The sequence below is a fragment of the Alligator mississippiensis genome, chromosome 1, assembly GCF_030867095.1.
Source record: "Alligator mississippiensis isolate rAllMis1 chromosome 1, rAllMis1, whole genome shotgun sequence".
Taxonomy (NCBI): domain Eukaryota; kingdom Metazoa; phylum Chordata; order Crocodylia; family Alligatoridae; genus Alligator; species Alligator mississippiensis.
In genome coordinates this window covers 295,030,551-295,318,908 of record NC_081824.1, presented here as the reverse complement: position 1 = coordinate 295,318,908, position 288,358 = coordinate 295,030,551, and the positions used below count along the sequence as shown (strand labels likewise).

Here is a 288,358-nt window from a genome sequence, read left to right as displayed (position 1 = left end):
CTGTTGTAATTAAACAAAGACTGAAGGAAAACAGAGTTTTCTGGTCCTTCACTTTATTTTATGCATTGAATAGAACCTTCTGGAAAGTTTGCTTAACTTTCCGTTCTCCCTGATCCCTTGAGTTTTTATACAGCTGCAAAGGACAAAGAATATTTTAAAAATTAGGGAAAATGTTGCAGTCACAGTAAAATCTGGAAGATAGAGACAAGTATAATTATGGCTGGGAAAAAATGTTTCAAATGGTTATCTGATAAAAATACAGCACTGGGTCAAATCAAAGCTATTCACAAATTTGTGTACAAATTTTGCTGGAAATTTTTTTTTCAAAAGGTCTGGTACTTTGTTTCAACGTGTTGGAACAGAACGTTTAAAATGTATTCTTTGAAATTATTTTAATTTCAATTTTTTCTTACATTTACCTAAAACATGGAGGGGAAAAATAATCCAAAATATTCAAAATATTTTTTTTCTGAAAAAAACTGGAGAAAAAATTTTCAAGTCAACCTGAGCCCCCTCCCCTGATGTCAGTTTGGCCAGCAAACCAAAATATTAATTACTTACACAGCTCCAGAGAGTGGCGTAGTGAACTAAAAAATTAAGATTAAACTAGATGAGAGCTGATGGTTCCTTGCTTGCCAGAGGTCACACATTATGATATGATGAGCAGGAAAGAACTTTGATTTCCAGACTCTCGCTTCATATTTATACCAGAAACAAAGAAAAAATCTGCTGGTTTTATAGCTGATTTATTTGAAGTGGCATGAACACCAGTAAGCACCCCTATATTTAAGTAGAGTTAATCTTGTCTTGAGATAGCGCAATAGGCTAGAACATGGGTCAGCAACCTACAGCCCAGCCCGTGAAGCCTTGGCTTCAATGGCATTTGGTGGCAGGGGGAGCTCTGCCTGTGCCACCTGGAGTCAGGTGGCCTGGGCCTCGACAGAGGATAGAGAACTCACCCTGTGCCACACCAGTCAGGCACCAGGGGTTTTGGCAGAGGGAAGCTCTGCCCATCCTGAGCTGCAGCTGGACCACAGGGAAAAAAGTGGTGGAGGAGGCCAGGTCCTAGTGCCCACTCAAGTGGGTCACTCTGCCTCTCTCCCTCAATACCCCACCCACATCAAAGCATTGTCCACCTCGTATTAGAATGCTAAATAAGCTCTCAACATCCCATCCCTACTTATTTTCTACAATTCTGTAAAAGAGCACTGGAGAGTTCTAATGATTTTACAACCAAGTTCAAAGCAGGTTTAATGGATATGTTGGTTAGCAAAATGGGGTCCAGTTGTGGAAATGCTAATTCTACTGGCTGTCCCGTAATGTTGAACTCACGGGAAATATTTAAAGGAAAAAAAGAAATTATCTGGATATTTTTCTTCTAAAATTCCCTAACAAATAAGTCTTCAATTGTGAACACTAAACCAACAAAAGATGACATTTATTTAAACAAGATGATACTGAAAGCTTGTCCTAAAATAGTCTCTCATACTGTGTATTATTATGGCTACACTTGCACAATGTAACATTTTAAAAACTATAACTATGTCAAGAAAGATACCTAAAGGGTATATTTTTTAATTTTGCTGATACACAACACCTTGGAAAAACATAAGAATTTTAAGTTGCCAAAACATTTAAACAATTACAATTCTTAGAGACTATTTTAAATATGGTGTTAATTCAGAGCCTGTGTGCATGCTGTGGCAAAAAAGTGAATACACTCTACAATGACAAGATCTCAATTCTTGAAAACCATTTGTTTATTCAATCCTCACTAAATTATTTCTACAAATTTCTACAATACAACTTTAGCTTCCTCCAAACCATAAATTAGTTGCTAATCAAGCAGCAGACTGCCCATAATGATATCCAGTTTAGTACTACCACTAGTTCAGCATCAGTAGGAAAGAAGATGAAAACAGGGTTCCCCATTTCTTATTTCTAAGGAGACTTGTGGGGTACTGAAGGCATTTCTGGGATCTGGGGTGCCATCACTTGTATCAGGGATATCAAACTCACCACACCCCTCATGCCAGATCTGGACTGCAGGGATCCCTGAAGGCCAGAGCCAGACCTGGCAGCAGTAGGGTGACGGGCACTCTGTTGGCACAGTCTTTACATGCCACCCAACCAGTGACAGCCATGCCCAACATGGCCCTGTAGCCCTGAATTTCGCACCAGGCTGTGCTGGCAAATTCCCTGGCCTCCCAGGAGCTCCATGGGCATGAGGGAATAGCTCCATGTCCTGCATGCTTAATTTATGAGACCTCTAGTGTCTCTGCTGATATGATCTATGGTAGCGTACAGTGAAGAGTGAAAAGACCTCTTTCCCTTAACAACTCCCATCCTCCTACACTCTTATCTATGACTCATAATTGACAATACAGAAGTATAATGTGTTGGTACTTATTTTAAAAAATTAGAATTTTTACTACGATTTCCAACCACGTACTCGCTCAGAAGTTCCTATTCTTGTGATACTGGCCAGGACACTTAAATCAAACACCTTGTCCTTAAGTATGCCAGAAAAAGGGAGAGCTTACATTCAGCATTAGCAGCTCATCTTGGAGAGCCTCAGCTACTGTACTTTTCTGAAGTCCACATTTCTAACTCTCACCATTGACTTCATTTAACTAACTTCGACTTAGTGACCCACATTGCCCATTCTATCATACAGTACAGGAAGCAAATCACTCTAACTCAATTAACTCCCCCTCTGGGGAAAAAACTGGGCTACAAGAGGCAACTGCAGGGCAAGAGACAAAAAAAAAAAAATTAGGTGGCTTGTTCCAAAAACTTGGTAAATTCTGTAGACCAAATACTGAGCCTGGTAAGATCTTGACAAAAACACCAAACTCCACAGCCATGAAATCACAGAATCCACACAGCTCTGAGTTAAATGAAGGAGTTTATTAGTTAACACCTCTTAAGTCTTAAGAGTTGTGTCAGGCATTCTTGCAGAGGTCATTTCATTGTTTGTAAGCTGTTCAGAATGTTAACGTTATCTCTGAGACCAGGATCAAAACAAAAAGCTTAGATTCAGGAGCACAATTTGGTAGGAAAGAGTATATTCAAAGACAAATACCATAGCTGCAGAATTCTGGAATACTTGGAACCTTAGGTAAACTGTTCAATAAAGCAATGAAAATATAATCATATATACGGCATAAGTTTAGGAATACATAAAAATTAGGAAAAAAAGATTTTTCATGAGAATTTTTCTATAGTCAATCACTGTTAGTACATATTCTTAGTGCCTTAAGAATATTACAATTCTTATTTAAATGATGTATGTTAAAGAAATCCCAATGAAAATTACTACAATCTTTTCCTTTAATAATTTTTAAGACGTATCAAAAATAAGCATGAAATAGACAATTTTTTCCCCTATTTGTATTGAGACAGCAACTTGGAGTATCAATGACAGAACAGGACTTTCTCGGTAATACAACAAACACAGACCAAAAAAATCCCTGCCCCCAAAATTGACTTGATATTGCACAGAAAGTTATATTAACTAGAAGTGCACCGATATATTGGTCCAAAGACTACCAGCACCAATAAAAGGAAAATTGACATTATCAGTAATTGACTTTTTTGGCCAGTATAGCATTTGTGTGCGGGGCGAGGGCAGGCTGCCTGCTGCAGGCTCAGGGCCAGGTATTCTGTCAGCCTCCTCACAGCGTGGAGGCTGGGCTGGGGCTCAGGGCAGGCAGGTGGTGGCACTGGGAGCAGGGGCTCTGGCAAATTTTGGGGTGGCTCTGCTCCACACCCCACCCAGGCAGCACCTGCCCCAGCCCCACTCCCTCCCTCACCTTGGGGGCCTTGATCTGCCCTCCCACCCCCACAGACTTACCAGCTGGATGCTGCTCTCCACGTTGCTGGGCTGCATATCGTCAATCAGATCAGTATTGGCTGATATGGCTAGTTAATAATTGGCCATCAGTATCGGCCAAAAAAAATCTTTATCAGTGCACCCCTAATATTAATTAATCTTGCTACTTTTTGTTTTACCTATATTTTTTTAAGCTATTTTGTAATATATAACCCAACATAGGTACTAGCAAGCCCTGAGGTGGAGACTAGGTCCCATGATATATTAAAAAAATACAGTGAAAACACTTTTAGAAATATCTCAAATGTAAACCTGTAAAATAAATGCATGAATGAATGACTGAATGAATGAAACCTGTGCTGCATCTACTTGTTCCCAACTTGAAAGACAGCCTTGGCACAAAATAATCCCTAGAACATCAGCAGCAAATTCTGCTCTCTTGTGTTTATGTTTTTACAATTATGGATATTACAATTTAATAGCTCTCCAGAGCTGTTGATGAATCAATTTATTGATTTTAAAAAGAAAAGGTTTTATACAGGCAGTCCTTGATGTATGACTGACTTACGACAAATGGCATTTACAACATTTATAAACTGACACCCTGTTTCAAGGTTCCCATGCCAGTTTCACCTTTACAACAGTCGACACAGCTGCGTCCAGCTAGTAAATTTGTTTACTAGAAAATTTACTAATTTGTTTACAGGGCAAGGGGACATTGTCCCCACCCAGGCAGTAGGCAGCCCCCTGAGGACAGGATGTAATGTCCCAGCCCAGGCCAGGAGACAGCTGTTTCCTGGCCCGTGCTCCCTGCCAGCCCCTGGACTAGCACCTAGGGGGAGCCTAGAGCTCCCCCTAGGTGGCAGCAGGGGCCCATTGCAGGGCCCCAGGAAGCAGAAGCAGTTTGCTGCCACTAGCAGCAAATCTGCTCCCGCTTCCCTACATGTGTAGACACCTGCCTGGGAGCATTTACTTGCGAGTTTATTCGCAAGTAAATTGATCCCAGATCAAATGCATGGGTAGACGTGCCCACAGTGCACAAAGAAAGGTTATAGTGCTACAATGCTAAAAAACAGCCTAGTATTGTAGAAATGGGTGTGCAAGATGCTGCCAAGATGCCTAAATAAAAAAAAAAACTCTTCCATTTAACTTTATACGTCAGTCTAGATTGGGAGGAATGGGGGGGATTTTCCCCAATCAAAATTTCTAGAATAAAATGTTCAGAGCCTCTATAATGTTTTATAGCTGTCAGCCAGCCAGCATCCAAGCTTCCACATGTAAACGATTCTGGTTCTGTGTTCAGAATCATACTACTGATCTGCAAAACTATTCTGGGCAGAACAGACAAAATGATCATAGGCTGCAAGTAGAGATCCATCAGACCCAAATACCAGAACTGACTGGTTGTCCAGGCCAAGGCTATCAGTATAATCAATCCAACGTCTTTCCTTAGTTTCCTCAGAGCCCTAAGTATAAGACCAACAGAAAGACATATTAGTCTCTGTGTCCAACTAGAGGAAAACACTTAGTTTGTGGCAAATAGGATGATTAACAGACACACAAACTTGAAAAAAGTTCTGCAACACTAGGGTGTTGCCTGGCCATTTGTGGTTGTCAGGTAAGCAGTAAGAAGGTCAAGGGGAAGCTGACTGGGCTGGGAGCTGAGCTTGGGGAAAGTCTCCCTGAGACTGGCTCCCACCACCACTGGCTCTAAATTGCACCCCCTTCCCCCCTAGCAGGCAGGGAACAATGCTGCTTCAGTAGCCAAGCAGAGCGAGCAGCAAGTCAAAGTCTCTGCCTGCTTCTTACACCAGGAACTCTGGTGTGAAAAGCAAGAAGAAAGCAACTGATGGCTGTTCCTCTCTTTCCCCCTCCCATCCCCCCAGTCTGGGATGGCCTGAGATCCCCCCCATGCCACTTCCAGACCAGAGTGATCCCAGTCTCTGGAAGGTAGAGAAACCTTTCCCCCTAGCTCCACTCTTCCTCATTCCCAGGAGGCGTTAAGCTAGGGGAAAGTGTAGACCTGTTCAGTCTCCTGAGATAAACTTGCCCAGGAGCAATTTCTACCTGGTTGTTGTCAGGTTATTTTTATCTGGAGTGGCCATTTTTGCTCCAGGAGAAAAAGCCTGCATACTTTTGGTTTCGATCAGAATAACAGCCATTCTCTCAGTAGAAACTCAATGTCTGTACAAGACAAAGTTTTCTTCTACCAGTAGAGCTGCATCCAATCCAGTGGTTCTGCCAACATATCTAAAAGCTACAGGCTATCTTTTGACACTTTTAGCTAATATGGCTATGCTAAAAGAAGCTTGTAATATATAAACTATGTCTGAGAATTGTGCACTCAGATGGTCTGCTAGTTAGCTCGGAATTCATGGAAGATGAAGGAGCAGAGCTTTGACAAAACACTTAAACCCCAGTGAAGAACAACCTCCTGACAGCATGGAGATGGTCTAACAAAGTATAATATGGGGCTGTTTACTTGGATCTAGAAAACAAAGGAAGAAATGTTTTTGTATGTTTGGCATGTAACTCCAAGTTCAGAGGTTTATGTTCAGACAAGATTGCTGAAGACACAACCCTTTACTATCTAACAGAGCTAAACAAAAATTAATGTATATACATACACCCTTATGTAACACCCTCACAATAACAATATAAGAGATCTGAAGAGACAAATGTGAATAGGCCTTCTGGGTACGGAAGAAAAAGTTATGTGAACATCCAAGACTTGAGAGCCAAACTGTTCAGCTAAATTTGTAGTGCAAGTCAAGTGTCTGGGGCTGACCAGTGAGCAGGTTTTGCAAGAAAAGGCTCAGGTACAACACCTAGTGACATGTATGAGCAAGAAGCTGTTTCCACAAGAAACTGAATATTCCATATCAAAAAGGAATTTATGATCATAAAATGGCCAGTTGAAAGCTATTAATACACTACTTGCATGGAAGACTCATTGTCCAAAAAGGTCTAAGACAGAAAACAAAGATTCAAAATTCCAGGATAACCAGGTGATCCCTAGCACTTTCACCACCATGACTTCACTATTCAACACAAACCAGGATGTTAAAAAACAAACAAACAAAAACCCTACTGATGGATTATTTTTGTTTTATCTCAATGACATACACTGAAGGAACAGTGAGAAGCAAAATCTGACATAATGAACTGCCCCATGGGGGAAAACCTAAGCAGTCTTCTACCCAGTCTTCTAGTGTTAGGAAAGGACTGGAGCCTAAATATGCCAGACCAAGGTCATTCTCGGCTGGGATGTTGATGAGAGTACCAAGAGGAGAACCATTCCAAAGGCGCAACCAAGAAAACATTTAAGGAAGAACTTACTGAATTTGTAGAACTAGACACAGGCTGCAGGTGGACTTCCTCAGTAGTGGACTTTGGACTGTCCAGACTGATTCAAGAATGTATAGGTATCATACAAGATTTCTGGACATATTACAATACTAACAACAGATATAAATAGATATTTAGGTTAAGAACTATATATGATCCAACTCATTTCACTATTCCTTCTTCCCCTATACTGTGTGGTGATCAACTCATCTTGATTCAGCAGGCAATAGCTTCTATTCAACTTACATAATTCAATTCCATTTACATTATACCAGTATTAAAACATAATATTTTATTTCATATGGAAGCCTCTGAATGATCTAATGTTACCCCCAATTCACTTTAAAGAATGAATGCTGAATGCCATTTTCTCAGTCTTTTCAGTGAGCACCCCTCCCCGGCTGCTGATTGGCTAAGGGGCCCTGGTGGCCCTGCCCCTTGTTGCTGATTGGCAAAGATGACTGTCCTTCATCTGACCCCGCCCCTCACCACTGATTAGCAGAGAGGGATGGGCTGCGCAAAATGCAGCCCTCTCAGCCAGTCAGAGACAGAGGGATGAAGGGGCGGCTGCTATCTTGGCTGCTCCCCTTTGTGCCAGGAGCTTCCCCCTCCCTTCAACTACTGGCAAGCTGTGAGGCCGGAGCCAGCATTTTATTTTTAGTAAGTTTTTTTTCCTGGTGATTCCACACAAAAATCACGGAAATCGCCATTTTTCACGGTGTTCGCAGAAGCCGTTGTTTTGCGTAGCTTCTGCAAAAACTGCAATCTGAGTAGATCCCTAGACATAAATCTTGACATAAATGACCTGTCCAGCCTGCAACTCCTAGGCAAAAATCACTGAGGGAGTAGTTTACAGAACTCTAACCTGGATGCTATAGCTGGGCTTTACACAAGGACATAGTGAGCAAAATTCTTTGGTGCCACTAAAAGATAGCCTCCTTGTGGTTATGGATACACATAACCATGGATATTTTGCTGGGATAAGTTCCTAACCTCACTGTCAAGATGAGGGTTTGTCAAGTATCCAGGGACATTCAGAGCCACAGCAAACAGCTGCAAAGGACCATTGACATACCCTAGCTGTTTGCTGAGAAATGTATTTCAAAGGTTGCTGCTTCTCCAATCAGCTGTACAGGACCACTGATGAGCTCCAGCTGAGTGGAAAAGCAGCATCCCTTGAAGTAAACACCGAAGCAATCAGCCGAGTGGCTCATTCTTAATTCAACAACCTGCCGAAAATTAAACAGGTTATGAACTATCCCGATTGGAAAAATCTGGGTTCTACTACATATCTTTGCAGTTTAAATTACTGGACAGTAGGGCAAAAGGAACAACTAATCAGTCTACAAGCAAGCTGAATTAGGTAGCAAAATAATTCCCTGACTCAAGACATTCTTTTCTAGAACCCAGTGCAGTGATTTTAACTACTTGCCTTGCCGAACAGGCCTGGGAGGGTCCACAGATGCTGAAGTACACCAATATAAAACCCTATGCCTGATCCCACTGATTGGTTCTGATCTGCATGAGGCCTACCATACTTACTTGATTCCAAGATGAGGTTTCCCCTACAATTTAACATGCAAAAAAAAAAAAAAAAAAAAAAGCACCTCATCTTAGAATCGAATACAAGGGGACTGGCAGCTGATGTGGCTCAAGATCCAGCCCCTCCTACACAGGGTTGGGTCTGTAGCCACACAACTGCCTATCCCCTCCACCCCTCCCACTCTGCTGACTATATCAGCCATCTCCCCATGCCAACCTCTTTCCCCAATCTCCACCCCCGCAATGCAGCCTCCACCTCCCCACCTGCCATTCTCCCTTCCCCTCTTGCTTTTGCTCCATGCTGGCAGGCTCCATTCACTCTGCACCCTGAGTCACTGAGCACAGCCCCAGCCTGGCCCCACAGCAGCGCACAGATGCTACATGGGCTGGGCTCATGCTCAGTGCCCCAGGTTAGAACAGGGCTAGAACCTGGTAAGCGTGTGTTGGGGGGCAGGGAGGGGGACCAGAGGCTGGGGGAAAGGGCAAGCCGATTTTGAGGAGAGGGGCAGAAGGAGGAAACAGAGGCTGGGGCAAGGTCCAAGGCTTTGGTGGGAGAGAGGCAGGGGGCATGCACAAGCAGGGAACAAGCTACTTGACCTCCCCATATGACCTGCCCCCCCACTACCTGCCCCACTGCAAGGGGGGGCAGGGGGGAAATGAATGACAGATAGCCCTCCAAAAATTAGATTCTATACATGGAAAATTAATTGTAACAAATTTATAATTTTTCCATGCACAGAATTGAATCATCTTAAAATTCAAGGTCATCTTGAATTCAGGTAAATATGGTATATATCTTCAGAGAACTGTACATGTTACCTTTATAAAAGTGTCCCCACATATAATGGTTTACACTTGCACCTAATTCAATGGATGAGTGGCTACAATCATATTCTGATTTTCCTCATCATTCTCTCTAGATCATCTTTCTTTAAGAAACCAGCATATCATAAAAATTGATACTACCACAAATCCAGAGGCACCAAACCTTTGGAAAATCCCTTCATCTTGTCAAATCCTCTCTGGGTTTGCTTCCTCAATTAAGACAGTCCTCTAGGGGCCCACACTAATCCTGAAGGGAAACTACTTGTGCCCAGAGCACCATAAAAAGAAAAACTGGAGTCCAAATTTCCTTAAAGGTTGCAGAGTAGCTTTGCCAGGTGATTTTACTGGTAATTTAAAGGACACATTAATGTTTATTTTCAGTCATTTTTCAATCTCACCTTTGCAAGGAAGCCTACTAGAAACTGCTTAGTAAAAATTAAACCTATAATTTATATTTACATTTCCAAGTCTTTTATCAGACAGACCTTTAGCTGCAGGCTCATGGTATCTAGCTCTGCATATAACAATAGGCATAATATGAACGCAACATGTTTATACCTACATAGATGCAAAGTATACACATTAGAATATTTTCACATGAGTAAGTGTTACACAACATTAGGTTTACCAATTAGTGTCTCCTATCCTTTCAAAATATGGAGAATGGCTAACCTTGAATCTCTAAAAACCAAGGAATACAAAGTTAAACATTCAATCTCTACCATGCAAATTTAACTCTGAACTTTCAGCAAATCCCCAACAGGACCCAATGCTATGGAACTTTTTAAGAACAGCACACACATCTTTGGGTGGTGGGGTGAGAGTGGAAACCTTCTCTTTGCTAAGGCAAACTTAGGGTTTATATGTCAGGCATAAAAGATAGGAGATACATACCCCTGGCCTACACTGAACCGCAGAGCCTATCAAACTGACAATTACTGGGGAGAGATTAAACCTCTTGTACATCCCTATTGACACAACTAACTAAATTTAGCACTGAAATAAGGAGTATTTAATCTGTCAAAATACACATCTCTCTTCATCAGTCATGGCTCTGCCAAGCTGCTCAATATAGCTATATCTAAACATACCAAGCTCTGCAAGAGTAACTGCAGACAAACGTTGATATTGAATTGAGACACAAAACAAAAATGGCACATTTCTTTGATCCTTATCCATACCTAAACACTGCACATTTAAAATTCAGGCCAGAAGGGATCATTAGATAGATCATCTACACCACATGCAGACATCCATTTCTACTGGTAAGACAGACATTTCTACCAGAAAAATTCTTATGGGCAGAAAATTCGGCTGGGAGCTGGAGCGCGCACACATTCCAGCCCCTGACTAGAGCACTACACAGGTGAGATCTCCAGTCAGGGGACAAGAGACAGCTGCTCCCTGAACCATCCCTGCCCTTGGGAAAGCCCATAACTTAACCTATCCTCTTCTTTGTCTGGGAAGTGGACAGACTGTCAATAGGTAGCCCCCCAAGCTTTTAATGGCTTCGTGTACAGTCCTTGGAGAGGGAAGAAGAAAGAGTAGAAAACTGTGGGATACTGGGTGTCTCTCTCCCAAGAGAAGCATGCAGGCCCCAAATTAGATCAGGAGGAAAATGATCTTCCTTGTAGATAACAGATCTTACTTCTTGTTGAGGAGCCATTTTTCTGCTGCAAAAGAACCCTTTCACATGTCTATTCTCTCAATTTTGTACTAGAGAAAGGCTTTTCTCCTGGTACAAATGGAATCTTTGTACATGGCCTTAGTATGGCCTACGGTAGAACACAAGCCAAAGAATTTCAACCAATTACTCTTGTATTAAGCCTAATAATTTGTGATTGACTAAAAAGTCTTTCAGTAAGGTAACTCACAGTTTTGATTTGAAGACATCACAAGATGGAAAATTCATATTTTACCTTCATAAATTCCACTCCTACCAAACCATTCACAAGGGTTACTGACTGACTGGGTGGGAGTGGGGGGAAAGAAATGCATCAACAGAGATAAAAGTAAAGTTATATAAGTGGTAGTACATATTTTGTATTTCACGGTACACATAGTTTATAGAAGTTTATAATCAGGAACTATCCATCTTAGATAATACAAAGCATTACTACAGAACCGTAACTGCATTTACTTGTCATTGTATACATTTCCAAAATTTCTCAGCACAAACACACATCACAGCCTAACCTTACTGTTTCTTTCATTTTGCCGTACCATTGTTATGCACCATTTTCTTGCCCTCTGCCCTCACCACTTTTTTTACCTTTGCTGTCACAAACATATTCCCAAATACAGGTACTCCTCATTTAACATTGTCCCAGTTAAGGTTGTTTCATTATTTCATCGCTGATCTATTAGATCATACTCATTTAAAACTGCGCAATGTTCGGTTATAACATTGGCTGCCGCCTGCTAGTAGGTAACTACTGTAATGCAACTGGATTCACTTAACATTGTTTCGCTTAAAGTCGCATTGCTCAAGAACGTAACTACGACATTAAGCAAGGAGTAGCTCTATATGCTCCACCATTGTTTTTTTGCCATTTGCAGACAGGAGGTCATGGAAATGTAAAGCAGTACAAACATCTCAATAAGCTGTTCTCAGCTGAATGAGAAACTGCAGGAGAGAAACACTGCCTGAAATAACTCAGGGGTAAAGTATTCCATTCAGCGTAGTGGGTGTTCTCAAGTCAGCCCACCCTACCAAAGTTTCAAGAGCTTTTGGGCCTATGCCAAGCACCAAGAATGCCAGTTCTCAGTACTGTGTTCTTGATTCATGCTCTGATTCTGCCTAGTGTCAATTCTCAACTACAGCGCCAGTACTCTGTGTTGCATAAGCATTGAACATGCATGTTTTCAGCTCCTTGATATATCTAAAGTGCCTACACCGTGCAGTTAACATGCTCAGTCTTTGCTCTACATCCCAATCTAAGAACTTGGGCATGTTCTGAACGGAAGACAAATGTGTGGTCTGCTGTAGGAGGGTTGGGGGAACACCACTGAAGTCTGTTCTACTTCAGTACTGCACAGCTCTCACCACCTTCTTTCCTCTTTACACTCTACTCAACTGCTCAAATCCCCTCTTTTTCCCACAGAAGCTTCAGCATCAAGGGGAGAGTTAAGCTAGAGTCTGTTCCCCTCTGCTGAATGAAGCACAGAGAAGATGGGGATTTCCAGGTTGCTTCCATGATTAAGAAGCAGTGGAAAGAAAGAGATGGCCTGCACTTGGCCTGGTACAACAGCTATGGGAAGAAACTGAAGGGGAGCACTTTCAGTAGAGGTCACGGATGCTTACGCTCTCTAACACGTCACTGGAGAGGAGAATATCCATCCACAAGTGAATTTGCTATCAGCATTTCTAAGCTCCCAGACAGCAAAAGCACATGTATGTGTTGAAGAATTGTAGAAAAATAAAAACTTCGAAGTTTTTTGCGCAGGTCTAGTCAAGCTGTGTTAAAAACAACTGGGCTAGGGACAGAAGTTACAAATAAACTGGTTTAAGTGATCAGAAATTGGTTTAAACCTGTAACAGAACATAAGTTCAGTGCACATAAACCAGTTTCAAAATGGCCGAGACTAATTTAAGAGAAACTTGGTTGACTGTAGCATCAGAGTTAACTGATTTGGGTCAAACTGGTTTATGCAACTTCTATCCCAGACCCCTTCCTGGTTTAAACCAGAGTCCTCTAGCATCCCAGCATGCTCTGCAGCCCTGGGCTAGGCTGTGCTCTCTGCTCTCTAGCCAGAACAAGGGCAGAGACATGGCCAGACACATCCCAGAATGGCCTTGTTAAAGCAAAGTGGGCAGGGATGGGGTTAATTCTTCCCTCCTTCCTGCTCCCCTCCCCTCCCCCACAGTAGTTGAGTGGCAGAGGCGGTGGCTGGGGCTTGTAGAACCCAGCTGTGATCCCCAGGGGCAGAAGGGACAAGGGACAGCCCCCGCTTTACCTTAATGGGACCATGCTGGGACAGCAGCTGGTCATGCCCCTGGCCCGAGAGCAGTGAGAGGAGGGGGAGGGGAAGAAGCAGCAGCCTGTCAGGGTGCCCCAGAGACTGCAAGCACAGAGGGGGTTTCTTCCCCCCATCCCTTCTCTGTCCCACTGGCAGGGACCGCAGCCACCCCAGCACGGCCCTGTTAAGGCTAAGGGTTCAGGGAGAGGGTTAATTCTGCCCCACTTCCACCAAGGGACCTCAGCTGCGGCAGAGCAGCCCATTCCCACCCCCCCTAATTGCCAGGCAGGGAGTGGGACTTTGTCCCGGCCCCAGAGGGGGGCCCCTTCCACCTTCTCCTCCCCCCAGCCACCATGGCACAGGGAGGTGGGTCTGTGCGGCACTGACCAGCCTGGCACAGCCTAGGCGCAGGGAGCAGGTGTCACTGAGCTGCTGGATAGGGCCCCACCCCCGCAGCCTGGGCCCACCCTGCTCAGCCTTGGCTGAGGCAGCCTCATAGTGGGGCTGGCTTGGGGCAGGCTGCAGAGGCGGGGACCTTCCCAGAGGCTGCGACTCAGTGACAGGGAAGTTGAGCCCTGTCAGCAACAGCAGCACCCAACCCAGGTAGTTCACTGCCCAGTCAGCTGCCGCCTGTGCGCACTGGGCCAGGCTACTCTCACTGACAGGTCTCAGCTTTCCTGTCACTCAGCCACAGCTGCTGGGAAGGGTCCCACCCCCACAGCCCTGACTCCGCTGGCCCCACCATGCAGCTGCCTCAGCCAGGACTGAGCAGGGCCCTCTCGGGTTGTGGGGGCAGGGCCCCTTCCAGTGGCTGTGGCTCAGTGACAGCCGCTCCCCATGCACAGGTTGGGCCAGGCTGGGCAGAACCGTAGAGCTCCCCGCCCTGCAGCAGTGCGGGGTGGGAGGAGGGGAAAGAATGCCCTTCTGGGGCCAGGAAGCACTGCACAGAGCCCCCCTGCCCGCCTTGTGGTGGCAGGGAAGAGGAGGGGGAGTGGGGCGAGTCTCTTTCCAGGGCCAGGCAGCAGAGCTGTTTGCCCAGATTGCTCTCAGCTTTCAGAGAACTACTGCGGTGGGCAGAACTCTCCTCCTGCCCCTCCTCCTCTGCCACAGAGGTCTGGCCATGCCCCTGTCTGGCCATACACCCTCTTCCCCCACCCTCTGAACCCTGCAAGCCAAGGTGAGGGTTTAAACCCCTCCTCAGTCTTACTCAGGCCTGTCCAGGCTTGGTCATGTCTCCTGCCCCGGCTCAGCTTCCCTGCAGAAGGGAAGGGAGGGCTGCTCTAGTGCCCCCAGTCTTCTGGCCTGAGCCACTACAGGCATGTGGCTGCATTTCCAGACTGAAAAGTGAATGTCTATCTACTTGCAAATTGGTTCAATCTTTGCAGGGTAGGCTAACCTGCAAAGACTGAACCAATTCGGGCTTGGGCTTTTTTAATGTGTCCCTAGCCCAGATGTCTGAACTATCCCTTCCACTGAAAAATATTTTTTCTAGGGCTATGCTGGCCCCTCAGCTGCCATGTCAGAGCATAGTTCTGCAGAGGGAGGTCAACTTGTGAAGGGGAACAGGCCTCAACCTTGAAATCTTCTCTCTCAACATCAAACACCTTCTGTACTGCCTCATCACCAAAACACACATTTCCTCTAACTATTCTGCATCCCATCCCATATTCCCTAATTCTGCTTTAAAAATATATAGGTATGTGGAAATTCACAAGCCTTTCTTGCTTGGTGATGGGAGAGCACAGATCAGGAACTTTGTCCAAACGATCCAGCAATTTCTTTTTCTTTGATCACCTCAGTCACAAAAAGCTTCCCAGAATCTTTCATCTTCCTTCTATTTAATTAACCTCCAGGTTTTCATCTCAACAGGAACATTGCTGCACCCGTCAAAATCTCCAACCTGGCTGCAGCTAGCACCCAATGCTTCTGTGGCAAATAAAAAAAATAAAATAAAGATCCCCTGATGCCTGCAGCAACAGGAGGAAAGAAAATAAATCGCTTCCAACCCCATGTAGCAACCAAGAAAAGCCTAGAAGCATGGGAAATACCCACAATAAAGCATAAGCACAGTTGAACCTACATCTTCCCTGACAAGCAGTTGTCTAACTTCTTCCTGAATAGCTCCAATGATTAAAAATCTACCCAACTCAAGGACACAGTCAGCCAATTCACAGAGCCAGCTGCCACTTTTGTGGGTTTATTGTGCTGGGCCCCTCATGCCTCCAACTGGCCAAGAGGCCCTAGTGGCTCTGCCCCTCACCACTGATTGGTGGACAGGGCTGTCTGTCGTGCAGTCCCACCCTCGCCACTGGGCCCTCTCAGCCTATTAGCTGAGATCTTGCAGGCATCTTGCTTGCTCACCTTCATGCCAGGCTGTGTGGACAGCAGGATTCCTGGGTCCCACTGGGGAGCCAGTATTTTATTTTTAATAAGGTTCCCGCCCCCAACAGATTTCATGGATATCGCCCAATTTTGTGATTTCTGCAAAATCTGAAATCACAATTTGAGTAGGACCCTACCAATGATGGATACACCTAGGCAGTCTGTTTCACTGCCACACTATTCTAACACCCAAAACCTACTTTACGGCAACTTCAAGCTATTTGTCCATATCCTGCTCTCTGCAGCACAAGGGAAAGTACTTTTCTTTATGACTGTCTTTCAAATATCTGAAGACTGATATCATGTCCCCTCTTTTCTATAAGAGGAACATGCCTGATTTTCTTTTTAAATTTAAGAAGAGACTGCATCTGAGTATTTTTAAGTGCTCTAAGAATTACTCAAGTCAGAAAATTTACTCTCTGAGAAATATTTCCAAGACAAATTCCTGCAGAATGCAGAAACATCTGTAATACCAACACCAAGGGTAGTGCTTAAACCAGGATGAATAAAGCAGAGAATGTATTTAAATAAGTATATAGACATTTAAAAAAAATGATATATCTGATTTTACAAAAAACTCCAAAGGCTGAAACTTACTACACTCTATTAAACCTTTAAATTAAATATTAAACAGTAAGCATTTGCTGCTGAAGTTTTAATGAACTGATAGAAGTAATTGGCTAAGCATCTGGAGCACCATGCTGTGTTTACATGAGAAACCATTTTTTGACATCAGTAGCAGGTGCAGAAAGAACATTTTTTTTCCCAGGTTATTCGACTAGTTCTGTTCAACAATTAGTTCATTCAAAGCAGAGAAACTGAAAGTTGAATAAGCAGAAAAACCCTGGACTTTTACTCATATATCAGAGGAAGAAACTACATGTGAGAGGATGAAATCTTCTAGTTCTAAAATCTTGAAAGACATACTAACCAGATACAAGTTGAACTTACTAATTACAAACAATACTTTTTTTTAAGTCAGTTTTACATAGTAGCTTTCTTGATACATTTTCTTGTGTATTCAGCACATTTGTGATAACTTTATTTAAGAAAATGTAAATGCTGTTTTCAAGCACATTTATTTGAATCCCAATCTCTACAGTTTGATATAAATCACAGGTAAAATATTAATCACTTAAAAAAAGAAATGCATCATTCATCATATTCTAACACAATAAAAATGAAAAAAATAAAACCGTATAACTGCTTAAATAAATGTGTAAATTACATACCCTCCTGATCAGCAAAAATACCAAATTATATTTAAAAGATATTTTTATTTACAAATAGGCATGTGTTAATGATTGCTAGTTAGCATTAACTTTGCTTTTGGAAAATAAAGTACTAAAATAACAAAGACTAGTATGTTGGGGTCCCCCCCTCAAATCAAGGTTTCCTGTCAAATTATTTAAATCACTGTTAAAATTAATTATTTAATCCATTTATCCTGGCTGTGAGTTATTGTGCCTGGCACGGTCAAGTTAAATGAGAATAGCACATGTTATGGCCAGCCAGCTTCTGTGACAACTGCATAGAAGCCCTCTGTTAGCATAGCTAAAGACTTGAAGAACAAATGGTACTCAACTTTTGAGCCCATAGACTAGATGAGCAACATGGGACCAGTCTGTGGACTGGGTTTGGTACACAGAGTTGGGCCCTGCCCTGCAAGCAATTGGGCCCGGCCCCATGCACCAGGATCCAGCACTGCACACCCAATTTAGCATTGCAGGTCAACGCTATCTGGCCCATCAGGCTCCCTATGGATCCAGAAATTTCACTGCATGGAGAGTCAGTTATTGCTTCCTCCACTCCCCTGCCACCCAATTTTCAGACCCATTGGGAGCCTGATGGGTTGGATGACAGTTCCAAGGACCAGAGCAGACCTGCAAGCCAGAGTTAGAGCATCCTTGTGGTAGCATCTATAACACTGTATGCTATAGTGCAACTGTCACCCTCAAATTCCTGACCCCTTCAAAAGTCCCAAAGAACATGATTAGCACCCCTGATTTAGTCAATCAAAGGTTGCTGTGCACTGGAAAACTCAAGTGATAAAGATACTTGTGGAACATGAACCTCAGGTGCTTGCAAAAAAACTAAAAAAAACCCCAAATTATTTGGTTGGGAGAAGGAAAGCCTTGCTCCAATTGAAATTCCTTGCTCAAATGAACCCAAATTTGGACTACTAGCCCTATCCTATTACAGGTACCAGAAGTGTTGAGACAATTCAAGTAAGCACATGATTTTAGATAACTCAGAGTAACTTTCTTTTAAAAATACTAGCCAATTCTCAACTTCACAGCAGAGCTGCTAGTGCAGTATAGTAATATGTTACGTAGTTTTCTAGAGTAAACTGAGGAGGGTTAGAGCAGGGATCAGCAACTTTTTTGGCCAGTGCCAAAAATACCCACAACATCAACTTGTAAGATGTTGGCATGTCAGGGGAGGACGGTAGGGGAGCCACCAGATGTCTGATCTTTGTTGTGGCAGTGCAACCCCAGCCCCTTCCCCACCGTCCGTGCCAAGACACACATGCCAAGCAAAATGCCTTCATGTACCACACTCTGGCAGCTGTGCCAGGGGTTGCCTACCCCTGGGTTAGAGTACAATTTTGTTTACTACTAAATAGGTTTTGCTTTGGTCACTTGTACCTTTGCCCAGCAACAAACCCAGACAAGGTACAAGAGGGAGTATTTTTAACTTTGTCTACACATACAAGTTGGCTGGAAAAACTACTTCAAAATAAGCCCTATACAGTGTATCTTCTCAGAGCAAAATTAAATCCTTAACTCAAAATCAGCTAGCTGCCTTCTTTGGTTCCATTCAATTAGAGAGGGACTGGGCTCTCTTCTAAAATGTCTTTTTTAAAGTTTCTCCCTCCTCCAAAGTCTTAACTCTAAATATAAGGAAAAATCCTAAGAACGCAATGCTGCAACTTTGAAACTAAGGTGACAATGATTTGTACACCAGTTTGTTCAATGAATTCTTCCAGTCTTTGGACTGCAGCGTTCCATTCTCCAATGATCCATTTCCTATATAGTCACAATCCTTTCAGATATCATAAAGTTGATAATGTACTTAAGAATGCTTATTTCTCAGAGCTTAATCCTGGGTCCTTTGTTATTCTGAATTAACAATATTTCACAAATATGATCAACCCTGTATTTCAGTCAGTTCTATTTTTTGATTTCCTTGTTTTTCAGTTACCCTTTACTCTCATATATGTTTAGTGATTAGTTAATGTGTAGGATGGATACCAGGACAAAAACAGGGAAACAGATCCTATGCCAAGTCTAAGCCATCTAGTTGACACTAGCCACAAAAATAGACACCTTTACTCAGGAACATAACCTTATTCCATGAAGGGAAAGGGCTGACAAGTGCAACCCGAAGAAGCTGAATCATCTTACATTCTCCCCTTCTGAAAATGGGAAACCTTATGCACTTCCACAAAATATTCTTATTCTGCCCAAAAAGGCACTTACCTCCTCTTCCATTCTCTCAGTGGGGCAATACGCTATGTGCTTCTGTCATGTCAAGATCCAGCTACATCCCAAGGGAGAAGTCCTGTTGAAATCCACCTCAAAGGGATGGATATCTATCTTAGCTACTTTAACTGGTGCATCTAACTGACAGGAGCAGTGACAGAAGAGAATGACAGCCTACCCACCTGGGCATTTCCTGGGCAGGTACCCAATAGCCACATGGCTCCCAGGAAATGGGAGACGTGGATCTTAGGCCTTCCTCAGCCAGATGGGACTTAAAACTATAACTCCCACTTGCCAGAAAAGTGTCCTAACCACCACGGTATGGGTCAGATGAGTGGTGCTCAATCTTTTGGGGCCCATGGGCCAGATGAGTCACACGGGACCAGTCTGCAGGCTGGATCAGTCCCTGGGGCCTGGCACCATCCCCTCCCTGCCCCATATACCAGGATTGGGCCCTGGAGGCCTGGCACTGCACCCTCCAGGTGGGATTGGGCCCTGAGGGCCCAGCACCACTCCCTCCTGCCCCCAGGACTCGTGGGGAGCCCCACAGGCCAGATGACAGTGCTGTGACTCAGACTGGGGCAGCGGGTCAGGTTCAAACACCCTTTGGTTAGACTGTGGTTGTCCTCTGCCTTCTGCTGAAGTAGGCTCTTTGTATAGAAAGAAATACAAGCCACTGGGCCAAAGTGAGAGACATGCAAGATGAAACCCAATTCTGTAGCCCGTTTTTCCAATATGCTAAGTATCAAAAAGTTCCTCCGTATGGTTCTCTATTAAAAGAATTGGGGATTCACAGTTTATGCACTTCACAAATGGAATGAGAATGTAATAGAACTTAAGTCGATGTGGATGGCTAGACCTTTCTGGATCACTTCTGAGCATGTACAGTAACCCAGATTTACTCATCTAAGGACTTTTCCAGACTAAGAGAGAGATTCACAAGGAAGGCAGATGTCTGTGTTTTTGGCTGTTCTGCAGAGTAGAAGAAAATTATTTTTAGTAGCTAAAATACCTAAAAACCACAGAGTTGTCACTTAAACATCTTGAAGGCAGAACAGGTTCTTTTCAGAAAAGTTTTAGAAGTACAGTACTTGTCACTGTTTTTCCCTAAGGCAAACTTTGCTTTATTCAATCCTAAATTGTTAGCAAGGGACTTCACTGACCTTTCCTCCAACGGGAAGTCGTTATGCTGGTATCAATCCAACCATCCAATTTTATGGACTCATCTCTACCATTGTTGTTTTTTTGGTTTTTTTTTTTAATCTTGAGGTCCCTTCACATCTCACCATGCTCTTTGCTGCTTAGACTATTGTAATAGGATTTATATACAATTTCTGGCTTCCTCTTGCTATTCTAGTTTTTAATAACCATGGTGCTCATTCACTTATCCAGTAATGACACTTATTCATTCTTATTTCTGTAACTTTGACTATACTTAATCTCTACATGGGTTTTTTGCATTTGGTATAAAAAAAAGAGTTCAGAGATAAACAGATTAAACTTAAAATGTTGATGCTGGATAAATGGCCACCACTTTTAAAATACTGAAAGTAATGATGGATTTGGAACAGGAGGGAAGCAATGCTCTATGTGAAAGAACACCCCTTAGGGCAGGGGCAGGGACAGGCAATTATTTTGGGTGGGGGACCACTTACTGAGTTTTGACAAGCCATCATATCTGGGGCAGATAAATATTAATTTTCTAAATTTCTTAGAGGCCTCGTTGGCCGGATAGAATGGCCTGGCAGGCCTCATCCAGCCCGCAAGCCACATTTTGCCCACCCCTGCCTTAGGATGTCTGTCACTTTAAGGGCTAGAGCAGGTAGCTGCCAGGTGGCTAATGAGAGCTGCCATTTTGGAAAGCAGCCATTTTGGGAGAGCTCTGTTATAAGAGCAGAGCGTTTCGAGATCAGCTGCCTGGGAGTAACATTGTCTGGCAGAGCTCCCGTTCCAGGAATAACTGGGAGGTAAGGGTGAGGCTATGAGGAAGGAGAAGGCCACACTGGTCCTGGGCATGACCTAAAACTGCACCCTGCCGAGGATGGGTGGCCTGGTGGGGCTTTTTCTGACGGGACAGCCTCCAAGAAATGCCAGGCCACTTACCTCCCCAGTGAAAGGTGTGTTGGAGCACCTAAACCCTTGCTCCCACCTTCAAGTGGGTTATCCGGGGGGGGGGGGGGGGGGCGGGGCAGGGAAGCTTATTGAGAAGTGCCTGAGTCCTATGGGGTGTTGGACCTTGGAGTGGGGAGCCAGGCACACTGAAGGAGCAGCATCTGAGCCCAAGGGGCTCTGATCAGGCCCTGAGAGTTGCAGGGTGGAGTTGTGGGGCCAGGTAAATTCAGGGAGTAGCGGCTGAGCCCTAAGGGGTGGAAGACCCCAGGCCCTAGTGTAAAGGGGTGGAGTTGTTTAAGAGGTGAAATATAAACACACACACACACACACACACACACACACACACTAGCCAACTGCCCGTCAAGAATGCCTCCATCCCCTGTCTAGTCCTCGGCATGGCTTCAGAATCATGGCGATGCTCTCCCATGCTTGGAGCACTCTGATTGGCTGTTTCTGTCAGCCAATCAGAGTGCAAATAAAGCGTTACGGATGGACAGATGGACTTAGGCTTTTATAATGTTAGAATATCAGTAACTCTGTAGAAGTGCATGCATTCTCCTGGCACAGTGCAGCTAATGAACCTGGACAAAGCCTGAGAGAGCTGGAAATAAGCCATGAACTATGTAACCGAAGAAGACTCAACTGCGTAAAAGCTTTAGTTTCAGAATGTGCTGCAAAATCCATATATTTTCAATGTATATGCTTCCAGCTATAAACAAAGACAGGAAAATCTCTACTGCATATGCAACAGTAAGCCAAGCAATCAAAGCTTCCAAAAAAACAATGAAAAAGGAGTGGGGAAAAGAGGCACAATATTTTATTCTGTTGGCAGCACTTTTAAAATCAAATTTTCATTTAACATGGATACTCTAGAAATACCTAGAATAGTTGAGAAAATTGTGTGAAAAGGAAATTACTTAACTAAAAAATTAGTTCTTAAGCATTAAGAACTCAATACTAAAACTGACTATAGGTGTTATGAGTAATCAACACCTCAAAGTTTCCAGATTGACAATCAGACCTTGGAAAAAACACAGCAGAAAAGTCTACAAAACAGTCATAAATAAGCTATATGCAAGCCTTCCTGTGGATTACAAGTTCCTGTAAGACATTACATTAAAAAAACTAGACGACTGCAAGATTATGAATTCAAAAGATTAACACCAGAATAGGAATTGCCTGTACAACTTAATTCAGCTACACTGTGCAAATGCAATTTGAAAGTCTAATTGTATGATCACATATTTTTCCCCCTGCACAGGACCCTTACTTTTATTCAGGTACTCAGTGAAGTGCATTCACAGAACAGGTAGCTATTTGATTTTTTTTTTTCTCTCATCGTCCAGTGAATGGCTGTAGCTTACAGCACACCCTTCTGAATACACAGTTATTAATTTCTTCAGGATTTTCTAAAAGGTGCTCAACACTAATATCCAAATGCTTCACAAGTACTCATAAAATTATCTCCACAATCACCCCACAAGGCAAACTTTCATCTCCATTTTATAGATTATTGTCACAGAACACTAAGGTGTGCCTGCTCCTTTAAAGTCAGAAGGTGCCTAGAGAGAGGGCCCTAGGATCCAGGCAGAAACCTCACAGGTGCAGGTTGCCATGGCAGCAGGCTAATGAGGGAATTAGCCTGCACCTGCACCTGGTCAGCTGACTGGAAGGAGGCAGGGCCCTGAGCACATAAACCCCAGAGATAGGACTATAGAGTTAGTTCTCTGGCAGCAGCCAAGGGGGAAGGAGCTCTCACAGACGAAGCTACTTGACTGCTTGTTCTGATGCTGGTAGATTAGGGGGCTATGGGAGCTTATAAATGCTGGTGGGGAGGAGGCCCATTAAACTGAGAGAGAAGCTTGCCTTCTTAAAAGGGATAGAGTGTGGACCCTGTGTTGTTGTTGTGTTGTAGCTCTGGCCCTTTTGTCTTCTGTTGTTATTTAAACTGGTGGACCAGACTGAGGCTGTTGAGGAGGAGGAGGCCTCACTGGAGCACACTACAGTGTGGAGGGCCCAGTGCCACAGAGGGCGCAGCAACAAGAGGCCGAGCTAGATGGAGGCGTCATAAAAAGGGACAACATTTAATTGCCACCTGCGAGGAATAGGGCGTGGTAAAGGGGAGGTTTTTGAAGCCACGCATCTAGCCCATAAGGCTTGGGGGTATCATAAGGCACCTCCTGAGTGTGGTACCCAATAAAGGGTCCAACAAGCACAGGGTTTAGAGGAGTCTGTCAGGACTGTGACCAAACAGTAACTCAAGGGCAGCCTCCCGATTCATCATTTATACCAGCAAGACGTAGCAGGAAAAATTAATAGGTGCCCATAGGGTGGAGCTGGCACGTCCTAGGGACATCACAGTCATCCCTGGGGAGGCCATATCATGACAATTATGAACACTAGTTAAGAAATTGTAGTAAAATGTGTCTACAGTTTTTTGACTTCCCAGGCCCAGCAGGGTCACAGCCCTGTGTCATCTGGCCCGCAGGGCTCCCCACAAGTCCAGAAATTTGGCTGCAGGAGAGTGGTAGCATTGCTCCCCCACTGCCAAATTTCCAGATTCATGGGGAGCCTTGGGCCCTTCATGCTGGATTGGGCACCCAATCCTAATGTACAGGGCCAGGCAGGGGCAGTGATGGGTTCCATGGCTTAATCCTGACACACAGGGACCTGGGAGGAGGGTGCCTCAGGTCCCCAGAGACCAAACACAGTAGGAGGAGTCAGCACCAGGCCCCAAAAGACTGTGGGCAGTTTCAGGCCCCTGGAAACCAATTCTTGTAAAAGGAGGGTGGCACCAGGCCTGAGACCAAAACCTGACATGTAGGAGCAGAAAGGGGACAGGCAGCAGGCCCCCAAGACCGGCTCCCAATGCTTAGTAAAAGAAGGGGCCGGTGCTAGGCTCCAGGGCCTGATCCTAGTGCACTGCAGTGGGAGAGGGTGGTAATGGACCCCAGCAGCTTCAGCCCATGGACTGTTCCCATCCCATTCAGCTGGCCCACAGGGCCAAAAGGGTGAACCACCACTGGTTTACAAAACTCTCAAAAGGAAAACTGAGGCAGTGTTTAACACCACATCTGTAGGGACCTACCTAAATCGCAATTGCATGGATTTTATGGAAACCACAAAACCATAGATTCATAGACAATTAGGGTTGGAAGGGATTTCAGCAGGTCACATCTAGTCCAACCGCCTGCTCAAAGCAGGATCAGCCCCAACTAGATCATTCCAGCCAAGGCTTTGTCTGCCTGGGTCTTAAAAACCTCCGAAGTTGGAGATTCCACCAACTCTTTGGGTAACCTGTCTCAGTGTTATACTACCCTCCTAGCAACAAAGTTTTTCCCAATATTTAACCTAAACTTCCCTTGCTGCTTGAGACCATTGCTCCTTGTTCTGTCATCTGCCACCACTGAGAACAGTCTAGCTCCATCTTCTTTGGAACCACTCTTTCAGACAAACATGGCTAACAAGAGAAGTGTTATGCATTAAGGACTGGCTTCCCCCTCATTCCCTTCATGCAGACATGGCTCAGTGAACTGAATTGAAGAAGAGGCTTCCTAAAAACGATCTAGTTTGGTCTGTCCTAACAAACTGCTATAAGCATCTGTGAGAGCTGGTTCAGAAACTGAAGATTAATTCAGACCAAGATGACATGTAAATGAATTCAACAGTAAAAAATTAAACTGAACACCAGATAGTCAACAATTAAATTTAAAGACTGTATGCCTGTTCCTGAATTCTATTATCAACTGGGTGTGAAAGACATAACAAAGAAATAGAAGAAACATGAAATGCTATCAAATACATGAAGTAAACTGAAAAGAAAAACAAAAATTGACAGCTTTTTTCATTCATGATAGTCTTGTAGAAGTAGGTAATAAAATCTGCTAAACCACTGGTTTTCAACCTTTTTTCATTTGCAGACCCCTAACAAATGCTGAATGGAAGTGCAGACCCCTTTGAATTGTAAGTGTAGGTATTCACATACTTTTGATTGCTCAAAGTCATCTTTTGCAGACCCCTCGACAGTCTGTGGACCACAGGCTGAAAACCATCAAGCTAAACAAATATGCTCCCATGAAGCCTATTAAACACACATGCCACTAAAAGGAACCACTACATTTGCATCAAAAGGCCACAACCACAACCATATCTACAAGCTCCTATACGCACGCAAAAATCTACATCTTTTCATTGTTTTTCAGTCTGCCATGTATACTGACAATCTTCTAAATAAATTCATCTATGAAAAGAAAACACTGACTTTTATTTTAATATATCCAAAATTATTGCAGCTCAAGTCATTTTTCTCAAATAAAAGCTAACAAAGCATTAAAAAGAGTAAGATACATGTTAAATTTGAATACAAAAATTTGAATAATATATTCCCAAAACACCATTAGCATCTTGCTTTATACCTTAAAGCTGCAATTTTCAATCTGTTTAGACTCGAGGAACACCCCCCACCCCTCAACCCCCGAAAATAAGGAACTCTTAGCTTTCTCTCATTTCTTGGTTATAAAAAAAAAATTACAGTGCCATTTTTCTCTTGCAAAGAACTCAGAAAGACCTCAGCAGGTTTTTCTAGCACTATGGATACCTATTTGAAATCTCTGAATTTACCTTGCAACTCATGAGTAGGTAGGTGGGTGTTTGCACACTAATGGTGCCAATATTGGGCATCACCCTTGAAAGGATCTTGTACCAACCTGATTGGGAATCACTGCCTTTCAGTTTCCCCTTCTATGCCAAACTACATCAATTTTTATTGAAAACTGCTCCAAACACTGCAAAGTACCATTTATACTGCTATAGCCACACTTATGTTCTCACACCTGGATTACTTCCAAAAAAATACATCCTTAATTATAAGAAGTTTTGTTTGGGGGTTATTTTGATTTTTGAAGTACTGGTTCATCTAATTAAAAAAAATATATATATATACACACACACACACCAAAGAAGTTTTGCAGAAATTTTTGAGGAACAAGTAAAAATACATCAAATATATCCAATTTTATCAGGACTACGTCTGCACTTGAAAGGATTTACACCTCCTTACAACAGGCCTGAACTTGGCCAAAGATATTCTAATAACTGCTTATCAGAACATGAAGGTAACCTCAAACCTTGTAACATTATGGTAAAAAACCTGTACATAGCAATTTGGTTGATTAAAAAAGAAATCTGAGGCCCTGTAAGTCAATTGCACTGTGTGGCTTACACTTAGAGGGAAAGAAAAAATACTAGCATGAAGAACATAGATCCATGACTTGGTTACAGGCATGAAAGACAGAAACAGCAGGTGAAGGGAAGAAACCTGGTCTATGACTGAAAAAGAGAGCAACTAAGTGAAGTAGTGGAAAGTGGAATGATGGAAACATATGTGGACTTCAGTTAAGAGTCAAAAGTACATAGTTTAAGACCTATGTTCCCAGTGTTCTTCGTCAGGATCATAAGCAGCATGGAATGGGCTCTGACCAATCAACACGTTTATGATAAAAACTGAATGACATCTGATCTCATGATTTTAAAGGAAGTGCGTCTGTCCTGTATGATATCATTATACATGCACACCATTTTTGATAAATATAATAGCCACTGTTTTCAGGGGAAACTATGTGGTACAGACATCATGCTTGGATTTTTAATGTTCCCAAAGTCATGCTTACTTCATATGTCTTGTTACTTTGATACAAGACACCTAGATTTAAAAAAAAAAAAAGCAAACAACTCTGTTCCTAAAATAAAAACAAGCATTTTTCTGTTTATGTTTTTATAATATTTTATTAAAGACAAACAGTTCCGTATTGATCTTATATAAAAACTATATACATTTAACAGCAATTAAACACTTATTTCCACTTCTGTTCTAAAATCTGTGTCTGCCTGCAGTGAGTCGGAACTGCTGCAGATCATTAAATACTCATTTATCAATGTCTCTCACCAGGCAACACAATGCAGCAGAACAGCACACAGAAACCACCCTGAACCCCAGCAACAGCAACTAATTAGCATAGCCTACCACTAAAATGACACCATATGATTGGAAGAGTTAGTCAGCGTGCTGGCCAATCAAACTGGGTTATGCAAATAGCATTCTGTAGTTGCCAGGGTAGAGCTGCTTCCTATTGTCCAATAGGAAAACAAGCAATAAACAAGAAATGAAATTGAGCTTTGTCACATTTTCAAGTTGCTGTTAACACTTTCAAGTTTAAAGCAAAATTAGCTACAACTATAAAGGATTAGAATCATGTTCTGCATTTCACCCCCAAAGAAGGGCAGGGCAATGCAGTGATGATACATACAGATTATAGCTAAATACTGCATTAGGATTTAAACTTCTCCTTTCACAAAATAGCTGCACTACCTGCAGGCTTGAATATTTTAGAAATCTGAGAAGTATCATGATTTATCAATGGTAAAAGGTGTCCAAACATTTAATAAAAAACTTAAACTGTTTAAAATCCCAAAGACTGCTTATTACAGCTAAGAAAGTGAAAAGTTTGCTTTTCTGGATTTGTTGGGAAGAAGCTCAAACAGATCATGTATTTAAAAAAAAAAAACACCCCTAAAAACTATATATACAGCTGGTACTGTATCAGATAAAATATGCAATTTTTATAAAAGATACCCTTCACTGCACATACAGAGATCCAGTTGCAAAATTCTGTGGAGAACAAGTATAAAATAGAAAGCTACTTTAATACTGCATTTATTTCATAGACTGAACTCAGAGAAATTGGTTACCACTGGTCCAAGTGGTTCCATCAAATTCAACAAAGTGATAACAACGTCCGATTTAAGCACTAATATGTAAGACAATGATTTGAGAAAACTGTTCATTTACAAAAACTGGGGACAAGTAAAATATAACAAATATTTCAGTAAAATATAATGTTATATTTTATATATAACAAATATTTCAGTAAAATATAATGTTAAACATACAAAGGATAGTAACCTTTAGGACTTTCAGGAGTTCTAAGCATTTTTCACATCCCATACAAATGCCTTAAAAATTTAGTGCAATTCAGTCTACTTAATATTAAATGTCTATTATAGGACCAAGAAGACTAACTCAGACTTCTTTTCTAGTCTAAACAATTCTGTCTCCTTTAAACCAGAATGCAGCTGCATGCCTCCAAACTACAGTATGGCAAATAAAAGTGGTTTGTAAGATAATTTACCTCATTTTCTACAGATTGGCAGAAAAGTGAAAGTGTTACTGAGATTCACTCACCACAGTGGTGTGTGTTTTCAAGTGTTTATTTATGAAAGGTGTCTCTCAGTCCTACAAACTGACATCTATCCACAGACCAGGTACAGTACAAGCAAGAGCAACATATGCTTCCCAATCCTGTCAACAGATTGAAATTTTCTTTTGTCCATCAACTGAGCTGTCAGAGGGCAACGACTTTCAATCAATAGTGACCGGGGGTCATAGCTGAAGAAGGGATAGGTTCTATATTTCATTACCAACCCCCACATGCCACCCAGAATTTTCCAAACCCTGACCACAGAATTTAGGGGAAAGTTTATCAATGTTTAAATCACAATTTTTAAAAAGAAATTAAAGTTTTAGTTGGATGCTTCATTTGAAAGATGTAATAACTTCACTTTGAAAATGTTATCAACAGTAAATCTTTTAAAAAATAATCTTTATAGCACTGTATACAACTTCCATGACATGAGCACCACATTCTTTGTTAGATAATCATTTCAATGTATTCATCTCATTTTAGCAGTTCAGACTATAATTTATAGCCTTACAATTTATACTCATCTTCTCTATCTATCTATTACACTGATAGTTGTACAGCTGCAATAGCAATGGGAGAAGGAGGGCATTATCTGACCATAAGCTTACAAGATTTTCAGCAATCCATCTTGGGCCAGTACTTTACAGTCCTAATCCTTCTACTAGTCTGTGCCACTATCTCCTTAGACTAATGCATTTATCACTGGTTAACTAACTAGTATGGACAGACTAATGAATTATACCAGAGTTAAAGGGGGAAAGAAAGCTTACTGCATGTCAGCTTCTCTGCAGTAACTGTTCCATGTGACCATTGTATCCCATGGCAGTCAAATTAAATCTGGTACAGTTTACCCCAAAAGATAAGAGGTTAAATTACAACAGTTTAACTTCAAGTTTACCTCATGATAGAAGCAAATACATGAAACGGTTACTTGAAAATAGCTGACATGCATTGGCTCCTCCTCCTTCCCCCTTTAAAATCAGTATAGGACAGGAAGCCTCACTCTGCATCCTCTATTCCTCAACTACAAAAGACAACTACATTCATTTCCAATATATACAGTTCTTAATAATCTAAGGTAGTGGATGCCAACTTTTTTGGCAGGTGTGCCACATATTAGTCTTGCACCTCCTGAATGTCACTCCTATTCTCTTCCACTAACTGATCTGCTGCTCTGCTTTCTGCTTCCTGCCTTGTGCTCCTTACCCAATCTGCTGCTCTGCTTCCTGTCCTGTATTCTTTGCCTGATCTGATGCTCTGCTTTCTCCTCTATCTGCTGCTGTGCTGTCTGTCCCCTCCCTTATCTGCTGCATGCCACACACAAAAGACTGCCTGTGACATTTGTGACATGTATTGTAGGTTGGCCACCCCTGTTCTACAGTGTAGGACTATACAAAGACAGACCACAAGTCATTTTGTGCCGTGTATAAAAGTCATGTAATTCTTACACCACGTGACTCTTAGCTCATTAAGTCTGTAGGTAACCAGTGTTCCACAGCCAGTATAAAACTAAAAGAATCTGAATGAACTTCCCCTGCATAAGATTCACATAACATTACATTTACTGTCTAAACAGTCTAAACTTTAATACAAACACAAACACTAAACTGGTTATTGCTAAAAAAAATCTCTTGAGTTTTCAATTACGCATATTATGTTCATTACAAATATTCTGACCATTTGAATAGAATCTTCTTTAATCTGTACTTCACATAAAAAGATAACCCTCGTTTGCCATACACATAATGAAATTTATATTGTGTGTAACTGTTTATTACAAGCCTCCTGAACCTTTCATGATCTTTTCCTTAGGTCTATAGCCCATAACAAAAAATTAGACTCTTGTTTTTCCATACATCCAGGAGTCAGCAAAAGAACTGGAATAATTCAAGTCATTTCTCGTTTGTAGGTATTGAGGCACAAGATATATTTAAACAGTTGGTAGAGGAGAAATGGGAAGCATCTACCATATCAATGTACAGCCAGCATGCCAAACCATTAATGTAAGAGCTAAACAAGGTATGAATACATCATGTGTCATCGTCTCACATGATATGAATTATTTAATACCTGACCAATGAAAACATAGCTTTGAGGAATGCAGAGGACATCTAAAAGTAGTTTCATAGTTTAAATAAGTATGGTAAACATGAAATGGATTAAAAATACACTTTTAGGATTCAGTTGTAAAATGATTTAAACTTTGCAAACAGTTAATTATTACAATCATTTTAAAGCTACTTTCATTAGAAAAGTTAAGCCTGTATTCAAGGTATTTACAGTAAAGGAAGGCTTAGTTTCATCCAATACCAGAAACAATTGAAAACAAAATTCTACTGTATAAAACATTTCAAACAAAGTAATATTTTTGAGCTTATTTCTTCTACCAATAAGATTTGGATAATACCTAATCCCACTGATATTATAAGCAATCTTACCATACTCTCTTTAACCTGGCCAACACATACCCTTTGCTGGCAGAGCCACGTGTGTTAGAAAAGTAAAACAAAACACCCCAGACATTTCTACTAGCAAAACCACAGATTTAGACATAGTTCTACCAGCAGAAAAGGCCTTTGAACTTTTATGCTCTATACCATCAAAAGAATGCTTTTGCCAGCATAAACTGCAAATAGGAAGGCTTGCTAATGCAGTTAGTGCAGGGGTGGGCAATTGTTTGGGTTGGTGGGCCACTTAATGAGTTTTGCTGACCTGTTGAGACCCACCCCTTCCCTCTGACCAGTGCGGATGCCTGAATGCACCCACAGCTTTAGCGCAGCCCAACCTCCAGCATCCAGTGCCTCAACACAAAAGCTGTCAGCTGCATTTGGGCAGCTATGGATACAGCTGGCAGATGCCAGGTATAGACTCAGGGAGCTGGGGCATGCTACAGCTGCATGGTATTCATGCTTCCACTTCCGTGCAAGTTTTAGCCCTGGACACTCAACACCACGTGGCTGCTAGAGCCACCACCCGCCCATGGGCCAGATCCATTCACTTGGCGGGCACCCACCTACAGGCCAGATCCAATCAGTTGGTGGGCTGGATCCACCCCATGGGCTGTATTTTGCCCACCCCTGTTTTAGTGTCCTTAGGTATTCAATTTCATACAAGTTCTTAGTCTGACTGATTTCAACTGAACTGAAGTTTTATTATATACTCAGACTAGATAAAAAACAGGGCAATTTATTTCACTTTGGGAAGTATTTGTGCTTTATCACATACGTTTTATATAGACACTTGTTATGCATATCTATCCTGTGTATCTAAACATACCCCATACTTAATAAATGTAGTCCATTTGAAAAACAAAGTTTTTTGAAAGTAGTCTGACGTTATAAGAACTATTTTCTCTCTCGTTCAAGGGTTGTCATTTTAATTTTTTTAGTGGTCTTTCACTAGCAAATTAATACACCATGGTAACAGTATTTAAACCAGATGTCTCAGTCCAGCTTTTAATTGCTGCTACTCTATACTTTTGATCTAAATAAGTCTTAGATGGTATCATCTCACTCCCTATCAATAACTTATATCATTACCTATCTACTAGTTTACCGATTATAAAAATATTTAACCAATATCAGAAGAAACTTTTTATACAATTATGTTATTTGCCTGAAACAGCACTATGATCATCTTAAACCAATGCAAAGTAAAAAGGGTATTATTTAACTTCTACTGTTCACTTATGACCCAAGACAAATTATATGCTTTATTATTTTAGACGTGCATATCCATTCCCAGAGTCTGCTTCCATAATTCTGGCATACCGAGTAAGCAATATATGGTAAAAATATCCCAGAATTGTTAAAATTCCTATCCCCACATTTGTGAATAATAGTATACACAAGTATTAGAGTTTGTACAAATGGTTCACAACAAACTTTATCATCATAGATTTAAGATCCATTGTTTCTGTAAACTTCAGCTGATAGTCACGAGTTCAATAAAAAGACTGTGATTCATGTACTACATGGCTCCCTCTAATTTGTCCTAACGCCAATCTGCCCCTACCATTTAAACAAACAAAAAACCTCTTCCATCTTCCCCCCCCCTCCAGAAACAGCAGTAGTTCTCAACCTTCTTAGACCAAAGGCACCCCTTGGAAAATGAAAGCTCTGAGTTTTCAATCGTTTGTTTGACTGCAGAAAAAAAAAAACAGAACAAAAACTCAGAAAGACCACAACAGGTCAGGAATGATTTTGATACTAAAGATTCCTGTTTGATATCTCTGGATTTATCTTCCCTGAGTACAGAGTAGTTAGCCATGTTAGTCTGAAGTCAGACAAGGTAACACCTTAAGAGACTAAGTCATTCACAGGGGCATAAGCTTTCAGGGGTACTGGTCTACTTCTTCATAAACTATGAAAGAACTTATAGACAAGCAAGGGGACTAAACAGAAAGGAATACAATAATCTGAATTTGAAAAGGCAGGATAGGGTGGCAGCTTATGGACTAATTCATTCAGAGAGGCGTAAAAGTACCACCTTGCCCTGCCTCCTGCCTAAACCTCAAATTAGCAGTTAACTACCTCTCTTTACATATAAAGGATATGATAAGAGGGAGGGAAGATGGCACTGCTGAGAGGTAAAGGTGAGGTGAAAAGGTCAAAATGGATAAACAAAGCGTAAGGTTAGAAACAAAACATAAAGGTTATAAGAGCTAGTCCAGGTCACGAGATAAGGATCAAGAGTCTTTGATGAAGCCACACTTCAAAACAATCCAGTCTGTGGCTGATTTGTTGTTCTGCAATTTTGAATTCAAGCTGGTTTTTAAAGTTTTCTTTCTGTTTAAAGAACAGCTACTCTGAGGTCAGTGATGGTAAAGTCTTTTGTCACAGGCTTATGTATCTTTCTGGAACTGATGTTAAATCAATGTCCATTCATTCTTTCATCTAGGGACCACCATGGTGTAGAAAGCAGAGGGACGCCTTTCACCCCTGCTGAATTTCTGGTTTAAGATCCCTGTTGGGGACAATTCTATGGCAGCGGGAAGAGCAGAGGCAGCATACCTCCCCCACCCCCAAACAGTGGCTCTGGAAACTGCAGAGGTAATGCTACCATGGCCTGCCCTACCACAGAGCATCTGACCCCAAGGGCTGGAGCAGGCCTGACGGCCACATGTCTGACAACCCTGTTTTAAGCTACATTAATGCCCACTTCCCTCACTCCCAAGCAAACCACTCAGAAAGTAATTTATCTGCCAGCTTCTGCTATTCTCTGTGGGGTAGAGAAATAAGAGAAATGGGTATGTTCTGCCCATAAAAAAAGACAGGCTTAGACATAAGAAACAGAGGTCTTCAAGGTCAGCCTACTTTGGAGGATGGATGCCTGGATGTAAAACAGCCAACTCCCTGTCCTAATGGCAGAGAAAATGCAGAGGGCCAATCTAGGCTTAGTGCTTAAGCATGTCACCCCCAAGGGCATTCAATCCAAGAAAGAAAACCCCAAAATTTGCTTGAGGAGAGGGAATTATCCATCGTTATCTATGGGGTTCAAATATTAAACAACAGACTAACTTTGCAAAATTAAACTAACTACTAACTGCTGTGAAATGAACCACACAAAGTTTAGTATGAAAACTCACATGAATTATAGACTGCAGGATTTAGTACTGCTCTAAAAAAAATATAAGAACATAACTGTCAGGGCCCTGGTTACAATCTACTTCAAGTTTGTGGTACACAGAAAACATTAACCACACTGCAAAAAGATCTGACATGGTTTCATCTGTAGTGTAAAGAAGTCAGTCCCAATCAACTAATTTTATTTATAGTCTAAACATCACAGTGTAAAGAAGACTAGTTAACACAACAAGGATTTTCATTATTCAGAATGTCAAGTGATGATGCACCCTGGAGGCTACAAAATTATGCCAGGCTTTGAAACCATGTTCTTACCAAACCAAGAGATTCAGAAGTAATTTGTCTACTTTCTGCTGGTTCAGGAAAAAAATTCTAAGTTAATTCTGGCCTTCTCTTTTATATGAAGATTTAAAAAAAATAAGTTTATAGTCATACAAAAGATAAAGCTTAATTAGAATGGAGAAAAACAAAGAAATCTCCTTTGAAAGAAGCTAAATGACATTTAAAACTTTGTGGCCCCTGCCAGCAACAAGTTCCTTGTATAGAAAATTTAAGGAAATTAAGAAACACTTTCAGACTCCACCTGAAATGTTAGATACAAGACAGACAACTAACACAAATGCATACCTGATTCTAAATTATATCTAATACGGTATATTAGCTCCCTGAGAGATGGTGACGCCATATATTTGGGTTTTTATTAATTAGGCAATGCCCTACATATAAAAGGCATTTGACAATTCCTAGAGCTCAACTAAATTTTCTAAAAGATGATTTATGAATTCTAATATTATAAAAGCTTTTGTCTGCCTGTCTGTCTGTCCATAGCGCTTTATTCGCACTCTAATTGGTTATCTGAAACAACCAGAGTGCTCCAACAGCGTTCCGGACAGGAGGCAGCCGCCATGATGGCGAGGATGGAGCAGAGGCCTGCTCCCTGCAGGTGGCAGCAACAGAGCTGCCTCACACGGGGCTAGAAGCAGAGCGGCGGCAGCACGGGACATTGGGTGGCAGTGCTCTGTCCTCACCCCCACCCACCACCATCCTTGATGGGCAATTACCTACTTAACGTATATCTTCAAATCAGACATCTTGAAAGAGGTATGAAATTTTCTGGCTAAAAACATCCAAAACTGCCCTGAAACAAAATTTATTTCACAATAAGGACTACATGGGAAGACAATATAGAGAGGAATTTGGATCAGCATGAGAGATTTTAATTTAAAAAAGAAGCGGGAGACAATGAAAGAGGAAGCGTTTTTTTTTCCTTTTCTGTGTCAGTACAAACACTCAAGACTTTTCTGAACAGTACAAGTTAGAAATGCAATTCTACTGTGTAAAAGTGAGTTATGGCACCTAATAGCTGTGAGTTTATCAGCCTACACATAAGGGTGAGCGGGAAACAAAAGACCCCCACCCCCCCCACCCCCCAAAAAAAAACAACCCATCTTCTCACTAAGCCTGGGTTTGCATGACCAGAATAGTTTCATGGTCTGCTCTGAGCAGGTGGTTCGACTCATGAGGTCCCTTCCAACCCTAATTGTCTATGACTGATCAAGAGACTGTACAGATATGCATTGCTTCCAGTGTTCTTTAGGTGAAGACAGAGCTACCCACAAAGTATCCTTTCCAGATAATCAGTAGGTCTTTTCCCAGGCAGTCTCTTACATTTTTTAAATCTGTTTCTGTTAAACTGAGATGCAAATTGCCACCTAGGTAGTCTTATCCAGAAGGCCGAGGTTTTTGCCACCTGTAAAAACCTACTGAGATCCTGTGGAGCTCCTCCACTCGCAAGAAAAATATCTCTTTAATTATCTCATCTTTTTCTTTCAGTGTCTGGTTAGCTGACCACTGCTTGTGCTACAGTAACACAGATTGCTACAGAACCCCTCACAGCTTTTGTAAAGGATCTATGTCACATGTAGTTTTCACAAACTGAAGTGTTAATTCTAGACAAAACTCAACTGCCCCTCTTTAGCTCCTGAACATCTGGCAAGCTTAGGAAGTCATTTGACAACTGTGGCTAGAGGCTTATAAATATCCTGGGAGGCGGTAGCAGCACAGGGGTGGGGGGTGTTAGGGTTAGCAAACTTCCCCTGCCCTCCTCCCAGTCATTCTTGACAGGCAATTCGCTATTGTACCATATTACTCAAATCCAAGAAGAGGTTTTTACCCATTCAGTATGATGGAGGGGGAAGCACCCTTGTCTTGGATTTAAGTACTGGCCCAGTTCAGGCAGCTGCTGTGGTTCCAGCTCTGGCTCAACACCTTATTTCCATGTACAGAATCTAATGGGAGGGGGGGCTCTTAAATTTGAAATAACCTTGGATTTAGTCTATAGAGGCCTAAAGGATGGATCCAGATCAGTTCTACTGTCCTGTGCAAAAGACCTTTAGGAAGATGCCTTGGACTTCCTTGTGGAAACTACGGTTTGACCACTCAGGACACATATTCAAGGTTGTACTACTAAGGCTTTGGATGCTTGTCACAAAACTCAAGAGAAAAAATCTCTGGTACTGTGCTCACTAGTTTCTCCAAGATTTTAAAATAAGGCTAACCTTTCTTGAAGAACCTAAATTCACCTCTCTCTAGATTATTGAAATCAGGCATTTCCTAATCATCCACTGGGATGTCTTTACTACATATATAGCCCATACCTGCATTACTCAAACTGAAAAGTTGTTCCCTTGGGGTTCCTCATTGTAAAATCAATACACCAAAGATCCTTGGAAACAGGTCTTAGAAAAGGACTTGTCCTTATCTGAAGACAGTGAGAATGCACGCATGATCTCTTAGAAGAGCGCTCTTCTTTGAATGCTCTAAAAGCCATTTTTATAAATCCATAAACTCTGGCAGTCTCTGGACTGAAATCCCTCTAGGATATCATTATGCCATAAGGCCTTGGCTGCTTCCGAAGATGGAGAACTAGGGAGGCTTCTTGATTGCCTTTATCTTATGTGTTGCATCTTTAAGTTGTTAGTCCTATCCTAGCATGCAAAGCACAACCAACAATTATAGTCTCCTGATTTGCTTTTAGGCTGGCACAGAACAACTCACTGAGTGTTGAAGCAGAAACTGTATTTCCAATCTTTCATTTTTCTTTTGCTTAAGCAAAAATCAAAATAATGGATAAATGGAGGCAGCAACAGCCTACTCTGACCTCTTGGATAGAAAAACTGTTACTATGAAAAGGGCCAAGACTGCAGAAGAGAGAGTCAGTTTAAAAAGCAGCATATTTGAGAGATCAAAATGGTAGCCCTGAAACAGCTGACTCCTCAAGGATATGCATGGATGTCTAAATAAGAGGAAGATGCTTTAGCCCTCCCTAGTAAAAAGACAAAGAGAAAAGAATCTGTTTATTCTAGCTAGATCTAAATCTCTCTTAATTTGAGGTTCTAAGCTTTACCGTGTATCAAGGAGGGGGGGAATTTACAGGCAGTTTGCTCTAATTATAAACGCCTATGAGAACAAATGTTTCCTAGCTCTGGAGCTTCTCCTGTACAAGTCAGCCATATATGCCAAATATAACTGTGTGACTTAAAAGTCCTTTTATGCTTCTACAGCCAACCCCAGTGTATCCTTTAATCAGGGGTCGCTCCTCAAATGCTCAAAGAAAAACTGCTGAGCTCTGGAAAATGACAAACCCTTACACAAAGAGATGACAATCAAAAAGTCAACCAATACTTACATTTGATGACATAGAGAAACTATACCCAAGTATTTAATCTGGCATAGTAGATAAAAGGGAATAGGGAAGGGGAAGAAAGGGGAGAAACAAAAAATAAACAACCCCCCCGCCACAAAAAAAATGCACACACACATGTCCTGGCCAGTGGGTGTCAAATAAGATAACATGTTTACCTGAATCCAAGACAACTCCCCCCAGTAACTACATTACATACATGGAAAATTTGTAAATTAGTTATAATTTTCCATATACAGAATCTAATTATTATCATCCTAAATCTGCTCCCCCTACTGCTGCACCAGGGCAGACGGTGAGGGGGAGGGTCAAGAAGCTTGCCCCGTGACCTTTTTCCCCCCACCACCACTTGCCCCACCTCTGCTGTCTGCACTTCTTGTTTCTGCCCTTTGCCACCTCTATCCCCTGCCACTTCACGCCCCCCTGCACCCCTTTCCCTCCCTGCAGCCTCACTCCCCGCCCCTCAACTGCCTGGCCCTCCCTGCAGCCTCAGGGCCCCTACCTGCCCCTGACCTTTACCCTGACACTGGCCCCAGTCCAACACAGGCAGAATCAGGACTGGGCATGCCCATGCCACAGCAAGAGTAAGTGCAGGGAGAGAAGGACAGGTGTCGGGGGAGGGGAGGGGAAGAGAGGCCTGCAGAGAGGCAGGCAGCAGTTGCAGCTCCAGCCCCAAACTGGGGATGGAACTGGAGCCATAGCAGCTGACTGTTCCCCCACACCCCACCCTACTCAATTACAAGGTAAGGGTCTTCCCCCCCAGCATGTTAAATGCAGGGGAAGGGACCTCATCTTAGAATCAAGTATATATGGTAATTAAAATCTTATTTGCACTATGTTCATCACTAAAAGTAGCAATAAACAAGTCTACATTAACTACCATGCCCAAATAAAAGGAAAAGGTTCTACTCCCATTTCTTTTTGCACAACACATCAATGACTTGGCATTTTTATTTTCAGACTCATTCTGTTCTGCGAGCTTCATACCTCCATTTCCTCTTGTACAGGAAGACATAACTATTGATTTTTTTAAACACAAAAGAAACCAAACATGATGCAACATAAATGAAGCAGGATTTTCAAAAGCAGTCAACATTGGTTTAACTTTGCTCCCACTGGAGTCAATATTGAATTTTATGATTTAATTCAAGAGATACAGAGTTAAATAAATACAGCTTTTCAAAATAACCACCAAGAATAAAATTAAACGTGGTGTCCCAAATCCATTTCAGTGTAACTGGAAATGCTGCAGTATCCTGGTCTAATGCCACTACTCAAAAGGATCAGGTACTTTTATAACTGTAAATTCATGCAAGACCAAAATATTAAAATAGAGAGAATCTTACAGGAATGTTTTCTTCCCCAACAAAACCAAAGAAAAATTTCTTGAAGAATGAGATTCTTTGACTAAAGATTTGTTCAGCTGCTATCATTTTAGTCATGATAAACAAACACCTGTATTTCAGGGTCATATTAATTGATAGTGCCTTTCATTCAAGCACAACGCTATGGAATTCTCTGACGAACTGTAGAAGACTGTGTTATGCTTTAACTCAAAAGCACGGCAGCTAAAAAGATAGGTATTCTTTGTCAACAAATCTACTTCAGGACTAACAATCAAAGTTCATCTTTTTGTCCACCAAATGAAAGACAAATTTGTACTGTCTGGAAAAAAAAATCAGTTCATTCAATTCAATTAAATCTATACCTGCATTCTGTAGAAATGGCAACAGGATCATGAGGCTAAAGTGGAAACCAAGGAAGCAAGTCTTGAAAAGAGGTAATAGTAAAAAAAAAAAAATAAAATAGCAATCAGTGAGATTATAGCTACCACATCCTTGCTGCCTACTAAGGTAGCAAGGAGACAGTTGAGGATCCAATTCATGAGAGCCTGTAGTGTCCCAAGAACAAAGATTCATTTTTTAAGGAGGCGGATATAAACATGGACTTCCCCAAAGACTCAATACTTCTGGTAAAGGAAAAGTGACTCTTCAGACTAATGTCCATTACATCCAGAAGTGACAGTACATGGCCACATACAGGCCTTACTACCAAGAGAATAACAGCTCTGCAGACAAAAAAACCAGGAATGTACAGGTTTTAACACTTTCTCCCAGAACAATACTGGCTGCTTCAAAAGAAAAGTAACCAATCTCCTACCTGGTAGAAATTACTCCCATGAATGAGAGTTTCCCCTGGGAAAACAAATGTCTGTTTGCTTGAAGCCTTACTCAGCTACTCCCAGCCCCACTCTACTGGTATTAGAGGGTGATGAGAACCCTGTGCCTGTTGATTCTCCTATGGAAGTTACCTTGCCTGTTCCTCCTACCAGTGATGCGACACTGAAGACCTTTCACCACCCTCTCTTCACACCAACTAAACATTCACCTCCACCCTGTGCTTGTGTATACTGTCTGCTGTTGGTGAGTACGAAAATTGTCTTGTAAAAGTGGTAGAAATGGGTCTGGGCGTCATTACAGTTGAGGTCTTTGAACGTATCCCAATTTGTTACATTATAAAGCAGGTTCCCTTTATGCAAATTTCAGTTATGCACCATCTTCCAGGAACGACTGTACAGCATAAAGCGAGGGAAACCTGCACTTTATTTCATGACTGTACATAACTTTTTCATTAGCTAACTATATGACGTTAATCTTAAAAAGGGAGATTAATTCACCCTTTATCATGAGTCTCCAAGACAGCGTTGCTGATTAGCAAGGATCCTGGTTTTCCCTGATAAAAAATATTGCAAATTGTCTGATAAAAAAGTCACAAATTCTCTGATAAAAGCCTAAAAATCTGTGATTAAAATGAAAGGCCCCTCACTCCTCCCCACAACCCCCCTAGCACCTCTCACTCCCCCCGCCCCTCCCCGACAGCCCTCTGGCCCTGCTCAAGCCCCTCATTCCCCCCCCCCCCCCGCCCCTATCACAGCCCCCCAGCCCTGCTGGTGCCCCTCACTTCCCCCCTTCACAGCCCCTACCCTCACCCAGCCCTGCCAGAGGGAACCACTAACTGCTAGGGGCTTTGGGGCCGGGGACCCAGGTCCACAGCCCTCTGCCCACAGCAGGAAGCAGAAGCTGCTGTAGCAAAGCAGAGTCCACCTCCCACCCCCATTACCTGCCTGCTGTGGGCTCGAGTGAGCCCCCCCCCCGGACTCCCTAGCACTGCGCACACTTCCCAGGTGGCAACAGGGACCCATGCCCCCTCCTCAAACCTGTGTACAGGGCAGGAATGGGCTCCCATTCTACTACCTTCCCCAGGGCCTCCTTGGCCCAGCACGTGGGTCCTGGCGCTGCAGGGAACAGCAGGGTTGCAAGAGGCAGCTTGTTGCTGCTGCAAGCTCCATGCTGCCCTGGCAATGCGTCCCCTGCCCCCGTGGCTGCAGCAGGGGCTACAGAGCAAGGTTGTACCCCTCACTGCTGCCACACAGGCAGGGGACACGTCACCAGGTCAGCGGCAACAAGCGGATTAGCTGAGGTTGTGGCACCACTGGAACTGGTTAGCAGACGGCTCCTCAGCTCTTGATGTTGCCACCTGTTTTCCTGAGGTATATCTTCAGTGTGTCCTTGTATAGTTTCCTCTGACTGCTGCAAGAGCTCAGAAGTATATACAAACTAGTATAGAAACAATGTCTTAAACTCAACTCTGTATCTCTAGAAAGATATTTGCAGGATTACTTCAGCTGCTGAGAAAAAATCATCTCCTGTGTGGAGATCATTGAGGCCAATGAGGACTCTAGGAGAAGGCAAGATGCAAGTTGCACCTGCTAGGTAAAACATCTTGCCCTCAAAACAGAGAAGAGAAAGCAGAGGCAGAAATAGGAGAGAAGTCCCAGCCTACTGCCTACTCTCTCCACTCCAAAAGGACTTGCAACTTCTGTGGACAGATCTGTGGCTCAAGGATAAGACTTAAGTCAGCTCAACACCTATCAGTGAGCTGGTGTAAAGATCATCCTCAAATCGAGGGATTGCTGACAACAATATTAGTGTATGAAAGCCTTAACGTTGGAAATTATCTCATGGATTTACGAAGAAAAGTGCTTCCCTTGAAAGGGAAACACTTACCACTTTCAGAAGGAATGTACAGAACCCTTAATTTTTATGGTTCCCTTGTATTCATCTTCTATTTCCTCCAACAGGCCATTTTTAAAAACAGAAGTTGTTGGAAAAAGGATAAGGAAGAATCATTCAGCATTGATTGTTGAATCCTACAGCATTGTAGGACATCAGTGAAAGCTTATACAGCCTCAAATTAAGTTTGAAGAGAAGTGGGAAATTATTCCTTTGGCTCTATTGGTACCTGAGAAAAGACACAGCAAGGTAAGAGAAGGCAATACAACATACCTGGTGTCGATTCTGCAGGGTGCAGGAAGTGTCTTCTATGACAATATAGTTTTGGTTAGGAAGGAAAAAAGGAACTCGTCTTCAGAACAGGTCTAGCAGAAGACAGATAATTTAGCAGCTTTTACTAACTAGTAGTTAGTTAACCAGGTAGAAGATGAATGATAAGGAACCCTTTACTCAGAAGAATCCTATGGTTAACCTCAGTGTGCGGCTCATTTAGCACGCTGTCTTTTACCTACCCTAAGAAAATTACTTGTAGACCTCTCCTTTTTGGTGGCAGCAGCAAACAGTCAAAATAGCAAAAGCTACAGAAAAGACTCGCATACAAGCACATTATGCTCACTCACAAGCAGAACATATCTTCTGTCCCATACTAAAGCATCAGCAGCTGCAGATTTCAGGAACAGCTTGCTTGAAAATTTTAACTTGGAGAGACTAATTCTCTACAGGGGGTGCTGATTCAGTTGCTGACTGGGCAATTCCATGTTGAAATCAAAGAGCAGGAGCAATTAGCCCATTCTGGAAACCACAAAACAAAAAACAGTATGCAAAGAAGAATCTCAAAAATTAGCCTACTTTGAAATGCACAAGAATATCCTGATTTTCAACGTATTTTATTGGCCAGAACCACTTCAATATCCAATCAAAAGTCTTTAATCTCTTAAAGTATCAACTACATTTTGAAACAGTAAACAATACACATATCACTTCAAAGATACCATGTTTCTGCTTACAGACTTCAACTTTGTACTATATCCTTTGAAGGTGACAGCAGCAATGTATTTAATCCATGTTTTATGGGAGTGACTTCTATTTCAGGTAAGTTGCACATAAAATATATAAGTGATTAGATATTACTTTACCAGAGTCTTACTCCTCTATACATTGAGATACCATCATAAGTAGCTACTAGAAAATGCTTAAAAACTCATGATGATCCTTCTTAAAAACTCACAATGATCCTTGATAAGTAAGGAGATTTCATGAGCACATATTTAGACTCTTTAACAAATTAAATATTTCAGTCATTTCATTTTGACTTAATTTAAGGCTGTGGTTCTCAACCTTCTTAGACTCCAGGCACCCCTGCAGAACTTTTGTAAATTGAATGGCATCCCATTTCAAAACCATATTTATTTATTATAGTGCTTACCTGCTTGAAGAGAGACTGGGAAGATAGAGGAGCAGCTGACAGGGAAGGGCCTGTACATCAGTGAATGAAAGGAGGAGGAGCAGCTGGTCAGAAAGAGCCTGCACTTATCTCCTCACTGAAACCTGATTTTATCTTGTTTATTTTCTCTGGAAGGAAGATGCCTTGGCACACTTGTTGAGAAGCACTGATCTAAGGTGATACTAAGGAAGGCTGATAATGGTAAGAGTGCATGGGAGTTAAATGAAAATGTGGTGATGGTCTACCACTCTTCTGAGCTATTATGGTATGTGAAATTTGCCCTCCTTGTATCACAACGCCCATCCATGAAGAGTTTTTACCTTCGGGTAAAAAAAGATGATTAATAAAAAACAGTATATCAGTGCTGACCTAACATATGTAAGATATGATCCCAAAGGTAGAAAGAGGAATTTACTATTGATTTTCAGTAAGTTATATGGATCTACATCTGTGATACAAGTCCCCTTTAGAATACAGACGTTAATTCCATATGCATTCTCTCACTAATTCATTAACTGGACCAAAGACATGCAAGAAGCTTCAGGCTCAAAACCATGTCAGTTATTTTCTGTTTAGTCTACTCAAGCCTCTGAAGAAATAAGGTAGATTGGGTGGAAAAATCTAGTTAGACGCAGGTAAGCTAGCTTTAACAACCAGCTAAGAGGTGAAACGCATACAGACTTCTCAGGACTTTTGCTGACATTCGTGTTAGCTAAATCCTTGTGCAAAAGGGCATCCCCAGAATAACCAACACGTTTCCATTTATCCTAGAATAGAATAAGCAAAAAATGAAAGTCTAAATTACCTAAAATGTCCTTCTAATTAATGATTCTAATCCTCTCTTCGTTTAGAGTGGGGAAAAAAAAAAAGATAATTTTTCCTGCTTTTTCAACTCCACACAACTTCTCAATTTGAATGAACTAGTTCAAATGAACAAAATATTTTTTCTGCACCTGCAACACAGGCTACTATTCTCAGAAACTGGCTTAGATAAAAGGGGTGGGGGTGTAGCTTTCTATGTTGAGGAAAGCTATGCATCCCTGCAAGCTGATGTTGGCAACCAGGGTGGACAACTGGAGACCCTCTGGGTTAAAATCCATGGGGAACACGGCACAGGGGACACAATGGTGGGTGTCTACTACAGACCTCCCACCCAAAGTCAAGAGCTTGACCAGGAGTTCAGCACGGTATTGGCTGAGGCTGCATGCTCCAGGACCATGGTTGTCATGTGTGACTTCAATTACCCAGACATCTTGTGGGAGGATCACTCAGCAAAATCCGAGCGGTCACAAAGCTTCCTATCGTGCATGGATGACCTCTACCTGACTCAAGAAGTCTACAGGCCAATGAGAGGTAAAGTGCTGCTCAACCTGGTACTGGCTACTGGGGATGACCTAATCGGCGACCTAGTGATTGATGGGAAGCTGGGTGACAGCGACCACAAGCTGATCACCTTCGCCATCCGCCATAAAGCTGGCAAATCAGTCAGCAACACTGAAGTCCTTGACTTCAGGAAAGCCGACTTTGACAAGCTCAGGAGGCTTGTCAGTAAGGCCCTAAGGGACCACGACCCCAGGGGGAGGGGAGTCCAGGAAGCATGACTGCTCCTCAAGGGAGCGATCCTCAATGCACAGGCTAATTCTATTCCATCTTGGAAGAAAGGCAGCAAGAGGGCACAGCAGCCCCCCTGGCTCTCCAGGGATCTAGCAGACCTCCTGAGGCTAAAAAGAAAGGCCTACAAAGGATGGAGGACGGGATTCACCTCCAAGGAGGAATATTCTGCACTGGTCCGGTCCTGCAGGGAGCAAACCAGGAAAGCCAAAGCTGCAACTGAACTCCAACTAGCTTCGAGCATCAAGGACAATAAAAAGTCCTTATTCAGATATGTGGGGAGCCTGAGGAAAAGCAAGGGCAACACTGGACCCCTGCTGAACCAGATGGGACAACAGACGCCCAGGAAAAAGCCAACCTATTAAATGGGTACTTTACGTCAGTCTTTCATCAGTCCCATGGGACGCCCAAGCCTGCTACAGGACAGGGAGGTCTGGGTGAGGGAGATTCCCTGCCCTCCATCAATGCTGACCTCGTAAAGGAACACCTGGAGAGGCTGGATACCTTCAAGTCACCTGGCCCTGACAATCTATGCCTCAGGGTACTCAAGGAGCTGGCAAATATCATAGCCCAGCCTCTGGCACGGATCTTTGAGAACTCCTGGTGCTCTGGTGTAGTGCCCGAAGACTGGAAGAAAGCCAATGTGGTGCCTATCTTCAAGAAAGGGAGGAAAGTGGATCTGGCAAACTATAGACCCATCAGCCTGACCTCTATCCTGGAGAAGGTCTTAGAAAAGTTTATTAAAGAGGCCATCCTTAATGGACCAGCCAACACCAACATCCTGAGGGATAGCCAGCATGGGTCTGTTGCGGGTAGGTCTTACTTGACCAATCTCATTTCCTTTTATGACCAGGTGACCTATCACCTGGACAAGGGAGAAGAGATTGATGCCATATATCTTGACTTCAAAAAAGCCTTCGATCTGGTATCCCATGATCACCTCTTGGCAAAACTGGCCAATTGTGGCCTTGGGTCCACCACAATCCGCTGGCTGGGAAATTGGCTCCGTGGTCGGACCCAGAGGGTGGTAACTGATGGGAGTCAATTGTCATGGTGCCCTGTGACCAGTGGGGTCCCCCAAGACTCTGTCCTTGGACCCATATTGTTCAACATCTTCATTAATGATGCGGACATTGGACTCAGAAGCGGACTGGCCAAGTTCGTCGATGACACCAAACTTTGGGGCAAAGCAGCCACACCTGAAGACAAAAGGGCAATCCACGCTGACCTGGACAGGCTCAGCAAATGGGCGGACGAGAACCTGATGGTGTTTAACACTGAAAAATGCAAGGTTCTCCACCTTGGGAAGAAAAACCTGCAGCATCCCTATAGGCTCAGCAGTGCTACGCTGGCTAGTACTATGGAAGAAAGAGACTTGGGGGTCATCACTGACCACAAGATGAACATGAGCCTGCAATGCAATGCTGCGGCTAGTAAAGTGACCAAAACTCTGGCTTGCATCTATAGATGCTCCTCAAGCAAATCCCAGGACATCATTCTCCCCTTGTACCTGGCCTTGGTGAGGCCGCAGCTGGAGTACTGCGTCCAGTTTTGGGGCCCGCAATTCAAAAAAGATGTGGAGAAGCTTGAGAGAGTCCAGAGAAGAGCCACACGCATGATCAGAGGTCAGGAAAACAGACCTTACGACAACAGGCTGAGAGCTATGAGGCTCTTTAGCCTGGAAAAGTGTAGGCTTGGGGTGATCTGATGGCCACCTATAAGTTTATCAGAGGTGACCATCAGTACCTGGGGGAACGTTTGTTCACCAGAGTGCCCCAAGGGATGACAAGGTCAAACGGTTATAAACTCCTGCAAGACCATTTCAGGCTGGACATAAGGAAGAATTTCTTTACTGTCTGAGCCCCCAAGGTCTGGAATAGCCTGCCATCAGTGGTGGTTCAAGCACCTACATTGAACACCTTCAAGAGTAAACTGGATGCTTATCTTGCTGGGATCCTATGAACCCAGCTGACTTCCTGCCCTTCAGCAGGGGGCTGGATTCGATGGTCTATCGAGGTCCCTTCCAGCCCTAGTGTCTATGAAATCTATGATTTCACCAGTCTAATGCATTCATTAATCACAGCAGCTGGGTTCCCCACAGGATCATTTACTTAATACAGTAGATAGATGACCCTCATCTTATGTTTACAAAGCCTGACTTCAAAACTTTTAACATCTAAATTATGAATCTCCCCATTAAGAACCTGTTTACAAGTTAGGGAGAAAAACACACGCCCGTACAGAAGAATGGGCCAGGTGCAAGTCAGGAAAACATTTCAGGAAAAGTAAACATCCTGTGACACCATAAAGAATAAAGACTAGGTCACACAGACAATTTTGGGTGATATGACAGCCACTATCATCATGATTAGATGGCAGATATGTTTTGAGTTCAAACAATTCCTTACATGCTTCAGTCTCACATGCATTAGACTCTAGATCCATGTTCCAAGACAGTGTTGATTCACAAACAAGATGCACAAATAATGAAATGCCATGTGTGGTTATGAAAGCACAATTGCCCCTTAAAAATAGTAATATCCAGTAAGATACTGAAGTTGGCATCTCAACAGAGTGCAAGATAGAAAACAATGAAAATGAAGCATAACTAGATATTCTAATAAAACTTTTTCCACATTAATTTCTCCATAATGGTGTCTTCAATTTCACTGGAAACAGTCAAATTCAAAATTAAGCAGCGTGCCACTAGCAAGGCCACCAGGCTAATGGAATCTGAATTCTGAATTTGAAAGCAAAAAATGGAGGCATGAGAACCAAAAGCAACAAGTTTCAGTAGCAGAATTGTAAAAGAAAGGCACGTGTGAACACACTACAAAAAATGCCTCTATAAAAAGCCGGAATCTCTGTCACCTCTGCAACAAAACTGAAGGCACGCTTTCCCCTTCACAGAAAAGATGTTTGAGAGTAGGGGTGCACCAACAGAAAATTTTGGGGCCAATACTGATGGCGGACTTTTAGAGAGCCATATCGTCCAAAACCTATCTGATTCTGATACGTAGCCTGGCAGCATGGAGAGCAGCGTCCAGCTGGTAAGTCTGTTGTGGGGGAAGGGGCGAGGCAGCGAGTGAGACTGTGGCAGGGGCAGGTGCTGCACAGCCAGGGCGGAGCAGGAGATAGAGCCGCAGGCAGCAGAATGGTGGTGCAGGGGGTGGCAGTTCCTGCCGCTACGTGTATCTCAGGAGGGTATAGGAGGCATATGCCCCCGGATCTGTGCAAGGCAAGGGCAAGCTGGGGTCAGGTCGGCACCAGGGTCTTCCTGGTGGGGGGCAAGGTCAGGCCGTGCTCGGGGCAGGCAGCGGCGGTACTGGGAAGGAGCCAGGGTTGGTGGGGCTACAGCTACCCCAAAATTCGCCATAGTCCTCCTAACGCCGCCACTGCCCACCCCAATACCGTCAATTTTCCTTATATTGGTGCCAATCCTATATGGGAACGATGTATCAGTGAACCTCTATTTGAGAGTTATCTCCACATGCAAAAGACAGAGGCCTAGATTCCCAAAGCTGTCTGAGCACCTACAATCAATGATTTCATGGGAGTTACGTACCTAAATACCTCTGAGGATCTGGACCTGAGTGACCAGTGTCCTCAGAAGTCCACTTTGGTTTTACAATGTACTTCATGCTGATCAGAAAATGAAAGGAAATTTGGGATTACATAATTGGAGGTGGTCCTGCTTTCAGCAGGGGACTGGACTAGGTTATCTCCTGAGGTCCCTTCCAACCTTGATTTTCCTATGATCCTATGAAAAGCAGGTAACCTATCCAGAACAAAGAAGAATGAGTTCCTTCCTATCATCAAACATATAGAACTTGTTCATCAAAACTCAAGTAAAGAGTCCAGAAAACTTCATCTGGGTGCCCTCCCCACTATGACTGAGACTTTCAAAACTACCGATGGCGATACAGAAAAATTAAAATATACCCACTGAAGTTGTTTTCTGGTACCATGCATCTTAACTAAGAAACTCGGATACACTAGAACGTGTACCTGTCAGCTTTGATATATCTTTTTTAAAAAACCCTGCAGGTTCCATCCTAAATCTAGCAAGCAATATCAGTTAGTTAAAAAAAAAAATCCATGAAACTTAGAAAAGTAAGGATTCCTATATGCTTTAGTGTAGTACTTCCTTTGTATCTATAAGCCAGAAAACACTGATGTTTGGAATTCTAAAAAAGTTCCAATAAATTGAACAGCTCAAGTTTATGTGAAAACCAGCCTTTCTTCAATTTTCCTTCAACTACTAAGACTGAATAATGTACATAGTATGCATGTGGAAAAAAAAAAATACAAAAAAAAATTATATATAAGCCACAGAGTTCCCTGAAAATTTGCCCCCAATGATGTTTATCAATCATTTTCATAGTGATACATGTGGACACCTCAACATCTTAAGTCTAGCCGAACATTTGATGACTTCGCAATCTATAGAAACATTTGGTACTCATAATGGCATTTGTCCATTACCAGACAGGTATTTTTAATAAGACTGCCAATAAATATATGTACAAAAAAAGAACACCTTGGCTGCAAAGCACAAATCAGCTTTATATCCCTCAGAAGGCATAATAGCAATTAGTATCACAACGCTGAATTTGGACTTCTGTTTACGATTAACATGTATAATTCTTTGTTCTTAAAAAAAAGAACCAGGAATGAAACTCTTCAGCACACCATCTCCTACACTACCAATCACAGAAGAGAGGTGTTACCTCATCTTTCAATACCTGATGAAAGTGATTCTCAAAAAAGAATCAGGAAAAAAAATTAGCTAGGGCAGCAGAACATAAACCAAAAATGAAACCCCTGTTGGATGCATATTATCTACGTGCATTTCTAAGAACATTTTATCTAAGGTAATTCCACTGCACACCCATAGGCAGCGGAAGGGAGGGCTAACGGGGCTTAGCCCCCCCCAAACGCAGGGCAGCACTAGAGCCGCAAGACAGCTCGGCTGTGGGCTTCTGGCAGCTGCAGCAGGGGTGGGGAGGGATGCACGCGCAACGGTAAGGGAGGGAGTAGGGCTAGGGCTGGGGCTGCACAGCCAGGGCAGGGTGTGGGACTGAGCTGCAAGCAGTTCATCCTAGGGGCCGTGGCTCCTGCCCAGGAGGCACGGGGTGTGTGCCCCCATATCTGTGCAAGGCGAGGGTGGACTGTCGCTGTGGGCTGGGGCCAGGCTGTGCTGAGGGTGGGTGGCAGCAGAGCTGGGAGGGAGGTTACAGGGGGGCTGCAGCCACTCTAAAAGTCACTGTAGCCCCCTGCAAACCCACCTCCCAGCACTGCAGCCGTTTGTCCTGAGCGTACCGCAGCCCAACCCCCCCCACCAGGAAGAACCCAACCCCAGCCCCAGCCTTCCCTTATCCCATGCACAAATCCCAGGCACATGGCCCCCATGGGTACATGCAGCAGCAGGAGCCGCCACCCCCTCCCCACACTGGGTGCCCCCAGATGAGCTGCTTGCGGAACCATCCCATGCCCCGCCCCAGCTGTCCAGGACCTGCCCCTGCCCCACTCCCTCCCTCACTGCCATTGGTGGGCTAGGCCAGGGTGCAAATCAAGGTCCCAGTGGTGAGGGAGGGAGTGGGGCACAGGCAGAAACAGGGGCTGGGGTGAGTGGAACCTGCTTGTGTCTTGCTCCCTTCCCATCACCACATGTCATTAAGTTCACAAGTTCTGAAAACCTGACAATGTATCTGCCATTTTCAAGCAGGTTGCAGCTTCGGTATTGATAGTCAACTGTCATGACTTCTTCCCCTTCCCTTGAGTAGCTGATTTATTTTCAGTATATATCTAATTGCTTTTTTCCACTACAGACATAAGACTTAACTTTTTTCCTGGCTCTACTGAAGAATGGGGAGCAATCTACCCTCAGGAGAAAAAAAATCATGTTTATCTATAGCTAACATTGCCAATGAGATTCCTTTTCATCCAAGGTTGGCTCTTTCCTAGGGAGGTAATCCATCCTACCCAGACTTGCAACAGCACAAGCAATGCCAGTACCAGTTTTCCACATAGATGTGAAAAAAAATACTAAATAAAATACATTTAGAATGGAACACAAAAGCCAACAACCAGAACTAGCTTATCATGCTAGTATCAAATCAGCATGTACATCCAATATTTACTTCCTTAGAGAGGTTTCCTGTTCATTGCCAAAGTTAGCCTTATAGCTAACTTTATTTAAAAGTTAAATTTTAAAAGCATACTTTTAAAAATGGAACTCTACACAGGCAAGTCTTGAGGCAGGACCATTGATCCTATGTAATAACTTGAAATGCCTAGTATTTATTATTTCAATAAAAGAAAATTATTCAAATGTGGTAAAGAGAACCATCAGTAAATAATTATTAAATACTAGAAATTCTAAATAAATATTAGAGTAGCTTTTAATAACTAATGACACAGAAAGCCGCTCCAGTATACCCAGATAGGGAATAAATTACACGAAGTGAAACAGCAGTAGCAGATCTTTCTGTTCATAATATAGCACAACAATTTCTTTCTATATTTTTCTATATAAAAACCATTTTAAGAAAGCTGATGGTTTAAATACTGTATCTCAAAGTCATCTGTAAGAGGTATGGTCCACTGCCATTTTAGTTTTATTATTATATAAAACCAAAAGCATATTTAACAAATATATAATTCCGGTATTGCATTAATTATTTCCCAGAAGGCTTTTGTTCTGCCTTTACCAAATAATTATAATAGATGTCACAAATTTGAAGAATAAAACAGTAAAACTCTCCTGAGGTATTATATTCCATCACTGTTATATTATAGTGTCAGAAGTAGCATTATTGAAGCTTTTTTCCTCTACTATAAAGAAAAAATATTCTGAAAATAAAATAAAGTATTATGACACTATGATATTAGAAGTTAGAAAATCTTTTAAACTGTATATACAACTGCTCAACATCCTCCAGTTTTCAACATTTATCAATCCTCTGGTTATGGTATACTCAAAATATTTTCACAAGGCATTCAGGAAATTAACATCATATTGTATTGTATAGTTTATTATACACTTCATTGTAATATAAATATAAATGAAAATATGATACCTTGTCTACTTTGATCTTTTTGATAACTATTTGTGTGGCTTTTTAAAGTGAAATTAATATTTGATAAATTCTTTTGCACAGTAAATCCATCCTCCCAAAATATCAATGTTACTTTATGCAGTCAAAGTTTTGGAGCCATGTACACAAACATGAGCTTGACCAACCACCAACAAAATATATTTTAGTAAATATCCAATTATAACTGTCCCACCGCCAAGTTTTAAGCATGGGTGGATATCCCCTATACTGTTTTTCACCACAGTTCTTGTGGGTAGCCTTAAGAAATCATGGAATTCTAATTACTCCTTGGGAAACCTTATCAGAGCGCTTACTCACTCGAAAGCTGCTCAAGACTGCAATCTTATTTTATCCATTTTGCAAGTGCATTAATTCATCCTAAATGCATCTTTAATTAATCCTCTGTGTAGAGTCACTACAGGGTAAGGAAAGTGGATTTTTTAAATATTTCCATTATAATTTTTGTGGACAGATATTAGAATAGGGGTGTCCAACCTAAAGCACACGTCTTAAGTGTTACACAGCAGATCAGACAGGGAGGGGACAGACAGCACAGTGGCAGGAAGAGCAAAGAGCAGAGGAGCAGATCAGACAGGTAAAGGGATATAAGTGGCACTCAAGGAGGGTATGGAGCTAAATTCTGTTACATTTATCAAGGATTGGACCTCACCAGATCAGAAGATCTAGGCAAGTCCTCTCATGAATACGTTCAAAAGAAAACTCAGTCTTGTCCTCCTTCAAATTTTCAAAACTCAGACAATTATCCTTACTTGGATCCCCAACACATCTGCTAGTTAAGAAGAGCAAAACCAAGAAAGGAGAAAAATAAAATGTCCACTGTAAAACCAATTTACAGAGCTAGAGTAGCCTGTTAAAAAGTTTCTTTTCAGCTCTTCAGAAGTAGAGGCAGAACCCAACATGTCACTGATGATTTAGATCAGGGGTGGCCAACCTGCGGGTCCAGGGCCACATGCAGATCTTCAGAAGTTAATATGCATCTCCTTGAATCTTTGCACAAGCACACAGTGACCAGCTTCCAAAGCTGGTTACCGTGTGTTCGTTCAAAGATTCAAGGAGACACATATTAACTTCTGAAGAGCCGCATGTGGCTCTGGACCTGCAGGTTGGCCACCCCTGATTTAGACTACAGACTTTCAGGCAGGAACTCCACTCTTACTGGGTGTGTCTATGCATACATTAATGCACCTTTTCTAAAGCGCATTAAGCTTAGTATCTCCAATGTGAGGTACTAAATTAATATGCAGTACACTGCGCAAGTGCACAGTAGCACATTTGCATGGTTTTTTAGTGACGCTTAATGTGCAGTAGACTATTTTACTGTCCATTAGAGTAATGTCATGGTTTTTTACATGACACTTTAATGCTCAGTAAAATAATCTACTGTGCATTAAAGCACATGGGTAGGCATGCCCACTTTGAGTTTGTATTCTACCGGGCATCAGTCCCAGATCTGAGAGATACCACAGTACTAACAGCAGCAGAATGATGCAGTCCCAATGTTCCTCCCTCAAAAAAAATACTGAAAAGAATTGCTTTCAAGCTTAATATACACAGGAAAATCAAAACTGTATATTCTAAAAACTAAATCCATATCCCTTATTAGTTTTCCAAAGGATTCTTTTTAATTGGCTAAACAAGGCCATACTAACTGACAAATCCATAACTCTAATGAGTGTTAGAAAGAATCAAGCAATTCGCAGAATAAAGTGACCTGCCAATCTTGTTTTACAAAGATACAACTTCACATAAAAATGTAGCTTAAAAATATCTCCTTTCCTGTTATGAATCTACTGTTGTGGGCTTTACAGAAGGGAAAACCTGCTTACTATTCAACTCCTCTAGATTATTCAGTGTGCACCACTACACTTCTCCTACTTTATAGATCAGGGGTCAGCAACATTTTCAAGCAGGGGCCCAGAATGATCAAGCTCATGTCTGACATGGGCCAGCAACAGGACCCAGCCATCTTCCACTGCTTCTCTTTACTGCCCAGCCGTGGTGTGGCCTGGGCGGAGCTCTCCTGCTGCCCAACCGCAGCATGACGTAGCACAGGCATAGGCCCCCACTGTTGAAGCCACGGTTCCTTGGGACAGAGAGGACCTAAAGGCCACAGGTTACTGTGGCCTATTATAAATTGTAGTGCACTTTGTTTATTGCACTATAAAACTTAAACCAAAATACATCTAATGCACCAGCATTTCTAAAAACCCCAGCTCAATCACTGCGAAAAGCCATCAGGAACTGCTGCCTTTGATGCTATCCCTTCAGCTTTCCAAATGTCCTCAACTGCCACAAAATCTTCCTATTCCTGGCTGAGCTCTCACCCTCCACTTCAAACTTGAGACAGGCATCAGCAAATGTACTATCAACAGATTAAATCACAGCCTTTGTTGACATACCACTGCTCAGCAGATTCATTACAGTATATGCTAGGTTTACAGAAAGTTAAAAAGGGGCATTCTTCAATGCATGGCATTCATATGGTGTGTTATAATTATCAATCCCAAAATACAAACCTTTTCTCTCAAGTTACCTTTCTTATTGGAAATTTATATTATTCTCTATGTTCCTATTTCATGATGCCTCAAAATCCTGAACTCTACGATCTATAACCTCTCCCAAAAACCAAGAGTTTGGGCTTTGGTAGATATGGTTGTAAAATGAGAACTTTCTGATTTTTAAAGCTTGGATAAAAGTTTAATTTTATAAACCATAAATTCAATGGTAATGATCAAAAGCCTTGACCAAAAACTAGAAATAGTTGAGCATAAATTCAAATTAAATCAAATCAAACAACATAGTTCTCATCCCCTCAACAGCATCTTACATTTTAAGGCACTACTTGGCATCAAACTCAACCCTTTTAAGTTGTAGGGTGAGTATTTTTAAAAGCTTTAAAACTTTTTTCTCTCAATATTTAACTCCATTTCATATTTTGAATGTTAACAATCAGATCAATTAACAAATCAACAATTAATAATCTTAGTCTGCAACCAGATCAGCTGCCTGTTCCACAGACATCCAGTAATTTTAGGGTACATTAATAGAGCTAATGTAGAGATGATAAATAATATACTACAAAGATATTTTAAAAGTGAATGAATATCACCTTTAGATGAACAATTTATAACAACATATACAGCCATTTAGCTCAAACGTTACTTTAACCATCACCATGCAACTTTTCAGATATTTAAATCAAATGAAAGGGCTTGATTTGGAGAGAAAAATATATGAATTTACAGCATCTTGAAGTTAATCCAACTTCTTCCATGTAAATACACCCTGTAAAGCTGTTTATGCATGAATGACTGATGGAACCAAGAATTGTCAATCAGGAAATCCTCTGCATGCATGCATAAACCCAACTATCCTTTTTGTCTTAATTAAGCATGGATGGGTTTTAAAGCGGAACAAACAAATAATAAAGACCCACCTTGTTTTGTATTTTTCACATTTATAAACCTGGAGATATGAGCAAGAGATTATAAACCTTTGCAGAAACAAGACATTCAACTATGTTCTCTACAATTACTATTTTATAGAGCTTCAAGTCTACTGAAGATCTGTTGACTACCATCGCTCTTTATGGCAATTTATTAGCCATACTCCCAAGACAACAATTTACAAGTATATTTGAAAATAACCTGCTCTTAATCAATAGAAGCAATCATGCTCATTTTAGTATGTCCAAGTACTCTTTTAGAAAAGCATTAACTTAAAGAATGTTTAGGTATTACAAGAAGTCACTGTTAGATCATCACCTTTTACAAAATCCATACAATGCTTAAATCTATTAATGTGAGATAAGGTTGAAGTACTGTTGACTGTTTCCTTGATTAAATCAGTTTCAATCAAACCAGTAATTGTTTAAATAAAAAAAAAAAATGCAGTATTTTAAAACTTTCAATTATATACTAGTAACTAGATAACACTTACCAGAAAATTTGTAATTGAAAATATAATAAAAGGAAGGTTTAAATAACAAAGGGGAACTCAGAGCAGTATCCTCTTTCAGCACTTTGACTGCCTGGACCATCTTGTGAGAGACAGCTAGAAAAGAATCTATTTACACTCAGGAAAACTTTTCCTGCTACACAATTTCATAGCATCCTTCCTGAAGCTTCAAAAATCCAAATGGCTTCAATGTTTTCTACTGTTCTGTAACATTTATGATGGTTTGAATGATGCAGTTTTTGAAGTTAAGATAAACAAATGCAAACACAGTAGAAGGAACACATCTATATAGATCTTTCTTCCTATATGTATTTTCAAAACTAAAATCACCTGTATGCATCGTCTTCTTTCAAGTTTCATATCATCGTGTGGGGGTGGGGGGGGAAAGAGTCCAGCAGCAAACCACACTGTAAAAATGAAAAAGAATATATTAAAACAAGAGTTAAGAACACAATATATCACTATCTTGATAATTTTAAAATATGACTTCCTATCTTTAGGGAAGGAACCACACTTTTGTGTGGCATTGGGCTGTAAATACTATCAATATACACATAACTAGAAAAGAGATGGAACTTTTTAATAGGAAGTAGAATTGTTCAGTTGTTCCAGGATACACCCAGAAGTCCAAAGACCTGTTTTCTGTTCACAATCATCAATCACAAATTGTTTGAGTCTGTGTGCAAGTCTGTCAGTGTCAATTTTTAAAAATTACCCTTTAGCTAATTCATGTCTCAGGTCCCCAAAACAAAGATACCAATATATACCCAGCTTGAAAAGATCTTAAATATCTTTGGATATTGTGCTGTAGATACCTACAATATTATAAAACAAATAATGTTGAGTATGATTTTAAGCAATCAAAACAGACTTCTGATGCAGTACATCTTTTGCTTTATTTTGCATGATGTTGAATTTAGTTCTTTCACTCCCAAATATTAATATTTTCCCAAAACTAGAAAAATAGCTTCATTACAAAATCAAGCAGAAAGAAAAGGTGAGTTGTTCAAGATAAAGGTCTAGCAATAATAAAAAACGGCAAGAAGCAGCTATAAAGAAAAAACACTGGACATATTTTAAAAAAGAAAAAGAAAAAAGAAAACAAAACAAACAAAATGGCTTCATGCTTCAAATATACTTCAAAGTAAAATTCTAAATACTATACAACTGAAATAGAATATGAAGATACTTAGTAACAACTCTGTATTTTAGGGAACAATTCTTCTTAGTTAACTAATTGGCTGTTTAACTGTTTTGCAAATTCTGTATTTTCCATTATTCACATTTGGGGATGCAAGTTTCTCTATTCTACTCTGCATCCCTTGGGAGAAACTAGATCACTAATCAAACCATTCCTGAAATACAAACTACAAACATTAATAACTATTTGTTTTCCCAAATTTAACCTATTTAACTTGGGTGCCCAAATTTATGAGTATACTCTTCAAACCCCCAACCCAAACCTTTTACATGCCTAAATATTTGCCAGGAAGCTCCTTAAACACTTGGCAATTTGCTGTGGTCCATACCCAGAACAGGTGCAGTTCAGCACCTAATCTCATGCATAAGGCTGCTAAGAATCCACTAACTAGACACCTCTGTAGCCAAGTACCTTAACAAATTTAATCCACTAGGCACACTCTGAGGATGCCCAAGCCACAGCAGAAGCGAGTTCAGCACAAAATGCAATCACCGTGACTACTTTCATTCCAGAACATAGGAAAGAACACCTACTTTTAATATGAAATACAGATATCAACTGGCTTCTATATAAATCAGTAATTAGATAAAATCCGAAACAGTTATTAGAGCAAGCAGTCCTGCCTAGACTCCTCTCTCCCAGATGGAAACCCCAATCAGTGGGCTAACTAAGTCATAAACCCTCTATTGTGCTCTATGACACCATCTTCTAAACAGTAACACACCTTCACCAGAAGAGGTGAAGTTTTACACTTCAATCTATCTGTTAGACCGCTCTCCACAGAATGGGGAGTTATGGGATCATACTTTCTAATGGTAAGGAAAGCACTGGACCCTATTCCCCCACTTCCTTGGCAAGCACTAATCATTAGGCAATCATAAAAACATGAATATTGGTACCACTACATGCCTTTTAAAAAATAAGAACAGAAGACATCTGTTTCCAAAAGGGTCAATATAGGTAAATCACTCTAGGAGAGGGTTGCAGGCTATGAATCCTAATCTAGTCCTCACGAAGTGGTATTTCAAACCTCTGCAGTATTATGTCTTAGCTAGATTAAGTGCATTTCTACTCCCCCACCCACCCATGTCCTGCCATACTGTCTGTTATAAATCCTGTTGAGACATTCACTTCTCCCCCATGCACTGTATAGGAAACTGGCCATATGTCTAAATTAAAATATACTGGTGATTTTGACAATTCAGTGAAGAAACCTGCCCTATATAAACACTTATATAAAAGTTAGCAAGATACCTAGGTGAATTAAATGAAGCTAAAATATTATGTAATACTGAGCAATGGTCATCATGTTCTGAAAAAGTATGACACCAATATTACAGAGCATGGTCCAGCAGAGTGTTTTTCAAACTTTTTACATTTGCAGACCCCTAAAAAAAAATTTAATGGAGGTGTATACCCCTTTGAATTGTAAGTGTGGCTATTCACATATTTTTGATTGATCATAGACAACTTTTATAAACTCCTGAGTCATAGACTGCGGACCCCGGGGGTCCACAGACCACAGGCTGAAAAACACTGATCTAGCAAACGCTGGGACTAAGAATCTAACGTTCTTATTCTTATCCTGACTGGTTCTTTCCCAATGGTGAAGCAATTATGAAGCAATTATCCACAAACACATACTTATGCTTGCTGTTGCTTATTGACTACTACAGGACGTTTTGCTAAAATGCTGAACTCCAACACAAACTTCCCTATCTTATGCTACATTGCACTTTATAGGTTCTCTAGAGAAAATACAGAAGATGTCAAGCTAGAAGGGTATCCCATACACAGGTTTAAATTCCAGGACAATCCAGAGAGATTTCAGTAGAATGATCTACAGATAATAAAGATTTAGAAATAGTAAAAGAAAACTCCTAAGAACAGGAAATCAATTTTTATGAAATGTGTGGATGTAAGCAAGCAGCCACATCACACATCATAGTCAAGCATATTTTTTGCCTCCTTAACACTGCTAAGAGTAACTACACACTAAAAAGTTATAAAACTATCAGGTTCACTCAAATCCAAGAACAAAGTGTCATCCCCACTGAGCACTGGGAAAGAAAAGCCTCATCTTAGATTTGAGTACCAGCTGAAGACAAGGTGGCTGATGCCCTGAGTGCAGGGGGAGATGGCACAGGAAAGACGTGTAAAAAACAAATGAGAGTGTGAGGCTATTGATCAGCAACTCAGGAGAGCTGGTTACCAGCACCCACAAGAATACTGAACTCCTGAATGACTACTCTGTCTCAGTCTTTCACTGGGGCAAGGGGAAAACAACGCCAGGTAGAGTAGAGGATGAGCATGACAAGAATAATCGCCTCCCTACTATTGCCAGAGAATTGGTGTATGACCAATTAAAAAAAATAGACATACACAAGTAGGACCAAATGAACTTCATCTGAATGCTGAAGCAGCTGGCCAAACTCATTGCAGAACCCCTGGCGAAACTCTACCACAACTCGTGGCATTCTAGAGAAGTCCCTGAGGACTGGAAGGGGTGCCCATTCACAAGAAGGGCAGGAGGGAAGACCCGGGTAGCTATAGGCAATCAGCCTAACTTCCATCCTAGGGAAAATCCTAGAAAAGTTCACCAAGAAATCTATCTGCAATAAGCTTACAGAAGGTAAGATTCTGAATGACAGTCAGCATGGCTTCATCACAGGCAGGTCTTGCCTTACCAACCTCATCTCCTATGACCAGGTAATTCACCACCTGGACATGAGACAGCAGGTTGACACTGTATACCTTGACTTCCAAAAGGTCTTTGATCTAGTACTCCATGATGTCCTCACGAGAAAATTGGAGGATTGTGGGCTTAACTCCAAGACAATCAAGTGGGTAAGAAATTGGCTGCAGGACAGGACCCAGAGAGTCGTAGTGAATGGATCTGTGTCATCCCAGCGAGAAGGGGGCAGTGGTGTTTCACAGAGGTCGGTGCTTAGTCCAGTACTTTTCAACATCTTTATTAATGATTTGGATGTGAGGGTGAAGAGCTCACTAGCCAAATTTGTGGATGACACCAAGTAATGGGGGAGCGTGGTCACGCTTGAAGATAAACTACAAATATAGGCAGACTTAGACAAGCTAGCAAATTGGGCAATCAGAACCTGATGAAGTTCAATATTGAGAAATGTAAAGTGCTCTACCTTAGGATGAGCAACCCTCAACACACCTCTAGGTTTGGCGGCACCAACTGACTAGCGCCACAAACAAAAGGGACCTGGGGGTAGTAATAGACCACAATATGAATATAAGCCAGCAGCACAAAGCTGTAGCCAGTAGGGCAAATAATACTCTGGTATGCATCAACCTATGTACCGTCAGCAAAACCAATGATTCTTCCGCTCTACTCAGCACTGGTGAGATGGCTATTAGAGTACTAAGTCCAGTTCTGGGCACCACACTTTAACAAGGACATGGACAAGCTTGACAGAGTCCAAAGAAGAGCCACCTGTATGATCAGAGTCTTACATGGCAAGCCAAGCCATATGAAGAATGGCTGAGGGATCTGGGATTCTTCAGCCTGAAAAAAAGAAGGCTGAGTGGGGGGACCTTGTAGTAGCTTACTGCTACACTAGGGGAGTACATCAAAGGCTTGGTGAGCACCCGTTCACCAGGGCACCCAAGGTAAAAACTAGGAGTAATGGCCACAAACTCCTGGAAGAATGATTCAGGCTCAACATTAGGAAAAAATTCTTCACAGTCAGGGTGTCCAGACTGCGGAATAAGCTCCCTCCAGAGGTAGTGAGATCACTTACCCTGGAAATCTTCCAAAGGAGACTAGACAGTCACCTTGCTGGGGTTACCTGACCTCCAGTAAGCTTTCCTGCTTGGTGCAGGGAGCTGGACAGGATGATCTTCCAAGGTCCCTTTTGGTCTTACAATCTATGGATCTAAACCAACCTGTGTGCCACCCATGAGGAAGACTGGACAGAGCAAGAGGGAAGGAAGAGTGCAGGGGAAACTGTGCAATGGCAGGAAAGCTGCTGCTGCAGCTCCAGCTCCAACCCCAGCCCTGATCTGGGGCCAAGGCCACCACAGCTGATTGCTCCAAGATCAAAGCTGTCATCTCCACTGCTGTCTAGCCAGGTCTGGGGCCACCACATGCTCTATACCCTGGACTGGAAGATGATATGTGGCTCAGAGTAAGCAGTAGGAAACGGTTGGAGGGAGGGGAATATGGTGAGGACAGGTGGGGGGAGGCAAGTGGGGGTCAGGAAGAGAAAGTCACAGAGGGGCAAAGGACAGGGGTCAGGCTGCCTGCCCCCCTGCTGCTACTTTCCCTACCACACCAGTGGAGAGAACAGACAAAAATTAAGACAACACTCCAATAATTAGATTGTACACATAGATAGTTATAAGAAATTTATAAAATTGTCCATGTATAGAATGTAAAGGTATCCTCTAAAATCAAAAGCCTCTTGGATTTGGGTAAAAACAGTAATATCAGGCAAGCAGAGGTCTGTGTTCTAATAAAGAAAGTATTTTAAGAGCCATGCATTGAGAACCAAGCAGTCTGTGAAATTATTACAAATGTCCAGATAAAAAAAGAACAGTATTAGGAGACAAAAAAAATATTTTTTGGCCAAAAATGATCCGCATTTGTACATTCTTGTGTATCATACTTTTTGGTATGGCAAACTCACTACACTGGATCTCAAATCTAACTGAGCTTTCTGGGCACAATGGAATACCAAACCTGACTGACGCAACTAGGCACTTATAAAACTACTTAAAGTCCATATTTCACTATCGTAATGCCTCAAGTACCTGAAATAACAACACTGATATTTTATTAAGATTTAATTTGCCTTTTAAAGAAATTTTAGAAAACATTTTAAAACTCTGACGTGCTTAAAATACTTCTTAGTTTAGAATAAAACAAACAAGACTAGAAACAGGGAAACAATTCATGAATAAAAATTAGCACTGTAGAAAACATTTTTATTCACTTTTGTTCTGTAATATTAAATCATGCTCGGACAAACTGAAATCAAATGAAAGTTTTAAAAGGATCAGTCATCATATACAAAGCTCTGCAAGAGACAGAAGTGTGTGTTTTTTTAAAACACTCTATACGTATTAACTTTATTTGCACAATGTAACTTTTTACCAGGGTGGATTTGAGTTAAATCAAGTCAATTTTAATCACGGTTTAAATCACTAGTCAGGAAGCCTGAATTTAATAGTTTTCTACAAAAAATGTATCTTGTTTGATATAACCTTAATACATATTATTCACAACTCAAGAGATAGATGTAGGTTTCATTTTTAGAAGGCACACACTATACACATTTTAAAGCAGTGATTTATTTTGATTTTTTTTAGATTAATTTTGCAGCTACATCAGAAAACTGAATTACAACATTTAAATTGTTTTATTTAACTACAGCAAACTTAGTTTAGATATTTTTCTTTAACCACAAACATGTATAATTATTTTAACAAAAAAGCATATGTATTTTTGAATCTTTAACCATTTTAGTTATAAATATGAAATGTGTTTTTAACAAAAATTAAATAGATTAGTTCAGCCAGGTCAACATCAAAAACTTAAAAATACTGGGTTATGCAGCAAACTCAGTCTTCACCTTCCTCTTCCTGTTTATTCATAGACTGGAAAAGAAAGACAAGCTTTCCTGCTTTTTCTGTTCCCTAGTGATTTCTCAATTTTAAAATTAATTAGTCCAAAGGAAGAAAATATTCTTTTTACACATGCAGAAAAAGCATAAAAAATTAAGGTTGAAAGGGATATCAGGAGGTCACATCTAGCCCAACCCCCTGCTCAAAGCAAGACTAGCCCCAACTAGATCATCCCAATCACAGCTTTGTCTAGCTGGGTCTTAAAAACCTCCAAGGAAGGAGAGTCTACAACCTCTCTGGGTAACCTGTCCCAGTGCTTTACTGCCCTCCTGGTGAGAAAATTCTTCCTAATATCTAAACTGAACTTCCCTTGCTGCAACTTGAGATGGTTGCTCCTTGTTCTGTTATCCATAACCACTGAACCCAATTTACCTCTATCCTCTTTCAAACCTCTCATCAAGTAGTTAAAGGCTGCTATTAAATCCCCTCTCAGTCTTCTCTTCTCTAAACTAAATTAGCCCATTTCCTTCAGCCTCTCCTCAGAAGTCATGAAAAGAAGCTACTGCTGTTAAAAGCTGGATTATCACTTCAATAGTCTCTGATGGATCCTGGTGCTTGAGTGACTTTCACCAGTTCACTGGTATGACTTTCTTTAAAACTCATCAGCAAACATACATTTCTTGACTAGTTCACCCTTAACCTTGAAATGTATTATAGTTGGTATTATGGAGGGATGATTGCTGGATGCTCATGTCATAGCCAACTCTTCTTCAGCAGCTAAGGGTTGACCCTGGTACCAAGTATTGACAGTATTGGCAAGAAAATGAGCTGGAGATAGTGCTTGATCCATTCATTTTTTTAATGCCTGTAATTTAACTTGTCATTGCATATTTCACTTTTCAAGGTCTCACTCAGTTCCTTCCAAATTCCAACAGCATCAGCAATAAAACAACAATTTCACTGCACTTTGTTCAAGGCTATAGAAACAGGCTTCAGGATAGTCAGCATACGTTCTATATTTCTCTTTAGCCCAATGTTGAGAACTTTGGCTATGACAGTTCCATCTATTTTGTCACCATATTGTTCACAAATTGTCATCAGATTAAGCCAGTTCTCAAAATATCCCCTGAAACAGTCCACTACTGAGTTCCACTACACATCTTGTGGGAGAGTTAGTTTCATTCCTCCTGCTTTCTTCAGAGCCACTGCTGCAAAGTGGCTGTTACAGAAGTATTTTGCAATTTCACCAACATTAGCCTTTATTTCTGGAGCACTGAAGTCTTTGGCTAAGAGGTCCATGAAATGAGCACTGCAGCCATATGTTATTAGCTTGGGGTTTCTTCACTTTCTTCTAGATTTCTTCTCATCTTTGATACATTTGCTGTATTGTCCATGACAAAGCTGCATGCTAGACATTTGCTTTTTTTTCCACAGTTTGTTATAACTTTTACTGCTACTTCTTGTAAGTATTCTGCTGTGTGCATTTCCTGATGTATCAATTGTTTCTGGTAAACAATCCCTTCTTCTGTTGTCACACAAGCACATATTACTGGATCACTGTGGACATTGTTCCACCCATCAAGACTCAGGTTAGCAACTTTCCTCTCTAGACTTTTTGCACACTGTTCAATTTTTCTCATACACTTTATCCAGCAATACTTCTCAAATAGTTTATAATTATGTTATAATACCTTTTCCATGATGATATCTCTCAGTTTTCACTTATCTTAAATTAAAACTATATATAGGTTTATTTTTTTAAAGCATCCTAACAAAAAAAAATAAAAATATACAATCAATCAACAAATGTGATTTAAATAAAAATATTGATTTTTTTTTCATTGTTAACTTTTATCCACCCTGTATTTCACAAAACATGAGATGACACCTTTCTTAAATAATGTAAAGATTTTATAGTCTAACAGCAGCCTTTGGAAAAACTTCTGTTCTCCACAGAAAAGGCTATTCTGTAATTTAGAACAGCAACAGCAATACTTCTGAAGTGCATGAGAATCTTTGCATTTCTTACAAGTATAACTGCATTGCTGACAGGGAAGCATAAGGTTGAGGTCAATGGCCCTCAATACTTGAAATCAGCAAGCCTGTGTTAACATGTAAACTTTAATCTGAAAAGCATAAATTCTTAATAGATTAAGACCATCCTAGACTACATATTAGCCAAAGCAAGCTGCATTAGCATGCAATGGAATATTGGCATAGGACCCAAAACACTAATTGCTTTTGTTTTATTCTCTATCTGCAGCAACTTATTCTTGTAGCTACATTCACAATCAATGATAGTGACACACAAATAGCATGAGGAAAAAAAATCTGCAAAATTAAAAAAGGGGATAACAATCTGTAAATATACGTACTATGTACTCCAATTAAAATAATGCATTATAAAAAGCAAAAATAATGTTGAAATTTAAATGTTACAATCCAGTCCCACAAACTATCAACTTCCAGTACTAGTTCCTACATGTACATAACTGTCATGTTCTAAAATACTGTTCTTACAGTATATGTAGAATGGTTATAGTTGTTTTATTTACTCAAATCCAAGCTGAGGTCCGCCCCCTATTCAATATGGGAGGAAGGTCTCATCTTGGATTTAAATACAAGACAGGTGGGGGAGAGGAGGCAGGCAGCTCCTGCAGCTTCAACTCCAGCCCTAAGCCCAGGTTAAGGGCAGACATCTCCATCTGTACAAGTGCACATCTATTCAAATTTGGTCTATTCATCTTCAGCTTCATTGATATGGCTCACCTGTACCAAGCTCTCAACATAGTTTCTAATTTGTAACTTCAAAACCAATTCTAATATATACTGCTAATTTGAACAGTTCAAACTTGTAAAATTATGACAATGTATTAGACTTTAAATCAAGAGTCACAAGGTGTGGCTCATATAGCAGCTAGGAAGTTTCAATTTGGCTGTTGACGAAAATAACAAATTATTATCGGAGCTAAGGTACTGTGAGCAAATCACTGATTCTAGATGTGGCTGTATGTGGCACCCATACCAGACTGGTCCTGTATGCTGGCTCCACCACCTGCAATCCCCCATCCAGCCCATGAGGCTGGATAACTTTCATGTCCCTAGGCTAGATGATGCACTAGAATTAGCCGGCGGTACTTAGTCCCTGGTTATAGTCAACTCAAATATAGGAAAAAAGTACAAAATTTTTATAAGTCTAAAATATGGTCCTTTCTATGGCTAAGCATGGGATAGAATCAATTTTAAACCAGGTCTACAGTTTCAGAGATTTTTTAATTGGTTGAAGAAAAAAAATGAGATCTCTAATGCTAATATATCAGCTCAGATACTGAAATTCCAGCAATAGAATTTCTATGCTTCTATATTAATACAATATATAAAAATGTAAAATTACATCTTGGCCCTCTACACGTGCAGATAAAGACGCAATGAGAGCTAAAGTGTGATGCACACAACCGCGCTTCCTGCTATGTGACACATGCAGGGCAGGAGGCATGATAGTTGAATCACGCTTTAGATCCCACAGTTTCATAGTAGCTAGGGTCAGGAGGGACCTGAACAGATCATCTAGCCTGACCCCCTGCCACAGGCAGGAATGAATGCTGGGTTCACAAGACCCCAGACAGGTGACCATCCAACCTCCTCTTGAATTTGCCCAAGGTAGGGGCAAGGACCACTTCCCTAGGAAGTTGGTTCCAGATTTTGGCCACCCTAACTGTAAAATATTGCCTTCTGATCTCTAACCTAAACCTATTCTCCATCAGCTTATTTCCATTGTTCCTTGTCACCCCAGGTGGTGCTGGGGAGAAAAGAGCTCTGCCTATTTGCTGTTGATCTTCCCTGATGAGCTTGTAAGCAGCCACCAGGTCCCCCCTCAGCCTCCTCTTGCTGAGGCTGAACAGGTTCAGGTCCTTCAGTCTTTCCTCGTAGGGCCTGTCCTGCTGCCCTCTCACCAAGTGGATGGCCCTCCTCTGAACCCTCTCCAGGCTGACCACATCCCTTTTGAAGTGCTCCCATCCTCACACCTATTGCTGGTGCAGAGGAAGCCTGATCCTTTGTCCCCTGCACTGACAAACTCCAGCAGCTGGGAGCCCCATGCACCCCAGGTGAAGTGCTCCCAGATGTGGGGGCATCCCATGCACCCCCAGGCCTGGAAAATCACTGCAAGAGTGATCATAGCAGCTGCCATCCCTTGGGTTTGGCGATGTGTGATCCCCAGACCCTGGGGGTCACAGCTGCAGCAATCCCTAGGGCTGGGAGGTTTCACTCTGGGCTTGGTGCATCCCTGCAGCTGGAAGCCCTGTCAGCTGACAGGGCCCCCAGCAGCAAGGGGGACCCTGCTAAATGTGTAAATTAAAGCTCAACAGCAACTAGCTCTAAAGTTAATACACATTTTTGAGATCAGGTTGGAACTTTTTATCACATGCTGGCTACTCTGTACATATAGCTGGTCTGCAGGTAATTGTACAATTAATCAGTTAATTATGCAATAACTATAATGTGTAGAGGAGGCCTTTGAAAAATAAATGCTAGCCCTATTGATTTGGTCAGCTATATTAGGTACTGTACATATGTGAGAGTAGTCATGATTTTTTTTCTATCATATTTACCTGAATCCAAGAACTCAAATGTAAAATAAACTCTCAATAGTTAGATTTTATACATGAAAATTATAAATTTCTAATTACTGGATTAAATTCTCCTCCCCCAACTGCTGCAGCAGGGAAAGCAGCATTAGAGGAGGAAGGGAGGAAAAATGGCCAGACTACCAATACTTGCCACCCTTCCCTTTTGTCCCCATGCCTGTCCCTGCCCCCCCCACCCCTACTGTCTGCCCCGCCCAAGCTCTGCCCCTCCTGCCATTTACCCTCCACCGCCTGCCCCTACCAACCAACTGCCTCCCCCACCATTACTCACTTTCTGTGGCAGCCCTTCCTCCAAGACAGTCACAGGCCTGGGCAGCTCCAGACCAGGCTGGATCAGGGTCACAGCAGAAGGTAAGCAGGTGGAAGGCTTCTCCCCAAACCACTCCAAGGGTCTCTCCCCGCACAATGCAGTCTCCCTCTGGAGCACCCTGCGTTCCCCCTGCCATGTGCCCCCTCCCCCACAGCATGAGCCACTCAAGCTCGAAGCCAGGCCAATCAAATCCAAAACAAGGCTTCCCTCACCCCCAATACAGATTTGAGGGAAAAGGGGGGAAAACCTCATGTTGGATACAAGTAAATATGGTTCTTAATACTGTCAAGTAAGTGACATAAAATTCAAATTCAATGCACTCATGATGCTCTATTTACACTGCCATCCCCCCATCAAGAGTAGCAAGTTATTCTACAGCAGTGGCTACCCAACCCCCAGCCATACCAGCTGAAATATTCAAAACTACTGCTTGAGGGCTGTCAAAATTTTGGAACAGCATGGCTGTCTTAGCAATGTGTAATCAGCTTTCTTGTACATAAACAATGACTATTAAGAAGTTATGCATACATGATCACTGGAACCAACAGCCTCTCAAATTCACATAGGATCAAGATGTGGTAAGATTGAATACAATTCCAAAATAGAAAGTATTTGTGCAATTTAAGTATGTTGGTATAGAAGTTATTTCCATGTATTGTTATATAAATATTATAAGCTATTTAAATGGCACTCAGTGAAACTGTGTCATATTGGTAAAAGAAGGCTGGATCAGTCTTTCCCTTGTGAAAAAGTACTGCAAACACATGATTTCTTTAAAAGCTCATGTTTCATATGCTCACCTCACATTTCCTAAAACAATCAGGGTGGATTTGATTTAAATCAAATCAATTTAAATCACAGGTCAGAAAGCCTCAATTGAATCATTTTCTACAAAAAGTGCATTCTTGTTTGATCTGCTTTATTCACTGAACTTCTTGAAACTTTGCACTTTTAGAGGAAGGTAAGCGCTTGACTCTGTGCGCACAAACTTGCAGAGAGACAAGAGGGCTGATGGGTAGGTAATCAGGTCTGTTATCTCCTATCTCCATATACTTCTGTTAACAAGGATGTTGTCTCTGGAGATAAACTATCCCTATGCCTAAAGAAGGGTGTTTGTGCACAGAAGCTGGCAAAGAACAATTTTCCCAACTATTTAGTTAGCCTAATAAAAGATATCACATCTACCCAAAGAACCTTGTCTGCCTATGATCTCTGGAGACACAAATCCACAGTTCGAAAACTGAAACTAAGTATCACAGATGCTTAATGGCATCTAGCCTGAGCACTGAGTCCCATTGGGTAAAGTGGTTTTCTTTGATCTTTACTAATCTATACAAGAGTCTCTGGGATCCCCATAAGATTGGGCCCACCTAATATCATCCATGGCCTGTTGTAACCTATTTATAAAACTTCTAAAAAGGTTACATGAACATATTTGTCTAAAATAGTATACAATTAAAAGTTATAATCCCTTTTCCATGATGATATGTTACGTTTGAGCTTTAACAATCCTAAGTTAAAACTATCTTTATGTTTATTTTTTTAAAGCATCTTAACAAAAAATCAAAATATATCTGATTAGAATAAAAAAAATCTGATTTAAAAAAAAGTCCTTTTTATTTTTTTCCTAAAAATTGCTCATTTTATCTAACCCTGAACACAACGTCTTTAGTACCCATGCTGTATGTATAAAATACATAGCATCATAGCACACAGAGTTATATAAATCATTAAAAAAATAGGGCTGGAAGGGACCAAGTCATCCAGTCCAGCCCCCTGCTCACAGCAGGTACATACCTATCCAAACCATCCCATACCAGTGCTTGTTTAACCTATTCCTAAAACTACAGAACCAATCTTACCATACAAGTACAAGGCACATTTGTCCCAAAACACCTGGAACACTCTAACCTGTTGCACACAAATCAGGAGAAAAATCAGAGCACTGTCAGTATCCTGTCACAGCAAGCTATCTAAAAGAAGAGAACAGTGCCCTCTGCTAGAGAAAGGCAAAACACTCTAGAGTCCATCTGAATCTTTTAGCGGTGATCTCAAATGTGGTGAACAGTCTGTCCCTGTGCAGTATGGCAACATGCTCTAACCAGGAACCTCTAACAGAAGCATGAGAACACCCCAATCAAAATTCCCAACCTTGGATGCAACCAACAATCTTTTTCTAAAGGCAGGAGAAAAAACAAACAAAACCCCAACGTCTCTTGGGGGAAAGGGAGGGGAAACACTATGTTCTGCAATCTGGGGAGAGCAAATAACTATTCTAATATTATAAAAGTCTGTGTCTGTCTGTCAGTAACACTTTATTCACACTGATTGGCTGACGGAAACAGCCAATCAGAGTGCTCCAAGCATGGGGGGAGCACCACCATGATTCCAAAGATGTGCTGAGGACTGGACAGAGGGTGGGGGAGCCGAGGCCAGCGCCCCCACCCCTCTCCCTGCAAGAGGCAGAACAGCTGCAGCATGGCACCCCATCCCAGGTGGCAGCACTCCATCCCAGCCTCTCCTCCCTCCCCCCGCCCTGTCATTCTTGACTGGCAATTGGCTAGTACATATCATTCCCTTTGTGTTGACTTTTCCCCTCCCTAAATGTCCCCCAGTCACTTTAATTTTATTTTTTTTTTGCAACCAAGACAGTTGCAGAACTCTGCTTCGTTCTTCTACCACTGCACACGGTCACCTTCAACATACACGTGCTCTGCGCTGTACAGCTCTTCTCAGGGTTTTCCAGTGATCCATGATTCCCACTTCCCCAACTCTGTCTCCCCAAGGCTCCAGGGTTACCAACTGTTGTTTTTACAGCATGCACAGAGCACAGCTACTCCTAAAGCATCCCTAGCCAATACATACTCAATTCCTTTTGAAAATCTCTAATGGAGGAGATCCCACAGCTTCCCTTGGCAGTCTTTACACTGCCTCACTGCTCTAACAGTGAAGCTTTTCCTGGTACCCAATGTAAACCTTCTTTGTTGCAATTTTGAGCCATTGCTGTGGGTCCTACTCTGTCCCAATGAAAAAAAAGGTATTCTCCCTCTTCTTTATGGCAGCACTTCAGGTATGTATCATGCCCTCACTTAATTGCCTCTACCACAAGCTGAATATCCCTACTAATTTCACCCTGTCCTAATATGCTTGCCTTCCAAAACCTTTATCATTTCTATCCCCCACCTCTGGATCCTCTCGAACTTGATCAGTACTGTAGAGGAGGCCAAACCAGGGGTGAGTAAAGAGGCTCTATCACCTCTTGTACCTAATGCTTCTACTGATGCAGCACAAAACTGAATTACCTGTTTTTGCAGTCATACCATGCTGCAGACTCACCAAGCCTTCTACACCAGTGGTTCTCAACCTTTTTTGTACGGGGACTCATTTGTAAACTTCTATGGCCAGTGCTGACCCCCTGCCCTCAGGCCCTAGACCCCCAGTGTGTGAGGCAGGGGTGGCATCTGGGGCCCCAAGCAGCCCCTCACAGCCTGGAGCTCTACCAGCCTAGCCTGCAAGGGAAAAACCATGGTTTCCCATGTTTTCCTCCTTTAAAGAAGAATCCATTTTGTTCATCCATTTTTAAAGTTTGTTCACGACCCTTTCATATATTCTAGCAACCCACTTTTAGGTTACAACCCATGGGTTGAAAAATGCTGTTCCAGATCCTTCTCCATAGTATTGCCATGTAGCCAGCTGGCACAAACCCAGTTATGTTTTTGGAGTTTGCATTGTGTCATTAATATTTTCTTGTGTTCTATTGTACAGATATACCCTAGGAGTTCTCATCAGATAGCTCACATTATGCTGGATCCATTTACCAGTACATCTCATATATTTTATCACTGTATAGATTATGTTGTGTTATGTGTATCTTTATCATTTTGGACATGGTTCAACAAGGGACCGAGGCATGCGTACCTAAAAACAACTGCCCCTCTCAGACACAGGCAGAAGGGGGCATTGGGTTGGGTACCTCTGGGCACAGTCTGCCTGTGAGAGACACCCCGGCAGCCAGGGCTGGCAGGAAGGCTGATTTCTGGGGAAGCTGGCAAAACTCTCAGAAAGGTTAAGGAAAAGTCAGGTGAGAGGGTAAGCTCTCATTTTGCTTTTCTATCTCTAGGCCTACAGTCAGTACGATACCTTTATCCCACATAATAAATTCTCCTTACTGACTGCTGGTAGAAAGTGTGATTTCTGGGCAAGTTATACTCCCAAGCTACCTTTTCCACAGAAAGGGAGACCTAAAATTTCTCTCTCAACCCAAGGGGGGGGGGGGGAGCAGGGGGAGGCAGGATGACGGACGACAACCACCTGGCTGCAGAATCCTTTGCCATGACTGCAAGGTCCAGTATAAAGGCTGCAGAGCTAAGGTTTCCTGGGATAGGGAGCTGTCCCACAACAACCTCAATCTGTTCCTTGGGCAAGTGGCAGCAGGGAAGAAACTCAAAATTCTAGGGGTCTCCTGAAGATAGGTTTGTGACATACCTACTTTATATCTGTTTTTGCTTATTCTTCCCAAGGTACAGCCCCTCACATTTATCAGCACAGAACTTGCCCTGTTGCCTTTAGCCCAGCTTTCCAATCTATCAGAATTGTTCTGAATTGTGCTTATTTGCAATCCTTCCCAGTTTTGTGTCATCTGCAAATCTGCTGAGGAAGCCGTCTATTCTGGCATCATTATGTTGAACAGTATCAGGCCCAGGACAGACTCCTATGGTACTCCATTTGGAGAAACATTATAGGCCTCATATAGACCTTCAGTTTCTCCAAGGAGAAAAATCACAAATATAAAGATGATCAGGATTTCCCTCCCAGAATAAAAATGAACATTCTAGGAAAAAAACATCTGTACATGCTGGTGGCTTCTCTCAGACAGAACATAGTCCCCCAGCATCTGCTACCCACCAAGGAGAGAGTGAACTGTCACTGGACTTTGCTGCTCCAGCAGGGCACAGAACATGTCCTCTTCACAAGTCTGAACATTGTGCTACAGGAAAACGCAGGATGACCCTGGACAGTCTAGGTCAGTTAATCAGGGCTGACCTATGTACTGCTACCATCTGTCACCAGGCAGACTAAGGGAGCCTGGAAAACATGTTGGTGTGTGCATAGCCATTCTACCCTATCCCACCCCCTTCCAGTTACAAAGCATCAGCCCTGCTAGCACTCTACTCTTCAGGGCCTTAGCATTCAAATGTCTGTATATGTGGCTCTAGGAATTTTTTTCTACCAAGAAAAACAACCTGGGAGAATTTTGCCAGATTATTTAATGTGCATACACAGTCATAATTCATGGTGTTTTGTCTGGCAATTACATGGGTCTGGGTACATGATAAAGCACAGTAGGGATCTAGGTCTGCAGGAAAACCAGGTGGCTTGGAAAGATGCTGTTTGAGGATTTATTCACCTGCTACCAACATGATATATACTATGACCTGCTTTTTGAGTCTTTCTGCTGTCTACAGTGGACAGAACTGACAATACCATCTTCACTGTAATATTTCCAAGACACTAAGCCAGTTCATCCTGCTTAGGTAGGAACCCATGTATTGCGCTACTCTTTCAGTTGTGAAATGTGTTGTATACACCCATTTCTAGCATCTGCTGTAGACTTCTCCAGAAATAAAGTTGTCATTTTGAAATCTTCCCTGTAGTTGGAATGAGAACTTTAAAAATGTAAGACAAATGCATATTTATAGTTCTATATTCTGCAGAGAGCCTAAGACCTCGGATATGGGGATGTCCCTACTTTTCTTTAGTCTTTTCTAACTACAGTACACTCTGAGCATTTTATAGTACTTTGCTGTTATCATAAATAACAAATCAGACAACAAGTTGAGTCCCTTTAATTTAGGAAGTACTGGACTAAAATCAGACAAAACACAATCATGGGAAGGTAACTGTACACCATCCCCACAACTTGTATATCTCTGCAACATGGCTGAGATTCATCAAATGTACTGGTAATTCTAATTTGTTTCCACTGGGTCCCACTACTTAGACATGGGTTATGAAAATTTAAAAAAGAGTTATGCTAGGTGTATATACTTCATTAAAAGTTACTTCAATATACATGTTCATGACCATGGTTTGAAAAACTATTACAGGGGCTCTCAGGGTTAGAGCCTCCATTTAAATGCTTTTAATGCTAAAAAAAGCACAAGATGCAAAGCTAATTGTTTTAAGCACCTCCAAATTAACCCCACAAATGTCAACTGCAACACTTCAACAAACCATCTCACTGACTAGACAAGTACATTGTACCATATAAAATGTAAAATTACACGCTTTTAGAACAGAACATTGGCTTCCAACTTCCATGGTTTTCAAGAGCAGCTACTGAAAACCATTAAAACAATCCAGCAATTAGAATGAAATAAAAATGGCAAGTGGAATGATATCCAAAAGGATGATGCACTGTGAGCACAGACAGTTAAATAAGGTGTACTCTAGCTTTCCAGTGATCTATCGTTACATTTTTAGTAAAGATGAACAAAAACTACTGGATTTTAACCACTGGTTCTTTGTTCCAGATGTGTCTGCTTGATCATATTCTATCCCAGACCATGATGCAAAACAGTTTTCACTCCCTCTCACCTACACTACCAGTTTCATTTGCATTTATCATATAATTAAAGATTTAAAGGATTCTAATAAGACAACCAAGATGTGTACAAAGTAATCCTTTCAGAATGCTTGGCTGAATAATGCAAAGTCCTACTGTGGCTATTATAAAATGAGATTTAAAAAATATTTTTATATGTGATAAAAAATCCATAGGCATTATGCTGTTGGCTGCCATCATATATGCCTTCAAAAATAAGACTTCCCCATTTAATCATTGATCCCTGAGGATCTTCCAAATCCCATTGTATAAGGTAATTAAAAAAATATTTTGAATCAAGTAAGTGGATATTTATGTACTGAAATGTCCCAAATGCTCAGAGGTGCACTAGGCACATTATTTGCATTTGTATAGCATCTTTTAACTTGAAGGATCCCACAATGTTTTCCTCTACTGAAACCTAGACACCTCTAGAACTTGCTGCACAAAAGAAGTTTGAGATATATTGTTAAAAGGCACTTTTCAGTTAAAGTGCATGAAACTTTCTTACAGCACATCACAAGTCACTTGAACTCTACATGGATTTTAATGTAAACAAACTTAAAAAAAAAATAAACCACTGGTGCAACCCCAAGAGTTCCCCCAAGAACCCAAGTAAGGGTGCTGGCCCCAGCCTCCCCTACCCCACCTAGGGGTAAGCTGCCATGAAGCAGAGGGCACATAGCACAGGCATTTTCCAGGGACAACTAGCCAAGCTGCTTCTTGCCTCCGGGGAAACAAATGTCCACACTCATGTGGATGCAGCCACAGAATTAAATAGTTGTAATCTGCATTAAGCTATTGTTTGGTTGGTTGGGTTTGTTTGGCTTTTTTTGTCCTAAATATATTCTCCCTCATCTTCCACCGGTGTAGTTAGATCAGGGCAGTAAAAAGGACAAGGACATCACTGCTACGTTTAACAATGTATCAGCTCAGATTCAACTGCACTGAAAAATAAAGACCTACTTACTCCCCACTTCAGTCAACTGAAAAATAGAAAGAAGCAGGGATGAGTTTCCTACATTGAAACTCTTTAGTTTGGTAGACTTTATCCACTTAATTCTGTTTCTGGAGACCCTTGCTTTGAAGAGTTCCTTAATCAAGACAAAGGAGCAAGTTACAATAGGAAACAGACTTCTCCAACTCCATGTGCTTTCTTCTCATCCTCCAAATCCTGCAGAGTTCAATCCAGAGCTTCTCTGAATAATTTACCCTTAAATGGAGAGGTGATGAGCAAATTTAATCCGGATTTCTCCAACTACAGCTGTAGCCATGAAGCTTTTCTGTTTGTGAAGTCAGTCATGAGCGGAAAGAATACCAAAATGATTAAACCATGAGACAGGAAGTGCACCATGAGGAGGCCAGGCAGATGAGATGACTTTGAGCAACAAGGTGTGCCGCATCTAAGGGTGGGATGAATATCTACATTTCAGATGCAGCTGAACAGTCAAAATGAGCACATTATCTTCAAAAGCCGAGGACAGATGCTGGTTTTCTTCCCACAAAACCTTCACAATATCTTCATGGAATCAGAAACAAAAGAGCAGGCATAACCTGGCACAGCAGAAAACAGTGGGGTGATGCAGGGACCTCCTTGCTGCTGCAAGCTCCACGCTGCCCTGGTGACGTGACCCTTGTGCATGCTGATGTTTTGAGGGGCACAACCCTGTGCTGCTGCTCTCACTGCTGCCCCATGTGCAGAAGGTGAGTTGCCAGGGCAGCACAGAGCCTGCAGTGGCAAGCAACTTCTCCACTTCAGCCTGTAGTTCCCTGCCACCCTGCTTCCCCCCCCCCCCCTCCCCCCGGGTCTCCACAGCCTGGCGGGTGCGACCCGATGCAGCAGGGAGCAGCTGAGCTGTACAGAGAAGCTGCTTGCTGCTGTGGGCTCCTGTAGTCCTGTCCTGCTCTCAACTGGGGCCCTGCAGCTGTGCACTGCAGCCTCAGGCTCCAAGCCCCAAGCACTGCCCGGCTGGCAACAGCCCCAGTCCTGCCCAGCTCCCTCCCTCCCTCCCTATGGGCCCCCCCCAGGTATACCTGCCGGAGCTGTTCTGCAGGCCGCATGGGACCACGTGCATGTAGATGCAGATGGCGCCCCCTATCTCACCACCTTCTCCTGCTCCCTCCCAGCTCCCTGAAGGCTGGAACTCTGCCAGCCTGCAGGGTGCTCATCGCAAAATCCGCAGGTTTCCCTGGTAAAATGAGAAATCCACATTTGCCTCAAAAAAAATTTTTTTAATTGATTATTTTTGCAAAAAAAGGCTGACTTCATTATAAAGGAACTTCGTTCCCAGAGGATTCGTTAACCAAGGTATTACTTTAACTGCCCTGAGGAAATTCAGGGCTTTGACCTGGAGAAGGCATAGCTTTGAGTCATTAAATCATAAATACTTTGTAGCTTTTAAAGGGCAAGCTTTTCTAACAAGGGAATATCCAACTTATTGTTTCAAAACTTCAGAACTACCAACAGTACTGGGCAGTCCTCTTCCCTCTGGAGCCAAGACAGTGGTTCTCAACCTTTTTAGAATCAAAGCGCCCCTCCAAAACTTTTGTGAACTGAGCAACACCACATTTCAAAAACTAAATTATTACAGTGCTTATCTCATTCCAAAGGGGTTGGGCAGTAGGGACAAGGGAACAACCAGGCAGGGAAAAGCCTACATTTATCTGCTTATCTCCTCATACCTAAGGTCACCCTTCAAAGGATCTTGTAGCACCTTTGGGTGCCCCAACACCCTGAAAATCACTGAGCTAGAACAAAGACCTAACACCATCTCCATGAGAAGCAGAGAATGCAGTGCTTAACTGAGTGAATAAGAGTTTAAATTTGGAAAAGAGAAACCTGACCTATATCAGTTTGGGCTTCACAAAGTTTGAAGGAAAAATAAGAACAAGATCCAGCTGCACTCCTGCATTTCCACCTGACTGCACTCCTCACAGTTTTTAAACAACCTCAGAATCAGCCACACTGAAAGGCAGAGCTGGCTAGGTTCAGAGTTATATCTTCTGGGGTTTCTTTTCTCTTTTCAGCAAGGACTCTGATCTCCACCTGTAGCCTAGACAAAGATATCCTACTATAGGGCTGATCCATCAGTGTGTCTCATCTTCTACGAAAAAGCCTCCAGAGAAGCCTACATACCCCTTTAACAGCCTAGGCTGGCAAATTATTTTCTTTCCATAAACAATCATGGCACTTATTCTTCAATATAGATGGTTCCCTTTTCCCCAGCACATTTATATGGTGTTACATCCCAGAATACTAATGTTCTGCATGTCCTAGGGATTCTCTAACATAAAGCAGTACAGGCTACTTGCTCTGATATGCCCAGAATTAACCAATAGCAATACAATGATGATTCAGTGTGTAGATATGGACACACCATGGTTACCATGAAGCATTATTAAAAAGTTACTGTGTGAATACAATTCAGCTATGCATTGTAACTAGGACAAGTTCAGAGTCATTATGCACTTTAAAAACCCTGTATTTATCAAGTAGTGGAGGTATTCTAGCTAATAAGGGAGTAGTGGTAACTATTTAGAGGCAAGTAAATACAAATCCTCCCAGTCAAGACTGTGTATAGGACTACTACAGCAATTCTAGTTCCTGCCAAGATAAAGAAATTAAAACCAGAAACATATTCTTGGGCTTCTATACAAGCAGTCTATTAAAATGTCACCGTTGAAAACGTTGATGTTCATGTTTTCAAACTACCTGCTTAACACAGTGTGACAACAATTAATGGCCATTTCTAAGCTTCACTACAACCAACTTGTTTTATTAGGTGACATTTTTAGAAGGTGTTTGTTTTTTTTAAATTAGACCTGGACTATAAAATGGTAAAACTTCAATTTAAAAGTCTAACCAAATATCTTTCTAAGCACAGGATCATCTTAGTTTGAATCAGATGTGCACCAATATATTGGTGCCATATCAGATCAGCACCGATAAAAGAAAAATTAACATTTCAATTATTATTGAAATGATTGTTGACTATCAGCTTTTTTTGGCCGGTGTAGCCGACAATGTCACCGATAAATATAAGAGCCTTCTGACCAGGGCCCCCAGACACCACGTGCATGGGCACAGATGCATACATGCACAGGGCCAGGAATGAAGCCGAGCAACATGAGGAGCAGGGCACTGCAGGTAAGTCTGTGGAGGGGAAGGGGTGGGTGTGTGTTGGGAGGGAGGGCGGCAGATTGAGGCCCCCATGGTGAGGGAGGGAGTGGGGCACGGGCAAGGGCTGGGGACACTGCCCAACCAGGGCAGTGCATGAGACCCAGGGCCAGGGTGGGGGGCAGGACAAAGCCGCAGGCAGCTCGCCCAGGGGGCACAGGGAGGTGGGAGGGGGTGGTAGCTCCTTGCCGCTGTGTGCATCCCTAGGGGAGGCATAGCAGGGGAATGTGCCCCCTTGGATTTGTGCATGGGGAAGAGGCAGACTGCTCACTGTAGGCTCATGGCTCTCCACCCTTCTGTCTTTGCCCAGGGAGCCAAGAGCTGATCACACATCTCCTGCCCATCCGGCTGCAGTGATGGTGGCAAGCTGTGCCTCCCGCCACCGGGCAGGCAGGGGATGCGTGGTCAGCGCGTGGCTCCCAGGGAAAACGCAGGAGGGCAGAGAGCCACAAGCCCACAGCATGCAGCCCACCTCCACCTTCATCCTGCTTGGCTCTGCTCCTAAAAGTGTCCCTGCACTTAAAAATGGCAGCAGCAGTACTTGAACTAAAGCTCATTTGATGAGCTTTAGTTCAATTGCCCCCGCCACCATTTTTAAGTGCCAGGATGCTGATCCCCTGGACAAGCCACCCAGGGCTCTGTCCTGCTTCCTGCTCCAGCCCCAGGATCCCATTTACTACCCTGGCTGGCAGCACCCCACCCTCCATCCCATCCCGTCCCCTCCTTCCCTCACCATGGGGGCCTCAATCTGCCCCCCCTACGCTCCCCCACACCCTTTCCCCTCCACAAACTTACCTGCAGGGAGCTGCTCTCCACACTGCCTGGCTGTGCTCCTGTAAATCAGCTACTGGATTGGTATCGACCAATATGCCTGGTGAATAATTGGCTATAGGTATCGGCCAAGAGAATCTTTATCAGTGCATCTCTAGTTTAAATAAATTAAATGCATTCACTTTTTGAAGAATACACTTTGTTTTTAACCATATAGGCTTTCACAGGAGGAATCTATGTAAAAGGGCCTAAAACATGTTATGCAGTAAACATCTCCCTTCCAATATACCTACATTCTATTGCTGTGTTTCTGTAGTGCCTAGAAGCCCTAGTCGTGGTTCAGGACCCAAATGTGCTTGTGCTATGTACAATCACAGAATACAAAGACAGTCCCTCCTCCACACTTTTTCAATTTAAATACATCCAAATACTTATACAGAATAATAACATAATCTAGCCTGTTTTTAACACTTACATACAGAAAAAAGGAATGATGGCAAGCAGCCCCATGTGACTTTGTAACTTGCCAGTTCTCATTCAGCCAAAATCAAGTGCATAGGATACCTTTTAACCTCTTTTCTAGGGAACAATTAGTAAATATCCCTAGTCATACATCAAAAATACTAGAGAACTAGCTAACATTATTTTTCTTTTATCTGTTCAACTAATCGAATCACTGTCCCCGATTCAGGCCAAATCCGAATCGAATATGGCCTGTTTCGCACACCCCAGTAAGCAGTCCTCACAGCAAGGACCAAATTCAGAATCTTGACGGGGTGTCCTAATTATTGAGCTGTACCTCCTCCCTCCATCTGCTGTATTGGCTCTCAAATGCATACCTGCATAGTGGCCAAACTTTGATAGGGGGGTTTCCCACAACTGAGCAACTGAGACACAGATGGTCAAGACACTTCCGAGGCAAGTGACGTAGGTTTAAATCCTGTAAGGCAGAGGAAAATATACAACTCAAGTCTTCTACATCTCCTGGCTATTGTATAAAGGGAAACAACTTGATCAGTTCCTCTTCCTCTAGCTATGCTTTGTAAGTTTCCTTCATCTCTGAAGAGAACAGCATAGGTACCTAACTCCAGAAGAAAGTTCCAAATTGTAAATATGTTGTAGGGTTCTCTAAATGCCAGAAAGTAAAAGAATTCAAGACACATCCCTCTTTTCAGTACTGCCTATTTGCCAGAGTAGGCAGCAGCTGCCTGTTCAGTGTGCCATGTATTGCAAAATCACATTTTGGGGTATCTTAATGCATTATAACCCACACATTTACAGCAAACTTAGATGCCCAACTCAGGGTTACATATTCTACTCCGAGAGGCAGATACCTACAAGTTACATGTTGCAACACCCAACTCCTTTTGTGGAATTAATCCTTGGTCTTTCTCCATGTCTCCTTTCCATCCTATTTAAAATAGATAAGTATTATAACCCTTCATTCAAAGGGATGTTAAACATTATACAGCTAAACATTATAAGACTGCAAAATTGTTCCAATATAAGTGGGGGAATGGAAGACTCAGAGATAGAAAAACTAAACAGGAAAAGAACCTTTGCCACTTTAAATACTTTAAGATAAACAAAAACTCTAAAATGCCCTTTTACAACACTACCTTTCGTTTTCTAGGAAATCTTGCCTGGAAAACTAAGTGAACTGACCAACTCCATCAAAACATGGAAGTGAAAATTGATCAACTCAAAAGACAGGAAACTTTTTGGGTCCAACTTCAAAACTGGGAGCTTTTGTTATTAAGCCATTAGCTTCCACTTGACTTGAATTACTAAAATAATTTTAGGAGGTATATGTCCAATATTCAAGCACTTATACGTCTATTAATGTATGAGCTGGCAGCCTACCTACTGAGATGTATTAGAAAGCCTTGAGAATAGGTTACAAGGGAAGCAAAAGTTGGTGTATTTTCTTATTAAGTTCAGAGCTCATTAGGTAGAAATCTGAGAACTTTTTAAGTCGCATAAGTGAGGAGAAAGAGCCTCAAAGGAGGAAAGCATAAGGGTGTAGGCAAGCATAATGACATAACAATAAGCTTCTTTAGATAAAAACTGTTATCATTTTGGACAGGAAACTCAAAGAATCTGTGGCGTCATTCTAACCTTGTAAAAAGTGGTATAAATGTAGATCAGTCTCAAAGAGACCAAAGCTCGCTCACTCTGCCAGGTAAAGTCACTGCTACCAAGAAAAGTGACATTCAATATAAAAAAAAAACCCGAAAGAGAAGATTATGATCAACTAGTCTTACCTTCTACATAAACACAGGCCACAGAATTTCACTCAGTAATTCTTACATCAAACTCATATCTTCTGGGTGACTTAGTTTTCTTTAAAAAAAAAAAAACAAAACAAAACTTGATTTAAAGGCTTCAAGTAATGTAAAAAAACAATACATTCTTCACTGAGATGGCCAAATGGATTTAGTCCTCACTGTTATGTTATGTACTATTTCTTGCCTGATTTTCCTATCTTAAATTTAAGTTAATATGCATTAAAAAATTCAAACGTTTACAAACATCCAAGGACATAAGAGCTTTTTAATATGAGGATGATTAAATACACTAAACCTTGCATGAACCTAATACAGGGTGCAGATATACCCTGCTAATATTTCATGAATTAAACTAAACTACTTCAATCTGTGTTTTTCTGACAGCTAAACTTAAAGATGTCAACAATTTTGAATTGTGTAAGTCACCATCCTGCAAGCCTACTGCACTTCTAACTTTTACACTCTTGCTTTTTAGTAAATCGTTACCTAAGAACAACTCAAGACATGACTGTTATGAAGCTGAACAATGTCAAGGACAGTGTTGCCAAAGAAAAGACTCTCGTGTTGGGATGAAGCAAAAAGTTCTCTCTTATGGGACTAGCTTGAGCCACCAGCAACAGAATTGAAAATCAAATCTCTGCTGACTAATAGAATCATAAAGCATTTCCTAAGCGTTGCCAAAACCCTCAACCCTCACTAGGAGTGTGATGAAAATGTCACAGATAAAGTTCTCCCCTCATATAGAACACATGGCTTGGTAGCAATCTCCCTTCAAGGTGCTATGAGAAGGTAACCTGTCCAAGCAGGTGGAAAAGACCTGCACCGCTCAAGTCCCTCACCAATCAATACATTTATCCACTGTTCCAGTTCCGAGACCATCAATGAGGATCTTTTATGGGTCAGCTCTGTTTACATGTTAAATATATGGTAACCAAAGATATCCTGAAGATGGAAATCTTTCCAATTTGAACATTTCCTAACACAGGAAACAACTGGTGCCATCAAGCTTGTTTATATAAAAACCAATAGGCTAGATTGCCTATTAAATAAGGGCACCATGTTTTTGGCATGCCAGGTCTCCAAACAACCTAAATTAATTCAGGACCATCCTCTTCTCCAAAACAGCAATGTGCAGCTAGCTGATGGTCCCAGAGGGTGCAACCTCTAACAGAAGTCCATCAACATGGATTTCCCTTGGTATCTCTAGCTGAGCATATTTACAGCTGTTCTAACTTGGGTGGGAAACACTTAGTACTCAACTCTTAAATAAGTAGTGTGCTAAAACCTAAATTGAAATCAAATCCTAAATAGCATTACTTCTACTAAAACAGAAAAGCCCGGAATATACCTGCTATCCAGATGTGAAGCTTATTTCCACTAAAATCTCAAGGTCCATAGAGATTCTCTCATATGGATGGCATTCAGATAAACTGTGCCTAGCTGTACTCTTGTGTATTTCAATTATCAGCTGGGGTCAAATGAAAACTTCATTAATAAGAATACTAACAACTCCAACACCCTAACGGTGACAAGCTGATCTCCTGATACTCTCCAAAGCAATGTCCTTTTTAAGTTAATTGCTCAAGTAGTGGGAATACCATTTCCTCATATAAGCAGGACATCACCACCACCAAACATTTCATGAAAATATAGTATTAATTTTATTCCCAAAAAATACAAAATATAATGACACTGCTATACTACAAACAAAAGATACTTCCCACGTGCATGTAAATATTCAATGGCCAGAGCATGCTGCCAATTACTTCTCTCTATTCAACACCTAACTGCTGTTGGGATGACAATCTCAAATCTGACAAAATAACTGAAGACCATGAAACACAGGCTTAGTAAGAGCCCACATTTTTTATTAGTATTACTAATACCTGAAACAGTATCATAACTTAATGGGTATCTACCATAAGGGAATGGATTTCCTGCAGCATCTCTTTCTGATAAAGATTTAACAACGATAATAGGTTGTTGTGAAGGGGGAATGAGGGACAAAACTCTGAAGGACTTTATAAAGACCTGATCTAATAACCCAGCCAAATAGTACTATAGATCAGGGGGACTTAATCACCAGCCCACAGGCTAGATCTTAAACCCAGTCATATAATCCAGTCCATTGGGCTTCCCACAGGTCTGAAAATTTGGCAACAGTGGAGTGAGTGGTGGCACCACTCTGCTGACAAACTTCCAGGCCCACGGGAAGCTCCATGGGTCCAAAAGAATGGCCCTGCTCACTAAATTGGGTGTAAAGGATGGCACAAGGACCAATCCCAGTGCACAAGGGCTTCACAGCCTGATCTGGGCATGCAAGATCAGGCAGGGATAGTGCAGGCCCTGATCCAGCACCACTCATTTGGCTTGCAGAGCCAAAAGGTTGAGCACCACTGCTCTGTCTACCAAGAGTAATAGACAGCTTTTGTAGTAGACAGCCTTTAGGACCATTGTCTTTTCCTGAGCAATGTGGAGCTGATGGTCCTGGAGGGCCCAACTTTCAACAAGAGTCCATCCACATGGGTTCCCCTTGATATCCCTAGTTCAGGGGCAGGCAATTATTTTGGATGAAGGCCTGCTTACCGAGTTTTGGTAAGCTGTCAAGGGCTGCATGGGGAGCACCACCCCTTGACAGATGCCTTGCCCCCTGGCAATCTTGTGACCTGAAGTCCCACCCCCTAGCCTTTGCCACCAGAACTCCCTCCCCTTGCCCCCAGAAGTACTCCTTTGAGAGGAAGGGGTTTTGCCATCTGGGAACCAGAAAAATATCAAATTATATTCTAAAAATCGAATGTCTACAACATTCATTAATTTGATTTTTTTTTAAATGTTTGCCCTGATTTATGTGTGTTTGTGTAACGTACACAGAGGTGATTGCACAATAGCATATGCCCCCCATGCTTCCCCTCCGGTGTGCACAGCAGCAGGAACCGCCTCCCTCCTCCACCGCACCTCCTGAATGATCTACCCACAATTCTATCCCACCCCAACCCTGCTGGGCAGCACCTGCCCCTGCCCCACTCCCTCCCTCACCATGGGGGCCTCTATCTGCATTCCCCACCCCCCGCCACACACCCCTTCCCTCCCCCCACACACTTATTGGCCAGACACTGCTCTCCAAGCTGCAGTGCTGCATACTGGCAATCAGACTGGCATCAGCCAATATGGCTGGTTAATAATTGGCCATTGGTGTCGGGCAAAAAAAATCTTTATCAGTGCACCCCTAACAAAAATATACCTGTTGTCCAAATGAGACAACAAAAAGAATGTAAATTCCTTATTACACCATCAGCTGATCCAAAATAGTGAACAAGAGCACAGGAACCATCTATTAGACAAAGGTTACTTGCTCAGGTATCTTAATCATATCCTGGACAGATTCCTCTACTAGAACTGACTCAAAGCCAGCTGACAATTTAAAAAAAAAAAAACCTGGTGGGAAGGTAAAGGTTCACTCACAACACTGTTGTCCTACCACAGAGATGTATTTAGCATAAGAGCTCCCCAGCTTCTCCAAGTTGTAGTAGCATTCCCTTGTGAGGTTGAGTGATGATGTAACCGATGAGACACACAAAATATATCAACAGTATATCAGCAGTGCTTCAGAAAAATCAAATATTGGCTGCACCAAGGGCCTCGGTATAATACTGAAAATACAAGGGCCAATAGCCTGAAATCAAAGGCACCTAATTGTAGAATAAAAGGCAAATTTCTATGCAAAAACATTGCTCCCACTGCCCTTTGAGCTCCAACAGCTTCCCATCAGGGCAAGATGGAAATAATGAAGATAAAGCAGGGGTGGGCAACTATTTGGGCCTAAGGGAGTTTTAGTGGACTGTCATGAGCCACACCCTCCCCCCACCCATCACCAAAACTCACTATCAGATCTTGGGATGGCAGAGCCACAGTTCACTCTGTACCCATCACAGGACCATGCAGAAGCAGATTGTGGCTCTGTCTCAGCCACCGACCCTGTGCAGTCACTGCCCCAAAATCCTGTCTAGTGATCCCAGCCCCACTTGCCTGCCCTGCTCCCAGACACTGCTCCCAACCCACCTGCAGCCCCATCCCATCAGCTTTGCCACATGCCCTACCCGCATGGGTCCCACCTCCGGGGGGGGGGAGGGGGGGGGCATGGCGCCAGGAGAAAAACAGGCCAGGGTGCCTGGGTAGCAGGGCCAAGTCTGGGAAGTGAGACCAACTGCCGCGTCACCCCAGCTCTGCTATACACCCAGCAGTGGCAGAACTGGCCACATGTGCCATTGCCCAGGTGGGAACAAGAGATCCACTGAAGGCCGGACAAAATCCTTTGGTGGGCCAGATCTGGCCTGTGCGCCATATTTTACCCACCCCTACGATAAAGCAACCTTCACAATTGCATAGAGGTGCCGAATGATTTGTTCAGGCTCCCAAATACCCACCGTTACTCAGGATTCCTGACTGAGCCACTTTATCCTGAATGCTACTGGAAGGAAAATTCTATATGCCTTAAGAAGCTGAATCTAACTGATGGCATTAGAGCTGATAGAATGCTAACTGTTTCAGCTCCTCATCCAAAGCTCTATAAGAAAAAGATGCCTTATCCAATAAGACCACATTTGGCACCACTGATTCAAATCATTGCTTGATCTTAACTTATGGCAAAATTCATAGCAGCAGAGGGAAAAGTGAATGAAAGACTTTTGCTGAGAATTAAAAGATGCTTCACAAGGCCTGAGGGAAGCTGGGTCCGTGCCAGAGCATTCCCAACATTTAGCAGCCAAGGCCCACTAAGACTTTTGCTTACAGAGATTTTCATTCAAAACATTCCAAACTGGTTTCACGCCAGACTTCCAGGAATCTCTAGGAGGGATTCCTGAGAAAGGCTTGGAGGCTTTACCTATGACAATAGTCTGTCTGCCACATTCTCCTGAGTACACACATCTGTAAAGATTATTCTATCAAACAGATGCTACTTAAAGCCAAGTGCCCATCTTCCTTCCTCCTGTAGAGCCAAGGAAATAGATTTTACAGGACTTGAAGGATTTCATCAAGATACTCAAGGCAAGAAGCTTTCGAACTCAAAAGGTTGAACATGCTGATATGGGGCACCAAAACTTTGCAAAAAATGCACGAATGAATAAATAAATAATTAGTGGGTTTCTCAACAGTATGCAAAGTGAAACATCAGAGCCTGGAAAGCAAAAGCAACCATTTATCTTTGTCTCTAGAAACTTAACAGTGCATCATGGTTGGCAAAAGTCAAAAGTGTGCAAAACCTTCAAAAACTAAAATTAAAAATCCATACACAATGCAAGAACCTCTGCAGAAAGGAGGAAAACCAGGACACCAAAAGGAAAATGAAGATGAAACTGGAAAAAAAACAGCAGCAACTGAAGAGATGCAGCACCTGCCAGAAACTCTCTCTCTGATTAAAGAAGAGACTGACTGGGAAATTGCAAGGGGAGTAGAGTCCAACATAGTGTATGCCAAGTAGCAGGGGAGTGAGTGGCTCATACCCCAACAATTACTGCTGCCTTTAGGAAACCAACACTTGAAAGCCTGTAAAGCACAGTAAAACTAGGGTTTACTTTTATATACTTTCTATTCCTGTCTTACTGGATAAATGTCAGGTTTAACATATTGCTACCTCTACTACATACATAGATACTTTAAACACATGCAATGTAACCAAGTTAAATATTTCCACTAGAAATGTAAAGTTGACATGAACTGAAAGAATATTTTCTCCCTTTGTTTTGCTTCTTTGGTACATATGAAGCAGGCCAGAAAAGTCTCCCTCACAACAGCTGCAAGAAGAGGATTGGGAGGGGAAGGGGATGAGGAGAGAGAGGAAGATCTCTGCCTGGTTTTCCTCTTTGAAATAGCAAGTACATTAAGTCTGGTTTCCCCATTTATTTGCAGGTTGTTCGGATGGTTCAAGTGCAGACTAAGAAACCTGAAACATTAGAGATTTATCACTCCTGTCTTCCCAATTAACAAATTACTCTCTCAAGTGTAAGTGTTATTTAAAAAAGATATAATTTTCATCTAGATGGTTTATCAATCAGTTTTACATCCCAGTATTTAACATGCTCCTAACAGTAAAACATCCTTCCTGTCTGTTGCCTTTAGGAGCAGTAGTAATGCCTAAACTTATCTGTATTTCGACCAATATCTTCCATTACAACTGTTCTTCCAATGGTTTGCCTACAGGAGCTCTAGTACTTCCAAAGTTTGGAGCAGGAAGCTTAAATTTGGCAGGGAAAAGGGGACCTTTATTTGGCCAGATTTGGACAACCTGTGAGTTCATGAAAGCCAGTGTTTCCTCTCACTATTTTCTTTTATGTATTTTGGTCAGGGTTTGCTGTCAAAAAACCCTCAACGTTCTCTTCACACTGAGTCCATGCCATCCGTCTGTCCCATTCCAGTTTGCTACACAAAACTGCTCTGAATAAGACAGAGACCAAATGGAATGGACACTCACAAGTTCCCTCAATTAAACCATCCTTTGGCCTATAGCAGGGCTGGCCAAACTTCTTAACCTTTCCAGCAACAAACCAAAACCTTGACTGAGCTGAAAACCACAAGACTTCAAGAAGCACATGGCCAAGAATCAAAGATCATGAAGCTAATACAATTTTTTAATGACCTTCTTGAGGAGCCACATGTCATTTGCAAGCGACAGTTCACCCAACCCTGGTCTATGGGAAGAGCTGGAAACCAAGAAGCTAATCTTATTATATCTTAATAAATTTCCATTTTATTAACTAATGACACTTCCTTCTTCATGAACAAAGTACAAATGAGGGGACTGGAAAGGGAACTCAACTGGAAAGAGAACTCAAATTGCCAATATCTCAGAGGCAAGCTTAAGCTATTTAGTCACATTGTCTTGGAGAAAGTTTGCCAAACCTCGGGACACAAAAAATGCTATTTATGAATGGAGCAAGTCATGCATATGTAACCCATCATTTCTCCATATTGTGCATCCTCTAGTGGCTGGTCCACAAAAGGAAACATTCCTACCATCAGCTTTGTAGTTAATCCTTTAGATCAACTGCACTATGTACAGTGCTGATAGATCAAACTCAAACCTTGTTAATAAGCGGGTTGTATCATGACTGCACATACAGTGTTAGATTCTGTGAGTAGTAAAAATAAAAATGCCTTTTAAAAAAAAAGTGTTACTTAGGTTGCAAGATAAAGTGCTCAGGAAGACTTAGGAAATGCCAGAATTAAGGTTGCTCATACAATTTTCTGCCTCTTGTGCGCAAGTATTATTACAAAGCTTTTAATTACATGGTTACTTATTATTTTATACACTGAATCCTTGCTTTATTGAATACAAGGGGGGAATAATCCACAAAAAAAGATCAGGACTGTGTGCTAAATCAGGATGATTTCAGCAAACTGATCAGCAAGTCAGGAACTGCTGCATTATTTCTTCAGAAATAAAGATCTGTAGCAAATGAAGAAAAAGATCACAAGAAGAGATGAAATATGGGTAAGGGAACTGAATGTCAGACAGGGGAACCAGGCCTCTATCCAGAAGTCTACTACAGATTGCCTATGTGGTGATAGGAGAGTCATTTAAATTAAAACTGTGAGGTGACCCTTACTTATATTCCCAGTTGCTTAGTTGCTACTCATGAGATGCAAGGTCTGATTTTGTTCACAGTTTCATCTAAACCCAATAGTAACCGCTGATGCTTACCACCTTATCAATAAGGTTTTAAGGAAATAAGCACAAGATTGAAAGCCCAAAGATCCAGTATTCCAATTCTGACTCCATCAATGACTTGATGTATAGCTTTAGACAAGTCAATTTGCCATCCAGTATCAGATCCCTTCTGTGACACAAACATACAAATAGAAGTGCCACACCACCATGAAGTTTTGCAAAAAATAATATTTCTCTATCAATTTTTGGTATTTTATAGTACTTTATATGCACAATTTGGGCCCTGTTTCCAAATTGTGTGTCCAATAACGGAGTCAAAACAGAAATAAAACAGGTCAAGAGAAAAGCAATGAAAAAAAAGGTACATGAAAAGAATTCTGTATAAAAACATTGAAGACAAAATTATAAAATATAATTAAGGTGCCCAATTAAGACTCCCATATTCAAGGCATTAAAATAAAGGAGGGTTCATTTTTTAGAGGACCAGAAAACTCCGAGATGATAGTAAAGTCAGTGGAAACTACAGGACTGTCAGCACCATAGGGAGGAAAAAGAAATATCAGCTCTAGTTATTTGTTAAAACACGAATTTAGCCACTAAGAATTGAAAAATAATGGTTTAAAAACTGTATTACTTAGAAAGATGACAAATGAAAAAGAGAATAATAGAGACGTATACAATAAAATGATGTACTGACAGTCAATAGAGAGATCATATTTATCACTTTCATATTAAGAATAAGATCGCATCTAACAAAGGGCAAGAAATATATGCTAATAAAAATAAATCATTTGCATAAAGTATAATTTACACAATGTCAAAAATGTAATAACAAATTGTAAATTTGTAATCCATTACATGAATAGCATTCATTACAAAAGACGGGATAAAAATGTATGCGATCAGAAACTCTTATACTTCATGACATAAGTCAGCCGCTAACTGTTTGGGAGTAGGCAGAAGCTTACATTATGGACAGTTTATTCCAGTATGGAGTTCCTTATACCGACCTAGACGCATGGACAATTTGCCATTCAAGCAAGATGCTCTGAAAGCTGATCATTTGGTCTAATCTAACAATGCAATTTAAACTACGTTCCTAAATGCAAAAGTATATTTATCCAAGGTTAAGACTGCAAAGATAGGTACTTATCAAAAAAGGTTTGCCTCATACAATTCTTTACCACTCAATAATAAGTTAACAGGTTCATCACACCTAAATATATTTGGTTATGGTATACCCTACTTCTCTACTGTCATAATATCAGAAATAGCTTAACTGATATTGGAACAAAGCATATATCAGTCACTTAGGCATTTGTTAAATTACACAGACAAGAGAATTATCTAAAAAGTGTAGTAGCTGAATCTTGTAAACTAAAGATGTAACTTGTTACTGAATGCACCCAAATCTGGCATTATCAAGCGTTGGCTAAAAGCATGTAACAAAATCAATAGACACAAATCTTCCATTTAATTCTTTAGTAATATTTCCCTGATAATGTTTAATTAAACTTTAGACAAAGTTATGGCATAAACCATGAAGGACTGGTGATAAAGTACATAATTTCCTTTCACATGCAAACAAAATGTTTTCCCCATTTTAGAACCTCCTTACCTTTAGCCTTTAGGAAATACTTTGCAAAAGATAGATTTTTGCATGCAGTAGCTGACAGCAATGGGACACAATGTAAGTTACCTGACAAAGTACTGTAAGTTATTTGAGAAGCAACCCACAGGTATTTCCTAGTTTCCACTGCTACATATATAATAGCCTCTTGCACTAAAAATATTTATAGGCTATAATTCCACAGCAAAACCAATCTCAATTTAAAAAACAACAGCCAACCCCCGAGTTAAGGTGGCTAAATATTTCTACTCTATCCAGTTTCACATGTACAAACAGTGAATAACCTATTAGAAAAGCAAGCTGGGAAAGCGTAAGAAAGAATACGTTGTGAACCTGATTGTGGCTAACTTAATTCCATAGTGAAATAATGAATAGCAAACATAACAACAGCAAGAAGGAAAGGAACAAACGCAACGAAAAAGGGTTTATATGGATGTTGCAAGTAGGGGTGCAGCAACAGAGATTTTGGGGGCCAATACCAATAGTCAATTTTGTAGGAGGCGTATCAGCTGACACCAATCTGATTTCCAATACAGCTGTGTTCAGCTGGTAAGTCTGTTGTGGTGGATGGGGAGGGGGGAAGGGAAGGGAAGGGATGTGGGGGAGCAGATCAATGCCCCCTGTGCTGAGGATGTGGGGCTGGGGCAGAGTGGGGTGCAGGGTGGAGCTGTGGTTCCCACCACTGTGCACCCTGGCAGGGCTGTGCTCCCGGTGTGTGGGGACTGTGCTTGGGGCGGGCACCAGAGCTGGAAGGAGGCTACAGCAAAATCTGGGGTGGCTTCAGCCCCACCCTGTAACCCCCCTCCCAGCACCATCACTGCCCACCCCAAGCACAGCCCCCACACACCAGAAGCACAGCCCCTAGCATGGCACCGCAGCCCCGAGTAAAGCCCCCATGCACTGGGAATAGGCCAGCACAGCCCTGGCCCCAGCCCACAGCTGCAGCCCATCCCACCAAGAAGATCCAGGGCATGTGCCCCCCCCCCCCCCCCATTCCCTCCCAGAGTGCACGTAGCAGCAGCAGAAGCTGCTCCCCCAGCCCCACACCCCCGAGATGAGCTGCAGCTCCATCCCCACACCCTTTCTTGTCCTGGCTGGGCAGTACCTGCCTCACTCCCTTCCTCACCATGAGGGGCGTTGATCTGTCCCCCCCCTTCCCTACCACCACAACAGACCTGACCAGCTGCACGCAGATCTCCAAGCTGCCAGACTGTGCTCCTCACTGCCTACATGCTGCGCTGCAGCTGCGTGCATGCATGGGCATTTATCAGCCAAATTATCGGCCAGATCAGGCCGATTTCCGATACAATCAATTTTCTTTATATTGGTGCCAATCCAATATTGGACCGATGAATCGGCGCACCTCTAGCTGCAAGCTGGCTTTGTGACTGGCAGGTCTTGCCTGACCAACCTCATCTCCTTCTATGACCAGGTAACACATGCCCTGGACAAGGGAGATGATGACATGAATGTCATATATCTGGATTTCAAGAAAGCGTTTGACCTAGTTCCCCATGATGTCCTCATGATTAAGCTGGGGAACTGTGGCCTTGATCATCTTACGGTCTGATGGCTAGGTAACTGGCTACGGTGTTGGACCCAAAGAGTACTAGTTGACAGGAGCAAATCAACATGGTACAGAGTGACCAGTAGAGTCCCTCAGGGCTCGGTACTCGGGCCAGTACTCTTTAACATTTTTATTAATGATCTGGAGTCAGGAGTCAGATGCAAACTGGTCAAGTTCGCGGACGATACCAAATTATGGGGGAGGGTGGTCACATTGCAGGACAGGTGGGGGATACAGGCCAACTTGGACAAGCTCTCAAGGTGGGTTGACCAAAACCTGATGGCCTTCAATGAAGAGAAGTGTAAAGTGCTGCACCTTGGTAGGAAGAAATGTCAACACACTTACAGGCTTGGCAGTGCTACGCTTGCTAGCACTATGACCGAAAGGGACTTGGGGGGTCTTGATTGACTACAAGATGAATATAAGCCACTAATGCGATGCTGTGGCTGGCAAAGTAAATCAAACTCTGGCGTGCATCCACCAATGCATCTCAAGTAAAACCAGTGAAGTCATCATTCTCCCACTTTACTTGGCCCAGGTGAGACCACAGCTGGAGTACTGCATCCAGTTTTGGGCCCCCCACTTCAGGAGGGATGTAGAGACGCTTGAGAGAGTCCAGAGGAGAGCCACTCATATGATCCAAGGCCTAGAGGGCAGGCCATATGAGGAGAGGCAGATGGCCTTGGGACTCTTCAGTCTGGAAAAGAGAAGGCTCAGGGGGGACTTGGTGGCAGGCTACAATTATATAAGAGGGGTGCATCAGGACTAGGGTGAACAGCTGTTCACCAGAGCTCCCCAAGGGATAACAAGGTCTAACAGCCATAAACTCCAGGGAGGCTGATTTAGACTAGACATAAGAAAAAAGTTCTTCACAATGCGAGTGTCCAGGGTCTGGAACAAACTCCTCCCAGAGGTGCTACAAGCACCTACTCTGGACTCTTTCAAAAAACATGTGGATGTCTTTCTTGCTAGGGTCACTTGATCCCAGCTGACTTCCTGCCTATGGCAGGGGGACTGGACTATCTCATGAGGTCCCTTCCAGTCCCAAATGTCTATGAAATCTATAAAGCTACAAAATGCTGTTGTGTAAAGCATACAGTATGACAATGTTACTCAGCAAATACCATGCTAACAGAAAATATCTAAAGGGGATTCTTGGAAGAGCACATCTGTAACCTCTAGTCATATTCGAAGTTATAAAATTTAGACATACTAAAGTTTTGCAGAACAGACCTTCAAAGTATGATAGCTTGTTTTTATTTACTTAAAAAACACTTATGTAATTTCACACTATAAACTCTACATTAGGAAAACATTTAGGTTGGATCGTAGACAGCAGTCAGGAAATTCTGACTCAACGCTGAACTTGAGTCTATATTTACTTAAGGTTTATGCTGCACCTACCACCATGTCATCCTGCCTGGGGTCTCAAGCCACTATCCTAATAGGAAACAAAACAATTTTAACCATGCCCCTTGTTCATGTACATTACGATCCAAGCTTCAGTTACACAGCCATTATCTCCTAACATAGCAGTATACATCTTTTCCCTTCAACCTTGAATATATGTAACATCTGTACAATACTATTTACTGGCAGGCAAAATCCATGCAAGTCATTTATAAGAAAAGCCCAGTGAATCAAGCTTATAAAACATTAAATATACAGAGTAACAGTGAAAGTCTGCCGACATTCATAAGCCATTCAACAGTGAAGCTATGTAAATTCTGTAGTCAACAACTCTCCTTGTATTGCATCTAAAGAAAGTTTTGAGGCAGTTTGGGGAAGAAGGGAAGGGGTAATAAGTCAAGGCTGCAGCCTAAAGGCCCTACATGGAAAACGCTCATACAAACATCTTCACTTAAGCAAAGTATCCCACCGATTTCAATGGGACTACTTACAGGTGTGCACTTATAAATGCAGATAAATAAGTTATACACCTTAGTTTATTAAAATACATACCATTAAGGAAAATAATTTGGTAAAGGTACTCCCTACCATTATAACAATTAATTTAATGTACATGAGAAAGAGCAAGATGCTACACCTATGCATCCATAATTGCACAAGAAAAACATATATGTTAAATATATTATTCTGGAATTAAAATGGAACATCCCTAAAGAGTTGCATATATGAGCATGGAAATTGTCAAACATAGTAACTACCACTTCTTATAACATCAAATACTTCAGAATATTTCAGATAGTGGACAAGAGCTTTCCTGTGTGTTACATGCCATCAAGTAAATGCATATGTCAGCTTTATGATCAGATTTTGTACCTGTAAAATTTACATTTTTATATTTCATTACATAAAGTGACAAGATCTACAGCAATAACTAGCCAAACACAAGAAGTATAAGTAAACTCCATGTGTACAAGGTAATGAAATAAATGGAGCACTACTTAACACGTGCACTTGTCTGCCAAACGACAAAGTTTTCTTTTCCTTACCCCATTACTTTATTTTGAACAGTTGTTCTCTCTGTCCTGGGTCTGATCTCAGATGCTACCAATCTACTTCCTTGACAAAGGAAGTGAATGTAGACAATTCGGACTGGCTCCTCAGCAACAGACCCTTCCAGCAGAGTAAATTAAAGGTTGTCTGAAGTTTGCTTAGCTCACACTAAGACAAGTGGAAATTCACACATAGGCTTAGTAAACAGGCTTTTTCTCATGAACAACCAATTTTAACTACTTGCATCTGAACCCAGGAAGTTCAGCTCAATATAAATTAAATTTTAAAATGTATTGTTCACATAACCATAAAGCTTTAGATGTGAGCTGCATTAATTTATTTAAGTTTTAAATGAGTTAACTTTTGCTAATGGTGTTAACATTTAAAAATACAGTTCTCACCAAGAAGGTAAACTTTATTAGCAAAACATGGGAAATACCTCAATAAAACAGATTTTTCTAGGTATTTCAACAAAAGCTTTTCACTAGAGCTTTTTTTTGTCCTTGGACATCAATTTGCAGGATTTTCTTCCTTCAGAAAGTCAACTTGAGGCAATGTTATTCCATTATATACTTCTTTGAGGATTAGGAAACTTTTTCATATAAGAGTACAGGAAGACCACTGATGCTCCTAATTAACTCAACTGCACCTAAGGTTCCTCACCTCACCTCTTCCCAACCCAAACCTGGTACATTAAAATTAAAAACACATTATATACAGCGTTTAAGCTGGGACAGAAATAGTTAATTAAATCTATTTCGCTTTCATTTAGTCACTTTCAGGTGTTCAGTGCTACAGGATCTGAATTTCAAAACTTTTCAGAGCATTTGTTTACAGACATCTGCTGTCTTACATTATTTCAAGCATGGAAACACTTAGTGCTCTTCAAATTTTAAGAAGTTTTACAAATGTTAAATTTGAAGCCAGTTTAAACTAACCATGTTCCTTGAAAAGGGAAATTAAAACAACTCCACTCTAGATGTTAGTCACAAGTTCTAGGTGATCCACCTTTACGCAGACTCAAAGGGTATGTTCTCATTCCATAGTTTTCCCATCTGTGTTTGTTTAGCCCTGGCTTGATCACTCTTGATGTAAATTTATATCAGTGGTACTGTGTGTGCCCTCACTATTTCTGCTCTCACCAGTTCTCACTGGGCTGTGTTATAGTTCTCTGCACCAGGACACAATTCTTTTGTCCCACAGTTGACAGGAACTCGCCTGTCCTTCGAGAGAACTTTGAGAAAGCACTTTCGACACGTACATGATTTAGCCTGACTCCTCGCTGCCCAGCTCCTCACTGCCCAGATGGCTTGGGGCTTTAAAGTATTCCCAAACTGAATAAAAGGGGTGGATGTGGATGATAGAGGGCATTGGCCAAAAACCCAGGTAAGAGCCTGGATTAAGTCTATAGCAAAAACATACCCAAATAAATTAAATGCACTTTTAACAGGGAAAATGGTTAAGCTGGTAAAATGCTGTATGCAAAAGGGATGGAGATTTAAAAAAATAAAATAAAATAAAAAGACAACTCACTGATATTATGGAAGAGACAATGCATGCAAGCAACTATAACGCTACGAGTTTTTATAGAGATAACCCACCTCGCAAATTATTCCATGTAAATTTTTTATTTTTTTTAAATCAGTGGACTACAGTACATTCCTAAGAATGCCATTCTCCTTCCTATGACCAATAAAAATATTTTCCCCTTATCAAAATTACTTGCTTCCTTATTTCTTCAGTGATGATGACCAAAATCAGAACAACAACAAAATCAGAAAGCTTTTACATAACCTTGCAAATGCTAGTTCTTATGGCAAATTCAGTATATGGATTCACATATATAAGAAACCCATAAAAGCTGCATAAAGTCAAGTTATAATAAACCTCAAGTTTGGACACAAACCAAAGTCAGTCAAAAGTTAAGACTCCCTAATGTACTGCTACTAAAGCAGCAAAGCAGGTATGATATCATTCAGGTTTGCATAATGACTTACAAATCAAACCAATTCTAAGCAATCATTGTAGACAGACCTCTGAAAATAAGTCCTCTGAAAATAATGATATTCTACAAACAACTGCAGCCATTTCTAAAGTGAAATCTCAGAACTTTTACTAGTTTCCCATCCTTTTCTCAAAACCAAAAGGCATCAAGAGTATTTAGATGTTACTACAGAGAAACAACTCTAAACGATCTTTTAAAAAAAAAAATCACTGTCATTTGGATCATCCAAAAGCTCAAAAGACATTGGAGCTACACACGTGTGTATGTGTACACATGTATTTTAAGTGTCATACTTGCTTCCAAACTTAAGCTGGTAGCACAACTTTCAGTATGACATTATGAACACCTCAAAATAAAGAGTTTCTGAAGGGAAACTGAAGACATTACCTAAACTATAGCAGCATAGTTGGTTTTCTGAACATTTTAGCTTTGAATGCGCCACCCATTTCTGTTCAGAATAATGTATGTATGCTATAAAGGAAAAGGGGCATGCTTTTCAGCTAAGTTTAATACGCCCCTACGTTTGCTGGTTGTGCTGTGGGCAACAGAAACAGCTAAGCAAATGTGTTAGCCTCTATATTAAAAAGTACCCTGTTAAACTAATGAGGCTGAAAACATACACTACTTCTGTCCTCAGATGAATCATCTGTGGACAAAAGTAGTATATGTTTTCAACTCAGTCACAAGTTTCTTGCTAAGGCCTTGTCTAAAGTAAGGTTTTAACGTGTGCTATCAGAATGTGTTAGCAAACACGGGCTAACTTTTAAAAACTTTCATCCAGATAGTGAAGGTAGCATGTCCTATATGCCTTGCATAGGATATTAAAATAACAGCTAGAATGCATCAATTAACCTCATATATTAAACCCTATTATAGATAAAGCCCACAGCACTCTAAAAATGGGTACATGCTCAGGCACTACTACATCACTGCCTTCACACCAAAAATGAAATACCAGTTGTAAACTGGAGTTCTTTTGGAGCACACGTAGCAAGCAGAGAAATCTTTTTTTCGCTATTTCAGAAAACTGCTCTTGCTCCTCTTTCCCTACAGCTGTCCACAATGGCAAAGCCAAGATGTTAAGGCCTGAGCCACTGGTTCTAAACCTTTTGAGGGCACCCCTCAGAAAATCCCAACTCCTAGGTTTCACTCTTTTTTTTTTTTTTGTAGCAAGTCTTTGGATGCAAAGAACTCAGAAAGACCACAACAGCTTTACCGTTATGGATTCCTATTTGAAATCTATGGGTTTATCTTGTGAATCATGCCAGCACACAACTAAGCTAACATTGTATCGTACCCTGTGGCACCCTTTAAAGGATCTCAAGGCAACCTAGTCTAGACCTATGCAAACCCTGATTTAGTAACTATAATTCTGCCATACTTCTGACACCTAGAAACAAATACCAAAGCACTTTTATTTAAAAAAAAAAAACATTTAGAAAACTTAAATTAGGGAACCATCTCATTTGGAAGGGTAGAAAAGCAACAGCTCTCATTTAACTTCAAACATGGAACAATTTTTTATTAAAAATAACTGTCAAGACCCATGCACAGATTGCATAAAGCCTTGAACATTTGTTGCTAGAGAAGTATCAAAAAACTGAAATGGAATGAAAACATAAATCTAACACATCACACATGTAAACTTCAAATAAATGAACGCACGCCTTGACTTTAAATACTTCATTTTTATGAGTTGATGACACTAGTCTACAAAGTAATCTATTTATTTATGTGTTTCACTAAATATATCCAGAATAGCAATCGACAAGTAACTATTTGAACGCGAGATGGGTACATGCAGGATTACTTACAAAACTTTACTCCCGAACAGTATAATTATTTCAATTATATCTTTTTTTTTTGGGGGGGGGGGGGGGGGGGGGGGGGGAGTTTTGGCCAAACGTGTCAGGAGGGCTACGCCATTCTCATTTGTGATGAGTTAAACAGCTTTCACTAATGTTTAAGGTTATTAACTATGACCACAAACAAAATGCACCAGTTTTGACATCAGGCATCACCCAGGTGTCCTCCCCAGCACTCATTCTCAGGGAAGCAGGCAAGGCCACTGAGAAGTTGCCACCTTAGCGACAGTGTGTCAAAGTTTGCTCCTCCAAGACCTTGGCATGCTCCCCGCTTGACACTGACTGCCCCCTCTTGCAAAAATATATACAGTACTGGCCATAAATAATAGCACATTATCGCGGGGGGGGGGGAAGCTGCTGTGAAGAAATACACGAAGCTTGCTGATTTGTTGGGGGTGACAATTTTTTATGTTCCTTATCTTAAAAGCATAAAAACATAGCACTCTGATGGCTGGGGAACAGCAGGAGGGCCAAACCTTCAACACCCTTCATCAAACAATCCAGGGGCAACTCGCAAGTTGATAAGAAGCCCAGAGCACCCCCCCCACGGCGGACTGCGGGGCTGGAGGAACCGGGCCGGGCCGGGCCGGGCAGGGCCGGGAGGAGGGCGCGGGGAACAGGTGGGCGATGCTGTGCCCGGCCTCACCAGGGAACCCCGTCCTCACGGGGGCGAACAGCCCATCGGCCTGGAGCCGGGTCCCGCCACCGCAACAGGTGCCGGTGCCGCTGCCCAGGGCCGGGCAGCCCCCTCCTCTTCCGCACGGCTGCAGGCCGTGCCCAAGCTCCCCGCTCTAAGATGGCAGCGGGGCCTCGGCCGGCGGCACTTACCGTGCGCGGGCGGCGGCGCTCGGGGCCGGGGCCAGGGCCTCGTCACTCAGGCGGCGGCGGCGGGAGTGGGTTTGGCGCCGCCTGGGCCCTGCAGCGCCTGCCCGCGGTCCCGCAGCCCGGGCCGGCCGGCCGCGGGGCGGGGCGGCGCGGGGCCCGGCGGGCGGATCCGCGGCGCTGCCCGACCGGGCGGATTTGTCGATGGCTTCACAAAATGGCGCGCGCTCCCAACCTGCGCAGCGGCCGGCGGCAGCAACGGCGGCAACGGCTACGGGGTGTCCCCTTCCCCTCCCCCTCCCGAGCCGGGGCGGTTGGCGGGCGGGGCGGGGCGGAGCCCCGGGAACTCCTCGCTCGCTCCCCCCTCCCCGCACGCGCGCGCCGCGCTCCTCCCCCTCCCCCCACCAAGCCGAGCTGAGCCGGCTGCTCCTCCAGGCCCACGCACTCGCCCGCCTCGAACCTCCCTGCTGACACACACACATACACAGCCAATCCCCCCCGCGCGTGGGATGCGCGCGCCCCGTCACGCACCGAATCCTTTTTTTCCCCCAGTGTTGGAACCGGCGGTTCGGGCGGGAAAGGGGAAGGATTTCAAAAAAAGAAAAAAAAAAAAAAAAAGCCAACTGACAAAATGGCGACGGGACGAGCCTGTTGCTATGGAGACTGTCAATCACACCGCCCAGGGCCCCGCCCCTGACTCGGTCTATGCTAGGAGGGGAGGGCAGACCGCGCTGACGTAGGAAGGGAGGGAATGGGGTGAAGGCGGGGCTTGGTCGCCCTGGTAACTGCTGGTGTTCCCTCGCAGTTCCCCCCCCTTTGGCCCGGCTGTCACGTGGTGGTATAACTTGGCGGGCGCTGGGCGGGTGCTGCAGGCCGCTGGGAGCGGGGGGGGGCAGGGGAGACCCTTTTCACGCCCAGCCTCCAGCGGCGCGGGCTGCACGGGCACTTGCTCGCACCGGCGCTGAAGTGGGCTGGGCTGCAGTGCGCACACACTTATACACTCCCACACTGTCACAAATACGTACTCACACTCATGCACACTGTCACACGCTTTCCCATACAGTCACATGCACAATCACGTTCTCAGTCACGCACATGCACACACTCAACTGTTGTGGCCACACACACATGCCCTCTCATGCTTTCACTGTAACACATGCTTACATGCACACTGGCTGTCACACAGGCTCACATGCTCTCATAGTCATGCACACGCACTCTCACACTGTCACACATGCTCACACACACGGCAGGAGGAGCAAAGGGCTGTGTTCTCCATGCTGGTTATCCACAGCATGGTAGCCCCAGAAGGCCTCTTTGTGTAGGCAGGTCCTTGCCATGCTGGGGATGAGGAGCCTGGACTCGCCTCTGGACACACAGGGCCTTGAGCTGAGAAGGGGATGACCTCGTTTGGGTGGGGTGGAGCAGGGGCTATGGTGCAGGGGAGGGCAGATTTTCTTAAATTGAAGGGATCTTGGAAGATCATCAGGTCCTGCCCCAAGCAGGAAAGGTAACTGGGGGTCAGGTGACCCCAGCAAGGTGACTGTCTAGTGTCCTCTTGAAGATTTCCAGGGTAGGTGATCACACCACCTCTGGAGGGAGCTTATTCCACAATCTGGACACCCTGACTGTGAAGTTTTTCCTAGTGATCCTAAAATTTCCTCACTGGGAAGAGGAGGCATCTAAGCTGGGGAGTTTTCACAGAGTTGTTGGGCCTGGGAGGATGAAGTAGGATGGAGAAACCTTGGCTGGATGAAGGAGATGTCTGAGGTGTAGGAAGAGTGAGAGGAGAAGAAGGTGTTAGTCTGGCGAAAATCAGGTGGCAATGGCCCTTCACTGGGGGAAACCAGAGGAAGCAGCAGAGGTAGGGGAAATGGGCATGGATAGGAGTCATGGGTTGAAAAGGTGAACAACACCAGCAGAGAGTGCGGGAAGATCTATGCAGCAGAAGTGGAGGTTTCTGCTGCTACTGGGGAACCTTGTGTATGCAGGAGTTCTGCCAGCAAGACTTGATAGCATAGATTAGGTCCATGTATAAGACAGGCAGGTAAGAGGTAGATGGAAAGTATCTGCAGGGGGAGAGGTAAAAAGAAGGCCGGGAACATTGACTGGGGTGTGCCAGTGCTCCTGCTGGGATGAACGGTCCCTGGCTAGAGAGTTTTGCCCCTACGCTTAGGGTCAGACCAGTCATCAGATTTGGGGGCAGGAAGGAATTTCACCCTGTGGTAAGATTGTAGGGGTTTTTGTCTCTGTCTGTTGGAGGGAGGGGCCCTCTACCTAGGATCTCTTGAGCATATATTGACATCATCATTCACAGAAGCAGGGCATTGGCTGTCATTGTTCCCCTGCTTTACCTGTGGCAGGTTAGGGTGTTAGGTCTGCTGTATCAGGGTTGATAGCAGTCTTATATAGAGTTTAGATTATGGATTGTATAGGATGGTTTGACATGAGATGATTCCACCTTAGGCAGGGGTTTGGACTAGATGACCCCTGAACATCGCTGCCAGCCCAACTTTTCTATGATTTCTATGATTCTTTTCTATGTCACTGGGAGAAAACAGGTGTCAACATTAGGAACTTACTGAATTTGTTCTGCTTTTTACTGCAGGGTTTCACATTTTCTCATTAGGAAGTGAGGGTACCAAGAAAGAGCAAGAACCCTTTTCTTACCCCTAGAAGGGTTTTGGTGTGGGATATGCTTTCAAGAGTCCCAAGTTTTACACTTGGAGAACCTGATTAAGTTGTGGGGAAGGAAAGAGAAAGGAATGTGCGCATGTATACACTTGTTCATGTCTGTACCTCTACTTCTAGGCATCAGTGGGAATTGGGGGAGGCTCTGTTCCCCCAGGCACTACATGGGGTTACTAGGAATAATGACCACAATTTGTTAGAGAGAAGGTTCAGGCTGGATATCAGGAGACATTACTTTACAGTTAGAGCTGCCAGGATCTGGAATGGGCTCCCAAGTGAGGTGGTACTCTCTCCTACCTTGGGGGTCTTCAAGAGTGGGCTGGACAGATATTTGTCTGGGGTGATATGATCCCTGCACCCATTCCTGCCCAGGGCAGGGGGTCGGACCTGATGATCTGTTTAGGTCCCTTCCAACCCTAAGTACTATGATACTATGATCCACCATTAGTGACCTACTGTAAGAAAAAGGAGAAAAAGCAGAATGGATGAAAGAAAAAATGGAATGGAAGTGAGAGAAATGCAATAAGTTATATTTCTAAATATATCGAATGGAATGGTAATATACATAAATATATGCAGAATATAATAAAATACACAACTATTTTATTCCTTTAAATTGCTGTAGATGTTGCAACACTGCCTTTTTTCTTCACCACACCTGATAAACTTAAGTCTAGTCTGCATGGGGAAATTTGTACCACTTTAACTTAAATCAGGTTTAAAACTGATTAGGTTGCACTGGTACAACTATCTTCATGGACAATTATTTTGTTTGAGTGACATTTGAAATCAATAAGGAACAAAGTCAAAGTACACCAATCTGACAGGAAGGGGGGACAAAAACAACTCAAACCAAAACAAGGTTCACATGCTTGGGTTTGCACCCAGTTAACCAAACTGGTTTCTGTTTACACCTTAGGTTAAGCCAGTATAACTTTCTCATAGACAAGCCCTAGTTCCTATGTGAGTCAGAGTACCAGTTCCCTCAGAAGTCAGATTGGGCACATAACAGTCTTTGGTTTTTGCAAATCTCACGCTGAATATCCTTAGGCTAGTAAATATTGGGAGAATATTCCCTGTCCCATAATGATATATTAAGGCGCTTGTACACATGACGAAAATGTCATTTGTGTGGCTTAATGGTGTCACATATTATATGTGCACCAGTTTTGGGGTTTGCATCATTGTAAAGTAAACTACATCCAGATGTAGTTGCGTTCCAGCTGTCAGCTCCCCTGCCCCCCCCCCCCCCCCACCTGCTGCAGGAGAGGCGAGCAGGCTCCACAGAAAAAAAGAATTGGGTCCCTGGCCACTTCTGCTTTCAGCAGGTGCCTGAAGGAGTCCGATCCTTTTTTTTTCCAGTGGAGTCTGCCCGTGTCTCCCGCAGCTGGGGGAGCAGCTGCCAGCAGGCCAAGCAGTCCCACTTTAACCAAGTAGCAGACATCTTCAAGGTAAAGCATCTAACCCCCAAACCAGAGAACAGAAAGTGGAGGAAGGACAAGGAGAGAAATCCTAGTCTACAGCCTGTTCTCCCCCACAGAAGGACTTGTAACTTCTGTGGACAGATAAATGGCTCAAGGACTGGACTCCTAAGTCATCTCAAGACCCATTAGTGGGCAGTGGTAGAGATCCTCAAATAAAGGGATTGCTAATGACCAGGGGAAATAATATGAAAGAACTGGGGAAGGAGAGAAGCCTGTTTGCTTTAATAAGTGAGAATGCATATAAACTCTGTGGGCTAAGCCAATGGAGTATGTCACATGTGGACTAAGTTTTGGGGGAACCTGCCTCTCTGTGTGTGTGGGTGTGTGTGTGTGAACAGTTTTGCAAGGTTGGGGTGGGGGTAGAGGCTGCATGTACCAACAAGTTTTTAGGGAATTTTCATGGGCTTGGCATTTACCATATTTGAGAGAAAGGTGTTTGTGTGATAGTGAGTGAGAGCCACTGAGTGAATTTGGGGGTTTGAGGCAAAACTGTATACTATTTTGGGAGGGGTGGGAAAGGAGTCTGAGCATTTATGAAGAGGTAAGCAGCACAGAAAGTGAGAAGGAACTGAATGAGAAAAGAATAAAAAGAAATTATGAATAGGGAGCAAAAGAAAGCATGGAAAGGAGTGACATTATGCTGGGAGTTGAGTGAAACCTCATAGAAACAGGTGGATATAATAGGAGGGGAGACAGTGGGGAAAGGAAAAAAAGGTTAACTAAGAAACAATGGCAGGAGAAACATCAGAGGCAAAAAAGATAATGCAGCAAAGAAATACAAACATTCAGATAACAATTTATAACACATCCCTGAGAAAAGGTACTGTTTTCAAGGAAACAGGAAGTTGCATACCTTATTTGTAAATAAGCAGGATTGCATCTAAATCACTGTGGCTCTATCTTCATTTTCTTCTCCTAACAGAAACCACCCCCACAAGATACTGAATATTGTTAATCCCCTGCTGTCAATGATACCTTTCAATGGATTACTATTTTTTTTTAGAAAGCCTAAAATCACAGTATGTACCACCGCTGTAATCTATTTTTTTTCTAACTGGTTTTATATTTATAACATTGATAATATTTGAAATCCAAAAGCATTTCCACATTCGTCATGCATGAAAGCTATGGTAACAGGAGTGAGGTAGCAGGCAAACTAAACAAGGCCACTGAGGCCACTGTCTTGTGGCATCTAATGTTCCTATCAGTTATGTCTTAGGTGTGGTCAGCAAATAAATTCTCCACTGCAGAATGCGCCTCTTCAATCTCCAGTTTCTCAGAATTGAGGCAATACTATCTTTAACCATTCCTTCCCTTTGCCTGTAGTACATATTTCTGCACTGCTTGGTACTAATTTTTGTCGGTGACTGTTTTCCAATGTATTTCAGGACTAATTTTTCTTGGTGTTTGTCATTTTCCTCAGCAGACCACTAGCCTCTTCTGTCTGACACTTTTTAAGCCCAGTCCTTATCTCCATCCCCTCATCCCACTGCCATGTTTTTTACTAGATTCACAGCACGGTTCTTGATTGTAGGCACTGACATTTGCCAAGCAGTTTTATGGTTCTCAGTTTAGCACCTCTTGGTATTATTGGTTTGTCATGTACTTCCTTTGACTTACCAATACCCCTTCTTTCTTCCTTTGTTTCAGGTATGCAATTCCAAAAGGAAGGAAAAATAAGTAGTTGTAGCATTATCAATGAGGCATTAGTCTAAGGTTCACGATCATGCTCATCTCATCATTTGCCATGTAGAATTGCAGTGGGGCCCACTCAAGCATGAGCACCACCAAGTTCTCTACAAGGCACATTAGGGAGACTTCTGTAAGTTTTAATCGAAGCTGGCCTGCCTACTTGGAAGACTAAACCCCATAAAAGAATGGAAGGCACCAAGAGAGGGCCAGTTTTCCCCGACATAGCCCTAACTGACAAACTCCAAAACAAGCCTATTTTCCTTTTCTACAGTTTCACATTCAAAATGAAAAAGAGAACAGTGTATGCTCGGCAACCTGGCCTGATCATTCCCGATCCCCCTCTAAGGTTGCCATAAAAGCCCTCAACAAGAGGCGGTGGTCTCACAAGTGGATTCTATTTATATGACTGGAGCAAATTGTTATGTTATTTTTACATCAACACAGATGCTCATGACCTGAGACTCAGCACTTCGAGCACAGAGAGCCTTGGCCACAGACCTGGAGAGGACTCCAAGCAGACAGTATCAGTCCCTCCTGAAGCACATATAAGCTCCAGGATGTCCTAGACAGTAGCATAATTACTTAAGTGCATGCCAAATGAGGGCCAGAGTGATAAGTATCCTGCAAAATCATGCTATCTCAAAAAGTAAATAATAGAAATAGAGGGGTCTAAGACTGGTGATGAATAGAAAAAACATAGAATAAACTGGATTTCTAATATGGAGAGTAGAATAATCAGAGGAGAAACAATAGATGTATGCAGAATAATGAAGGGAGCAGAAGAGAGAATATTTTTATAACAGAAAAAAGTGGACAACTGATTCTTTAAAATTGATAAACGTGACACTTTTTTTAACAAACTGCATTGTTATACAGGGAACCCTTTGCTAAATGATATCATTGATGGCAGGCAAGAACTTATTAGGAGCCACTAAAAGGATTAGATGTTTATACTTCTAATGAGCACATTCTCCATTTCATTAAATAGACTAGGTAGATCAATAGTTTAGAAAAAGAAGTTGTAAATGCTGTAACTCCTTCCAGGCATAAACCAACTTCTAACTGATAGGAATTAGGAAGAAAGGACCCCTAGGGATAACTTATTCTGTAATTGCCTATTTGGGCATTGCTTGAATTTTGCTCTATAGTCTCTGCTAGTGAAACCTCTGTAAAAGGGAGGATACAGAGCTGTGAGAGTTGCTATTGTGCTCTGATCAGAATAGCAATTCTTATCTCCTCATTGGCCAGTTTCCATTTATTTCATCCATTGGCTCATTTGCTCTCCTTTGGCTGCAGGCACAATTTACAAGTTTGTATGTTATGTTTGATGTTAAATTGATCTTAACACTCTGGGCTCCTAGAATACTGGAGTTAACAGGTCCACCTCAGAATTTTTTCCTCTCCCCTCTCAGCCTAGCAGAGTATCAGAAGTGGATTTCATATCCCTCTACTTTGAGAATGCCTGTCTACTCAACGGAGGATACCTACCTGTAGTTTGAAGTGAGAGAATTGAAAGGTTGAAAATGCCTCCAGTTCCACCCAACACTTTAAGCACTCAGGAACAGCTTTTTGCTGGCACAAGCCAGCATTTTCCTACCTTGTTCTAGATTCTAAAATAGTCTTCTTTCAGTATTACATGCCTGTGTTTCCCATACTAACAAATTGTATGTCCATTTCCTGGCTGAAGATTTTTCCCAGATTAGGGTCTGCACGCAGCCCAAGTCTACTATAGCATATATGAGCTGGTCCTGCCACAAATAAAGAGGAGCTCGATAGGCCTGTTTCCACCTACTGTCCACCAGTTCAAGCCACACATTAAAAAATCTGCTGTATTCTGTATGCTCACCCTCCATTTTCAGGCATTTGTTTTTAAGAATGCCTTGTTTTTTCACTCTTAAACCATATGGAGGAATTAAGGAGAGTTCTCGCTGCCTCTCAAGGGCCGCACATCCCGAGAACACTCATTCAGTGACCCTATTACTGAGAAGATGCTCAAGTGCATTTTTTCTCTTGGGCCTTTCTCTTGTCTTTGAACTCTAACCTTCTTTCAGCACCATTGCCATCGTGCTCTGTTAGGAAGTTGCAGTCATGCTTTTGAGTCATCTTCAGAGCCTCACTTATATACATGAGGTTGGAACTGAAAAACCAACACTGCAGATTTGCATGGGGTTAGCAACCCTTTGAATCAGAAGCTCTTGGAATTGCTGGTGCCAGTGGGACTTGCTGCAGCTTACCATGCTGTCCTCCAACCTTTGCGTTGTACACTCAACTCTTGCCTTCATTATTAATTCCTCCGTGTTTACCATCTGTACAGACTCAGGCTGATACTTATGGGTACCACATGTTGCTGGCCTCAGTTCCATAGTTCTTCCCACAAGAACAAAGTATTTTTGGTACTATGGTCAGGGGAAGGAAGAAAGAGGAAACTTTCAAGCAAAACAAAACAAAACAAAACAAAACACAGCAGCATAGAATTGTAGGAGTAGCCTTCCTGCAAGACTGTTCTCTTTATATGCATTCTTTAAAGTTGGGTGCTACAGTCTCATATTCTTCCCTTAAGCTCTTAAGGGAATTCCTGCAGATTCTAATTTCCACACCTCCACAAAGTTATTGCCTCTCTTCATTTGAGCTAAGACATGAAAATACAATGATTGTGCCATCTCCATCTTGTGTCCCAGAGGATCTGCACTATTCATCACACTTGCCCTCACAAACCAACTACTTTGGGTTCTACTGATTTTCAGTACCATGCTTGTAGTCTACTTGATACTATCTAATGCAAAGCTTTTACTCTATGGGAAATTCCTGAGACAGTAGACAGTAGGGGAAAAAATCAGCCTTTAGCAGTTTTTGAAGCTTATCCAGTGATAAAAAAAATACAGTTTCTTTACTCCATGGTTCTACAGCAGAATACAATTCATTTTGGCTGAACTGAAAACTTCCTTCCTGATGTCAGGTGGTAGCTTCTTGTCATGCTTTTGGGAAGTATTGTCTTTGAACTTCGGACAAATGATACCTGCAGCATCTGACTGTACAAATCTGTCCAAGAAAATTCTTAGAATTATGTTCTTCTCCTGTATCAGATAAAACTTCCTGATAGGACAAATATGCTTAGGCAAATTTTCAAGACTGCCCACCTAGAAAAGTTACCATACTTAGAACCACTTACAACTTGAACTAGTTGAAGTAGACATTTTATATCTATACACAAAAGCAATCTAAACAGTTTCCAAGCATGCCAAATACTTGCATTTGACTTGCTTTCATCAGAACTAAGTACTGGTTTAGATTGATCTGTTTCAGGCTGCCTGTTATAATGTTAATGCAGACCTGACAGTTCTACAGGTTTTTAATTTAGATTGCAGGGGAAAAAAAACATCAGTTTACAGGCTTGTTTCTTTTAAAAAAAACTTTTTGGTTGCTCTATCCTATTTTCCCTGCCTCTAGAAGCAGAGCCAGTTACAGCTGGTGTGGTGAGCAGCAGAGTGCTCTTGCCCCAGGAGCAAACAAAAAAACCTTTTCACAAAAGGGAAGAATGATACAGAAAAAGTTAGCGCTTTCCTTCTTGGAAAAATGGAGCTGCTCTTCCATCCCTTCTTTTTGCAATTCTGTCTATGCAATGCCAGGTAAAATAATTACTTGATATAGGGGTGCTAAATGCATAATTAATTGATTAGGCAGACAAGGTTCCCTAGGTTGATGTGATATCTTTTATTAGACTATCGAGTAGTTGGAAAAAAGTTCTTTGCAAGCTTTTGGGCGCAATCACTCTTCTTCAGGCATAGGAAGTCTGCTGTTCTGAGCCTCTAAGGAATGAAAGAAGCTAAAAGTGTGACAGAATATCCGTGAGAATATAAATAGGTGGAAATTAGGAAAACAAAAGATAGAGCAGGGAAGGGAGGGAGGCAAAAAGCCAGTGGGGTGAAACAAAGGTGAGTAAAGGAGACTCAACAGTAGTAGTAATTCAAGGTAGAAAAGAGGCTGACTGTGAAAAAGTAAATAGCTGGAAATTAGGAAGACAAAGGGCAGAAAAGGAGGGAAGGGGAGGGGAGGGGAGGGGAGGAAGGGGGGAAGAGAAGTGTAAGGGTCAGGTCTGGCAGGTATCTGGTGAATCCCATGTCAGGCAAATTGTAATGTGTCATAAATCTAATGTCTGTATTGAATCCATGATTTTTTATATCCAGTAGATTTATGAAGTGACATTTGTAGGCTCATCTATGAAAGGCATGTTGTAAATTGTCTTTGAGGATTAGAACTGAAGAGCATAGAGGGAGTGATTGTTTTGTGAGAAATGTGCCCCCACAGGTAGTTGTCTTTGATAGATTTTTGGTGTACATTCATTCTGGTGCACAGTTGTTGTTTGGTTTCTTTTACATATTTTCCATCAGGGCATTTGGTGCACTGGATGAGATATATAACATTTCTGGAGGTGCAGGTGTAAGATCCAGGAATGGTGATGGCTCTGTTGTGTAGTAATTGTGGGGGTGGTAGAGATGTGTTGGCAGGTTTTACATTTCTTGTCCTGGCATGGTCTGGATCCATTAGGTATGGTTTCTGGTGATGAGGTTGGAGAGCTTTGATGCTTGTTTAAAGGCTAGGATGGGTGGTTCTGGAAAGATCTCTATAAGAACTGGGTCGTCTTCTAGTATGGGTTACAATTGTTTGAGGATTTTTCATGTAGGTTCCAGGGAAGGATGTGTCACAACTAATAGTGTGCAATTTGTGGGGGTTCTCTTTTTGTACTGTGGTACAAATCTTCGCGTGGTATCTGGGTGGCTCTTTCAAAAGTGTGATCTGTCTCTCTGGAGGAGTGTCCTTGTTGGCTGAAGGCCCTTTTGAGATTTGTGAAGTGGTGATCAGGGGTATTCTCCTTAGTCCAAATTAGGTGGTAATTAATTACTTGATCATGCACTTGATGGGTTGAGGTGGGGCCGTGATATGTAGTATTAACATGTTTTAGTTAGGGGAGTAGCTGAAAACCATCTGTGCCATCAGGTAGTGCCTTATGCAAATGTGTGTGATTTTTATGCAGATGTGCAATTTCATGCAATCTACATTTTTGTCACCAGAAGTTGGCAAGTATGCCAATACAAATGGCACTAAGTCAGTTTATATAATCTTCCCACTAATGTCCCTCAGTACTCTAGGGGCTTAAAAAAAATCAGCCACAATCTCCAGTCACTGTGGGTGTTTCTACACAAGACGCTAACTGAGCAGTAGCCTAATAACTCTGTGCAGTAGCATGCTGGGTAAAACCCATGCTAATAATTGAGCGGTATTAGGCTATTGCACAGTTAGTGTCTGAAAAAACCCATGCGCCAGCGCTACTGCACAGTACTTAATGCACAGTAACTACAGCACATTAATGAATGTGTAGACACACCCTGTGAGTAGTACCAGGACCTATGAGATATACACCAAGATGTACAGCAAACTAAGCAGTTTGAAACAGCTCTAATTTGGACAAAGGACAAAACTATAACAGTTCACTGTACAAGTATCTACAGCTAGTGTGGACTTGTGCTTAGACCTGTCCAATCGCATGGATTAGAAACATCTAGAACATTTACCTTCTCCAGCACAGCAATAATTTTACATAATTAGGAACTCAGTGCATCAATGATAGTGAATGACATGGTAATATTTTTTCTGGCTCAAACATCAATCATCTGAACTAATGTTAAAGATTATATACACTCAGGTATAGACAAGGTTCTAACATCCTGAACAGATATTATTTTAGTTGGCTTCTTCTTCAGCATGTTTAACTAACTTTTGCTTAAAATGTTTTGGGCTTTGGAGAGTTTTCTACATGAATGATCATGCATATATAGCTAAATGGTGTGACTGTAGCATGTAGCTATACACCACTAGAACACTAACTAGCACAGTAGCAATGGTAGTGAACGTTTGGCAGTACACACTTGGGCACAAACTAGCAACCTCTGTACATAGCTAGGACCCCCATGAACGTGTGTATTCCCCATAGTGAAACCCATGCTGCCCCATCTTCATCATTGTGGTCATCTGTGCTAGCTAAATTAAAATCAGCCTACTTTTGTTACAAGCACACCTTTGTTTCATTGGGTTGACATATCCTAACTAGATTTAACATCAGTTATATGTTAAAAATCAAGGAACTGTTTTAGTACATTTTCCCAGTGAAGATGTGTCTTAGAAATTATATAATATGCCCAACTGTGGACATATTTCCAGAAGCCACTTGTCCCACAATTGGCCAATTCAGAGCAGTTTTTCAGAAGAGAAAAAACAGGTATATCTTAAGATCCCTCAGTCAACATCACACTAATTTATGCCCTTTATTGAAACTTTAGATTAACTGTGGAAATTACTCTTGAAGTGGCAGTAGTTGTCTATTCAATAGCTTTACAAAGATTGTCAGCTTTATCAAGCCTGTTTGCCTAAATGTAAACTGCACTTACATAGTAATAGCCTTGCTTGAAAGCCATGGAACTCTCATTGACCTCAGTAGGAGTTTGGGTTGCTCAACACCTGTAAAAATCAAACCACTTCTGCTTACTTGTCTAAACATGGAGTTCACAGTTTAACTTTCAGTACCCATGTTTGAAAATATTGCTCTTTTTGACTTAGGTCCACCATTTCTGAGTAATCACTTATATTACATCATATTTGGTACTGGTGATAGTCCCCATTTCATTTTGCACTGCCCTTGAAGGATGATAGTAAAAAGCTGTCTTTCCATTGGTTTAGGGAGTGGCTTTGACAGCTGCCTTTAGCTACCAAGTGGCACAAGTGTGTCACCCATGGAAGTCTATGTAAACAGGCTTTCTTTTACTTTTGCAGAGGCTGGAGAAAATTCAATTGCATTTGTCCTTGGAATGTTGGAGTCAATGAATGCTAAAATAACTGATGCAAAAAGGTTTTCCATATGTATAATAGTGTACACTGGCGTTGGCATTGGAACTAATTATTCAAAAGCCTTGTTTCTTGATCAAACTATCTTATCGTACAAAACTCCTTGTCACAGCTGGCATCATTATCTTCAACCACTACAGCAGTGAATAGCTCCAGATCTGACCTAGCTCATGAGTGGCCAGCTGTAATATGTGCCCCAAGGCTCAAGGCTCATCCTTGACTAAACCATCCCATTTGTCCTTCCATTAAAAAAAAATGTGCTGGAATAGCTGAATTAGAGGAAAAAGTTGTCTTGACAAACTTCATCTAAATGGTTAGTAAAGTCAGTAGGAATTGCATGTTCTGCTACTAATTAGCACACACCACGTAAGTGCTTTTAGGTTTTTTTCAGTGAATGACTAATTGGACTTTCAGGGAAAAAGATTCCATTGGAAAGAAAATGTTGCACCACTGGCATGTTTTGCAGCCTGCCAGTGTTTGTTTTTTTTTTCAAATCCTTGAGATTAGAATTGCCAATGCAAATGTCTTCAACTCAGATCTCCAACAGTTATGTTTCACTGTGAAGTCTTTTGCCCTATGATTTTACTCATTGTCAGCAGCAATCCCTCATGGTCAAGGATGATGATCACTCCCGCAGATCAAGTAAAGGGTTGTAAATTAGTCCACTGAAGACAGATCTTAAAGCCTCAGACTTTCTGGCAAATGCTACAGGTGGTGGTTAAAGGGAGGGTTGGACCATGGATTTCTTGGTCTTATTTCCTTTCCTTCCATTTCTGTCATTTTTCTGCTTCCAGGACAGGACAATTTTCCTCAAAGTAAGATACACCTTCTCTCACAAGGCATCACCATGTAGCCCTGTCCTGGACCAGTTTTTCCTAATTTGTAGTATTAATGCCACAGTTCTTAATGTTCACTTTGAGGGTGTCCTTGAAGCATTTGCTCTGCCCCCCGCATGCCCTTTGTCTTTGGCTGAGTTGGGAGTATAGCAGTTGATTTGGTAAACATACATCAGGCATGTGCACACAGTGCCCTGTCCACCACAGCTGATGTTGAGTAATCAATGCTTCCATACTAGTGGTGTTAGTATCAATGAGGACACTGGCATCTGTGTGATGATCCTCCCATTTTATGCCAGGAATCTTTCAGTAGTGCTGGTGATGGTGTTCCAGGCTTTTAAGATGGTCCCTATAAGTCACCCAAGCTTCACAGCTATAGAAATTAGTTGGGATTACCACAGCCTTATATAGTAGGAGCTTTCTTTGAGACCTGATGCCATGATCATTGAACACACAGTGATTCAGTCTTCCAAAGGCAAAGCTGGCACATCGGACCCTATACTGGACCTCCTCATCGATGTTGGCCTTCTTTGAGAGATGGCTGCCAAGGTATGCAAGGTGTTCAGCATTCTCCAGCTCCTGTCTGTTAGTGAGGATCTTTGCTGACAGAGTTGATTGGCCTGGAGCAGGCTGGTGAAGCACCTTTATTTTTCCAATGTTAAGAGTCAGTCCCAGGCACTGGTATGTTTGAGAGAAGCAGTTAAGGGCCATTTGTAGGTCCTCCTCCATCTGTGCAATAATAGTACAATCACTGGTGTACTGAATTTCCACAATCAAGGCTGAAGTAACTTTGGTTTTGGCACAGAGTCGAGAAAGATTGAACAGGTTCCTGTCCATCCTGTACTCAGTGCCAATACCATGTGAAAGATGGTCATGGATGATCATCTTGATGACTGCAAGAAAGATGGAAAACAGAATTGGTGCTATCACACAGTCCTGCCTGATGCCAGTTTGAATAGCAAAAGGTGCCTTAATAGAGCCACTGCATAGGATGAAGATAGTCATCTGGTCATGAAGGAGTCTTAGGATGGTGATAAATTTCTGTGGACAGCCCAACTTTGATAAGATCTTCAATAGAGCCTCACGGTTAATAGAGTAGAAGGCTTTGGTCAAATCAATAAAGCTTTGGCCATATACAATTCCTGGTGTTGTTCTTGGCATTTTTCCTGGATCTACTGGTGTGAAAAAATCATGTCCACGGTGCCTCTCAGTGGTCTGAAGCAACACTGAGACTTGGGAAGGATTTCTGTGGCAAGAGGAAGCAGTTGGTTCAGCAGAATTTGAGCGAGGATTTCCCTTTCTAGAAGAACGTATAGCCACCCCACTTCTTCCTCAGATGACCTTCGTCTGCATGTCTGGTCTCACTGGGTGTAGCTATGTCGATGTTGCATTGGGAGAGTTCTTGGGTGACAATAGCTGTTCTGTGTTCAGGTGTGTCACTATTTGGGTCATCTAGAAGGGTTTGTATATTCCAGGCTGCAAAGGACATTTTTGCATTTTGACTGCAATTTGAGTGATTCACCTTGGTAAAATAAGGTGCAACAGCTTGTGTTTGGGGCACTTTTTCTAGCCCCCTTTCTGTGTGGGGTGAGCAGAGAGCATCCTAAAAAAAGCTGCTCAGTTGCAATCACAGCTGCTGAATCACCCTCCTGTCCCATTTCAAAGGCAAAGTGACCAATGTGTGACCACTGCCCACGTGTGGATCCATGACTAGGGACTCCCAGTGATCACTTTGTCTGTCCCCGTTGCCACTTGTCCATCACTGCAGGACTTTGTAGAGGTTATGGGTATTGGTGTTTGGATCTAGTGGGAGAAACCTGTGCATAACTTGTTTTATGTGAGGAGGCCGTTGCACATTGGCAACTACATGGATCTTGGCAGAGGAGAAACCTGTGGCCAGTGACAAGGAGATCTGAGACAACTCGGGTTACTCTTCCACTGCAGCCTTCATCCACCTTTGCAGTGGATTGAAAAGTATGCTTCTTCATCCACCTACTCCACTGTTGAGGTTGTTATCTTATGTTGAACTTCTCTTCATCTGATACCTCACCTTTGAGCTTTCTGCAGTGAGTGACCCTACCAGAGTACAAGTTTCCTGATGGTGTTGCTCTTAGGATCATCAGTATACAAAAGCCTCTCCAGCCCATCAAGGTTGTAGTCTATAGAGAGGATGATTTTATTACATTCTAGGTTAAATGTAAAGTAATCAGTGCTGTACATAGGACATATTTTAGAACTTGGAAATAAAACATTCTTCCATAAATGATTTTTCCCCCACATGTAAAAATCAATAGGAGCAGAGCTCATAAACACATTTTAAATAGTAACTAAAATAGATTTTTTTTAAAGGGAGAAAATATAGAGGTCCTGAACCCTTCCAAAAACAAAGTAAATATAGACCAGTGAGTTTGCATTACAAAAAATCTTCATCCTTAAACACAGTTCACCACTACAATGGTTACCATACATCATAAAATCAACCACCCAAACTTATCGCCTCCATCAGTTTGCCTGCCTCTATGACACCATATCTGCAGAAGTTTGGTGTAGTTGTGTTTTGTATTAGCAGAGGGTGCTGGAAGAGTAACATCAGGAAGCAGAGTTAAGGTTGTGGTGAGTGGTCTGTGGTTTATGGGTGTGTGAAGGGTAAGTTGTATGCATCTGAGAAGAGAAGGAGATTATGCAATGGTAGCTGGCATAGGTTTTAATTTTCTTGTTCTTAAGGATTTGTGTTGGGTGTGCTTCATGTGTATATTATTTCCCAAGGCTTTTGAATACTTAAGCATGGGGGGGCGGGGGGAGTAGGGATGGGACAGGAGGGGGTAGTCCCATTGAAAGCTAGAAGTTCAGCTTCTGACAGAGAACAGCAGCTGCATATGAAACACTGAATACCAGTAGCTGCACAAAACCACTTCTCTGTTAAGCACACTGCACATAAATCTCTTCCCTTCTGACAGGTTTTTTTTTTATATGTGATCCCATCAACCTTATGCACGCACAAACTGTAATACTTACCAGTGCCTGCAAAATCACGTTTCTACGCACAGCACATACTGTTTATCAGCTGGTACATAACATTCCAATTATGACAGAGAAAAGCTAAAATATTTCCTGATTTCCCATTTTTTGCCATGCAAAGGACGTATACAAACGTTCATCTACCACATCTATGAAATGTTGGGTAGACAGGCAGCATTTAAAAAGATTAGTCTATAATGTGTGATTGGACTGGCAAGGGCAAATTTCAGTTAGAAATTGATTTTTAAAGATTTCTAATTAAAATGTTATCAAAAGAAGCTTGACCAAAATGTATAGAAAAATTAAAGGGTCTAAAAACTAACAGTGAGAAAGTTCATACCAAAAGTCCTTCACTTTTAGAAGGGAAAGAGGATGTATGCTTTTCTGGAAACACATTTTAGAACAGTACCCTAACTATGGAACTGCAACCAGATGCAAGTGGTACAGAATTGAGGGTATCAACATACTTGTACCAATTACAGACAAACACTTATTTTAGCTTTGTATTTAATGTATATATCCCAGATCTGATACCTAGAAACTTAAAATATGAACTTATCTTAAACCTGTGAAGATGACAAGCTACCTATAAGAACCATAGCACAAATATTGTACAACAAAGTTCACTTGTTTAGATTACCTGAAATTTAAGGATTAGATTGTATCAATATTCTTTACATCAGTAGTTCTCAACTGTTTTAGACTCAGGGTACCCCCTGGAAAGTGCTGGCTCTTGGCTTTCACTGATTTTTTGACTATTGAAAAATAGCACAGGAATTCTTCCATTACAAAAAAATTCAGAGACCACCACAAGTCAGAATGTTTTTGACACTATCAATTCATATTAGAAATGTCTGGGTTTATTTTGTGACTCATGTAGATGTTTGCGTATCTAACAGAGCTAATATTACATGGCGTCATTCAATATCCTTGAAAGGCTCTTGGGGCACTGCAGGTACCCCATCATGATAGGTGAGAATCACTGCTTTACATAAACAAGGACTACCCAGTATCTAACTGCATACATAATATAAAAAAGAGACCTACAATGGGACAAACTTTTTATATTTGCCATAGGCAAAATGTAAAATTTTCTTCCATGTGTGAAACCTTGTATTATTAAGATCAACTATTTTGTTGTTATTAACCCTTCATTTATAATTTAAAAGTCCTTTATCATTTGTAAAATATAGCACGGAACACTAAATAAACTAAAATATATTACAAGGAAGTTACAAAATTAAGCACTAAAATTTTAGGAAATGCTAGATTTCATATTGTTTTTACAACTTTAATTTGCTCTCTTTTGACTATGCATTATGACAGTTTTTAATCTAATTTTCATATGTTATGATTTCCACAAGAAAATTTCAGTTGTAGGATTGGTGGTACGTACTGGGTAACTAGTCCATATTTCTTTTAATACTCATTATTCAATATGTTGCTTATGCCATTTCTGTACATCACCAAACCTTGTAGTTAATACAGAATTAATCATATCTGCATAGGTTTTTCTTTGCCACGCATAATACTAATATTTTAGTGCATCATAGCCTCTAAAGCACTTTCCTTCACAATACTCCTGTGATGGAAGGAAGAATTACTATCCTTATTTTATAGGCAAGGAACCAAGATACAGAGTGAGGTAGGCCAAAACTGTCCTAAGTACCCACTAATTTTGTGCAACCAGTTGCATAAGTAACCTTAACTAGTATTTTCTAACATCTGTGTGTTTGAGTTGATAATCTTAATATTTTTTAAATTTAGTTTTTGATATGCAATTTCCTGTTCTTAAGGAATACGCAAATCAAATTCTACCTTATAAAACCATTATCCATCTACAATGTGGATCAACATCAGTATTGGAACATCTAAATCCACAGCGCACACATTTTTGCCACGTGATTAAATGGAGTTACCAATACCAGAGGTATAATAAGGCTGGGTGTCTGGGGAAGTGGGACACATTGGAGCAGCAGTGACTTTTGGCAGGCAGCATGGATTCAGCAGATGTTAGTTTTGCACCCCTGCTAAGTCATGCCTGAGGCTGCTGCCGCAGTCATCCAGCCCTAGCTATGCTACTGACCAAGAGCAATAGAAAGCTGTTATCCTCTAAGACTTGGATATTACTTATTATGTGCACTGGCCACTAGAGGGTGATATGACATACATGTTACCCGTTGGTTTTACAGCTGAGGAATGTTGAGATGCAGCAAACTAATGCAGGATGGGAAAGGGCTACGGGGTTAGAGAATGTTAATTGTCCATCATCCTTGCACCCACAGTCTTTCTCCATCCTCATTCTGTACCTGTCCTGTCCCCCCAGCAAGCTTAACTTCTGTCAGCCCTTCATCCCTACATACAGTTCTTTATTTTCCCCTGTTCTTTATGCCCATGCATTCCAATAAGGCTTTTATACTTCTCCAGGATCCCAGTAGTAAGAGCAGTGAAAACACAGGAGAGACATTGTACCTGCCCTGAGTTCTGGTGCCAGATATCTTAGTGGCCTCCAACTGCCAGATGGAATAAACACAGAAGAGGTCCTGCTTAGCCCCTACCATCCTGGATTGAACATGGCAGAAACACAATCTGGAAAATTTAGAAGTAGAGGTGTGATAACACAGCCAGGCACCCAGGGCAGCTGTGACACCTGAGGCCAGCAGTGACTCCTAGCTAGCACCATTCTGTCATCACAATGGTGTGGCTGCAGTGGCAGTGTCTTTTTCTGCCCCTCCACACCCTTAAGTTGGTACCTAGGACAGCTGCCCTAGTTGCCTCACCCTGGTTACGCTACTATTTGGTAACCACCTTTTAATAAGTCTATAATGAGCATGCACAACCTGTGATCCCCCAGGGATATTTAAACTGGTCAAATTGGGACATTTTCATTAGGACATTAAAATATACAGCCCTGACACTAGGGTAGCTTATATAATAATTCTGAACTTCTGGTTCTGCAATGTGGAGGTGCTGGAACAATGGGTTTCAATCTTTTCAGAGTCAGGGCACCCTCCATGACTTTTTTAATGTGACAGCACCCATGGCTAAGAACCACGGCTGGTACTGCCCCAGCTTATTTCAGTGCTTCTCAAAAGGTGCTTGCTGGCTGCAGATAAATTTCCCTGCTACACAGTCAGCCTAGGAAGGGCTGTGGCATGTGTGCATGTTCCTGCTACATTAGGTGCTGAATGGGAAAAGGCCAAAGCTGAGCCAACTTGGTTTGCTTTAGGCTGATCAGAGCTCTAACGCAGCAGGTGTGCACACAGGACTGTTTTCTTGGCTGCCACTGTCGCAGCACCTATGTCATGGCACTCCTGAGGGAAGCTCGTGAAACCTGAGCTGAGGACCACTATGTTAGAGCTTTTCAATTAAAGATTAAAAATTTTAAGACAACAAAACATCCCCTAACTTTGCTCTGAGCTGTTTCTGAGCTAAGATTAAACTTTTCTTTCCTGGAACTTTCCCAAAAAAATCCAGTCTGAGGCAGATGTGTAGCATAAAACATTTCAGCCCAAACAATTAGTGTTGGGCAAAGTTATGAACAATTGAAAATAGACAAGCAAATCAAAATAACCCAAAGTCAAACAGCATGTTTTTAAAAAACAAATAAAAATTCTTTATTTGGGATTTCCACAAGAGGACTGCTGTTTCACACTTTATTCCTGCTGCTTTTCAAGAAAACAGGATTGGAGTATATTTTATAAACAAATTATAATAAGATAATAACCTGATTCTGTGCAATGCATGTTATTTGCCTTTCAGCCAAAAAGACACACTCACAAAAGTTGTTTTTATTCAGTATGTGTGGTAGATGTTTTCTATAGAAAAATAACAAAAAAAATAAGATTACTTAAGAATGACCTTTGGGATAAGAATGAGTATAGTGTATCTCAATTCAATGTTTTGTTTTGTATTAGCTTATAAAGTATCATAGGCAATATAAGGGCCTTGTGAAGTATCTTTAAACTGTATCATCTATTACTCCAGCAGTCAATTCTGAAGGGAAAAAAATTGTCACTGAACTGATTCTTCAAGGTCAAAAGAAGCAACATTTACTATAATCTACACAATATTGTATATGCACTTTTAAATAATCCATTATTGAGCTCCAAATTTTAAAAAACAAAACCCTTTCCATAATCTTATTTCTTTTGTCCAGTATGGATCCTTGTGTTTACATGTCTTGTTGACAGAAAGTGCAGAAATAAATCCTGTAATTTCTATTCTAGAGGCAGGCCATCAGACGTGCACTTTTTCCTTCTAAATAATCTAGTCTTTCTCATTTCTCTTCCATTCCTTCCTCCTCCTCCCACCTATGGTTGAGAAGGTGGGAGTTTGGACCAAGAAGCCTGTGGTATCAGCTACTGTGATGCTCTGATAGTGACATAGTGCTTGGGAAGCAGGAATGTTGATGCCAATAAACTATTTTTGGATAGTTCATATCAGAAGCTCTTTACTTAAGGCTATTGATACAGGTTTAAAGAAAAATAAATGGTTCAGGATAATTCAGAACTGAAGGGATTTGGTATTCATCTAGATTCCTAAACAATATTAGTTACATAGCACATACAGGTTTCCCTCACCAACCGCGGGGGTTAAGTTCTGGAAAGTTCCCGTAGTTGGTAAAACTAAAGGCTTATGGGGAAAATGGGTTTAGGGACTTGGATACTGTACAGCATAGTGTATAAAAATCATTTAAATCACTTTTATTTACCTTTAATACATGGGGTGGTCAATCAGGCATAGGCATACCCCTAGGGGTACTTAGACAGGTTCTAGGGGGTACACACCAGCGGGCGGGGACGAAGCACACCCAGGGCACAGTGGCACTGTCTCCCCCAGTTCATTCACCTCTTATCTTGGGGAGGGATAGGGGGAGGGAGAAGGGAAGGGGAGAGTAGAGCCACTCTACCACTGTGCACACCTCTGGCAGGGCTGGGTGCCACCTGTGGCTGGGGGAGCAGGGACTGTGGGGAGGGGGGAGGGAAAGGAGAGGCATGAACAGGACTGGGGGTTGGTGGGCTGATGTGTGGCCACAGAAAACTGTGCTTACTCAAAACTGTATACCATGGTAGCTGAAATGGTAAATAGAATATTAATCATGGATACTCAAAACCGTGGTTGGCAAAAGTGTGGTTGGTGAGGGAAACTTGTAAAAGTTAATAGACTTATTTTTACTGCCTCGGGATAAAATTTCAAGATACATGTCCGTAACTTAAATTCAGCTGATTTTCTATAAACATGTTTTTCCTTCCTTAGTGAGCCATCAGGCTAAATTGTGTTATGAGTGATACATTTCAATTGGAACTGAAATGTGAAATATATATTTTTCCATTTTTGTATAACAACTATTTTGTACAATTTTTCCAATGACTTTGGGGTGAGACCAGTCTTAGAAAGTTCCAATACAAAAGGATTTATTTGAATTTATGGAAAAGGGAGGTTATCAATGTTATTGCATTCACTGTCCATACTCTAATATGGTGAGTATTAATACTGTCCATACTCTAATATGGTGAGCTTTGTGATAATAAGATACACACAACCTCAGACACAGGAAACCTAAAAGTCATGTACAATGGCTGAAGAAAGCTCTAGGCCCTACTGTCAACAAGGTAGCCCCTCTCAAGTTGTGCAGTAGTGAAACCATTACAGATAGAAGCAAGCAAATGTCCCATTGGTTTGAACACTACTCAGAACTATATTCACAAGAAAGAAACATCACCAGAGAATCACTGGACCAAATACCAACTCTACAGGTCATGCCAGAGTTAGATGTGGAGCCCACTATAGAAGAACTAAGCAAGGCCATTGATTCATTATCAAGTAGCAAGGCTCCTGGAAAAGATGGCATCCCACTGGAAATTCTCAAGTGCAGGAAAGAAAGCCTACTACCGTATCTTCATCAGCTGGTACTCAAATGCTGAAAAGAGGGTGAGCTACCACAAGATATGTGTGACGCAAACACTGTCACTGTATAAAGGAGATAAGGACGACTACAACAATTACAGACGCACCTCGCTACTAAGCATAACAGGAAAAGCTTTTGCAAGGGTCATCTTGGTGACCCTACAACAGCTGGCGAGTTGTATCTACCCTGAGTCTCAGTGTGGATTCAGGGCTGAAAGATCAAACAGAGACGTGATATTCTCCCTGTGTCAACGTCAAGAAAAGTGAAGAGAGCAAAATCGACCATTGTACATCGCCTTTGTGGATCTAACCAAAGTATTTGATACCGTCAGTAGAGCAGGCCTATTTGCAGTCCTAGAAAAGATAGGATGACCACCAATCCTGTTAAGTCTTATACATTCCTTCCACAACATGAAAGCAACTGTTCAGTTTGATGGGTCCACTTTGGACAGCTTCAAGGTGAAAAGCGGAGTGAAGCAAGGATGCATGCTTTCCCCCACACTCTTTGGAATCTTTTTGCTGGTATTCCTGAACTGCACATTTAAAGACATGGAAGGTGGAGTGTACCTCTACACGAGATCGGACAGGAAACTCTTCAACCTGTTATGACTTAAGGCAAAACCTAAAGTTAGAAAGGTGCTTATCAGGGAGCTTCTAGTCACTGATTATGCTGCCCTTATAACCCACGATGAAGACCAACTACAAAAACTCATGGATCACCTCTCAAGAGCTTGCCAGGCATTTTCTCTCACTGTCAGCATAAAGAAAACAGTTGTACTAGGACAGAGAGTTCCAAAGGATCCATCAATCATCCTTAATGAGAACCAGTTAGAAGCAGTCTGAAAATTCAGCTACCTAGGTTCTACGGTGACCACCAACCTCTCACTGGATGAAGAACTTAATGTTTGCATCTGAAAGACTGCCACTACCTTCAACAGACGAAAAGAGCATGGAACAACTCAAAGCTTACCATCAAGAACAAAATGCTAGTGTTCAAAGCTTGCATACTCAGCACTTTCATGTATGGTGGGCAAACATGGACAACTTATCAAGAGAAAAGGTTAAACAGCTTCCACCTGCACTGTTTACACGACATACTCACCATCAAATGGCAAGATAAAATTACCAAAGCAGAGGTTCTTCAAAGAGCAAATGTAACAGCCCTACTCAAACACAGATGACTGTGCTGGCTACGCTAGGCCATCTGAGCAGATTGGAAAATGGACACTTACCCAAGGACGTGCTACATGGGGAACTATAGGAAGGAACAAAAACAACAGGATGTCCCATGCTTCACTACAAATACACATGCAAGTGAGATATGAAGGCATCTGGAATTAATCTTGACCAATGGGAAACCCTGGCAAGTGATTGTAATAAGTGGCATCATAGTCTCCACCAGGGCATCAAAGTACATAACAGAAATTGGCTCCAACACCTTGAGAAAAGAGACTGTAGGAAGCAAGCAGCCCCCAAACCACTCAACCACGACATATATATTTGTAACCACTGCCACAGATCATGCAAATCTTGGATTGCACTATTCAGTCATGAGACACTGCAAACCATCTATGCTATAGGCTGCAATATCCACCATCTCCCATAGATGAAAGGATGTCAAAGCAACTCTAATATGGTGAATATCCAAATAGCAAAAAAGAAGAGCATCTAGTGTATAATTTAATTTAAATGTACCTTGATGAGTAAATTAAAGGAATTTTCATGCAGCATCATCATTACCCTTTCTAAGTTCCAATGTAGATCCAAACCCCAAAATGTAATGAGGCCGGAAGTAAGCGAGTGCACGAGAAAAGACATGTGAAAGGGAAAAACAAGTATCCTTTTCCCTGTTTGGAAAACTCGTTCTTGGCCTTGTGGTCACCTCTCTCCTTACTACAGCCCTGTCTTTTTTCTTACACTGGTAGACTAACTTCCCTTTCATTAAATAGCAAAAAGAACAAAACATTTTGAATAGTGAGAATTCTGCTCTAGTAAATCTGTTTTCATTGGGAAGAACTTTGTAAAAGTTACCTTTCCTATTGAATAACCTCCTCCTCCCCTCTAGAAGTTGTTTGCCCATTCTTTGTTTCCTCCACTCAGTGTAACCAGTGATACTGTCTCTGCAGCTGCTATTAGTAATAGCAGAGTCTAGTAGCAAGCTGCACCAGAACCTTCATTCCATCCGCTGCACCAAGCTGCACCAGATAATCAACGTTCCATCCTATGTGCCAAAAATTGGACATTTACACACAGGTATTCTGTCCTATTGCCTAATTGCTTCTAATGCTAAAATGTTTTCCAGTGGTGCAGCCAAAACATTTAACTTCATTATGCTATTGCCTTTCCTCTGAACATCCTCCAAGTCTAGGAATAATTCCATACCATAATCCATATTGTTACTTTAAATGTACTCACTAGCTTTGTTCACATACTCTTGAATCTTCTTTATGGCATGCACATAAGAGGAAAATATAAAATCTATATTTTAGCTTGAAGAAGAAACTGGGTGAGTGGCATAGTTTTGTGGAGGTAGTGGCCATATTTCAACAGAATGCTATAGACTAAGTTTATATGCCATATCCTGACTTGTATGGAGGACTTGTCACTCCTCTGGCAGCCCTTACCATTTTAACTGAAAATTTGAAGTTAGGCCTTTAAGATTTACTCCTCACGCTCTTTTGCACAAAAACATTGCTTAGCTATAACTGAGGATCTGTTGAAGAAACCACAAACAGCAATTAAAACATATTTTTAAAAGTATATATTTATCATGCAGCTCTTGAAAAGAGTTGATATCCCATTGTAGGGGGTATGTATCCATGCATAATCAGCAATTAGTTCAATATCTCACCCCATATTTAAGATACTATCATTCCAATCTAAACAGAAGTTTCATTTATACACACACACCACACACACACACATATATATATATAAACTAGTAACATCAGTCAAAATTTTAATGTGATATCTAATCACTTCCTCCCATATTTGGATAATATGCCAAAGGAAAAAGCTATTTTGGGGTTCCAGTTATTTAGTTTTATTTTTGTCCAACAACGAGAGCCAGAGATGTGGGTGCTATCTCATCCAGCTCCAGAGTCCACCAATCAGATGAGACAGATTGCAAATATCCAATCCCTCACATACCTTAAATTACATGCCTATTTATGCATTCCCAAGAATAGCAGAAGGAAACAACCATACATAAAAAAACTAATCCATGCCATTTAATTTTAGATTTAGGGTATCAGAAATTATTTTTAGCTGATTAAAAAATGCAGACAATTGTGTATGAATGTATCAATTTCATTGCTGGAATTTTTATTTCTCTCCCTGGCTCAGATTCAAATCAAGAACAAAACTGATATTTTTATGATGCATAAGAAGTGTCTTGTGATGCCAGTCCATAACTTTATCATGAAGAGCTTGTTAATTATAAGAAGAGCTGATTTAAGATGCAAAATTAATACCAAAATATCAACAAACTATTGTTTTCATTTTTCTTGGGAAGTTTTAGTAACTTCTGATGTCCATTCAAAGAACCCTGGTCAAAAGGACTGACATATTAGGTCAGACCGGTATTTTGTCTAGCGCAGTCTTCTGTTGTATTTGTTACTCTGGCCTGAAGCTTTGGAGGAAGGTGCAACAAACCCCAGAGTGAACAGTTATAAAATAACTGTCCACAGGGAAATGTATTCTTAATGTTGCCACATATTAATAGTTAGGATGCCCCGACATATCAGGGTTTCTGTTCCTTATTTAGAAAATATTTTTATTCTATGTAATGTTAGCTATGGATGGTCTCATTATCTATATAAATATCAACTTATTTTAATCCTGTTAATTCTTGGGCTCAGTTGCATGCTTGGGTAATGATTCCTACATGTTAATTAGCTGTGAATAAATGGCAGACAAGGTTCCTTGGGTGAATTTGATATCTTTTATTAGACCAACCCAAATAGTTGGAGAATAGTTATTAAGCAAGCTTTCGAGTTCAAAAACCCTTCGTCAGGCTAAGGAAGTTTCAGCAGTCGGTGTGTGCTCTTCCTGGATGGAATGAAAAGTAAAGAAGCCAGGCAACTGACTCCCCAGCCTAGCCCCTGGCTTCTTTACTTTTCATTCCATCCAGGAAGAGCACACACCGACTGCTGAAACTTCCTTAGCCTGACGAAGGGTTTTTGAACTCGAAAGCTTGCTTAATAACTATTCTCCAACTATTTGGGTTGGTCTAATAAAAGATATCAAATTCACCCAAGGAACCTTGTCTGCCTATGTCCTTAGACCAACAAGGCTACAACCTACACCCCTGTGAATAAATAACTGTTTATATAAAGCCATTTTAAACTTACTGCATTTGTATTTATTTGTACTTATATATTTATCTTTGATATTACTTTCATTCAATATACTCCTATCAACTCTCCAAACAATCCCAGTCTTTTCAATCTCTTCTCATATGGAAGTCTGTCCTTTTTCAATTTAATTGTACATCTTTTTACCAGATCATTTACAAAGATATAAACCAATACATGGCCTCCTGTGGAACCTTGCAAAACCCCATTGTAAACATTTTGCCGTGAAAAAAACATACTGTTTATTTCTAAGTTTTGTTTTTGTCTCAGCCAGTTTGTAATTCACAATAGTACTCTGTCACTTTCGAACTATTTAGTATCTATTCTACCCTCTGGTTTAGAACTCTTTAAAGGTTTTTTGAAAGTCCAAAGGAAGTATATAAAACCAGTTCACCTTTTATAATCTAGTTGATACACTGAAAGAATTTTACATTAGAGAGAACTTTTTTTTTTGAGAAACCATGTTTATGTCTTCCGATGCAATCATATTTTCTACTTCTGATTTCTATTTCTGCTAATTCTTTTGATATGTAAGAAAAGCTTATCGGAATCAAATCCAGCACCTTTTTTTCAACCATAGGCACAGCATTTATCATCCTCTGGATCTTTGGTGGAGTAAAAAAAAAAAGAAAGAGAAATTGTGTACCTTTTTTAGTAATTTAGCTACTTTATTCTTAAATTATTTAAATATTCCTGGAGGAATACCATCTGGTTTGGGAGATTACATGCACTTAATTTATCCCTTTCTGTCACTTGCTTCCTCGATGTTTAATGTCTCAATCTCTGACAGTGCTTTTACTTCCTGAAAAACAGGTACAGGTTCCTTTGGTTATATGTAATATCTTCCCCCCCCCACTTGTTTTTATGTTTTTGGCCTTTTACTCCTCCGTCTTTGTTTTTTTTACTCCCTAATCTCCATCTTACATTTACCCCACATTAGCTCATATTTTTTTTATACGATCTTTGTTTGGGTTGCACTTTGATTGCTAAAGAATATCTTTTTGACTTACCTAACCACTTGAACCTTGCTATTTAATGATATTGTTATATTTTCTTATATTCATTTCCTTTTTCTTTCTAATTATATTGTGGATCCTATCCCTGTGGTTATAATATAGTTACCTGTTCAGCTAACTCTTTTGCATTATTTAGGACATAGTTGAATGCTTGTGTGCCCTTAAGCTGTTTAAAAGCACAATCATATAAGGCTTCAAGTATTTGCCCTATCTAAACCAGTGTCTGATGTGACTGTTGACCAATAAATGTGCAAGTATTTGAAGTTATTGTTTAATTAGATTTTATTGCTTTTTTTATCTCCTTTAGCATTATGCACACATCCCTTTTCCTGATCAGAAGACTGATAATATAACTTTTTAGTATAGTTGTACTCTTTTCTATGCAGGTTCTTCCATGTGATCCTCTTCCATGTGATCCTCTCCATTCAGGTACTGTGAGAAGTAATTAGCTATGTTAGTTTGAAGTTAGACAGAAAACAGACGTTCTTTGAAGATATCAGAGTACGTGATTGTGCCACCTCTGGGGGGAGTCTGCTCCAGACCCTGGACGCTCGAGTTGTAAAGAAGTTTTTCCTTATGTCTAATCTAAAGCAGTTTTCTAGCAATTTATGGCCATTAGGTCTAGTCTTCCCCTGGGGAGCCCTGGTGAACAGGTGTTCTCCCAGTCCCTGATGTGCACCCCTTATATACTTATAGGCTGCCACCAAGTCCTCTGAGTCTTCTCTTCTCCAGGCTGAATAGACCCATGTCTCTCAACTGCTCATCGCATGGTGGTCTGCTCTCCATACTTCTAACCATACGCGTAGCCCTCTTTTGGACTCTCTCAAACCTCTCCACATCTTTCCTGAAGTGTGGTACCCAGAACTGGATGCAGTACTCCAGCTGTGGTTTTACCAAGGTTGAGTAAAGCAGGAGAATAACATCCTTAGTCTTGTTTGAGATGAATTGGTAGATGCATGCTAGTGTTTTGTTTGCTTTGCCAGCTATGGCATCGCATTGGTGGCTCATATTCATTCTATGGTTTATCAAGACCCCCAGGTCTCTTTCAGTTGTGGTGCTGGTAAGTGTAGCACCGCCAAGCCTATAAGCAAGTTGTGGGTTGTTTCTCCCCAGGTGGAGCGCCTTACACTTCTTGGTGTTGAACATCATCAGGTTTTGATCCAACCACTTTGCAAGCCTGTCCAGGTCAGCCTGTAACCCCAGTCTATCCTCCAGCGTGACCACCATCCGCCATAATCTGCTGTCATCTGTTAACTTTGCCAGGCTGCTTTTAACACCCAGATCCATATACAACTTTTTAGTGTAGCTGTACTCTTTTCTATGCAGGTTCTTCCATGTGATCCTCTTCCATGTGATCCTCTCCATTCAGGTACTGTGAGAAGTTTAGCTATGTTAGTTTGAAGTTAGACAGAAAACAGACGTTAACATGAATATGTTAGAAAGCATCAATTCAAGTACTGAACCCTGAGGTCTGCCGCTGGTCACCAAGTGCCACATTGACTCAGTTCCATCTATTATTACTCCCTGGGTCCTCACTGGTTTCTTGGGAGGTATCCCCCAGGTTAGGGGCACTTTCCAGAGAAGAAGCTATCACAACTGGTGTCCCCAAACCAAAGAGTGAACTATCCTTTAGAGTGAAATTTCTAATGCTTGCTCTCAACACAAAGGTTTTTAGGCAGCTAAGTAACAATCTTCTTTCATAGGAGTGGGCAAAATGCTTTGCATTCTTAAATTAAAACAAAAAAGCCACCCATGCTTTTCTAGATTTGGAAGGCGAAAGAGGATTTTTAAGGAAAACTCTAACTTGCCACAGTTCACCCTGAGACAGAAGTGCTCTTCTGAATGACAAGGAAAGTAGAGAAAGAGGCCTTCAGTACATATGCCTATACTTAGGATCCTCTATTTTTCTGATAAAAAAATCCCCAGTTTTGGGGTTAAGAAAGTAACCCAAAATGCACATTTTTCTGTGATTAAAATGAAACACTACTAATATACACAGCTCTCTCTTTTTGTGTTTCATTTTGATTACAGAAAAATGTGGATATTTTGGGTTACTTTTAATCTGAAAACGGTGGGGTTTCTTTATCAGAGAAAACCAGGATCCCTGGTTGACTAATAATCATTCATTGAAAACAGGGATGCCCCAGACAACACAGGTGTTGGTCCTGTATTCCTTCCCAAGGCTGTACTTATATTATTATAAAGCCCTGTAAACGACCAGCATTTTCCACATGTTCTGAGGCTATTATCTGGTTTTTGAACAGCTCTCGATTTAGCCACGTTGTCCATAAATGTTTTTTGTTGGTGGGGGGAGAAGCTGTTGCTCTGTTAGGGTAGGGGTGGGGTCAGTTTACTGAGGCAGGAGCTATTTGTGCAGAGGTTTCTTTACGAAAGCCAGCCGCCCTCGGACAGGCAACTATCGCGCTCTCTCCAGGCTCAGCTCATCTCCGCCCGGCCGTTAACGGTCTCCAATCTCGGCCGTTATTACCTCGGGCCCATTCCCGGGGGAGAGAGGGGCAGAGCTGCGCGCCCTCACGGTTAACACGAGCGGTTCCGCTGGGATTGGAGGGCGGCGGAGCCCGCCCGGGGCTTCCCGCCCGCCTAAGGCAGCGCTGACAGGATCCGCCTGGCTTTACTGAAGCGGCGGAGCCCAGGAGAGCGTTTGAGGCACCCTTGTCCGGCTCCGCGGCGTCCCCGAAGGCTGCTGCCCGCCGAGGCGTCCGCGCCATCCTCCCTCGCCACCCCGCCCTCTTCCCAGCTCTGACCCCCACTAGCGGCCCTTGGCAGCTCCCGGCATGCAATGCGCCGAGGGGGGGGGGGAGTCCCAAGTACCCGACTCCCGCCCTCTTCCTGGCTCAGCAACGCGGACTGGGCCTGCCCGTTGCCACGGTGACCGAGGGCGGAGCCATGTTATGTAAGGCCGCGCCGCTGGAGGCGGGCTCGGAAATGGCGGGATGGGGCCAGGCCAGGCCTGCGCAGAAAGTGGGGCGGGGCGGGCCGCCATGAGCTCAGGTGCCCAGTGACCCCGGTCACGTGAGCGGCAGGGCCGGGCGGCGCGATGGGCACCGCGCTGGACATCAAGATCAAGCGGGCCAACAAGGTGTATCACTGCGGGGTGAGTGCGGGGAGCGGCTCGGGCTGCCCCGAGGCCCCCGCAGTCCCTCGGCGCCCGCTTGCTCCTTCCGGGGACAATTAACGACCCCCCTCCCCCTCCGTTAACGGCCGCAGCCCGGGCGCTGCCTCCTGCTGGCAGGAACCCAGCTCCCCGCAGGCGGCCCCGCTGTCCCCTCGGGTGTCTCTGTCACAGCCCCCTCCCCGCACACTGCTCTGAATCGGCATTGTGGAAAAGCAGCAGCCTTGCAGGAATCCCGGGTCAGCCCAGAACTGCTTTGTAAAGAGCCCCACGAGCAGAACCCTCCAGGTCACCTGGCAGCGTGTCTTGCTTGGAGCCATGTTGGTCTTGGGACACAGGCAGGCAAAGTTCTTTGGGGCAATCCAGTATATCTTTTATTAGACCAGTTAAAATCTTTCCAACTGTTTGAGTTGGTCTAATGAAAGATATCAGGTTGACCCAAAGAAACTTGCCTGCCTGGTTGGAGCCTGGCATCCCAGCTGAAGGCCCCGTGTGGAATGGGTCCAGCCTCTGGCTCTGAATTCTGCATGGAGGGCTGCAGATCTCGTTGCACAGCTGCTCTGTGCTCTGGTGAGGTGTGTGCAGTTAAGGTCAATCGAAGATGATAAGGGACCACAGTGTCTTTGAAAGGCACAAGGAAAAGCATCACAACAGCCCCTCTCCCATCCCCGTCTCCTTTGCATGGCCCTTGAGTTCAGTCTGCCCACAGAAATCTTCATTTTGGGTCTATAGAGAGGAGGTTGACAAGTTTGAGGGAGTTCAGCAGGGGGCAGTAAAAATGGTGAGGGCTCAGGGGCACATGACTTATGAGGAGATACCGCTTATTCAGTTTGCAGAAGAGAAGACTGAGGGGATTTGATAGCAGCCTTTAACTGCCTGAAGGGGTATCAAAGAGGATGGAGCTGGGGTATTCTTGGTCGTGGCAGATGCTAGGACAAGGAGCAATGGTCTCAAGTTGTAGCAAGGGAGATTTAGGGTGGATATTGGGGAAAAACTTTCTCACTAGGTGGTATTAAGTTACCTAGAGAGGTGGTGGACTCTCCATCCTTGAAGGTTTTTAAGGTCTGGCTTGACAAAGCCCTGGCTGGGCTGATCCAGCTATGGATGGTCCTGCTCTGAGCAAGGGCTTGGACTAGATCAGAGGTTCCCAACCCCTGGGCTGTGAAGGGTTAGCTGCTGGCAGCTAACTGTTTTTTATACTCTGTATGAAAAAGGGTTGGCTGCCAGTTCGCAGTATGCCGGTGACTTCCGGACTGCGCTTTGCCGGTCCTCAGTTTGCTGGTCCGCAGTCACTTCTGGTCCGCAATCTAAAAAGGTTGGAAACTCCTGGACTAGATGACCTCTTGAGGTCCCTTCCAACCCTAATTTTCTATGATTCTCTGTGGAACTGTGCTTTTTATTAAGTCCCAGTTAATAAAAATAAAGTCAGTCTACAAACCCTTGTACTCAAACCAAGTGATAGTTTTGGGGGTCCTGTCTGCCTTTCACCTCCAGCCCATGGACTGGCTTCATCCATACCTCTCCTTGGCTCTGCCTCCTCTGTGGTTCTTGAGGGCCGAATCCCACATAGCTGTACCCAGCTACTCTCAGTGTGCATGCTGCTTTTGAGTTCGAGCTTGGTGTCCCATTGACACTGTCCTTAGCAGAAGCAGCTAATGGTTGTGCTTTACATTAAAAAAAAAAAAAAAAAAAAAGCCAGCAAGCTGAGTGGGGCAGTTCAGACCTGGCAACCAGTCTGAAATCACTCTATTGCTTACACTAGGGATTAGCAAGTTCTTGGCCCTGAGCTGGCAAAGCTCAAGCTGCCTTGCCTGTACTTCCTCTCGCTGCAGATACATGGCCCCTTTGCATGAAGGGTAAGCACTGGCGCAACAGAATTTTATGGGAGCTTTGTGTGGAGGTATTGGGCACCGTGATGCACTTGCATAGTGCCGTGTGCCAAATCAGACCTCTTTGCAGGCTGGATTCAGCCTAGGGGCCATAGGTTGCCAACCCCTGGTTTACATGCTTGGTTGCATGTTTTCAAGGTCATTTTCTATAACCAGGTGACTTTGAAGTTTGAAAAACTTAAACTTAAAGCCACATAATTCTGGTTCTGTGTGAGATCCTGTCTATGCATGCATAAATCTTTATAGACTTCAGTGAGTTGGGTCTTGTAGTAAATATATCAACTTGATTCAATTTAGTGGCTATTCCTATTCCTCTGACAAATAGCTTTAACCAAATTGGGGAAAAAAAGTTTTAGAAAACATTTGGCCTCTAAAACTGTCAAACTTGAGTAAAGAGAGCTCTTCTCTTTTTAAAGCTGAGTTATAAACTCCAGAACAATGTGGCTGACATTGGAAATGCAGACAGGCTTTTAAGTATAGTGGTGCAAATAGCATCACTTTAATAATAGTTATTTTCTGTGTCTCAAGCACTCATTGTTCCATTAATGTATTTTTTTCTCACTAGATGGATTTTAGTCACTTAATTCAATACCATAAGGCTTGTGTCCATCCTTATTCAGCGTTTTTTACTTGACTCGCTTTAGTCTTAGTTCAGAACTGAAGAATGAAACACAATATGGAGATTCCTTCTAGATTATAAAGAAAGAATCAAATAAGATAATTTTTAAAGTAGGGGATGATATATGATGCTTGTATTCTGTCATTACAGAAGGAATGGTGAAAATATTTCCTTTAAAGCTACCTCTAGCACATTAACTAGACAGGAGATCTGAATGATCTGAGAACATAATGTTGAAAGAGCTATTGATTGTAGTCAGTAACACAGTAGAAATACAGTGTGAATCTTTAATAAGGATTCCCTAGGCAGTCAAACATTTTCAAACAAATCTCTTTTAATTAATCATGAAACCTGCTTTTGCTGAGTAGCTTTGGCTTACATTTTTAGCAAGTCATCTGCCACCATACACCATGCTGACATGAGCCAGAATTAATTATTTCCACTTATATCACCGTTCATCCAAAAATACAGTGTCATAAATGTTACTTGTTCAAGGACCTCTGCAGTTCCCAAAGACCGTGCTCCACCCCACAGTGGCACTTTAGCTGTTTAGCTGCCAGCAGTACTGTGTAGTAGTTAAGGTGGAGAGATGACATTTAATCCAATAGAAACTGTGCAAGGGCTTTAGACAGAGAAAATGTACTCGGTAACTAAAACCATAGGAAACAGTTTAATGCATGTTTTTCTCAGTAGTGTAATTGACACACAAAAATAGTTAAAATAACAATCAAGGGTGGAAGTCAAATACTCAAAAAATTAGGAAATGCCAAAATTAAGGTACTCTGTCACCTGAACTGGGTGTTCTAACACATGTTTTATGACAGACTTATGTCACCTAGGGATTTTGTGGCAGACCCATGTACAGAATGCTCCTGTTATAGTCTGGTGTGCTAAAACATCAGGCCCTCACTGAGACCCTCCTGTACTGTAAGAGGCAGCAAGTGATCCTGTAGAACAAAGAATGCTTGATCACGTAATTAAGCTTCAGAGATGGAAGTACGTGTAGCAAAGCAGCAGTGTTCTGGCAGTTTTGGTCTGCAGGGAAATCCATAAAGCAGTTTTCTTCAGATGCCTAAGGGTTTGTCTGGGAAGTTATTGTGCTGTAAACTAGAATGTGGATTTACAGTGTGCTGTCTTTTGAACTGCCTTGGTTCTGTTCTTACTTATGCTGCACACACTGTGATAGCCTTCAGACCAGTCTAGAATCTGGATGGCTTAAATCTACTTCAGGATGTGATCAGTGCTTTGAGATGCATGACAGAATCTGGTTCCTGGATTCTGTTACTGACTTTGTAAGAAGATTTGCTGTCCCACCTCTGATAGGAGCCAGGCAGTTATCAACCTAAGGTAGGGGAAGGAAGCCTTGTTCATGTAGAGAAAGCTGTGAAGTTTAAGCTTTTTGTTAGTGGAAAATCTGAGACTCGTGGGCTACGGACAGAAATTACACACAAACAGGTATAAGTGATTGGAAACCAGTTCAAATCCTTAACACAACAAAAGTTAAATGCACATAAACCACTTTTGAAATGGTTGAAAGTGGTTTAAGATAAACCTATCTAGGTTTATCTTAAACCACTTTCAACCATTTTGAAAGTGGTTTATGTTTGTGGATGTAGTAGCAGACTTAACTGATTTAGGTTAAATCAGTTTTTGTACTTCTGTCCCAGATCCCCTCCAGATTCAAGTTAACTCATAGTCCCCCAGCATCCCAGGATGCTTTGCAACCCCCCCTCCCCATAGGTTGGGCAGGCTAGCCTTGGCCCAAGCTGTCTTTCCCAGCTGAGTGGGGAGGTGTGCACTAATGCCCCCTACCTTATCTTTCTGGTGGAGACTCTTCATTCTAGCATCCCACTTCCATTTGGGAAGGGCTTAAGTTCAGTAAACTTCCCAAATGTAAACTAAAGGTGTCGGGGCCGAGGGGCTGTGGCCAGCAGCCTGGGCACGTGGCCCGGGGAAGTCGGCACAGCGGACTAGAATTAGGCACTGACGCGTAGAGGTTGATTAAAGATTATTTTACTTACACCATAGATGGTCGCGGTGCAGGCAGGAAAACTTGCTTGGGTACAGTTGTAGATAGAAGAAAAGAAGAAAACTCGAATGATGAGAGCTCTCTAAACTGATACGAGAGTCCGTGCTGTGACTCTCAACGAGCGCGCAGGGCAGGGGTACGTCAGGGATCGTCCGGTGACGGAGAGAGATTCTTGATGGCTGATCAAACCATCATTCGGTTGGAGATATACGTAGAATTCCACGAGATAATCGTGGACTCCTTGCCGGAATTCTCTCAGATTTCTCCCGAAATTCTCGGAATCAGGGTTCTCAGGGTCCTCCCTGAGATTCTCGGAGATCTCTGACTTGGGCAGAAACTGCTCAAGCCTCTTATATGGCTAGCAAGCCAATCGCTAGCCGCCACGTGGAAATAATTTAGAAACAGCCAATAATGGGGAACAAATTTACATACGGGTGGCGGGAACTCCTTTGCACCGGGGTTTTTCTCTCTGCAGCTGAGAATTGCACCATGCAAAGAAAGCTCCACGTGGCGGGAAATAATTCTGCAGTGCCGAAGCGCACACACAATCATTGGGTCATGACAAAAGGGAGAAAATGGTACAGTTTAATAGTTTTGATGTGTGACACCTGTCACAACCCAAAGTTGTGATTTTTTGTTTGTGTGTGCGCTTTGGCACCACTAAATTATTTCCTGCCAAATTTGTCACTTTCTTTGCACGGTAGAGTTCTCTGCTGCTAGAGAGAACTCTGGTGCAGCGGGGGATTTCCTGCTGGATTGCAGCTTCTTTGCAGTGTGCATCTCTTTCTTGCACCGTAGTGATACACGTTGCAAAGAAGTTCCCGCCATTTGTATTAGGATCCGCACCATGTTATTGGCCGATTCCTAATTTAGGCACATGTGGCGGCTAGTGATTGGCTTGCTAGCCGTACAAAAGGCTTGTGTGGTTTCCGCCCAAGTTGGAGGACTCCACGAACACCGGAGGAGGGAGGAAGAGAGAGAGATTCTGTGTGAAGATCTCCAAGTGCTGTGGACCCTAACGGACCTGACACGCCTCCCCTAAGCAGGCAAAAGAGGCAATAGAACCGAGCCTATGGAGCTTTCGCTTCTCGCCTCTCCCCGTCGCCAAGTGCAATCCTAGACGTATCCTTTTCCTGTAATTTCGGACCCCGCAGAGCCTAGCAAACTCCGGGGGAAAAACTTATCGGACCCGCGGAGCCTGAATAACTCCGGGGAAGCTTTTCGAACCCAACTTAACCGGACCCGTGGAGCCTAGCAAACTCCGTGGGAGCAATCGATTTGTCAGAGTCCTCCAACAAGGGTTCAAGCGGGAGCTGTGCCTGGAAACTTGTCCAGCCTACACCGATACCATCTTTGGGTGTAAGCAATCAATCTTTTCAATCAACCATTACGCCTCCGTAACTAATTCTAACTCGCGTGCGCTAAACCGCCTCGCGGCTCTCTCCCACCCCACATGCCCGGGCTGCCGGCCACAGCCCGCGTGCACCGGAGATGGGTCCGGTATGACCCCAGTTCGCCCCCGGCTTGCCCGTGGTGGCCAGAATGGGATCGGAATCACCGCCGCGCATGGCGACGAGGGCGGGATTGGGGTCCGGCTCGCACAACCCCAAAATCAACAAATTGGACCAAAACCAGTAGGACTTGGAAGCTCTTCACCAGGCACAGCCTGCCTAAGTAACTAGGTTTTACAAAGAGTAGAGGCCTAAAGAGCTAAATACTTTTGTGTACTTGCTTGTTTTTCTTCCTTTGGGATCTTTCTGTTTTCTTTGTGTTAATTTTGGACAAAACCATCAAAATCTTCCTGCTCACTTTAGGCAGAGTCACAGATCATAGAAAATCGGGTCGGAAAGGATGTTAGAAGGGCTGTCTAATGCAACTTCTTGCTCAAGATGAGAGAACCTGGACTCAAAAAAAAAAATCTAGAAGTAAAACAATTGTTGAAGGAGTTTTCTCAGCCAACAATTTTGATGTTTAATGAAGCTTAGAGGACTGAAGAAATTCCAGACGGATGGAAAAATTAACGTGCCCATACTTAGAAGTGATGACTTGAGTAACTTGCCTGACACCAACTGTGGGAAGTATTCTCGAAAGGTAGATGTAGGAGGCAATCTGCAAAGAACAGTACTGTAATTAATGCTTATCAATATGGCTTATGGTAGCATTATTGTCATGCAGTAGTGATATCCTATCTTGAGATGGATCACTTAGCTAGCTGTAATCTTAAAAAGCAGTTTTAAATAGGGAATAAGCATCCAATTGAAGTGTTCTTGTTGCTGTCTCACAGGGATCTTTTTCTAGCCCAGTGACTTCCAGCATCTTGATCGATAATATGGAAAAATATATAATGGTATCGGGTTTAAAGGGTGTGGATGACTCAAACTGGTGGAGTAATAAAAAGCGCAGCTCCAAAGTAGACAGTGGTAAACTAGGCTGGGCCAAACAATATATATTTTAAAATTGCCTAATGCAAAGTCATGTGTTTAAGAAAAATGATCTATGCTTTGGGAAAGAAGCTCCAAAAGGGATTTTGAGGGCCTATTTGATAACTAGATGGATGTGAGCTCCTACTTCTCTGCACTACCCAATAGAGAAAATACAGTCCTGGGATGTAGAAACAGAGGACTATCAAATAGAAGTAGGAGGAGTTACCACTAGTATATGGCTGTAGCAAGACTGTTATTGAAATACTGTGTACGTTTTGATATCCTTTCAAAAAAGCATATTCATAAATTATGAAAAGGTTTAGAGAGCATGGTAAGAACAACTCAAAGCTTACAGTGGAGCTTAAACTCAATTAAAAATATTTTTTTTTATCAGAGAGTGAGAAGAAGCATCTTGATCACAGTCTAGAAGCACTTGGGAAGAAAATGCTTCATAGTAGAGAACCTTTTTAAATCTAATAGTAAAAATCAGTAAGGTAGTATAAAAACATTTAGTGACTGGAAAGTAAAAATACACGTTTGGATTGGAAATAAGAAACACATTTTTAAGTGGGGATGCCTCATCAGTGGAACAGCTTGCTTAGGGCTGCAATAGATTCTCTAGAACTTGGAATCTTTACATTAAGGCTGAAGATCATCCTAAAAGATGTACTTCAACCAGAAGTTGTAGGTGTGATGTGAGAATTTCAAGGTGAAATTGTGTTCTGTGTCATGCAAGACATCAAAGTAGATTATGATAATTGTCCTTTTTGGTCTTAATCTTTGACTTAGTCTCCAAGTTTGAACAGGTACCAGCAGTTGCATATTTTGACCTTATCTCTGTAGTTGAGAAGGAGCATAGAGGGAGAGATGAGGGTTTATAATGTAGCCAAAGGTCAGAGAGCAAAGAGTAAAGAACTTGGTTTTAAAATACAGTTTGGAGCAAAAAAGCAAGTATTTTAAATTGACCAGAGCTTTATATGCTTAAAATTGCTAGTGATGGATGAGCGTGCAGAAATAGTTTTAGTGCTTTTGTAGAGATGACAAACCCAGAAGTTACTGATGAGGCTTATTTCCTACTTAAGGTTACTGATCTCTTGACCATTGTGAATGATCTTTTGGGTGAATGGGCTGGGAAAGTACTCCTTGATCTGGCCTTGATGGTTGAGGATTCTGGTATAACATCCAAGAGAGTCTCTAGTGTGAATCTGGCAGTGTCCAGATGAGCACGGCAGTATGTGGTGCTGCAGACTTAGTTTTCCCCCTGAATTTGTACTGCTATGCCTCGTGTCTGCATTCCATGTTGTGGAGGAGACGTGAGATGATCGTGGAGTGTTGACTTACCAGTCAGAGTGGAGGTTGGAAGGCAGAAGAGAATAAGTGGTAGCTGTTGAGACTTGGAGTTTTTCTTATCTATTACCAGCACCAGCCAGCTTTCTTCATCAAAGTCTTGACTTTGCCATAATGCTCCTTACTTTCTTTTTTGCATCACCCAGTAGTGGGGAAGGTCAGTTTAGAGCATTTATGCAGTTAGTCTCAACTGCACAGGCCTACCTAGAGCTCTTAGATGGCAGAAAAGCTAATTATGCAAGAGGATTCATTTGGAAGGGGCCATCTGGGAAAATACATGCTTGCCACTTCACTGCAGCTCTGCCACTGGTAATGGTGGTCTGTTGTGAAGGGAGACCCCCACACTCACCTCTCTCCATATCATAGAGACCTGCTCTGGGATAGGTAACCACCTGTGATTCTGAAAGTGTTGTTCCTTTTAACTACGTTAAACTGAACAGCTTACCAGAATGAGCGTGCAGTGTGACTATGTATGACACCCGTGTTGTTTGCATTGAACCAATCTTGTCAGTTCAAATGACAAAAGTATAATATCCTTGAAGTGTGTGGGAGAGATCCACTGCTGCCACAGTGAAATGACATATGAAATGACATATTTGTGTGTAACATTTGCTTGGATGTATTTAAATAATCCATTTTTTAAAAATTGTTCTTAATGAGTAAGATGGTAGATCTTTAAACTTTTTCATATTACCATAGATTTTTAGCCCCAGATCCCTTTGAGAATATGTTATGTGATTTTTGAGGCTACTGGAGTATGCCTGGCATGTACTTGATATGATTTGGTTAAAGGAATTTGAAAGAGATTGAGATTATAAATCTTTAAAAGCAAGGAAATGTTAATTTGTGGGATAGAAGCCCTACTGCTACACTCTCCTTGGGGATATTGCTCACCTTGCTACATTATTATAGGCAGGGAATTGGTTATGGCTTTCCTTTTGATTTTTGTAACACTTAAAGATAAATGAAACACTCTTGATGTGAAGAGAAAAAAAGGAATCAGTGCTGAATGACTTCATTCTGTGGCAAAATAAACAAAGTGTGGTCATAAATGTGATGCACAAAACATGACAATAACTAGTTTAACAGCTCTGCAAGAGCAAGCATTTTTGGTTTTGTACAGACCACTTTTTTTTTTCCTTTTGAATTGAAATATAGCCACATCTTGCAATAGAAACTGTTAGAGGAAAAATTTTGGAGTCATGGTAGTGAGCCTTGTCATTACAACTTTAAGAGAGATTCTGTTTTGATTCGCACTCTAACTTTTTAGAAAACTCCTTTTTAGCCTGAAATTTCTTCTGCTTAGTTTCAGGCCAGAGGGACTCAAAACCCTTTTTTCTTGTGTGTGAAGCTGTTTGGGTGCTTGAGCTGGTGCAGACTGCTCTTGGTGCATGGCAGTTGGACTAGAAGGGTCGCTGGTCTCATTCAGTCTGGCATTTCCTATGTTCTGAATTATCCTTGTTGCTTATTGTTCAATTATAGGCAGTAATTTAAAGTGGATCTCCTAATAATTAATGCCTGTTAGCAAAGTACCACAGTATTTCGGTCATTTTCTCTTTGCCCACCCCTTCATGCTTGCTGTTCCCGCTAGAGCAGCATTTCTTAGTTGCTTCAGCTCCTTTTTTCTGCCTTGCTGTACTTTCATTACTTCAGCCCTACCTTCTGTAATATTCTGGTGCTCTTCACCCCTGGGAAAGGCAAAAGGGCAATGACTTGCACTGGACAGCTATCATTTGATCCTTGAATGACTACTGCATTTACTTGATTAGAAGATGAGATTTTCCCTATTCAACATGAGGAAAATCAAACCTCATCTTGTGTTCAGATATAACTTACCTGAAATCAGAAAATGCACGTGGCCAGCCAGCAGAGGGCACTCAAGCTCTCTTCAGTGTGAAGGGTTCTTGGCAGGGTCACTCCAAGCTGCTGCTGCTTTCTAGTGTGTGCCAGGTTGCTTCAGCACCCTCTGGCTGGAAACCCTACATGCAGTGGGTGCTGGTCAGGCAATGTCCCTACAGTGTGCTAGGTTTCTGTCCAGCAAGTGCTGAGTTGCTCTGAGCTTCTGTCTCAGTGGTGGGTGCTGGAGCAATTTGTGACACGCTGGCAGCCTGGGTGGGTCTCTTTCTGTATGCCCGGTTCCTCCGGCACCCTCCAGCTTGAGCAGCAGCTGAAAGCAATGCAATACATGCTGGCTAGAAACCTGCATGCTGTGGGGATGGTCCCTGGTCAGTGCTTGCCAGATCATTTTGAGCTGTGTGCAAGGAGTCTGGGCAGAGCTTGCTGAGTTGCTTCAGCACTTGCCTGTCAGACAGCAACTGGGAGTGACCTGGTCACCTCCCTGCCAGACACGTAGCATGCTATGGGGAGAGGCAGGCAAGGAATGCAGCAGGTAGGGAGCTTGCAGGGGCCAGGCAGCACACAGGGAGGAGAACCCTGGCTAGCAGGGAGGGACCCCGCAAGGGCTGCCAGCACTCAGGAAGGAGAGACCCCAGGGGCCAGCCAGGCACCTTGCATGCTGCAGGGAGGGATCTGACTGCAGGGACAAGGGACCCAGCACATGGCAAAAGTCCCAATATATGGTGAGGCTCCAGGCAGCAATAAGGTGGGATCCAGCATGCAGTGAAACTCCTAGCAGGAACAGCAAGTAATCTAGCAGGTGGCAAGGCTCCCAGTAGTGGTGGCAAGAGACCCAGCAGGAGGTGAGGTACCCAGCATGTGGTTGTGAGAATCCTGGCAGCTGTGACAAGGAGCCCAGGATGTGCATGCTGATGAGGGATTCAGCACTAGATAAGGAACCCAGAAGTGGTGATGAGGGACCCAGCTTGAGCATGCCAGTGAGGGATCTAGCACACGGCAAGGGAGCCAGCTTACAATGAAGCACCTGACAGCAGCAAGGCAAGTGGCAGCAAGGTACCCAGTGGAGGGGCAGGTGGGAGAGGAGCACCTGGTGGAGTAGCAGAGAAAGCAGCACATTACAGGCCTGATCACCACCGACTGGCCAAAATTTAAAACCATAGAAACCCATGGTAAATTCTGTTGGGTAAGCAGTGGCAGGGAAACCCCTATGACAAACCATGTATGAAAAAGGAAGTAGCAGTGTACATATGAAGACATCAAAAGGAATGAGGGGCAGCTACAATACATTCTTTAAAATGAAGGCTATAAATTATGCTGAAAAAAACAGTTGTGAGAGGGCAAGGAAGTATATTGTTACTGATGCAAATATGGGTTGATGGAGACAAAAGGAAAATGCAAGAATGCTAAGTTCACATGGAAAACATTTGGGAGTCCAAAACAAGGTCACTTTCCTGAAATTGATCAGCAAGTTCTCAGTTATGTTCAAGAAAAGAGAAAGGAGGGAGTGCCAGTCACCCATGAGGAGCTTTGACTTAAGGCATTAGAAATAGTGAAAGAATTGAGTATTCCCCTTAAAAATGGCAACAAGTAGTGGATAGTGTATCTGAATGATGCAGTGTAGTGGCTTAATCCTGAGACAAAGAACATAATTTGCACAAATGTTACCATCAGACTGCAGCAAAAAACGTGTTGCATTCCAGCAGTACATTATTGGGCTATGCAAAACTCATTACCTGCTGGGCCAGATAAGTAATGCTGATGAGACTCCAGTCCATTTTGACGTGCTGAGAAATATCATCATCCATGAGAGAGGTGCAAGATCCATAATTATGAGAAATACAGGAAATAGTCATGAATTACAGTGATGTTAGTAATATCAGCAGATGGGAGAAAATTGCCACGCTGTGATTTTTGAAACGCAAAACCGTCAAAATAAACGTTGCCACCAGGAATAGTGGTTAGATGCCAGGAACAAGGATGGATGTCAGGTGAACTGATGAATGACTGGTTAGATGTTGTGTGGATATGGAGGCCTAGGGCACTGCTAAAGAAAAGAGGAATATTAGTGTTAGTCATTCAAAAGGCATTTAACGCCAGGTATGAAAGCAAAAATTCAGTCAGTTAATCGTGATCTTGTAATCCTATCTGCCAGTATGACATCTCAACTCCCAAGTGCTGGAAGTCGTAGTGAACAAGCCCTTTAAGGTGTCAGTACTCAGAATGGCTCTTGGCAGGGAACCATGCGCTTACACGTGGTGGAAGGATTAAGAAGCAAAGCATAGCACTGCTTTGCCAATGGATTCTGACTTTTTAGGAAAGTGTATCTTCAGAATCTATTATTAAAATCTTCAAGAAGTGCTATATATCCAATGCTATAGATGGAACTGAAGATGATATTTTTTAGGAAGAGTGTGAGAGCGAGAATGCATGTGGACATGATCAATCCTAAATTGTAGGAGTAGCACTCACTAGGTTCTGGATAGAACCTAATGTAAATAAAGTTAATGTTTGAATTGAAGTGAAGCTGATGTTGAATTTGTGACTTACTGATATTGCTATAGTTTTTGTCAGTAGGTCTGTTTATAAAAATAATACCAAATTAAAATTTTTCCTGTATGAAATCTAATTATTGGGGGTCTGTCTTAAATTCATGGTCATCTTAGATTCAAGTAAATATGGTAGTTTTAAAGGGTGGTATTTGTGAAACATGATTATAGAGCAGATCTTTTAAATTTAGAGTATAATTTTGCCTTTTATAAGACGTGCAAACAGTGGAGCAAAGAACACTAATCAACAGAGAGGCAAGGCCCAAGAAAATTTCTTTATAGGTTTTTGAATAACTTTCAAGCTTGTGATCCATGTGCTTTCCTTGGATTACATGCATGGCATGTAGTTTAGACTTTTTAAAAAATAACTTATTTTTCCAGAATACAGTTTGCCCAGATAAAGAATTTTAGAAGACATTTTTTAAACAGGGCAGAGCTTCTGTTGAGCATTACAGTCTTTGTAGTTTTTCTGTTGACTTGATAGCAGTGTAGCCAACAAACATATTTGCTTATCTATCAGTGATATATGCATACAAAAAACTGTATTTATTTCTAGCTAATTTTAAAAACAGAGAGAGGAAAAGCCAATATATTTCTGAAGGATTGAGGATGAAAAGGATCCTGTCAAGTATAGGAAATGTTTCAGAAGCATGAACACTAAAAGTGGAAGGGCATAAATTTATGGCAAAAAACCCTTGAATAGAAATCTATAAAATGTGCTTTTACTTCGGTGAAAACATTTGGATCTTGTTTGAACAGAATAGTTGCCTATGGGTTGTCTGGAAGTAAACCTAACCGATAAAAAGCTAAAAATGTAGACCAAGAGTTTATTGGAATTTGTGTTCATTTGTATTAGGGGTAAAGTTTAAATGAGATGTTGTTTAACAGCCTTATAAGGGAGCAGTTCACAGGTTCCGAATAACTATATATCACTTACCATGGTATAGCCGACAAAAAAAGAACTTTATCTTTTCTGATACTTCTCAGAGTTCCCTGGTTGTTACAAAACCCTTAGATTTGACACTGAGGAGTAAGGGAAAGGGAAGTATTTTTCTTCTTGTGGATAGTGGTTAATACTGATGATGATTTTTTATGTATTTGCCTTGCAGGCCCTAATATGATGGTATTCTGTGTTCGGTTAAGGTGGCTTGGACAAGTGGTTCTTAACTTTGTTTTGTACCAGGACCCATTTGTAAACATCGATGGCCAGTCTCGACTCAGTGCCCCTCACTTCCAACCTGTTGCCCTTTCCCCTGGGCCCCAGCCCCCCAGTGTGTGGGGGGAACTCTGCCAGCCTGCGAGGGAAAAGCCAGTTTCCCACATTTTTCTCCTTTAAAGGAGAATCCATTTTTAAAGTTTGTTTGCAACCTTTTCATATATTCTTGTGACCTGTGGGTTGAGAAACGCTGCCTTAAACCACTGTCTCCACTCCTGGTTCTCCTGTCTTCCTGGCAATACTTGTAGAATCTTTTTCTGGTGGGTTCTTCTCCCATTTTGAGTTGTAAATCTCTCCTTACAGGAAATTCTCTACTTAAATACCTTTACCTTTATACTGACAATTCACAACTTTGCCTTGTAGCTCATGACATGTCTCCCTCCATTCTGGAGTGCTGTCTCTGAGATCTTCTAAATCACTTCATGTTTAATATGTGAGCAGGTTACCCCGATCTTATGTCAAAATTTTCTCTGCTGCCTCAGATTCTCTGTCTCTGATAACACAGTTATCTTCCCTAGAGCTCTGGTCCACAATCTGAGAATCTCTTGCATCTTTTTACTACCACTGGTCCCACTGTTTGTCACTTTGAGATTTTGCTGGTTTTTCCTCACCTTTGCTTTCATCCTCATCACTTTTTTCTTTTTGTTTTACTGTATTGTGCTCTTTCTAAGTTCTGCTTCTGCCCTTTCCAATCGATTCCAAACACAGCTGCCAAGACCTTGACAATCATTCTGATCACATCAACCTGCCTCCTTCTCCCCTTAATATCTCCACAGACTCTGCCTTCCTTACTGCATCATGTTCAGCCTTCTTGTGATGGCCACACTTCACTTTATCTCCCCTCATCTCTTTATACAGTGAGAAAGCAACCTCTTTTTCACTTCTACTCCACCAGTGACACCAGCTTTGTCCTGGTTAGCCGCTTCTTTGTAATTGCTGCTGTGTGGGACGACTTCCTTGAATAAGCTTCCACAGCCACTCCTCCACCCTCACTTCGGCAGCAGCTGCACAGAACTGACTGACCAAATCAATTGCGTACACATTTTGTTTTTGAATAGATTTCTCATTTTATGTAAAAGGAAATATTTAAATTTTATGAGGGAGAATATTGAAAGAAAGATAATGGATCTCAATCTGTGAGTCAGGATAAGGAGAAGAGAGATTTGAGCTGTGAAAGAGGGTGTGTGAGTGGGTGGAAAGTTGAGTATTGTTAAAAAGCAAGCTTGTAAGTAAAAGACTTGTTTGCTGTTCCCTGACCACTTACTTACCTTGTATGTTCCATCCTGACTCCCTCACTTCTTCATCAGTGTTTGTCTGTTCAGGCTGTACGCTTATCCGGGCAGGAACAGATGTCTCATGATTTGGGCAACAAGTAGCATATTGTGGGTTCCTGTATGATCTAAGCACAGTGATAGCAAAAAGAAAAATTAATTTAAACAAATGTTTCCTTGTTGCTTTTGTCTGGTTAGGAAGTTCTTTCTGGAGTGGTGGTCATAACGAGTAAGGACACTGTCCAACACCAGGGTATCTCCTTAACAATGGAAGGAGCAGTAAATCTTCAGCTCAGTGCTAAAAGCGTTGGCATGTTTGAAGCTTTCTATAACTCTGTTAAGGTAAGAACAGTGCAAACTGATCTTTCGGGAACAAAAAAGTTGTATCTGTTTTCCAAGCTGAATCTTTCTTTAATTCTGTTTTCTGCTACTCCACTGTAGATAGATAGTCACATCTTCCCACTTTAGGCTGTTGCCTAGAATTCCATTGCCACTTTTTCAGATGTAGAAGAGTGTTAAGACTTACTCGACCTCACTGATCACCAAGTTTATTTAAAGAAAAATTGTTAAGATGTTTAGGATATGAACCCTAGTATGCTGATACATTTGTGCTTTTTATTCCAAAGCAAGAAGAAGGTAAAGAGTATGTCTGTTTTAGGAATGGACACTTGTAAGTAAAGCAGAAGTGGAAGCTAATTGAGAAGCCTATTTTTAACTTAAATCCCTCTTCCAAATGTGAGATCTGAGCAACTTAAGAACTTTTTTTTTTGAGAGAGGGAAATCTCCATTAGTCAGTGCTCCTTCATGCCAGAACGTCCCGAACTCAAGGAAGATTTTTGATCTCCCCTGGCTAGGCAGTCTTTAACAACCAGCGCCAAAAATTTAAAGCTGTCTATTTCAGCTTTACCTTAATCTTATTCATAGACTAGACCATAATCTTCTTTATAGAATGCCTTAATTTTATTATTTATAGAATCAAACTGAATTGAATCAAATCTTACATTCTATAAATGTAAGAACCTTCATTATACAAATGATCTTGGAACAAGAATTGGGGAGGGCATTTCCTTATATTTCCATTGGTTTTTGCAGCAGTTAAAAAAATGGAGAAGAGTAATGTGAATAATGTAGTAGAAAATAAAATATTTTGTAATAATACTGAACTCATTAAATTCATTTCTCTGACATATTCATCTTGCTGCTTTAACTCTCTTGTCTTTTTACATGGTGTAGGCATTCTTCATGAGAATTTGCAGGCTTCCCTTGCCAAGTGCCAAATCAGAACTTGCCATTGTTTCAATGACATACTGATGCTAAATATAGGTTGCCTCTTGGAGCTCTGTTTCCTCCAAGAGCTAAAAGCACAACTGGCACATACACATGCAGATGTCTCCTGCTGCTATTGAGGTTTATGATTTTGAAAATGGAGCTCTGCTTTTCAAAGTGCTTGAGGCTGCCTTTTTAGCTTTTTAACATACTTAACCTACCAGTCTTATCTGCAGGACATTGCAGACTTTCTTGCTGAGAAACATTGAATAAGATAAACTTAAACAAGTGAAAAGTAGTGAAGAATTATATATACAAGTCGCTTGCACTCTGAATTTTCAGAAAGGCTGATAGAGCCACATAATGCTGTTGTTGATCGATTCTTTTTTGTTGTTTTTTTTAATTTATTTTAAACATCTCAATATTTGTCTTTGCAGCCCATTCAAATTATAAACAGTACCCTAGAAATGGTGAAGCCTGGAAAACTTCCCAGTGGCAAAACAGAAATTCCTTTTGAGTTTCCATTGCTTGTAAAGGGAAATAAAGTTCTGTATGAGACGTATCACGGCGTATTTGTCAATATTCAGGTAAGACTGCCTTCTTTATAGGGAAAATGTGGTGAACTTGCATTGTCTGCAGGAGATGCACTTTGAAACATCTTTAATTCTGTGGAATACAGCAAATTGTACCAGGGGAAAGTAGCTCTACCAGATGGCATCACATTTATAAGACTTCGGTCTTCTTGATTTTACCAATTTTATGCAATTGGTGAACATACACTGTAAGATTTCAGATCCATGTTACAGTTGTGTGGGTTGATTTGTTGGGTTTTTTAAAGCTTTCTATTCTTTTTTTCTTTTTCCCCCAGCAAGATCGTACTTGTAGTTAGTACAAACATTTTTAAACATCCATCTCCATGGTGTATGGATGCCCTCTATGTGGCTGAAACTGAGTAAAAAAGAAATCACAATCTTCTTTATTCCGTAGCTACTAAGACAATGGGAAGGGACAGGCTCATTAAATCTTCAAGGAGTAGTAGTTTACAGATGACGGAAAGCTGATGTAAAAAGAAGCACTTTCCAGTTCTTTTTTTGCAGCTGACATCAGTAAGAGATGTAAAAATTGCAAGAAAGGAATAAAAATACTAAATAAAGGTGTTTTGGTGTGGTGGGGGAGATATTATTTAAATGCCATAATATGTTTCTCATCCTTTAAAATCCAGATATATTTTTTTTTATAATGTAAAGTGGTTTTCTAAATGTATAATAGCCCAGGAGTTTTGTCTTGCACTGAGATTTCACCTACTTCTAATGGGTGAATTATGAGGATAAATACAGTGACATATCCAACCACAACTTTCTTTTTTGGATCCTTCTGTCCTAAGATGTATTAATCACCGTATTTAAAATTCTTACCTGTAGTTATTGCACTCATGTAGGTGCTGTTATCAGTTTTTTTTACATATTCTTAATCTAGCTCTTCTCATGTCTATTTTGTAGTGCTATAGTAAACAAAAGAAAAAGTAGTTAAATGATTAAATTAATGTCAGTGTAGCTTTATCAGCATGGCTGCCTACATAAGTGTTGTCAGAAGCATTAAAAATAAAAGTACGTATAAAAAAGCCAACCCTTTAGATGTCTGTCAGAAGCAAGTACAAATCCAACCTGGCACACGTTACACTTAAGGTCAGACTAACCTGTTAATTGTGCCATAAATAGTAACTCAGCCACACATTAAGGCAATTAAGGGCATGACAACACGCGAAGCCAGCCATAAAAATATTTTGCAAAATGTGTAAAACTTTTGTGGCTGGTTTCCGTCGCTCCTTAAATTGAAAACATGGCAGGGTAGCCCTACCATACAGTCCACCAGCTGCGTGGCAAGGCTTGGTGTTTTCAGGCTGCTGAGTGGATGGGAGCTGATCAACTAGGGCAACATGGTGCTTGCCGTACCCTTCAGCTCCTGTGGGGGCTGAGGAACAATGCACGTTCCAGTTCTGGGTCATAAGGGGCTGCAGGGCATGGCACATATAACATGGCAAGAGGTGCAATTGGTGGGATTGGAAATCAGATCCCATTGCACCTTTAAAAGAACATGTGCCAGGGGCCCAGGACAGAGTTGCACGCACTGTTCTAGAATATGCTACCTTCTGTTCAGCTGTCAGCGGTGTCTGTGCCTAATCCAGTGGCAGGTAGTAGCATGATGTGGTGTGTCTCCTTTCCCACTGGCTCAGGAACAGGTTTTTCTTGTTTGTTCTATTTTAGAAATGTTAACTTCTTACAGAGAGAGATCTTTTTTCCTTTGTATTTTGGAGGTTTACATCTTATTGAGCAACCTTATAAGTAGGTGTAACAGGGGACCCAAACCCTGTTACTTGGACACAAGGGAGGGGAAGACTCCATTGGCACAGCCAGAGCTGGTGCCCAATCCATCCCCAGGAAGGTGGGAGCTCTGACAGATGGCCCCCAGGACTAGAACAAAAATCCAACCAACTGCTTCAAACTCAAACCTATATTAGCACAACTATACTCTACTGTGAGAAACATTTGTGAGGGGAGTGGCGGTTGAAGTGGCCGATCCAAACAGAAGGAACCCAAATCAGGGAGCCAAGGGCTTCTGTCACTTTAAGGGGATGGAGTGGCAGGAGTGCTGGATAACCCTTAATTAAGGAATTAAAAATGTCCGGGGGAGGGGGGGTGTGATTGAAAGGAGGCGGGACTCCGAAGCACATAAGCATCATCCCTGAGCCTGTGGGAGAAAATGGTCCCTTCAGGCTGCAGGGAGAAGAACTTCCACAAGGAAGCAGACTGCGGGAAGTAGTGCCCGGTTAGTTTATGGGAGGTGAGTGCTGTGAAGGTGGTGTATAGAGTATAGTTGTGCTAATATAGGTTTGAGTTTGAAGCAGTTGGTTGGATTTTTGTTCTAGTCCTGGAGGGTCAAATGTGGCTATAAGGGTTGGATTGGAGTCCACAAAGGTGCTGCAAGGGCACCCAGTGGTAGAGCCCTAACAGGGTTGGAGACCTGGTGCTGTGTATGGCAGGAGCCCCAAATACTTTAGTAAGATGCCAAACCAAGAGCAGCTTTGCCCCAGGGTTAGGGATGCCAGAGGGGCAGAGACAAGCCGTAAGGCAGGACTGAGGGGCCCAGAGACCAGATACCCAGAGATGGCTTAGAGCGCCAAGTCCAAATCAGTGGGCCAAGACTAGAAACCGGCAGCCAGAGACAGGTGGAGCTAAAGCCAAGAGGGCTCTTTACTGTAATGTTACAATAATAGTAAATGTGCATTTAATTGGAAGTTTTCTCTTGGCTAATAGAATGAAGAGTGAATGTTTATATTTTAATAATCTGGTTTTAGACATGAATGTTGTATTAGTGGGAGACTTATGGGAAAGTGTTTTACATTTTATCAAGATAATGCTCAGGGTAAGCCATTAAAAGAAACAGCTTTCAGTCCTGTTTGTATTGGTGGTGAATCATTGGAATATTCAAGCCCTATTTTAATTCTCCAGCCATTGCAGAGAGTACATAGCACAGACAACACCAATAAAACTCCAGATTCTATAGCTGAACTGAAAGACCTGCACCAAGCACTTTTTCAGGTGAAATTATTAATCTATTAACCTGTCAAAGGTAATTTCAAGAATATTGAAATTATAAATATAAAATTATGTTATTTCAGGTAATGAGATTCAGACTTAACGTGTAGTTAGCACCTGGTCAGAAGTAGTTCTTGAAAGGATGCCCCTGCCTCCCCTCTTTCCCCCCCACCTTTTACTACAGTTACTCATTCCTATGTTAATGTGGTTTCTTTTTGTCCTACATTTTCTTGGGCCTTGCTCAGTCTGCAGTATCACAGTATGTACTAGAACTGCTTCTCTTCTGCCCTATCTGATAGTCTGAGTTGTCTGCGAGCTGCAAAACAGATCAACATCAATGGTCTGGTCCTGCACCCTCCTACTCTAGGCATGCTCTCACATATCTCCACTTCCCTTGTTCCCCTCTGCCTACCCTCCCTGCTGGCTGTTGTTGGGGGGGGTGGGGGGGTGGCGCAGGCTCCTGGCTCCAAGAAGCAGACCCAGGGGTCTCTGTCCCCCCATTCCATTCCCTCCGTTATGGCGGCACTCTGGTCCCTGCCATCCCCCTCTGCCTCCAAGGAGCAGGGGAGGGGGGTGAGACCATCCCCTCAGTCCCCACTGTCATAGCAGCCCTCCACCATCTGTTGCTGTCTCTAGAGCACTTTAATTGACTGCCAAGGCACCCAATCAGAATTCAAATAAAGTGATATGGACAGATAGACAAATAGACTAAGGGTTTTATAATATTAGAAGATATATAAAAGCAGGTAGCAAATTTAAGTGCAATTAGTAACTGCACAATAACTCGTGTGGATGGGATCTGGCAGCAGATTTGCTGCCAGGTGAGGCCAGCCCCAGGGCTAGTGGCTGGGAGCCTTTCTTGCTCCAGTGCTGGGCTAACTCTGTCTGGCAGCCCGTGGTTGTAGGCTATAAAAGCCTGCAGCCATTTAGTGCCCTGAGGTACACATCACAGGCAGCCTGAGCTCAGTGCAGGCCCCCTGCATGAGCCCCTGAGCAGGCCACAGCTGAGCTATTCCTGCCTTTTTGAAGACCTGTGGTTCTGTGTGGCGCTCCGCATCCTTGTGGCTGCCAGGTCACTCCTGTCAGGCAGGTGGGTGCGGATCAGTTGCTGCAGGCTGCTGCAGCCCCTGGCCAGCCTGGCATGCCTGGCTAGCTTGGCCTGCCTGCAGGCTGCTTCCGATAGCAGGGCAAGGGCCACCTGCCTGCTTTAGACCCCAGGCAGCCTGCCCTGTGCCTGTGCCTGTAGCTGCTGTGGGGCATAGCCTTTGCTGCGCAGCTGCCAGTCCTGTACTGTGGCCCTGCCACAAAGACCAGCCAACAATGTCATCACACCTCCAAGACCGCCTCCCTAGCAGTGGCCTTGCCCACACCAAACAGGTGGCCCACAGCTGGCAGGCATGGACAGCTTGAGCAGTGCCAGGGCCAGGCGGGTGTTGGCAGGGAGGGCCAGGCGCATGCCAGTGTCCTGGCACTACCAGTGGGGCTGTAGCTAGTGGAGCAGGTCCCTGAAGTGGCCCAGGTCATATGGAAGCTGTCCACCCACTGACCCCAGTTCTTCTGGACAAGGTGCTGCTACCAGTGCTGGTGGGCCTAGAAGTAATGGTGCTGGAGGCCCAGGAAGGCGATGGTGGCCTCAGCAGCGGCCTCTTGGGGCCCCTTATCGGTCTTCCTGGTGGTGGCAGTTATGTGGCAACAGTGGTCCTGGGAGGGCACACTGTGGGCAGGCAGGCAGTGGCTGGTCATGGGGGAGCTGGGTGGGGCAAGATGGCCATGGGAGCCGTTGGTCAGCGTGGTGGGCCAGCAGGGTGATCAAGGTGGCCAGCAGGAGCTGAGGACACTGTTCTTCATTGCCAGGGCTGGGGCAGCCATAGTGCAGGGAGGCAGAGTGGGCACAGACAAAGCTGCCGTTGTGCTTCCCATGCTGCTTCTGAGCACAGGAAGTGGCTGCCCAGAGAGCAAAGAGTAGGGCGGCCTTTTAAAGAGAGCTGCCAGGTGCTTGCAGCTGCAGCCAGAGCCTGGAGCTCCCCCCAGTAGCCGCAGGGGCTCACTGCGGCGGCCTGGCAGCAAATTTGCAGTCTAGTCTCTGCACGTGTAGACACCTAGCCAAAATTGCTTACTGCGCAGTAAATCTAGGCTCAAGTAATTGCCTGTGTAGATGTGCCCTGTATGAAAAGCTACTTCTCCATTTTCAGTTCTGACTTTGCCAAACTGCTTTTCTGTTCAGAGGACAAAAACTAGCTGCTTTGTGAATGCTCATTTTTAAGGAGAAAGCAACAGCAAGCAGAGAGGGTTTTTTTCTTTCACATGAGAATGATAACTTAAATAGACCTGTTTTTCCTCTGCATATTGTAGGGATAAGGATCTTTCCTTTTAAATTATAACAGTTCCTTTTTCAGCAAATTCTTGAAATGACCTTTTTCCTTTCCATTTATGAAGAGCCACTCCCAATGGCTTATTGAAATTCAGATTGTTCTAAGGGCCCCACAAAAGCTCGTTCTCTCCCCCCACCAAAAAAATGTTGCATTATTCTATCACTTCGCATATGTCTTAGAGTTGTTTTCTAAATTGCATCTCCTGCTGACTGCTCTTAGGTTTCCTTACTTCCTTTTTTCAAATTTTGAAGTTTAAGTATTGTTTTCCCCCACCTATTTTCAGCCTTGGCTTTCTTCCTAGTGCAGCATATGTTATCTGCAGTAAACATGCGTAAAAACAGCGCCAGCCTACAAATTGAGCTGTTTTCTATAAACCATATGATTTGTTTATAGTCAATATTGATAATTTTGCCAGACATGATTTTTACCGGCATATGTTTTTGGACAACAGGCACCAGAAGTTAGCGGTACCTTTTGGCTGTTCCCATCTCGTCACATACCCAGCTTCTTTCCTTGCCCCACCCCCCAAAAGAAAGAAAAGAAAAAGAGGAGTTTTAATGAAGAGTTATTTCCTGCTCCCCTCCCCTTGGTCTCCTCCTCTTCCCCTCCCCCCTCACAACTCCTTCCTCCTGGAAATAAAATGTTGCCTGACTGCTACTAGCCTGGAATTTAACAGCAAAATTCAGTTCTGGAATATGACTTCAGCACATAGTCTCTCCCACACTTCTACTCCCTCTCTGAAAATTAAGGATAACAGACCCCTCCCTGAGGTGATGTGAGGGTAAATTTATTAGATAGGGCAAGGGGCTTAGATATTGTGGTAGTCATTGAACTTTATTTTAGACAATACCAAAAAAGTCCTTATATTCCCGCTCCCTGCACACTCTAATCCCTCAAGTTCTATAGTTAGTGTGTGGTTGTAGCTATGATGGTCCAGCTGATATGCAAGAAATAAGTTTTGTTTGTTAGTTTTAGTGATATTTTTATTGGACCAACTGTTTATATAGTTGTGAGAGAAGTTTAGACAACCTCTTGGGCACAAAGTGCCTTTCTTCAGGTCTAGGGAAGAAGCAAGCCCCAGACCTAAAAAGGGCACGTTGTGCCCCAAAGCTTGTCTCATATTTATCCCTTTGAGTTGGGGTGCTCTTTGTTTCAAAGAACACCCATTTTATAGGCTTATTATTACCATTCAGAGCACTTTTGCATTTACTGTAAAGTTTTTTGACTTTGAATAAAAAGTTACCAACCTGCAAGGGTTGACAGCGCCTTATGAAGGTGTAGGCTGACTGGAGCATATAGTATTCCTGTAGAAACCAGAGGAATGCTATCTTGATGGAATTAGTATTAGAGTCTCTTGCACAGTTTCTTCATTACTCTAGTACAGAAGTCTTGGTAAGAATTCTCCTAGTAATGACTGGACTAAAAAAAAGTAAAGGCTATTTTTCAGCCAGGAATAGCTGCAACTATTCCACTTATTGTTCATTAGTAAAGAAACATGATTAGATTGTAAGCTTTTCTGGGCAGGGGCCATATCTTTCTACACATGTATTCACCATTTAGTGTAATGGGGCGTAATTTTTTTACTAATGCCTCTGTGTGTTAATAGCAATGCAGATGTTCATTAGTTATAATTAATAATCAGATTGAGCATGTGAAAATTGTTAAATGATTAATCAATGTAAAGCTTATTACAGACATGAGCTGGATTCTAATCAATGGTTAGTGACTGCTGTAAGAGTATTTATTAATCAAAACATAAATTGCCTGCTAATCTTTCTATAAACTGCTTACAAATGGAACCTTAACAGTAAGTGGCACTCTGTGCTTATTTGTCTCTGTATTCATACTAGAGATAGAGGGGGAAAGGCTAAGGTTAAAGTTTTTTGTGCTCTTCCCCCACTCACCTTTTATTTATTTATTTCCTCCACACAGTATACTCTTCGATGTGACATGCGACGTTCTCTGTTGGCTAAGGACCTAACTAAGACTTGTGAATTCATTGTCCATTCACAGGTAAGTTGGCATTTTCACCTTGGCAGTTTTGCCCTGTGTAGTGCTACTTGGCACCAGTACTGTCATGCAGTATTAAAACTTTTATATGTTTTGTGACACATTATGAACAAAGCATAACACAAGAGTTAGGAGTGTAGTCAGCCTCAAACTCATCTTTGTTCCCAAGTTAAAGATATTAGAGGTTGCAGTCACTTTGAGGTATATTTATGCAACCTCTGTGCCTTAATTTTATTTAAAGGTGCCTTTTTAAGTGGTACAGATGCTGAACTCACTATGTTGTGAGCTCCTCCCACTTTCCCATCCAATTCTTAGACTCATCTACTGCTTGTTCACTTCATTTCCTAGCTATATGCTGATCTAGTCAGTATCTGACTATTAAAGTGTTGAACTGATTTCTTTTCCTTGGATGTGTCAAGGCTCCAGAGCTCTGATTGCAAGTACTGAGAGCTTTGGGTGCTCACCATTTTAAAAAGATCACTTACATTTTCTTTTACTTTAGATGCCTAATTAGAGATTCAAGTCCCTAGGTCTACGTGTTGAGATAGGAGTGCATCAGCTTGGAAACAAGCGAGCAAATACACACAGACTCCACAAGACCAATGTCTCAAATAAGTTTTGTTTTCAGCCAGGTGTTTACAGATGGCAAGTCACTCCAAACATCCCTGTTGTAACTTAATGCACAATCCTGCAATTAGCTGTGCATGCATGCCCGCTGCTTCTGGTTGGAACTCATTACAGAATCTAGAGCAGGAGCTGCCTTTGGTGTCATCCTGTGAACTTTCATCAAAAGGAGTATCACTGTTATCACTGAAATGTAGACATGTCCAGAGCATCTGTAATTGATACAAGCCGTGCAAAATTAACAAAAATAAATTTCCTTCTCCAAAAGGTGCTAGAACATACTTAGCTCCCACAATGTGTTCTTTAACAGGATGTTAATAAGACATTAATACACTTAAATACTTTTCATTCCTGTTGTGATAATGGAGAAAATAAATATAGTAGAACTTCATTAACGAGTGCAAGAAATGCCCATCTCTCAGCAAAGATTTAATAGCAAGCTACTATGGGGAGGTCTCTTATTTCTAAGCTTTCATTATTTTACAAAATATATTACACTACACTTACTGGTATATTATGCAGCATTATAAATAAGTCACGGTTGTCAAAATAATGAACAAATTACGTGCTGTATAGTATCCTTGCTTTATAGCCAGTTCCCAGTTCAGCACTCACTAGTTCATGATTCAATAAATTACCACAAGTATCCCAGTCAGAGTGAATTAATGAGGTTTTATTGTCCATGTAATTCTCGGATTTACTGATACACATTGTGCTATTTCCCTCAACCTTATTTCTTGTGGCAGAATTTGTTGAACTGTATTTCTCCATAAGTAAAAATACTTTTTTAGCTAGCACTTACCTGTTTTGGAATTATGAGGAACTTCTATTAGGCTTAAGTAATGGGGATTATTAAAACTAATTGCAAAGTTCCAGTTAGGTCTTTTGATGTCATTGTAGCACTGTGACTCATCCCAGCAGCGCACAGCTGGGACCCTCAGCACTGAATGACAGGCATCAGCAGTCCTGATGTTCATGATTTTCAGTGTAATATGAAATATGAATCAAGGCAAACAGTGACAACACATCTCTTTTGGGGAACAAGGGTAAAGGGGCTGCAGATGCTGAATTGTAATATGACTGCTTTAAACTGTCCTCTCCCAGGAAAGTGCAAGGCTGCCATTTCAGGAAAACTGCAGGGACCTTTTGGTCACTTGAAACTCATTTTAGCCTGTCTACCTGGTAAATTTTACCATGCTTGACGCCAGTTCCCTCAAGCCTGTCCAATGGAAGCAGTGTAGCTGCATCTGCATGATAGCCTGGATGGACCTGCTAATTGTTAGTGTTGCTCCGCAGCCGTTTCCCAGCAGCCCCTGCCTGTGTTGCTGCGTCCAGTTTCCATGGAGACTCCAGTAGCAGTGGCACTAACAGTGCAGGGTCAAGGTTTCCATGGAGAGTGGCCCCAGCAGCACTGGCAGGTTGGGGGGCTGGTAGGGAGCTGCTTTGAGGCCAAGGTTGGGATCTTGCAGCAGTGACCGCAAAAGCCAACTTGGTGGAGTTCATTATGCCAAACTGTGCTGTTAGAAGGCCATAATCTCACCTGGCAAAATCAATGTGCACCAAATTTAGCACCTATAGATTGCTTCCAGTACATGGCTTTTGGGCCACAAGCTGTAAGGGCCTCTGGTAAAATGAGAGGAATTCAGAAAGTTCTGGGAACCTTGGAAGGTAAGGGAGGGAAGTTAGAGAAAAAAAAAAAAGAATATATTGAGAATAGTAGAGGAAATGCATGATCAATCTCTCCAATCTTTCCTAGCAACTAAGAATAAAGGAGCATGTATCATTTGACCCATAAAACTTTCTGTAATTTTAAATATAAAATGAAATGTAAAATGTAAAATGAAAGAGCCAAATTCTTGGCACACCCAGCTCTGTATCAATAAGCTATTGGTGTACTTTCATAGATTTCATAGACATTAGGGCTGGAAGGGACCTCGGAAGATCATCGAGTCCAGCCCCCTGCCCAAAGGGCAGGAAGTCAGCTGGGGTCACAGGATCCCAGCAAGATAAGCATCCAGTTTGCTCTTGAAGGTGTTCAATGTAGCCGCTTGAACCACCTCTGGTGGCAGGCTGTTCCAGACCTTGGGGGCTCAGACAGTAAAGAAATTCTTCCTTATGTCCAGCCTGAAACGGTCTTGTAGTAGTTTATGACCATTCAACCTAATCGTCATCCCTTGGGACGCTCTGGTGAACAAATGTTCCCCCAGATACTGGTGGTCACCCCTGATAAACTTGTAGGTGGCCATCAGATCACCCCTGAGCTTGCCCTTTTCCAGGCTAAAGAGCCCCAGGGCTCTCAGCCTGTCATCGTAGGGTCTGCTTCCCTGACCTCTGATCATGCGCGTGGCTCTTCTCTGGATCTCACAAGCTTCTCCACATCCTTTTTGAATTGTGGAGCCCAAAACTGGACGCAGTACTCCAGCTGCGGCCTCACTAAGGCCGAGTACAGGGGGAGAATGATGTCCTGGGATTTGCTTGAGAAGCATCTATGGATGCAAGCCAGTGTTTTGGTCGCTTTACTAGCCGCAGCATCGCATTGCAGGCTCATGTTCATCTTGTGGTCAATGATGACCCCCAAGTCTCTTTCTTCCATAGTGCTAGCCAACATAGCACTGCTGAGCCTATAAGGATGCTGCGGGTTTTTCTTCCCTTACTTGTCAGAAACCTTTGGGTTCTCAGCACAACCAGTGCTTGCACCAGTAACTGATGAATGCTGTATTGCAATAATGGATACTACAGCTCCGCTTGCATGGGATTCCATGAAATCATAGTTATTTTGTAATATCCGGGGATTTGTATCTGGATCATCAAAATTTGGGTTCTAGTTTATTGCACTTTTTGAAATAAGGAATGCAGGAAATGCACACTTTCCTTGTTATGTAGAGAGCTTGGTGTAGTTTTGTTCAGCATCTTTCACAATTAGATGTTTAGGCATTTAGGCTCTCAAACAGTTGTGTGCAGTTGTTGCTTTCTTTTTAAGAGTCTAAGTGTATAAGTAGTTTATGGTATGAGTGCTATTTTTTGTTATGCTGCAGCCTCAGAAAGGGAAGCTGATGCCAAGCCCAGTGGACTTCACGATTACACCTGAAACCTTACAGAATGTTAAAGAGGTAAGGCTTCTGTTTTATAATGTACTAGGTAGTTCTGAATGACTCCTGTACCTCCAGTATGAGCTGGTATGAGAAGAGAGGCAGCTGCTGTTACAGTGCTCTGTAGCTAGTCATAGTTCTTTCCTTGGTTCTTTCCCCCTTTTTGCCTATTTGTGACTCCTGTTTCTGTAAGCAGCAGTTCAGTGAAAGACAACTCCTTCTCTTGTTTTACGTTTATGTATTTTAACAGCTGATTTTTTTCTTTAGCAGCTGGGGAGAAAAATATCTGGCTTTGATCTAGACAGGATAATATTAATTTGGTGGTAAAGGCACTGGATTGGGACTTAGAGCTGGAAACTTGAGTTCAGGTCTCTTACCAGAGACCAAGTCCCTTCGGAGTCTCTGCGGCCCCCCTCCCGCCGCGGCCCCCCCCCCGGTGCCTCAGTTCCCCACCTGTAACTGTACAGGGGATATTAATACTTCCTGGCCTCACTGAGCTGTTAGAAGGGTGGTTTCATTATCATCTCTCAGATGCTGAGATAATTGGAGGAAGGGGACCAGGGACTGAAGACACTGGAATATATAAATAATCAAATAGAACTATTTTTTTTATTTGCAAAGATGAATTTACTCTGTGCTTGGGTATAAAATGCTCTTCTATTCTGGAAGTGGTAGTGGCTTTGTCTTCAGGATTTCATGCAGAAGGTTGCTGCTGCTGCTGCCAGTAAAAGTTGTCCAGCATTTTCTTTTAAGTTCACCCAGTTGCTTATAACTTTGCCAAGCTGTAACTTTGTGTTGAAATTGTTCATAGTAGGGGGCTTGCTTCATGCTGTGCGCTTTGAATTTTCCAGCCAAAATAGTTTACTCATTTCTGAGACCAAGACTGGGGAATGGGGTTGTGTGAGCATATGTAGAGTCCAGGATATTTTTCTGCTCCAGTTTTGGGTAAATGCTCAGATTTGTCCATATATGCATTAAAACATCCACAACAATGCAGTTTTTGTATGTCTGTAAACATTTTGTTCATAGAAATAGCTGCTTAATTTAGACCTTGAGCATGGCTACATGACTTTTAGCTGAGGGCTACAGTGGCTGAGTAGGACTTCCCCTATACTTGCTCATTCTAGCAGTCAGGGAGTCATGAACTGGCTGGGTGTTGGAGGAAACAAGTGGCAACAAGAAACTTAGGGGCAGGAACTTGAAGTTGTTGGGAGGTGGGACTTGAAGCCATTGAGGGTTTGGAATGGAGTGGGGAGAGAAGTGGTAGGTGAGTGTAGACTGTGGGGTGGGGGAAAACTAGTAGAGGGTTGCTGGGCCAAAATATCTGGAAGAGAAGGTGGGAATATGAAGCTGAAGAAGGTTGTGTCGATGGGACCAGTGGGTCTGTGACAATGAGAGCCCAATCCCTGCCAGAGCCTTGAATGAAACCCAGGCTTCTGGAGTCTGCATTTCTCTGCTGTCAGCAAATAGCTGTGAAATCCACCAGCAGAATATGTTTCTCCCATGTACAGCTGAATTTGTTTTCCCTGGTTTTGCTTTTTTAGAAAACAAGAAAATTACTAAAGAGAGAATTATTTACCTTGGTAATTTTCATTTGTTCTTGCCATATAGGTGACTTTGTCAAGCCAGTATTCTCTATGTTTATTTGATTAACTGTGTGGGTTTTTTGTTTTCTTTCTACCTCACCTTTAGAGAGCCTTGCTTCCAAAATTTCTCATCAGAGGTCATCTCAACTCGACTAACTGCATCATTACGCAGCCATTAATGGGGGAACTGGTGGTGGAGAATGCAGAAGCAGCCATCAAAAGTATTGAATTGCAGTTAGTACGTGTGGAAACTTGTGGTAGGTTGCCTTATGTAGACTAACTTGAATAGGCTGCAATATTGATCTGAATACTTACTGTACTTTACTTTAAAACCAACATAGTACATTTATACAGAGCAGTTGAAGAAAAGATATTTGGAAGCATTATGTTTTGTAACTTGAAGGGATCGCTTTTAAGAATTCATTTTCATAATCTAAACCAGGGCTGTTCAGCTTCTGAGTGACCAGGAGCTGCGTGGCAGGCCACACCAGCAAGGGGTCACCTGCCTGCTCCACCACATTCACAGGTGCCCTGGCCTCACCCTCTGGGGCAGGAGCTGGATGTGGAAACTGGAGAGGGCAGGGGGAGCCTGGAGCCCCTGGCTGCTGCTTCAGCTTGAATTATTGGGAAGCAGTGGCTGGGTGGGAGCCTGGGGGTTGCATACAGCTGACAGGCCGCCATTTGGGCAACCCTGACATGAACATTTTTAAACTGAAGTTTCTAAGGTTGAAGTTTGTGGGGTGAAGGGGAAGAATTTGTGCTATCTGGGAAAATCTGGAAAATCGTTCAGTGTTCAGATGTCTTGTAATTCTTCACCAAAATGCTTTCTGTTTTCTCCAGGTTGTGCAGAAGGTTATGCCAGAGATGCCACAGAGATTCAGAATATTCAAATTGCTGATGGTGATGTCTGCAGAGGCCTGCCTATTCCTATATACATGGTATTCCCCAGGCTGTTCACGTGCCCTACTCTGGAAACAACAAACTTCAAAGTTGGTAAGTAGGGAGCTGTTCTTAAATATTTGCACCTTCAGTGACCTTTTCAAACAACTTGTTGGCTTCATTGTAATTTCTTCTGCTTAAGGAGGCCATGATACAGATGACCACCACTTAGCCATAATGAGCCACAAATGAGGTTGCAGTACGTTACTGGAGTAGCATGAAGTGTACACAATGCACAGCTCTTATGGATAAATAGGATTTAGGCCCCATTTTTGTACTCTAAATGGCTTCATAATGATATGGGCTAATTCTTACCAGTCACATTCTTCAGAGGACAGATTTTGATACCAAATAATGTGTTTCAGGTGGGTCTAAATGTGTTTAATGCTCACAGCATGCACAAGTAGCAGGGAAACTGGGGTAAAACTGGAGAGAGAGAGAAAGAGAGATGTTTGCTAGCTCCTCTCTCACACATTGTCTAACCTAGTGAAGCTTTGATCAGCCTGGAGTCACTTGATATGTGTCCATAACACAACAGATAAATGATAAATCCAAAGCAATTGCTGTAGGTGGCAATGATTCACAAATACTGAACATATTTCAAATATATGTTGTTTCAAAGCAGATCTCTTCCCACCTAGCTCCCAAGAGCATGGAAGCTGTGAATCTCAACTGGAGTAGAACTGCCCCAGGCATCTTAAACTGATTTCTGTATTGATCTCAATATATAATATGTAGAGATATTTAAAATCCCCCTGCCTCCCTCATGCATTTAAGCACATATTAAGCTCCTTTTTTAACTCAGCCAAGTTAAGTTTTCCCCCTTCTCAGAAATGTCTTACGGAATTACCTTGCATGGAGACTGTTTTATCCATTCTCACCTGTCTTTGCCTGTGATACATCAGAGCAGCATTTGTTGCTTTGAGAGAGACTGCCCTAAGAGAAAGCTCATTTAGAGGTCTAAACACCACCACATGACTTTCATGGTACAGTGCAAGACATTCTTCAGTGTTGTGAACAGGAGTCCTTTCCCAAAGGAAGCTTTTTCTCTTTAGAGGTCATTCAAAGCCTTTAATGCAAGTAATTGGTCATTTAATCTCACCCAGTTCTTTCATGCATTATCAAATTGCCCAGTGACAGACAAATCCAGAATAGTAAAAACTGATTGAACGAGTCTTATGAGATGGAACAGTTGAGTGCAGGAACTTATGGCACCATGCTGTCATTGATTCTGCTGTATAATTTGAGCTAATTTAGAGCTCCTATGTCTTGTTTTTCCACTCCCCCCCAGAATTTGAAGTTAATATTGTTGTCCTCCTGCATGACGATCATCTCATCACAGAGAATTTCCCACTGAAGCTTTGCCGGATGTAAATTCTCCAAAGAGATTCACTTAAGGATTAACTGAGGCAGGAGGAAATTCTGCAGAGATCAAATGGAATCTGGTTCACATCTTTAAACTGTGTTCTGACTGGAGGAGAAAGTGTTTCCTCATGGCACTTCTGACATCTGTCAGGAGGCATCTGATTCTCTGTAAGCCTTTCCTAACCCTTTGACAGTACTATTTGTGACTTCCTTTCTGCTCAGATTCATGCCCAGGTACAGCTGTTTGCAGCCTTACCCCTCTTCTTTTCCAGGCACCCATAAGGGATGGTTTTGCACATTCATAGGTGCATAGTGCAGGAAGTTTCTCTGCTTATTTCACAATTTAGCACTTGTACTAAATGCTTAAATGTTTCCTTTTTAAGGATTTTTGCCACTAAAGTCTCTGCTTGTATATTGATTCTGGGTAGAGAGAGAGAGACACGCTTGGAGTTTTCTAAACATTCCATCATCTGGATGTGGGCAAAATGAATGTTCATAAAATGTTTTGAGACCTAATAAATAGTGCTACAGAACTGCAAGATGGTGTTACAGGATGAGTATTTCACAAGGAGTACAAATCATGACAGGATCAAGTGCAGTTGAGTGGGATTAGGAAGTGAGTGTTAGTCTGGAAACTGCCTCAAAACTAAAGGGCTCTACTGCTACAGCTGTTTCACTCTAATTAGCTGGGTCACTTCTTTATGTAAGCTCCACTGCACAAAGAGAACCATGCTATCAAAGAAAGTTCTGGTACAGTTTTGGAGTAGAATTCTTGCCCTTGATTACCTATTTCATGTTTTATTTCCTGCCCCGATCCACCTGACTGCTTTATCTACATTGTAGTTTTGGTGCAGAATTATGACCTGTAATCTGCTGTCACGTGAACAACCACATCAAATGAAAGCTGGTGCTATGCTTGGCTGCTACAATCAAAAGTAATTCCTTCCTGTGATTGGTTTTATTGCAAAGCAGAGAGAATACTGTGTGAATGACTGAACGCACGTGCTTACACTTCAGCAGCTGACATAGCTCCCTTTTGGGTGCAATATGGCACATTATGGGTACTTTGACTCTTTAGGGACAGAGTTTCCAGGTGCCCCCCATTTTTTCATTGGAAGATTTAAGGGCAAAGTTTTACTGAAAATGTCAAGACAACATTGTGTGGGGGCAGGGATCAGTGACTAGGAAAATTGCCTGTAAATATATAATGGTGGGGGGAAGGGTTTGATGTGAGAGTTTAACTATTTTGATGGTGTTAAAAAGAATGAAAAGCAGCAACACGTTCTTTTTGTGAGTTCAAATAAAGCTCCCAGGGGAGCAGGCTGTATTGCACACAACAAGAAAATTGGGTATCTAGTTGTTTCCTTCTTGAAGTAAAGATATTTAACAAAAACATCTAGTTTTACCCATCCCTTCAAACAAAAGGAAAACGCCAAAAGATGGGAAATTCTTGCATGTGACAAAGTAAGCTGCTGCTTGAGAGAGCTTATTCATCTACCCTATTGTTTGCTTGTCTTCAAGACTAACATGGCTTACTGCTTCTCATCGCAAAACTGTCATTAACTCCTGTATTTTAGGAATAAACACCTGAAATTGTAAATACCTAATGTAACGCTTTCAGAGTGGAATTGTGCTGATGCTGTAAAAAATTGTATCAACCTCCCTTTAGTAGTCCAGAGAACACATTTGTGTGTGCTTAGGCTATAGAACAGGCTCATCCTGTGGTGCCATCTACTGCCGAAAGCCAACATTACCATGTGAATTCACTGGTTAATGAAAATCTAAAAAAATGGCTGTGAATCCTGCCTCCTCATTTAGGAATACTGGTACTGTGTCGTTCTGATGGCTACAGTATAAGTAGCTGATCTGCTGCTGACAGTATGCTACTACACCAGTCTGGATTGTTCCTTTGTACTGCTTTTGACCCCTCCGGGAGGCTAAGACACAAACTACAAAGATCACCATACTTACATCAGGAGACTCATGCAGGAAAAACAGAAGTATACCAAAAATTGTACCTGATTGCTAAAACGAAAGCACCTTTTCAGGTTAACAGTATATCAATCTACTATTAGTATTCATCAGTTTTCTAATCCTTAGGTAATATGAGTGGTCTTCTCCCCCTGCCCCCCCCTGCTTTTTTTTTTAATCCCAGGACCTTTGCTGAAAAGTAGAAAAAGGCTATTCCTCCAAAAACTCCCCTGTGTTTTAGCAGGAGTTGGAGAAGCATGATTATACATAAAACGTTCTGTACATTGTCCTTAGCGTATGAGCCTTAGAGCTGCTCAGACATTGGTTGGTGTTAGTGCTAGTTTGAGTTTGGAGTAGTTACACCCTAAGGCTAAAAACCTTCTCTGTCCTCCACTTGCACAGCTGTGACTTGCCACTAGAGGGTTAGTGAACAGAGGCCTAACTAGAAGCCGCAGCTGTGAGTTGCCACTACAGGCCTGGTGAAAACAGGACAGGCTTCTATCCCTGTTCTTAGGTGGTGAGAGGTGGGGCTGGGGGGGGTGAGTTAATCGGATGGGGGTGGGTCATGAAATGAGTGGTGGAAAGGAAGTGGGGCGGGGGAAAGATGGACCCAGTTTCTCAAACTCAGACCTGCTGGAGTTTGACAAAGTTCCTTCTACCTAGCAGCATTGTGCTAAAAAGTGCATAGGTTCAGTGCACTGACCCCTAAACTCCAAGAAAGTGACTGACCCCCCAGAGAGAGAGAGCCACAGCCCCACATTAGATGCTTGTCAGAGCTGATTTGGATCAGTGCCTCGACACAGTGGAACTTTCCAGCACAAGGCACGGTAAGGCAGGGGAATTCTTGGCATGGTGAAGAGTTCCGGCATGGATAGAGTTCCCACCGAGGATATACAGATTTGCATAACACGATTGGCCGATGTCAAATTATTCCTACGTGGCGGCTGGCAATTGGCTCGCTAGCCGTATAAAAGGTTAGGGGCGTTTCCGCCTTAGTTGGAGAACTCCGCGATTCCCCCTGGAGTGGAATTCCGGCAGTTTGATCACCTGCCAACGACTCCCTGTCGTCGAAGCCTTACGATGTATCCTCCGTATTGCATGCCCGAGTTAGAAGACCCGAGCTACCTGGTCTACAAGAGCTCCTCGATTAGCGACTAGAGATTAGAATTGTTGCAACTACGATTGAAGTGTGAAGTCACTTCTTGCCTGCGCTGTATATGACTCTACAGTGTAAGTAAAGCCATTTCTGTTTTTCCAACTGATACGTGTCCCGTCTGTGCCTAATTCCGCTCCGGTGATAGAGAGTACCCATCTGCCCGTCACGGGATCGCAGCCGCAACCCCAGCTAGCGTTCCTGAGGATTCCCGATCCTCGGTCCCCCCTCGGCCCCCACAATGCTTAGGCTACATATACAGTTCTTGGGAAGAGTTAGCTGCCTCAGAGAGGGATTCAAACTAGCAAGTAAGCTGAGCAAGTAATTTGGAAATGCAGAGGACACAGGTGTACTTGAACTCCCACTATTCTCCAGTGTTTGCCTGAATCTGGACCGCTCTATACCAGTGGCAGGAGGTCCCAGCAAGGACAGACTGAGCATGTCCTGCCTGCCTGCATCTGCAGGAACACTCCGGACCTGGAAATGTCAGGGAGGTCATTCCAGGCAATCCTACTTCTGCCAAAGTAGGTTTTGAGCAGCTGATCTTCCGCAGGGGGATCTTGAGCGGTTGATCTTCAGTAAGCCACAGAGTGACCCTGGCAAACTTCTTGGTCTGGAGTGCATTGGTAGGGCATGGTCAAACCTGCGGCTTCTAAGACCCAGTGCTACTATGGTGTAGACATGCCCTCTTAATCCACAGCCTAAAATCTTCTCCTCAGGGGAGGTGACTATTCTTTGAAAGAGCTGAGCAGAGCTTGTGGGGAGGGGAGAAAGGTGATGGTATCTTCCTCTTACAGGTTTGAAAACTAAGTTACCATGTATCTCCCTCCTTCCAGGAGAGTGCCCTAGCCACCAGGGTACACCAGGCTAAGCTAAAATGGGACATATTTACCCATCCTGTTGAAGTTGTGTCCTTGTACAGAAAAGAAATCAAGATTCACAGGCCCCATAAGGGAAAATAAGAGAGAACCTAGTGCAGCCTACTGGTTAAGGCACTCACCTGGCATGTGGGGAGTCCTTTGGACTCCTTTGCTTTACTTCCAGGACTTTTCCTCCTCCTATGTCAGAATTGTTTTAGAGAACCTTGGACAGTTTGCTAGTTTTGAGAACTTAATAAGTATTCCTAATACATTAGTCATCGATAGCCACATCCAGGGATGTTTCCAGGTATGTCTTGGAAATGATGCAGATTTCTTATTTTATAAAATAAAAATGGTGCTGTCTCTCAAGGGGTGTTATGTTTTTTGTTTGTACAGCAAAGCAGAAAATTTAAGTGATTAAAATAATGTGCATACACATTTTTAAATATAGGCTTGCCACTGAGTTGGTGTAAGTGCCTCTGATGACATCCCACAGAAGGAAAAGAATTCATTCAGTTCTCTTTCCTCCTACATTTCTCAAATGGATTTCCGATGGACTAAATTGCCTTTTCAGGAAGTAACAAAATCTGAAATGTTGTGTGAGCTCAGAGAAATTATTTACAGTGACTCACTGAGAGCAGAACCCAATGGGTACAGATTTTCTGGCAGTGAGGTGATGCTGGGAGACTTTGTTGCTGTACTAACTTCTGTTGGCATGGACTGGAAACACTTCCAGGTGTGAGAGTTCCCTGAATCGAATTTCAAATGCTCGTCACGAATCAGGAAGCAATGTTCTGGCAGAGGAGAGCTGCAACTTCTTTCTTTGGAACTGGATGGGAGAAAAAGTCATGAAACAAAGAATAGTTAAATGCTTGTAATGACCAGGTGGCTGCTAACGTGAGCTTTAACTTGCTAATTAATGCTGATGTGGCCTTTCTTGGAGAGCATAGCCAGGCTGTGACCAGGTTCACTGGGAAGCAGTGAGGAAAGATTGGTCAAGACTTAAGTGAATGACCTCTGCACAAATTGTTAGTCACCTTGGGAGTTAGCAGCAGGAGAATTGCAGGAAGAAGAACTGCACACATGCTGCACATGTGCTGCAGCACTGGAGCCACAAGAAGGAAGAGGCAGCTGGATGTGGTGGTCAGGGAAACCAGCAGATAGGGAAATGGATCTTCAGAGACTGTCCTCCACTGGAGCATGGTGAATGGGTCTAAGGCCTGAGAAGAAATTTCTGTTGACAAATTTTGATAAACCCACTGGAATTGAAACCACTGCATGGCACCAGCCGTTCTAGCTGCTGGAGATAACTGGCTACACGCAACTGCTGCCAGGGACTGGTTGAGATGACACTCTTTCAGAGCTTTGCAGATCTCTATAGTAAAATTACAATTTGGAGCCATGCTTAGTTTGATATTGGACAATAATCTGCCTTGGGTTCAAAAGCCCTTCTTGAGTGTACATATTTTTTTTTTCCTTTCTCTTTTGAACAGATGGTGGGTATGAATCCTTTCAAGCTGCTGTCTGAATTCCAAATGCATATGTTCTCTGGGCAAGAAGGCATGTTGTCTAGATGAATAACTTGTGACCTGGGCCTGGCTGTGACTACTACTGGCAATTTCAGACTGAGAAAGGAGAACAGAGCAGGACCCCTGCCTCTGAATAGGAATTGTGAGCTCTGTTTTTGTCATACTGAGGACTTGTGGGCTTGGAAGAAACTTTACCTAGGTTTCTTTGGAAACTTGTCCCAGGTTTTCCTTCTGACAGTCCCTTCTTAGATAACATTTGTGTCTGTAACAGCTAAGGGTTTGAGGGCTTTGTAATCTCATTCAGTATTTCCCCAGCATTCCTCCAGATAGCTCTTCCACTGTAATCTTGAATGGCGAACACATTGTTTAGGATCATGAGTTACTCTTTATGGATGCTACACAGATGCACTTTTATGTACCGAGTGGTTACAAATCAGGTGAAGGGTCTGTCCAGGAAGAACTGGAGATGTTGCTACAATCTGAGAATAAAGTTGGTTTTAATCAGGAGACCTCATTTGGATCTTGCTCTTAAAGGAGATATCCAAAGGAAACCATGGTTAAATGCTTAAGGGGGAAAAATATCTTGTTTTTATTGGAACTGGCATCCTGGTCTAGAAAAGTCATGCATGTGCTTTTTGATGGCGCTGTATGCAGCAGGAAGGTAGCAATATTATTCATCCTAGCCAGAGGATACTGACACATGCCTTCACTGTAGAATTAGCTAGCTATAGATGTCCCTGGAACATTTAAGTTTGCCTATGTGCCTACTTCTTCCTAGAACCCACTATGTGCGAGGATATATGCTTGTAAGGACAACTCACTACTTCTCTGCCATGTGAATCGGAAATACTTCTGAACAGGGGGAAATAATTTCTTATTACTATGGAGTTACCTTGTAAGGGTGCAGCTTCAGGGGCAGTGCAGTGCTCATCTAGCTCTGGAACGTGTGAACTAATTTGCTGTGCAGTAGCTGGGGCAGCAGGGAACAGCAGAAGAGAGGAAGAGGAGATATGCTGCCTTTCAGGCTATAAGCCACTGTCCCTGACCCTAACCCTATGATCTGAAGACACAATGCCCAGTTTGCTGCTGCTTGAAATGTGAACCCTTTCTCTGGCAGAGCAAGGGTTTTTGAGCTGCTAGCCACACAGACATTGCAGCCTGCTTCACAGGACTAGCCAGCTTCTCTGCATGTCCACACTGCTGCTTCAGGGAGGGGCTGAGTGCTTGAAAAATAGCAGGTGACAGACTGAGGAGAAATGCCTAAGCAAACACTTCTTCAGTACTTCTGCTGTACAACCTCTACTTGTATTCTAGGAGGAGCATATCTGAATGTGATTTCTAGAACTGATTTCCAGTGCTCTGCAAAGGCTGCATCATTTAGTCAGAAAACACTACTGGGGTGATTGTAATGTATAGAGTTTGCCTCCCTAGGGCAGCAAACGGTTAAGTCCCTGTCTTACTGTTAAATTGCCTTTGGGAGGGTTTCTGCAGTCTTACAGGAGCTTTCATGGTGGCCTGAGGTTAGGTGGAGGCAGCAAAAGCACATTATTCCTTGAACACTCAACAGAAAAACTGGCCTGGTTCCCAGTTCTGCAGGTAAGGCTGAGCACCTTCGCATTTTCTCCTTGTTGGTAACAATCAGGTAAGAGATTTCTCATTCTTATTGTCAGCTTTCACACCACTGCATAGAAAGACTGGGTTACAGTTCAACTGTAGCCCCTAAAAGCATACAGTAGTATAACAGGAAAAGTATGGCAGGGAAACATCTACAATCCAGATGCAGCCCAGAAACTACCTTCTGCCCTCCTCTGCCGTTCACTTATTCAAAACTACCTTTTTTGAATAGCTAGCAGCCACTACTTGGTTTGAAGGGAGATTCTAGAACAGGGGTGAGCAATTATTTCAGCTGGAGGGCCACATCTCCCTGTATTTCATATCATCTCTTCTTTCTCTGGCTCTCTCGCCCCATCCCTCCCTCCAGAACCCAGTTGGAGCTGTAGTTTACCAACAGCCCTGAAGCTCAGCTCTGCACCCAGACCAGGACTTCCGCTGTGGCAGGCAGCACTGACATCAGCTGTGGATACCAGCCAGCAGGTTCTGGAGCCCCAAAGCAGAACCTGCCTGCAGTATCACAGCTGCTGCTGCTGCCCACTGCACCAAGAGCTCCTGCCTAAGTCCATGGATGATGCTGCTGGCAGATTTTGGGTGGGCGCTTCCACTGCACTGAGATGGCTGTGTTGAAAGCCACACCCAGCCATGTTGAAAGCCACAGCTGATGCTGCTAGGTGAAAGCAGGCCTACCTGCCTACCCACCCACCCGCCCACCAACACAACTGTTGGAGCTGCCAGCCACCTGCAGGTCAGACCCAATGAATTGGTGGCCATCCATCTGCAAGCCAGATTGAATCTGTTAGGCCACATTTTGTCCCCCCCTGTTCTAGAAGGGCAATTTAAACAAATCCTTAAAGATGAACATCAAATCTGGAAGCTCTAAGAAATGCTGATGTCAACTGAACTCCCTGTAAATAAACACATTACATTTTAGAAGTGAGCTCATTAAAGTAGACTACAGGTTGTCTCTGCTTGAGTGGAGTGAGGTCTACAGGAAAATCAAATCTAGTTAACTTGAAATACGCTATATTTAGAAACTCCTTCTGACAGCCTCCATGTAGAAATGGCCTGATCCATAACCCTGTTTGAAAAGGGCACAGCAACAAAGTAGGCCAGTTCCTAGTGGGTCTAATCCTGGTACAATGATGGTAAAGTACCCTTACCACTTCAAATGTATAAAGCTTAGTTTTCCTGGACTTGAAGGGCCCTTGAATATGAAAACCAGGAATTATATTAAGTAATTCAAAGGAAATTAAGAAAATCTTGAACACAAACTGAGGAAGAAACTTAAGAGTCATCTTATAAACAAAATATTGCAAGAGGGGCCTAACCTCCAGAGGTCTAAGTCTTGCCAACTCTTCAAGCTGAATGACAGTTCTTGTTCAGGACCCTGACAAACTGATCTACTGTTGGGGATCCCCAAAAGGCCTGGAGGCAAGTCAGCAACAGCCTAGCCCTGGTTGTCAAAGAATTCTCTGCAGCGATCTGCTAGCAAGTTCTGAACTCCTCTAAGAGGTATGGTCTGTAGCATAACTTGGGAGCAAGACCAGTCTGGAAGAAAAGCCTCCTGATAAGATTACACATGAGCCAGCCTGAGGGAAAGTGGTGCTGTGGACAAACTTGTATTTTGGTGCCCCTCACAGCCCTTAAGTCACTGACACTGCTGTCCTGCCACAGAAGTACTCCATCTGATAGGCCAGAGAGTGGTTAGGGCATCTGCCTGTGGCAGGGACTGCTGGCCACAGCCCCATGGAGTCAAAGCAGAGGGAGCAGGAGCCTGCACTGAGCAGCTGGTGAGTGCTGGTACATGGGCTCCAGTGCCCTGTGCGTGCTACAGGGCTCCTCCAGGGCCTGGCATGCAACCAGCCACATCTAGGCGAGACTCAGCTGGAGCCCTTCATTGCTCCCATCTGCAGCCTCAGGGTCCCTGTGTGCACCACCCTGCCCCACTGCTGCTCCTGCAGACTCCCAGGCGGCCTGCTCCACCCCAGCCCCCTCCCCCAGGCCTAGAGTCACACAAGGCCCCAAGCAAGGCCCCAGGCCAGCACTGCTACCTGCGGCATGTCTGCGCACATGCACGGCCCTCCTGTCCACAGTGCTCTGGGCAGTTGCCCACCTCAGAAGTCAACTGATCTGGCCCCTCCCTGACCCACTGTGCAGAGGTGTAGTATTGTGTTTGTACCTGGATTGCAGATCCCTGGAGGGATAGCAGAAATAAAGTTCATCAGAGTCTGGAACTTTTCCTCTGGAAGGCAAACTCTTTGCCAATTTACACGTGAAGATAGTTGTGTTCACAGTGCTGGCAACAAAGTTTAGCACTAGGTTCTGTGTGGGGAAAGGGCAGGGGGAACACTGAGGCAATTGTAAAACTACTTGAACAGAATCTATCACTTCTTGGGTGATCTTTCCTGGATTGGGATGCAAATGCACTTTAATATCCTGCATCCTTAAATGAGTTACCTCAACTGCCATGCAAATGAAGAACTTCCTTAGTGCCATAGAAAGACAAATTCTTGTGTGTGTGACATTCCTGTCAGGGATCTGGTCATTTCCTGTGGGCTCAATCTTTGGACATGTTAAGATAGGTACATCCTATAGGTAGAGAAATGTGAACTGGTCTTAAGCAGCTACTGAGAAGATACTGGAGACTAGAATCACTGTTCTTTTAGAATGCGAAAATAAGTTTATCCCTTAAAAGCCTTGCTCAAAATTTGCAGGGTCAGCCACTGTAACAGGGTCAACCATACTCAACCTTCCCCCTGCCAACAAGCTTTTGGGATTTTCAGTGCCCCATTGCTTTGGGAAACACTACCTTAAGAGGACTTAAGCATTGCAATTCTGAACAGCGTGGTCTCTAATTTTAAACACCTAACCAAACCGCTTAGTCAAATTCACATAGTTCATATTAGGCTCCCAGTACAATACACTGGAAGATTTGGGTGATTGAGTGGTTCCTAATCAATTGAAGTGGTAACTTTTAAAGCATTTAAATAGGTAAAGTGTCCTCAGTACATAAAGAAGCCACACATTTTAGATGTAGCAATTAGTTTACTTGATCACAAAACCTAAGTTAACATGGAATATACTGAAGTGATTACAAAGTAGTTTAATACTTCAGATGCTGAGAAAGTGTTTTGTGGACAACAATGTTGTAAATCAGATAATTGCGTCTTGTGTAACCAGTTAAATTTTAATACTTTCAAGAAGTGGTCCCCAATCTGTGACTTACAGGTAGCATGTTGAGTTGCACAGATTGTTTCTTCAGAGTGACAAGAGAGCCAAACGTGATGTTCCCTGCTGAACATAACTAGGTCAAGTACTGTAGTTAAAGGGCTGCTGAAGATTAGGGACTACTGCTTTTATGCATTTTTAGAGCTCAAAATGTTTAGCTGTACTTAATGTGGGTAGTCTTTGGGTTTCATCTCACAACTTATTTGACCATTAGGATAGCTTAATCAGTACTTTAAGACTTGTAGAAAAAGTTACATGACTGGATACAGAAAATTAGGTCAGAGGCAGCTTGAAGCAGATTTTGAAAGTGCCCACAATGAGTTTCTCTGAATCACAAGACACTTGTATATTCTACTTCAAATAAGAACATCGACTGTTTTAATAAAAAATAATTTACCACACCTCATTTTTCAGATGCTTATACCCTCTGTGGCAGGGAACACAAGACAAGCCAGTCTATGCAGAGAATACAAATGAAATAGTAATAACACTGCCTCATTAGAAAAATTAGCTAAAAAAGTTGTTTTATTAGTTTAAGCAAAAAAAAAAAAAAAAAAATCTGAACAAGGAGGCTTAAACCATATACTGTATTACTGATAAAAATAAACCCGATAGAAGTACATTAAAAAAAAACCTTAACTACTATTCATTTTGAGCTCTACCATTACAAAACAACACATAATAAAAGTACTTATTGGAATACAAAATACTTTAGTCTTCTTCAAAAAATTAATACAAAAGCCATAGGGGGTGTATTTAGAAACAATGTCTGTGAAAGGAGAAGCAGTGATTATATTAAGAATATCTTCATAATAGATAGGTACGAGTTTGTGATCTGAACTCTTTCATTATAGCCACTATTTAGCTTATGCCTGGGAAACTTAATTATTTTACCTGGCTGTCCATTTAAAAATATTTTTATGGATTATAGTGTAGCTAATTAAAACCACATTAATATTTTCTTAGTTTTTACTGACCAAGCAGAGAAAAGAATTCTAGTCTTTTTTTTTTTTTTTTTTTGAAACACTGGAGCAATACTGTAGGGAAATATTATATGGGAATTCATATAAGCTTCCACATAAGCATCTCTAGACATCTTGGTAGGATTGACTGTTTTTTCATAAAACAAATGTTAGCATTCAAGGTCAAATATTATCCATTAGGGACTTGCATACAAAGGGCATGCGCTCAGCCTGTTTATACCATAAAAATTTACATTTCACAATGGCACTCCTGAGTGCAGTCGACAGATCCAATTTATGCAAAGATCAATGAGATCTACCATTCTTGAGAGTTTTCAGTGTATTAAATCAATTTTCAGTTTCCTCCAAAGAGGCAGCAACTGAGCTGCCTCTCTGCAATCTTTGCAAAGCAATCTTACTTTGAGGAAGGCAAATGTGGTGGCTTATGTGTCCCCTATAAACAAACAAACAAACAATCAATCCTACTCCACTGTTTGAATACAATCAGTTTAAATTTATAAACCAGATAATGACAGAAATGAGTTATGTCAACTCTCACGCCCGTTTGGCCAGTAACTGTGCAAGATGAAAGTTTTCAGTATTAAAGTTTACTGGTTTGACTTGTTAGAAGTAAAATTTTGAATTAGTTTTAACTGAGACAAAATTTGGCTCCACTGATTTCATAGAACCAGGCTTTTTGCTCATACTTCTCAGCAGTACATGTCACAGAACCACTCTCTACCTGTTTGCAGCAACTAACATGATTAATATTCAGATTAATAGAAAGATGTAATAACAAGGTTCAAGCATTTCTGTTTTTTCCAGGAAGTTCAGGGAACTCTTCAGATGAAAGGACATGAACTCGACAGGTTGGGCATGTCCTCTGTGTTTTAAGCCAGGGTTCTATACACTGTAAAAAGGTGGAAGAAAAATAGTTTGGAAAATTTGTTAAATCTCAACTTTCCAGTTTGCAAACATATGACAAGAAATGCTAACATAAACTGTTTCTTCAAAAATAGGTAGTTAGTTTCTGAAGTACTCTGACAGAGCTGTCCACACATGGCCTACAAGGGTTAAGTTGTGGGCCCAGGGCTCCTGCTGAGCCACTACTCCTCTCACTGCTCTGGCTACAACAGTGGCTAGAGTTTCCAGCCCCCACCCCCTATCTCCTCTGGCTTTAGCCGCTTGTCCCCACCCCAGGGCTGGGGGGCAATACAGCATGGTGCAGGCCAGAGAGCTAAGGGTGACCCCTCAGACTGAGCAGTGTTGGAGCTGTATGGGAGGGCACAGTATGCATGTGTGCAGGGGGCATCCACGTAATGTGTGGCCTAGGGAGGCCTATGCCTCACCCTGGTGCAGTCCAGGGCATTTGGCCCCCAGCTGCTTTGAAGCTGGATGGCTGCTCTACAGACATGGCGTTGGGAAAATCTGGGATCTGCTTTCATGATAATGCACATGATCATCTAAAAATCAATCTGCTGTGTACTAATGCTATTGTTAATACCCCTGCTACCAGGGCCTGCCACTTAAAGAAACACATGGGGAGAACATACTGATCTTTTCAATTATCGACTTTGTTCAAGGCATGATGAAATTGCCATTTTTGTATTGATGCTAAAAGTCTGCATAACAAAAGGCTCTTTGGAAAAAATAATGCTTTCTTGTTCAACTGAAAAGTTTTACATCCGATAAGCAGTTATAAATGGCTTACAAGTATGTTTCTTATGATTAAAAAATTGCCCTTACCTCTCTGTGAAAACTGTGTCCACATTTTAGCGCACACACAGCTTCCTTGCTTAAGTCCTCATGACATATTATGCATGGATCTTCCTCAGAGGCCTATAGATACAGACATAACATTTAAAAATTACTAGGAAGTTGTCAGTTAGCTGACTACTCATTTTTAACCCATTATACAGACTGGAATGGAACAACCAAATTAAAGTCTTATTTTTTCCCCATGGTACTTTTGTGACATTGAATCACAGACTCTTCCCTGAAAATGTATGGATAACAAACCCAATTCACTTAGAGATGTAAAAGCTCAGCAGCAAGTAAGAACAGCATTTCTGAGTTTACAGACTGCAGATTATGCAGTCAATGCTGTGAAACTAATATTACCAAATGCAGTAACGAGATACTTAGAAAGAGGTAAAATTTAGGCTTTGAGAATCTATACCTCTCTTGTATTCTGATTGCTACATACTTCAGTAACAGGCTTTTCCAAGTGCCTTAAATACCTGTAGGTCTGTTTGTCTGTCTCGCCTCTCAAATACATCTTTATACTGTACCATCTAAATAATGCTGCTACATAAATTGTATATGCTTCTAAAATAAAGTCTAGGAGCATAATAACTCTTCAGATGAGTCACTCAAGACATTTTCCTTAATTTTTAATCACCAATATACCTCACCCTGATATCTCCCACCATTTTAAAGATGACTGTGTCAGGGGTCAGCAATCTTTTTGGGCCGAGTGCCAAAAAACCCTGCAACCTCGACATGGAAGAAGTTGGTGTGCCAGGGACAGATGGCAGGGAAGCCACGAGGGCCTGCTCTTTGTTGTGGCAGCACAGCCCCAGCCCCTTGAGCACCACCTGCTCCGAGGCGCGCGTGCAGCCAGACCAGAAATACCAGGGTTTCGGACCTCACTGCAGCCACTGGCAGCCTGGTGGTTGCCTGCTGCAAGCAGCCTGGGCATTGGGCAGGACCCTGCCACCCCACAGAGCCCAGGCTGCTCACAGCAGGGCTTACAGCCTTCCCACCGCCTGCTGTGAGCAGCTCAGGCTTTATGTTGGCAGGGGCCTACCGAGAACTGGGGCCAGATGTGGCATGCCAAACAAAACGGCTTCATGTGCCATTGTCTGGCACGCATGCTGTGGGGTTGCTGACCCCTGGGCTATAACTGATGCAAAACAAAGCAAGGGACCTGTTAAGTCTAGCAGCAGCGCCAGAAGCACAGTATACAGACACTTCCCCTTTTTCTCCAAAAGCTAGATTCACATTTTAAAAGCTCTCACCTAAAATATTTGTTATAGCAATAAAGTAACAGGGAAAAAAAGCTGTCCTTCACAGTTGTGCCTATATCAGATCAATTATTGTCCTGCAGTTATTATCAAGTATTTACAGGATGTGTCAGTAATTACTGCTGTACACAAAGATCTAATCTTACTAATCAGATGTTATAAAAATCTATCCTCTTCTGCATAAAAATAAGGAATCAAGACTTTAAAAAAAAAACAAGAAAAGCTTCCATCTGAATTAAGATATAGTACACTTTGATTTAATTATAAACCCAGTGGCAAATGTGTCAAGGAACTCTTCGCATTTTATTATCATTTGAACATTTTTTTTTTAAGAGCAGAGAAAACCTTACACCAGAATCTCTTGATTTTTTCCATGTTGATTTTGATGTTTCTCCAACCAATCTCCAGGGATGCTCAGCTGGCTGTAAGGGACAAGACATTTTGGTTTTGGCAGTTTTATAGGCAGGCCTTGCCTTGGATGGGCTGGACACACTTCCTTCTGCAGGCTTGGATAGCTTCTGTGTCTGTCCTGCTGAAGCAGAGGATGCTGACTTTTCAGTTCTCTCTGCTGAGATCAGAACCTAGGCAGGTGTCATTAGGAAGCTGCTGTTAATTTAAAGCAGAAAGCCATGGATTGGCCAAAAACTTGTGTCCTTTTGGACTTTTGTTTCAGTTTTTAGTTATGACAAAAGAATTGAGAACATTTTTCATTGGCAACTCTGATAGTGAAACAAACAGTTCAACTGAAAAGAAAAGTGTACCTTTTTCTTCATTTGGTGATCCAAAATGAGTTCTGTCACACTGCTAAGGATTTCATCTTGGCTCAGCCCTGAAAGTGTGTTTCCTTTTTTAATTCGTACCTCTTTTATGAAATTAGTAAGGTCAAACCTTAAGAGGGAGAAATTAAATTGTATTTGGTGACAATTCTACAGCATACTGAGAAAGCAATACTACAAACTAGCACAGCATGTAAAAACCCTCAGCTTTCAGGCATTAAATTGATAGTAATAGCTCTGCACACATTTCCAGGCATCACTGTGCTGGATACCTGGAAATGTGTTCTCTCTGCTTGGATCCTAAAGCCAATCTGAAATAAGGAAACTAAAGCAACTAGATATTCTTGTAAAATATTCAAACTAATCTTAATGGGAAAGTAAGGAAGAGAGGCAAGGAATTTTGTGGATGATATCTTCTATTGGATGAATGCCTGGCTGGGATAAAGAAATGAAATATGAACTTTCATTTCTACTCAGGAGAACTTTTAAAAGTCTTTTCTCTGATGCCTGGTGAAGGGTGTTTGTGCCCAAAAGCTTGCAATTAAGTACATTTTTTTGCAAAAATCCTGTTGGTCTAATGAAAGATATCACCTCTACCATGAGCCCCGCTTGGGATAAAGTTAGACAAGCTTTTAAATGAAAGGTATTCTTCATTCAGAGGAACCTGATGAAGAATGCCTTGTCTTTATTGGCAGTTGGACCAATAAAAGGTATCACCCATAATAACTCTTGCCCCTTGCATAATTCCTGAACCATCACAGATGCAACATTACTTCAGCCCTACCAAGTAGGGAGAGAAGCTTCCCTGAAATTCATCTCGTCTCTTGCTGAAACAGGAGTCTTCTTGCTAGGAAACCCAAAACATTCTCTCCATGGATTTGTGACACCACAACCATCAAAACCCACAAGAGTAGAAAGGACTTAAAAGAAAGATACCTGGTATAATGTGGAAATATAGTCATTAGATGTGAAATGATATTATCAAATGCTTTTGGAACTGCTTTCTTGTTTGAACCTCTAGTAGAGTCCAACTGTGCCAGTGCTGGTGGTGGATCATTTTGGTGGCTCAGCTGGATATTTTGAGCAGCATGTCCAGAAATCTCAGATGGCTGAGCTACTAGCACTTGATCAGAGCATGATCTTCCCAAAGTTTCAGAAAGTATTTTTACTGATCCATTATTTGTAGAATAATTAGAACTTTTATGTGCTGTTTTACTTCTGCTCTGCTCACGAGGTGCAGAACGCACTGGACTTTGGTCTTTAGGGTTTGAAAATGGAGGCAGTAAGTTTGGATGCACAGGTGTAGATGAACACAATACGATGGCTGGATCATTAATAGGGGGCCAGCCTTGCAAGACCTAGAGGAAAAACATTTTTTTCAAGCATAAGTAGGAAATTAGTCAAACTATTTCTGAACATGTTAAGGCTATGGTTAACAACATGAACTGTCCTCTACTTAAGTCTTCATAGTAAGTGACAATAAGGTACCATTTTATACTACCCAGCTTTACCCAGGTCATCTTCACAGCACAAATACAAAAACCACAATACACATGGCCAAGAACTGCTCCAAACAGCATACGCACAGATGAGATTGGAGCACTCTCATGGGTTAGCAATAGGGGTGGCTCTGGACACTCATTGGGTTTTAAAGAAGAATGTTTTGAAATTGGTGGTGTGCATCAGGAGCCCAATAAATGGCATTTGGGTCTTCTGACTGGAGGTAGGTAAAAGTGAGTTTAATTTTTTTTTAAAATAAGTATTTTAAAACTTTAAATGTGCGTACATTAAGGAATAAATGACTGCTACAGTCTCTACAGGCTATGTATAATTCTTTTCATAAACTGATCAAACTCTCTCAAACAAATGGGTTCCTTGCCCCTCCTACTCTATTAGAAGGCTGTTTTAAAAACCTCACTGATTTCCACCCTAGATTTATTCATGGACAGTTTATCTCATCTCTCAGAAAGAATCCATTTTGAATAGCAAGACATGCTAAAAAGCATAAAGTTAAAACCCCTTAACTCATATGGACCCAGCAAAGTCAATTGAAGTTTTTAGTATAAATTATTGCTTTCTGAAAGAGAGGATTAGATTTAATATTTGTGTGGAAATGTAAATTAATTTGGTTTGTGCCAAGTGTAAACTTCTGTACAGCTGGTATACTCTGGATAATTTTAATTTTTTCATGTAGGTTAAACAAAGTTTAAATGAAACTTTAGTAGTAACAAGCCTTCATAAAATGAAGCACTGTCAAATTGCTAGTCATGGACAACTTCTTACTAAATTCTTCAGCAAGTTGTTTTACTAGTAATCAAATTTCAAAATGTACCCATCCTGCAGATTGTTATAATTCTGGTAATGTTATCTAACAGTGCACAAATCATCACTTAATAAAAAAAGCTGAAGCCAGATTTAAGTGCATAATAAAAACAGATCGTCAAAAGGAACCACTTTGTATTCGCATGAAAGGAAGGAATATTTTAAAAATCCGTAACGTCTGCCCACTAAAAAGGTTTTTAGAGCCGAGCATACTACGGAGGTGACAATTCATTTCTGAAATAAGTTATCCTTGCACTACTCTACAGTGACCTCAAACACCAGATTAAACAACACTCAGAGGTAAAAAAGTGAAATGCAGGCAGTATCCTCCTTGCACAATGCTTTCAGATGAAGAACCAAGAATCCAGAGCCAGCCAACCCACGTGGAAACACATGCCCGAGTTGAAACAGAACTCATCAATCCCAGAGTGGCCTTGTCAGCCATCTTCAGACCCACAAGTTAGGCAGTCATGGAAGACAACTATCCACAACTATGAGGGATTACCAATGATGATGGGATATAGAAATAAAAGCAGCATTGTTATGAAACACAAGAGATGTGTATAAATGAGGGCAGAAAGGTACTTAGAAAAAAACCCAAGATATTCCCAAAGGTGCAAGATTAAATGGTTAGTTAGTACATGCATGAACCATTCTGAAACCTTTAAGTTTATAATAATGTCTCCTGTACCCAATGCAACAGAGCCTTGATTCTGAAAGGGTTTTCTAGGTACAGAGTGTAAGCAACAATAGATGAAGAGGAAAACCAAGGCCCTGGGCATGTTATAGTTATCATATGATTAATGAGTTTATGGTGGGATTAACAAGAACAGAGTTACGTGTTCAGCTAATTTATGGTGCCATAAAGTGAAAAACTAGTTACAAAGCTATCCCTCAAAAAATGGGAAACTTCTCATGTGCATGGCACCATAAATTAAATGGGTGGCACCACTATACCAATGCCGACAATCAGCTGATGCCTGGCATGGGGTTGTGGGGGGATCAGCATCAGGACCAGGACTCCTCTGATCCTGATAGTGAAGCCTGGTTGGCAGAAGAGTGGGCTGCAAAAGTTCCCTAGCAGGGAAAGGTGAAGGTCTCTAGCTGCTGGGAACCTGGCAATTCTTGAGCCCAGCAGCCCTTCTTGCCTTGCCTGCAGCCCCTGCTGGAAGAGTTGAGATAAACATTCCCTTACAAAGCTGGTTGAAGACTCAGTTTTACTAAGGTCTCTGAAGGGAGAAACCAAATATTCAATTCAGTCTTACCTTACAACCAACTTTCTCTTTATACCATCACATGAGAGCAGGAAGAACAGAATATACACATTGCCTTGTTGTACACACATTCAAATTCCCCTGCTCTCACATGCATGCACACCTCCAGCTGTTATTACAGGGCTTACTGGTACATACTCAAGGAAGAAGGTTAATTGTTTCATTTACTTCTTTGACACAGAAAAAGGAAAATTATCAATGGCTACAAGATGCTTACTGAGACACTAGGAGGAGGCTGAAGGTCTGTAATTTGTATTTTAGAGAGATCATTTAGCACAGCACCATTTTTCACCATACGGATTCTCTCTTCATACTGGGCCTAAAGAAAAAAACATGAACAATTAAAAAAGATCAATAAATGCTACCAGATTTTGTGGGAGACAAAATATGTCCTATGTTACAGAAAAAACTGATTTTCTATTTGATATGCTAATAGGTTAAAAAAGGTAAGTCATTAAAGATTTAGGACTACTGAAAATATTTTCTCTGTGCACCCCAACTGCTTCAAATTACTTTTTTCTGCAAACAATTTACCCATTTGCAGTCTATACCCTCTTGCCCCCAAGTAGAAAACTCCCCACAAGTTAGCTGGTAAGTTAATGTGAAAAGATGGTTAAAACTTTTGGCCTGCAATGTTGCCAATGAAGCATTAAAGTCTGCATGAGTGAACACTCATGCCTGAATCTCATGCCTGATTTCAGTGAGGCATGAAAACACCCCTCATACCTCAATGAAATCAATGGGTGTTAATGGACATGGCTGCCTGCATGGCTGGCATGGCACTTACAGATCTGAGCCCTTTATGTTCTTTTATTTAAGTAAATGCATCAAAACAGTACCTATTTGAGATCTGTTTGCAACAAGAACTCTTTCCTTCAAACAACACACAAAGAACAGAAATATTAAATTGTAAAGGACATATTTAAGAATATACAATGATTTGCAAACAAAATTGGTCCCCACCCCCTACCAAGTATATATTGTTTTGCTTAACTTAACCACCACTTACACAACTCAGTTCTGCATTTTGTTAAGGAGAAAAATTAAGAACCCCTCATATAGGAAAACTGAAGAGTAGTAGACTTACCTCTACTTTCTCAATTTCTTTCTTGATATCTGAATGAAATGTTTCCCACTCATCTACCTGCGACTTCAGTTGAGGTGATGGTGAAACAGAGCTGCTAAGAGATTTCAAATCTGCCGTTAAATACACTATCAACTTAAGTTTGTATGAGATTTTTTAAACAGATAAATGGGTATATTTTCTAAGCCTTCTTTTCTCCTCCCAGGCAAGTCAAAACTAAAACTTCAATCAAGCAGAGTTTTATCTGATGATGGCATCAGTGACAGTCTGATGCATCTGTCCAGTTTTTGAATGTAAGAGTGTGTGAAAGTTACGAACGACATTTATTATGAGCATGTATGGTAATATGAACACTTGTTAGTTTGTTGTAATGTTAATGTATAACTCCATTAATCAAAACAAAACAAAAAAGCCTTAAAGGAAATAAGATTGTATTAAAACAGAAAACAAGATCAAATTACTGAATGTTTACATTTGCAAATTAAATCTAAGATATAGGTAACATCCTAGATGCAGTGCTGTGTCTGTTATACAGTTATCATATTTATTTTAAATTAACAATCTTGTTTTTATTTAGTAACTGCTGCAGAAATTCTAGTCACATTACATGCCACTTACCTGCTAATTACCTTTAGCCATTTAAGATTTGCTTCTGCATTTGCAACTATGCTGCATAACTTGCATACCTCAGCAGTCTTCCAGTTTTCAAGTACTGACACCTACAATTAAGTGTGATGACTGTAAAAATATACACTGCAAGTGCTTTCCTAGCATAAGCAATAAAACCAAGTTATTCATCTCAATTCAACCTCAATCTGTTCTCTAGTCAATGCACTGACCTGTGGTTTTTTATAATGCACTGAAGTAGATTTCTAATCAAGAAAGGTTAGCTGTAGAATACTGCAGTACTGAGTGAGGTATTGTATAAGAAAACAAAGGCTTTTAACAGTCTTGCCAATTAGAGGTGCACCAGTCCATATTGTATTGGCACTGCTAAAAAGAAAATTGGCATCATTGGCAATTGACTTTTTTTGGCTGATGTGCACAATAATGTCGCCAATAAATGTGGTGTGCATGCACGCAGCTGCAGCATGCATGCAGCTAGGAGCGCAGCCCAGCAGCTTCGAGAGCAGCGTCTGGCCAATAAGTCTGTTGGGGGGGCAGATTGAGGCCCCATGCGGTGAGGGAGGGAATGGGGCAGGTACATGACAGAGCCATGAGCAACTCATCCAGGGGCTGCTTGGGGGGGGGGGGGGAGGAAGGGGGTGGCTCCCGCTGCTGTGCGCACCCCCAAGGGAGGCATGGGGCACATGACCCCCAGATCTGCATGGGTTGAGGGTGGGCTGCCACTATAGCTGTAGCCCACCCCATAGCCCACATCCCTGCACTGCTGCCACCCGGCCCAAGCACAGCCCTGACCCCTGCCTGGGAAAATAGTCTTACTCTTGTATATTTGGGGGGGGGATGGGGAGTATATGTCACAGGGTTTGGTTGGGGAGTGGGTGTGGAAGGATGTGGCTGTGGAGTAGGGGTGTGTGGGAGGGAATGGTAGGGGGGCAGTGGGTGTTTTTGGGGGTATGGTGGAGGGGTGAGGTGTACGGGAGGGTGTGGGTGTGTTGGAGGTGGGTTGTGTGGTAGGTGTGGGATAGGGATGTGTGGTTGGGGTGGGAGTGTGTGGGTGTGTTGGGGGTATGAGGGGGGTGGGGTGTATGGGAGGGTGTGGGTCCTCAGAGTCCCCGGAGTGCATGAATCCCTGGATCCGTACATAGTGGCAGCGAGCAGGACCAGCTCTGACTGACCCCACAGCACACAGCTCCCCATGCTCCCACCCCAGTCCCAAGCCACAGGCGGTGGCAGCATGTGGGACCAGCACCATCCAACCCAACAGTGCTCCTGCCTAAGTCCCCAGCTGTATGCAGTGGCAGCATGTAAAGCCAGCTCCACCTGGCCCCATAGTGTGAGGTTCGACCTAGAAACTACTATGCAAAGCCTAAGCAAAAGTGAATGTTATGTGACGAATGCCCATCTGCAATGATAAGGAGCAGACAGTCTTAGATAGAGGAGGCTTGAAAACAAAAACAGAATCAGAGGTAATGGGACAAAGAGCTCATTATAATACTAAAAATCACCCCCCTAGGTGGGGAAGAAATATGCTAATGAAACATATATGTATGTTAATGAGATACATAGCTAAAACACAGGTATAGAGACATGCTCAGTAAAGAACTACTTGCGTCACTCCTTTTCAGCCAATTAGCAAACAAGGATGCTTATGAAGATTCAAACCCTTGTATATAAGGGGCTTAGTATTGCATATCTGGTGTGCTTGTTCGGTGAGATTATTCCGCTTGCACCTTTTATTGCTAGCAATAAATCTTTTTTATACTTTCACCCCTGGTATCTTTATTGGCCTTTGCATACCGGGCACGAACCCAGACTTGAGCTGGGGCTTAACAATAGCATGTGACAGCTCCTGCACTCCCACCTCAGCCCCTGGCTCCACGTGGTGACAAGGTGTAGGGCCAGCTCCACCTGGCTCCATAGCGTGCAGTTCCCCATGCTCCTGCTGTGTGCGGGGCCAGCCCAACCTGGCCCCATAGCGCACAGCTCCCTGCGCACCCACCCCCTCTCCTCCAACGGTAGTCCCTGGCCCCAGTTGGGTGTGGCCCTTACCTGAATTCCCACTCTCGCAGGCAGGGAGCCTGGGAACAGGCAGGGGGTGATCAGGCAAAAGCCTCTGCCAGGCACAGGCTTCTTGTCTCTAATACCCCCTGGCTCAGGGTTGGGACAGGTCAGGCCAGGGTAAGGTGGGGTGGTTGCTTAGCAACCAGAACCGCACCTCCTGCATGGTGATGCCAGCTTGTAGAGGGGCAGCGAGGGCCAGGGCTTTCAGAGGGCTTACGGAGGGGCCTCACGGGCTGGATGGAATTACCTGGTGGGCCGCATCCATCCAACAGGCCATATTTAGCCTGCCCTTGGCTTAAGTGCATAGCATCTTTCAGCCCCTACTGTCTGCTTCCCTGTACACCCTGATTAACTGCATAGTAACTGCATCCATCTCTTTTGCAACTAATTTTACTGCCTTTAACTGCACCAGAAGGTGTATGGAGGCAGCTGTCAAAGGGCTGATACTAGAAACCTTGAAAATGATGGAAGCTATTAAATTTCACAGCTACTTTCTCTCCTCATTTTCAAGGCCAATGAAACTATTAGAAGCCTTGAAAATTAGGGAAGCTAGTCAGTTTCAGGGCATTAGTACAGTGTTACTAGCACTGTATGCTTACTAAAAAACGCTCACCTTAAGTTTGAATAAGTGCATATTTCAGATAGCCCACAGTTTTTCACTTCTAAGCCAACATACTTAAATAGAGTATAGTGTAATCCCACTAACGGGAACAGTGTGCACACACAATGTACACAGACCTTGGAGGGTAAGACGCAGGAAGTATTTAAATTGCAATTATCATTTAGCATTAGATCCTATTTTAATTTTCTGACAACATTAGTTTGACCCAAACAATAAACAACTACTACAATACTTAAATAAAACAATCTTGATAATTTGCAATTAAGTAGACAAAAGCTTTGGATAACATACCAAATATAACAAGGCTATTGTTTAATTAAATTATGGTAATGCTTTTAGGCATACTTTAAAATGGCATGCAAGTCATTTTCTAATTGTAATGAAATCGCCAGAAGTGTCTATTCAACTCATGCTGAGATGTGAGCAGATTCAACAATTCCCACAAACAAGGTATAATGCAAATGAAAAAAAGTCTAGCGTAGCTATTTTTTTCCTTACCTCTGCTGCGACAGTTCTTTTGGCACACTCTTGGTATTGATCTTTGCTCTTTTTTATAAGCTCTTCCAGTTTTACTTTCTCATTTGCAAGTTTATTACTATGAAGTTAAAGGAAAATAAAGAGTTTAAATAATATATTGGAATATCATTTACAAATGAACAGTATTCCAAATAAACTACAATTTACGCATTCTTTTTAAAAACTAAACTTTTAAAAGTTCTCTCTTCTACTAAAATACACATCACTGATCACTTTCTACAGAGAGACGACAGTGTGAATGAGTCCTCAAATCTAAATTAAAATGTTTAAAAAAATAAACCTAAAGTCTTGTTCTTAAATTTTCACAGTGCCATGTTTTTCCTATAACTCCAAGTAGAAGGTAGTCCCTCTATTACACAGAAGCACTTAACCCATTTCTCAAAACTGTATGATCTCCTGACAGTTCCAAAAGAAAACCTGGTTGGGAAATGAAAAAGATGAGCAAGACTGGGGGAGTTGTAGAGAGGAAGATTCATATCCCAAGTTCCAAAAGCAAAGTAGGAAATGGAACAATGTACGCAAACCTGTATGTGGATTCAGTGACATGCACCTGATAATCTTCAGCAGAGGTCAGCAACATATAGCCCATGGCCCAAATCTGGCCCACCAAGCTAGAGGGCTTTGCCTGTGCCCATGCCGGGACTGGCAAGTGAGAAGCTGCACAGGAGCCAGGCCGCTGCCACTTCTATCCCTCACCTCCTTCATCCTGGGTTGTGGCATGGGCACAGCTTCCAGCCTGTGTGAAGCTGCACCAGGGCCAGGCAGTTTCCAGCTGCACTCATGCTACAGCCCAGAGTTGGGCGCATGGGGAGAAGCAATAGTGTAGACTCAGCTTCCTGATGTGGTTATAGCTCCCCACTGGCTGGAAGCTGTGCCCACACTACAGCTGGAAAACAAGAGGCAGAGAGAACTAAAAGGACAGTGGAGCTTCTCCTGGTAGAAACTGAAGGTCTGTGCTCATAGCTTTAGACCAAACAAAAAAATCTTGGTATTATCCCATATGTGGATAGTTAAAATATGTGATCCTAAATTAAGCCAAGATTATGGTACACACAAGTGTAAAAAGTTGTTTAATTGGTTCTAAGTGGTCATTTTACATTAAGTACGTTGCATTTTGATTTAGTATTAAATGTAGTTTGTATAGTAATACTTGCATATAACTTTAAAACCTAATGCAAAGCCTGATACACTCTTGTAAAAATAGAGATGATAGATACTTAATAAACTATGCTGCTGGATGTTGTGAAGTACAAGCAGCTCTTTTCAGACATTTTTAAAAAGCAATAACCACTAGGGGGCCCCTCCGCAACTGGTATTGAATTTAAATAAAAAATGATACTATTTACTACATTTTAAATAAATTTAATACCTTATTTTGAAAAGGCTTTTTGTATTCAAAAAGAATAAGGCATTTTGTATTCAAATGTGATACCCGTAATTGTTCTTGTACATTTAGAGCAACGGACACCGACATTAAGATAAGAACAACCCTAATAAAATGAGTTAACAGGATAATCAAATACCACTGTATCAGTGATGCAAAAAAGTTAAAACAAATTTACCTGATCTCAAGGAACTCCTCCAAAATAACTTTATACTGTTTGTCCTCCTCCTCAATATTCCTCAAATACCTACAGGCATTACAAGCAAGCAAATACAAATATGTATGGTTTGAGAAATGATGTCTTTTTTTTAAGCACAATGCATATTTTTCTATAACATATATAGCATGTGGCTTTGACAAGTTATAATTCTGTATTTAGCAAAATTAAAATATTATTTTCTTTTCTTCCAACCCCATCACTATCAGTAGGTTTAACTGCAAAGTGAGGTACAACTTTTTTAGGCTGCCAGAATCAAGCTTTTAGGAAACGAGTCCATCTACAAACAGTGAAAATAATAGCCATGTATTTCCACCCCATACCTGTTACTAAGCTAGTAATTATCAGTGATTTAGTAGATCTCAGAATCAGAACTTTTACATAAATTATGTTATTCATTTGTCTACAGAATCAATATCTAAAATGGTTTATTTCTAGCAGACTAATACAGTACATTTCAATATTATGAAGGAATTAATCCCATTAATAATAAAGTCATAAAAATGAAAAGCAGAACATCAGTTTTCAAAAGGAATACTCACGTTTCATTGGTATCTGCCTGCTTTTTGGCTGTACTCTTTATTGCTTTTAATCTCTCTTGATTTTCTTTTTTCTCTTGCTGCCACTTCTTTACTTCTGTTTCTAAATCTTGATGAAACCAATCCAGTTCTCTCTTTGAAATCTAAAGGCAGAAAATATTTAGAAAAGAGGTTTCTTGAATGAGAAACATTTCTTTCTAAATAATCAGGTAGAGCAAAGGTACCAATCGAAGAACAAACATTTCCTAGTTGATGAATCTAAAATAGAACATTGGGTCATGCCAGTATTTGAGAGTCTTCATTATCATTCACAAAAATTAATTAAGTTTTTCTGATTAGGCATAAAGGGTGTTTATACATATACTTGGGGGTGGGGCTTTAACTGGAGCAGCTTCAATACTCTTTTTAATTAAAGCACCTGGAACCTCACATGTATTGGCGTCCCCCCCATACTGAAAAATGGCAGTGGGGAACTTTTACTAAAGCTCACTGAATTAGCTTTAAAGCGCTCCTGCCACCATTTTTCAGTGTGGGGACGCTGGTACACAACATGCTGGAGTCTGCTGGAGCGTGGTAATTACCACGCTTCAGCAGAACACAGTCTACTCTGATGTGCTGTAATTGCATCGCAATGGAGCAGCCTTGCTGCATGTGCATAGGCGCTCAAAAAGTGCTTGCTGTTGAACTGTGGGCCGAGTTTCTAAGCTGGGGTATAAAAACTTACGGTTCCACATGCTGACTTCATAAAAATGTTAAGACAATACAGAAACTAATAAAATTTGGAGCCACTTAAGTAGGCTTTGCAGTGGTGACTACCACTTACATCTCTAAAGCTCTGTTGAACAATCACCTCCCTAAAGCTATTGTACTGCAATTGGTCTTATTAGCCATGTTTAACTATTACCTTATTTTCTTCAACTTTTTTTTTTAACTGCTCATTTAAAACACTGGTTTCTTCTGTGCTTCGGCATTGCAGCTGCTCATATTTTTCTTTTGCTTCCTTTAGTTGCTTCTGTAATACCTGATGTTCTTTTGCCATACGTAAAATATCTCCCTGAAAAAAGTACGTTATCAAAGATTTTGTTACACCACTCATTCAAAAGCAACGTAAATTCACAACATGTTAAAGGCAAAATTTAACATGAACTATGATCCAAAGTTTGAGAATTTTGTAGAAAAAAGCTAGAAAAGACTCTCCATTCAAGAAACCAACTATGATGATGAGCATAGATCTAGCCATGAAAAATTAGAGCCATTCTCCTCCTGATGTGGATACGCACTGCCATTTCTCTTTACCAACTTGAGCTTTCTACCCCTGCCCCCCACAACCAGATGGTGGAGTATTTAGTCAGGCTCAGTTTGGGATTGTTGGAAATGAAGCATTTTGAAGGTTACTGGTTGCAATAGCTGAATTATTTAAGAACTTGAACTCTGAAAATGCAGCTTCCTCCTTCATCACACGGCATGAATCTGACTGATAGAACTGACTGAACTAACTTTTTAGAGACATGTCTTTTTGCCAATCATGCTCGGACCTATTTCATATTCAACCTTATCCTTTCAATACTCCACTTTGTTAGCCCTTTTATCTTAAGTTTAAGTTTTTGGGTACATTTTAATATAGTTTGGAGGTGATTTTGGTGCTCTAAAATTTCCCCTCTACATATGAAGAGTCCTATATTAAAAGTAGTAACAAAACAAATGGTTTTTTTTAAATCAAATGCAAGGGTTTTTAATCAGTTAGGTACTGAATTAATGAAGTCTTCGCTTTCCATTAGGCTACTGATTATTATATAAAGATTTTTTTAAAAGTGCCTGAAGAAATTATGTATTTACTTACTTGTTGAGTTTCAAATGGATGAAAAGGCATAGTATTAGCTTCCCTGTCTGCTAATTCCCGCTGTACCTGGATTACAAAAATGCACAAATTATTTAAGAATAAAAGAAATTATATCCCCTATATTTTGTATCCATTCCCCAACAATTCAGTTCTGTAAGGAGGAAAGGACCTAACTGTTAAAAAAAAAAAAAAATGTTCATTCTTAGAACATATGGCTGTATCTCACCTACACTGTAAGAAGTCATGTTGAGAAAAATGTAAATTTCTTAAAGTGGCTTCACCCATGGAGTGAAGTTAGGATCTTTTCACTGAATATTCTCTAATCCCAAGCCAACAAATAGGAATTCACATTAAGACCAGCCCTTCTCTTACTATCTTTAAAAAGAAAGCTGTGTTTACTCTGCTCAGACTGTCTGAAACTTCAGAGCAAGCACTGCAGGACTGGAAAACCTCCGCTCCTATTGAAGTCAGGGAAAGATTTCATATGGACTTCAATGAGAAGAGTTAGGCCAACACTGTCAACATGGCATCCTTACAAATCAAAAATAGCCCAAGAATAGTATGTATGTTTGTAAATGCGTATTAGTTATAATTATCTACAGATAGCAGCAGACAGTCCTCTTAAAATTAGCCTTCTTGGAGTTGCTGGTAATAAGTATCATTGGCAATCCCTTGCAGTCAAGGATGATCCTCTTTCACAACTGTCTTATGTGTGAGTCTGAAAATGGTTGATGGGGCCCATCCAGGTTCAACACACACTGTTGCAGCTTGGGCACACATTTCCACGCAGGGTGGATGGCTCTGGGTTCTCGGTTTGGTCCATGACATGCCGTTTCCGCTGCTCCCATTTTTTCATCTCCTGTTGTCATTGGAAGGTTTCAAGGTACTGAGATCCTTGCAGCAGACTCTCCCTCCATCTGGGGTGGTCCTGGGTGATAGCCTCCCATGAGTTGATATCAATGCTGCATTTTTTCAAGCTGGCTTTGAAGACATCCTTGAAGCACTTTCTCTGTCCTCCTTGAGTGTATACCTTGACTGAGCTGGGGGAATAAAACTTGCTTCAGGAGTCCAGAGTTGGGCATCTGGATGATGTGGCTTGCCGAGGGAAGTTGATGTCAGAAGATCATTGCCTCTAGGCTTATGGTGCTTGCTTGTGAGAGGATGCTAATGTTGTTGCATCTGTCTACCCACTGGATTTGAAATACCTTCTGCAGGCAGTGATGATGGTACTTCTCCAGAGACTTGAGACTTTCCTGCATGTTGTCCACATCTCAGCTCCATACTGGAGATCATGACTGCTCAATAAGCCATAAGCTTGGTTTTCCATCTGATGTCACAATCTTCAAACACCCGTTTCCTCAGGCGTCTGAAGGCTGCACGTACACATTTAAGGCAATGCTGGATTTCTTTGTGTCGATGTCAGCCTTCTGTGAGAGATGGCTTCCAAGGTACAGGAAATACTCAACACTCTCCAGATTCTCAATGGAATTTGAATGACTGCAGTTGTGGACTGCTCACTAAGCACTGGTTGGTGGAGGACCCTAATCTTCTAAATAAGTGTCAGTCCCATTTTCTTGTATGCCTTGGTAAAGACGTCAATGATTGCCTGAAGGTCTGCTTCAGAGTGAGCGAATGATCTTTCCTGAGGTGGACAGCAAGGTGATCCTTCTGTTATTTCCACAGTCAGATCCATCTCCTTTCTTGAAGATTGTGACAATGATGGCATGGCTGAGGTCATCTGGGATTTCCTCCTCATACTAGATCCTTAATATGAGGGTGTAGAGCTATGACACAAACTCATCTCCACCCCCACCCCCTTGAAGATTTCATCAGGAGTCCATCAGCTCCAGATGCTGTATTCTTTATCTGTCTGATGGCTTTCCTCACCTTGCCTAGGGCTGGAGAAATTCCAAGATCACTTCTAACTAGATGTTATGGAATAGAATGGAAAACACTCCTGTCAAAAAACAGTCTCAACTGAAAAGGTCTTCAAAATGCTCCTTCCAATGGGCATAGATGGCTCCCCTTTTCATGATCAGCTCTCCTCTACCCTTAGGCTTCAAAGGGGTTGGTCCCAGAGTGCTCGGACCATAGATGGCTTTGGTGGGAGTGAAAAAGCTGCACATAACATGGAAGTCAGCAAGATGTTCAATCACTTTCACCTCATCTTCTCACAATCTGTTCTTCATATTGCGGGTCCTCCTCTGGACCTCTGACTGGAATATTCAAGAGTTGATTGACTGCAAACGCAAGGCCTTTTTGTGCTTGGCAGAGCAACATCAACTCCAAGCAAATGAAATTGAATCACCAACGAGCCAAGGCACTCTCATCAAACCAGTCTTGATTTTTCCTGGTAGATAATCCAAGAGTCTCTTTGCAGGTGCTGCTGCCAGTGGACTTGAAGGCACGCCAAACATTACTGACGTTCTCCCATCAATTTTGACTGGAATTTGCCAGTTTTCTGTCAGCATTACTTCTGCTGCAGCCATCATTTGGGAGCCAGTTTGAACAACATAACTGAGTGCATCAGTCAGTGATCAGTCCAGCAATCATCAGCTCCTAGCATAGCTCAGGTGATGTGGACTTCTTTGCAATCTCAGGCACGAACAATGACACAGTCAATCAAGTGCCAATGGTTGAATTGTGGGTGTTGCCATGATGTCTTGTGCTTCTTTTTAACTGACAGAACAGGGTGTGCGGAACATGGACTCACCATCACCAACATCTGGTCAAAAGGAGGATGCCACTGGAGTTGATCTTTCCCATTCCTTCCTTGCCAATGGTTCCATTCCAGAGGTTTGAGTCCCCTCCAACTCGGGTGATGAAATCAACAAGGAGAGTAAGTCTGCCTCTCTGGGACCCCAGATAGAACTTGGTCAAAGTTGCTGTAGAATTTCTCCTTGGTTTCATCAGCAGAGTTGAGTCAAGGCATACGTGCCAATGACAATGGTGTAATTGGCTCCCTGACAGTTTAAGGGGGAGAGGCACTCATTAATTCTGATAGAGAACTTGCTGAGTTAGTTTATGAGTTCATTTTTGATGGCAAAACCAACTCCATGAAGCTGGCATTCTCCTTCCTGAAGAAAGTATAGCTGCCTCCTTGTTTAAGCTGTCTTATCTCCCACTCACTGGGTTCTTGCTCAGTGCAGTGACATCCATGTTGTGTTGACCAAGTTCTTAAGCAACAATTGTGGTGTAGCGCTCTGGGTGTTCACTATTAGGATTGTCCATGAGTGTCCTGATATCCAAGGTCCCCAAACTGATGGTGTCTCTTTGTTGATTTTTGACCATAGTAAAGTTGATCTCACTGGATGCAGTTAGCCAGTCAGGTAAAAAAGGTAGCCAGACTATGCTTAAGGCAGCTTTTCTAGCCTACTCCCCATGTGGGGTGAGCAGAGTGGACCCTGAAGAGGGCTGCTCAGTCACAGCTGCCAGATCACACTGCTGGCTCCAAGTGTTAGATGAGCTTCTTGTAACTGCCATCTTTGTGGCAGTTCATGGACTAGGAACTTCCAGACTTCACAATCCTCCTCCCATCATCACAAGCTTGTCACCAAAGGACCTGAAGAATGTGCTGGAAAAGCTGTTTTCATGGAAGACGCCTGTGCTTGGTTGTACAATATCAAAGTCAAAAGGGTCTTCATTCTTGTTTGAATACTAATTTATTACTCTGACATTGGGCTCTTATATTGCCAATGTTATGTTTCCTTAAGATGCATGCAATGGACTTCAGAAATGCAAACTGCAATTAGAAGGTACTGTCAAAAGCTTATCTGCAGCAAGAAATACTTTTCTATGTCCCTGAACTTTATGATTCCTGGACTATGTGCAAAGATGGTCTTTTCTTTTTACTGTCATCATCATACAAACAACTTTTTTTTAATTCATTATAACCCCTAGGAAATCCATAATAACTAAGATAGGAAATAAAATGCCACCAGCACCGTATATTTTTAATATTCTGTTATACCAAAAGAGCTAGATCAAATTTATTTTTGCTGATTTTGTAGATTTAAATATGAAACTGAAATGTTAACTAAAATGTAAATATGTCTCATTACTAGGTAAGCAAAATGTATTGTTAAGTATTCTATAGTTTGCAGGACATCTTATGAAATTAATAGAACACAGCATTTGTTTTCCGGTTGCTAAAAAAGGGTATTGTAAGCGGACTCTTATTCCCTACTTTCTTGCTTGAATAAAATTATAGAGAAGTTTATTGGGGGGAGCGGGGGGGGAAGAAGAGGTGAGAGGTTGATGAAAAATAGGTAAACTAGTCAACTTTCAAAATATCTTCTCATGTCCATACAAATATTTCAGCCTTCTTCCATTAATATGACCAACTGATATCAATTTAACTATGGTAAGTGTCAGTTGACTGATTTGGGAGAACTATAAAACATCCAATCCTGCAAATGTTTTATGAACCCACCCTTTAAGTGAAATTTAATGTTGTTTACCAGAAGACTAAGAAAATACAGATGTTTTGAATTGAACATTTCTCTTCACCACAATTTAGATGCAATTTTTTTTCTTTAATTTATTTAAGATTTAATTCTTTCTGAAGTAAGTAAAATTAAGAGGAAAGGAACTGTCCTGACCTTTAAAATAAATTTAATATTGACCTGTACCACCTGTACTACCTCACTGTAAAGGATTAGTACCAAATACAAGATCCCATACATTGTCATGATCAATTAAGAGCCCTCAAAAGATTCTCTTCCTTTTTACTTCTTACCTGGACAGCTATCATCCTTGTGTGTGGATGGTTTTTCACTACAGATGAATTTTTATTTTCTATTTTCTTTTTAATAGCAGATATATCATATTTAGCTTCACTCGTATTATTCACCCCATCAAGATTATTTCCACAGAACTCAAAATCTAAGTTCTCCACTACATACCGAGTATCCTGGTATGTTTGCATTAGATTTGGTACGAGAATGCCAGAGCTGCACCTTCTGTCTGATGTTGCAGTTTCATCAATATCAAGATGTGCTTTATAATCAGCATATATATAACTAGGTTGGCTAGCAACATTTGGAACAGAAGGCAGCTGAGAGAGGATTGGCAACATTGTTTCATTCTGATAAACTGAGGAATCAGTCAGAAGTATGCTGCGGTTATTAGGAATTACTGAGGGTAGTAATACATCTGAAAAAGATACTGCTTCTTCTGTGGTAACAGTGCTCTCATTTGGCAAAGAATGCAATGGACTATAAGAAATATGTGAGGAATGTCCTATGGCTGAACATTCTTGAGTCTCATAGCTTGCTAATGTATCATCAGCAGGAACTGGCATATAAGGTTTATTAATATAAGACACTGGTTTGAACTCCTTAGCAGCTGGGTTTAACTGTAGTTTGCTTTTAGAAGAGTTTCCTTGAATATTTGGCCAGGCTATGCAATTTTCTTCTTCATTTCTAGTATCTTTAGTTTCAGCTAGGATATCTGCATTTTCTTTAAGTAGAATGGCATGCTTCATCAAACCAATACAGTTGTCCATCAAAACAAAATGAGCGGATCTCAGAAGGAAAGGTTTTAAACCTCCAGCATTCTCCACAATCTTACGAGCTTCTTCAGGGAAATGTTCATACTCTCCAACTAATAATTTATCATCAATCTCCATGGGTCCATGTTCCTCCAATATCTGAGAGAAATAGCTTTAAAAAAAAAAAATTAGGAATTACACCCATTAATCAAAACATTTTTCATTTCACTTTCAAGTCATACTTGAGATTTACATTACTAAAAATAATTTGTATAAAATGAAATAGCTTTAGCAATTATTTTAAGTAATTTTTCATCCTAGATATTTGTTCTTTATATCTCTACTTTGTTACCACAGTGATTCATACTAACTTTTCTTAAATCATAAGAATGTTAGCACTACAAACTGAAGTTTTTACCTACATATTAAGTTGCAAAGTGGAATTTCGCAACTAATATTTCATTTCTCCAAAGAGAAGCAAATATTATACATTTTATTTCAACCATTAACACAGAAAAAGTAGAACATACTTTAGCTAGCTGCAAGATGTAAACAGCAAAAGCTATCAAGCAGGCAAACTAACTACAGAAAACACTGGGTTGAGATTAAAAAGAAGTCAGCATTGCTGTTTTAAACACTGCAAAGTTAAGTAAACATAAAAGGGAGAAGAATGAAAATAAACTTTATAAAAATAAAACAGGCAGGAAAATTATGATTCCTAAAGACTTGATAGAGTGCCTTACAAATCCACTGTAGTATTCACTAGTTCCCTGTATACCCATTTATGAGCTTTCAGAGGATAAAGCTCCTTTGTACCTATATTGTAATGCTTTGATAAGGAATGTGTTGATTAAAAAACACTGTCATGTGACTGCTTGTAAGTTGGAAATAGCTCCAAAGATGATCTCCTATTTATGTTTTTCACTAGAACAAAAAAAAACAAAAAAAGATTAAAAAGTGGTCCACATTCCTAACTCTTCAGAAATAATACAACTAAGCAATTATTTATAACAGCCAAAGGAAGAGTTTGGGTTTTTACATCTAAACCTTTAAGCTTGCTGTGAACTGCATAGCAATTACTCACAGCAAGCATAGTTCCACTGTCCAGAAGAGGTATTACAAACAGAAACAAACCTTTAGTCAGCAAGTAAACCCTCCAGACAGAGAGGGACTGTGTAATTGTAGATCAACTCACTGACTGTCCAATCAATTAGATCAATTTAACATGATCTTTCCATTTGAGATCTTAACTCTATACACTGTATATAAAACCAATGCTTATTGCAATTAGTTAAGACAAAAATACCCACTTTACCCATGTTCCCCTCAAAACGCTTCGTTTGCTGTAACAGTACGTATATACATGTGTTACCTTTAAAACAGATCATTGAAAACTCCTTGCTCAAACAAAATCCACCCCTCTTTTTTTAAGCTACTACCATTAGTTGCAACACTTGTGATTACTGAAAAGATTGTAGAAAAATATAACCTTTTGGAGATCTTTATTTTGGATATTTGACAGTACTACATAAAATCACGTTCACCCTTTCACATATCTGTGATGATCTTTTGCGCAGGGACAGGGGAGACAAAACAGTATTTAAATAGTAAAGAAATGCTACTGAGAACTCAAATTGCCAAACCAACCTAAGGAACAAGTACAATACCTAAAACTATGGTCTTTGATGATAGCTCCATCTCAAGTTGTCAAACTCCATTGTTAGACATAGCTGATTCATCTCAAAAGCATTTTAATTTCTGTTGAAAACTGTTTAAGGGACATGCATTTATCTTAGCCCTAGTGAAATTCCTGGATGACCCACCCATCTATTATTGTTTAGGAAAACAAATTAGATCTTTTAAGATTAGATTTTTAAGTGGAAGTCTGAACGCCAAAAAGAAAGAAGAAACCCCATGATATCTGGATCACAGCTGTTCACCTCTAAGTTCATTCATTCCAGCTGAATCAAGGGTGAACTCTTTTCAGTTCCCAGTAGGTGGCTGTGCAACTCAAGATACTGCCAACCATTTACACTCAGGGACCTTTTAATTCAAATTTGAAGTGTATAAGAAGAGATGTGACCTTATATCAGGTAAGCATTAGCAAAATTAAAAAGTGGATTCTGTCACCAAGACCATGAAATCTGATGCCCTTCAGAACAAGCTTCCAGCTATCCACTTTATGGAATGTCTTACATGACTTTATATGGATACAATCATACCCTCAACTTATTTGTATCTTTCAAAAGTTCACTTATATTTACTGTCAGTTATTTCAAAACGTATCAAGTAGGATGTTTTATTTCTGACCACCGCTTCAACCTCTCTTATGTGGATAATGGAAATGAAATCTATTGAATCTTAACTGAGATCAGAAGAACTTAAGAACTTACCTGCATTTAAATTGGTATGTTTACATTGGTAATTGAAAAATTACTCACAGAGAAAAAAAACCTAGCAATTTTGAACTGATGAACACAAAAATTTAATACCTACTCATATAAACTTTTACATGTTGGGTCTGGGTTATTATCCAAAAATCTCTGATAATCATCGCTGTCAGAAATACTATCATGCAAAGCCTCAAATTCTTCCACTTGATCACGAAGATATTCTGGAATTATGAATGGCTCATAAGGATTCATAAAACTTCTGTTGGGGAAAAAATATATATAGAGAGAAATGTTATGAATATCAGTTCACCCATAGTTTGTAAAATCTTAATTATTCATACTTAAAGAAATATTTCATGTTGTATTATGTCATTTTAGAAAGCATTAAATTACCATTTAATATGGAATAAGTTTACATATTAAATATGTGGAATAAGCTCCTTACAGAGGTGTTGCAATCACCTACCCTGGAAATCTTGCTGGGGTCACCTGACCTCACCTGTCTTTCCTGCCTGGTGCAGGGGGCTGGACCCAATGATTTGCCGAGGTTCCTTCCAGCCCCTAACAATCTAAGAATCTATGAATCATAAATACTGCTCACCTTAACACTGGCTGAAAAAAACATCATTGCCAAAAATTAAACTGCTAAATTAGAGGTTGAAATTTATTGTCCCAATATAAAATACAAATCATAAAAATAACACTCCGGAACAGATTTTGTCTCCAAAATGTTTTAACTTCAACTACTCAGAGTAAGGTAAATACATAATATACTCACATTACATATAAGATTTGAGACAGGGGTTAAACGGTTTAAGCTAGAGGGCAGGGAAGTAATAAATCCCATTTTATATAAAATAAAGGCTGCAAAGGTCACATTAAAGCAAAATGGGAAGAGAAACTAGATCTACAGATGAGACAGCCCCAGTCTCCCCATCTAAGCATGCAGCAATTCAGAAAGAATATGAAGTACCTGTGTGGCTTGATTGAACAATTTAACTACTACTTTAACCACAAGACTATATTCTGCTTCCAAAGCTAGGAACCTAGTATTCAGTTGCCATCCCACAATACAACCTACTGGGCAATGTGTGTTTCTTAGGTCCCCTCTACACGTTACGTATATTAAGCAATTAACAGGTTAATTGAAAAATTAATTTAGACCAGCTACGCATGAAAAGTAACTATCATGCCATAAAAAACTTCCATCCAGCTACAGCTGGAGCTGGAAAACATGTAATAACTTTATAGCTGATTTCTATCCATCTTTAATTTGCATATGTAGCAAGGTAGCTAAGCACCAATGACAGAGTCCCATCACACACCGTCTGCCTCACCTCCCCACTGCAGGCTGCCCCAGTAGCGTTCCAGAGGGCCAAGCGCTGCCAAGCACTCCGCACGACCTACAGCACTGCCCCAGCTCTTGCCCTAGCCCCCAGTCAGAGCACACGGCACTGTTGCTGCAGCCACCCAGCAGGTATCTGGAGTACGCACAGATACTGAGTAGTGCTGAGATGTGGGGTTACCATGGCTTGAAATGCTGTTGTCTCTGTTGGGGCTGAGCCCACTGAACTATACAGAAAAAATCACAAGCCTTTTGGTTTTGGACTAATACCATGCATAGTTTGTACTATATAGTAGTAGGAGCAACAGTGCTACTTAAAACTGCGTATATGGGGTACCTGTGGTAAAACTTGAAGCAGTCTCAAAAAAGGCAAGTTGCCTCAATTCTGGATGAACCAAGTTTATGGGCACTATACACAAATAGGTATAGCTATGTTTAATTTCAAAGTTCATAGATTCATAGATGTTAGGGTCAGAAGGGACCTCAATAGATCATCGAGTCCGACCCCCTGCATAAGCAGGAAAGAGTGCTGGGTCTAGATGACCCCAGCTAGATGCTCATCTAACCTCCTCTTGAAGATCCCCAGGGTAGGGGAGAGCACCACCTCCCTTGGGAGCCTGTTCCAGACCCTGGCCACTCGAACTGTGAAGAAGTTCTTCCTAATGTCCAATCTAAATCTGCTCTCTGCTAGCTTGTAGCCATTACTTCTTGTAACCCCTGGGGGCGCCTTGGTGAGTAAATACTCACCAATTCCATTCTGTGCCCCCATATTGAATTTATAGGCAGCCACAAGGTCGGCTCTCAACCTTCTCTTGCGGAGGCTGAAAAGATCCAGGTTCTCTAGTCTCTCCTCATACGGCTTGTTCTATAGGCCCTTAACCATACGAATGGCCCTTCTCTGGACCCTCTCCAGGTTATCCGCATCCCTCTTGAAGTGCGGCGCCCAGAATTGCACGCAGTACTCCAACTGTGGTCTGACCAGCGCCCGATAGAGGGGAAGTATCACCTCTTTGGATTTATTCGTCATGCATCTGCTGATGCATGATAAAGTGCCATTGGCTTTTCTGATGGCTTCGTCACACTGCCGACTCACGTTCATCTTGGAGTCCACTAGGACTCCAAGATCCCTTTCCACTTCCGTGCCACCCAGCAGGTCATTCCCTAGGCTGTAGGTGTGCTGGACATTTTTCCTCCCTAGGTGCAGCACTTTGCATTTCTCCTTGTTGAATTGCATTCTGTTGTTTGCTGCCCACTTGTCCAACCTGTCCAGATCTGCTTGCAGCTGTTCCCTGCCCTCCCACGTGTCCACTTCTCCCCATAGCTTTGTGTCATCTGCAAACTTGGACAGAGTACATTTCACTCCCTCGTCCAAGTCACTGATGAAGACATTAAAGAGTATCAGTCCAAGGACCGAACCCTGCGGGACCCCACTGCCCACACCCTTCCAGGTCGAAAACGACCCATCCACCATGACTCTCTGGGTGCGACCCTCCAGCCAATTCGCCACCCACCGGACTGTGTAGTCATCCACATCACAGCCTCTTAACTTGTTCACCAGTATGGGGTGGGATACCGTATCGAAGGCCTTCCTGAAGTTTAAGTATACGACATCCACCCCTCCTCCTGTGTCCAGGCGTTTCGTAACCTGGTCATAAAAAGAAACTAGGTTGGTCAGGCACGATCTACCTGCCACGAACCCGTGCTGGTTTCCCCTCAGCATAATTTGTCCTGCCGGGCTCTCACAAATGTGAGCCTTGATAATTTTTTCAAAGACTTTGCCAAGGATGGAGGTGAGACTGACTGGCCTATAGTTGCCTGGGTCCTCCTTCCTCCCCTTTTTGAAAATGGGGACCACATTGGCCCTTTTCCAGTCCTCTGGGACTTGGCCCGTGCACCACGAGCTTTCAAATATTCCCACCAGTGGCTCTGCAATGATGTCGGCCAGTGCCTTCAGCACCCTCGGATGGAGCTCATCCAGGCCTGCTGACTTAAAGGCATCCAGTTCTTCCAAATGACTCTGCACCATTTCAGGGTCTACGCATGGAAGTCTGGCACCCTGCTGCTGCCAGTTGTTTTTTTGTTTGTTTTTTTCCAAGCTTGCTCCTCACTTCCATGCACTCAGGAAGAGCAGGGTCCACCAGTAAGGTGGGGGGTGAATGAGTTGGGGGAAGCAAAGGGGCTACCAGATCCCCAAGATTTATTTTCCATGCTGTAGCAGTGGGAGGGGGGCAAATTCAAGACAAACGCCTAATAATTAGATTCTGTACCTGGAAAATTACAACACATTTATAAATTGTCCATATATAGAATCTAATTGGGGGGTGGGTGCCTTGTAATCAGGGTCATCTTATATTCGAGGAAATACAGTAAATAAGGAAGCCAAGCATCATTCTTGAAAGGGACTGAGAGACTGGATACATCACAGCATTTCTAATGAGCTACAAAGTCCTTCACTCTACAGGACACCAACTTGAAGCCAGGCCAGCCCAGGAAGTTTTCCATCAGACAGACATTGAAATGAATTTGGCAGATCTCAGTTCTAACCCTGACATTACAAGTTCACCCCTAGTAACTCCAGGTAAACTGCCTGAGCCATGGAGACCGAGCTACCCTTAGAGTTCCCCCCCCGTCAATACTGAGGTATTACGGTGGAGTGGATGGGAAATCTGCCTAGCTGCTGCCTTATAAAATAGAGAAGACTTCATTTACCAGCCAATACCTTTCACCAGCAATGTCTCCCCAATTTTTTAAGCTGAAGTTCATTAGTGGATTATTAACAAAAATTTATTTCATTCTATTACATAATTTACAAAAAGAGGGAGGTGCCTGACATTTGTAGAGATCTCAGTTTTGGTACAGAGAGGTTAATGTATTTAAGTCAGCTTGAAGGTGGTGGAAGAGGGGTTGCAAGGCTGCCGCATTCATCTGGCCATATAAACCTGATTGTAGCCACTTCCTCCACTACAAAAGGGAACTGTTGATCAGTATGGAGACCACAAAGCTTCCACACCAGACTGCATTTAACACTAAATAACCCGCTATTTCACTGCAAGAGGTTTTCTTTTGTTGACTACACTCAGCTTCAAACATACTGTATTGGCTGAACAGAGGGAAATGGTTATTGAGCAGTTCCACAACAAGGACAAAAGAACAGGCATTTCGGGTAACAAGCAAAACAGATGCAGAAATGAACTTTTAGTTCTTTTTTTTTTTTTTTTAAATGGCTTGTGTAATAATCAACTAAAATAAAGCCTTCATGTCAGGGTTGTCCAACTGCCAGCCTGTGGACTGCATGTGGCCCACAAGGGGTTACGTGCAGCCCCTGGGTTCCTGCCTGGCCACAGATCCCTTAATTGCTCCAGCTGCAGCCAAAATCTCTAGGCACCCCCCACCTTCTCTGGCTTCTGCTTTCTGTGCTTGACCATGGGGAGCAGAGGGTGAGGTTGGGGCCATACAGGGGTGCAGTACACAATGGGGGGGGAGGGGGGGGAGGAAGAGGAGGATGCTCACTCCAATGGGCACATGGGACAATGTGGAGGTGGGAGCATCCACGCAGTACAGCCGGCTTGTGTCCCCTGGCTGCTTCACATGTGGACAGCCCTGATGTATATTCTTTATCCCTCTCCCATAAACTCTGACTTTAAAATTATAGGACATCAGAAAGGAATTAATTGTTAGAGTTCCAACTGAGTTTCCTTATAAAGCTGATTTTGATCCCCAGCTCCATGTAACCCATAGACAAAAATATATATTATTATCTGTAGTAAAGATTAAATAAATTTATCAGACCTGAAGTGTTCTGATTTCCTGAACACACATGAAAAAATAAGGTATTCAAAGTTTAGCTCTCTATACATACTGCACAGCAAAAAAAAAAAGTTAGAAATATTTTTAAAACATCCAAATCTTGGTACACTGGACATGTCTGACAACCCTGCATACAGGGCTAAGTTTAACTAACTAAGACTTGTAAACAACAAGATTAAGAATGGTTTCCATCTCTAAACAATACTTCAAGAATTTGATTTCTTGGCAACAGGTTTGGGGTGGGTTTTATACCATGGTAACTACAAACCCTTAGAAATCATTTTGCTTATAAGGTACAGATATATCTTTTCAACTTCTGCTTTCACCACAGTATACTACTTTTTGGTGTGGTACCCATTTACAGTATAAACACTTTAGGGTAGAAACTGCAATTTTTAGAGTTTTGTGTAAAAAAAAAAGCAAAGAAAAAAAGCTAGTACTTATGGTCTGTTAGGCAATTAGTACTTACAATGTATTTTCTTCTGCAAATATAGCATCTTCTTCATGTGTTAGTGCGCCAACCCCACCAGACAGTACTAAAATAGTCTGCTTAGAAAAGAAACAGATTTTACTTTGTCACAGTATACAGCATTTACATTTTTACAAGACCAAGTGTTTTACAATCAGACTTAATAGTACCAAATCCTATTTTATAGTCTGACATATATTCAGATGCCATACAAATGAATTATGAAACTTGACCAGACAAGATTACAATACAAACAGGTAATTTGGATTAATCAGTCCAAGAAGACCTGCTGGAATCAAATAATTTCTTCTTCAAAACGAGTTTTAGAAAGAGAAAAAGGGCCTTAAATATGTTTGTACTCTTGTTCTGAATTCTGTAACTTCCTGCTTTGTCGTTAACTTCACATGTGTCCCAGGCTGCAGTTGTTACTGCACAGACCCAATGCTGCATGGGCCTTTTTGCACTCGACTGCACAGTCATGTCAGTGTCACAGTTTGTGCCCACTATCACTATGTCACCGTAGCAATGAGCTATGGCGACGTAGCGTCTCATGTAGACATGCCCTCTGAGATGCAATTTATGGCTTTACTCCTACAAAGACTTGGGCTCCATATTTAACATGTCTGCATTAGCAATTTTCGCACTGAAGTTTTTGCAGGGTTGCAAAGTACATATTCCATTTATTTCTGCACATTTACATACCTTCTTAGTATTTATTTTACAGTTCTTTTACATTTAGGAGCTTTTCAAGTACATAATTTCTCACATACCAAAAGTTTCTCTGCACTTCCCCCGCCTTTAACAGCATCATTGCTGTTGACTTTATACAACTTATATATATCTTGAAGTATACATAACTTCATAATAGGAATCAAATTATGGAACTAACCATCAAGCCTACCTAATGTTAATGAAAGGGGTTTTTTTATTTATTTTTTTTTTTACTTGAATTTTAAAATAACCTGAAAACCCCAAGATGATTACTTTTGTGGCACTTCATAATTAGGGCTTGACTGAACTCAAGGAAGTGGCCAACTGATTTTGCGAGCAGATCCCAGGGCCAGCCACCATTTTTGTGGGCTGAGTGCAATGGGTCCCCTACACTTCTGATTGGCCAAGGGGCAACAGCAGTCCCACCCCTCCTTGCAGATTGCCACATTGCTTGAAACCATGGCTTAATTACCTTAATTAGGGTAATTAAGCTGCAGTTTTGGGCCATCACCAAGCAGCTGGCTCTGCACTTTTGGTGGGTTCGCTTAAAAAAAGACAAACAACCAAAAACAAAACAAAACAAAAAAACAAACAAAAAACCCCAACCACAAATGAAAAACCACACCAAACCAAACCAAACCTTACTGACAAGCAGAGAAAAGCACATGGGAAGCCCTGCAGTCTTGGAGCAAGAGGGGGAAGGGGGGAGTGGAGGCTGCTGTGACCAGCCTCCCTGCCCCCTGCCTCCCTCCCCATGCTCCAAGACTGCAGAGCTTCCTGCATACTTTTCTCTGTTAAACTTGTAAGTTTGTTTTTTTTTCTTTTTCCCCCTTAGTGAGCCTGTGCTTTTTCATGGAGGCCACCCGAAATCGCAGTTTCCATGAAAATCATGCAATTGCCATTTCGGTAGGTCCCCATTCATAATGTACCTTTAGTAAATTGAGGTCCTGAAAAGCAGGGGGTTATAGTTCAAAAGTAAAAAAAACAAAAAACGGTATTTTTTCTTTGAGCTATACGTGAGTGTGGGGAAAACAGCGCTTAGCTGGCATACAGGCATATTTTTTGCTTTTTCAGTTGTGGTCAGGAGAATAAGGACAAGCCCATCCCTAGGCAAGCCCTGGGTATACGCTTGAAGATACATTTCAGATTTAAAAATCATGCAATTTCAGTGTTATTCACTTTGATTCTCTCTTCAATTCTACTGTACCCACAAGGGATTTTGTGCATATTGGAATCCAGATGACTATATGAATGTGGTGGGGAGAAGTTGCTGGCACAAAGGTAGAGAGTAGAAGGTGATGTGGTCAGAATCAAAAGTGTCTGTAATGCTATAAACATCTTTATCTCAAGATTTTACTTTTAGTATCTACAATACTAACTGTACCTTAACATTTTTTATTATGGGGACTCTTCTAACAAGTTCAAGAAAGCTTCTGAAAAAGTGTATTAGAAAATACATTTTTTAAATACCCCAAATTCCATTTCTCAATAAATCTCTTTATAGGAAAATATAATTAAAATATTCCATACCTTTGATTCTTTTGACTTTTTCTTCTTGTTTTTGTTTTTAACTTTGATACCATTAGTCTAAAACAGAAAAACAGAAGTCAACAACTAATGCTATGCATTAATTTACAATTACAATCTGTTTCCGATATGTATACATAAATAAGTAGTGCTTCAATTTAAAAAGTCTCCTTTTGGTTGGAATAACAGCATGATTTGCAAGATATGGCAAGCACCATGCTTTTTCACAGATGGAAACTGTTGGGGGTGGGGGGGAAGAGGGATGGTGGCAACACATAGGTAGAACTTCCCATTTCAACAGCTCTACTCACAAGTTTCCCGAGTTTCCTTCACCCTCTACTTCCACTCCAAGGAACACTGGTTTTGAAACAGGGGCAGGTGTTAAAATAATGGTGTGATTGGGATTTGAGGAATTTTGTGCTGCATCCCAAAAGATCCATGTCCTGCCATGCCAGTTGCGCATGGCAGGATGTTTGAGATGGGGCATACAATTCCCCATATCCTAACTGCATCAGTGCAGGACTGCCCCTAGCCTGATGCTGCAGATTGGGCAGGGAGCAGATCTGCCCTGGACCTTGGTGCTATCCTGCAGCCAATCCAAAGATCATCTGAGCACTGGCATCAGACATGAGCAGCCCCAAGTGTCTCAGTTCAGGACCCTATCCCCAGGTGCACCAGCCTGGAGTTCTGCAGACCGAAAAGAGTCATTACAAGTGTGGGCAAAAGCTACATGACAGACACTTAACTGGGTGACCTGAGGCAGCAGGGGAGGGGAAGAAGGCAGTGGACTACATTTGACTTTTAAAGTAAAACTTGTAAGGGGTGAGAGACTGGAATACCTAAGAAGAGGCAAGAGACTGAGATGCTGAATGTGAGGCTGATTGCATCATGAGACACATGGGACATGCGAGGGTTAAGGGAGAGACAGGGGTACAGATCTCTATAAATAAATACCCCAGGCAAAGATGAGGTCTGTGGGATCTCCTCCTTATCACCTAAGACTACCTGCAGATCCCCCAGACAGACATACTGAATACCTGGCTACAAGGATTACTTAAGATCTATGCGTGGCTTTTGTTGACTTCTGGGGTCATTATGTTGCATTTTAAGTTAAAGTTGTGTGTGCTGTCACTGCGCCTTACTGGGCTGTCTTAGCCAACACAGAGTTTTTCTGTTGTTCTTCATTGCATACTTGAAATTGCAAATTACTGTGCTCAATAAATGCTCTCTTCAGAGAATGGCCTATTCTTGTTCAAACACATTCATGAATTCAGTGCCACCACCTAAAGTCTAATACTCAGTTTAGTAACATAGGGCTGATGCTGACAATCAGCTGATTGTTGACATCTCTGGGACTGCCCCAGTCTGGAACACGGCACATGGCAAACTTTTAATTTAAGCTGCCATATAAAGCAGCTTTGTGGGTGGTTTGTCTTATACACACACATGTATAGTGTAGAAATGGTGCAATTAGCACACTAATCATGCCATGGATCTCATGTCTGCCAGGGGCCAGGATTTAACTTTTTTTGTTTGTTTGTTTCCACTGCTTTATTCCCCAATGAAGTAGCACTACCACCTGTGACTTCTGTAAGAACAAGTTGTGATGTTACAAACAACTTCTGCAGAGACAGAGCAAGTGTTGAGAATATTCACTTACCACATTATCACAACTACCTGAAACCTTATTTCTGCTCCAATGTTTTTCTGTTACAAGAATTTGATCTTTCAGTATATGTATTATTTGAAAGTCCATTTTCCATCAACATAACTAATTGTGCCAAATTTTGGAGTACCATATATTTTTTGCAATGTGAACAATATGCCAAAAATACAAATCTTTTTATTGCGATGAATTTTGCATTATTCTTAAAATGTTTACCCTGGAATTTAAAACTAACAAAAGGTTCCACACACCCTACATGCATTAAATTACTTCAAAATGGGAATTGTCTATATTAAGTAAACTGTTCGACACACACAAACTACGATACAATATACATGAATTTTCAACCACAAAAATTTCAAACACGTGAGCACTCAGCCAAATGTGCATCCTATAAATCCAGGTAAAAGAAAGAAGCTACTACTAAGACAGCAAGAGTGAAGTGAAATATGGTTCAAAATAATGGACAACTACAGCTGCTATAAATGTTTTTTCAAATCATAGTTCTGTTCAGAAAGCATCTGTAAATATCTCAATGTGCAATTCCACGTTTGTCATCTTACCGAATTCAAAAACACACCCGTTTAATTTATTAACAGAAAGAAATCCTTCCTACTGGTAGGCCTACAAACTCAACTTGAGATCAAAGTCAAGCACTTAATATTTTGATATATAAAATAGGAAAAGTTGTCAGTTACTGCTGGTCATGGTCACTGTTAGGATTCATCATGCAAAGGCAAGACAGCCCCCACTTCAATACCCGATGCTTAAGTATGCAGAATTGGCAGTTGGAAAAAAAAAAAAAAAAAAAAAGTTTTTTACTTCTAAGTTGAGCACACACACCTAAATTGGTCAGTAAAAATTTACAGAGGCATTTTCACATTAAAACCATATATCACTACTAACAAATACTGTATTTAAAGCTCTCTCTCAACCTCTGGTCTACCAAAACAAGAGGTTTGCCAAGTTACATTTTTCTCTTCTAAAACCTGAAATGTATTATACCAAGCTGCATATTTTGCAGCTTGGTATAATGGAGAAAAAAAAAGGAGGTAATGGAGAAAAAAAAGCTTAACAGAATTATGAGAAATGCAACAGCAGTCCTGAATTATTTTTCTATACCTTTTTCACTTAAGACCTGAATAAGTATTTTTTTAAACTTTAGGACTGCCTTTATTTATATAATCAAAGAAATAAAACGTACACAAAAATTTCCCTTCCTACTTTGCAAGTCCCTTTAAAAAAAAAACCAAAAGTGGACAAGCATTTTTCTTCGTATTTGTTTCTACTTCAAAAGTTTTCTATTGACCACAAAAAATATTTATTGAAATTTCAATTTTTATTAGAAGATGTAAAGATAACTTACTGAAATATCTTCATTTTCCTGTTTCTTTATTATAACACAAGGATAATCTGTTGAAAGAATATATTAAATCACTTTCAAGAAAAACAGCAGCCAAATTATTCATGTTCTATATTGAGGTTTTAAGGGATAATATATTTTAATTTTTTTAATATTTGCTGAAAGTTTTTCTGTATGGTCAAATCTATGAAGAAACATACATGCTCACTGGGATTAGTTGGATGCTTAAAAAGGCAAGTGTGAGCATTATATTTTGAAGAATTGGGACATATTAAAAGAACATAGTATAACTTGCCATTCAACATCCCTTAGAGGCTTAGTAAATTCAAAGATATTTTGGGGGATGGTATCTTTTACTAGACCAAATGCATAGTTGGAAGAAATTTTAGACAAGTTTTTAAGCTAAGTGTTCTTCTTCAAGGCAGCTGAATTCTCACAATAAAAGAGTGATAACATTTTATCTTCAGAATAAAATGAAGCCCTTTAAAGTTACTACAAGAAGTGAGAGTTGCAGTTTCTCAACTAATTAAATCACATTCCTGGACTATATTGCATGGGGGATGTGGTTCTGGTAATAAAACAATGAGCCTATCCTTACTGAATATATGTGTAGTGTCAGAGGAGCCAGCTGCACACTGCATTTTGTAGACCCATTTTTTAAATACATTGGGGGAATTTACACATATGCACATTAAAAAATAATCAGTAAATTTATCACCAGCAATCTAAAGAAATCTATTAAAAGTGATCAAGCCGTAATTTAAAAATACTCCAAAACAGCACAACGTAAGTGATGCCCAATACTGGTTCCATTTTATTTAGTTAATTCCCAACTGTACTAGTTGCATCCTTCTTACATGATTCTGTGCCTTTAGACTTTGGTTCAGCCCTTAACATGGAACACAGAATATCCTACGTCGAGTTTCTATCTTAAGTGATAGTGTCGCCACTTTTCCAAGATAATTCAAGATAACATATCTTGAATCTTGAATGCAGAGCGTAAAAAGGAAGGCAGAATAGGACATACAGAAAAGATAAGCTGTATGCATTTACCCATTATATCAAAGAATACATCTAAAGCATGGTGCAGAGATGGAAATTTTTCTCGATTATCTTCTAATAACCATATTACACAACGAGCTTCTTCCAATGACGCTTCATGGAAACAGTCAAGTATTTCTTCGTCTTCAGTGCTAGTCACAACACACCCTAACTTACGACCATACTTTTCATTCCAGAGACCAGTTATAAAGCTAAGGTCAAGCTTTTCAACAAGATGGCCAAAAGATGAGAAAAACTTTTCTGCAGCTTTCAAACCTGAAATTGAAAAAGAAAATGAATATTGGGTAAAACCAAAAAAAATCAGTCAGTAGTCCAAGGTCATTTTAGTGTTGGGTTTGCAGTCTGACATTTTTCACAAAATATTTTGTTCCAAAAAACTAAATATAAAAGGTACAGAGATGAGAGGTATGGGGACTGTAGCTTTGAAATATAAAAGCAAACAAAAGAGACCTGTAAGTTATATCATTTTTGTACTACCCACTTCAAAACATCTGTGTCAACTGTTGTGAAGGTGTGTAAAAGAATCCAATTAAAAAAACAAAACAAAAAGTGATTTACTCCTGTTCTCTGCAATACTACATTTTACATCTCGTTCAATTATAAAATATACCTAATATTTTCACTGGACTACAAAGAAAATTAAACTGTACAGCATTACAAAAAAAAAGTTAAACTGACTTCAAGGTATGGTCAGATAAAAAGAAATTAATGTTATTCCAGCCTTCAGGAACAAGATCACTAATAAAGGTTTGTTTTTAATATTTAGATCACTCTATATAAAATATTAGGGATATATGAAGCGGTCTGTATTCGATTTGGATTTAGCCCTATTTGGGGGACAGTGATTTGATTCACTGATTTGGATCACTGTCCCAATTTGATTCATCCGAATTCGAATCTGAAGATTCAAAGCAATTTGGCCATATCTTTAAATGTCTTTTCTGCATACTTTGAGGTACCAGGTGCAGCTCATGAACACCGAGATCATGGGGCGGAAGGAACATCCCACAGGAGTGCGGGGTCCCCCGTGTGCTTGGCGACAGGCCTGGAAGTGGACCAGAAGTACTTCCTGTTTGCTTCCAGGTCCACTGCCAAACACATGGGGAACCCCCCACCCCTCCGGCTCAGCCGCGGGGGGGGGTACCCTGGGTGCACCCCCAGACCCAGGGGGCACCAGTCACCAAGCCGAGGAGATCCCCCATGCACTCATGAGCAGACTCAGAAGTGCTTCTGGTCCACTTTTGGGTCTGCTACTGAGGACGCTGGGGACCCCCTTGCACTCCTGTGGGACGCTCCATCCACCCCACCATCTCAGCATTCATGAGCCGCCTGGTACACCTTGAGGTGCGTAGAAAAAAAAAAAACATTTAAAGCTGTGTCTGTCCGAATTGTCGAATCTCTCCAAATCAAAATCGGAGGCTTCCAATTGAATTCGGAGAGAGTAATGGGTTTCCTGATTCGATTCGGAGATTAGCCCGCCGAATCTCCTCCGAATCAAATCAGCAACCGAAGCGTCACACAGCTTTAATAGCATTTTCTCTTCTGCATTTCAAGGAGGTGAATTCTCTTTGCCTGAGCCTTTTCCCTAAAGCTGACAAAGCCCTGATCAGCTGTAAAGAAGTCAAAACATCAATGCATCTGCCATTCAAACAGTCTTCATTTAGGAAACTGGGTCCAGATCCTCAGTAGGACTTGGAAATTAACTGCCTGTAGACACAAATTGTTCTAAATTTTATGAAATGCAGCATTTTAAAAATACAATCCCTGCTTCACAAAGTAACTGCTAAAACGGCACCAGGCCATTCAAATGCCTTCCCTTATCATACAGGTATCATATCAGATTTTACTGATTCTGCCAGCAGTGCAGAGCCATACTGGATCGCTCAGAGGCAAATTTTGGTAGCAAAACATATGACTAGCAATTGAACATGAATCAGAAAGAACAAAGCTTAACTTCAAGATCCAAAGTTAAGAATCAAAGCAGACTGTTAGGCAATACATCTCTTAATTTGTAGGCTGAAGTTAGCATGTTATTTTTCTCTGAATATAAGAAAAAGCGAAGAGGAAAAGTGTAATTGATTTCCATAACTGCATAAGCAAATTATGTTCCTGCAGAACTAATGACATATAACCTACCAAAATTGTTAAGATGTTTTGCCCACTCATGTAATTTGGGATCCACTTCTTCAAACTCACTCAGTACATGGATAAAAATTCTTGTCTTTACTCTATTTTTTTCCTGAATTAAGTTACTGATGAGCTGCTCCATCATTTCATTTGATAAACTACTGTTGATGGAATATGCTGCATAATCTTCCTTACTTATTATCCACCATGAAAGTAATTCACTAAGAAGCTTGGAGGTGTTACATACACCTGTTTTTATTTGCTCAGCATTTTGTATAATATACTGCAAGACTCTATCACCAGCAAATAAGCACTCCGGAACATGACCTGTAATAAAACAAAGCAAGATTTCCATGTCAGTTTACAAAACCTGGAAAGCAGAATCAAACCAAATTACAGAAAAGCTTGATCTTTTTAATCACAATTCAATGTCTTCTGAAAGCCAGTTACAGGACATTCTACTTCAGGGGAGGGCAATTATTTCAGGGGGAGGGCCGCTTACTGAGTTTTGGCAAGCCATTGGGGGCCGCATGACAGGCAGCCAGGGGCCGATGAATATTAATTTGCTAAATTTTTTAGGGGCCCCGTGGGCCAAATAGAATGGCCTGGTGGGCCGTGTCTGACCCACAGGCCGCATTTTGCCCACCCCTGTTCTACTTCTATTTGTCATAAGTGAACCAACACTGAATTTTTCCAACTGATAAATTAATCTGACAAATTAATGTAGAATGTGCATGCACCTTTTGGTTCTCAGCCCTGATTCTCCAGAGCAGCAGCAAACAGTGGCAAATGCACACATTTAAGCATTAGTTCCTAAGGTTGTATTGGAAATCTGATTCTGACCCAACTCAAAGTCTTTGTAAAAAGACATTAAAGAAGCAAAAAGATGGGTGGGAAAACATGAGAACTACAGACAGAAGCAGTCTTTCAAGAATGGTTCTTACAGACTGCCACATCAGAGAAATTAACCGACTATAACAACTTACAGAGGTGATGAGTCTGAAGAGAATTAAGGGAACCCACAAGACCAGCTTCCCACACTTGGCATCAAAGCTAGTACTGGGCCAAGAGTATCATGCAATTGCCTGAAATGAACAAGCACTGGGGCAAACTTAAGTATCTCAGTGCTAGAAACTTCACTTGATTGTAAACAATAAACGTAGACATGTTAGAGTCCACCCTAAAACCTGTTATAGCAATGCACCTCAGAAGACATAACTCTGGCATCTGTGCTCCTTTGCCCCTCCCTCTGGGCTTATGACTATATCTGTTCTTATTTTAATGGTATCTATGAGTCTTTTTTTCTCTTGAAGATGTATGACCTAACACCAAGGTTGCCAACAGTCAGTAAATAACCAGGCTAAAAGTTCCTGTTTATGAAATCTATAAAAAAAGAACCATCTTTACTGGAAAAAAAAGATTAGCAACTGGAGCCTGATTCCTGAGTGGAAAAGAAGTGGGATGCAGTGTTGAAGGACAGACAGAGTACAGTAGCACCACCTAGGGTCTGAGCAGGAGCTCAGAATCCTGAAGGGAGTGCTTATCAGGGCTTCATGGCTTATGGCAGCATTTCTCAACCCAAAAGTGGGTTGCAAGAATATTTCAAAGGGTTGCAAGCTGTGGCAGGGCATAGGGGCAGCAGGAAGGCGCCTGCTTCTTCCAGCAGGTAAAGGGAGCAGGGGAGAGCTGCAGGGCTGGGCTGGTGGCACCAGCCCTGATGCCTGTGCTCACAGGGACTGTGTGGCAGGGAGATGCTTCTCAGGGGGCAGAAGGGGCCATGACCATGCTGCCTGGTGTAGTGTGGCAGCCACAGCCCAGGGCAGGGTGCCACAGGCCTCTCCTCTTCCCTCCAGCCTGTGCCAGGGCTGGATTTGCTCCATGGCTGCCCACACGAACCAGAGCCACAGCAGCTACAGTGCTCTGGCCCAAGCAGGATGGGGGCAGCTGGGGGCCGCTCTGGCAAAGATCAAGCGGCAGGAGACTGCAGGTCAGGAGTGAGGGACACCAGCATGGCTCTGAGGGGCAGGGAACTGGGGTTTGGGCACTGGCAGGGCCAGGGGGCTGTGGGTCAGGACAGGCCATAGACCTTTGCAAACGGGTCCTGATAGGAAAGCAGTTGAGACCCACTGGCTTATGGGACTCTGTAGCTTCTTCCCCAACCCCAAGTCACGTGCTGGTACTGCATCCCATCTGCATGCTGTCACAACCCGAAGTTGTGATTTTTTGTTTGTGTGTGCTTCGGCACTGCTAAATTATTTTTCCCGCTAAATTGCAGCTTCTTTGCACGGTGAAGTTTTCTGCTGCAGAGGAGAACCCAGGTGCAACGGAGTATTCCCGCCAAATTTGAAGCTTTCTTTGCACGGTGCATTTCTTTTGCATCCAAGAAATGCACAGTGCAAGGAGTTCCCGCCATTTGTATGAAGATTCGTGCCACATTATTGGCCGATTCTAATACATGCACACGTGACGGATAGCGATTGGCTTGCTAGCCGTATAAAGAGCTTGGGTGGCTTCCGCCCAAGTTGGAGAGAAATCAGTTGGAGAGAGAGCAATTAGAGTTCGAGAGGGAGAGCGTGAAGATCTCTAAGCGCTACGGATCCTTACGGACCCAACGCATTTCTTAAAAGGCAAAAGAGGCCTGAACAGCCTCTAGCATCTCCCCGTCGCCAATAAATTCCTAGACGTATCCCTTCCTGCATGTTAAAGATACGAACCCGCGGAGCTTTAACAACTCCGGGGCAAGAGAACCAAACCCGTGGAGCTTCGACAACTCCGTGGGAGAGAAACTACCGAACCTGTGGAGCTTTAACAACTCCGGGGCTAGAACGAATTTGCCGTAGTCCTCCAACGAGGATTTAAGCGGAGCTGCACCTGGAAACTGTCCAGCCTACACCGCGACCATCTTGGGTGTAAGTAAATAATCTTTAAATCAACCATTACGCCTCTGTGACTAATTCTAGCTCGCCCCCGGTCTCCTCCGGCCCCGCGTGCCCGGGCTGCTGGCCACAGCCCGCGTGCGCAAAGACGGGCCTGGCTCGCCCCCGGCCCGCACACATGCAACACTACTGGGTGCCAGGTAGGCAAACAGTCTTTCTGGGGTCTGTGCTGGGACAGGGGAAATAGGGCAGGTGGGAGCAGCAAGTCATGGGGTGTGGTTGGGGGGTGTCAGGGTAGACAGGCAAGTAGGTGAAAGTAGGATTCCTGGGGTAGCAGAAGCATAGTGTAAAAAACTACTGCTGCAGTCAAGCAGGTACATTTAATACAGTACTTATACCATCACATGGTAACACTTTCACCTACCTTTATGGTCATGTTTAGATTCACTATTTTCTTTCTGATTTTCTTCTACTCTCTCTTTTACAGAGTTCAGCGTTTCTTCTTTTACATATTTTCTCCTTAATTTTTTATCTTGTTTTATTTTCAGTTTCCTACAACTGATAAAAACAAAAAACTCAGCTATTGATATATTGTTTTTTCTTTCTTAATTTATAAAGAGTATATTCACACATCTTTGCAATAGGCAGGAACGCAGAGAGCTGACCTTAGATGTACCCTGCCATGGTGAGCATGCACAAATTTACATCTACAGCAAGGGTGTTAAGATTCAGTTGGCAGGCCACATTCCCTGCCAAAACTCAGGGGGTTAACGTGGCAAACGCTACATGTAAATACGCTCTTGTGGTCTCTTACAGCAGTTGCTACTGCTGCTCAGCTCTGTTGTGAACTGTCACCAAATTTTTTGTCACCAAAAGCAACTTAGAACAGTAAAACAGGCCACACTGTTTAGCCTACCCACTGTGTTGGCTGCCCCAAAATCACCTGAACTGAAGGAAACTAGTGAGGAACAGAGCTGAGATGCAGAAGTCACCTGAAAACTGGCCAGCAGCTAAGTGTACCAGATGATGACCCATCACCACAGGCTATGTGTTTTGATAGCTCTGGCTAGATGTTAGTTTAGAAATTGTTTTAAAATAAAACATGATAGCTCAGCTAAACTCAGGGAATTCATCTTTACATTTGTGTCTTATTTCTTATTTCTTGGGATCCACAGTCTAAATTTAACAAACTCCTAAATGAGACAATTTTAGTGATTAACATATTCCTATATATATTTTTACTTTGGAAACATTCAGAGAAATAAGATGCTGGCAAATCTCCACAAAATCTGTATTTTGTAACGTGAGAAATATGAAGATTTGCATTTCCCAAGCTCTCTTTCTAATCTGGCATACCAAACCCTCACAGCCTAATGTGTGAGTATTTACTACCTTACATGAACAAACGTAAATGCCTTCAACAATTTTCCAGCAAGGTCAATACCACGTAAATCAAATATATGCCAATGTGTAACATATACAATTCAGTTTCAAGCGACAGGCTTTTAGTATTCATAAAAGAGTATAATAGATATGGAAAAGGATGCAAGATAGTGGCAGCGTTCAATACTCCCTCCAAGGTATCATCCCTTAGCTACCTGGAATATACAAAAGAAGAATGGCTGCAAACTCCAGAAGGGTAACTCATACTCCTATAAGCAGGGGTATCAAATATATGGCCTGGCCTGAGAAGCCCTATTATCTGGTCCCAGTGCTGCCTGTAGGTCTTGAAGCTGACCCATATGCAACATACATCATGCAGGTCTGGTCCAAGATGCACACTGCAAGTGCCTGCTCCGGCCAGTCCAAGACATGTGCTGGACCCAGCATGGAAAACTGGTCTGTGGGTCCAATCCAACCCATGGGGACAGTTCCAAACCACTCATTCAACCCACAGTGCCAGATGAATTTGACATCTGTGTCCTAAGGTATGGTGTTTTCTGGAGTTGCTCATCTTTCCTAATATACATTTATTTCATTGCTGCTCACAATCTTAGAAATATTGCTTAATTGTAACTAGGCTTCAGATGCAGTAGAGATGACAGGGACAATTTACATCTGTTACAGGTGTAAATTCACTGAAGTCACTACAGTCACAGCAGATATTAAGCCGATTGTTTGATTTCCCATGCATAGAGAATTTAAGAGGACTGCTTCGTACAGATTCATGTTTTGTAAGTTTTTTCAAAGTTACAAGCAATTTTTTTGTTTTAAATTAAGTTCTTTGGAAACTGATGGCTCAACTAAGGAAATGTTAATATGGCATATTATCAACTTGATTTGAGCCCAGATTGAGGCATTTTATATATGCATAGTTCCCCATTTTCAGATAAAAATTCTTTCAGGACAAAGCACCAAAATAATTTCCATGCTGTTTCTTGCTCTCAAAATTTGCCCACCTTTCTAGAAACAAGGTGACTAGAATTAAAACAACAGGTATGTTTGTTAGAGCCCTAAACGGAAAATTTCAACAATTTCTGAAATGTGTCTTCTTTCATTGGCACTGATCATCCTCAATTCAATGATTTAACTTGCTTATTAATACTAGACCTCTTACCTTGAACATTTCTGCTTAATGCTGGTTTTGGGTGGATCCTTAGTTTTTGTGATTTTTTCTTCAAACTACCAAAAAAAGCCAATAGATTAATTGATCCAAGCTCTACTACAAACTTAGCTTTCTGAAAATAAACACAAATCTGACCCTTCCTTAGGTGTCTCAGAAATCAGTAATGTCTATTTGAGACAGAAATTGACATGAATTATTTTTCTAAGTCCCTCAAGTTCAAGAAGGTGCAGATGCTAGTTGTAGAACAGAACATTCCACCCCAATGGAGACAGAATCTGGCATAGATGGTCTCACGGGCTGATCGGCTGGAGGTCTGTTTTGCTTTTGGGGGTTCCTGTGGGGTCAGAAGCAGATAATAGGGAGAAAAAGCACTAGTCCTTGCAGTTTAATTTGTATGCAACACACAGGCACAAGAAAAAGACAAAGAACTTTGTTCAACATAAAAAGGTTTTTCTTTTTTTTTTTTTTTTTTTATATATACTTAATTTGGCAAGGAAGTCAGCTCCTACTTCGTCCTTATTCTTTCCCCCAGAACTTACTATGAGATAAGAGATTTTTTCGTTTTTGGGGATATATTTTTTGGGGATATAACAATAATTGTACTGTTCAGGAGATTTCAAGAATTAGTTTTTATGAGGAAATTCTGTGTTGCCTGATTTATGTCAGATGGACTAGTCAGGATGACAGTCTGGCTAATGGTGTGCATCTCCTGTTTAAAGGCAGCAATAACCAGAGAATTTTGAATGCAATGTCATTTGTCAATTTGAAGAAATATTTCAAGTAAGTTAGGGCCAAACCAGGATAATATAGTATTTGCATAAACACACGTACAAGATAAGGGAACTGGGTTAAGCCACGTTCCACAGGAAACCATGCCCCACAAAATGTACACCACTTCCTGAAAGCCCACAGGAAGACAACCGAGCAGAAATCCTACAACAGTAAGCTGTCACCAGTCCAAAAAAAGCTGTGAAAAATCAATGCAAAGAATCTAAAACAGCATATATTTGTTAATACCAATAGTCAGAACTTCTCACATATATCAGTGTATAAAAAATAGCAAAGACCCCATTAAGTTGCATTTGTGTACCAACTGCTTTCTTTTTACCCACTAGTAAAATTGTCACTAATACCACAACTGCTAACTCAACCAGTTTAAAAAGTGAAGTTAATTAAGGAAACTGAGGTATGTAAATACTGTTGAGATTGTCTAATACAATAGACAGTTTGCAATTACAGTCTAAAAGTCTTCAGTGGATCTTCCTTGTAAGATCAGACTTCTTAAAAATGACTCAAATTTCACACTGATTTTTACTTACCTCACATTTCACAAGACCAGAAGAACTGAAGATAACAATTTTTGAAATGAGACCACTACAGTCAGGGGTGAAACATAACTCTTGAAGAAAATCCTGTGTAGAAAATAAAGGTGAACAGAAAAGTATTCCACTTTTTATTAAAAGTGTAAAGAGAGAACAGCATTCCATGCAGAATTTGAAATGATTAAGAAAATTTAGACTGGAGAAAAAAAGGCTCAGACCTCTGCTCACATTAGCTCAAGGAAGCAAATCTTCTCATATCAAACCTATGGGATTTTCTTCAGAATATTACCTTTCTACATATTATTAGAGAAGCCCCAACTTCCTCTTTGTGAGCAGTACAACCTCTGAAGGATGAAGCCACTTCTATGAACATGAAGACTATCGATACTGGCATAGCTTATTCCCATACATTTAGGAAAATAACCTCTACTCTGTATTTAAATCCATGTAGCAAATGGACCATTAAATTGGATTGTTGGGGAGGGGGAAAAAAAATCAAACTGCCCAACTAAAGTACCAATTCAACTGCTGAAATAGTATGGCTCCAAGACAGTACTCACCTTAAGGATTTAAAGAAAAAGTAAATTCCTGGAAAATAAAAGGTTAACCAAATATTTCATTAGGAGGAAGAAATGGGTTTCACCTTGTCATTTCTGTCATTATATACTATAGTTTTCAGCTTCTTCCAACAGCCGATGTGAAACTCCACTTTACAATGTTGACAGCACGTGAGACGTATAAAACCCTAAAATAGAGAGAATATAAACGGAAACACGTTGAAGGAATAGAAAAAGGAATAGTTTAACAAAAATTGTGCCTCACAGGACTTCAAAATTGTGCAAGGCAGATACTGCTAGCAAAAAGTTTAAATTCCCAAAGTTTTTTCTTTATTTATTTATTCTTTCTTACTTTAATACCTTAAAGTCCGGGTCAGTAAAATAAATCTGGATTTTAGAATGACCACTGCACTCCTGATAACGACATACTGCATCAGGCGCTGGAGGGAACTTGCATTCCTCAATATAATCCTTCAGCATCAGCTACAAAACAATCAAGAAAACCTGCCCTAAACTTTGTGCATAAAAAAAAAATCTCCATATATCCCCCAAAAAGCAATGAGGACAAACCCTTTTACTTGCATTTTCAAAACACTATAGGTGGGTGTCTGTAAAACAGATGCAGGATGCTAGAAGAACAATTGTTTTCAAATACAATTGTTTAAAGTTTTCCCTACTGTGTCCCAGAACATCTTATAAATTCCTTTTTCACTTGTATAGCTGTCATGTAGCACACATACCCTCTTTGCATACAGCTTTATCAAGTCAAGGTTATTTCATGTGTCTAATAATCCTACCTACTTTAGGACAGTTGATTGTTTTCCCTCCTCAGACTACCCTGTGCCAAGAGGGAGAGTAGCATGCCTACAGAATCAAGGAGATCAAGGGAGTTTTTTTAATTCACAATCTCCAAGTTAGAGTATGAGATTTTTTAAATGAACTGAGGAACGATACTAATACAAAAATTGCTATGAGTTTTAGGACTCAATCTCCTAGTTAGTTTTTTAAAAAATCAGTACCATGTCACTGTTTCGTTTCACAATTGTGAGAAATTCCAAATGTTTATCAGCTATGATTTCATGACAAATACCAAACAACACAGCAATGTGTCAGTACTCAGAAATGACTTTACATACACCCTGGGTGTGTCTACATGTGCATTATATTTAGGAGCAATTTACTTGCAAGTAAACTACTTGCAAGTAAACAGTCCTAGGCAGGCATCCACACAGGCAGGGAAGAGGGAGCAATTTGCTGCAAATGGGAGCAAACTGCTCACACTTCCTGGGGCCCTGTAATGGGTGCCTGCTGCAACCAGTGGGAGCTCTAGGCCCTCCCTGGGTGCTAGCCTAGGGTCTAGCAGGGAGCACTGGGCCAGGAGTCAACTGTCTCTTGGCTGGGGCATTGCACCACGGGGAGGGAGGAGGGGAAGGGCTGCTTGCTGCCAGGACTATGTCCTTCTGCTCAGGCAGCAGGTAGCTCCTGGCCCTGGATCCCAGATTGGAGGTAGGGGGCTTCGAAAGCGCTACAGGGGAGGGGCAGGTCCCAGCTCCCTGCCCCAACCCACTGGTGGGGCAGCTAGCTTGGTAGCTAGCAGTGAACTAGCTGCCCCACCAGTGGGTCGGGGCAAATGGCTGGGACCTGCCCCTCCCCTGCAGCTCTTTCCAAGCCCCATGCCTTGATCACTCGATAGGGGCGCAGCGCTGGAAACTGCCCCTGACCAAGACAGTTCCCAGCCCCTGCTGCATGATTGTGGGGCAGGGACTGGGGAGCCTGTTCCCCACTCAGCTTGGTGATCAAGGAGCTAAGTGGGGAACAGGCTCCCCAGCCCCAACCAGCAGGGAGCTCCCAGTGCCAGGTCCACAGTCGCAGGGCCAGCACTGGGAGGTCCTTATGTCCTGCCCCAGGCTCTGGCTGGGAGATAAGGATCTCCCAGCACTGGCCCCACTATTGTGGAGCTGGGAGATGAGGATTCCCTGGCCCCTCAATCGCAATGGTGAAGCGGGGGTTAGGAGATAAGGATCTCCCTGTCCCCACTTTCTGATCGCATTCTTGGAGAGGGGGGCAAGCAGCTCCCTGATGTTGGGGCAAGGGCACATAGTCCCCATGCCTGGCATCTGGTGACAGAGCCTGCCCCTACAACAGGCAGCTCCTGCAGGCAGGGAGCAATCTCTTGCACCCCTGGTGGCTGGCTGAACAAGAGCAAATTTGCTCCTGCTCAGACATCTACATGAGTGCTACTGTGCAGTAAGTAATCGCAAATAAATTTGCTACTTGTATTTACAGGCAACAAATTTATTCACGTTTAGCAAGGTTTACTGTATTTTCGCGCATATATCCCGCGGGGTATATGTGATTTTACAAAAAAAAAAAAAAAAAAAATGGATGGGTGCAGGCTATACGGGGGTGCAGGCTACCCGTAAACTTTTTTCCCCCTGCGGGGCCAGGGCTGGGGCCCAACTGTGCTGACACCGCCACAGGGGCTGGGGCCGGGCTGCGCCGCCACTGCCGCTGCTGTGGGGGCCGGGGCTGGCTACACCGCCGCAGGGGGACGGGGCCAGGGCCAAGGTGGGCCGGGCTACACCACACCGCTCCCCGCTGGGCCCAGGCAGGCTGGGCTGTGCCGCCACTGCCGCCGGGACCATCTGCGCCGCCTCCCCGCTGGGCCCCAGGCAGACCGGGCTGTGCTGCTGCTGCCGCCGGGGCCGCTGAGGGGGCCAGGGCGGGCTGCACTGCCTTCCTGCTGGGCCCAGGCAGGCCAGGCTGCACTGCCACTGCTGCGGGGGCTGGGGCCATGGAGGGCTGGGCTACGTAGCCTCCCTGCTGGGCCCGGGCAGGCTGGGCTGTGCCGCCGCTGCTGGGGCAGACCGGGCTGCGCTGCCTCCTCATGTATACACCGCCGCGGGGAATACACAGGTGCAGCATATACATGGATTTATTTACAAAAATACAAATTTCCCGCTGGTTATACGTGGGTGCGACATACCCGCGGGTGGGGTATATGCGTGAAAATACAGTACTGCACAGTAAGCATGGGTACATACAGACACACATGCTTACTGCATAGTGAACTACTCTACTACATAGTACAGCATCTTGTGTAGATGCACCCCACCTGTCCGCCCCTCTCCCAGTAGGAGCGGATTAACATTTAGAAACAAACACTCACACCACATAGAGCTGTCATTGATAGATTTCAGTTTATAAGAACTGGCATGCTTCAAAGGCAGTCACACAAGGAGCACTAACTAGCTTCTGTGGGAGCAGATTACTGTTCTCCACAGATTGAAGTTTAAATTGAAGATGATCTAAATGATGAGAAATACTACTGTTTCTAAAGAGCAACTCCTGTCTTCTCTCTTGGCAATACTACAAAAAAACTAAGCTTCATTCAAGCTAGAATACCTAAGTGAAATGTGCATCAAATCAGAACCTCTCTCTTTCCCAAAGAACAGTCTTATTTCCAGAGTTTATATTACCTGTAACATTTCTGGCCGAGTCTCTTGGATAACCACAGAAGTTGTGGGCCAAGTTAATACTCCAGGTACAATCTTACGATTAACCATTGTCTGCGATTTCAGGAACTGATCCAGAGCATCTGAAAATCTAAATTTCAAACAGATAACAGGATGTTTAGATTACATATCAATAATCTCTACAACCATTTCATACAAATGACTTACAGGGAATATAATACTTCATATGTGTGCAACTCATGTGGTCCTTAAGGAAACTGAGTTAGCATAATATTTAAAAGTAACAAATTAAAATGGGCTGAAAGGAAAGCTTTAACTATTAAAAAGGAACAGAATATTTAGAACATATAAAATAGAATAATGTATTTTAAGAGCACATCTGCATCTGCCCAAACTCAAAATCATTCAAGTTTTACATTGTACCAACCTGTTTTGTCTAAAATATACTTTTCCAATTCCATAATGTGCCAAGCAATTAAATCTCTCCTTCTGGTACTGTTCAATTATTTTGTTAAATTCATCTTCAGCCTTTGCTAATTCCTTCAAAATAAAATTAAAAGAGACTCATTCACAGTCTATTTGAAAGAAGGAAAAAGCTTTTGGATAGGTGTTCTTAACTGCATCTTGTGTGTATTAATCAGCTCAAAGAACAATAAGGGTTTGATTGCATAGTTTGTTATGCAGATGTGAGAGAAAAGAGACAGATGACTGACCATAGCTTACATACTCTAAATTAAGCTTCTCCTTTAACTAGTCCATTCATTTTATTACTTTAGGGAGGCATGTGTACTATGTTACCATTAGTCTTTAAACTTTCTAATGAATAAATCTAAACACTGTTTAACTAACCCCCAATCTCCAGTGAACATACTTTCTTTAATGTATTGATATTTTTAGACATATTCCAAAATATTGAATTTTATTTTTTAAATGAGGTAGACCTTTCTGGTGTTGTACATTAAAGAACCAACACTGTCAACAAAATTCAAGCAAAAGTCAACAAAAATAAAATGTATAACTATCTCCTCTATATATTAGAAAAAAGGGAAGACAATAATTAATACAGGAAATGATTTTTCCTTCATTATCTTGGTCTCCAAATCCAATTTGAAAACTTAAAGTAATGGTCTTGATTGCCATATTAACTTCTTGAGCTCCAATAAAATAAAAAAACAACACTGCAGACAGTAGGCAATATGACTGCCTAACATCTAATAAAACCTCCTCTCCTGATATTTACTTAGTCTGTTAAACAGAGGCAAAAATGCATCACATACTGTCTGGACTGGAATTAACATACCAATAAAAGAACTTTAGAAGTTTCAAGTTTTACCTCTGGCTGCCCTATTCCAAGAAGAGCAGTAGCATGCCCATAGATGATCACAACGTAATCAATAACAGCAAGGTTCAGCTTCTGCAATAGAAGCAAGGGAATCATAACAATAGAGTATGTCAAGACTAAGATACCAACCCTGAATGTTCTTCTGTGCCTTGATGTGGAAGTACTATTTATTCCTACTACTACTATTGATTGATAGGAAGAAAAAAACAACAAAAAAACAAAAACAAAAAACTGTCAACACTGCTCATACCATCACTATTCCCCCAGCAACAAAAGTGTTAAGATGGGTAAAAAAAAAAAAAGCATTAAGCTAGGTAAAGAAAATGAAGGATTTCTGATCTTTTTTGGCTTATGGGGACCATCTTCTCATCACCTGCCCACCTTGAGATATAGCATGGCAACAATCTGAAACTGACATTCTTGGCAAAGTCGTGACACGGGTTGGTAGGCTGCATTCACTGATAAAATGCTTGACACTGGGTGTGTGTACACATGCAATTCGTGGAAAGCAATTACTCTGGAGCTTATTGCTCCCAGGCACGCTGTTTGAATGTGCACATGGGGTGACAGCACACTGAGCCTGGTTGGAGCAGCCCCAGCTAGCAGGGGGCCCCAGGGGCTGTTCCGTCCCGTCCCATGTCCCCCCCCCTGCTCAAGGTGTTGTGGAGGGGCTGTCTGGGGCATGAGGGTGCTCCAGTGCAGGGCTATAGCTGGCAGACAGCTCCCACACTGAAGCAACCCTTATGCCCCAGCTAGCCAGGGCAGCATCTATATGTGCACTGCTGTAAAGTAAAAATCTTTGCAGCAGGATTGTACGTATATTTACAAGTATTATCCTTTACAATCCTGGGGTGCTGTCCTTTGTATGGGTGCTGCAGAATACTGCACAATGTTATTGTTAGGTGTGCAAACACCTACACAATTCACAAGCTAAAACAAGAGCTCTTAAATATGAATCCATACTGTGAGAAAGGCTCTGACCTGTTTTTGTAGGGGGGTTTTCAGTCCTGTAATTGGAACAATACAGCATATATGTTGCATCTCTTCCCTACATGCCATTCTATGTCTTTTTAGATTATAATTCCTTTAAACAGATTAGGTCTTCCTTTATATTTTATTTGTACAGTGCCTAGCACACAGTAGACCAAAGTGGAAACAAATAGTAATTACAAACTATTTTCAAAGAAAAGAAAGAAGGTGAAATATTTACAGGATAAAGCACACTGACCCTCAATAAACAGGTCAGAACTCTCTCCCTTGATTTTACCTTTAATTCTGAAGGATCCAGAATATTCATCAACTGTGAAAAGGCCTGCTCAGCACTGCGACAGCGCTGGTCCATCAAGGCTTTATAGCCATCACAAACAAGAGATTTTAACATTTCTGCCAACATAGTTGGATCCACCTAAAAAAAAAAAAAATTATATATATATATATATATATATATATATATATATATATATATATATAACAACCAAATTTTGGTTCACTATATTATAAAATAAGCCCAATATTAAAAAAAAAAAAAAGTTTACCTGATAGATGATTACCATCAGTATATCTTCATTTTAATTATAAACAATTATACCTTCCTATATTTAATTCAGTTTTAGCATTCAGTCAAATCTGGCTTGCTGTTATCCAAAGCATCTCTGAACAGCCAATTTGGGTGAGTTTAAGAAAATTCTATTCCTATTCTGAAATAACTTCATTGGCTTTCCACTTATTTCAAAGTCAGTTAAAAGTTATTCCATTTCAGTGCTCGTTAGACTTGCTCCAGCCTACTTTACAGACCTATTCTCTCTAGTCCTCAGTTCAAATCTAGGCTTCTTTCTCTTCACCCAATTTCACCAGTTGAGTTCGTTTCCTTTTCAGCACTTTTGCTATCTAAAATTAGGCTTTCTGTGTATTTTTTTCCTCAGGCTGTCCAGTCCATGTAAAACAATTCCCTCTTGCCTGTATATTCTCCCTTGGCCTTGGTTCATATTTAATGCTGAAATATCTTGGGATTAATTAAAATGACTGTACAAGTGTTACTCTTCCAGCTCACTTCCAAACACGGTATGTTTGAACAATTATGTCTTTGATTTCAGTCCTATGTTCTGAACAACAGGGCAGACTTTCCTGCCAGCAGATACCTATTAAATCAGTGGAGCTGCATGCCAGTGCACCACTCATTCCCCAGGGACACAGTTGAGTGATTGTGTTCTGAACAAATAATTAAAAGAAATCAAAACAGTTTAGTTTCAAGGCAGCAACTATTTGTCAAAGTACAACACACAAGGGTTTTTACAACATATAAGCAGAGTAATATAAAATGTGCATAACGGACCAGAATACTATACTGTTTCTGTGTCACATGGACCTGTTTTATAAGCTGCCATCACTAGGACTCATTAACATATGATGGAACTTAAATTAAAATAAAAAGTCAAGCCCATAATTTTCTATCCAGTCATTGTAAGGCAGAGCAAGGATGGAGGAACAACTGTAAAAAATGGGGAAATTTCTGGAGGAAGTAAGGAAAACATGAGCTCAAGTTGCCCAATTGGCTGGTGGCACATGAGGCTAAACAGCACTGTGGAGTATTATTTTTAATTATATCAATCAGAGGACAGAAAGTATGAAAAGATGCCTTTCTTATCTTTTATATAAACTTATGCAAACACATTTAAAATCACCATTAATACTGTGACAAGCTAAACAACACAAAGTAGTTAATTATTAAAACTGCATTCTTAAGTCATGCTTAAAAGTAGTTTTACATACTTGGAAATAACCCATTTTTATTTTCATATACTTTTAAAAATAATGATTAGAAAGTTGTTTCTCATGTCCAAAGTAATACTACTGTTTTCTTGAATATATTAAATATCTGAAATAATAATAGCCTATGGCACATGAGCAGCATACATACAATTGTAAAATGTAAAGTTTTATACCTTAAGAGTTTTATCTTGCTAAAATTTTCTCTGTGAAGAATTAAGTGTCAGAATTCAAGCTGTAAAAATGCTAAATGAACTCCAAAATAGAAAGGTTACTATAATAGTCTAGTTTGTGAAAACATTCCAAATATTTGTTGTCTTTTAAAAACAATATAGGAAGTAGGAAGAATGGTGATGGTAAAATTAGTCATAAATATGAGGCTTGTTACATTGCTAATGGACAAATATTTAAGTGACTAGTTGTTCATTTCTTTCGTTTTTTTAGGTTTTCATACCAAATTTCCTCTACATTGGTGACAATGTACCAGATCCTATTCCATCACTAGGCATCCAAGCAGCACTTAAAGTAATCCCATTCAAGTCACTGATGCAAAAGGAAGCAGGTAGGCCCTCTTCCTCCTTGCTACTTTTTGCGAGTTTGCCTTAAAGACAAAAATACACAAATGTAGACAAAATCTAACCAATGCCCGAAGCCAGGTATACTAGCTTGTTCTTTAAAGCACCTTCCAATATGGATCAGAGATTTTTTTTTTTGCCAGGTGGTAAAAGGTTTGGACAAACTCAGTAAGGCTTCAAGTTCACTGTGACATGCAGATATATGCTTGTCAGAAAGAAGCATGCTAAAACAATATCAGAGGTAATAAGCAAGTAGATCAAGTATACCATGTTAGTCAAATAAGTATTACAAATTCAGCAATGGTATTTAATGTTGCTGTCAACATCACATGGTTTATTCATAAAGAGACACAAAAAGTTTTTTAAGCTACGATCTTAACATTTTGTGGTTTTCTTCAGTTACCTGTCGGACAGCACTGCAGAATTTATCCTGGATGTTTTTAGAGTCAATCTTCAAATTCAGGTGTTCTCTACAATTAAAGACAGTATTATCAAAAGCTCAATTTCCAAGTCAGAGTATGCAGATACACATTATGATATATCCCATTATACAAAAAACAAGGAAAGTCCTTTGCTTATATAACTGCATGACAACATTTGACTTGGTACTACCCCATGGTCAAGGGCAGCAAACATTCATTGCCTTTGATACAAATCTCTAAGAATTCAGAAGAATCTTTTATCTCCAAAATAAACTGAGGAACTCCCTGGTATATAAAAACAGGAATATGATCACTGAGCTAAACAAATATCCACCTCCTTAAAAAAAGACTAACAATATTTTCTTTTATGAGCTGAACAAGCATTATGCCTTCATCCATCTCAAGAAACAAATATTAACTCTTCTTAAGTGAAACTAAAAAGCCATGCAAACTGAAGGAAAATGATTAAGCAAGATCTTGCACCATCTGAAACTGGTATAATTCACAACTTATGTGAAAACCATGACATTTCTATCTCTTTGTATATCATTGGGCAAGTTTACTTATTCCATATTTCGTTTATCAATCTGTTGAACAGGTGAAAATTCTTCCTTTCTTCTACTCTCTGTCTTGTTTATTTATATTAGTCTTTAAGATGGATAAAAAGTACTTTGCGATATGTAAATATAGCAGAAGTGACCAGGTTTTCTTTTTGATCCTCTAGGTCAATGAGGGCTAACCTTTTTGGCAGCCCTGCCACAAATTAGCCCAGCACCCTCTCCAAGTGGCATTCTTCCCCTGCCCAATCTGCAGCTCTGCTTCCTTCTCCCTATTTAGTATGCCCTATCTAATCTGCTGCTCTATTTTCTCCTACCTGCCCTACATGCCACTGCATTGCTGATCACCTCCACCATCTGCCAGTGGCCACTCTCAGAGGCCATGTTTGGCCACTCCTGCTCTGGGCCATAAGTGGCATGGGCAGCCTTTGTTGTGGAGCACATGGCAGACTGGAAGGAGCAGGGAACACAGTAGCAGATAGGGTAAGGAACAAAAAGAAGGGCAACAGATCGGACAAGGGGTAGGGAGTGGAGAGCAGGGCAACAGATTGGGCAGGAGAAGGGGATCAGAGTGGTACTTGGAGGGCACAGGGTTCACCTTGTGAGACAGCTACCAAAAAGATTGGCCCTACTGCTCTAGGCCAAGAGTGTCAAACAGCTGACCTACGAGGTTTCTCATAGGCTACGTCACCCACCTCAAGTCTGGATTTGGTTTATGGGGCCACCAGAACCCCTATGGCAGTGGTGTTGATCCCAATGGCTGCTTGAGCTGCTGTTTCAGCACAGCTGTGGAACCCAGGGAGTTTACACAGCTCACTTAAGTCTATCCCTTCCTGCCACCTAAAATCAAAGTTTGTCATCCCCCTTTGGGAACTAAAATCAGTTGGGGGAGGGGGAAAGGAAGGGGCAAGGGGCTGAGCAGCAGCCACAGGGAGTAACACCACTGTCACTGCACACAGGTCTTCCAGCACATGAGGCCCTACAATTTGGCCACCCCTGCTGCAGGCTATACAGAAATATAAAACAGAAACAGATGATTTCAGTTTTAAGAAACCCTTGAAATTTAGCCCACTAGGTTTTATGGGTTCTATAAATGTTTTTAACAAGTGATCTGACACTGCCCCCAAAACTGAATAGATGTACAGTATTTAGCTTTTGGACAAAGCATACATGCATATGATTAAAAATTAAGGACATTAATACTCCCACTGCCTACACTGGAATTATTCACACAGTTAAATTAAAAAACCTGCTGACAAAAAGAAATTCTGTACTTTCAGTTCTGAAAATGGTTGAAAATGTGTTCCTGTGGCCAAGGCAGTTCTTTTATGTCTTTTTTGTGTTACTATTTAGGCATATCTAAATGAGATGTTTACTGTGGAGTTGCCTAATTAGCTCTGCAGTAGACATTTTAGCATCTACACACTGTACCCCCATTAGGCTGCAGGAAACTAAAACTCTGCAGCAGGTTAACACTTGTAAAGACAAGCACTTTCCTGCTGCAGATTTAAAAAAAAAAAAGCAGCAACGCATCTAGATGCTGACCTGGCTGGCTGGGGCATGAAGATGCTTCAGTGTCAGGGCTGCGTACTGGCTACCCTGGCACTGAAACACCTTCATGCCCCAGCCAGCCCCTCTGCAGCACACCGAGCTGGATCAGAAAAGCCCTCGGTTGCCAGGCTGACCCCCAGGACCCTCTGCCAGCTGGGGCTGCTCCAACTCATCTCAACGTGCCATCATCCTGGGTGCACATGTAAACGTAGTGCCCTGAAGCAATCAACTCCAGTGTGAAATGCACCGGAGTTTATTGCTGCACATTAAATATACGTGTGCAGCCTCTGAGTATTAAAAAGCTGTTTACTAAAACATCCTCGATATCAAATGATAATCCAAGATATCTAGCCTCTTAGAAAGCTACAACACATTTTGCTTTTGACTTGAAACAAATTATTTTTTACAATAACAACTTGAAAATATACAAGAAAACAATAATACTTTTGAAGTATCTTAAAAAATAATTTATAAATCCCTATATGCCATATAGTAGCCCTGCCATGCCTCTGGGCAGCACTATGATCTGCCAGGCAGAAGGCTTTGACTCAGAAATATCACAATAATCATATCAGCATGGCCCAAAACTTAACAAGGATCATCCCAAAAGAAACAAACTGAAGACAGCATGCCAAATTGGAATTAGAGTTCTCAGAGGTGACTTGTCTGCTACATGCAGACAACAGCACATACAAGGCCTTGAAAATATGATACAAACCAAGTTATGCTGATAGGAGTACATTTTGACCAAATAATTAGAACAAGATCCACATTATCTTACACTGTCCAATAAACACAGTCATTGTTATGTCTAATTTATCAGAGAAACAGCTAAAAAGATACAAATACCATGGTAGTTTTGAGAAATGTTAAGTCATTTAACAAGAATTTTCATATTATACGTTTATTTATACATGGCTCACAAAAAAACGCCAAACATTAGTGCTCTCCATGAAAGCCGATTAAAATACATTTAATCAACAGTTATCTTAAAGTGCAGGTTTTCCTTGAAATGTAAGTTTAATATGTCACACTAGGTGAAGTTAAAAAGCAATTTTCTATAACTTCCAGCAAAGCATAATTTCACACCAATTCTCTTTCATTAACCTTAATTCCCCCCTTTATCATTAACACCTTAACAAAATCATAGGGTTAATTTATACCTTCAACTACTGCAGGAATAACAAAACAATTAACTAAGGCTGCAAGAATGAAAGCTTGAGTACATAATGAGTAACTTGTAAATTAATTCAAAGTCCTAAAATGCCCTATTACTATAATGATATTATAGCTAAAATGTGAGCCAAAAACTTCTGCAGTGCCTAGAGATATACAGGTCTACCTAAGGATTTTTTCATTACCTTTAATAAAGTGCCCAATCACATCAAGAATGAAGTAAGGACAAAATGACAATCTAAATAATAATTTTTAAGAAGTGCTACAGCCCATGAAAATCCTGAAAAGACTTCATTTTTACTTTCATTTGGTCAATTATGTTAAGATTTTGTATTCAGGTGTTGATTATTGTAGATACTTTTTATTCAAAGATTACCAAAAAGAATTTAAAGAAAAAATGAACAAACTTAAAGGAAGATTAAAATATAGATTATTATATATTATTTATAGTATAAATATATTATTATAGTATAGTATATTATTATATAGATTATTAATATTATATAAATTATTATTTATGTTCTCCAGTGTTTTGTTTGTTATTGAAGACAGGATTTATCATCAGAGCTTTTGCTTTTTCAGTTTACTTTCTACCCCTTGATCATAACCTCATGCCTAGGAAAAATATCTACTACTATAAAATAATTCAATGTTATAGCCTTCAAGAGAGGATGAAAAAGCTGGTGAAAACAGCTTTTAAGTTTAAAAAAGTACATCATCAGTAAAACGCAAACAAAATGTATTAAAACATTCAAAATGTACATTTAACCTTTTATCTGATCTATTTTAACACTTCCCCAAGATAACAGTTGTCCTTATAAAAATAAAATAAAAATAGGGAGAGTCAAAATTTTCAATAGTGTCATCCCAAAAGTTTTCATCATAAAAAGCAACTCATGATAAACTATACTCACCTTGCCTTTTCAGAATCACTGGTTTTGTTCTTTGGCTTTCTTTTATTTTGGTGATTCTGTCCTATTATGGAATAATGACAGTTTATAAAATGAAAACAACATTAATTTTAAAAAGGCATCAGCTTAAGTCACATTTTAATCCAATTCATATTATCCATTTGATAATACTTTGTGTAGTTTCTCCCTTTCCAAAAGTCACTCAACAAAGCACCACAACAATTTATAAAAATAAGTCAGGCCATTATTTAACAGGTGGATATCTCAGAAACAGAAATTTAAGATGTACTTAAAAATGTAGTGTATTTGCAAGATCCCACTCTAACTAAATTAAATTACCTACTTATAGTTTTTAAAGGGAAATAGTGCACATAAACTTAATACACAGTATTATTTCAACTTTTGATATTTAACTAAAGACAATTCCCTTCTTTAAAAACACTTTGTTGAATGAAAAACTCAGTAAATTCAAGCCACAGGTTCTCTTGAAGAATGAAAGAGAGGAGAAGAAAACACACCAGTCATTTTCTCGTACCTATGCCAGGCTATATTATAATGTTCCACAGCATCAAAATTTGGACTTCTTCTCCACAGCATTAATCAGGCAACTATAACTGAGATCCAATTTTCTATACTACTTATTTCATCATGGAAGTTTTCAAAATGACGATTTTCTACACTGATCCTAAGACACCTTAAAGTCATGGTTTTCCAAAAGTACAGAGTACTCAGAAAATCACCTCCATTTGTGATTGTTTAGCAGTTGGCAAATGAAGAAAGGTTGGGAAAAAAAAGAAAGTGACTGATCTAAAATATTATTGGACTTCAGACCACAGACTCAGATCAGTATTGAATTCTGTGGCTGCAAATGTTTGATAATTCAACAAGAAGAGACACATTATTGCTCAACAGAGCTCTGCTGAGTCCTTATGACTCAAACATATACAATGTCAATAAGGTAATACTGATTCAGTACCAACAATAGGAGTTCATAAAATTTTAAAAAAGTTACAAGGATAACTGCCCTGAAAACAACAATAAGCAAGCACTTTATATAAAACACATCTTACACATTATATATTTAGATATTAACATGGCCAACTCATTTTGTGGCAGCCTATAATTTAATACTTAGTCTAGAATCAGCTAAAGAATATATAGAACACGTTGTTTTAACACCCATCTTTTTTTCAGACAAAAGCCAAGGAGAGTTAACTGACCAAATGCAAAAGATTTTTGATTATTTGTTTGCCCTGAGCTTGAAGGATGTTTAATGTAAGACTGCCTTAATTGTATAGTTCAGATTGCCAAAACAGTCATAAACCAAGTAAGCTATGAAAAACAGGAAAATAGCTTAGCCTTAAGGAACATCTTGTTTGAGTGCAGAAGGAAGACAGACTTGGCTAGTCATTCTGACATGGCTGTTATACAAGTTGTGCATGAGAAAAATGCAAAAAAATATGATCAATTATTACAATATGTAAAAGTTGCATGGACATTATATTGCACACCACAAACTTCAGTCCAAAAATGAAACAATGCCATCTATGTTTCTGTTCTTCCTTCAATACAGTTCACATTTAAAATAAAAAACAGAAAAACAAGTTTTCATACGCAATACAAGCTCTCCTCCAAAATAAAATCACCCAGCGCAATCATCATTTATCTCTAAGAACTGATACTGATCATTTCAATCTCCTCTGAGAATATGAAATATGGAGAAAGGCAAGTGTGAACTACTTACCCCAGAAACACCTTAATGCATTAGAAGTAACACTAGTTCTACTAGGAAGTGCCATTAAGAACAAATAAAAAAAATACACTACAGAAAAGCAAATGCGCTCAAAAAAATGCATTAAAATAAAGTTTCAAAGGAAAATATGCTAAATGCTAATTAATTAAAAAAATTTTAAAGAATGGCACAGAAGTCCCATATATAAAAACTCCCACAATCCATAGGCCTTTCATTGAACAAAGAGCCTGGGAAAGAAAAATGAAAACTTTACCTCCACCCACCTAAAGCCTGTAACAGTTAGTCATGCACAACCTAACTCCTCCTCCCAAATCAAGGCCAAATGAAATACTTCCTCTAAAATCAGTACTGACACAAGACCTCTTGTACCAGAGACACTTAAGGGGGGGGGGGAGGGGGGGGAAGACTCACAAAAGGAAGGGGGAAGGAATAAAAAACCCTAAGGAACAAAGAATTAAAACTATTAGTGCTTTTGAATAAATCTGAGTTAAGTCACAACACTTCACAGCCCTATTATCTGCCTGACCTTAATTAATTTTCCTTTCCCCAACCAACATGTTACCATTCCTTCCTTAACTTTCTAAAATTGGTTATCCTCTTCTCTCAAAAGCATCCAGGATCATAACTTGGCTGTTTCTTACTTTAACTATTATATAGTGATCTTTGGCCTCTTTGCTTCTCAGATGTTTCCCTTCCAGACTATCCAGATGCAGCTGTCAAAATTATTTTCTTTTCCCAATTATGACATCCCTCTTCCCTACTTTATACTATCTTTCCACATTAACTCCCGTCAACAACTTCCAATATTTGGCTAACATCTTTTCCTCATAATTCTACCACACTATCTCTTCACACACATACTTGCTTCAATTGGTCCTTCTGCATCTTTTCCTATTCCCAGCTTCAAAACAACCCCGTTCTTCCTTCAAAATGTTAATCTAAGCCTACTATTGTGCAACTCATTCATCCCACAACATCCAGATCATTCTGCTTATTGCCTGGTCATATACTACTTTTGAAAATACTACCCACAATTAATGACTGTGAAACTTAAGCTAAGTTGGGCATACCCGTAAAAGTTAAGCTACAAAATATTAATGACAATTGCATGGTGCAAGAGGATGCAAGTTTGTAGCTGGGACCTTCTGAAAAGAAACAGAGGCATCACTTCCAGCTTATCTTACTATACCTATGAAGATCTTAAGCAGGCTCATATGTGTTTGGTATGCAACTGTGAAACATCTATCCTTGATTAATTACTATAGTAGATATTTCTTTGTAATTAACTTGTGTTTACGTGCAGGAAGAGACATTTTCCATATGGGGTTTGATAGGCGTCTCCTCCTGATTCACTGTTGTTTCATCTCTGGTTCTCTTGATCTTCCAGGGACACATCTGTGTTTTTCTGGTTGTTAATCAATTTCCTGATATGTTTCAACTCAGTAGAGATTGAAAACCTCCTGTTACTGAGAAAAGTAATTCGATCAAAATTGGGACTTTCTGATAACCAATAATGAACAGTTTGAGCAACAGGATCTTTCTGTTAGTTATTGCTTGGGTTTTTTTTCTCTACTTAAGAATACTCTGAAGATGCTGAACACCAGGGTATAAGATGAAAGAAGCAGCTAACTGGGCACGTGCCAAGACTGAGAAATCATTCAACACAAGAACTGCTACTGTGCCCAGAAAACCTGATCTCTCAGGTGACAGATCCATGCCTTGAGAAGCTGACAAGACTGAGACTGCCTCTTTGCCTGCACTGGTGAGATACTATCGCTTTTACAGCTAAATATACTGGACTTTGCTTTAATAGTGAATAGTTGTAGTAAATAAAGCATTTCTGTTATTTATCACACAAGTTGTCTCAATCCTTTATACACTAGTCCCGAATCCCATTTCATAATTTAACAACAATATACATATGCTACCCACTTATGCATCTAGAATTCAACTTTATAAAGATGCTCTACAGTCTGATCCTAACTGAGGAAACCCACCTAGAAGGATGTGACATCCCAACAGGACTACTTTTTGTGCTAAAGCCCCGTGCAAAAGTTAACTTAGTGGCAGTCAGGACTAGAAGGCACAGCATTTTGCAGGATCAAGCTCTGAAACTAAACGCACATTTCACTAAGCACCATGAATGTCTGTATACATCGCCTACATACCCATTTAAAACCAAAGCAAGTCATGGATTCCAAGAAAAAAATTCTGCCTTCTCAACTACTAAAAGTTTTACAAGAATTGGTCCTTTTTCAAAAGCTGGTCGTGGGCAAGTAACTTGGGGTTTTTATAAGACAGAAAAGAAAAGAGTAAAAAAGAAAGTTTTAAGGAATAAAAAACTGCCCACTGCTCCAAAATTTATACTTTCTCCCCACATAAAGAAGCTGTCTTCAGTTTGGTATTACTGTGTAGTAGGTAACTTTTATTTTCAGCAGCAAGAATAAACTTTAACATGGTTGTGCTCCAGTATTTAAAGACACTGGTATTTATTAATTTATTTAGTCTTGAAAGTACACCCACCTCTCCTCGTTATTTAAAAAAAATCCTATTCTTGAATCAAAGGGGGCAAAAACTAACTGGCTCCCCTTGCCTGACTCAGTTACCCCATCCCAGTTATCTTCCACGGTTTAGTTCCACTTGATCATCTCAAATGCATGCTGACAAATACGCTAACTAAGGGTGCAGCACAACAATTACTAAAGAAAAACACATTCTTACTATAGAGAAGATTTCAGTAACCAACAAACGACTGCCTATCCCATGCTACCTCCCTAAAGTAGATGCTATTACAACACATTGGCAGACAAGGTTCTTTGCGTAATTGCCACTAGGTGACAGGGAAGCTTCACAGAGCAAAGGGTTTCTTCCCTGGGAGTGGACATACATGTTCCATATAACAACTTTCACATACAGTAAAGTTCAACGCATTTTCCAAGGGGTAGCTCTACCTGGATTTGAGTGATTTACTGAGTAGCAAGGCTGTACACTACGTCCACCCGACTTTTTACTAGGTAGTAAGCATGTGCAACTGCACCTAACAAAGGATAAAGAAAACTGGAAAGACACAAGATGTTCAGTGCTCACATTCCAGTATGATTCCAGAAATAAGAATGAAATACATAATTCATAATAGTTTATAGGAGTTTTTAGTACAGAATATTAATTTAAAGTTTTCTCGACTGACAACAGTTTATTTAAAAAAAAACAAACCACCCTGTCAAATTCCTATTATTGTCAGCGCTAACTCAGATGGGGTACAAAGTAAAAAATTAACTCACCTGATGGTAACTCTGAATTATTCTCTTTACTTAGGGTATCAGTGGAGACCTAATGATACAGAAAAACATACATAGCTTTGAAAAGTCAAGTTAAGAGCCACAATATTTGATACATGCACAAGAAAGGGAAAGAAACAAGACAATAGTTCAATCTAAATACATTATGTTTAAACTGAAAATGACAATTAGGTCAGCATTATCTAGGACAATTATATTAAAATACATCATGGTAGCAATAAATAAATCAGAATTAGAAGTGATTAAGAGAGGAAGGAAGAACGGGGAAGTGGTTCCTGACAGATTAAGTACTTAATTACACTTCTGTGGCAGCAGAATCAATGTCCTAAATTGGGGTCTTCGGAAGCCCCCAGGGGGTACGCAGCAGTGGAACAGAAGTGGGGGCACTTCTGGTTTCGCCGGCGGTGCTCTGGGGTTTGCCGTAGGGGACTCCCTGCTCGACCGGCTGAGGGACTCCCTGCTTCTGGACTGGCCGCTGGGAATACACCCACCAAAAAATGTTGACCCCCCCCCCATTCTAAATTGTGTGTAGTCTGTTCAAAGACAGCTTCAGCATGAGCAAACTGAGGCCCAGACTTAATAGCAGACTGCAAAAATGAAGGACACTGGGTAGAAGAGGGGTTATCTTTTTTAGCTTACTTTCCGAAGAAAGAGAAAAAGACAATATAAAAAAAGGTAAAAAAAACCTGCAAAGAGTCTTCTACTTAAGAATCATAGGCTGCATTCAAGGGATTTCCATTTTGTACTCAGTCCTGTCAGACTGCTGCCTCCCCAACAGAATCATCCTTTTTCTTTATGCCAAGTTACAGAGCGTAATCTGAGCAGTCCAACTGGTGGCACATTGTTTGCGTGTGGCCTGTGAGGAGTTAACGGGATTGGCTCCTGTTCCCCGTCACCCCAGCCACTCCAGGCGCAACATCACTTGGAGCCTCCAAGCTTCCCCTCCCTCCTCTGAGTTTTGCTGCCTGCCCACACCCCAGAGGGCTGAACAATTCAGCAAACATTAAATATTACACAGAAAAAAATGTGCATGTCCAAATGACAACTTCTCTTCAAAAAAAGTTAAAACCTACTATTTTATTTGAATTGCAGTTCTGATCCCCAATAGAATGATCAAGTTTGAAAAAAAAGCTATTTCACAACCAACTTTAATGTATAAAATTTGAATCTCTTACACGCCCAGTATATTTAATAGATGGTTTTTCTAGCCCATTTTTTCTTTGAAAAGACAAGCCATTTCATTTAAGTCTGTATCAATCCAATGTTATGACTGATGCCTACAGAGCCTTGTGTACAACTCAAATAATCAACATTTTAGTTCTTAGAGCAGCTAAGATATTCTTGTATTACAACACACAAAACACTACCGACCCCCCCAATATTACTTATTCACAATAAAGCCAAATTACAGCTAAAGTAGGAAACAACTTGATTTGTTGAAAGTGCATGTATAATTTCAGCTACAAATCTGCATTAATAGGTTCTAAAAACTTCATGGTTGTACACGGATGGCAAGATGCATCTTAAATAAGGCAGATTTAGGATTTTTTCCAACTACTACAGAATCAGATTTTGCATGCAACAATTGTCACATCCAAAAAAAAAAATAAAAAAAAAATCAAACACTAACATTAAGAACGTTTAAATTTGTAAAAATCTAAAAGTTTACTAATACACTGATTATCTAAAAAATATCCTGTCACACTCTTTGTATTAAATAATTAAATCTGCTCTCATTATAGGTTTTTTTTTTTTATGACCACCATCTCTCTGAAAAAGGTGAAGTGATAAAGCACTTGTTACATTTCTATAATATGATTTAACTTTCATATTAGTTTTTTTTTTCATCTCATACTGCTAAAATACTACCTTTTTTTTTTTTGCTCACAGTACAGTAAGTATTTATCAGCAATGTCTGGGCAAACCTACATTCTGATGTAGGTTTGCCCAGATTTGTTACCTGCCTCAATAGGTAACAAATTTTAACAAGATGCTGTTCCAAAAACAAATACAATTTAAAATCTTCAAAACATCCTTTTACATTCTGAATATCTATACTTCCTCTGTTTTGAGACAAGCATCATAATTTCCTAACCCTCCATTTCCTCATGCTTTGCTCTTTCCCCTTGGTTTCGTTTCTCTGTAAATGAATCAGCTTTTCTATCCAGCAACACCCTTGCACAAGTTTCTGGTAATCTTTCATACCTGTACAATACTTCAGTATTTTACATTACTAAAAGAGCCACATTATTCATTATCTTGGTTCCAGTTATATCTAGCATAAGTAACCAACTAATTTTGTACAATTAGTAAGCAGAGGCAGGAAACATTAATTAAAAAAAACAAACGGACATTAACACATTGAAAACCTTTCTGTTTTATTTCATCTAGTTTGGGAATGCAGCTTTTATGATTATTACAAGATGAGTAAATAAGGTCTTGTTGTAGCAAAAATCCCAGCTTTTTTCTTTTTTTTTTTTAATTTAAAATGCTTTCCCTCCCTTTCCCCAACCATTTCTGACTTTTTCTCTCCCTCTCTATTCCCTACAGATAAGTATAAGTAAGCTAAGATGTAGGATAAGCTTTAACATTTTATTTTAGGTAGTAAGTTTTATTTTTCTCTCCCCTCTTTGCAAATAAGTGCCCTGCTATTTTGATATAGGTATGCACTGTTTTATAAGTGATAATAATTATGTTTGTATTGATTTTTCACTGCTTTTATATTGTGTGATTGCTAACTTACATATGTAGGCCTAAAACAATAAAGTCATGTTAAGTTCCCATTTTGTTTGTCAAGTCTCCATCTTATTCCCCGTGCCCCATTGTGTAACCTATGACTTGTGCCTACCCCTCCTATGTAACTTGGCTCCTGAATGAATGGGGATGAATGAGAGACAATGACAGTAGGTCTAAAAATAGCTCCCTCTGAATGACCAAACCATCAACGCCAATACCTGGACCAATGATCCAGCCCTTGGAACCACCCTCAGCATTCAAGAAACAAAAGATGAACCAACACACCATTGTGCCAAGGCTGCACATGCTCAGTAAGAACATCTGGAGCCCTCTGGGACAGGACTGACATTGCCGGGACAGGCCCTCCCATAGGAGATCAGAGGTAGTCTGCTCCATAAAAAGGGGTAGAGAAGACTGACTCCTTGGGATGCCCTCTCCATCTGGACCAGCACCATGCCACACCACCTATCCACCCAGAGGCCCTGCCAGTGACCCACTCTGGACAACACCTGCTGGACAAAGACTCCTTTCCAGACTGGATAGGTAGCTGTCACCCCCACCCCCTCTTCAACCAAGGACTTGGACTCTACTTCTCTTCCCTACCTGGACTCCAACACTTACACTGAGTCTCTTTCTCCTGCTGCCATTGTGAGTGCATGTGTACACGAGTGTGTGCATGTGTGTGAGTCAATAACTTCATGGGGCTGTGTAATGCGTTGTCTGTTTAATAAAACTGTTATATGGACCCCTGAGTTGGGTTTGCTTTACTACAGTCCGGCTCTGCTCCAATCTCTGCCCCTCTAACTTCTGTCTCATTTCTCCTTCTGCTTCTGGCTCACCGTCACCTCCAAGACCTGTCTTGAGCTTCTCTCTGCCTCCAAACCCCGTTTCTTTGCCACTGTCTTATCCCCACTGCCTTTTCCCCCTGAGCTCCCAGGTTTCTGCCTCAGTTTCTTCCCTGGCTGTCTCCTCCTTGCCACCACTTATCTGCCCCCACCCCCAAGACATCTCAGCTGTCTGCCTCAGTTTTCAGCCCCAAGCTCCCAGGTTTCTGTCTCTCTCTTTCCTGGCTGTCTCCTTGCCACCAGGCTTTTTTCCCTTGCACCAGTGATCTCGAGTAGTTCCTCAGCCAGCTTCTCTCTAGTCTATCGGTTCTAATCCCGGTTCTGGTAACTTTCACTCCCTACTCTTTAACTCTCTCTCACATTAACCTTCCCCCAAGTATCCCAGGTACCCCAAGCACACACAACTTCAAGTTAGGAACTTATGTGTGTGTGATATACGAATTAGTGATCTGTGTATGTGTACTGAGTGTGTGGGTATGGACAATTGATTTTTGTCCAACTTTTGGGGTGTATAGTGTATGTGCTTGAATTGGTGATAGGTATGCATGTGCCTAGGCTAGTTTGGATGTGTATGTGCCCAAGTTGGTAGTGTATGTATGCACCTAAGTGATTTGTGTGTTTGTATATGTGCAATTGTGTCACACCTTCTTGTCTAACGGCACAATATTGAGATCATGAAAGTTGGCCTGACCCCACAGGGCAACGTTGTCTATCCAGGCAGGAGCGCAAACCATGGAAGAACTGGCACAATTTATGAGTGTCATCTCATTTTTTAATCAGCGAAAATTATCCTGGCTTCAAACTAGGATAAATAGAACTTTTTCAAATGATGCCTATGCTAATCATTTCAGAGATTTTAGTTGTAGCCATGTTGGTCTAAAGGCATAGGCAAACAAAACTCTTGGGTTAGACACAATTCTATCCGGCCCACGGGGCCCCTAAAAAATGTAGAAAATTAATATTTCTCTGCCCTTGGTTCCTGCAAAAAAATGACAAGAACAAAGGGCAGTAGGACCCAGGGAAAGCACAGCAGGCTCCAACAACAGCGGGCCCCACCCAGCATCGTCCCCCAACCAGCCAGAAGCCCCTCCCAGGGTTTCTGGCCTGGGAGCACGTGGCTGCCTCGTGCCAGAACCACAGGTGAGTTGGGGGGAGAAGGGCCTTAGGGGACCCCGGGCAGGGAAGGAGTGCAGGGAAGAAGCGGCCCCTTCCCTGCCCCGTGCTGCAGCTGCTTGCAGCCCACGTGGGGCTGCCTGTGCCTGCTCCGGACAGCCCCGTGGGCTCCAAGCGGCTGCAGCAGGGAGCGCTGGCCATGGGGCATTGCCCCCTGCCCGTACTGTGGGGCTGGGGGGCACTGGATGTGAGCGCACAGGGAGCCAGTGGGAGCAAGGGGCCTGCACCGGTGCCCTGGGGCCAGTGCCGGCAGGGCCCAGAGCAGGGTGGCAGGAGTGCGGGGTTCCAGCCGGCAGATGCTCTATATGGAGTTGGGTCATAGATTCACAGATGTTAGAGTCGGAAGGGACCTCAGTAGATCATCGAGTCCGACCCCCTGCATTAGCAGGAAAGAGTGCTGGGTCTAGATGACCCCAGCTAGATGCCTATCTAACCTCCTCTTGAAGACCCCCAGGGTAGGGGAGAGCACCACCTCCCTTGGGAACCCGTTCCAGACCCTGGCCACTCTAACTGTGAAAAAGTTCTTCCTAATGTCCAGTCTAAATCTGCTCTCTGCTAGCTTGTGGCCATTATTTCTTGTAACCCCTGGGGGCGCCTTGGTGAATAAATCCTCACCAATTCCCTTCTGTGCCCCCGTGATTAACTTATAGGCAGCCACAATGTCGCCTCTCAACCTCCTCTTGTGGAGGCTGAAAAGGTCCAAGTTCTCTGGTCTCTCCTCGTAGGGCTTGGTCTGCAAGCCCTTAACCATACGAGTGGCCCTTCTCTGGACTCTCTCCAGGTTATCCGCATCCCTTTTGAAGTGCGGCGCCCAGAATTGCACGCAGTACTCCAACTGCGGTCTGACCAGCGCCCGATAGAGGGGAAGTATCACCTCCTTGGATCTATTCGTCATGCATCTGCTGATGCACAATAAAGTGCCATTGGCTTTTCTGATGGCTTCGTCACACTGCCGACTCATGTTCATCTTGGAGTCCACTAGGACTCCAAGATCCCTTTCCACTTCCATGCCAACCAGCAGGTCATTCCCTAGGCTGTAGGTGTGCCGGACATTTTTCCTCCCTAGGTGCAGCACTTTGCATTTCTCCTTGTTGAACTGCATTCTGTTGTTTTCTGCCCACTTGTCCAACCAGGCCAAGTCTGCTTGCAGCTGTTTCCTGCCCTCCCACGTGTCCACTTCTCCCCATAGCTTTGTGTCATCTGCAAACTTGGACAGAGTACATTTCACTCCCTCGTCCAAGTCGCTGATGAAGACATTGCAGAGTATCGGCCCAAGGACCGAGCCCTGAGGGACCCCGCTGCCCACACCCTTCCAGGTCGAAACCGACCCATCCACCACGACTCCCTGGGTGCGACCCTCTAGCCAATTCACCACCCACCGGACTGTGTAGTCATCCAAGTCACAGCCTCTTAACTTGTTCACCAGTATGGGGTGGGATACCGTATCGAAGGCCTTCCTGAAGTCTAAGTACACGACATCCACCCCTCCTCCTGTATCCAGGCATTTCGTAACCTGGTCATAAAAAGAGACTAGATTAGTCAGGCACGATCTGCCTGCTATGACCCCGTGCTGGTTTCCCCTCAGCATAATTTGTCCTGCCGGGCTCTCGCAAATGTGAGCCTTGATAATTTTTTCAAAGATTTTGCCGAGGATGGAGGTGAGACTGACTGGCCTATAGTTGCCTGGGTCCTCCTTCCTCCCCTTCTTGAAAATGGGGAACACATTGGCCCTTTTCTAGTCCTCTGGGACTTGGCCTGTGCGCCACGAGTGTTCAAATATTTTCGCCAGTGGTTCTGCTATGATGTCAGCCAGTGCCTTCAGCACCCTCAGATGGAGCTCATCCGGGCCTGCCGACTTAAAGGCATCCAGTTCTTCCAAGTGACTCTGCACCATCTCAGGGTCTACGCATGGAAGTCTGGTGCCTTGCTGCTGCCTCTCTACAACCCCAGTGTGAGACTTGTCGTGCCCCTCGCTTAGGAACACAGAGGCAAAGAACTCGTTGAGGAGTTCAGCCTTGTCCCCCCTGTCTGTCACCAATTGCTTCTGCCCATTTAGCAGGGGTCCTATTCCTCCCTGGGCCTTCCTTTTACTCCCTATATATCTAAAGAACAATTTCTTGTTGTCCTTTACTTGGGTTGCCATCCTCAGCTCCACGGTAGCTTTGGTCTGTCTAACTGCCTCCCTACAAGCACGAGCAGAGGAGGTATATTCGTCTTTGGTGATTTCTCCCCGTTTCCACTTTTTATGTGCTCCCCTTTTGGCCCTTAGGCTGCCCTGGATTTCTCTGGTCAGCCAAGGAAGCCTCCTGGCCTCTTTCCCTCGCATCGGGATCGTCTTGCTTTGTGCCTGAAGGATCATTTCCTTAAGGCACAGCCACCCTTCTTGGGCTCCCATCACTTCAAAACTCCTACTCTGCAGTGCGTCTTTGACTAATCGTCTGAGTTCATTGAAATCAGCTTTCCTAAAGTCTAGCACTTTCACCCTACTAGTTACCTTACCCACTCGACGTTTTATAAAGAATTCTATTATTAGGTGATCACTGTCCCCCAGATGGCTACCGATCTGTAGGTCCCTTACCATGTCATCCCCCGTTGCCAATACCAGATCCAGTATGGCATTCCCCCTAGTGGGACCATGTACCTCCTGTGTCAGGTGGAGGTCCTGTGCATAGGTTAGAAACCTGCGTGAATGGTGGGACTTTGCCATCTGTGTCTCCCAGCAGATGTCTGGGTAGTTTAGGTCCCCCATGACTACCGCCTCTTTAGCTTTTATGGTCTCCGAGAGCTGCCTCAGGAGCCCCGAATCTATTTCTTCCTCTTGGTGTGGGGGTCTGTAGCAGACCCCTACCACCAAATCCCTTTCTCCTTGCCCCCCATGTAGCCTAACCCACAATCCTTCTACTTCCTCATCCTTTGATTCCTTCTTGATGAGGGTTGATGTATATTGCCCATTGACATAGAGCACAACCCCTCCCCCTCTTTTCCCACCCTGTCCTTTCTGTACAATCTGTAGCTCCCCCTTCTCCCTGCTGGTGCAGCCTGCGCCCCTGCCAGCCTGCGCCCCGCTTTGGGCCCCACTGGTGCTGGCCCTGGGACACTGGTCCCAAGACATTGGGACACTGGACCCAAGAGGGTGACCAGGGGGTGAGGCACCTGTCAAGGGGTGGGGCTACCCATGCGACCCTCGACAGCCTGCCAAAACAGGGTAAGCAACCCTCCACCCAAAATAATTGCCCACCCCTGAACTAGATAGTACCATCTTTTAGTTCTCCTATGCAACATGAGCAACTTAATAAGAAAGAAGAAAAATTCAGCAACCTGCATGCCATCAGACACCCGAGGTAAAAAGCCTGCTCCAGACTTTGAGTCTAATCTGCACACTTGCAGAGCAGCTTTTTTTATTTTACAAATGAACTTTGGGACCAATGAGTTTCATTTTTACCTAGGAGAAATTTTACCAATCTTGTAATTCTCCTTTGCCTGATGAACGATGTTTGGGCCTGAAAGCTCGCAAATGATGAATTTTTGTCAGTTATCTAGTTGGTCAAATAAAAGATAATCACCTCTACCCCAAGAGTTTTGTCTGCCTATGCAAATTACTTGCACTCGACAGCAACATAGTGAACATCTCACAAATATATTCAAAACCTATACCTAAGGACCTACCAAAATCATGATGGAAGTGCACCGCGCAATGAATCTTTTTAATTTACTCATTTCACAGCTCACCCCTTCCTGCTCCCGTTGCCCCTAACTGGTGGTGGGGCCTGGAAGCCCCACTGCTAATTGGATGGGAAGCAAAAACTGCAGCTTTAGATATGCCGTGTTTTTTGCCTCCTGTCGCTAATTGGCTGAGGCAAAATGAGCAAGATTAAAGGACCCACTCACTGCGCAGTGCACTTCCACACAATTTCGATAGGTCCCCACCTATACCCCAAGATCCACAATGAAACAGGCATGGCAATTGCCTAATTTGGGGTCAAAAGAATTTTTTCCACTGGTCAGACTGGCATGCACTATGGTTTTTTGCTTCCCCTTCCTCTATAGCAGGGGTGTCAGAGTTGATCCATAGACCAGATCACAACCCTCCCACCCCCCAGCCAGGCCCAGAGTACATGGCACCTACTCTGGGATCCGAGCCACATGCAGCAGCCCCCAACTTGGGACACAGATGCCATGTGCACTGCTCAGCCACAGAATGGCTGGAAAGGATGCCGCACGCAGTGTGTGTCCTGGACGAGCTGGGTGCAGGTGTGGAGGGCAATGTAAGACAGTGCCATGCAGAGTCCTGTACCAACTGCTGCATATGGCCTGTGTCCTGGGTCTTACATTTGCTGCATAGGTCAACTCAAGACCCAGGGGCAGCAGCAAGGGCCAAGTGACAGAACTCTACAAGTTGAAACCAGCTTGCAAGCTATAACTCTGACACCCCTGCTTTAAATTATGGAGCATGGTTTTTTTCCTAGGATAATCTGATATTATATTAGATTATATACTCTCCAGTTACTTCCCTGTAGTTGCAAGAGCAGGAGACTGGCAGTATCATCTCTCTTTTGCTTTGACGTGAGGTAGGTTATGGATATTCTCTGTGTTTTGCATATTGTGCTTTGTAGTCGTGCACAAGGGTTACAAGTGGCAATTTTGGACAGACCTTCAGGTAACAATTGCCAGGAGGCCCCTCCTAGTCCTATGCTTCGTAACTACCTTTTAACTGTCTAGTTCTTGAAATGACATTCATACACCCAAGTCCCTAATAACAAATGTGGGAAAGTAAGTGCTTGCATTGATGATTTAAGATTTACAACTAGGAACAGGTTAAACTGACAAACGAGTTATCACATACCGATTACACCTGTACCCTCATTTCAGACAAACTCATGGCAATATCTTCTTGTTTTGTACCAAGTTGTTTTGTTCCTTCATTCTAAAACCGTATTGGTCTGAATCAAAAGCAAGGCCTTCGCTTCTGCTCTCACAGTTGCACTGAATAACTCTTCTTTGTCTCGGGCCTTCTAAGTATTTAGAAAGTTTTAGCACTTAACCCTTCCCAGGTTGAAATGAGGCTGTTCGTATATGGAAGGTACAGTCTGAGAATACCTAGTGAACCAAACCCCTAGCAGACTTATGCACAGCGATACCCAATTATGGTTCCCAACAGACTTAAGCATATTGGGTGGCCAGAGGCTCCCAAACCACTGCCCAGCCACTCTCCCACCTCTGCCCCTAGCTGGGTCATTCGAGCCTGGAAAGGTTGCCATCCACTGCTCTAAAACGTAGCTGGTGCTTGGTTTTGCTGCACCAAATATTAGCACTGAAGCTCATGGTTTTGCCAACTTAAATTTTCTGGCTAGAAATCTTTCACCTGGACTTTCACAAATCTCTCCTGGTAGTTTGCATTACTAAAAACCCAAACACCCAGAATGATGGTGCTTTGTAAGAACCTCAGTTTTCATTTAAAAAAAAAAAGTTTCCGATGAGAAATCCTGGGTTCACTGAAGTCAATGGGAGAACTCCCACTGGATTCAAAAGAATCAGGATTTTTATCCCCACTCTCTAGAGCTGAAAGAAGTTTGGAAAATAAATCTGAGTGCACTCTAAAAATTTAGCACAGCAAACAGAAAAGTATGCCAAACTGTTTGTTTTGTTTTTTTTAAAGAAAAGCGTCTTTTGTTTTAACACCCAAGTGATGATTTTTTCAATGAGTCATGTTAATGTTACTGCTTCTTTGCTAAGGAAGCAACTGTTTGTAGCAGACTAATAGTTTTTACTCATTTAAATTTAACCCTAGAAAAAACATTCTATTCTTTATAAAATGTGAAATCGTTTGAAAAGTAGTCTGTTACTTAATACAACAATTCTTAGTTGATGTGTCCTGACCTTGGATCCCAGGAGTTGCACAAAAGTGTTAATAGAAAAGTTAATTTTGCATTTTATTGACCAATTATAGCAGTAGCTATAATTGTTTTAATTGCTTATACTGCTATTTTTATAATCAATTATTTAACCATTAAGATAAAGTTAATCTTGTTATGCTTTACTTTCCATAATATTTTAATCAGTCATTATTATTCTGGAATTAACCATCTATTTTAAATTTCCTATTGCTTAGCATAAATATAATCGACCTATTGGTCTCATGATTTTAGAATTTAAATTTAGTATAAGAAGAATGCTTATGTAAAGGTCTGTGGATGTCTGGCATGTTTAAAAGAGGTAATGAAAGAATGAATGATGTATGTATGTGACAGTGCGAGGGAAGACCGTCCTCTCAGCAGATGAAAATAGCCTTCTGTGATTTAACAGTTAAAGGCTGCAGCAACATTTAGTCAGCAACTAAGGGTTACCAAATACTAAATCATGCCTTCACCCTGACAGCTGAAGACTACAAGCAACCACCCTGCTGAAGATTGCAGACCAAAAAACTAAAAGATCATGTCCTACCAATCCCAGCCTGCCAACAGGACAAGGAGGGTTACCTTTGTGTCTGACTCAGTGGAATCCATAGGCTTGTATGGCCAGCTATCACTATAAAGAATGAACACAAAGAAAAGGTTTTGGGTCTGTCCACCTGCAAGAAGGAGTTTTGGGCACATCCAACAAGACCTGATTCTATTCCTTGTGGCTGGTCTGGCCGGCCACCAGACTGACCTGAGCAACTTCAGAACTTGGTAACACCTTAACCTCTGCAGGGCTGTCTATCTGCGTGCATGCTCGTTTCTTTTGTATGAATGAATATGTATGGGAATGGGTGAAGCAGATAAAACATAAAAGGAACAGTAAGGTTACGTTCCAATAAATGCAGCATTATGCCTTATCCCCTGATAAGACTCCCGCTTGTTTTTAATTTACACTGTATGCCCTTTGGAATAACACAAACTGTAATTTTTTGGAAAAACTGTAAACTTTAGATATGAAAACACAAAAAGAAAGCATATTCTGAGTCTGGGCATCCTAATTCATTGAATGTACACAATTTAATTAAAAATAGTAATAAAAGTTCTTCCACACTAAAGCTGGTCCACAAAAATCACAAAAGCCTCATCTGAGCATGAACCTCTCAAGCATCTTTTACTGATCTCCCCTGTAGCAGTACACCCTGACTGGTTCATCTCCTGAGCCAAAAAGATGGACTGACTCTGTAGGTAGGTAGGTAGGGATGTTTTTCTGGCCACTGAAGCAGTAGCATTCTGGAACTCGCTTCCAATGAGCCCACGATATTGTCACCTACTCCTGCTGGGATTTAATTGTTCTCTATAGCCAGCTCCTGAACTACCAATTTCCAATCATTCCTTCAAATCTAGAAATGGGCAAGGCAGGCAAGAACCAGGATACATAGTTTGCATCAAGGAAAAATTCACATGGAACACAGAATGCCTTCATGATTCAGAACAGAGAAGCAGCATAAAAGCTGCTGACAGCCCTTTTCTCCACCTAAAAAACTATCAGCCATCAAGGGAATCAAGTGTAGAGGGATAATGAGTAGAGGGCCAAATTTACTGGACTCCAGTTACCCGTAAGGACAGTTTCTAAATAGAAATACCAACCACGGAAGATGTATTTACCAAGGAAATACATGTTTTGATGATCACATATAAATTAAAGTTATAAAAAAAAAGTGCTGCAAAATTTAGGCTATACCACTTCATAAAAGATGCACCTGAAGTATTCAGTTCTTCTCTCAAGGAAAATGCATTCCAACAGTATATCCACAGATTCTTATAGAACAGTTCCTAATTCTAGTCATAAATTGTATAATTCAAAATTCTACAAAATTCCTTGATCAAAATTACCTTGATATCACGTTTTAGATTGCAACTTTGGTCTTTAGAGTCAGACTGTGTGGTCCTCTTTTCTTTATGCATTTCTTTTGGCTCTTGAGAAGTGAATAAATTAGGTTTGGAACAACCAGAGTCTCTAATAAAAAAACAAAAATTGCATTTCCAGTGCCAGTTAGTCATACTTAAGATAATATATACAGCATTTAAAAAACAAAAACAAAAACCACCACAACTTAGGCATGATTAGAAGATTCTGTCATTTAACCCCCATTGAAGACTATGGTAACCATTAATCAAAAACCACCTCTCACTAAAAAAACGAAAAAGCAAACAAAAACAAGAGACAGCACCCCACCCAAAAAATTTAAATGATAAATTTTGTAAAGAATGTGTATTATTTGGTTCCTATCTACAAATAAACCCTGTCCACCATGCCTTAGCAAATTTTGTCTCAAATACACAAATGGAAAATATGGAGCAAGTTTCTTCTGGTCATTAATTCTTATGGAAAATTAATTTAAATGGTACTACTTTTTTTTTTTTAAATGGCAGTTGCCATAATACTTAAAAGTGCAACAGTTACACACAATGAATCTTTTAACAAAATTTAGTCTAGATGTTACAGGTTTTTACTACAAATATAGCTCTGCAAACAGCCACCAACGGGAGTGGGGGGGGAGAGGAACCCCTTAAGGTTTAAGGGTCTGTACAGTTATCCTGCTCAACATGGATGGAACAAAAACATCCTAGATCTGCCCATGTCCAGATCCAGCCCATGGCCTGCATGTTGTCAACCCCCTGTTCAATATTAAGCACCATGATGACTTCACATTAACTGGTAATTTTTATGAATTAAAAATAAATGAAATTTGTCTTACTTTTTCTCAAAATGTGGTTTCTTTGGTTTGTGTTTACTTTGTTTGCCACCTGGAGAAATTGTACAGAAAAAGCAATGATCTAGCAACTGAAAAAAAATGTTAAAGGCAAGTTGCAGCTGAGCTGAAGAAATTCTGATGTATTCGGAAAAACATCTTAGAAACAGGAAAAGTTACCTTTAATTTCTTCTATTTTCTTCCGTAACTTTGTGTTTTGTTGAATAAGATCCTTAAGTCCTTCAGGACTATTCTTGCATAGCTCTTGGGCTCTTTCATTAGCTACCATTGCCTGTTCATGTTCCCCCAGGAGTGAGAGAGCATCACAGAAACGATAGTGACCCTACATATTTTGAATTTAAAAAGTAATTAGTCTCATAAAAAGGAAAATACTAAATCAACCTACAAGAAAAAGTCCTGACAAATGCAGAACAAAGGTCTTTATAAGATTGATTATTCAAAAATTGCACTAAAAAAGGATTTGCCCTATCAAAGAGGACTAATTATTCATAAATCAATACATCGTCTCTGTTTTCTTCCTAATCCAACCATAGCCTTTTACTTGGATAATTATGTAGTTGTCCCCATTTATGCTTCTTCAGTATACTTAATAGTGAAGTCCTGGGCATATGAAGCATTATAATATCATATCACACAAAGTTTTTAAAATGTATCAAATGTTTCCACTCCTTTCTTTATACACAAAAAAATGCACCTAATATTATACTAACTCTTATTCCCCACACCCTTTAAAAAAATTCTAAGCCCATGAGAGGATGTTCTGCTTTCACTTAAGCCAAGGAGAGTAGAGAACACTGCCTCTGTAAGAATCAGGGCCTTGGATCAGGTGGGCTAAAGAAAAAGTCATACTACCCTATACTAAAATTTAGTCAAGGGGTGCAGCAAACGGAAATGAAACAATCAGACTATATTCCAGTCTCAGATCCTAAATTTACTGAACACATAAGCCATACCAATATATAAGCAAGGTTTTACATGCAACACTTAACCTTTAAGCAAGCCCTAACAGTCAACACAGATATTCTTACGCGAGCTTTCCAATGGATATAGAGAGTTCAGCTGGCCAGGTGTCTGTCATCCCACTGGGGTTTAATTAGTTGTTTTGTTTTTTTCCCCTATGCGTTGCTCTCCCCCACCTTCTAGTATTTTTCCTAGGATTTTTTTTATACATTCTTACAGTTCTCTTCTGTATGTCCTGGATACGGTTATGTTAAAATATCCATTAATCATCTTTCACAGTGGTCATTTTTGTGTTTGGCAGCCGTATGCATTCTGCTGCTTTGAACTGCTAAACCACATCCTATTTTAATTTTTTGCTGAGATGAGTTATAACAAGTCACCCTAGATTGTGACTCACTGGCTTTGCATTTAGTGGCATTAGTTAAGTCAAAGCACAAAATGGCGTTGCTTATGCTAAGCTGGCTGTCAGGCCTACACCCAATATATTTTTGTTGGAACAGTAAGTAGAACTGTCAAATTATATTAAACTAACCTTTGGCCAAGTGGGCTTCAAAATAACGGTCCTTTTTCCATCACCAAGGGCTCTCCTTGAAAGAAATGGAAAAAGAAAGTAAGTATTATTTTTATTTAATTGCTGTTTTATTATTTGTTATTTTTACTGTGGCAATACCTATATACCAGGGCTCAGCTGTGTTAGGCACTGAATACACATAACAAGGAGACAAGCCTTGCTCCAAAGAACTTTTAATCAAAGTTGTGCATAGCAAATTTACATGAGGAAGCAACAAGAAATAATACTTGTTAACCTAAGTACAGCATTACTAGTTCTGAGTTTCACACAGAGTTCATTAGAGACTTTCCAATGAAACAGTTCAATAAAAGTAAATAGATCAAAGAAAGCCTAGGGTAGAACTGGAGGACAGGAAATCCAGACAGGAGCGATAAACAGTATGTTCAGTTAAATTTAGAGAGGTGTAGAAAAAGGGAAATTGGACAGTCAAAACAAGTACGGTCACTAAATCATGCTTGTATTGTACGTAAAGAGAGTATGAGTACAGGGAGTATGTGCAAGAAGTCAGAGAGGGGTTATGAGACATCAAGAAAGTGTGTGTGATCACCAAGTAGGTAAAAGGATTAGGAGTATAGCATGTGACCTGTAATGTTTTTAGGCCTCAATATTTGCTATGAATTATATGTATTCAAAATGTGTTTATTCTAAAAACATTTACATCTTTCAAGTTCACAATCTCATCTTTTGCAGAATGCCCTTTTATGTGAACAGCAATCCAACACACAAGATAAGCAGATTTTCTGAATTGCTCAGCTCTGGGAAAGAGCAGTGAAGATTTATGGCAACACTTACATTTAAAGCTGAATGATAAAGCCTCAGCCCCCTCTTGAGATGTTGGTATAGTTCACATGTATGTCATAGATAGGTTAGCTATCTGTAGACAACTTCTTATCTAGTTCCCTTGATGCTGTGCCACTACTACTTCAGAAAATCAAGTCTACATGTTTAAGGCACTGAAACATTATTTTACTAAGTATATTATCAATTTACAATTCATAATTAAAAGGAGACCTCAACATTTCAGATCCTATAAAAAAGGTTTACTTACTTGTATTCTCCAGTGAGAAGAAAACAGAAAGCCCGATTACTGTAAAGAAGATGGTTTTCAGGGCTACAAAGTATATAAAAAAAACAACAACCCCAAAACATCATTACATGCAAGACAAACAAAATTAATTACCCTAAAGAGCTTTAATTTGTCAAGTAAATCTTGAAAAGTGAAGCAACCACTTCATTTCCTCAATATATTCAAAACTATACATCTAAACAATAATGCAGCTACTTAACTTAATCAAATATCATATTGTTTTCAAGTCAATGCACTATTCACATTCACCAAGTTAGGCATGTGGTGTAATGATCTGCAGGTTCTGGGCCCACGTATGCATCTCAGCGAAATCAAACTACTCATTTCAAAACTCAAACTAGAAGAATTAAGAAAGGTCTAAAATACCTAACCCCTGCCACCTTTTCCTTAAGTAAGTACTAGAAGCAATTCATACCTAATTTGTGGATTAACTGTTGATTCTGGCTCAGCTGAAATCTCTATGCAGCACATTAATATTGAATATTATGTTTTACTTGAAAGAGAAAAACTAGCCTTAAGTTCTAGATCACAATGTCAAACATATAGCCCAGAGTTTAGATCAGCAGTCACCAACCAGTCAATCTTGATCAACTGGTCGATTGTGGAGCTTCTGACAGTCTCTCACAGTCTGTCAGAGGCTCCACAATCAGGAGTAGCAGGACTCATGTGGCTGGGCTGAGCCACGCCCCCTGCCACCCAGGCTGGGTGAGTGGGGTCAGAGCCCTGGCAGCTTGTCCAGGAGGCGGGACGCAGGTAGTGCAGTAGATACTGGGGTGCCAAAAAGTGATCTTCACCATAAAAAGGTTGGAGACCACTGGTTTAGAGCTAGCTGGCTAGATCTCCTAAGAGAGCTAAAAATTGAGGGGCAGGGCAAGAAGGGGCAAGGCCTGCCACCAAAATGCAAGGGTACAGTATCAGTGGCAAAAGGGAGTAACAGATGCATTAACCTTTACAGTTCCTGATTCTGCTCACCACATGTCTCAAATAGAATGAGGTAGATATTTTGGCAACTCAGTGTTTCGTGGCAAGTTCATAATATGTCAGTATTATAGACTAAATACTGTATTTGCACAAACATTTGCTTTCATTTTACGTGCACTGTTTCCTCATATAAAAACATGCCTGTGAAATAGTTTCCAGATGCTTTTATGATAAACTGTCTACACCAAAGAATTAACACAAAAGATCCCATTATCATGTCTACTAGTTGTTATCAACACTGAGATTCCTAGCATAGAAGGCTGTCATTATTTAGGGCATTTTTTGTTTTGTTTTGGTTTTTAGTCGTTGTGTGTTCTGTTTTCCTGCTGTTGGCAAGGCTAAACACTTACCATACTGAAGGCTACTGTGGAAGGCAGAAGAGTCATTTACTTTAAAATTTGTCTTGAATTGGTGTAATATTTTGGGATTTTTTGTAAAAATTCATTTACCCTTTCTTGTATTAATGTCTTATACAAAAGAACATACAATATACAGCACAAAATTGCTAAACTTAAAGCATGTTCTTAGGTATCTCATCTTCAGGGATCCAGGTTCTGTTTCCCATGGGAAAAATGTGGATTTTCCCTTTTAACTAAGAAAAACATGGATCTCTCATTTTAGCAGAGAAATACATGGACTTCCCACTTTTGCAAAGAGCTCTCTGCAGGCTGGCAGAGTTCCAACCTGCAGGGGGCTGGGGGGTCATGGGGGGGGGGGGGGCGGCATGTGCATGTACAGCCTGGAGGGCACCTCCTGCAGGTAAGTCGGGGGGGTGGGGGGGTGGGGATGAGGACCCCATAGGGAGGACGGATTGGGCAGGGCTGGAGCTGTTGCCTAGAATGCACAGTTGCAGGGCCCGGGCAGGGAGTGTGACAGAGCAGCGGGCGGCTTATCCAGGGGGCTGCACAAGGGGGTGGGGGGGGTGTCCCTGCTGCTATGCACATTCCAAGAAGGAAGGGGGGCATGTGCCCCACAGATCTGTGCAGTGTGGGGGCAGGGGCAAGCTGTCTGCTGTGGACTTGGACTCCCCGACCAACTGCCCTCCCCCACCCAGGGCCTCCAGGGCCCAGCAGGCTGAACCCAGCAGAGCAGAGCACAGCAGAGCACAGCAGGACTGGGCAGGAAAGCTCCGTGCTACTGTGAGCCCTGCGCTGCCCTGGTGAAGCTCCCCCCGCCCACCTGGCTGCAGCGGGGGCAGCGTGGCAGAGTCGTGCCCCTCACTGCTACCAAATGAGTACCTTGTCAGGGTGGCACAGTGCTCGCAGCAGCAAAGAGCTTCCCTGCCTGTCCCCATTCTCCCCTGTTGCACCAGGTCCCACCCACTGCGCTGCAGAGGCCCCTGTGGGGAAGGCAGCAGGGCAGGGGGCCCCAAGTCCACACATGCCTAGCCTCCTCCCCCCATGGGCTCTGCTCTGGCTGTGCTGCCCATGGAGGAGGGGGAGCAGGGCTCGACGCTGTTCTCCCTGCTCAAGCTGTGGGACTCAGGCACTGCTGCAGGGGTCAAAGGGATGCGGCGCTTGGGTCCCTAGCCCCATAGCCCTGGCAGCTAGGAGCCCCTCTGGCAGGTTTGGAGGGGCAGGGGAGTAAGGGACCTGGAGACCTGTGTCCTGGTGAGTGAAAGGGGGCGGAGGGAAATCTGATTTTCCATGATAAAAACCCAAAAATCAAATGGCAAAATGTATAGGTATCTAGAATTTATTTTATTATAGCAATTAAGACACTGGTAAGCTTCCAAACTGCTTTTAAATTGTAAATATATCAAGAAAATAGTGTTCAGCTGATACCTATATACATGGTGGTGTTTCATTTTAATCATGGATTTTGGATTTTGAAATCAGAGAATGTGTGATTTTTTTTTTTAATTTAGAGAAAACCAGGATCCCTGCTGATCTTTAACCAGGGAGAGACAAACAAATCAGTACAATCCTAAAAAAGTTGAAAGTGCAAAATATAAAAATGATCCAGCTACTTGAATTTGTTCTTACCAATATTCTATGGCTTTAGTGTAGAAGATTATAGCACACTGCCAGTTCCTTTTGGAAAACTCACTATTTCCTCGTTTTTTCATTAACTCACTTTCCTGTAAGGTTAAGAAAAGAAAAAAACACAAACGTATAGCCAGTCAGAATTTAACTCAGCTATCATGAAAAATACAAAGGGCATTAAATGATAAGCCTCCTGTCTGCTTGTATAGGGAATGCTGAGTGTACTTATAATTGATTTAAGGGTAGAGTAATAATCCAAACTCTATTTGTGGAACTGAAATGAAAAACTGTTCCACTTCTTACACTGCAAATACTGTCAACTTCTCACTCACTTTGCTTAAGCAGGGAGAATTGATTAATCCCAGGGTCAGAAGCATATCACATGTGAAGCTAGGCAGGCTTCAGTGGCTCTGACAGGAGGGGCTTTTGCCGACACCCATCCTGGGGCCAGGCAACAAGGAGCTGCATCAAGGATGGAGAGTTGGGAGCTGTGCCCATGCTGCTGCCTCTTTTCCCTGCTCTCTGGCTGCATTGCCAGTGTAGCTTCCAGCTGCCTGGCTTAGGCCTGGTCAAAGCCTCCTAGCCCACATCAAACTGGAGCCAGGTTTCTCCAGGAAACAGACTAGAAATTTTAAATCAGCCACCACACTGAGCTGCTTCAACTTGTATCAAATGGCCTTGGTCAATTAAGGGACCAGGCCAGGGGGAAGAGATGGAACACAACCAACACATTTAACGTGTCCCCTGCACTAGAAAAAGTGTTGGACCAGAGACGTACAGGAGCACCTAAGAGGCACAGATTAGAACAAAGAATCCAGCCTTTAAGTACTGACTTGAGCTTTCTGGAAAAGATGTATGGCCCTCATGGATGAACAGGGTAGACATTGTAAAAAATAATATTTCATTTATTAGGGTATGATCCTGTGAGTGTTACTGTCTGGCCAGCTACTTCCATATAGATTTCTAAAAGTTCCAACTATCCCAAACTACTTTCTGCTTAAAAAAAAAAAATGCACAGTACTTCAGAGCTTTTTCCTACCTTTTTACAGTTTTCACAACTTTGAGCTTCGAACTCTTCAACTAAGTTGCAATCTTCCATTGCAACCCTAGTTATATGATTTTTGTCTGTATACAGAAATAGGACAAAAAGAAAACCCAAGTGATTAAGACAAGAAATTAGGTTTCTTACATCTAAGAATAACAGTATATCCTAACAACAATAACTGTTATTGTTAAACCAAAAATAGGATATGCCAGGTTTTGTTTTTTATCTTCCTCAACATGAATAGTAAAAAATAGCCAAGAGTAAACAAAAGATATCCAAAAGAATATATATGCCTCCAATTCAGGACAAAAATTTTAGGTTTCCATTCAAAGTATTTAAATCTGTTCCTAATTTCTAGAATGGGAACAGCCTTATTTCAAGAATAAGACATTTATTTACATTTGTTACATTTGTAACTGTATTGTTGGATCAAGGCCTAAATGATACTCCCTTTGAACCAAAGCCCAACTCTTGCTATCCCTATAAAATAAAATACATACAAATGATTAACCAGATGTCATTGCCTATTGATGCCACTGATTTTTTGCTATTATTAAAATGGGCATCATATTCCTTACTATATTTGAATATTTATTTAAAAGTATAACTAAATTTACTAAACAAATTAGATAATACTTTAACTAGGTCTATTCATGATAAGATATTGATATCTGTTTGTAATGTTAACTTTCACATTCATGTAGTAAATTGTACAGAAATTAACAGTTCCATTAATCCTTTTCCTTCACTGCCTGTAATCTAGTCCAATATTTGATTGTTAGGCAAATCTCATGGGATGATGGAAATGTCCTTCACTGCAACACTGTAAACCAGCTTTACTGTATCCACTTTTTAAGCCACAACTGATTGGACAGCTTTTGGAAACAAAGAATGGCCAAATGACAAGTAATGAAAGACAGTCCTAAACAAATCTTTGGAGTCACTCAAGTTATTACATGCCAATTGTTTGCTAATTTTTTTAAATTTCAGTAATTCCTACAGATTGTTCATGGTTTCGTGATGTGGAAATGTATGGGTAACACATTTGCCATTAAGGGACAACAAGTAAAACAACACTGAACTTTCACAGAAAGAGGCAGTTTCATGAGATACATGATTGCAGAAATTCTGGTTCTCTCCAGTAATAAGCCAATCTAAATGCTTTCAGCTTGACTTGACTCCTCAATAGTTCCTAATGAAACCATAATTTTGAGATACTTAAACTAAGTTTATCAAATCGGCAAACTTCTGGTTATTAAATGTGTACTGTACTTTTTAGAAAATGCTTCTTTATAGTTAAATATAAACCAACTGTTTTCTTCAAAGATGAAAAAAAAAAAGTTGACCTGCCTTATTTCCTTTACTTGTTGTTTTTGGAATAGAATAAAAGAAAAAAAAATACTGGCTAATTCTATTTCAAAAGGGAAAAAGGCACTACAAGCAAAGAAAGAATCAAATTCCAAGGTTAGTGAGGGCAGAATAGCAAATGTTTATTTTTTCTACAGCAGAAAATGTTGCATCAGTGACAGCTGCAGCAACAGGCATATTAAACCCCAGAGAAAAAAACCCAGACATCTCAAAGTAAAAAAGTACAAAACTCTGTTTTCAGATGTAGACCAACTGACAAAAATTGAAGGAAAAAAACCATATGCAGCCCATGACCCAGACTCTCAGTACCACATACAACTGTGGGTCCAGTTCCAGGCTTGCCCCAGGGGCTAGTGTGTGCTGTGTGCAGTGTGTCAGCTAAATGCAGAGTCGGGGGGGGGGGGGGGGGAAAGCAGAGGTTCGGGGGGGAAGGCAGAGGGAATATGGGGTCAGTTGCAGCCCATCATGCAGACTGGCTCAGGGATGCGCATCCAAGCCTACCACCTCTGATTCCAGGAGCCACATGCAATCCATAATAGGCGTTGTTGATTAAAAGACTTCAAACACCTGTACAGAAGCAGCATGCATTATTTTGGTGGCATCCATATGTGCAAAGACTTAGAGTAACTGCTCTAAACTGAAAATCATTCTAAATTTTTCTGGGTGCTTCAACCAGTTCAGACTTTTAAGAAACATACAGGATGCAGACTAACTACTTTACAACTAGTTGTTGTTCTAAAAAATGTTTATACTTACATTCAGCAAAGAAAACTTCAAGGGGAGGCCAACAGTAATCACCAAGCTTTTTTAACTTCTCTAGAACACTGAATTCACCTGTGTATTTTACCCAATCGAGGGCATCCCCAACATCAAAGAGTTTCTTTCAAAAAGAAGGGAGAAATTAGAGTCAGCAGCTAGACTTAGTGTATCCCATGAGAGAAAAGTCACCTAAATTGTTTGCAACATGATATAAAAGCAACAAACGTATACAATTTCTGTAACATGGTTGCACAATGTAGCTTCTATCTCATAAATGAGAGGCAAGAGCAATCTGTCTGCTGCCTGGGCTGTTGCCCACAAAACTAAGTGCAACAGTTCACAAACACTTCACTTCCGTAGACCACATCAGTCCAGGCACCAAAAAGAAGCTGAGGGAGGATCTCTCTGCTTTATACAACACACACAATAAAACATTATTTCTGCACGTAAAATACTGTCAAAGAAACCATCAGTGGTTTCTGGGACAATCTTGGTATGTGTTTTTTGCCCCGATTACTAAGCCAGCTAGGATTTACTGATGCATAAACTCCATTTTTATAATTACTTCATAGTCCAGCAAGCATGTAATGCCTGATTCCCACCATACAGTTTCTGAATACCATTCAAGTCATAGGGTTTGATCTATAAAATTTTTCATGGTTTCCAACTATAAAAATGGAGGCAGCATGTAACCTGACTCTTAAGATTCTTATATCTGTAGACAGGGTGATGCAAGTGGAGAGATCTTGATTCTTAAATATATTTTGGTGTCTTTGTACCTAGAAACCCAAGTTGTTTGATCTACTAACCATGTCCCAAAGCTTCTTCTGAAACAATAGGATTAAGCATAGAATGTCTGTTGCCTTGGATATGCTTTTACCTCTTAAACAAATTTTGTCAACTTAGAGTGTTGTTGTGTATTTAAATCCATGCCCTTTGAGACACAATGACACTTAGATAAAATACAAGCAATAAGGCATATGTGCCTATTCCATTTCTCCTGCTATGAAAAGCAACTATAATATGGGTCTTCAAAACATCAATAATTTATTCTGAATATTACTTACACAAGATGTCAAACTGGAAAAATACTTGGAAGTGACATACAAAAGAAAAAGGACATCCAGGCAACAAAAGCCCAAGAATTAGTCTTCCAAGAAGCAAGTTCTGTACCAACCAATGATTCCAGCTTTCACATACTCATGTAACATGAATTTAAGAAACAATAGCTTTAGCCATCTTAAAAGGGAAGAGTTCTACAGTAAAAGCTGTGTTATCTGGCACTTGATTAACCGGCATGCTCTATTAACAGGCATGCCAGCTGACGCGGCAAAAGTGAAAACGGAAGTTCTGCTTCTGGTTTCGCTGAGTCCCACTTTGGGCCACAGCAAATTTATTGATAAATTAATAAAGTTTACATGTAACCCAGTATGACTGGAAGGGACTGTTCTCTCTAGGATGTACAGGGCAGGGGCAGGAGGCATGGGAAGGGCAGCACGGTGCCTGTCCTCTGGCACACTGATGCACCAGATGCATCAGGAGGCAGGCAAAGATGCCTCTGAGGTAACTGGCATATTTGGTTATCTGGCATACCCCATTTCCCATGGGTGCCAGATACAGAGCTTTTGCTGTATTTGTATTGATACATACATAAAAAAAAAAAAAAAAAATTAAGAAAGAAGTTGAACCAACTTACATTTTCTATTCTTGTACCGATTCTTAATATGCCATTGATAAAAAATGGATCATTCTGGAAGAAAAAAGAGTACACAAAAGGAAGTTACAAGGACCTTCCTCCCTAGCTATATGGATTTGATTTTGTTTTCTTTTTCAATTCAGAATGACTCTTTTGGTTAAAGTTCAACTGAATGGCTTTTTCTACAGCAAGATAAATTTAGACTTTGCTTCTGATTTACTCCAAAAATTTCAGGAAGTCTTCTATTGACGTAAGTAAATAGCAGGGAAAATTACAGCTGAAGAGGGACACATGGGATATATATACAAAGTACAACACCATGATATGCAGCTAGCTTTAGTTTAAGTACTACAAGCAGTACAGGCATGGTAGGGCAGCTCTCCACCAATGCTAATATACCCACTTTCTCAACTGGGCTAATTAGCAAAGGCTAAAAGCCTTGCTGTCATAGCTGTACTCTTTCCAGTAGCTCATTTATGTGAGATCTGCAGTTTACTGCACTGTGTTATGTAGACATACCCATAGAACCCACCTATGTGTTTAGACAAGCTAGGAGCTTCAACAATCTCTGCAACAGTCTGTATGTAAAAAAAAAACAATTGATGGCAGCCATTAAAACCTTTCAACATATCAACTCTGTTTATCTCCCAATACCGTTTACAGACAGTGACTCATCTGATTGTGGGAACCAGGTAAATGGTGATGCACATAAAACTGTGATAAAAAGGTACCCAAATATGGAAGAAAAGGAAAATGAAGGAGCACACCCCCTCTTGAGGAGGGAATGGGACCCTTGACATTTGAGAGGAGCTGGGAAGATGCACAGAGTTTCTGAAATAAAAGGAAATGAAATGGTGCACACGGAAAACTTAAGGGAAAGTGGCATAAATAATGAGAAAAAGGAACCCCAAGTATGTGAAATGCATTCAACTTACAAAAGCAAAATATCTATTTATGAAATGCCATTTAATAGCAGGGTGGACCAGCAAAATTCCATTTTGGGTTGAACAAATGATCCATTTCAGTGGATAACAAACAGATATTAAAAAAAAAAAAAAAAAAAAAAAAAAAAAAAAAATCAAGAAACCCAAAGAATAAAGTATCTAAATTGGGGTATTAAAGAGTACATCTTTTTCTCTTTCCACCCTCAGTTCTCTTTGCTTATTTCCTTCCTACTTTATTTTGGCATCTTCTACTGTTACACTATTGTTTTGGACACACTATTAGCCAAAGAGTTTTCAAACAACAACTTATTATTGAGCACAGACAAAATGAAAATGGTCACAAAGAAAGTTCTTTTAATTCAGTCTGTAGGGGAGGAGGATCATTTACCTCACCGACATGATTATATCATCATCGGTACTGCAGTAGTCTTTAAAGGCCCCAACCAGACATCAGAGCCTACTGTTATGCACCATGCAAACATATACCATATTTTCAAATGCACAACGTAACTTCTCCCCCACCCAAAAAAAATGGCTGGAGATTGGGGTGCATATTTTAAGCAAACAAATATGGTAACAACAGCTTCTGCAGCATGAGCCTCTGCTGGGAAAAGAGAAAGTAACAGTGCACAGAAGACAGCAAAGAGAGCATGTGGGGCTCTGTACTAGCTGCTGGCTGTGGACAATAGGAGCCCTGCATGCTCGCTGTGTAAGGAGCTCGTTAGAGGCTTTCGCATAAGTACCTCCATCTTGCCTATATCCTCCATTACGTAAAGATTGGAACTATATGTTGTTGCTGTAAACGTACAACTAAACAACAGACATTTGGGGTTAAGCTGCAGAAGTGTGGTTAAAAGCAGAACGGGCCAAAAAATATTTTTGAACGCCTGCAACAAGACCCTTTGCAGACCATTTGTTTGGTCAGAAAAGGAAAGAGAGCAGTTAACGTGTCCAACTGAAACAGCTCACATTACACAGAGCACAAGAGTTTAGATTAGATGGGATAATCTAAACATACCATATTATAGTTTACACATTAGTAGGAATAATTAACATAACACCAAATGTTAAACCAAATATATTAGATATAATTTAGGGTTAACAGATGGATGCGTGTTTGATTTCTTAGTTTCTCTTGGTGAAGGAAAGAGATAAGGAATCCTTCCTTTCAGAAGCATAACTGTGACAGAAATATAAAGCCCATAGAGATTTATCTCCCCATGGAAAATGTCAACTAATTGACACTTTCCATGTCCACAGCAGAACTGGTTATATCCAGCTCCAAAAGTTTTAGTGAAACAGAAATATAAATATATAAGATTAAATGCAAATCATTAGTGCTTGTATATCTGTGGTTGTAAACCTGCAGAGTTTGGGGAATAATGGGCCTCAGTTGCTGGGGGACCTGAACAACTAACAAGAGCTCAAAGATCCTGTGGTCTGGCCTATACCTTACCCTCCCAGGTACAAGTATGTTTTTGCATTTCCACTGCCTGATCTAAATGCTAGTTCAACTTGTTTAGTTTTCCAATACAGTAATTGCCTTGAGAAGAGACAGACATACTCAATCTTCATTTTAGGGCCCCATTTGGCAAAACAAGTCCCCTTTGCCCTAATTTGGGGATAGAGAGCTTCTCTTCACAATGCGCTGTCCATGTGCAGCAATGCTTTCCCCTTCCTATGGCAGGGGCTTGTGCTGCAGAGACTGCTACTAATTCAGTAAAAGCCTCTGCCTCAGCACCCAGGACTCAGCTCCACTGCATTTCTAAAGCAGAGCCAAGCTTTGGGTGCTAGAGCAGAGGCTCCAGTTGGGCTGGCCCTCAGCTGACTTGACAAGTGCTGCTATCTGCCCACCAAGCTCAACTCAGGAAGCTTGGCTCAGACAACAGCACCTCTGGCAGCCTCCAGCTAGGGGGTTAACAGAGGGGCCACAATGTTCTGCACCCTGCCCCACCAGTAGCTCCCTGTTTTTTCCCTGGGGAAATACCACGCACACCAGTATTATCAAGAAAAGAGCTTTTATTTTTCCATCCCGCCTTTCAAAAGCAAAGTGTTTATCTTGTTCAGGCCATGTGGTGTGCAAAAAAGTTTTGTAATGAGAACCATCATCCCTGCTCTAATTCAGTCCCTGGAGCCAGTTTTCTTGCATATATCAGGAAACTGCTGTACTTCCCTTACATAAAACTATCATAGGTTGACAGTCTGCCAGGCTGTACTATCTATTCAACCTGACAAAAACAATTCTCTTCTGCTCATCTAATGTATACTGAAAATTTGTGTTACAGCAAGGTACTAATTAAGCAGTTTATCACATGCAGAAGTACATACAAGTTAACACACACTACTTACCACAACTTTCTTAGCTAAATCAACAATGTCTTCCAGAACCTCGATGTGCCAGAGTCTTTTCAAAGTTAGTTCACACAGATGGGAACCACTTAAATGAAAACATTTTTTGCATTAGAAAGGTCATAAACATGACACCACATATGACACCAGCCCCTATTCCATGGCTTTAGCTTCTAATACAGTACTTGCATTATATTTAAAACAAGACAGTGGTTAAAACCTTAGGACAAGCTCTTAAACATGGGTAAATTAACAGAAACTGCTGTGTGTTCAGCAGTTTCCAAAAATCAGACTGCTGATTTAAGCATCAAAATACAGATTTTAGAGACAGTCTTCAGACAGTTTTTTTCTGATAAATTTGTCCCTGGTGTTTAGAAATAAAGCTTCTTCATTTATATCTCGTATTGCTCGTGGACAGCCTGGGGCATTAATACAGGCATCTTTAATACTCCTATATCCAAACTATACTTTCCCTACACATTAACAAAAGCAAGCAGTTAAATAAAAAATGAAACAAATACAACTGAGAGATTAATGAGCATGAAAACATCCTTGCTTACCTGTACTCTAAGTGATTATCTGCCACAAACCAATCACTTAACATATGATCAATTCTGAACAGAAGCGGCCAAAAGATGTATTTTTTAACTACATCGCAATATTCTCTCAGTACCTCTACTGGCTTACTGCACCACACAGTACAGGGATCAACACCTTAATACAAGAAAAAAAAAAAAAAGATATAAAAACTAGATTACAAAATTCAGACAACTTGATTAATCAAAGTTTAATTAAAGAAATAAATTAAATGTTTCTATATTATATATGTCTAACAAGCTACCTGGAAACAAGGAGACATGAAAAATGCAAATACAGCTGGAGTTCTTGTTCTATAACAACCCAAATAAAATTCCACCCAAAATAGCTGGAAAAATAGGCCATTTCAGCTGGGATTATTAGAAACTGCAAATGTTAAGGATTTAGGGGTTGTTTTTCTTTGGGGAAAACAAAATGGGGCGATGATAACTACTTAAAAAAAAAAATCTCCCCCATGAATTGTGACCATCACCCCTAGCAACAGTCCTAATGACTTTTTGTCGACTTGTCTGTTAAGAGGACAAAAATAGATTCAATCCACGGACTACTGGCCTGTACATCACCTAATATTTCAGCAAACACCCCAGGATGAAATTCAAGAATGCACTGCTTCCTTCTCCAACCAGATCCAGCTTCACCGAAAAAAAGAAGGCCGATTCTATCTGGATTAAGCAATATTGACCAAAAATAACTGACGGCTGCTGACAATGAGTAACACACAAATTGCATTCATTAGCTATATCATTACAGAACAGTTCAGCTGATTAGAATATACAAAAAGCCCCATAATTAAAGTAGACTTCTTTGCCTGCTGCACAAACAGCATCTGACTTCTAAAGCTCTTTATACTATAGCTGAATCTGGATCAGGTCATAAATACTAGCTTCCTGGCAGTGCTGGGGGCAGCTCCTTCCAGCTGCTACTGTCAATTTCACCACCACTGCCTGACTTGACCCTGGTCCTGCTCCTAGGCACCCTGGCCCTATCCATCATCTGCCTACTGCCAGGGGCACCAGATAGGGTCTCCATGGGGACTGGCCCAGGAGCCCTGAGGGCAGGATGTGCTTGGCCAAGCAGATGCGATGGAGCTGTGGGTGGGCAGGGAATGGCATCCGAGAGCAGAACAGGTCGGCAGGTGGGGGCAGGATTGTGAGGCAGTGACAACTTGGGGCCAGGGCCCAAGGCAGACCCATGATCTGCTCACCACACAGCCCTGTAAACTGGGGGTTCTGATCCAGCCCAGAACAGCTCACCAAAACTACTTAAGTGGCCCTCCAGCCCAAATAACTGCCCATGCCCAAGTTAAGGTCTGCTTTGATAAGCCTCTGTGCTCTCTGGCTTTCCCGGTTCCCTACTCTGCTTGACTCTTTTTTTTGGATTCCAGCTTGTGGATTTTCCCATGCATCTGGTAACTTAGCATCCAGTTCCCAGACCCTGATCCTGCCTGTGATTAGGACTTTGCTCTGTGGATCTGGTAACTTGATCTCAGCCTCCATAACCCTGAACCAGCATGGGTTTTAAACTCTGCCCCTGGCTCCTGCCTCCCCTCAGTGGCCAGCCACTAGGCCAGATTGCCTACAATCCAGTCCCTTACAGAAATGAACTTTCATCCTTGGAAGAAGAAAAAAGAGTAAAACCAAATTCCCAAGTAAGGTTTAAAAAACAAACAAACAAAACTTCTATTTACCTACCTGTTTTAAGTTTAAGTTTATTTGAAGAACGCTTTCTAAATTTATCACGAGCCTGAAAGTAAAGCAATGCTTATTTTAGTTTTTGTTGTTTTACATCATGCAATCATATTGTATAAGCCACCAGCAATACAATTCCTTTAAGCAGCAGACTATTAAATTGACACCAGTTTATAATTAAAATGGGTAAGTGTCACCCCGCCTTCTTTTAGTTGTGGCCATTCCAGAACATCCAGGAAAGTGGCAGACAACTTTGCTATCAAGTTATCAAAATGAAAGGAAGCAAGATGAAAGAACTCTGGACACATCCCCAAATGTCCTGCCTATAGTTGCACTATGAATAAAGGCCTTTTATTCAATTTTATATCCTCAACTTTTAAGATACCTTTTCTAGGCCTCAATCAAAGGTGGATGAATGTGCCTCCCACAAAAAACAACAGTAGTCCTGAGTTGCCTACAGGCCTCCACAGTTCTGAATCCTTTCATGCCTCAAAAACAGATAATCAGACTAAAAAAACTCTTTTATTATCATATGCTGCATCACCCAAACAGAAAGCCCTTGTGGGTCTAATCTCTTTTATAATTATTGTGAACAGTCAAACAGTCTGTATTATACAGTTTAGCCTAGGATTGGGCAAAATATATCCCACAGACCGGATCCAGCCCACAAGCAGCCGCCTGTCAATAGACTGTACTCAGCCCGCAGTACCGCCACAGCACTCCACATGGGGCCAAACCCTGCCAACTCTTGCCCTGCTTGGCTCTTCCTCCTGCCTCTGCTGTGCCACTCTGGCTCACAAGTAGCACAGGATACGAACAGCAGCTCTGGGTCAGGGCACCACTTACACAACCAGGCAGTGGGGCGGAAATTGCAGCTAGGCAGCTCCAGCCCCAGTGAATGGGCTCCGGCTCCAGGCCGCCTACCATCCATTCAGCCACCTCAGCCTCCCACCTGATCGTGCCAGGTAGGCAGAGTTGGTGGAAGGTGGCAGGGAGCTGGAGCCCTGCTCCAGCTGGCTGGGTGTGCGGTGCTCAGCACATCTCCCCATGGCTTCCACTTGTTATCAGCTGCCCAAGGTGGCATAGCAGGGGCAGGAGGAGCAGCCACTGGAGGCAAGGACAAGAAAGCAGTACCTGGGTGGCTAAGGCAGCAGCCCCGCCAGGAAGGTGCACACACTGGCTGGGGCAGTGCTGTCTGGCAGGCATGGGGCGGGTGCAGGCAGGAGCACAGTGTGTGCTACTCCAGGCAGGAGCGAATGGGGCTTAGCTCCATGAGAAGCACCACAGTGGGGCAGCTGTGGGCTGGGTGTAATGGGGGGGGGGGGGGGGAAGCTGGACCGCACCTGGAACACCCAGGCCAGTTCTGTTGCATGCACCCTGTGACCCCCACTTCCTCTCCCCACCCCACCAGCTCCCAGGACCTAGTCCACAGGCATTCCCCCCCCCGCCAAACACACAATATACAAGAGCAAGACTTTATTTTGAGCTATTATGCAATCACCTCTCTATACACTACTAAAAAAAACCCAACATAAAATCAGGACAAAATTTTTTTTTAAATAAAATTAAAATGTTATAGCAGACGTCTGATTCTAACTATATGATTTTTTTAAAAATCTATAATTTGTTAAAATGAAGTCTTCCAAAAGTTTTGTGTGCAGCCCCCAACAGCTCACCAAAACTCATTTCAGCTGGAGGGACACTTAATAATTGTCCACCCCTGGTTTAGTTATATAAAATTATCACCTGGTATGTGAACAAATGTGTTTAAGACATGCTACTTCAAAAAAAAAATATTTTCAGCCATTAAACTTAGTAAATAGCTAATAAACATTGAACACTATATTCAGAAATAAAGTACTGTAAGTTTTCTTTATTAATTGAATGCACTTAGACCCAACTACTGGAAAAGCTACGAGAAGATGCAGAGAAGAAAAAAAACAAAACCAAAAACAAAATTTATGAATTTATTGTTACAGAAAATAATATAGGACTGAACAGTACTATATACACTTTTAACCAAGCAGGAAAAGTTTAGGAGTGTCTATTTATTTACTTTTATTTCCCATGTAGCACTGTACTCTCTCAATATCATAGTAATGGATTTAAAAGTTTCACAATACACCAGCAATGAAAAACAGTTTTAGACCAAGAAGTAACAAGAAATTTTTGTTATATCACACAAATCAGGTGTCCTCCAAAGCATATCCAGAGTTTTAATAAAACTTAGGACTTTTACATAGTTTTACCATTATTTCAAAGAGAGAGAGAGATTTTCTTATGGGGGGCAGGAAAGAAAGGAGAGTCAGGAAGCCAACTATGTAATGTATAAGCAACAGCAGGTCCTTAAAGCTGAATACTTTTACAGCTATCTATGCTTTCATGTGTCAGTATACTAAAGGGGACTGGATGCTAAATGGATGGAAATCTTACTACACTTTGGATTTACATACATGCTGAAGTGAGATCCCCATAACTTAAAAGCAGTTTAGAAACTGCAGCAAATTCCTGTGTGGACATGCATATTATTTGGCTTATATTAATTTAGCCAAATTTAAGGCAAAATGAATGTTCACACACAAAGCTGCATCAGTATAAAAGTGGCACCTTCATTAAGTCAAATGTGCATAGACTAGGCCTTATTCTTGCTCTCAAAACTCTCTTTGGAAGCCTACAAAATTGAAGTAGCCTATCATATTATTGTATATAATCTTACTGTGTGTTCGCTGAGGAAAAGTATAATGATGTCCGAACCAGTCCACTCTAAGAGACTGATTAGCTAGGTCTGAGGCATTATATAACATGGATTTGCCTATATTACAGAAACAACCACATCTGATATCAGCTTGACACACCAGATACAACAGCACCTTGCTAAAGCAGAGCTGAAAACTTAAGTCCAATTAGCACGGACAGAAAAATCTTTTCAACACTCCTTGTTACAAAGGAATGCTGGGAAGGACATGTAGGATGCTTTAATAAAAGATGTGTAAGTTAGTTGCACCTACACACACTATTGAAATATTCTTTATTCAAACAATGACTGCCTACATAAAAGAAAGTTTTACTGCTTTAACTGTATCAATAGAGATGAAGTCCAAACCCTTGGTACAAAGATGCTTCTATTCCTCTAGCCCAGGAGTATGGAGCCAGTCTACAGGTTAAACCAGGCCCACAGACCAGCCCATGTTCGATCCCTGGCTGGTGCCTCATGCAGTGTGCACCCTGGATTGGGTGTGTGTTCTGCCTCTGCAGTAAGGACACTGGCTCTAGCCCCATGAACCACACACAGCCTGCACAGGTCAGTTGTGGATAAGCACTACATGCTACCAGCTCTGGATTCAGTGCGGACAAGTGGTCTGGTATAGACATCACATACAGTGTGCACCCCAGATCAGCCCTGTGCATGCAGCCCATACTAGAGACAAGCAGTACTGAGGTCAGTTGATATGGCACCATGGACTATTTCTGATACCCCCGATCTAGTTTATTCCAATATGGAAAAAGGAATAAACTGTGGTATTCTGATACCAGTTGAGTTGTGCCCACACCATGAATTACACAAGATTAAATATTTCAGTTAAAAAAAAAAAACTTACACCCTTGTTTGTAGACCAGAACAAAGTAAGAATTGCCATCAGATACTCAGCCTGCACTTTACCTATTCATACAGCTACTTACCAACTGACAACAAGGTTTAATGCAGCCACCATAAAAAGCAATGCCAGCAAACTCTGAGTCAGGTAGAGATTTTTCCATGGTTCATGATCCTAGAAAGCAAAGCCAAAATATATGAAAAAAAATCACCTGTTATGCCCCTTTGACAGGGTTTAGAATGGCTGCAAGATTAAGTTATAGCACGTTTCATAACGTGTTCCCACACCATACCTATCATTTGAAAGCCATAAAAACCAGGGGGGGATGTTCCAATTAATAGCAAAGTAACCAAAGTATCTGAACATTTTGTATGAAAGTTAAAAAAGTATCAGACAATAAGTACCAGTCCACAGTAACAATCTTACAGAATTTTGGTCTGTGATTAGGGTGTAAACATGCTATGATTATAGCTAGTAACAGTGAAATGCCTGGCATTATCTAATAGTGTAAGAATGATGTTGTAGCCATGGTAGTTCAGAAATTATACAAGAGGCAAAGATTTCTTAGGGTGATATCTTTTATTGGACCAACTATGTAGTTGGGTAAAGTTAGACAAGCTTTTGAATTTAAGACATTCTCTCTCAGGTCTGATCATAAGGCCTGGCTCCCTGTGATCAGACCTGGGAGAGAATGTCTTGCACTCAAAAGCTTGTCTAAATTTATCCCAACTACATAGCTGGTCTAATAAAAGATATCATCCTAAGAAATCCTTGCCTCTAGCATTTCCTAGAAATTTTAATCCGGAAAAGAAATAGAGTGAGTAAAGGGATTTTCACACATTGAAAGAGAACAGCTTTAATCATGAAGAATCTATGCTACAAGTTATTCTGTGGTTTGACATAAAATTTCTACCTGCTCACCCATCCACCCCCCATCCCAAATCAGTCTGCAATACTGTGGAGTGAGGTCCATTGCCAGCGACAAGACGACCTTCGGGAAAAATACTGGGCTGAGGGATTGCAGGGAAAGGATGAGTGCAAGATCCCCAGAGGAAAAATTTAACAAAATATCGTGGAAAGCTGTCCACATAACACTGAACTAGTTCACAGAGCAACAGTTCAAAATAATACCTGCTTATCTCAATATACTTTTGAAACATTTTAGGAAGGTTAAGCTGTTCTAAACTGGCTTGTATGTCCAGATGCTTGCAGTTCAAACCACATTTTAAACGGTCTGTGTCTGTCAGTACCTTTTATAACCCTACACGCAATGCAACAAAAATTCCAGTTAGTAAAATACTTAATGAGAAATACAGGCTGTTCCTGAACCTAATGAAAACTAAATACAAGTATACTCATTCAGGGCACCTACAGGAGCCCACCTACTCTGACACAGGCTAATTAGCATGTGTCGGAACATGGGTCAGACACCTGTGTAGGTGCCCTGAATAAGTTCACTTGCATTTAGTATGGAGTCTGCTGGAGCATGCTAATTAGAGCTGGAGCTAGTCAGTGTGTGCTAATTAAGGCTCAATTAATGGAGCTGGATTAATTGAGTCTGCTGGAGTGTGTCTATTAGGTTGTCACATGTATTCAGAGTTCCCATACTTCAAAATGGTGGCAGGAGCCATGCTGAATATATAACATGATGTGGGTGTTTTAATGAGAGCGGCTCTCAGGAGTCACTTAATTAAAGTGCCCCCCCACCCCAGCGCATGTAAAGATGCCCTCAATGACTGACAACAGGATGCAAGTAAACATTAGGAATAAAAAACCAACCTGTAAAAGCATTAGATAAATTTATCTGGGGTTGTATATACCCAGGAGACCCCCTCTACCCATCCCTGCATAACTATCCCTTAAACTATAAGTACCATAACTGTTTACACAACACCACAGTGGATTTGATTTAAATCGTATCAATTTAAATCATGGCTGAAATCACAGGACAGGAAGCCTCAATTTAATCATTGTTTTCTACAAAAAGTGCATCCTTGTTGTTTGATATCCATTGTTTGAACAATGCTTCTTTGGGATAGTTCCCTTTATAGAGCGCGCGCGCGCACGAGAGCGCGCTTCCAGTTCCGCGTGTGGGAAAAGTAGTGGCCTAGAGATAGCAAAAAGTATGGTATACCACTGAATGAGGTTCTAGCTCATTCGAGTGCCAATCATATGGAAAGAAGTGCCTCTTTAAAGGTGTCTCAGTCTCAGTGTAGATTTCAGAACTGGTGTTGGCACTGGTGTGACAGCTTCTGGGTTGCTCTTGCCCCTTCTCTGCATTACCAGTACCCTTGCTCTCATCGCTTAACATTGCGACACTTAAAAGATTTTTCTTGGCTTGAGTTCACCTTATGGATGAACATGTCATATGCTCCAAGATGCACCTCAGACTTGGTACAGGTATATCACCTAGCACCTAAGGCCAACAGCACAGGATTCCTTTCCCGGGGTCAGCATCAATATTGCCTGTACCAATGTTACTCTAGTCAGAACTGCAGACCCTAGTATCAGAGCCAAAAGTATTGAGGGTTTTTTTTGTTTAATTTTCTCCTTTCTAAGATCAGGTATAATGCCTGCTTGCCAGAGCACTTTTTAAAGATATCCTCCAAGCAAGAACTGTGGACACTGCTTCCTGTACCAGACTAAATATGACCTTCACGAACTACTCCAAGGAGTGTGCATCACAAACCTCGTGTCTCTCAAGCAGCAGACAGAGCACTTGTTAGAGATGTACTTTTCTCTGAGGCAGAAAAAGATGTTTCCTGTGTCCACTGATAAGAGTAAAAAGGTCATCACAGGAAGGATAAGTTAAACTCCATGGTTTACAGGCCATGACACAGGAACAGCTGGTCACCCTACTGGCTTTTTTTTTTCCTGGATGTTCCATAGCAATTTTTGAATGAGAATTTAAAAAGAGGTCAACAGCTGTTTCTTCATAAACACCAAGTTCTCAGCTCAAGAAAAACAGAAACCCATGAGATACAGCCAAGGAGTTCTGTTGCTAACACTGGCAGTAAAATCACCCTGAGAGAAGGTGAAATCAACTCTGCTACCTACTCACAAGAGAGCATGAGGTGATAAAGATGATAAAGCCACAACAATTCAAAAAATTCCAAACTCATTCATGTGAGGGGCTTGCAAACCAACAGCAGACAAAGCTACTTGAACAACATGCTGTTCTGGTTCAGAAAAGATGTGAACATTTTCTCCCCCTCAGGCCCCTCCTCTGTGCTCACTTCCCCCCTCCCCCGAGTGGCTGGCCTCCCTCTCTGCCTACATTTTTCTCAGTTTGGCCTGGATCAGCAGGCTATAACACTTCCTGTTTAACAAAAAGCTGATCTGGGTTACAGAATCCTTTTCAGGAACCCATAACCAATGCAAAAAGCCAGAGTGGCTCAAGACAGCTTCTCAAAAAGCAGCATAATCTACTTTGCTCATCAAAATCTAGCAAGAGGCATTAAAATAAAAACAGCAAGGGAGAAGGTATTTCTCACTTAAACCCATCCTGGCACTAAGGTTGTTGGCTGTAGCCGTATTGGTCTAAGAACACAGGCAGACAAGGTTCTTTGGGTAGATGTGATCTCTTTTATTTGACCAACTAGATAGCTGGAAAAACTGCATTTAACCAGCTAGACAAGGCTCGATCTTTGGCTCAATCTGATGTCTTTTATTAGATCAACTTAAATAGTTGGAAAAACTTTTCTTAGCAAGCTTTTAGGTTTAAACCCTTCATCAGGTAAACACCATTTTACCAGCTACAATTATCACCAGGTCAACATTCCCCCTCCCCCAACCACCCTCCTGTCTCCCATTGTCATTCACACCTATTGTCTCCCATTCTCTCTGATCCTCCCTGCCAGGCATTTGCATTTGCACAGACCTGCTATCTGCACACTGGCTTCTCTTCTACCCAGGACAGCACACAAACACCAACAGACTCTCCCCATGCCTGAAGAAGGCTGCTTGTGCCCGACAGCTTGCAAAGAACAGTTTTGCAGGGTATTTAGTCGATCTAATAAAAGATAATCACATCTACACAAAGAAACTTTGGCCCTCACCGTTTTGCAAGATGCTGAATCGTATGGGGGGGAGGGGGAGAGGGGGAAGGATGCCCTGCCCCTTCAGCAGCTGCCTCTGCTAACCACAAACAGCTGTAGCCTGCAATCACCCCCACCACCAACTGCCCTTTAACCAGCACGGTACACCCCCTCACGCAAATCCCGGGGGAATTGTGCAATCCAGACCGGCCACACAGGCGAAGCCACCCATCGCACCCTAAAAACATCAGCCCGGCTCCCCAAACCGGGTTTGTAGAGGCCTAGTGACTAGAAGTAGCTTCCAACCATCTTTCACGCCAAGGCTTGCGGAAGCACCCGAGACCACAGGACCTCGGAGCCTCCGCCTGACCCGAGCAGCCCCTGCCTGCCTTCCTCCACGTGGCAAATGGGCTCCCCCACAGCCACGGGGCGTGGGGGCTGTAGCCAGATCCCACCTCAGCCTCGGCCCGGGCCCCAGCCCTGCGCGAAGCCAACACAACGTGAGGGGGGGGGAAGAGAGACAGGAAATGACAAACCGCCGCCCGCGGGACCCCTACTCACCGGCTCAAGGCTGAGACTCCCAGCAGCCGCTGCACCGCCGCTTCCCGCCCGCGCCGCCGTAAGGGACGGGTGGGGCTCCCGCGGCGCAGCACAACAACTCCGCCCCAGGCGCACGGACCCCTTCCCGCCACCCTATTGGCTGCCCGACTTCTGACGTCAGGAACGTAAAGCATCGATCTTCGCAGCGCCCCCGGGCTAAGGGGGGCGGGGTGGAATTGTGTTAGGTTTCACTCGCCTACGCAAAGGGCCAACCGCGGTTGTTCGCGCGAGAGGAGGGGGGAAAAAAAAGGCGGGGGAGGGTTCGGTTCTCTCGCGCATGCGCGGGTGGTGACGACACTTCTGTAAGGCGGTGAACAGAGGCAGCGGCAGGACGCTTATAGGCAGGGCATAACGGGCTGGGGTGACGTAGCCGATGTTACCAGCCGATTGGACGCGGGACGGCGCCTGCGCAGCGGCCTCCCCACCCTTTCTCCTTCGTCAGCTGGCTTCGACCCGAGGTGGTGACGTCAGTCCCCCGCGCGGAGGCGGGACCGGGCCGCCATGGTAGAGAACTCGCCGTCGCCGCTGCCCGAGCGCGCGCTCTACGGCTTCGTGCTCTTTCTCGCCGCTCAGTTCGGCTTCAGTAGGTGCCGCGGGGAGGCGAGGGCGGGGCCCGGCCGGGCAGACGCGGCCGGAGCTGGCCCCGCAGGGCCGGCGTTGCCGGGTGCACGATAATTATTCGGTTTCTCCGATAATTGGAACCCTTGTACGATGAGCACTCAGTAATGGTAATAAGCGTATTCAAAATGTCCGATCGTTTTTGAGGTAGCGGATGGATGCAGCAGATGCAAAACCCATGTCACTGTCGGGGAATTGTAAGTGATGTTTGGGTTCACTGTCAGCGCTCGCCTTACAATAAAGAAATGCTTCAACTTTTGACTTATTGGCGACTTACAGTGAGCAATATGAAGTAAAGAAGAAGGCTTATTTGCATATTTGTCACTGTACAATAGTTTTTCAGCAAATATGATAATTTACTATTTAGGACCTGGCAATGCTGTCCAGGACAACCCCAAGCTTTGCTTGGCCAGGCGGGCCCAGGTGCAAGCCCAGCTGGGTCTAGTCTGTGGCCCCTGTTTCAGCCACCTCTCCCTCCATGGTCCTCCCGCTCAGAGGGAGGAGGGTCTCTGTTGCTGAAATCGCCCCTTGCCCTGCCAGACTGCCTGCCTTAAGCCAGCCTCAGGTGCCCCGGTGAAGAGTGGTGCCTTGGACCTGCCTCTACACTTTATGCATGACCAGGACCTTGTTCCTCTGCTGCTGGGGTTTGCTGTTGGATAGATCAGGCAAAGCTGGGTCAAGATTGGGGAAGCCACATCTGAAGTCCTGCATCCAGTTTTGGGCCCCTGCTGCAGAAAGTAGATGGACAAGTTGGAGAGAGTCCAGCAGAGGGCAACAAAAATGGGTCAGAGGTTGGAGCACAGGACTTGTGAGGAGAAGCTGAGGGAATTAGGCTTATTTAGTCTGGAGAAGAGAAGACTGAGGGAAACTTGATAGCAGCCTTCAGCTACCTGAAAAGAGGTTTGAAAGAGGATAGAGCTTGACTGTTCTCAGTGGTGACAGATGACAGAACAAGGAGCACCAGTCTCAAGGTTCAGCAAGGGAAGTTTAGGTTAGATATTAGGAAAAACTCTCTCAGTAGGAGGGCAGTAAAACTTTGGAACAGGTTACCCAGAGAGGCGGTGGAAGCTCCATCCTTGGAGGTTTATAAGACCCGGCTAGACGAAGCTTTGGCTGGGATGATCTATTTGAGGGTGGTCCTGCTGTGAGCAGGGGGGTTGAACTAGATGATCTGTGGTCCCTTCCAGCCCTAATTTTCTATGATTCTATGAATCAACCCTTGTCTCTTTTTTTAGCTTTAAAGACTAATTTGGAGACCTATGAGATGTTACTCAAGTAGTTCTCAACCATGGGCTACTGTGACCCCTTTAGGAATGCTGCTGGAGTGTCATGCAAAGGTAGCACTCTTAGGTGCATGCACATGATTACCAAGATAAACCCAGTGACTTCAGACAGTAATCCAATGCATTTAAAATCATTCTGCCCCTGTTGTGGGCTTTCTGAGCTCTCTGCAGGAGAAGACTTGCTCAGTTGTCTTTCTGTAATTAAGAAAGGAGTAAAAGCTCAGCGTTGACATTTTCCAAGGGGTGCCTTGAGTCTAAATGGATGCAGGGGAGGGTGCCTCAAGTCTAAAAAAGGTTGAGAACTGCTAGGCTACTTCATAGCATCTGCCAAAATAAACTGTTGCCCTTGAAAGCCCAGGTTAGTTTCTGAGGCGCTGCCCTGCCTTCTACAAAGAGTTGTGTGCATGATGCTGTTTGTGGGGTTGTCCTTCTCCCTGATATTTTGGACATGCTGGTTAGAGGCTAGCGAAGCTCAAAAGGAGTAGTCAAATTTGTGGGTGATGAAACTGTTAACTGTTATTAGAGCAATTGGAGGTGTATCCTCTGGCATCTCTAAACCAATGATGGTAGATGCCAGGGATAGGATGTCTATCACGCCAGACCAGGCTGGTCAAAACGTTGAACATCAAGTGGATCACAACTCTGCCCACCTCTAGACCATACTGTTGCCGCCACAGGATCCTGGCCCTAGAGCAGCTCCCATCCTGCCACACACCCTGCCAGCACTACTGGGGCCAGTCTCCATGGAAACCCTGGTCACACACTGTCATAGGCCCACAGCTGCTGGGATCTCCACGGAAATGGGCCACAGCATGCTGGAAAATAGAATCCAGCCACCGGCTAGATCCACCATTTTGCCCACCTCTGCTTTAGACATACCTGTTCCAGCCTTTAGATTTATCCCTCTAAAGCATCCACTCCTTTATCCATCAGAGGCAAGATACGAGTCATTGGACTAACCCAATATGGCATTTATGGTCTAGTAAGGCCTTATGGGAACTACTGCTGTAGAGCAAGTTGTCATTCATTATTTGAATGATTTCTAATGACACTACTGTAAGTGCTTAGAACTGGGGGGTTTTTTAATTCTGAAATAATGTTTATTTTACCATTGTGATCAAAATACTAACTTCACTTCTTCTGTACAGTGCTATACCTTGTGTGGGCATATGTTCCTGAATCCTGGTTATTCTCATTGGGACTAACATACTGGCCTCAAAAGTAGGTTCAAATCATTTAGTTTATAAAACTATCCTTGTAAAAATACTTGATAGTCTTTGAACCTTTTTTTTTCAAATAACAAAACTAGAAATGTACCAGTGCTATTTATGTAGCATAATAGGTCTTGCATTTCATCCAGTTTGAAAAAGAAGACTTACTATTGTTCCTCTGACAGACAACTGGAGTATTTTTGCAAAAACTACCCTCCACAAATAATAATTTGCCCTGAAAAATTATCACTGAGCTAAAGTGAATACATAGCTATTTCACTGTGTTTTATTGAAGTAATCTTGCAGTTTAAATCATGATTATTGCAGTTGTAATTGGCCACCAGTGGGTAGTAAGTAAATGAGCGCATGTGATCCTTTTGGTATACTTAAAGTTCTCACTTAAGTTCTGAAAGCTCTTCTTGTTACACTTTTGCTTGATTGATTTTTTTTTTTTTCCCCGCCCCCCCCGAAAGTTTTTGGGGTTTTTTTTTATCCAACTTTTTTTTTTTCTGATTTATAGCTTTGAAATGCATCTTATTCTGCAGGTATTGGGCTGTTGCTTTACCGGTATACCTCCTCGTTACTATAGGACTTGCTTACATTCTACTTTTTGGTATTAACATGATGAGCACTGCTCCACTCAACTCAACACATACCATTACAGGTAATAATTTCCTGTCTCTTACCAAAACATTAAAAAAAAACAAACCCCCAAACTGTAAGCATGTTTGTTGGTACACCTAAAATAAAGAAATTCAGTCTTTAATTTCCCTGAAGTATAATTTTTGGTGCATAAAATTTGCTTTTAAAAATGCTTCTTATAAAATATGTAATGATTAAACTATATATCTATATATAAAATATGTAGCAAGTGAAGTACTGTGTAACTTCTTTTTGTTCTTCTCTAAGTTTGTTATCTTGAAAACGGATGTCTTGCTCAAGCATTTGCTGTTCTCTTTTCTGTGTACTGTACTGTTCAACTGTCCGGTTTGGTCACTTGAAAAATATAGGCCTGCCTTTAGACTTTCCCATTCTCTCTCAGGATGCCAGTACTTCTGTTTGTTAACAGAACCTGTTTTTGGGCAAGACCACAATTATTTGCTTTAGCATGGAATTACAATCTAAGGTGTCCCAGTAATATTTGGCTCCCATTCATTGGCTCCCAATACAGACCTGGAAGAGTATTATTTAAGGAATATTTTACTGATGTGACTTGAGCTCAGAGTACAGTGCAGTGGAAATAGAGAGGTTTAGGCTTTACATTAAAGATGATGACTAGAATAGTAGCTTGATCGCTTGCAGAGACCTAAAGAAAATAAATTCTGCCTATGGATTGGTACTGCTGGCCCATTTTAACTCCAAGTCTTGAATCAAGTCTATAAACTTATGAAGTCTATTATCTTGCTGGGATCCTATGACCCCAGCTGACTTCTTGCCCTTGGGCAGGGGGCTGGACTCAATGATCTTCCAAGGTCCCTTCCAGCCCTAATGTCTATGAAATCTATGACAACCAGAAAGTTAATTCCTCCTTTAGCCAAAATATTGTTGCCCAGAAAAATGTTCATTTTATTGAACTAGAAGGACATAAATTACAAATAATTCAGATTCTTACTTCATTTATTAAGTGTTGTGAAGTCCTGCATTATGATTTGGATGTACAGAAGTATTAGCTCAGCATGCTTTTTTGATAAAGGGTTAGAATTTCTAGTAACACTTACAGCATGTAAAACACACAAAGTAAAAGATTACATAGCATCTGTGTTAATAGGGAAGTATCTTTTTAATTTTCCTGCAGATAACTATGCAAAAAATCAGCAACAGAAGAAATATCAAGAAGAAGCAATTCCTGCACTGAGGGATATTCCCATCAGCGAAGTAAACAGAATGTTTTTCCTTGGAGATGGAAGTAACTAATTAAGCCAAGATGTATTTTTTTTTTTTTAAATAAGTTATAACCACAATTAATTTTTTAAAACATTTGTAACTGGTCTGTATTAGGAGAGAGATTCTTTCAGAAACTAGCATATTTCTTTTCTCATCCAAACAACATTTAAACAAATATTAAACTTGTACAGGAAGTGTGTACATAAATCACTGCATGCAGCAATTTTTTCAGTATAGTCTCTTCATCAGTGACCTCTTACTGTTTGTGAGCATGGGTATGTACCCCGACATTGTGAAAGTCCTGCTGTTGTTGTGCAGCCACTATCACAGAGCCTTCATCATTGCCGTCACCCTTATAATCCGACTTTAATTTTTCAGTCTGTACAGAGGATGGGGCTGCACAGTGTATTCAAACAATGAGATTGTCTCTTTGGCACACAAGCTGGTACATAGGTGAATATTAATCACACAGAAACAGCACTTTAAGATCCTAAAGAAACTGAAACCTTGTATGCAAAGAGCTGGTCCCAATACAGAAACCCCTAATCTCAGTTTTCTGTAGAGCACTTAGGAACAAAGTCAATAAGAACACCCTCCATGTCCATGGACAAAGTTAGGCAGCATTATTTTCTGACTGACCCTCATACAGTGCAGGCATACATGTCCTTGTTCATGCCTTTTGGCTTCATAATAGCTCATCTCATAGTACTAATGCTAAAGCCCTAGCAATTTTCCATGTCAAGTATGTATTTGCTGATTAAAACCTGTAAGAAAGAAAATATTTTGGAATAAAACCTTGATGTCTGGAACCAAGTGGTTGCACTGGTTTGAATGGCACTTTTGATTTGGGACAGAGGTTTACTACTTCCTCCTCTATAGGTTCCCCCACCTTTCTCCCTTGTTTATAGCCACGGACCCTGGTTCCCCCCCCCCCCCCGATAAAAAATTGCAAATTCTTAAGTGAAAACTCCCAAGATGTGTGATTAAAATGAAAGGCCCCTCACTCTCCCCCAGCCCTGCTGGTGCCCCTCACTCCCCCTTAGCCCTCTGGGTTCATGCCTCTCACTCCCCCCTCCCTAGTCACCCCCAGCCCTGCTTGTGCCCCTTGCCCCCCCACCAGAGCCCTCTGCCCCCCAAGCCTGCCAGAGGTGGCCCCCAGCTGCCAGGGCTACAGGGCCAGGGACCTTGGTCTACAGCCTCCTGCCCCCAGAAGGATGTAGCAGCTGCTGCAGCAGAGCAGAGCATGGCTCCACCCCTAGCTGCCTGCCTGCCTACTGTAGACTCAGGCTGGGGGTGGGGCCAGCTCCCCACTGCCGCTTGCACTCCTGGGGAGGCAGGGGGGATCCGTGCCCCCCAGATCTGTGTGTAGGGCAGGTGTGGGCACAGACTGCCCGCTGCGGGCTCAAGTTCCCACCCTGCTGCCCTCTCCCAGGGCCTCCACAGCCCAGCAGGTGTAACCCAGAGCTTCAGGGCACAGAGGAGCCATGTGGGGAAGCTGCTTGTTGCTGTGAGCTCTGCACTGCCTTGGCAAGGCATCCCCTGCCTGCATGACAGCAGCAGGGGTGGCGGCAAGGGGTTGTGCCTCTCACTGTGTAATGGGGCCAATCTCCGTGGCCCACCCACCTGTTCTTGGGCCAACCACCTACCTTCTCGCCCACCATGCCTTGACATCTATTAATTAATCAATTAACATCAATTAAGCAGGAGGCTGCCCATGTTGCTGCCTCAATGCCAGGGGGCATTCTCTGCAGCTCCTTTCCTCCCCTACACCGCAGCCCAAGCCTCACAGATGGCATCTAGGTGTTCTCATTATCACCAGACCCCACACTGGGCCCCCAGAATCCTCCTAACAGGACCCCTCCACGATCCCTCCATTCAGGCAGCCTACCCCACCTTCATTCAGGCTACCTAGCTCCCTGAAACTGTTTTCCCCTCTCAGGTGTGGTCCCCCCAGGACCTCTGGCTACCAGCCCTGGCCTACCTCCAGGCCAGTCAGGACCCCAGCTCTTGGGCATCCCTTGCAGTGGGCCCCTGGCCCTTTTGACCATCCTGGTCCTGGCCCCAGCATGGGCCAGTTGAGGGTACTCTCTTGATCAGGTTGAGACCCTAGCCCTTCTCTTTCTCCTGGGGTCTGCCCTCCAGGCCCTTCACACAAACTGGATTACCCACACGGTGGTGGGGGCTAGGGGTTAAGGCACCCTGACCCACCTTTCACTGGGGTGGTAACTGGCCTGGCATTTCCTGGGGGCTCCTGCGCCACTGAGAGCCCCACCAGGCCACCCACTCCTGGCAGGGTGCAGTTTTAGGTCATGCCCAGGACCAGGAGCCTCCTGACCATCCCCTACAGCTCCTCCCTCACCTCCAGATGATCTCAGCAGTTCTCCAGCCAGACAATGTTGTTGCCTAGTGTCCAGCAGCCGAACTGCCCTGTTTATATAGACAGCCCCTGTCTCAAAATGGCTGCCCTCATCAGGCACCTGGTGGCTGCCAGCTCCAGGCCCTTAAAGTGGCAGGCACACACCGTGCCCTGCCATACACTGCTACCACACAGGCAAGGGACACCTTGCCAGGGCAGCGCAGAGCTCACAGCAACAAGCAGTTTCCCTGTGTGACTCCACTGTGTCCTGCAGTGCTGAGTTGCACCTGCTGGGTTGCGGAGGTCCTGGAGGAGGGCAACAGAGCAGGACCTCAAGCCCACAGTGGGCAGCCTGTGCCCACCCTGCACACAGATCTGGGGGGCATGGGTCCCCCCTGCCTGCCAGCAGTGCCACCTGTTCCCTGAATCCTGCTGCCCACTGGGGCCCCGCTGCCATACATTGTAGCATGCACATGGCTCCCCCCCGCCTGACCATCCTCCTCCCACTCCCCCCCCCAGCCCCTTACAGGCTGGAGCTCTGCCAGCCTGCAGAGCGCTCTTTGCAAAACTGCATAATTCACAGGTTTCTCCATTTAAAATGAGAAATCCACATTTTCCTCAGGTAATGGGGGAAATCCACATTTTCCTCCATTTTTCCATGCGAAATGGAAAACCCGGATCCTTGTTTATAACATTCTCATATAGTTTGTCAGTTAAAGATTATATGCTGTCCTGGGTATGCATGTATTTACTTTTTTTGTGAATTGTCATTTTTGAGATGCACCAAAATAATAATCAAGCATTAATTTTTCTAGAAAGAATTAGTTTTTAATTCATTCCAGAGCTATCTCTCATCTCATGCAGTTTCCAGTATTATTTTTTTTACGTTTCTCTGATCTTTCTCTGCTTTTAGGAAGCAATTTAGTTTTTAATTCTAATTTGACAACTAGTGAAGGCTACCTTTCTATTATCATTTAATGTAAGGATTAACATAGTCCTTGGTTAAAGATACACAAATCCCTACAGGATAAAGAAAAGCTACTGAAAAATGCCCCCAAGACCTCAAAGCACACAAATTAAAGGACTGTAAATCTTGGACAAAGATTCTATCAGTGATGAATCTTCTGTTCTATTTGACTACTGATCTCACAATTATGGGAAAACTAACAAGAGCCTAAACGAACAGACAAACTGGGGCCATTTGTTATTTAAGTTAACTTGCAGACATGAAACTCAATCTTTACTTTCCAACTCCTACTGAGTGGCAGTGCTACAAGGGTACTGTGCTGACCTTTATTTCAAAATGAGAATAATTACTGACATTTTGAAGGTTGTTTTCATGATTACTATATTTTATGATCTTAGCACTGTGTTTTTTCTTTTGTATTATATATTGTTACTGGAGTGCAGCTAATATAGGTTGATAGGGCACTGTGGAGCTTTAGATTTAATCAGTTTGTTTTAAACAGTTCCTTATCCCTAAAGATACAACATCCTTTTTAGTTGTTAATACATTTAGAAGGCTGTATGCTGCTGTTAGCTCAGTGGACACATGCTTCCAAAACAAAACCTGATCAGACTGAAGTATGCTGATGGTTTTTAACTCCTTTCCATACAAAACATACTAGTCAGAAGTCTTATTCAAAGATCTGGAATAAATGATGTAATCAGATACCCAGTCCCTCAAGAGATTGGCTTTATTGAAGCTAAATCCTAAATATGACCTCATTTTCACCTTTTAGCCTGGTCTTATTTGTGGTGTCTTGTCACCAACAAGATTAGTAGTATTCAGCCCACAGAACTAACTTTGCATCTTTCTTGCTGAAGTAGACAAAGGGACTAGCCTTTAATGAATTTATGCCCATAACCTCTGCTTTTTTATATACCATCTTTACCTGAATCTGAGGTGAGTTCAAATTTAATACGACTCCTCTCCCTGATAATTAGATTATATAGTTGGCAAATGTATACGTTGGTTATAATTTTCCATGTATAGAATCTAATTATTGGAAAATCAGCTTACTTTTTTACCTCTCCCTTCCTTCCACTTCCCTACCCCCACTGCTGCAGCAAGACAAGTAGCAGCAGGGGGGCAGGCAGTGGGGGAGTCAAAGTTCCCACTGCCACCTGCTCCCCCATGCTACCTGCTCTTTCTCCAGTGCCTACACCCCCTGCCACCTGCCCCTCCACTGCTTGCCCCTCCCTGTGGTGCCTGTATCCCCACCTCTGTACTTTGCCATCTTTTACCTTCCTTCCCCACAGTACCTGTACTCCATGGCACCTGCACCCCTATCACTTCCCCCTCTCCTGCTTGATTTCCCCACCCCCTGAAGTGCCTATCCCCAGATGTGCCTACTGCCTCCTCCCCTTGCTGCTTGTCCCCTAGTCCCTTCTTACCGTCCATTGAAGCTCTGATTCTTTGGCCCCGACTTTGGCCAGGGGCTTACAGAGCACATGGTGCTTCCAGTCCTGCCTGGCTAGGCAGCAACAGTTTTGATGGTGGTAGCTCTAGCACAAGAGTGGGCAAAATGCGGCCCGCGGGCCTGATGCAGCCCGCCAAGACATTCTATCCGGCCCGTGAGGCCCCTAAAAACCAGAAAATTACTATTAATCTGCCCTGGGCTGCCTGTCATGCGGGCCTTGATGGCTTGCCAAAACTCAGTAAGCAGCCTTCTGCCCAAAATAATTGCCTGCCCCTGCTCTAGCACCAGCCCTGGCACAAGCCCAGCCTCAGATTGGAGCTGAAGCTGCCACCACTGCCATATACGTTGCGCAGCTGGGTGAGAGCCAGAGCAACCATGTGTTTCATGCCCTCAGCTAGAGTGAGGCTGCAGCTTTGACAGAGGAGAAGCAGAAGCAGAGGGAAGGCAGGTGGATATGGAAGGCAGCAGCTTCAGCTTAAAACCTGAGGGCAGTGAAGGGGCATGGAGTCAGAGCCACCACAGTTGCCTGTCTGGCCTCTTTCCCTCCCCCAATTTGTACTCAAATCCAAGGTGAAGGGATTTTTTTCCCCCAGGTTGAATTGGGGGGGGGGAGAAGCCTCATCTTGGATTCTACTAAATACAGTATCTTTTTTATAGCATCTACACTTTTTACATATGTTGATATATATTATGTATTGTTTTGAAACTCTATCAAAAGACATGTGAAAACAGCTTGGCATACTGTCCTGCAAAATTCTACGTATTTCTGCCTCTTTACATTCTCACTGACTTCCTGCCACACTTTTTAGCTTCTCTCATTTCTTGGAGTCTCGGAACAGCAGAGACTCCCTATGCCTGAAAAAGGCTGAGTGCGCCTGAAAGCTTGCCAATAACTTTTTCCAACTACTCAGTTGGTTTAATAAAAGATATCACATCTACTCAAAGAACCTTGTCTGCCTACGTCAGACCAATGGCTACAACCAAAAACCCACCAACTGGAAATCATAGAGCTTAAGGAAGCTTTAGAGGTGACTAAAAAGGAGATTAGATTAGAGGCAGACACAAAAGAGCATTGGAGACAAGGTGGGAAAGATTTGGAAACTGCATTCTGCATGTTGCAAAGCAGCATATAGAGGAGTTGTCAGAGTGTGCTGCTGTTGTTACACAGGAAACACTTGCATGCCATGATATATATGAGAGAAGGATTTCAGACTTGAAAGTCCAGCTTCAGACTTATGAAAAGCATGTGGCTGAATTAAAGGGGCAGCTGAGAGTATATGAGAGAGGGTAGTGGGCCCGTGTGGGGCTGAGGAAAGAGACAGAGACCAACTAGAAAGGATGGAACAGGATGAGAAAGCTTGTCAGGTAAGCTTCCCATCTCTCAGTGGGGTTTCTGCAGTGGGGTTTCTTAATTTGCTTTTAAGAGGGCAAGGCAGAATGAGCTCTCCTTCATGTAAGTGCTATGCTGTTTCCAACATTCAGCATCTACAAGAGACACTTACTGCGCAGTAGCCTAATAACACAGCGCAGTAGTGTGCTGATCAAAAACCATGCTAATACACTACTGTGCCATGTTATTAGGCTACTGAGCAGTAAACATCACATTGAGCTTTTTGCTTTCTTAGCCTCCCTCCTCCTCTGCCCCTGCGAAGGACAAAACAGTTATTAAAAGTAACTTTGAAGGAAACTTCCACATTTCATTTAGTTAGTTATTTAAACAGGCAGTTTTAGAACCTTAAAAAGTGAGTGTCTCAGCTCTAGACTTAGTTTGGTAGGTCAGGCACTGACAATACCAGCAACTACATCACAGAATGCATTGACACGAATCGGAAAACTGATGAGTCTGTTTCCTCCTTACTTGGGCAAAACTGGTGAACTGAAATTTTGCCTGCATCAGGAAATCAGGCTGATGCCCACAATATACACTGTGGACTTGATTATTTTCCTGACTAGTTAAGACAAATGAAGTGAAAACTAACAAAACTGAGTTCTCTGGGGTAAAGGATATTTTTGGCCCGCTGTCATGACAAATAATTCCTCTCTAAATATATCACTATCTGGCCTTTGTTGAACAATGTGCATTTTTTACCGACACTTAGATCATTTAACTACTCTGACCAAAGGCAGAGTCTAGTTTTTTTTTTGTAATGTTATGATTTTGGCCAACAGTAACCAGAATAAACCTCCACACTTTCCCTTCTGTTTTTTTATTAGTTGTGCTGTATAATAAGCAAAAAACTGGATTTGCTTAGTCTTGTTCTGGCAGTGTACTTAATGAAAGTTGCCAAAGTATGCAATGATAGTTTGGTGCAATGCCATTTTATGTATCAGAGCATTTACTCTGTATGTCTAATATGTAATTTCACTGGTTACTAGTTAACCATTCGGACAGCCTTGCAGTATTTAATGGTTAAAAATTTAGAATTAATGTTGCCAGAGTGAAGATTAAAGAAATACTTTCTCCCTGTCTGTTGCTAGTTCCAGCAAATCTCTCTTTCCGTATTTCAGAATATCAGGTCTAAACTACAAGAAAACAAACGTTACTGTTCTTAGTTTTTAATTGAATTCAGATTGGAAAGTTAAGCAAGAATAGCCTTAACAACACTTAGTATCTTGGCATGGACACACTCCCTCTGGAGATATCTGTTCCAGCTGTGCAAACTTAAAAGGCCTTAGTCCATACAAAACAAAGAAACAGATTTTCAAAAACACTTTCTGAACCAACTTTATGTCTGATTCTTCATAACTAAAATGTTAGATGATTCATAAAAATGGAAAAGGCGCTGACCAACTTGCCTTTCTAATGTTCTACTGCCACCAGCAAAATACTCCAAACTTCTACAATTACTTTTGTTCAGTGAACAATTTAGAGAAATTTATTAAAGGATTGTCATTCATCTTTCCCCTTAGATAAATTGTAATGTGATACTCGGTAGAAAAAAATACAATCAATTGTTCAATTACTATTGAAATTATGTGAATCACTGAATTGGAGCTAAAATGTAATGGATCTTAAATAGAATTTAAAAACAAAATTATTAAGTCTTGTCTTCAAGGTACTAACCTATTGATTAACTCATTGCAGACATAGGGATACTTTGTGACCTTCTTCCTACAAATGATGGATGATTCAAAGGTCATCCAAAATGCCCAGGTCAGAACCCAGATGAATTAACAAACTAAACCTGAAAGCTAAAGGTGAGGTGAAATAAAAGAAATTCTATACTGTTTTTCCATTTG

General features: G+C 41.8%; 4 protein-coding genes across 19 annotated transcripts in view; 2 read left to right on the top strand and 2 right to left on the bottom strand.

Annotated features, from left to right (window-relative positions):
• DYRK1A (dual specificity tyrosine phosphorylation regulated kinase 1A) overlaps nucleotides 1-100,461 on the bottom strand; it is a 132,439-nt gene extending 31,978 nt beyond the window's left edge. The window contains exons 1-4 of one of the 5 annotated variants that reach the window (XM_059720739.1): nucleotides 100,378-100,457; nucleotides 81,808-81,886; nucleotides 80,882-80,954; nucleotides 56,573-56,649 (exon numbers count right to left, since the gene is read on the bottom strand). In XM_059720739.1, the coding sequence (XP_059576722.1) occupies nucleotides 56,573-56,582 (10 nt within the window). In that variant the 5' untranslated portion in view covers nucleotides 56,583-56,649; nucleotides 80,882-80,954; nucleotides 81,808-81,886; nucleotides 100,378-100,457. Of the gene's footprint in view, nucleotides 1-56,572; nucleotides 56,650-80,881; nucleotides 80,955-81,807; nucleotides 81,887-99,852; nucleotides 100,120-100,377 lie in introns of those variants that run through there. The other 4 variants (XM_014599150.3, XM_014599152.3, XM_059720740.1 and 1 more) reach the window with 4 other exon arrangements.
• Nucleotides 100,462-130,719: 30,258 nt separating this feature from the next.
• Nucleotides 130,720-236,143, top strand: VPS26C (VPS26 endosomal protein sorting factor C). 4 transcript variants are annotated; one of them, XM_019476119.2, is made up of 8 exons: nucleotides 130,720-130,860; nucleotides 146,274-146,417; nucleotides 147,779-147,928; nucleotides 155,242-155,322; nucleotides 158,979-159,053; nucleotides 160,725-160,875; nucleotides 161,459-161,611; nucleotides 182,927-183,523. In XM_019476119.2, exons 1-8 carry the CDS (start codon nucleotides 130,804-130,806, stop codon nucleotides 183,010-183,012), a joined length of 897 nt encoding a protein of 298 aa, XP_019331664.1. In that variant the 5' UTR covers nucleotides 130,720-130,803; the 3' UTR covers nucleotides 183,013-183,523. The 4 variants fall into 4 exon arrangements, with proteins under 4 accessions (XP_019331664.1, XP_059576721.1, XP_019331665.1 ...); XM_059720738.1 differs by lacking the exon at nucleotides 182,927-183,523 and adding an exon at nucleotides 235,935-236,143 and having other exon boundaries at nucleotides 130,721-130,860; XM_019476120.2 differs by lacking the exon at nucleotides 182,927-183,523 and adding an exon at nucleotides 168,400-173,910 and having other exon boundaries at nucleotides 130,721-130,860.
• On the bottom strand, nucleotides 173,785-275,448 carry TTC3 (tetratricopeptide repeat domain 3). 7 transcript variants are annotated; one of them, XM_019476114.2, is made up of 47 exons: nucleotides 275,305-275,448; nucleotides 270,792-270,880; nucleotides 267,114-267,165; nucleotides 265,986-266,084; nucleotides 265,386-265,539; nucleotides 264,826-264,913; nucleotides 261,533-261,586; nucleotides 259,834-259,957; nucleotides 257,704-257,789; nucleotides 256,665-256,759; nucleotides 253,660-253,722; nucleotides 252,573-252,627; nucleotides 251,240-251,402; nucleotides 251,066-251,114; nucleotides 250,200-250,323; nucleotides 237,638-237,686; nucleotides 232,607-232,667; nucleotides 228,390-228,456; nucleotides 225,913-226,050; nucleotides 224,637-224,717; nucleotides 223,731-223,843; nucleotides 223,307-223,433; nucleotides 220,188-220,310; nucleotides 219,914-220,015; nucleotides 219,268-219,360; nucleotides 217,940-218,004; nucleotides 215,807-215,940; nucleotides 212,516-212,833; nucleotides 210,371-210,634; nucleotides 209,321-209,367; nucleotides 206,292-206,348; nucleotides 204,051-204,130; nucleotides 198,533-198,688; nucleotides 195,284-196,208; nucleotides 190,546-190,611; nucleotides 189,610-189,759; nucleotides 188,709-188,848; nucleotides 188,128-188,196; nucleotides 186,527-186,623; nucleotides 183,340-183,440; nucleotides 182,725-182,815; nucleotides 181,855-181,956; nucleotides 178,978-179,399; nucleotides 178,027-178,153; nucleotides 177,616-177,846; nucleotides 175,986-176,078; nucleotides 173,785-175,149 (listed from the first exon to the last, which is right to left on the bottom strand). In XM_019476114.2, the coding sequence occupies exons 2-47, from the start codon at nucleotides 270,867-270,869 to the stop codon at nucleotides 175,042-175,044; spliced, it is 6,081 nt and encodes a 2,026-aa protein (XP_019331659.2). In that variant the 5' UTR covers nucleotides 270,870-270,880; nucleotides 275,305-275,448; the 3' UTR covers nucleotides 173,785-175,041. The 7 variants fall into 7 exon arrangements, with proteins under 7 accessions (XP_019331659.2, XP_019331657.2, XP_019331658.2 ...); XM_019476112.2 differs by having other exon boundaries at nucleotides 182,725-182,818; nucleotides 275,305-275,447; XM_019476113.2 differs by having other exon boundaries at nucleotides 182,725-182,818; nucleotides 204,051-204,127; nucleotides 275,305-275,446.
• A 248-nt stretch (nucleotides 275,449-275,696) lies between these two features.
• PIGP (phosphatidylinositol glycan anchor biosynthesis class P) lies at nucleotides 275,697-281,152 on the top strand. 3 transcript variants are annotated; one of them, XM_019476121.2, is made up of 5 exons: nucleotides 275,836-275,926; nucleotides 277,197-277,298; nucleotides 278,393-278,465; nucleotides 279,001-279,119; nucleotides 280,251-281,152. In XM_019476121.2, exons 2-5 carry the CDS (start codon nucleotides 277,250-277,252, stop codon nucleotides 280,367-280,369), a joined length of 360 nt encoding a protein of 119 aa, XP_019331666.1. In that variant the 5' UTR covers nucleotides 275,836-275,926; nucleotides 277,197-277,249; the 3' UTR covers nucleotides 280,370-281,152. The 3 variants fall into 3 exon arrangements, with proteins under 3 accessions (XP_006278761.1, XP_019331666.1, XP_014454666.1); XM_006278699.4 differs by lacking the exon at nucleotides 277,197-277,298 and having other exon boundaries at nucleotides 275,697-275,926; XM_014599180.3 differs by lacking the exons at nucleotides 275,836-275,926; nucleotides 277,197-277,298 and adding an exon at nucleotides 275,933-276,158.
• The last annotated feature ends 7,206 nt before the right edge of the window (nucleotides 281,153-288,358 follow it).

Excerpts from the sequence above, each read along its gene's own strand:
- VPS26C (XM_019476119.2), top strand. The coding sequence starts at position 130,804 with ATGGGCACCGCGCTGGACATCAAGATCAAGCGGGCCAACAAGGTGTAT. Across the intron at positions 130,861-146,273 it reads ACAAGGTGTATCACTGCGGG|GAAGTTCTTTCTGGAGTGGT; the intron begins GTGAGTGCGGGG and ends TTGTCTGGTTAG. Across the intron at positions 161,612-182,926 it reads AACAACAAACTTCAAAGTTG|GCAAGTCAAAACTAAAACTT; the intron begins GTAAGTAGGGAG and ends TTCTCCTCCCAG.
- TTC3 (XM_019476112.2), bottom strand. The coding sequence starts at position 270,869 with ATGGAAAAATCTCTACCTGACTCAGAGTTTGCTGGCATTGCTTTTTAT. Across the intron at positions 219,361-219,913 it reads ATAATGACAGAAATGACAAG|GATTTTCTTCAAGAGTTATG; the intron begins GTGAAACCCATT and ends TTTTCTACACAG. Across the intron at positions 183,441-186,526 it reads AAAGAACTGTCGCAGCAGAG|GTGTCAGTACTTGAAAACTG; the intron begins GTAAGGAAAAAA and ends ACTTAATTGTAG.
- PIGP (XM_006278699.4), top strand. The coding sequence starts at position 275,845 with ATGGTAGAGAACTCGCCGTCGCCGCTGCCCGAGCGCGCGCTCTACGGC. Across the intron at positions 278,466-279,000 it reads CTAACATACTGGCCTCAAAA|GTATTGGGCTGTTGCTTTAC; the intron begins GTAGGTTCAAAT and ends CTTATTCTGCAG. Across the intron at positions 279,120-280,250 it reads CTCAACACATACCATTACAG|ATAACTATGCAAAAAATCAG; the intron begins GTAATAATTTCC and ends ATTTTCCTGCAG.